Genomic DNA, 243,793 nt, shown 5'->3' with positions numbered 1-243,793 from the left:
GTAATATAAGGTCTCCTGGCTTGGGCAGAGGATTAGATTAGAAGATCTCCAGGGTCCTTTCCAGCCTTATGATTCTATGATTAAGTTTATACTTCTTCAGTCTTCCATTCCATCACCTGTATTCTGGGATTTTTCAAACATTATACTGTGAGTAAGATATTTTTTTAGACTTCCTTGCTGTAGGAAACCTTGCCCAGGTTTCCAGTTCTTATGCATCTCCTTCAGAATAATAGTCTCATTAATTAGTCATATAAATCTAAAATGTTCCCCCAATTTTTCTTCTCCTAGTTTGAGTCTCTTTCAGTACTTTATTTTTCAGAGTAGCCTATCTTTCTTAGACTTGTTTATCTATTAAGATTTTGAATTGTGCGTATGTTGTTCTCCTTGATTTCCCCCTCTAAGTCATCCTGAACTCCATGGTATGTGAGTGATTTATTTCAGCAAGTTTTTTTTACCTAATTATCTTGAACATTGAGAAAATATGAGTCTTTTAATAATTTTTAATGAATTCTGTCACTGAATATATTTTCTCATCACATTTTATTTCAGAGTTGATCTTCTATGAAAGTGCAAAGGATGGATGCTAGAATGATATCAGGCAATTTAGTTTTTTAAAAATATATTTTTAGAAAAAAGAACCCCAAATCTTACTTTAAATAACTGTCTACATGAAGCCCATAGTAATTTACTTCTTAGTATTACATGAGGTTTTGCCAAATTGTCTTGGATCCCTGTCAGGGGATGCCTTCATTATACAAACTTGAGAATAGCAGAAGCTTTATCTATTCCCAAGGTTTCAGTGATTCCCATTACAAGGGTGTAATTTAAAGGCATTCCTCAGCAAATGGTTACTTGGAATTCATTGTTCAATTTATTAGTAGCATTTAAGAAGTTTCAGTATCGACTTGATAAGCCAGAATATTGCATTTTGAAAAATTTCAAGGACTCTAGTTCTAATCTATAAGGAATACAAAACATCAGCATAAGAAATTTCTGAGACCACCATAGCTTGTGAACCCTTTTAAAGCCAATGAAAATGTTATATTTGGAAAAAGTTTCACTTTTATATTCACTGAAGTTTTGGGAAGAGCTGACTGCAAACAGATTTTTATGGCCCCTGCGTGGACTTATCTCAAGCCGTATTCAATGAAAGCTGACAAGCTGACAGGTTTGATCTACCAGTGGAATATGGGGAAAGTAAGATGTCTCTTATCTCTGTATCATAGTTACAAAATATTAGACAGTGATTGTGCCAGGAAAGTTCTTGAAAATAGTATCTATCTATATCCAGATAATACTCTGATATTAAACTATACTGAAGTGCATAAAGTTAATGCTAAAGCAAATTCTTGTTTTTATATCTTTTGTTGTAAGAAGTTAACATGTTTTTAATTGGAGACCCTTAAATAAGCTTAATACCAGGAATGTATACAAAACAGGAATGGTTTGTTTCAAACCCAGAAGAAACATGTTCCCGAAGTTCTACCAATTTGTTTCAAGTCAGCCACATTTTGGCAAAATTGAATCCCAGAACTCTGGTCGGTCTGGTTTTTATACAACAGAGAATTTAAACAGAGAAAGTAGGGCAAAGCTAGTGTGCATGGTCCTCTCTTTCTCTTCCTCAGTCCTCAGAGCAGCATATGTCAATATTATTTTTTTTTTAAATAAAAAGTTAAAAAAGCAAAATAAACAAAAAGATGAAAAAACATTATAAAAAGCTCATAGGAGCCCTCCCTCCTCCTTCCTTCCTTCCTTCCTTAATTCCTTCCTTTCACTGTAAATATATATGATTTTTCTATTACCATATTTTTTTATTTTAGTCTCCCTATTTTGTACTGATTGCAAGGTTTTCCTTTTTCCAATAGTGTACCAAATTGACTCTTGCTACTGTCAGCATATATTTAATAAATTGTGATGCTTTTAATTTTAATATGTTGGTATCATATATAATATAAATATTGGTGGCTTTAATTTTGAATGATTTTGCGTAACCAAATACATGATAAAATGTTCCTTTTTTGCTGTGCCATGTCCAATATTTATCATTGTATCCTTTATTATCTTTCTGTGTTATCTTCCTTTTTTCCTTTTCTAATTCGACATGCCAGAGGTCCCCTGGCTTATTTACTTTTTCGAAATGATTTTTGTTCAATACATTTTACCTTCTTTTGAAGTTCTGCTGTTTCCAATAAATTAATTGCTATTTAACTTTACTTAATCTTTTAATATTTGTTGATCTGTATTGGTTTTGTGAATCTATTCTACTTCCTTTATTTTCTTTTCTAATTATGATTTCTATCTATAATGTTGTTTCTTCTTTTTTGCTTCATGCCTTATTAAGATTCTTCTCATATAAGCTCTATTTGTCTTCCATACAGTTATCTCTGACGTTTGAGTCCTGAATTTTAGGATGATAAAAAGTAGAACTTGACATTCTTCATAACATCCTTTTAACAATTTGAGTAATATAATCATTTCCCACTTCTACTTTTTTTTCAAGCTAAACATTCCCAAATCCACTGATCTATAGTCATATTACATAATTTCTAGTTCCCTGTTGCAATTACATTTTTCTTGTTTTGGAGCCACATCACACTTCAGTTTATGAACAACTAATGTTCCCAGATTTTTTTCAAAAGTACTATTACTGAGACATGTCTATGGAGATTCTCAATCATGCAGGTCATGCCTCTTGAAAAAAGCACCTTTGGTATTACTGAGACATACATTTCCCATTCTATATCTGTTTCTATTTTCTAAACTTTGTGAGTCTCTCTGATTCTAAAGGATAGATTTAACTCCATACCTAAAGATGGCTTCTCTAACAGTTACAAAAATTATATTAAATACTCTGCACAACAGAGATAGCATAAAACTGTTTGGTTATTTATTACATATAGTTATGATTTTCAGTGGAAACTAATTATCAATACATATTTGTTTTCCTTAAGTATGCCCTCTTTCACGACAAACTAACTAGATTTTGAATTCTAATGAGCTGGTTATTTCAAAATTCAGTTTGATAATTGTACTGCCTTAAAATTAAGAAATATTTGAGTGCCTAATGAACTAGTTACTTGAAAATCAATTGGATAATTGTATTGATTTAAAATTTAAAAATAAATTAATAATAAATTAAAGAAACATAATTAAGAAAAATCTCTCACTACATATGGAAATGTAAATGCCTTACTGTTCTAATACTTTTCAAGTCGAGCTTATTTCTGAGGAGATAGTTATATGGTTTGATGACAATGTCAGGCTTTTCTTTCCCTCAGTTGAGTGAAGACAAAAATATATTATGATCCAGTTGCAGGATTTCAAGAACAGGGATGCTTTCTAAGAGAGAATTTAAACTGATAAATCAGTACATTGGGTGTTATAGTTAGGCATCTGCCTATTGATTACTATGAGGCTGAACTAAGTCTTGAGGTAGTCATTATGGGGTGAAGTTTAGATTTGTAACAAATACTAAAGTTCCCATAAAAGCAATAATACTTGCTTTTCAGTGATGAAACTGCATGATGTCAAGGTTAGTCCTGTTGCATAGGTTCTTGGACATAGGAAGATATAATATATTTAGGAGTAAAATTAACTTTGACTGGATAAGTACATATGAAAAATCACCATTACCATGCACATTTCTTACATTACATTTTCAGTAGTAATGTTCTTCAATATTTCTAGTTGTTATATGGCTTTTGTACAAGAAGCTTTGGAGGTTCTTTGATTTTTATCACAACTGTTATTCACACAACAAATGTTACTAGCAATTGATAATGGCATTCTATCTGATAGTGACATTTTTAGAAAAAAACTGAAATATGTAAATGTTAAAGTTACAGGTAGGGGTGATTTGATGTTCAAATTATATTAAGCACTATGTTGGTGATAATGAACTTGATTGTCCCTAAACCAGTAATGCAGGAGACCATCCATGGTCTGGTGACAGCACCAAAAGGGATGTGACCCATTTTTTTCTTCAAGCTTTTAAGACTTCCAGGGAATAAACTGATTCCATTCTCATCTTTAAAATCCCCAAATGTCCCTAATAAACAGTGCAAAATTGGACATATTTTAATTTCTCCAATTTATTAGAAATATTTTACATGCTTTTAAAAATATCAGTAATTTTTGGGAGGGGATGTGTACACAAGCACACACATCAATCTTGGTTTCCTTACCCAAAGTTTTGCATGTCTCTAACTGATAACATGGGATCAGACCTTTATGAACATATAACATATTCTTGTATATCAGAAACTCTGTCCTTGTTTCTTTGTCACTTTAAGCATGTGCAAAAAGATTCAGGGTTTGTGCATGTATGATATAAGTTTTTTAAGAGTCCAGATTAAGTCATTTGTGCAAAGTGTCTGAATTTGATGCTGCTCCTCCTCCTCCTCACTTGGTTGAAGCAGATCTTGCTGGATGTGCTCAGACATGAGCATCCACATGGTTTTCATGCCTTTCTTTAGAGTGATTTACTTGGGTAGTAATAACAGTATTAGTTTAAATTTATTATGTCCTTATAATTAAATGCAGTATAGACCTAGAATAAAATAAATATTGAAACAGCAATATATTCTGTCATCTAAGGAGCTACATTTGGCAATCACAGATGGAAACCTCTTCCGCTAATTTCCAGTACTGTGAGATCTCTTCCCCTCCAATATTAGGATGACTTCATTGTTTCTAAGCTTCCATGGGTCTCTCAAAACATGGTTATGCCAACAGGCTGGGGTTACCAGGGGAGGGGTTAACTAGTAAGGTTCTAGGTTCATTGTTTTTCACATCCCTCTGTCTAGTATTTCTGTTTAACAATTTTCATAGTTTTTAAAAATGTTTTTAATGTTTGTTAATGATATTGATTTGAATATTTTTTGCTTTAGTTTTGTTGTGTCCTGCCCAGAGTCACTTGCTTATGAGACAGATACTCTGTAAATTAATTAATTAAAATATTGCAGTTAGTAATAATACAGTATCATAATATAATGTTTTAAACTTAAAGGCCCTTATTAATTGATTTATTTATTTATATGATACCCATCTCAGTATCCAAAACAATTCTGGGTGGCTTACAATAAAATCATGATTTTAAATAAGTAACATAATAACAAGCTCTCAATATTTTAAATGATAAATAAAAATATATTTATGTTGAAACAGCTTCATTGGTATCATAAAAATAAGTGTTCTAGTGCTTTTTTAAATGTTGAGATGACTGATTCCAAATGTAAACTTACCTTATGGAGCTAGAGTTGGATGAGAAAAAGCTCTTAAATATACTCATACTTAGGGAACAGTGTGTCAGTGCCATCAGTCTGTACTGGTACATTTCTCATAAGGAGTATCAGCGGTAATATAAGAAAATATACTAGACACAAATCAAGTAGTGTGCTGAGATTTTGATAGTCCAACTAAAAGACTGCTACAATACTCCAAGTGTGACACATTCAGGGCATGAACTAAAAGGGAATGTGAATGAGGAGAGAGGGAGTTGCCCTGCTGCATTAATACTACTACAGTTGTATCAGGAGCACCTAAGTGTTTACAGGTGAAAGGTTTGAATGATAATATCACTGTGTCCTGGGAAAAGCCCAGTTGGAGGCTCCTTCCATGTCCCCCGTTTAGTTGCCCACTAAAGTGGTACCCATTTATTTACCCATTCACCTGTTTTCCAACTGTTGGGTCAGCAGGAGTGTGTGACAGGAGCTCACCTTGTCCCGTGGCAGCAGCTGTATATCTAACACAAGCCTGTTGATTGTTAGTCCTGGGTCCTAACCATGCTCCATCCCTGTTGCACTGTGAGGCTCTTTCATGAACAGTGTGTTGCATCAAGAGATGCTAGAACTGCTTGATTACCACTCATAGGCAGCATTACCATCCAAGGGCATGATCAAGAAAAGCAGCCTCTTTCAAGCAGGCAGAAGCTGTCCATAAGTTGCTTGAGCTGTTCAGAGAAATAAGACCTGCAGATGCAAAGAAGTCATGTATAGTTTGCAATCAGGCCAATCCAGAGACAATTTCCCTAACTGGGGAAGAAGAAAAAGCAAATATAAGAAGAACGATGCTAGGAGAAAAAGAGGAAGTGCTTTGTGGGAGGAAGATGAAAACCATTGGCTCCAGAATCTAATACCCCAGTTCAGGATTTCAATATTGCTGGCTTTGCTATCTCTAGTGTTATGCTGGTATAGAGTTTTTGTGAATAATAAAGGTCTCATGTACATTGGCACATACAGAGAGATTTGGATTGCAAAAATCCAACCTGGCAGCCCCCAGATGGCAGCAAATTGTTAGAATTGTCTGTATCTAAAAACACAAAAATGTCCATTCATTCCTTTTTTGTTCAATCTCCTCATAGAAATGTTAACATGGAATTATACAAAGAACAGTAATATTCAAGATCATATTATAAAAAAAACAGAATGGCATATAATACATTTGCAAATGATGTGATTTTTAAAAAAAGAGATATTTCATTACATTTTTAATTAAATATTATGGAGTAGCTGGTTTAGAAGTTAATTTTGATAAGTTATCCACTATGTTAATTAACATCAAGAGTCACAAAGGCAGCTTCAGTAATTTTCCAACCTTCATATCACTCCACGCACATGTAGTACTCACTACAAAAAATTGGTGTTAGCTGCTAAAATAGCATAATGACCCTCATGTGTTCAAAGTTTAAACCGAATATATGTCATATCAGCTTTTTGTTTTGTTTTGTTAATTTTCCATTATGGAATAGCTGCATACAAAATGGCTATTCTTCCTAGAATTTTACTTTTGTTTCAAGCAGTCACAATTCCATAGTGTGTAGAACATTTGGCTCTGGACCAAGCACCCTCTTTAGTTTACTGAGCCTGCAGTGAAAGCAGAGCTAGATTATCTCTACTACTTGGTTCAATTTAATTGTCTTAATATACATTTTTAAACATCTAAGGTCTCCAACCTTAGCAACTTTAAGACTTGTGGACTTCAACTCCCAGAGTTCCTCAGCCAGCTTTGCTGGCTGAGGAACTCTGGAAGTAGAAGTCCACAAGTCTTAAAGTTGCCAAGGTTGGAGACCCCTGAGTAGCTCATCCAAGATAAAATGGAGCAAATGAAGCAGGAGTTAATGAGTTAATCCCCCCCCCAAAGTATAGTTAATTTATGAGGAAGTAACATTTCTATATTGCTTCCTGCAATTACAAATTCTGTCTTTGTTCTTGAACCATCTGCGCAGTGAAAACAGAGGCATCTGTGTAGTTCAGTTGGATCTAGAAAGACTAAAGAAACTTATTGGACTGTGGGGGGGCTTCAGGGGAGTGGAGACATTCCCCCCCTCCCATTTTCCTCCACCTTCCACCTTTCCATTCTTACTTTGACTTGCAGGTCTGTTCCCATGAATGTTTATGTACATAGTTGTATACCTTATAGCTCTAGCCAATTTCATTCCATTTTATGTCGAAATAATATTTGGGGATATTGGGTTTTACTAAGTTGTCATCCTGTTAAATATATGCACAAGTGGGCTTTCTAAACCTGGTCTGACACTATTCCAGCCTTTTTACCTACCTCCTTCTCCTTCCTTTTCTGCGATCTTGACTTAGTTTGACAGTTAGCTGTGTATGTCATAGAGTTGCCATGGAAACAGTATCCAGCACACTGCTTTCTCTCTGCCTTTCCTGTCCCACCCTCTCCTTTTTCTGAAGCCTGTTGCCATGGAAAAACTTATAATCCACCATAACTTTCAATAATCGTTCCCTTCCCCCATTTTGGTTTATTTTATTGAAACAAAACACATTAAGGTAAAACACCTTAATGTGCAGGAAAGCTGGAGGCAGGGTTGCAATTTTTTTGCCAAAAATAAATAACAAAAGCTGCTGGTGGATAAGGATTTCTGAAGGATATAAGGAAGTCTGAAGTGTCCATATTACAGAGAATGCATATACGTGCATATGTCAGAGAGAAAGAGAAAGAGGATGGGATGGGGAAAAGTAGGAAGGTCTCAAATGTATAAAAACATATGGAGGACTTTGTGGTACATCACTGACATTGACTGAGGTTACACATTGTGCTGCATTATAATATTATTCATTTGATTTTGGCTTAGTGTGTCACTGAACATAGTCTTTATGGCTTACAAATAATTCTTATGGCTTAGTTCAGTGCTGACGAACCTTTTGGGCCCCAAGTGCCCAAAGCGTGTATGTGAAAACCCAAAAGGCAAGGTACTTCCCCCCATGCATGAGCCCACACCCCCACGCATGCGTACCCCAAATGCACCCCCATCCCCACACATGCACCTCCGTGCATGTGTGGCAGAGACCCGAACTCCAGCTGGCTGGCAAGAGATGTGCATGCATGCGTGGTGGAGCTGAGCTGGGACGATGGCGCGAGTGCCCACAGAGAGGCTCTGCATGCCACCTGTGCCACACATGGTAATTACAGGTTATTCAATGAAGCATAGTTGTGCAAACCATGACTTAGCATGATGTAGAAACTCAATCAGTGTGCAATTTGAAGGATATTCTCCAAGATACTATTATAAATGATAGAATATTTTTTGATCTCTAATGCTGCCTCTCAGTCTCTCTACTTTTGGCAGTTCAGTCCAGTAATGCCCTTGACAAGCACATCTAAAGAAGCATACCAGATGACACTCACTGGGTTTTGTGGCTACTCATCTCAGTTTCATTGACACAGACATTTGAAATTACAAAATAAATAAAATTAAATAAAATAGTCTTCTGGCTATCAATTCATCAATATAGCAGCTCCTAGTGTGTATTATATATTAATATACCTAGCATTTCATAGGAACCCAACAGATTTTCTCCAAGAAAAAAAACTGAGCCAGTTTTAAAATTAGTTATTCACATGTGCCAGGACATATGAATTTCCTTTATCTCTCTCACATTCAGCTATGTTTCATTTCCAAATGTCCTATTCTTATTTTACAACAAAAGGTAGAGAAGTTGTTGGAATTAAAAAACCCACTTCTGCTAATACATAATCAGGAATGATGAAAATAGGATAAGCACAAAAGAATGGTAGTGAAAATAGGGTAGATGAAAAAATGGTTCACTCCCAGTAAGAATGAAGAACCACTGATAGTTTCAGATAAATGGTAAGCATGACAATGTGAATGAAAGTATAATTGAGGTGGGATGAAGAAGCAAAGCTAAGTGAAAGGAATGCCTTAACTGCTTAATGCAAGCAATGCTTCAACAGATGGTAGGTGACTTGTGATTTCTATGTGATGTCGGTATTTCTAGAAAAATATTTGTCTAAGTGAGATGACTTGGTATGCTCTTTTTCCAATCAGGAATTTCTCTCTCTCTCTCTCCCTCTCCTCCTCCCTCTCACCTTTAATACTAAAGATTTAATTTGTATAGTTAAATTGTCTTTTTAAATGGTACAAAAAGCCTTATATGTATGTGAATAATAATAAATTAAGTTATTCTACATATTGTTTCCCATAAATGCTCCCCTCTTGTTTTATAAGATAAACCCTGAATGCCTGATGTCAAGAAAATGGATAAGAAAATGAAAAAAAAATCGTTTAAAAACGTGAGTTGGCTAGGAAGGAGTAAACAGATTAAATGCAAAATAATTTTGAAAGCATAGAAGCACATGTTTCTATGGAAACAGCAACCCACAAAGGGAGAAACTGTAAGAATAGAGAAAGGAGAAACTGAGAAAGGTGGAACAGCCATATTTATATCTTATTTTATACTGATAAATCATTATTTGTGCCTTTTAACTGACAATTAAAAATCAAAATATCAGGGGGTGGACACTGCTACCCTTCAAGTGTACGTGTAAAAGAAGACAAACCAATGGTGACAAACTGAGACAAGCATTTAAGCTGCTTAATTTATTAATCTTTTTAGATCTGAATGTCCACGTTTAAGTACAGGAAGTCCCTTTTTTCATTGCTGTTATTTAGTACCCTAATTTTGCAGTTCACCAAAATTGATATTATTATTCTGATGGCAAGTAGAGCAGAAGAGCTCTTCCATTAAATTTGAAGACGATGTCTGTGTAGAAGTGTTGGAATTTTTTGTTTTGGACAGTAAGAATTTATAGATTAAGGATACTTCCAGAGGTGGGATCCAAATTTTTAACAACCAGTTCTGTGCGTGTGGCTTAGGTGGTGGACATGGCTTGGTGGTCATGTTATTGGCTGGGTGTGGCCAACTCAATATCACTCACATCGAGGCACGCATCTCCTCGCCTGGCCTCTCATGACTGTGGGGATGATGCAACAGTTGTAAGTGTGAAAAATGGTCATAAGTCACTTTTTTCAGTGCCATTGTAACTTTGAATGGTCACTCCACACAAGCAAAGTACCAGCAAAGGAGGGAAAAAAATCTCTAGAGAGACAGGAAGTCTAGTCCTGCCAAGAATGTAATAAGGGTTAATGGAGAGGCAGTTTCTGTAAGCAACACCAGAATGTTTTCTTCCTGCCTTCCTTACAGGATTAGGCCAGTAATTTAACAACCGGTTCTCCAAACTACTTAGAATGTTAACAACCGGTTCTAGCGAATAAGTGCGAACTGGTAGAATCCCACCCCTGGGTACTTCACCTTTTACAGGGTGTGAACAATTATGTATAAAGCAGTTTTATTTTTTGTTTAGACTTGGTAACATCCGATATGCTATTCTTTTCTCTTTAACTTCCTTTTCCTTTTCACAACTGCTTTCAAGCAATTGTTGAGATGTTGTTAAAATATAACTTCTAGCATCCCAAAGGATGAACAACATGCTGGAAATTATAGTTAAATGTTGGGAATTGTGGTTAAAACAATGTTTTCTGATCTATTCCTGGTGTATTATATGATATCAATCTCCAGTGTCATCACAGAATCATGGAACAGAGGTGGTATTCAGCAGGTTCTGACCAGTTCTGGAGAACCATAGCAGAAATTTTGAGTAGTTCGGAGAACTGGCAAATACCACCTCTGACTGGCCTCACCCCTATCTATTCTCTACCTCCCAAGTCCCAGCTGATCAGCTGGGTCTTCTTTTGTTGCTCTGCACAGGAGAACAGAGCTGGAAAGCAGGTTAGTGGGATGGGGAGGGAATGGGATTTTGCAATAACCTTCCCCCTGGAGTGGGGTGGAAATGGAGATTTTACGGTATCCTTCCCTTACCATGCCCACCAAGCCACGCCCACACAACCAATAGTAAAAAAATTTGAATCCCACCACTGTCATGGAATGCTTCAGCCTGATAGTTCAACTACTTTGTACTTTGGTGCTTTACTGGGACTGAAAAATGTTATTTGTGTTCCTGGGGGCATGCTGAATAATCTTCTGTTCCGTATAGGCCCAGTTTCTTACTTGTTGCTTCTTTGCATTATCCCGCACTTATTTCTAGAACAACATAATTATGGAGGTTTTATTACTGATTCATAATTTTGCTTCTCAATAAGTATACCTCTAAGCAAAGATAAATGTTGAATAAATATAAAGACGTATTTAACAGTAACACAGTAGTTTGGAGGAAAGGTATGGTTAAGAAATTAAGCTATGAAAATCTACTGTTTGTTTTGCATACTCTTTCTCTTATACTGTCATTTCTAATTCCTGAGGAAAATAGTAGGTTTATTGTCAGTTTATTGGTCTAAATGGAATAGGAAGGAAAAGAAATCATATGCTGATACACTTTTTCAAGAGACTAAAACTACAAATGTAATCAATTGTTAAATGATTAGTTATTAAGATTTAGACAACTCCAAGTGTACACAAGTTATAATTCTCAGTATCTTTTTTCTTCTTTAATCAAAATATCATTGTTTCTTATGAGTCGTGCTTTGTCTGTATTACAGACTATAGCTTTTCCGTTTTTTTCTTTTTTAATTGATACCTTGTATTCTGTCACTGAGGATAAAAAAAGATCACTCTTTACTGACAACATCTATACTGAAGTTAGATGAAGAATATTATTATTTTTAAATTGTTTTTATAACTAATGTAGAAATAAGCACAAGGTTTTCAGAATGACTGCACCTGCTGACTGCTAAAGTCAAAACACCAATGGCAAGAGGATGGGTGAGATCCTCTGTACTGCTGCACTGGAGTAATATTTTTTAAAGTACCTAACCAATTTAATTCAAGGATACTTCTGAATTCAGAATCCAGGCCAGTATTTGAGACAACATAAAGTCATGATAATTTCTTTAAGTGTTTTCCCCCAGATTAACTTCATTATATAATCAATCAATTTACACTGTTAAAATTAGCCAATCTCATTTAGACCTCACTGGTTAAACTAATCAGTCCAAGCCATTGGACTTTTCAGCTATTGCCTACATAGCTCTATATATAAACTAACTGCTAATTTGTAGATTCTATATACTATATATTCAGTAATTGAGGAATGTTTCCAATATTAACGGAGCAATGGTATCATCCCTTCACATTATTGTTGTATAGTAATGACAGGAACATACATACGGTACAGTGGTGGGATTAAAATAATTTAACAACCGGTTCTCTGCCCTAATGGCCAGCTGGTCACCAAATGAACTGTTGTAAGTCAAGGATTACCTGTACAAAATTACAAAAAGTTTCTTTGGTTGCAAAAAGCTATCCTAAATACCAGTCATTAGATTAAAAATACCTGCAAGCTAGAGTTACAAATCAGGCAGAGTGCTAGAGAACCTTGCGGAATGAAAATAGTTAAAATGCAATGATAACTATCAGCAGCCAACTCTTGCCCATAAAGTGAAATCCTTTAGCAGAGAGGTGATTTAAGCTCTCCAGACAGAGCACACCCAGGAGAAGCAAACCTTAGATCTATTTGCACCACTTAAAGATACCAATAAAACTTTTATTTAAAAAAAAGATACCAGTTGGTGTCACTCACTTCACAAGATATCCCAAGGAACTCATCCAGATTTAAGGAAAGATCACATGTCCCCCTAGAAAGGCAGTAAAAAAATCAGTGCCAAGCTTGCATCCTGCCTCTTGGAAGTACACCCCAAAAGGACAGTGCCAGGAACCACTAAAGCAGTGAAGGAAGACCCCCCCTCCCCAGATAGAAAAAGAAACCATGAGGCAGAAAGAAAATCAAACACAATACAAATAATTAAATCACAACAGTTTAAATCCTTTTAAAACTAAAACACAAGTCTTGTCTGGCTCATTGCCAAAGTTCACCTCCCATGCAAGTTCAAGTGTAAACACTTGAGATAAGCCTAACTACAAAAAAATGCAATAGGTTAGGAATAGGAAGTATTAATAGGTTCAAGAAAAGTTGGAGCCTATATCCTGGGATATAATTGCTCCATATTACTCTGCCTTGATTATTTGGAATACAGTATCCAATTCTGGGTACGGAATGAGTGGAATCTACAGCAAAATAAATTGAGATTAGACATTTAAACAGTTTTTCTGATGGTAAGAGCTGTCAACCAATGGAACATTACAGTTACCTTTTTCACTAATAGTCCTCTTAATGCTTTAGCAGATCCTGCACTATATAGGAGATTGACTGAGGTGGCCTCTGTGATACTTTCTATGATTCTGTGAAATTGGCTTGAAGTGTTTACAGGAGTATTCTTTTCAGATGGTGGACAGTTTAAGATCTATTAACACAGCTTTTCATATGTATGTGTCAGAAGATGATAGCACCTGCTAATCTCACATAATTTAGATTAGAAGCTAAGAAAGTTGGGCATGGATAATACTTGAATGGGCAATTCAGAAAGATATAGAAGAAACCACTCCCAAACCATTCAACAATGCTTTTTACACTATCAAGAAGCGGGAAATTTAAGTTCAAGGTATATTTACCCTCCCCTTTTTTTTACATCTGAACATAGATAATATCAGGGTGGGCTGCTACCGGTTCACACTGGTTCAGGTGAACCAGATGTTAATTTTACATATGGTTCGCTGAACTGGTAGTTGCAATGGCTGGCTGGCCCACCCCACCCACCCCTCCCTGCCCCTCCCAGGAGTCTCTGCGGCCCTTTTTGGATCTCAGGTAAGTGCAGGGCCTGCATGAAGGTTCAGAGAGAGTGAAAAACAGGCCTCATGGAGGCTCCAAAAAGCCAGAAACTGGCCCATTTCTGGCCTCCAGAGAGCCTCTGGAGTCCAGGGAGGGGGGAACAGATCTCTAGGAGGCTTGAAGAAAGCATCCAGAGCTTGGGGAGGCTGTTTTCGCCCTCCCGGAGGCTCAAGGAAAGCCTCCGGACCCCAGAAGGGATGAAAATGGCCCCACCCTCTGTGGTGGAGGAGGCCGACCAGGCCACGCTACCATGGCCACACCCATCCAGCAGCCGGGGAAAAAATTGGTTGCTAAATTTTTTGAAGCCCACTCCTGGATAATATTATTAAAGCGGTTTCCATTAGCCTGCTGCTGACACATGTTAAAAATAAAGCTTTGTAGTTGTGATATATAAAAAAAATCCTAGGATTGTAAAAAGTTGGTAGTTCCATCTAGACTGGTTATCTGTGATTCTTAATATTTTTAAATTATATTTTGAAGTAGCTTTTTCTAAATGAATACATATTGCTAATTTCTTAGATTAAATATTTTTGGAAAGTACTTTGAAAGTCTCTAGGGGAGAGCAAAAATAAGACAAAATAAGGACTTTTAGATTGTTGGGGAAAAAAATCAAGGAAAACATGGGTTTTATTTTTGCAGTAGAGGAAAACAAAGGGTACAGTTGACCCAGGTATCTATCAATATAAATAAATAATCAGGTAAATTAAATGTTTCATAGTAGTTATTCCAACATTTTAACCATCTCTTACACTCACAAACGGTGAGCCATTGATTCAAGTGTATCAAATATTAGACAGAAAATATTTAAATTGATGTAGGAAGAAAAAGTTGGGGTTGACGGGGTAAAAAAAAACTTGCTACCTAACATTGCTAATTACTGAAAGAATTCCTGTTCATACTCTCCAAATCAGCAAGTTCCAAAACCTGGCATTATTGCGTATCTGTTACTAACAACTATAAAAAGTAAGGAAATCATTAGAGCCTTTAACCAACCCATATAACAACCTACAGCTTGTGACTTCATCCTTCTAACATTATTCACCCACGTTTGCCACCTACTGCACACATGTCTTCTATCTTCATATGCCTGCTGTCTGAGTTCAGGAACTGGGATTCTTTCCCAGTTCCTTTGTTGTCCCCACCCACCTGTGCTACAGCATGAACAAGTAGCAGTTCAGGATCTAGTGTGTGTGTGTGTGTGTGTGTGTGTGTGTACCCTCTTGTGCATGCTCACTAGTGCCTTTGTTCACCACTCAATAGTTTTCTATATGTTAGTGTTATGTCAGAGGTTCACAAATGGTGATATCATGATGCAACTATTAATCATGTCTGTGTCCTGTGCTTCAGTTGTTTTTACCATTATTTATAACCCATCAGTGTATAATATCATTTGTTTTGTCTCTGATCTCTTATGAAAGAATGCTAGATATGCCCTTGCTTTCAATGCTTTATTGAACTGCTTGAGAAAAATCATAGTTTTCCTATTGTTCTCCATGCAGCTTATTCTAGATTCCTTCAGTATTTGATCTTTTAACATTCCCCGATGTTATCTCAATCCAATTGTGCTGAACACAGCCACCTAGTTAATATGGTAATCTGATAATCATGGAAAAATGAAATCATTATTGATGGAGTTGAACATGACTTTTCTCTTAACTGACTTTATTCAAGAGAAATCCTGTTTATTCAAGAGCCTTTGTGTTGAGGAATCGACCTGCTAAACCTTCAGGTGACCTTAACAACTTGCTAAAAGAATGCAAATGTCCAGCTGTCTGCAAGGAGTATAAATCCTTCCATTCCCCATCATCCACTCAGAGTTGAAGAAACTTCTTGGATGAGAGGCAAAATGTCTTCAAAGAAAAACCCAGAAAGTCTAGTTGCCTCTTGTAAAAAGCATCTTAGGGAAAACCATTATCGGAATGACTGAGAATCTCAATAGATGGGTTTCTGATGCTTTCTATATTGTGATCATGTTGGTAAACTTGTCAGAAAAAAAGGCGATGTTTCAATGAGAGAATGTGTATAAATAGTTGATACATACATATTTTTTAAAGTAATAAGGAATTCATTTGCTTTCTGAAACATTTAGCAATTCAAATTGGGAGATTAATCATATCAATGGACTGTGAAGCTGCTTTTAAAAAGCTTAGTATATACCTCCTAAATCAAAATAATGATAATTCTCTAATAATTAGTACCAATTTTTAATTACACTGCAGAATAGACTGATAGTTATAGGATATAATGGACTGAGTTCTGTACACAACATCGTCTATTTAGGGAATTATATTTTTTAGGAAGTGGTATTTTAGAAAATCTGTGGATAATTTCTCAAAGCAAGGGAATAATGAATTATATCAATACAGCTTTTACAATCTTCTGATGGGTAAATTTTCTTATCTCATCAAATAAAACAGAACCTGAGAAAACCAGTTGGCAAATTGATCAAGTCTCAAATCAAACATCATATAAAATAAATATCGAAAGACAAGAAAACTGGCTTCCTTTTTATGCAACTTGATGTTCTTCCCCTTAATGACATCATTGTCTATACAATACAATCTCTACCTCATGTAACTCGAAGAGAAATTGGATTACATATGCATAATTGGCCAGCATGCCTGATATTCCAATCATGTACGCACTAATTCCAATCACTTTTGAACTTAAGTTGTTCATTGAATAGAGCAAGGTTTGCTTTAGTTTTGTTCAAAGAAATGTTACTTACAAAATCTCGGGTCACTCAATGGGTGGTCATAATCCAAAAACTATCTGTCAGTGTATAAGTACAACGGCACTTCTTGGGCAGCATTTCGTTGGACTATTTTTTACATATGTATTTACATGTTTATCTTCTATGCATCATACTTTCAGAAATGAATTCAAAAGTGCATCAACATTATAAACTATTAATTGTTCAATTATACCTGTTTAGTAGAAGTAGTTCCATTGAATTTAGTTGAATTTATTTCTGAGTAGACACCTCTGAAATAATTTTAAGTTATTAAAATAAACAAGATGTGCAATTCATGTGTTTTATTATTTTTCTTCCCTTCCATTTTGATTTGTCAGTAATGTTATTAACTATTGAATTATGCAATTTGTTAGCAATAGAAGAGAATATATGTAACTCAGGGTTGAACTGTGGAGTCCTTGGTCTCTCTGAGCTTGGTCATTCACTTGCAGATGTTTCATTACCTGATTCACGAGAGTACCCAGTGGGGTAGAAAGCATTGAGGATTCTGTAACTTATTTATTACAATATGCTTATTTGTTTCTTAATATGTTTTATAAATGTCATAGTTAATAGTATTTTAGGCAGGAACTTGGTATGAATCAATGAGGAAAACATTCATTATGTCAGCAGGGCCATTTTATGACATAGGTAAGACTTACTAAACTTTTGAATTTAAAAGTGTTCTTTGTATTCTCCCAATTTTTCCTTCCATCTCTCCCTCACTTCAACTTTTAGTTGATTTGCTGGACTATTCCAGACAACAGTATTCAATGTTTGTTTTAATTAACTAGCTTGTACCAAGAGACTTACTATTTTTAACAGTGGACACACTATTCATCCAAATGATATTCATTATTTTTTCTTCTTTCCTTTTTAGATACCTCATTAATGTCACCTTTGAAGGAAGGAATTTATCATTCAGTGAAGATGGCTATCAGATGCACCCTAAACTGGTTATTATACTTCTGACCAAGACGAGAACATGGGATAGAGTAAGATACGTTTGTTACCTTTTGAACTGAAATTGGGGCAAAAATGTTCTTCTTTGGTCCTGTTACCGGGATGCTCACTATCTCAGAGATTCATTTAGGACACCTGGTTACTGGTTCAGTTTACAAACTTCTGATCACATTTTATTCATCAGTTTAGTTGTTTAAAAGCTGACACTTTTTAATGTGCAGAGTAGACTTCAACAGAACAACCAGTGTAGGAAAATAGCATCTTTTCTTGTATTACAAGATTTCTGATGGAAGAAAGTAAGTAAGGTGACATGGCCATGATGAGTGGGTGGAATTTAGAAAAATAGACATTTTGTGATGGGGGAGGTTCTGTATTGCTAATCTAAAACCATCATAAAATTTTTGTATGTGAAGTCTTTTCCTTAATGTTAAAATTTTTAGTTATATGAAGTAAACTCATATAACAGCTGAAATGCAATTTTTCCTTCCTAGTCTGACAAATCTTCACCGAATGTTGCCAGTCCAATGAATAATTTGTAAAGCTAACTACTAGTGAGATAAACACTAACAGGAAGAAGATGCTTGGGTGAGCAAGGTGAAATAAGTTCTATCTAAAGATTCATAAAGTTTAGGCTAGTTGCAAAGAAACTGCAGTCCAGGTATGCCCACTTGAATAATGCGCCCCAATGAACACAATCAGGCTTACAATAAGTATACATGAGTAGAACTGCAAAGCAAGGTCTAGTCAAATCAGATTTTGAGCTGTATATAAGAGCAATATTTCAGTTGGATATATTGAACTTCCTAATGGGAAGTTCATAAATCATTAGCAATGTCACATGCTAATCCCAGTAATGGGATTGAGGTAATAAATATGCAGTTTCTTGTTCTTGAGAAACTGGTGTACTAAATAAGATGCCAGAACTTGTTAGCTTTCCTTTTCATAAATATCTGTCCCTTCCACATCTAGAGACATCCCTTTATTTAAAAAGCAAGTATTCCTGTAATGATTTAATTGTACCTAAGAACATACACATACAATTAAAACTGTAATATATCATTACTTTTCTCAATATTTTGTCGATGCCTTTTATAAACTGAAACTTTGGGAGCTCCAGAAAACAAAGAGCATTCAATTTTTCCAGAAGCAGGAATAATTTTTTTCAGCCTTTCTATGCAATAAAAATGTATAGATTGAACAGTAATTACATTTGGAATTAAATGTATTACACATTGTCATACAGCTGATATTAGCAATATTAATAGCAATAGCACTTAGGCTCCATAGTTCTTTACAACACTCTCTGAACAGTTTACAAAGTCACCATACTACCCCAACAATCTGGGTACTCATTTTACTAATTTTGGGAGGATGAAAGGCTGAGTCAACCTCGAGCCCATCAGGATCAAACTCCAGACTGTGGGCAGTATTAGCCTACAATACTGCATTCTAATCACTGTGCTACCAGGGCTCCAATATCATATTAGCTTTCTAACCTATCTTTGAAAGCCATTGCACATTAAAAGTCACTAGATGCTACTAATACCACAACTTTATTTACATAAATAAGCATGGCGGAATTCAACTATGTTTTTGCCATGAGATCTGGTTCAGAACACAATATATCCTTCAAAATAATTTGCTTTGACTCAGATCACATCAAAATTCTCCTTCTTAATCTATAAATTTGCTAGCAAGCAAACTCTTAAAATTAACTCACAACACACCATGTATGTAAATATTGAACTTGTTATTTAAAAAAGAGCAACTTTTGCCCAAAATCAGGCAAAGCAGGCAGGCAGATTGAGTTGCTCGCAGAATCACAGATTCATTCAGAAATCTATTGGGTAGCTCAGCAACTTAACAGACAAGTTTGTCGGGTAAGGAGTGAGTGGGCGGGGAGGGTTCCCGCGGGCCATGTGGGCTGAGCAGCCTTGTGTTTCTGTGCAGCCTGGATTAATTGCTTTGGGGGGGGGTGCTTTGGGGGTGAGATTTCTCTGCGGCCCACCAAAATTTTCTCATGGCCCACCAGTGGGCTGCGGCCCACCAGTTGGCGACCACTGCTATAGGGCACTGCACATCAGAACAACTAGACACAAGGACAGTTCCCCACCCCCCATGTCAGCACTCTGCTAAACAATTAATTCCCACAACACTGTCAAAACTATCTAGAAATTACCATCATTATTCTCATCTTCCCTTTTACCTATCTCCTTATCTTATGACTATAACTTTGTTGCTTATCACTGTCATTGTATATACATTGAGAATTTACGCCCCAGAAACAAATTCTTTGAGTGTCCAATCACATTTGGCCAATAAAGAATTCTATTCTATTCTATTTACAGTTGAGGTTACAGAGAAAAAAATATAGATCTCTTTAATAAACTATTCTTTTAAAAAAATATTTATTGATCATTTTTTGTTATTATTCATCACATTTCTAATTTTACAATGGCAGTGTACTGGCTATATCAAGTCCTTTTTAAATGTACATCATAGTATACACCCTGGTTATAACTATTATTTTCATAGTTGTACCATAACACTCTATTACATTTATCACTCTATGCCCTTTAACTATATTCAAGTACAGTCTGATAGTGATATTGCTTACATTGTACGTTCTTACATATTGCTATATATCTTATTTATTTCTATTTTATTAATCTTCTTTTCATTGTTAAGTGCTAATCTCTGCACCTGTTATTTAACTATTTATACAATACATCCCATGTTAAGTAGTATTCTGTTTCCTTTTTGTCTTTAAGTTCCATTGTTAACCTGTCCAATTCAGCACATTCTAATATTTTTTATTACCTTCTCATCTGTGCGTATATTTTCGTTTTTCCAATTTTGTGCATATGTGATTCTAGCTGCTGTTATTATATGTATGATTAAGTGAGTCTTTTATTATATTTCCACGGTATTATCAGGGGTGGGATTCTACTGGTTCTAAACTGGTTCTATAGAACCTCCTGTTAACTTTCTAAGCAGTTTGCAGAACCGGTAGTTAGAAGCAATCTCCTTTTGTTTTTTTCCACCTTTATTACATTCTTGGCAGACAGCCAAGACTTACTGTCTCCGAAGGAGTTTTTTTTTTTAAACGGGAAGGGTTGTTTTAAGCTTTTTACACTGCTGTTGGGAGGAAATAATCCCCTGGAAATACTTCTTGGCTAGCTAGAAAGATTGACATTCAAACGTGAGTTTACATACCCTTTCTGAGTTTTGGTCTAAAAGTAGTTTTTGGTGAAGTTTAATTCTGTGCTTGGTGGCGTTTAATCCTGTGTTTAGTGATGGGATAATTCTCCCTATTCAGCTTTGTTTGGAAGAAAAAAAAAATCTCTGTTCCTGAAAAGAAACTGCTTTGAGAAATCTGCTAGTTCCTTTGTCTATTTGTTCTGGTAATTGGTTTAACATGAAACAGCTAGTATTGTGATTTAATTGTTTGTGTTGTGTTTGAATTTTTTCTTGCCTCATGGTTTCTTTTTCTATCTGGGGAGGGGGTCTTCCTTCATTGCTTTAGTGGTATCTAGCACTGTCCTTTTGGAGTGTATGTCCAAGAGGCAGGAGGCAAGCTTGGCACTCATTTTTTTACTGCCTTTTTGCAGCGGGTGGGGGGGGGGTATGTGACCGTTCCTTAAATCTGGATGATTTCCTTAGGATATCTTGTGAGGTGAGTGAGACCAGCTGGTATCTTTAAGTGGTGGAAATGGATCTAAGGATTGCTTCTCCTGGGTGTGCTCTTTCTGGAAAGCTTAAATGGCCTCTCTGCTAAAGGGTTTCACTTTATGAGCAAGAGTTGGCTGCTGATAGTTATCATTACACTTTAACTATTTTAATTCCTCAAGGTGCTCTGGCACTCTGCCTGATTTGTAACTGTGGCTTGCAGGTATTTTTAATCTAATGATCGGTATTTAGGGCAGCTTTTTTGAAGCAAAGAAGCTTTTTGTATTTTTGTACAGGTAATACTTAACTTACAACAGTTCATTTAGTGATCATTCAAAGTTACAATGGCCCTGAAAAAAGTGACTTATGACTGTTTTTCACACTTATGACCATTGCAGCATCCCCACTGTCATGAGAGCCCAGGTGAGGAGAAGCGCCCCTGACATGGGTGATGTCAAATTGGCCATGCCACCACCAACTAAGCCACAGAACCGGTTGTTAAAAAATTTGAATCCCACCCCTGGGTATTATCCCTAATTCTGAAAGACCTCCTGTATGGAGAATTGGTGCAGGGAAAGCGCCCTAGAAGGAGACCATAGCTGTGATATAAGGATATCTGCAAGAGGGATCTAAAGGCCTAGGGAATGGACATTAACAGCTTGGAAAACTTGACCTCTGGTCGTTTCAGCTTGAAGGCTAAAGATGCAGAATGGTCTTCTCCAATTCAAAGAGACACTCATTCGGCAGGCTGAGGCAAAGAGGCAGTCCCAGAACCAGTGAAATCAGTGTGGAGGGATTGCCACTCTCGAATTGGCCTTTTTAGTGACACTAGATGCTGTTTTAGAACCTCATTTCAGAGCATGATACCATAGTCTTTTGAGACTGAAGGATGCCAATAAATTATCTCTAATAAGAATTGTTCCAGACTAGCAGGCTTGTAGCCTGCAAATCTGATTGGCCCGCTGAAAGCCGATCGTGATTGGTCGCCATAGACTGATGCGATTGGCCAGTAAACGGGCTGCCGCGATTGGCCCTGCCAAGAGCGGCAAACTCAAATCGCCTTCATTGGCTGCCTAGCCGCAGCCAGCCCTATATAAGGGGCTGCTGCGGCTGGGGTTAGTTGCTCAGATCTGAAGTCACAAATAAAGAGCTGTTGTTGCTATCTGAGTCTTGCCTCCGTTCTTGAACCATCCTCCCAGATATAACACTGGCAACGAGGATGGGATGCGGAGGCAACAGAAGCTATTGAATTGAGCTAGCCGAAGGAGCACGTGGCTGACAGAGTGCAACGACGGCGACATGGCCAGCAGCGCTATACCACCCGCACCATTCGATCCAGCTAGCGAAGATTGGGACTCATACATGGACAGATTTCAAATGTTCCTGGAGTCCAACAACCTCAAAGATGCCACGCCCAGCAAGAAACGAGCCATTTTTCTAACCCATTGTGGACCAGCCATTTTTAAGATGGCTAAAGCCTTAGCCAAGCCAGCTGAAGTTAAAACCATGGATTGGGACACCTTTGCTCCCATCCTGCGCAACCATTACGCCCCAGCCGTGCCAACTCTCATTCGCAGGCATGAGTTCTACCAGAGGGACCAACGTGAGGACGAGAGTGTTGGGGATTTTGTGGCAGACCTGAGGAACCTGGGTGGTTTGTGTGGCTTCGCCAACCTCAAAGAAGCCATGAGAGATCGCATCGTCCTTGGCCTCAGAGACCCAACCGTCCAGAACAAGATCATGGCCAAGGGAGACATCTCGCTTGCAGATGCCATAGCAGACGCCACAGCAGCCGAAGCCACTCGTAAATCGGCAGCACGAATGCGTCGAACCAGCGGGACCAACCGCCAACCCACCAACGATGCTGGGAAACTTTCAGACAAGTAGACATCAACCGCCCATCACGAGGACGTCGAGTCATCCTCAGACAGTGAGGAAGAAGAAGTCCACAGGCTCCAGTCAGAACGTGAGCAATGGGACCAGCGGGGCCGCAAAGCCAACTACCAATGCGCCGGATGCGGGGGAAACCATCCCCGATCCAAATGCAGATTCTTAGATGCCATATGCCGTTTTTGAGAGAAACGAGGACACATCGCGAAGGTATGCAGAAACAAGAGAAATTCCAGCCCCAGACGGAGAGGGAGCAGCCCAAAGAGAAACGATGGCAACGCCACCACGCAGAGGGACCGCCCTAGCAACCAGTGGAACTGGTACAGCAGACCCCGAAGGTTTAACGACGCCCCCAGACGAGAGGAGGCTCATCAAACCATCACCATCGGCCACACTTCATCACTTGACGCTAAAAAGATCCGAGTAGAGGTCACGATTGAAAACAAACCGTGCAACATGGAAGTCGACTCTGGGTCATCACTATCCATGGTATCCTGGAGAACACTCAAGCAGCTAGTCCCCAACATCCGACGCCAAGACCTCAGCAGTCAGAGACTCATACTAAAAGACTATCAAGGCAACCGGATTCCAGTTGCAGGTACCCGCCATGTGCAGGTCTCGTTCAAGGGACATAAGGCAATTCTACCACTCACCATCGTAGACCGAGACCTGCCAAGTCTATTGGGTCTTCAGTGGTTTGCGCCACTAGGAATCGGAGTGGCTGGCATCCATCATACTGAAGACAATGACTGGGAGGTGGCTCTCGTCCACGATTTCCGAGAAGTGTTCAACAAAAGCCTAGGCAAGTACAAGGGGTCCCCCATTTCATTTAATCTTCGCCCCGACATAGCACCCATTCGTCTAAAGCCACACCGAGTTCCCTTTGCTCTTAAATCCAAAATTGACGAGCAACTGGACAAATTAATTGCGCAAGGCGTGTTAGAATCTATTGACCACGCCTGATGGGAGACACCAATCGTCACCCCCATAAAACCTGACGGGTCCATAAGAATCTGCGGTGACTACAAGGCCACCCTCAATCACGCGCTACAGCAGAGCGCCTACCCAGTGCCAGTTGTTCAACATCTCCTGCATTCACTTGGGGGTGGCAAAATATTCGCAAAATTAGATCTGGCCCAAGCGTATCAACAGCTACCAGTTGATCCCGAGACTGCAGAAGCCCAAACTATAGTCACACGTCGTGGTGCATTCAAATGCAACAGGCTCCAGTTTGGTGTAAGCGTAGCCCCAGGCATCTTTCAAAGCCTGATGGAGAGACTATTACAAGGGATAAAAGGGGTCGTGCCCTATTTTGATGACGTATTAATAGCAGCACCCACAAAAAACCAATTAGAAAAACATCTCAGAACAGTCCTACAGAGGTTCAAAAACGCTGGCCTCAAGGTTAAGAAGGAAAAGTGCCAGCTTTGCACAGAACGGGTGGAGTTTCTTGGCTACCTCCTTGACAAGCAAGGAATCCACCCCACAGAAAAAAAAATTGGCAGCTATCAAAAACGCCCCAAGACCTAAAAACAAAACCGACCTCCAAGCCTTCCTGGGACTTATTAACTTTTATAACATCTTCCTGCCCCAGAAGGCGACTGTTGCTGAGCCCCTTCATAGACTACTCGATAAAAGGGCATCCTGGAATTGGGGACGTCGGGAGGAACACGCCTTCCAGCAAGTAAAAGACCTCCTTACCTCGAAGGCAGTACTAATTCAGTATAACGAGACACTACCTTTGACTGTCACGTGTGACGCCTCACCATTTGGGGTAGGGGCCATCCTGAGCCACGTCCTACCAAATGGCTCAGAAGCACCAATTGCATTTTTTTCACGAACTCTATCAAAAACAGAAAGAAACTATAGCCAATTAGATAAGGAAGCCCTTGCTATTGTCTCTGCAATAAAACAATTTCACGAATATGTTTATGGGAGACCGTTTTCTATTATAACGGATCATAAGCCACTACTTGGGATCCTGGCGGGCGACAAACCTACTCCACACATTCTCTCCCCCAGAATGACGTGATGGTTGGAATTTCTCGCTGCCTACGACTATCAATTAAAATACCTCCCAGGGAAATCTATTCCCCATGCAGATGCCTTGAGCCGCTCACCGCTACCCGAGTCACAGGAAGACCCAGATCCCACACTTCCCGTACTGCAAATAGAGACAATGCCATCGCCTCCACTAACGGCTCAAGACATTGCTTTTGAAACCAAAAGAGACTCTTGTTTGGCACGAGTTCTTGGCTGGGTGGAGAGGGGATGGCCAGATTACGACACTAAGGAAATGTTTAAGCCATTTTAAAACAGACAAACGGAACTTTTTTCACAAAAAGGGTGCATTTTGTGGGGAGACCGAGTTGTTGTACCAACTAAGTTACAAAAAAGGGTCTTGCAAATGCTACACGATGGACACCCGGGCATCGTACGTATAAAAGCGCTGGCAAGAAGTTACGCCTGTTGGCCAGGTATAGATAAACAAATCGAAACCTGGGTCGCCTCTTGTAACAAATGCCAGGAAAACCACTCAGCTCCATCTAAAGCCCCACCAACAGAATGGGAAACACCCAGGGGTCCTTGGTCTCACATTCATATTGACTTTGCGGGATCTACGAGAGGCCACACCTTCTTAATAACTGTTGATGCCTACTCAAACTGGCTTGAGGTCAATAAAATGAAAGCAACCACTAGAGAGGCGGTCATTAAAAAACTGAACAGACTCTTCACCACACACGGATTACCAGATGTCCTGGTCTCTGACAATGGGCCCCAATTTACTGCCTTACCCTTTGAACAGTATTTAGCGGAATGGGGCATCTGACATGCACTCACATCGCCGGCTCATCCTGCAGCGAATGGCCGGGCTGAACGAATGGTTCAGTTTACGAAAAAAACCCTACAGAAAATGGATCAAGGCAACATCCATGACAAAGTCACTAGAATGCTGCTCCTACAACACATCACACCAAACAGCATGACCAACAAGTGCCCAGCTGAACTCCTGATGGCCAGGAAACTCAGATCGCCTCTAGATCATTTGCACCCTGCCTACACCCCGGAAAAGCCCCTGGGTTCCAGCAGCAAGCACCGTGTTTTCAAGGTAGGAGACCTTGTTTTCGCAAAAAACTTTTCTGGGGATCCCCTTTGGATTCCTGCCCAGGTAACTCAAGTTACGGGCCCCCGCTCCTACCGTCTACTCACCACTGATGGCAGACCATGGAAATGACATATTGACCAACTGCGCTCCAGACTAACCACATCTTCCAACCCTGACCCTAACTTTGACACTAGGGGGGGAGGGGAAGCAGTGAACTCAGAATTAGAACCAACACCTGTCTATTCCGAGCTATCACTGAGATCACCGCACCATGGTTGGCAACACTCACCAGCTGCAACTGAGACTGGACAGTCGAACGCTTCGCCAGGAAGCAGCAACCACGCAGGTTCAGCGAGCCCCGGGAGCCAGAACAGTAACAGCGAGGCTGAGGACTTCATCACCCCGGAGGCACCAGAGGAGAGCCCTGACCATGACACCGGTTCACCATTCCTGTTTGATCCAGCAAGCAGTCCATCTGAACCCGGGTTTGAACAGGGTCAAGTGGAACTGCATAAGTCAGGCAGACAGGTGCGAAGACCTGCTTACCTGCGAGACTATATTACTCCACCCCTTAAACGGAACCGAGAGGGGAGGGGTGTTCCGGACTAGCAGGCTCATAGCCTGCAAATCTGATTGGCCCGCTGAAAGCCGATCGTGATTGGTCACCATAGACTGATGCGATTGGCCAGTAAACAGGCTGCCGCGATTGGCCCTGCCAAGAGCGGCAAACTCAAATCGCCTTCATTGGCTGCCTAGCCGCAGCCAGCCCTATATAAGGGGCTGCTGCGGTTGGGGTTAGTTGCTCAGATCTGAAGTCACAAATAAAGAGCTGTTGTTGCTATCTAAGTCTTGCCTCCATTCTTGAACCGTCCTCCCAGATATAACAAGAATAATTCTGGTTTTAGATCTATTTGCTGTGCTGTCATCTCCTCTAACCATCTCTTTATCTTTAACCAATATTTTTTTGCTGTTGGACAGATCTGTCACATATGATGGTAGGATCCTGGTGTCTGTTTGCATTTCCAGCATTCTGGTGGCATATTTTGAAACATTTTTGCTGGTGGCAAGTGCCATCTATAAAACATTTTGTACAGGTTTTCTTTGTACGCTGTTGACATTGTTAATTTATAATTTCTTTCCCACAATTTTTGCCAATTATCTAATTCTATAGTGTACCCAATTTTTTGCCCATATCATCCGTTTCTTTTACACATTCTTCTTCTATTTTAAAATTCAATAGGTAATTATAAATTTCTTTTGTTAATTTTTCATCTGTTCCTAACAGTATTTTATCCAGTTCTTGGGTTCCTTATAGAATCCACATATTTCTATATCTCTCTTATGTCTCATTTGAATTTGAATAAATGACCACCAGTCCAAGTCAATTCCCTGCTTTTTAAATTTCTGTTTAGATTTTATATGTTCATTAATATATCTTTATATCTTACAAAACATTAGGGTATATTAGCTCTTCCATAGTGGATAGCCAGACCGGTATTTTCATGTAGTGGTTCTGTTTGATTTTTTCCCATACTGACAACAGACCATTTCTAATATAGTGCCTTTGGAAGTATCTATGTGTTTTATTTTCCCCTTACCTTACAAATGTGTGCCACCCCAATTGTAAATCATGCTCTTCTATCATCAACATTGTTTTGTTCTTTAAATTTATCCACTCCTTCACCCATGTGAGCACTAAAACGTGATAATATAGCTCCCAATCCGGGAGCCCAAACTCTCCTTTGTTTTTGGTGTCTTGTAGCATTTTCATTTTAATTCTTGTTGTTTTGCTTGCTAGGTGAAATTTGAGATCATTCTATTTAGGCCCTCAAAGAACTTTTTCCCTAATTTTATCGGGATTACTTGAAATAAGAATAGCAATTTCAGTAGAATATTCATTTTTGCTGTAGCTATCCTTCCAACCAATGACAGCTGTAGATTTTTCCACTTGTCCAGATCTGTCTTTATTTGTTGTATTAATTTAGTATGGTTGTCTTCTGTACATTTTGCTGTTAGCCAAATTTCAGGTATTTAACCTTTTTAGTTATCTGCATATCCATCTTTTCCATCAGTTCGGTTTTCTGTTTATTTGTAAGGTTCTTTGCCAATATTTTGGTCTTTTCCTTGTTTATTTTAAGTCCTGCCACCGCATCAAACTCTTCTTTTTATTATTACTATTATTATTATTAATTTGGGTCCTGTTTCTAGGGGCTCCTCCAAAATAAATACTAGGTCATCAGCAAATGCTTGTACTTTGCGTTGTTCTTTTTTTTTTTTTAATCTTCAAGCCTTTTATTTCTGGGTCTTGTCTAGTCTAAGTAAGACTTCCAGGGTTAGTATAAATAAAAGGAGGGATAGTGGACACAATAAACTATTCTGAAAAGAAATGATGGAGTGGATCTAGGACCTGGGGGAAAAAAACCAAGATATATTAATTTATATTAAGTCATCCCTGGAAAATATATGGGAAAATTCATTCATTTAGCCTAGTTATTATCTCTTAGCCCATAGCTGCATGGGTTTATTTAGGCCATGCAATGTAATATATCCTTCAGTGCAGAAATACAAATGAAAGTAGCTCTGCTTAGCTTCTGTTTGGATATCTCCACTCTCTCCTGCTGTGGAATGCTACAGCTTTAAGTTTGCTAAAGTTTTCTTTTTTTAAAAATCCAAGATATGTGTTCAATTATTCTAAACTTTATTTTCTCTTAAAATAAAGAATTCCAGTATTACATTACCATATTTTTTCTCAAATTTCTGCTACTTCCATTGCCTGATTGATTGTTATTGGATCCTATCAAATCTGGAATAGCTGATCTACTAGTGGATTATTGCACATTGCCAACTACACAAATTAAAAATCATGAGAAGTATAGAAAAATCATAATCCTAACAGTTAAAATCTCCCATCAGTCCTACTTCAATCCTACTTCATAGGATGTGAGGAAAAAGGTAGAAAAGCAAATCTGTCATAGCCTAGCCTTGAAAAGCAGGATATAAAATTAATGGTCAAAGAGCCTGACTGTTTGCTCCATATTTCTGTTTGTCTGATTGTATCCCAATACAAGTTAAAACCACCTGGAGCCATTTCTAACCACGATGACACCAGTATTAAGAAATATGCACCTTTGACTTCCTGATTTTGCACCATGATCTGAAGATGCATTTTTGCTGCATATCATATAGTAATCATATATTCATAAATCATATAGTCATAAATGTATTGGTTTGCAAAACACCATCAGTCCTTTTCTGTGTGTACAGTATTTGATGAACAACATAGTTGCTCCTTGGCAATTTATCAACCCTGTTAGATAAGAATTCAAACAAAGACCTGTAGAGCTGAATACTGCAATGTAACATCAGCATAGTGATGACAGCATCAGTCATTCTGCCTGGTAAATTCCCTTATTCTAGTAGCCTTGCATATATTTTTAAAAGAATGGATGACAAAAAGAATCATCCCCACAAGAAATACTGTACAGGTAAAGATTTAATGAATTGTAACTTAATAACTATTTGACCTGATTAACTTGGAAAGAACTACTAGAAAAAGCTAAATGGATCAAATTCTACTAGGTCTGGATATATTAATCAATGATTATGATGATCAGGTTCACTGCATCAGTTCTGTAGAATTATCGGAAGCGTCTAATATCTGCTATGACATTGTGTCTATAAACTTGGCAAAAAATAGACAAAACTTTAAATAGAGCTTAATTATTTTAAAAATAAAGTATTCCTGTGCATTTGTTCTAATTTTCCTTAAGTGCAACTAGACACATCAAGTGTTTTGCTAAGTCTTTATTACTGTAAAGATGAGAAGCTTGCTTTTGCATAGTGTCAGTACCTTCTAAATAGCATAAACAATTAAAAGCTTTTGAGTTTCAAGAACTCTTCATCAATGGAATCGGTAAAAGAGAAAGGAACATAAAAAACATAACTTATTTTGAAGTACATTATTGGGTGGTGTGAAGAGAATAGTGTTAAGTTATGCTAACCCTTAGTAAGCAAACACACACACACACACACACACACACACAGAGGTCTGGGAGTTTGAGGATTCTGTGCAGATTATAGCTATTCCTAGCACTGTACTCTTTTAGACAGAGTTCAGATGTTCCTGGGATCTATTAGAGACACTCTCTCAGCTGAAAAGTTGCAACCTTGAATGTTCTTACTACCACTGAGATCACTTTGGCCTTTATTTTCCATATTCTGTCTAGTTCTTCCTTCAAGCCTTGGTAGTTTTCCAGCTTCTCATACTCCCTCCATTACCATTGCCATTACTATCACTGTCTTTTGGTCCTTATCTACTATCTCAATGTCTGATTGCTGTTGTTGATTGTCCAGTCCCTGTTTGCCTGTCTGAATCTGGAGGTTCCATAAGTTTTTGGCTTTTTTATTCTCCTCAACCTTCTGTGGGATCTCTCATCTGGACATAGGAGAGTCTAGCCCATATTCTATGCAGAAGTTCCTGTGCAACAATGCCAGCTATTTGATCATGCTGTTCAGTGTATATTGTTCTTGGCTGCATCTTATCCCCTGCCATGATATGTTGGACTGCCTCTGAGGTCTCGTTGCACTGTCTACACCTCAGCAGCACAGGTCCTGTCTAGTATGGTAGACCTGCTTCTTCTTTGGATCTGGTGTTTATGACTGTGCTTTTATATTGCTATGATCAGGGCTTCAGTACTTTCTTTTAGTGAAGCTCTTTCCAGCTACTGGTAGGGTTTCCCAATGTCAGCCACCTGAGCTATCTTGATGGTACATTTCATGCAGGGTCTTGTCTTGCCATGGCATGCCTTCTGCATGACCTAAATTTGAAAATGAAATTATAAAGAGGTTAATCCTTGTACACTGCCACACCACAGTTGTGAAATAAGCAGCCATATACATTATAAACAAACAAACAACTGAAATTGACACATTCCCATATTCCTCTTTAGAACACAATGGATATGTCTGGAGATTATAAGAATTATGGGGAAAATCTAACACATCTAAAGAACATCAAGTTAGATAAGGCTCAGGGGTTCACTGCTGGGGGTTCGCAGGGGTTTGGGAGAGCCCCTAGCTAAGATTCTGTGCAGTTTGGAGAACCCACAAATCCCAGTCCTGGCTGGCCTCACCCACCCCACCCTGCCTCTCCCAGGAGTCCCCATGTAGCCCATTTTGGATGCAGGTAAGTGCAGGGCATACATGGAGGGTCGGGGAGGGAATAAAACAGGCCTCCCAGAAGTTCAGAAAGGCCAGAAATGGGCCCATTTCAGGCTTCCAGAGAGCCTCTGGAGCCCGGGAGGCTGTTTTTGCCCTCCTGGAGGCTCGATGAAAGCCTCTGGAGCCTGGGGAGGGCAAAAATGACCCCCTCCCACCGTGGTGCAGGAGGCTGACCAGGCCACGCCCACCGTGGTCATGCCCACCCAGCAATTGGACAGAGAACTGTTGTAGATCGAGTAAAGAGAGGCTAGACCAGAGCGTAACAAGAACGGCTTTATTCAACTGAATAAAGGGCTGTCGCGTCTGCCAACTAACTAGCAGACATGCCCAGCGAACAGCGGCTGGCTCAACCCAGCAGCCGGCTTTTATAGCCGGCTGTCGAAGGGAGCCAACCAATGGGAGCTACAAATGCCCCCGCAACAGGAACGGACTTGGTTGGGGACTTCAGCCAGTCCCAAGGACATAACACCCCTTCCCCCCAGATGCGAACATGTATAGTCTTTTAGATACGCCGGTGGTCTGTGCTGGCGCCTGGAGCGAAGTAACTCAGGCGAGTCACTGTGAGGCACAGAGTTTGGGGAGCCTGGACTGGTGGGTGTTGGAGAGCGGGTTTGCTCAGGAACCTGATCAGGCACCTGCGAACAGTCTCTGCCTTCGGGTTGGTTCGTTACATAGTCTCTGTCCAACAACCCGGTGGCTTCGCTGGTCAGCAACGTTGGAGACTCTGGCGGGCAGTCCCGGTCTACTGCCTGTTTCCTCAGTTCGGATGGTGGTGACAGGTCTCTCTGACGGTCCCCTATTGGGCTCTGGTGAGCCCATGGTTCTGCATTGGCGTGACCGCTCCGTCGCTTCCTTATCTGGTCCAGGTGCCTCCGCCAAACGCGACCGTCTTCCAACTGAACCTGATAAGACCTCGGACCGGTGATGGCCACGATCTTCCCCGGCACCCACAGTGGATCCCCGGCATAGTTCCTGACAAACACTGGGTCCTGCAAAACAAAATCTCTGACCAAACTGTCAGAACCTAGAGGGGTGTCAGGGCAATAGTGGGGGTGTAGCCTGTCCAACACAGTTCTTAGGCGTCTACCCATTAGGAGTTCGGCCGGGGACTTGTTTGTGACCGTACAGGGAGTCGTGTGTTGGCTCAAGAGAAAACGGGAGAGTCTAGAATGCCAGTCTTCTTGGTTGAACCTGGCCAACGCCTCTTTCGTTGTCCTAACAGCTCTCTCTGCCAACCCGTTGCTGGCAGGGTGAAAGGGGGCCGTGAGGATGTGTCGGATGCCCAGGTTGGTGACATACCGGCTGAACTCCGCTGATGTAAATTGGGGCCATTGTCTGAAACCAGGGTGTCCGGTAGACCGTGTGTCACAAATAAATGGGTCAGGGCTTTGGCAACCGCTTGAGTGGTGGTCGTGGGAAGTAGGGCCACATCGATCCACTTGGAATATGAATCCACGACCACCAAGAAAGTCTTGCCGTGCATTGGTCCGGCCAAGTCAATGTGAAGCCGTGACCAAGGTGCGTTGGCACTCTCCCATTTAGTTGGTGTGGTGATTGGCGGTGATGGCCTAGATTCCTGACAGGGACGGCAAGAGCTTACCCACTTGACGATCTCGTCATCCATGCCGGGCCACCAGACGTAACTTCGAGCCAACGCTTTCATCTGGACGATACCCGGGTGGCCCTCGTGCAGCGCTTTTAGGACGGATGTGCACAGCAAGGTTGGAATGACGACTCTGGTACCCCACAACAGGCAACCCTGTAAACTAGAAAGCTCCTGTTGGCGAGTTTTAAATGGTGTGAATTTGGTTGCAAAGTTAGTGACCGGCCACCCCCTCCTTACCCAGTCCAGAACCTGGGCGATTGTTTTGTCTTTCTTCGAGTGAGTGGTGATGTCGTCAGCGGTGACAGGTAGGTTGAGCTCGCTGACATCGAAGATGGCATGGACAGGGGCTGGGTCCTCAACAGGGGCTGGCAAAGGGCAACAGCTGAGGGCATCGGCGTGGCTTAGGGTCTTTCCTGGGCGGTGGATGAGTTTGTACGAATAAGCCACCAGGAACAAAGTCCATCTCGTCATCCTGGGTGACAATACTTGGGGGGTTTGTTTGTCCCCGGACAGAAGTCCCAAAAGTGGCTTATGGTCTGTGATGAGCTCGAATTTGTGACCAAAAAGGAATTCGTGAATTTTTTTTACCGCGGCAACTGCGGCTAGGGCCTCCTTATCAATTTGGCTGTAATTACGCTCGGTTGTTGAAAAGGTTCTGGAAAAGAAGGCGATTGGTGCCTCGGAGCTGTTGGGTAGTCTGTGGCTTAAAACAGCTCCAATCCCGAAGGGGGATGCATCTGCGGCTAAGACTAAAGGAAGGCGTTGGTCGAATTGTATTAGGACAGCGTCCGAGGTGAGCAGAGATTTGACTGCCTTAAAAGCATAATCTTCTTTGGGTCCCCAGTGCCACGGTGTATTTTTGTCTAGAAGTTTGTGCAAGGGTTCAGCTACTGACGCTTTGTGGGGTAGGAACGATGCGTAGAAATTTAATAAACCCAGGAAAGCTTGTAATTCAGATTTTGTAGATGGAGTGGGTGCCTTGTGGATTGCTTTGACTTTAGATTCCACCGGGTGGATGCCAGAGGCGTCTATTCTATACCCAAGAAAGTCCACCTGTTTAGTGGCGATGGCACACTTCTCCCTTTTTAGTTTGAGGCCATGCTGTCTGAACTTGTCTAATACCGCTCTGACTCTTTGGAAGAGTTGGGGTCTGTCCCTGGCTGAGACCAATATGTCATCAAAATAAGGGACTACGCCAGGGAGGCCCTGAAGTATTTGTTCCATTAATGACTGAAAAATGCCTGGGGCAACACTTACGCCAAATTGGAGACGTTTGCACCTGAATGCCCCCCTGTGAGTAACAATAGTTTGTAAGTCGGCCGTTTGACTGTCAAGAGGGAACTCTTGATATGCCTGTGACATGTCCAATTTGGCGAAAATGGTGCCAGGCTCGAATGTGTGCAACAGGTGCTGAATGACTGGGACTGGGTAAGCGCTAACCTGTAGGTAGCGGTTAATTGTGGTCTTATAATCAGAACAAATTCTTAAACTGCCATCCTTCTTAAGAGGCGTGACAATAGGGGTCTCCCACTTGGCAAAATCCGTGGGTTCTATCACCCCTTGCTTGAGTAATTTGTCCAGTTCCACGTCCAGTTTTGGGCGTATGGCAAAAGGTACTCTATGTGGTTTTAAACGGACGGGAACTGCCTGGGGGTCTACTGAAAAAGAAATGGGTGTGCCATTGTAACATCCTAATTCACTACTGAATACATCAGAGTAGTCTGAAAATAGGGAGTCAATATCAGAAGCTGAGACAGCATGGATTCCCGTTATACTAAGGCCGAGAGAGGGGAACCAATCCAACCCCAAAAGACTAGGGAGGGCACCGTCAACAACCACTAAAGGCAAATGGCCTTTGAAGGTTTTAAATTTAACGAGGAACTTGCCTTTGCCGAGTACTGGAATGTTCTTTCCTTGATAGTCCCTCAAGGTGAGATGGCACTTTTGAAGTTGGTTCCTCGACAGACTGGGCTGGATTTTCTTGAGTGTGTTCCATGAGATGATTGAGAGCACTGACCCCGTGTCTACCTCCATGCGGCAAGGCTTACCTTCTAAATAGATAGAAAGTGTGATTTTATTAGAGGTATGAAAAGTGTGGTTAGCGTGGTAGCACGTGTAACAGTTTTCTACTTGCCTTTGGGGCCCAGGAGAAGAATAAGAAGAAGACTTTTGTGGGACACTGTGTGCTGCCTGGCAGACCCTGGCGATGTGACCTTTCTTGTGGCAGTTGTTGCAGGTAGCGTTCCTGAACCTGCAAGATGTCCGGGAATGGGGTCCTCCGCAGGATAGGCACAAAAGAATGTGCTTGGGTGCATTGCTGTTTCCGTGCCTCGCCCCTACCTGTGGTTGTCTCGATGGTTTGAGACGATGAACATCCGTGTGTTCAGTAGGGTCGTCCTCACTCACCGCCTCCTCAGAGTGTACAGAGGTAGAGCTGGGTTTGGGTACGGTGCCCTGGATCTCAGCGGCTGACTGGTTTGCTAGTTCTGCAGCTAAGGCTTCCTCAACGGCTTGGGAGAGGTTGAGATCTTTTCTGGCCAGCAAACGCCTCTGGAGCCTTAAGTCTTTGACCCCGCAGACGAGTTGGTCGAGTAACATGTCGTCCAAGTAATTTTTGAACTCGCAGTGGAGAGCTGCTGTCCTCAGGGCGGCCATGTATTGATTGATAGATTCCCCCTCGGCTTGCTTCCTCACCCGAAAGGCAAAGCGTCTAGCAATCTGCGATGGTTTAGGGGAGTAATGGTTGGAAAGTGTTTCCAACAGCTCGGCCCATGGGACGTTCTTGATCTCCCGTGGCGCGAAAAGTGCTGTGCGGCCCCACAGTAGCAGAGGAAGTAGGACTTCTTCCTGTGCTCCGCAACATCAGCCAGACCGATGGCTTCAATGTAGTGATTGAAGCGGTTTCTATAAGAGTCCCACTTCTCCTCGTCCGGCTTAAATGGCGGGAATGCAGGGTTGGTGTTCATTTTGGAGTTTCAGTTTGTTGGCAGACTGATCTATCTCTCTGGGTGTACGTGGCCCTGTATGCGCTACCGTGAGCGTTGGCGGCTGTGGCTACAGCGCCCCCACCTTGCTCAGTGATTTCAGCTCTCGAGAGGTTTTTGTATTTCACGCTCCTGGAGCGTGAGCGTTTGGCGGCTATGGCTATAGCACCGTAACTGACAGCAATTTGAATTTCGCGCTCCTGGAGAGCGTAGGCGGCTATGGCTGTAGCGCCGTAACTAACAGTAATTCAAATTGCGCGCTCCCTGGAGAGCGTTGGCGACTGTGGATACAGTGCCGAACTTCACTCACTAAAAGGGTTGAATTCAAACGGCAGCGGTTTGAATTCCACGCTCTTTACGAGCAGGGCGGCTGCGCCTCTCAGCGCCCGACTTTCACTTCTGTAGCTTTCTAACCGAGCGGCTACAGACGCTCTAGCTTTCATTTTCCGTACTCAGCGAACTGACCGAGCTCTCAACGGCGCGGCTGCGGCTCAGCGCTAGGTGTGACTCCAACTCTATTTGTTAGTTGCTTCTGGTTAGCCTGATCCCATCCTTGTCGCCAGTGTTGTAGATCGAGTAAAGAGAGGCTAGACCAGAGCGTAACAAGAACGGCTTTATTCAACTGAATAAAGGGCTGTCGCGTCTGCCAACTAACTAGCAGACATGCCCAGCGAACAGCGGCTGGCTCAACCCAGCAGCCGGCTTTTATAGCCGGCTGTCGAAGGGAGCCAACCAATGGGAGCTACAAACGCCCCCGCAACAGGAACGGACTTGGTTGGGGACTTCAGCCAGTCCCAAGGACATAACAAGAACCTTTGCTAAAAATTTTGAAGTCCTGTTCTGACCCAACCCTGTTACCAGCAAGAAAATCTCAAACAAATGCAGCAACTCAAACCTTCACAGCTTTAATCTACAAATAACTTCTTTGTAGATAAAAGATGGCTTGCAGCCAATTAGTCCAACCAGAAAAGCCTTGACAGAATTCTTCAGATAAGCTGGAGTCTCCATACACAATGCTAAGTCCGTAGAACGTTTTTGCTTTCTGCAAAAGCAAAAAACTTTTGAAACCAGGCTTATATTCCCTGGAGGGAGGGGCCATTACGTTGCATCCTTACTCCTGAGTCACCTGTGCTGCTCCAGCTGTTCTCTTTTATGAATCATCCTGTGCTCACATGCACTTGGCACAGGCTCCCAGGGAACCTCCTTGTCACTGCTGCCAGCCCCCACAATCAGAGGAATGTGTAATTTCAAAATGTTTGAAGATTTTTGTCTAGAGAAGCCTCTGTTAACGTAACAAATGTGATATTTATGAAGTTTTTGTTATTGGTTTGATTATACTTTATTTCATAAAATACACACTTTCTGTACTATTTTACAATATTTTTATAAGAAATGTAATGGACTTTTCATGGTGGTGTGAGGCTATTTCCATTCTAGCTGGGTGATTCTCCTGACAGAGATAAAGCAGACTAACTTGATGAATGCTTTGTAAACCAACAACTTTTTGAAATGCATGTGTATCAGTGGGAGAGAAGGGAGGCTAATTTGTTCATATTCTGTGGAATATGCTGGCTCAGACTCAGCTGAAGGCATTCTAGTAGCACCAGACTCGATAATGAATATTAAATGCACTTGGGACTGGTTTGCACATGAGACAGATGGTGGCATGGCAGGTTTCAGTATTCTTCCTTCCCATCACAATTCCTTACTGTGTTTTATTTAAAAAAAAAAAGAATGTTATTTGAACATTCATTGCCACACAAAAGCAAATAATGACAACATGTTTTTATCTATAAATATTATTAGCTTATATGGGATCATATTATTTTAGAATTATGTAAACTAATTCCACACTTCTTTGTTTTCTTCTTTCACATACTTCAATTTTATCCTCATTCCAGAATAGGGAGAAAATGAAGATATATTATTTATATAATATAATAATATTATTTATTACATTATTTATTGTTCAGTATATAAATTACTTGATTTGGATGAATCAGAAAAAAAGAAGGGGGACCAGAACACATGAAAATATGGATGTAAGCACAATATTCAGCCATTGCATGTTACTCATGATTTTCTTATACTTATTTATTCCTTAAGAACATCTGATTTTAATTCATTCTCTTAATCCTGCTGTTTATTTCTATGTTTGTAAGCTCAAGGCTTTGTAAATGAAATAGTTGATTGCGCTGATCTTATTTATATAAAATGTTCAATTTTCCTCACCAATTTTATTTGATTTCCTATCATTCATTATTTTCTTTATTAATAATTACACAAGCATCTTTTTTGCCATATATGTTTTAAATCCAAGCCAAGAAAAAGCCACTTCAGAGATTTGGGTTTTAGCAAGCAATGTATGAGTATCACCAGATCTTTTTATGTGAATTGGCAAGATGCCGTAATTCAATTATTTTAACTTCCATAAATATAATCATTAATTGCTCTTAGAACCTATTCAAGCAAACTATTGGCAGTAGATACTGATGCAAATATTCATTGTCCTTTCTTTTTATTTATTAATTCTTAACCCATCTTTATTATTTCTTATTTAGATTTGTAATAAATATTAAACTTTTTTTTAAAAAAATCCCACAATCAAATGAAATTTTATATCTTATAACTAGACAGTGTTAAAAGCTGATTGAAATGGCTATGTTTTTAAACAGTTCCCATATCTATTGGGAAGTGAGTTCCCCATAGGCTGGTAAAACAATCCTGTTATTTATTACTGATAATGCATCAATCACAAAATCAGTTATCAGAAACATAGTGAAGATTTGTTTCATTATTTTAATCTAGTCTGTAACATAATTTCACAGATATACCAAACATAAAGATATAGTACAATATTTATTAAAATAGCAACAGCACTTTGCTTATGTACCGCTTCATAAAGCACTCTCTAAGCGGTTTACAGAGTCAGCATATTGCCCTCAACAATATGGGTCCACATTTTACCAATTCAAAAGGATGAAAGGCTGAGTCAACTCTGAGCCGGTCAGGATCAAACTCCTGACAGTGGGCAGAGTCAACCTGCAATACTGCATTCCAGCACTGCATCACTTGGCTGCAAATGATATTGAACTGATGATTTTCAGTTGAAGATAAGAGTATTTCAGGCTCATTCACACAAATACTTTAATCATGGCAGCAATGATAAGGGTTTTTTTAATACCATCTCACGGTGTTGCCTTCATCTCCTACTCAACTTACATCTGAGAAAGTGTGAAGTCATCTTCAGCTGCCCTGACTTTAAAAGCACTTTAAAGGAAGATTTCTCATTCTTCCATGCTTTAACCACCACTTGGCTAATGTGGCAGCCAGTGGTGGAATCTGCCCATTTTAAGCTTCTGTAGAAACTCTTTTTTCCTCCAGCTGTTGTGAACTTCTCACAATATCCATTTAGACTTGCATGCAGGAGGGACCAGACACCTGGCTTCTGCAGAGTCATCTGCCACTGTAATGTTTGACTATCATTTTCTAAAATGCTTATCTATGACTTTCTATAAACATGAGTTTAATGATATTTTTAAAATGTTTAAAATGTATAACTGGCTTTCTCTTGAGAGAACACTATGCAACACTCCCATATTGCACAGACAGTTAATTTAAACTAGGAAAGAGAGCAAGGTTTTGCCAGCTGTATGTTGCTGGCTCTGTCACCGTTGGATTCATTAGAGGTTTGGCAAACAAGGACTTTTGCATGATTGTACTTTTTATTGTTCTTATCACTTTATTGCGATGCAATTTTTTTTCCTATTCTGTCCTAGTTCCATAGCCATCCACAAGCTATTTCCAAGTACTCTGGCCATGTGGAGAGAACTGGACATGCCGCCAGCATGGCCATTTCCTTGCAGCATTTGTGATTTATCAGGTGTCTGCTTCTAAGCACAGGTTTAGTACTGCTTTAGAAAAATGTTAAACCTGTGTTAATCAATACCCTAAGAAGTTACAGGAATAGAGCATCACTATGGCAGTGATTTGTTAACAACCCACTGCCCTACACTTGCATAAATCTGCCCTGTTCCACGTTTGGCAATATTATTAAAGGTTGTTTTCTCACTGATCAAATGATATTATGTGAGATGGGAAATTAAGGCTGGGGAATCCACCAATTTATTTTGTTCATTAGTCTGTGTTAGACATCAAGTGTCCCAGTCAGAAGGAGGGATCAATTGGGATAGAAGAGGGCAAGGGCTGACACGCATACACCATGCTTTTGAGCCTTATCTAGCTTTTCCCAGGTGAAAGCTGTCAGTGTAGGGAGGTTCCTGTATTATAGGCAGAGAAAAATAAAGTACCTAGTTTGAACCCTACTGTGGCTCTGTTTGCGCCTGACAGTCTGCATTAAAATGGAAGGGTTGGTACTAGTCCCAGGTCTCATTACTGTGGTGGAATAGAATTTGGTGTTTCAGTTTAGGGTCAAGTTGAAATGATATAGAAAATGGATGGAGAGCAAGGAGGATAGTTTCATATCTTCTAGAACCCAGGAGCATGCAAGATATATTTCCTTCAATAAATAGAAGAAGCAGCTAGGATCATATAGGAAATGATTTTGGCTGGGTTGGATTTTCTATGCAATTTCTCAATTCTGAAGCAGCAAAAATGAACCAGTGTCAATTTTTCCTTGCTGATTTCACACATCTGCATTAATCAATAACAGGCATTTAATGTTTGTCAAGTTTGAGAGACTTTGTTATTTAAAACCCTTTTTTGGAGGGTGTACAATGTTATGTTTCTCAGTAATGTTTTGTAAAGGATGTTTAAAAAAATAGCACCAGTCTTTCAGAAATTTCAGATTAAATGTAGGGTCAATGGAAAATGTAATTGTATAGGTTCTTGTGGGGATTCTGTTTCAATAGATTTTTTTCTAGTATGTTTATATTGATTGATATATAAGCCAAATGTAACCCATACAAATCAACAAATGCAAAAGAAGGTGACCAGTCTGTTATCATCACAATCATGTATCTGATATACAGTATTATGATATATCAGTCAGATTTAGCAAAGGACAAAATAGATTGGAGCATCTATCAATATTTATGATATGAATAATAATAATGATGATGATGATGGTGGTGGTGGTGGTGATGGTGATGGTGATGATGCGAGAAATTTACTCCCAAAACATCACGTTGTTCTGAGATATTTTTGTTTGGATGTGTTGCTCAAATAGCCATCCATATTGCATGTAGAAACTGATAAAGTAGTCAAGAAATAACTCAAATAATAGATGCTTGCAATGATTAAATAATTTCTTCTTTAATGAAGGAATGATATGTACCTCCATCTTCAAGTGCATTTCAAAGTATTCTACAATTTAAATGCCTTGATATATCAGCCCATATATTAATGATGTAATATGCAGTTTTCCTGATTGAAATGTATTATCCAGCTTATTTACAGTACTGTAAAGTTGTCTGGTGTATGATAGCAATAGCACTTAGACTTATATACCACTTTACAGTGCTTTACAGCCCTCTCTAAGCAGTTTACAGAGTCAGCATATTCCCCCCCAACAATCTGGGATCTTCATTTTACTGATCTTGGAAGGATGGAAGGCTGAGTCAACCTTGAGCCTGGTGAAATTCGCAGTCAGTCAGCAGAAGTAGTCTGCAGTACTGCATTCTAACCACTGGGCCACCATAGCTTATCTTATATGATAGAACTTGTCCCCATTTGATTAAACCACAACATATCCTAGCAACTTTTAAAGAAAAAAATTGCGAAGTCCTCATGATTTGGGGGAGATATTCATCAATGGTCACTGGGGAGCTTCCAGTTCTTTGGCACCATAACACATCCACAAGGAGGCTAGGTTTATTATATTGGCCTACCCAGCTCTGCTACAATTGAAGCCTTGGTGGCTGCTTAGAATAGGAGAGCAATGGTAGCTTTGGGCTAGATTTAAAGGGGAGGAGTGTGAGCAGTGTCTGCCCAGGCCTTATGCCCATTTTGTTCTCTCATGAACACACCTGAATGCTGCCCTCCAGGTCATTTTGACTTGGGTGACAGGCGACACCAGACATCTAGCTTCTGCAGAGGCAATTCTCAGCATGCCTGACTGGGGCTTTTTATATTTATGTGTAGTCCTCTCTTAAACCATGGCTATTCTGAGATCAGGAACTGGGTTGTACAAGAATACCACTATTTTTTTTTCTGAGTTCTTATATATTTTTTCTGTAAAGAGAGGTAGCATCTTGGGATGGTTCCACCCAAGGCTCGGGTGTTCCAACTGATCAATTCATACCCTTCTTATTGAGTAATTCAACAAAGAAAAAATACTTTTTGGTTGAGAACAGTATTAGATTTACTACTTATACTAATCAAACAGTCTTAAGAATACCAGATGTTTAAAAGAGAACCCCCTTTTCTACATTATTATAGAATGCATCCTTAAAGCAGGTAAAAAACTTATTAGAAATAGACATCCCATGGTCTAGAGTTCAATCCTGGTAGGCTTAAGGCTGACTCAGCCTTCCATCCTTCTGAAGTGGGTAAAATGAGGACCCAGATTGTTGGGGGCAAGAGGCTGACTCTGTAAACCACTTAGAGAGGTTCTAAAGAACTATAAAGTGGTATATAAGTGGTACTATTACTTATTATTATCTTGTGCAACAAGAAACAAAAAGTTATCCTCTGTCTCTTTGCAGTCACACCTCTTCTTTTTCCTTTAATCACTTTTGCTTTATTTTGGAAACTCCCCCTTTTTTCTGTTTCTTGTTTGCTAGGAAGTCTTTTGTTTAGCTTGCCCCAAGTCTGCATTCTGGCAATCCCCTTGTGTCTCCCTTTTAAACTACTCTCTATGTAGATAACTGTTTGCCTTCTTTTTTACTCCCATACAGTATTTTTTCCCCCCAGGTCATTTTCCCTGCATTTTTGCTCTTTAGAAAAAAAATCTTCCCCTGTTCATGATCTATCTTTTCTCTACAAAAGCAGTTTATCTCTTCCCTTAATGCCTACCACTTGTTTACATTATTCCATGTCCAGAGTTCCTTGTTCCCCGATTCCTTAACAAATACAGGTAAGCTCTTTTTACAGACTGTTTACTTTTGAACCTTATTAATTACTCTTAAGTTTTGTCTGTAGCTGAGTAGAGGTGCACAAGTTTAACGTGCTATCGATAGCTGTGTTTTCAACCTGTATTGTTAGCTTTCTACTAGTTGTGCCATCAAAGCCCTTCACATGGCTGCACATTTTACTGTTCTTATCATTTTTATTAACTTTATTAAAAGTTAAATATTTCTGTTGAGTTTATTAATTTATATTTATAAACATCTGAAAAAAATGATGCAGATGTTGCTCTACTATGGCAATGCTCCTAGGAACAACCTCATACAGCAGCATTTCCCATGACTGCAACACTCAATGATCTCTTAATACACTGTTGATGGGGGTCAACAGTAAGGCAGCAAACATTCTGTTGGCTTACTTTTCCACTGGCTCAAGCCATAGTAGATTGTACTATAATTGGACTGTGAGAAAGATCCCACAGGAAAAATCCCATTCAGATTTTACTTCTGTGATTAATTCACTATCTCAGACAATCTGTTTATTCTTTCAGTATACTCCAGTTCTCCCATTTCAGCATGGGAATAATAACTCTGGTTTAACTTATAGTGCTGTTTAATGATTACTATAAAATAGTTGTGAAGTGCTTTACATACTTGAAAAGTATTAGCTTTTCATCTAAAAAAGTGAAGAAATGCTGAAAATTCAGAAAAGGGAAGAATCTGATTATGTCACAGAGTTCTTATATAGATACCAAACTGAAAGATTTTTTTCCTTTTTATTGTTTAAAGAACAAGTGGGATACAGTAAATGTTTGTTTTATCTCATCGTTCTTGTCTTTCCTACCTGATCTCTGGCTTTCACTTTTAATTTCTGGGCATCATTCCAATCTAACACCTGGCAATCTCTTCAGCTGGGTGATTTGACCTTGGATTCTTTCCCAGAACTTTTCCATGAAAAGCTGAAAAATTCACTTGTTAGAGATCATTATTTTTCTACACAGAGCTAAAATGTACATTGTCCCCCCGTTTCCTTGTGAAAGTTAAAATTGCTTGCTCATTTGGGATTCAGTATTTAGTTTCTCTCCCCTCCTCACGCACACACACACACACACACCCTTGAAGGGGTGCTGGTATCTGGGATTAAGCTTAGAGGGTCCAATCTAAAAATTCCTTGTCTTCCCCTCCATTAACATTCTCCTTTATTAACTACTGATGGCCTGGCTAGTGCTTTGGCTGCTTTAACTCATCTACAGTTGATCTTCTTGGCTTTCTTCCCTGCTTTGGTATACATTGCCAGACAGGATCAGCAATTGTCAAGGTTTGTTAGTCTCTGGCTTTCTTCCTCATTACTGTGGCAACTGGCAAAACCAATAGCACTTTGATATTTCCATTCCATTGACTATCTAGTTGATCTCTCTCAAAATTTTGTCCCTGCATTGATACCTTTTTTTTTCTGGAAAGCCCACCAAAGTCCTAGACATCTTGGAGTATTCCGTGACATGTTCAGTAATTTCCTACCTGCTCTTCTGTGTACCAAATCTCCAGTCGTCAATTTTCAATCCCACACCCAAACTCTATGCCATCAGTATACTACTCTAACTTTTCTTCATTCAGCCAAAACCTTAGCTGCCTCCTGAATCCCTTTCCCAAGTGTATTTACATATAGCATGACAAATCTGTGACTGTTCAAGATAATAGAGGTAATTCTACAAAGGTGCTTGTCACATTACTTAATTTTATTTGTTTTAATGTATATATAGATACATTTTTATGACTGAAAGCCACCCAGAGTTATCCTATGGTAAGATGGGTGACCAATAAAGTTTATAAATAAATAATTCTCCTTGTCCTTTTCCCCATTTTAATGAACAGATCATATTGTATTTCCAAACCTTTCCAGGGTTCACCCTCTTAATTGTCTCATATCTGCTTAAGAAATTAGCCACCTTATGTCTCAAAGGTGCTTTTTCAAAAGGCAATTGGATTATGTTTTTTCCTTGAGAAAGACGTTTTGCTTCTCATCTAAAAAGCTTCTTTAGTTCCGACTGGATGTTGAAGGGGTGGGGGGTGGGGGGGTGGAAGAATCATATTTCTTTGCAGTCATCTGGTCATTAGCACTCTTTCTGAGAGCTATTGAGGCCAGTTGGAGGTTTATCTTTGCCCTCAGGGTCACCTGAATCTGAGTGAATCTGAGTGCAAACGATGTGGAATCTTGAAACTGCTGAAAGGACTGTGTTGTAAACAGGAGACAGTTTGTTTTCCTATGGATTCTGTTCTCCTATGTTGTGCCACGTGTTTGTGAAGTGTTTGCTTTGTTTCTCCAATGTACAGATCTGTACATCTCACTGCATTGTATTGCATATATCACGTTGCTCATTGGATAAAATACCCAGCACATTGTGTCTGGGTATTTTATTCTTCAGATGGGCAAGCTTCTGCCTTAGTCTGTTCTTGGGTTTAATGCATGCATGTTATGTTGGTTGAAAATCCTCCTGAGCATTTCAGATATTCCTGCAATGTATGACAGTGTTGCTTCATTTGTCGTTCTGTTCTTTGTCTGTTATGGAGGAGCTCCTACTGGGTCTTTGATGAATGCCCAGTTGGGATAGCCACAAGTTCTGATGGCTTCCTTGACAGGGCTTCTTCCCCATCCCTCTTTATGGATAGGCAAACCTTCAGCCCAGTGGTGTACGGTTCTGATCACTCCCATTTTGTGTTCCAGTGGGTGATCAGAATCAAAATATAAATACTGATCACTGTGTGTGGTTTTTCTGTAAACTTCAGTATTAAGTCTTCTGTGTTCCTTAATGTACATGCATAGATGATTACAAAGGAATATAATCCTTCCATCGCTCCCTCCACCATCCATTCAGAACTGAAGAAGCTTCTTGGATGAAAAGTGAAATGTCTTTATCAAGGAAAAAAAAAACACAGTCCAGTTGCCTTTTGAAAAAGCATCTTTGGGACAACCATGACCTAGATCACCATGAACCCTCACCAGAAGTTTGACTTTAGCACTTAATTGAAGAAATCCAGAACATGTCAAGTCTGCCAGTACCTACTGGTCAGGCAGAAATCCTGGGAGATATGCAGTTCCTCAAATAACTGAACCCTATACTATGCAGGGCTTTATAGATGGTGGCCAGCATCTTGAAACATACTTGGAATATATATTATTGAAGACAATGAAACAACATTTAGCTACAAATGAAAAAAATGAGCAAACTGAAGAACCTTAATGGGCTACTGACTCCAAAGTAACTTTTCTTGCTTTGCCCATATAGCTTCTTCTAATTGAATAAAAACACTGCAGTAGATATTGTTATTTTAATCATTCATTAGAAACTTTTCAAACAATCTAAAGATGCTGTTCTTTTTATAAAAAAACTTATCAAGCTCAGAGATTGCTTTATTAGTGGAGTAGAACTTTTGAAATTGAAATCATACATTTTTAACACTGTAATATTTTTATAAGAGTGCTGTTCATAATTTTTTTTAATTTCATTGCTATGTATATTTACCAAGTAGTACTAATTGAATATGATGACACTTATTTCTGATGTACAGAAATGTGTTCTATATAGATAGTTCCCATTTCTTATCTGAGATGTCTTATTTATGTTTCTTCTTCTAATGTATGTGCTTCTTCTCAGTAGAATAGTATGAATAATTTGTTTTGAACATGTAACATATTTCTTTTTCAAGAGACAAAGTAAATTTGGAAATTTCTACTGGTATTCATCTCCTAATTTTTGTTGCACAAAAGAGTGAATTTTACCAAAACTAAAGTAATAAATACATTTCATTTGTGGTTCCTTGAGTTCTAAGTGGAATATATGTCTACTGTACTTTATTTCTGAGTACCAAGCAATATATACCTTCCAGTATTGGGAAGTGCCCGGTTAACATGCATATGAAGCCGTGCTGTTGTTGTTTTGGTATTCCAGGTCATTTGTATGGCAGAATGTGACATTTTAATTGGCCTTTCTCTGTGAGTGGGACTACATATTAAGGTTACAGTACTGGATTGGCTGTTGATAAATATAGATGGAGTGCTATACTTGGGAATTGTGGGATTCTGGGTATTCAAGTAAATAACCAGAAAACAAACAAGCAAATGCATACATTGCCAAAATATTCTGTAATTGGCAGAAAATTGGGAGAATGTAATTCCTAATAATACATTTAAATGAAAAAAGAATGCTATCTTATGCTGCTAAAGGAAACTGAAAGAATAGACCTGTATTTTTTAATTATTTTAATTTATCTGTTTATTTAATCATATTTGTATAGTCACCTCTTTCCCATAGTGACTCTGAGCACACACAGAGTAATAATCAAAAGTATATAAAACCATGAAAACAATGAACTATATTAAAATAAATTTATTTGTTCTATTCTGAGTCTGTGGCTCTGTCCCTATCGGAACTGAACCACTGTGCCCTGAGTGCCAGTCTTTTTTCTTAGACTCATGACATTACTCTTGTTTCAGTTCAAGACTATTAGTGACACATCTTTATATGTACACCTTTAAAGTAACATTTTTCTCCTTTAAGCTGACACTTATTCTGCCATAGCTTTAAGGTGTAAAAAATCTGTAATGCTGCGTCATTCAAAAGAGAGTATGTGTTAGCACTATTCTGCTTTAACATTATTCCAAAGTTTCTGTTTATTTGGATGCAGTCGGCCCATTTCTCCTTTTTGCAGTAGCCAGCAAAAAATGAGGGATACTGAACTGATTTTTTGTTTTGCTTATTTGACTTTTTTTTTTAAGTTAGCTTCAATCCATCCTATTCTGTCTCCTGATCCCCAGAAGCAAGAGATTGGTTACCTAGTATGATTTGATTGTTGATTTGATTGCTGACTTAATGTTGTATGTTATGATTCTTGATTCTTAATGAATGTATCTTTTCTTTTATGTATACTGAGAGTATTTACACCAAGACAAATTCCTTGTGTGTCCAATCACACTTGGCCACTAAAGTATTCTATTCTATTCAGATAGCTTCAATTATCTCACTCTATAAAGCCTAATTGTAGGACCTGCTTCTTTTCTACCTGCCTTGGTGTTTTTCTTCTCGTATTGTTCTTTATTTCAAATTAGTTTTAACCTGAAGTGATCCATATGGGCAATATGAAGATAACTCTTTGCAAATTGGCTTAGAGAAGCTCAATCACAGCCCTGATGTAAGACCTGCTCCATTCCAGTTTGATTGACCTTGATTGGAAGATGTTTGCTGTTTTGGTATTGTGCTAAAAAGAAATGACAGGAAAAGCAGAAGAGCAAAATAATAAACTCGCCTATAATAAGTCACAGAACAATATAATACTATTCAGAAGCAACTGGGAATAGTACTGAGTGGGATAAGCAATGGAGACATTAGATTTGATACTAACATTGTTACCCATTCAGATATAGGTGGATAGCATTTAATTCAGCATTGGGGAAAGGCCTTGTTTTGATGCATTTTCTTAATCAGAAACTGATTTGTTTGTTGCTCTCTTTTGCCATCATAATATTGTTTTCACCCAAGGAGAAAGAAAGGAAAGATCAGGGGAGAGAGTGTATCACATTGTACTTATCAGAAATATAAAAGGAAAAATAAGCCACAATAATATAAGCCTAGAAAAGCAGTGGGTGCAGTTGGAGAAGTGTTATTTAAATATTTTACCAACTCCACCATTTATTGTCCCAAAGGAAAGAAATAAGATAAAGGTTTCTAATTAGTTACCTGCATTTTTGGACAAAGACATACCTGATTCCTGAGCCAGGCCTTGGTTTTTTGCATTCATCTACTAGACAGAGCTTTGTACAACACGGCAGGACAGCTAAGGCCCAGCATTAATCAACCTGAAAAAGATGCACTTTAGGGATATAATTAAAATATGAATAAATGAGTTTACAATGACTGTGTGACAAAAATGAAATTCTCTTGGGAGGAGCTATCCTGATATCATATTCACAGTGTTTGTAATCTTGAGACATATTAATATTAGCACATTAATTATGACAAGTGACAACTGAAACATCTTTTCTCCAGAGGTCTTTATGCAGTATGTTTTATTTGAAAAACACTATATAAAAGAGCTTTCAGCATATGCAAATTGGTCCTCCTATGCATCATTTATATATAAGTAGCTAAATGTTTAGGTCCACATTATTCCATTTATTTATTTTTTATATGAGGAGATTGAAAACCAGCCCCCACTTCGACAGATGGAAATGACAGGAAACTATAAACCAAAACTTTAACAGAAAAAATACAACTTCTTTCAAGTGTTTTTAAGAATGTAGGTGTCTCACAATATTATTCATATATCATCATCATCATCATCATCATCATCATCATCAAAACAATCCTCTAGCCTGGCATGGCTCAAACTATGTTATGAGAATCACAACACAATCTACTCAACATATTGATGGTAGAGAAAGTTGAATTTCCTTTTAAAAAGCTCTACCTTTAATCCCATCAAATAATGACATCAAAGAACTTAATTTCTTATCAGATTGTCTTTGTCGCTTTTCAGGTACAGCTTCGGTAGTTTAAACACATCCTACAGCAGGCCTGTGAGACTCATGGCCCATGGCCCAGATGTGTCACATGCTGGCCATGCTCCTACCTGGTTTAGCAAAGGGAGAAAAAGTCCTGATATGTCACATGATGCTGCCATGGTGACGCAAGTTTGACACCCCTGCCCTACCGTAAATAGTCTTTCAAGTCTATCCAGCCCTTAACTTTTCAAAATCAATGTTCTAGCTCCCTTAAACTTGTATAAAATTTCTTTCAGCCAAAGTAGAAGTGATGAAGTGCCCTTCAGAAGGTTTTATTTATCTTATTTTATTTATTTGATTTGTCAATTGCTTACAAGATAATAGGTATAAGTATAAACTTGAGTAAAAATACAAGAAATGGGTACAAATAAATAGGGACAATAGGACAGGGACAGTAGGCACGATGGTGCACTTATGCACGCCCCTTACAGACCTCTTAGGAATGGGGTGAGGTCAATAGTGGATAGTTTGAGGTTAAAGGAGTGGGGGTTAGAGGATGTAACAACAGAGTCAGGTAGTGCATTCCAGGCATCAACCACTCTGTTGCTGAAGTCGTACTTTCTGCAATCGAGTTTGAATACTTTCTGCAATCGAGTTCTTAACTACTAGAGAATCATTAACAAGCAACTTCTTAAGTAGTTAAGAGAGGAAGTAGGCAAATTGTTATCTGTTTGAAGGCACCCAACTGTGGCCTAGGCAGCTTTTTAAAAGTAAACAAAAATAATATAAAGTGAACTCATGTGACTAAAATTAAAATATATATGTTGTGGTTTCTGGTAGCTATTAGCATAATTTCTTTTTGATCAGAATTAAATGATGAGGCTTTAAAGGTCTGTTTATAAATGGGGAAGATTTATTTTGCTTCATTTCTTAGAGAAAGTGATAAATTAGAATAATTTTTTTTTTAAAAACTAAGGTAGCTCTTTTTGGTAGTTCTTAATAGATTTATGCTGATTAGGATTGAATGATGAATTTGATTATGGGAGGAAGAGATCTTTGTTTATTGAAATTAAATTACTGAAGTTTATCTGGAGGGAGGGAGGAGTAATATTTTATACATGACATTATGTTTGTCATTTTTTATTTTCCTTTTTCTTTGCACTTTCCTTTTTTATATTTTTATATTTTTCTTTATTTCTATCTTTATATTTGTAATCCAGTAAAATTATTATTAAAAAAACAAGATTGACTTTTTAGCTGTATGAAAAGCCTTACAAGAATATAAGCATTAAAAATAACATTCTAATTCAAAATGGCATTTCATGGAATGATTATGTAAATGTCATTGCCACTCATACCTTATCAAAATAGTAAAATTCCTAAATCTTTCATATTTTCAAGAACTCAGAACTAGGAACATACTGTAATTTGAAATTAAAATCATGTTTCATGCGACTGCAGTTACATCTTTTAAAGAAAGCATTTTTTTCAGAAAATTGAGGAGAGTGGTAGAGATGTGTTTGTTTCTTTCTCTGCTTTCTTCTTTTTCTTAAATCAGTTATTAGATGGGGATTAATCCTCTTTGGAGGCCAAGGTTTCCTATATGTGCAGTAGATGTGAAAGGAAGCTCCCCTGTTTGTGAAATATGTATAACAATGACATAATTTCTGGAAGCTTTAGGCCAAACAGTGGAGCATGACTTCCTTCACTCATTGCAGAATTAATTCAGCAAGAGCAATTGGATCAAATAGCAGTCAACTGGATGACAAGAAGCCGTAGCTGGATTACTCACAAGATTTTGTAGTAGTGTCTGTGATCATAACATCTAGCAACTTTATTTTGTACTTAGACAAAACTCACATTCACCTTGGAACCCTTTTCCTCCACTCCTTTGACTCTGCTCCCATAGTTAGTAACCTGACAACTCAAAAGGCCTGCAGCCATTTTCTAGGCTGATATTATGGAATCTCTCCCTTTTCCTCTCCCTTTCATATGACAGACCCCCTCTTGTTTTGCTCCCTTCCCTGATTATTTATGTATGAGTTGACCAATCGTCCTCCTTTAGGGAGGACAGTCCTTCTTTTGTAAGTTCTGTCCTCTCTCGAAAAGTGTCCTCCTACATGTCCTCCTTTTTGATATTTGAAGTCTAATCTGTAAATCTCTGTATTTGATCGATGCCGATCCGATCCGTTGTGTGTGTGATGTGATGTATTTGTATTTGACATGATGATTTGTCAAGGCTTGGTACAGTGCAGTGAGACACGATTATGAGATGCATGCACTCCACACAGGAGAATTGTTTTGAGAGAGTGCACTGCGTGCAAGAGTCCACCATGTGCAAGTGGCTTTGGTTTTTTTTTTCAATTTATTTGTGTCCTCCTTCTCATTATAAAAAAGTTGGTCACCTTAGTATACATAGATGGTAAAGGTAAAGGCTGTCCAGTCATGTCCAATTCTCGGGAGTGGTGCTCATCTCTGTTTCTTAGCCAAGAGAGCCAATATTGTCTGAAAACACTTCCATGATCATGTGGCTGGCATGACGATATGCCAAGGTGCACAGAATACTGTTACTTATCTACTGAAGTGATATCTATTTGCATACTTTTGAATTCTGGGTGGGCAGGAGTTGGGTCCAGTAATGAAAGCTCTGCCTGTCACATGGCGCTTGAGTCTCAACCTTGTTGACTTAACCACTGAGCCATCGTGTCCCGCGACATAGATAGATACCAATGATTATCTATCTTGATTTTTCTCATGTCTCTCTATATTAAACTTCATATTCAAAATATGTCAAGCAATGAAATGTGTATGAAATGTTATTCCATGCACAGTTCTTGTTTCCCCCTTTGCCCCATAATTGCAAGTATCTTGGTAAAAATTAAACAAGACCATAATCACTGTGTTGTTTATGATACTTCGTGAAATTGCCTGTCCTTTTTAATTAAGAAAGCAACTATTCCAATTTAGTGTGATAAGAATAGATTGAATCTTTTTGAAAGTGCACATAATGTACGCACTACTTAATATAGTAAATGACAGGGTTATAGCTGTGTCCCAGCTTGCACCTAACCATGGTACAGTTTTTCCTTAACATCAGCTGTTTCCTTCTTTGTCCCTACAACATTGACTTCATCTTGTTCTTAGCCAATGAATGAAACAGCTTCAGTTTTATGTTAGCCATACAGTTCCTAACTAGTAGTTTTCTTCTTGCTCCAGTATGTCCAAGGACAGCTTCAAGATTACAAAATTGAATAGGCTTTGTGACCCATTATCTTGGAGGAAAATCAGGTGACTAGCAATGCCTGATAGCAAAGGCGAGAGATTTAAGATAAAAAATGGGGACAAGAAATTTCAGGCAGGTTATTATTTTCTCTTGACTCAAGAATGATGAATAGCACCATAACTTAATACTGGGAAAAGGTTGGGAAAAAGTTTGCTTCTGCACGTAGAATTGTTTTTTTTTTTAGACTGTAACATAAGATTACTGATACAAGAAAAATGCTAGTATTTAAAGTAACACGTGTACATGCACTTATACAGACATGGAAACCATAAAACCCTAGATTTATTCATAGGAAGGAGCCTATTAACAGGCATGGAGAAATTTGCCTACTACCACTTTTGTGAGTTATTGGATTAATTCGCAAGGGACATTTATTTGAAAGTACTGAAATTAAAAATGAAAGATTGTTGGCTAAAAATTGAACAAAACATGTGCAGATTAAAATAAGTGATATTTAAATGTTTTATCTTGACTTTAATTATCTTTGTCAGCTTTATAATAAGGTATTTTAACTCAGTTTCACTACTACCTTATGATTTTTTTAAGGTAAATATACAGGAAGTTGTTTTTCAGGTGCTTCTATCAGCATTCTAAAAGAATCAAGAAATGCATTACAATTGAAAATAAAGAAATTTATTATCATTTAATTCTAATTCTAAAAGTTTTAAGAAATGAAAAGGATAAGTAGCTCAGAGATGATGTAACATCCATATAGTTTAAAAGGAAAGCTCACAACAAAAAGAGTAAATCAGAGCAGCTTGATCTCTACATCAAACAGGTTCAAATTAGATTAATGTTTGGGTGGGAGTTCACCAAGAAATCCCAGGTTTGTAGAATTAAGATGTTGAAAAACATTGTAGAAGAAGACAAACATGTTTAATGCATTTTTGCAAGCATGTCCATGTAGTCATTAGAGCTAAACATTAATTAGCATCTCCATGTATTATTGAGACAAATGTATATAGACACATGTGTTTGTGCCATAATGCCATACATAATCTCTTAGGTTACAGGTTTAGTTGACTATAACTTTTCTAACTTTTAATGTCTTTAGTAGTTTAGGTCAGGGATCACCAACCTTTTGGATCTCAGCGACCATCAAACTCATAATTTTAAATCCCAGGGACTACTAACCGGTTCTGTGGGTGTGGTCTAATTTGTGGGTGTGGCTTGGTGGTCATGTGACTGGCTGGGCATGGCTTGTATGTAAATATTATAAGTATTTATATAAATATTGAATGTTTTATTAAAAAGAAGAGCAACTTTTACCTAAAATCAGGCAAAGCAGGCAGGCAGATTGAGTTGCTCACAGAATCACAGATTCATTCAGAGATCTATCTATCTGCCATTGGCTAGCTCAGTCTGTCACATAAAATTTGCTTGCAAGCAAACTCATAAAATTTGTGAGCAGGAAAACTCACAAAATTAACTCACAACATACCACGTATGTAAATATTGAATTTTTTTATAAAAAGGAGCAACTTTTACCCCAAATCTGGCAAAGCAGGAAGGCAGATTGAGTTGCTCACAGAATCATTCAGTGATCTATCTATCTGCCATCAGCTAGCTCAGTCTCTCAAATTTGCTTGCTGTGAGTCTGCACTGAATAATAAAACCTTCAGTCCTAAGGGAGGTTCAGCTGTGCTTAAAAGCAGAGCCAAAGATCCAAAGACTAGCTAGAAAAGCAAGAAATCCAACCATTTCCTGTTCCTAGCTAATCTAAATCTCCTGGCACAGCAGAACAGCTGATGGTCGGAAAAAGGAAAAATAGCAATTTAGCAGGCAAGTTTGCTAGGTAAGGAGTGAATGGGCGGGGAGGGTTCCTGCGGGCCATGTGGGCGGTGCAGCCTTGTGTTTCTGCACAGCTTTGGGGGGGGTGCTCTGGGGGTGAGATTTCTCTGCAGCCCACCAAAATTTTCTCATGGCCCACCAGTGGGCCGTGGCCTACCAATTAGTGACCGCTGGTTTAGGTTACAATATATTTATGGGATTGCCTTCTTTCATATGATTTGCCTCTTCATTAAGAATTTCTAGATTCTTAGAATTTCTATAATTTCTTCTATGTCTAATAACTTCTCTGACTTTTAGATATCTCATATCACATCTAAATATATCTGTGCCCAAGACTTTCTTACCAGGAAGGTTCACTCAGGTTGCCTATTTGATAATTTTCTGGCAGAAAGAAATTGTTGCAAGTGGACTTCCCTCCAAGATGGCATGCTGAGCAGGGAGGGAAGGATTTGCTTCTCCTGCTGACGAACAGCTGATTTTCTTGCCAAAGTGGTTCCTTGGAAACGGGCCCCTAGATCAAACGGGAGCAGCTAGGAATCACCCAAGATGACTCTTCGATGACTATGGACACTCCTTGAGGTTGCAATTCCTGGTCAGGGTGGTGGGAGAGTCCCAGTCTTCATATTTTCTCTCAGCTTTTCAGTTTTTAAGCACAATAGTCTTTTAGCTGCACTTTTCAAAGTATATTTTTTAATTTGATCTTTTAATTTGATTGAATCTTCTTTGATTCTTTCAATAAGATGACCGTTGGAAGTCTGATTTAATCTAACCCTCTGCCAGATTTTAATGGTAACTTTCTTTCCTTGCTTTACTATTCCTCCCCCACCCCCTCTGAACTACTTTTGCTTTCAGTATGGAAGTTAACAGGCAACTTTCTGTGTAGTGAAACTGACCAGGCTGAATTCACAGAGGGAAAATTGGGGGAGGGAAGGGGAGGGGGAGGGAGGGAGGGAGGATTTCACTACAGGATTGAACTCTTGAAAAGCTCTGGTCTGGATTTTTTTCCTTTCTTCTTCACATCTTCATTGTGAGAAATATCATTTTAATGTTTATTTGTTACAGTATATTTATCCTTTTAGTCTTTGAAAGAAATTGTTTTCCTTGGTTGTGTAAATTCAGATACAGAACTTACGCAACCAAAAACAGTGAAACTGCTTCAACAGTGGATGTGGTGGAGATATTTGAAGCAGAGATTTAGATAAGATACTGTTGGGAAAGTTTCCACTAAAAATCTTAAGGGCAACTTTTATTATTAAGAACCAAATGAAGATATTGATCCCAGATAGATCAGAGATTATGATTGAAGCTGCTGTAGAGTTTCCACAATGAGAGATTGTTAATAAAGGGCTTTTAAGTTTAATTTTGCTGTTGATTTGTTTTTACATATAGTAGATAGATGATAGGGTAGGGTGGTTTTAAATAGTAGAAATGGATAGATTGTGGGCCTGCTTAGCAAGCTGGAGAAACTAACATTGTTCCAATATATTTATTAGCAATCAACCGGGAGAGGGGAGGAATAATATTTGTAAATGTGTTTTTGTTTTTTGTCTTTTTTAATGCACATTTTTAATTTTCTTTCCATTTGGGGAGGTTTTTTGTTGTTAATTTTTTTGGAATTTGTATTTTAACTTTTTGAATAATTTTTTTTTAAAGTTGTTGATACACTCATATTTTTTGTTTGGTATAATTTTTCTCCTTGTCTGAACACAATTGATTCAGTGTTGATAAGCTGCATTTGCTTTATTTTTTTCCTAATGTTTATAGTTTATACTGGATATGTTTTAAAAAATGAAAAGGAAAAATAGGCTTCAAATGTAGGTTTTAGCTATGCATAATTAATCAGAAATTGAATTTATACTGGATTGGTTTGCATTGCCACCCTTTGCACGTTTATGTCAGATGGGGCAAGATATTGAAAAGTACATGTAGATTTAATGAGAATTTACATTAAACTGCTATCACAGAATAATAGGATGTTATCACTTTTTATTTCCCAGCTTAATACTTTCCAGCTATGTTCGACTACAATTCTTAAAATTTGATTCAAACAGCTAAAGATTATGCTGTTCAAATTTTTGAATTGTTATCCCAACAGATTTCAGGCTAATGGCAACTGATCTAAGGGGTAGTGAAGATGAATAAAATAGCAATGGAATTAACAGATTTTATTAAAAGGTAAATATAATTACAAAATGTTTTGTAAAGTATTGTGATACTGAAGAAAATAGAGCAAATTATAAAAGTGTGCTTTTGTACAAGAGCATGATAAAGCAGATTACATTATGGAGTGGATATATTTTCCAGGGTAAGTGGGAGTTTGTTTATGTCTTCCTCAACTTAGCTTCCAGAATGTTCACAATCTTCTGCCAGGTCTTTAGAAAATCCAGAGGGCTGACTCATAAGTGGTATATAGGAAAAAGAAAATCCCAATACTTTAGATACTGGCACAACATTGGCACAACATTGGCACATTATAGAAGCTCCAAATCAGTGAACGTATCAGTTATTTCAAATAGGAAGCAAGATTCTAGGCCTGGGTGGAGATCAATGATCTTGTGCACTCTTCTTCCTTATCAAATTTGAGGTGCTTGTTGTTAGTTACAATGCATAAATTTTCATTAGTAATTTTAATTTTTATAAAGAAAGTTATCTGAAGCAGCTGTGGAGCATTCAAGAGAGATTCTAATAACTATCAAAGAATTATGATAGCATCTTACCTTTCTTCTTTTCCCTTCCCATGAATTTATCTAAGTGAAGTCATTAAAACATTCTACAGGGCTCAAAACTTGCATTTCAATTTGTCTGAGAACACTTTATTTTGCTGCAGATTCAGGTCTCTTTACTGAAATTAACATGATTATTAGATCTACTGTTTCTCCACGGTGTCTTTTCCCCTCCCTTAACTTGAAAATACTTAGAGTTTCTCAATATACACTGCTGGTAGAAGGTTTAAGTTCCTCTTAATTACCCTTATAAAGGTCAGGAACACGGACTATGTTTCCAGAAAGAGCTGCTGAGCCCTCTTAAGAAGACATGAAATAGCAACCCAGCAGTCTTGTGGATTAATGAATTTATACGCAGCTACTTCAGATGAATACAATTATGTGTCCATTTGCACTACTTAATCATTACACAATGCGGCAAGTTTTCTTTATATTCTGTGCTCTTTGCTGCCTAGCAAATTATATACAAAATTGGACAAAAATACAGGTGTTCTGGATTCCTGTGGGTAAAACAGAGAACCTGCTTTTGTTCTCGATCATTGGGTGTTGTTACTAATTTTTGATTATTCTGTGAAAGGCTGCTGATGGGTAACATGGGTAAATGTAACTAATTTAATTGTTATTACAGAAATAGAATATGTTGTAAACAAACTGAGTTTCTTACAGAGCCCATATACATCTTAGAGGAGATACTTTTATCTAAAATAATTTAGATATGCCAGATATCTTCAGCTTCCTATTTTCTCCATCTCTTTTTCCCATCAGTAGCCCAGGCACTTTTTTGTCCTTCGGCTTTTCATAGTTTTCTTCTGAAATGATCACATATTGCAATGATTGCAACTTAATCTTTAGAGCAAATACAAGGCGAAAAAGAATCACAATGTATACTATAAGTAGTAATCAATTGACTTGTTAGTACATGACAAAGTTGATTATCATGGTCTGATTTATCTAAATTGCTCTATTTGATATCCTGTTACCCATCTCTAGAGCCTTTCATACATCTTATCTTTTCTTTGTTTTTTGTTTTATATGTAAATCTACATTTCTTCAATTAATTTTTAGTGATCAGTGAAGATACATTTTACATTAGCTTGTACTCGGGCAAAAAAAAAAATCCTTCTAATTTTTTCTGTATTTATGAAATTGGAAAGGGAATTTGCCAACAAAGATTCCCTAAAGAAGTTCACCAGATTTATTTTGTTCAAAGGTCTGCAGAATTTGAAGGAACTGTACAAAGACTGAACATTTTTATGCATTCATAATAATTTGAAGTGTCTAAAGTAGGCTGAGTTTGGGATATGTTTAATTAAAATTGTATTTAGAATTACCTAGTTTTGTCACCCTTGTTTTTGAAAAAAAGTAGACTTTAGAAAGTGAATATGTTGGATTCTGAAAACAAGATTTTGTGATTTGCATACATATGCAATCTACGCCAAATGGCATCGTAAGTTCGATACAAGTTAAAAATATATGGATTTAATTGACCAGGTCTTGATTCATAGAAAGTTAATTAATGGAGATACTAAAAATCTATTGTATGTTAAATTTGATTTAACCATAATATTGATAGTGCACTAAATTCTACCTGCACATTTTAGCATTTAGATTAGTTTCAGCTAATTGCAGGAAGTGAAAAGAATGGTCTTATCTCATATACAGAAGCCACCAGCACTAATTGATCATTATGTCCTTTTCTATCACTGGAGGTTTTTAAGAAGAGATTGGACAGCCATTTGTCTGAAATCGTATAGGGTCTCTTGCTTGAGCAGGGGTTTGGACTAGATAGAAGACCTCCAAGGTCCCTTCCAACACTGTTATTCTGTTATTCTCATCCCATCAGTATAAAACTGATTTGAAAATGAAAGCTATGGGGACACCCCCATTAATTGTTGCAATCCCTAAGTACTTTCAGCCAGGCTGTGTGAGTTTCAAACTGTCCTTTGCTTTGGGTCCTGGAGAATGTAAAGTAATATGAACAAATGTAGTCAGCAATTGTTGAATGTGGGGGCACTGCAAGTGTTATTTAGCAAAATTGAATTGATTGGCTTTTATTGGCAAGGAGTTGTTTTTGTGAAGCAATGATAAGAACACCCTGTACTTCTATGAGTTTGGCTCTGCTTTGCAAGGTTATTATCCAGGAGTTTTAATCACATGCTGTCAAAAGCATAACGGAAATGTCTAGTGTCTTAAGTAATTTTTAATATGATATCAGCGGTCAGTCTCTTAAGACTGAAATAAATACAAAGACTGCTTTGTACTGGATTCTTCATCCTTCTGAGCTTATTTTATGACCATGTGCATTTAAATAAAAAGTTATCATTTATCTCATCCTTATTCTTAGGTCTACAAGAATGTTGTGTGTGTATGTGTGTGTATGTATGTATTTTTCCCAAAGTTCTTTTTAAATTTGCTTCTTTATATAAGAGTATTTAATGTTTATACCTACTAAAATCTGCTGATGAAAAATGAAGTTTAATAGAAAGCAAGAAATTTATACTTTTTTAAAGTGTTGAATTAGCACTTGTACCAGTAGGTGTGAACCAATTCATATGGATGACTGAATGTTACAGCTTCTATTTATCTGTTATCTTTGGAAGAGTTGAATTGTGTACAAAGATTGCTCTGATGATACTTGTAGTGACAGAAGTTAGATGACCTACAGTAATAATAATAGAAAATGCTGTATCTGGGTAAGAATCGTTTTAGAGTTTAAGTTCAAGGCAAAAATATGAAATGGAAGTACATTATAAACTTGGTTGAACTATACATATTTTAGGCTAATAAACAGTGAAATAAATATGTAGTGCTATCTCTAGAATGTGGGTTTAAATTCAAACAGAATGCTATTCTTTATCATTAGGCTCAGTTGCAAAGATTTTGTCCCTTAAGAGGCATATCATCCAAACATACACGCAGATATGCACATATAACGTATCAAGTAACAATATGTTTCATTTGGAAAAAATACTTCAGCACTTCCTGTCTCTTTGAAATTTTAAATAGTACCCCAATTATATTTTCCTTTAAAATGGAGATTGCATAGTTATACAAGCCAATTATATTTCAATAATTAAACTAGTTAGCTGGTTTTCCTCCTGTTGGAAGAACATTTTTGCAGACTGATAAGGGATATGCCATTTGCTTCTGTACCACCTTCATGGAAGTTATCTGTGCTTTGATGATACATATTGTAAATATTTTAATTGTTCTTGTTTTTCTCCTTTTATTGTTTGTAAGCCACCCAGAGTTGTCTTATTGGTGTGTGTGTGTGAGTGAGTGTGTGTGTGTGTGTAAGAGAGAGAGAGAGAGAGAGAGAGAGAGAGAGAGAGAGAGAGAGAGAGAGAGAGAGAGAGAAAGAAAGAAAGAAAGAAAGAAAGAAAGAAAGAAAGAAAGAAAGAAAGAAAGAAAGAAAGAAAGAAAGACAGACAACCTTGGGGAATTTTACTTCCAAGGAACATATGGTTTCTAATAACCTAAGATAAAAATATGCTCAATGATTCCCATAGCTTTTAAGGGCTCAAACACTGCACTTTTTATATATTCATTTTGCATAATTATTTACATTTAGAGCCAAAATTACTATCTTCACAATGAGTTAGACAATAATAGAATCCATGACTGAAATCTATTGAACTTCCAGGTATTTAAAAGCTGTAAATCTACAATTCTTTTATATTGTATTATTAATTAATTTTACTTGCTGAAAAAATAGCAAAATGTGCATATTTGGAAAAACATTTTATATGAAAATATATATCATAATGAATTTTCATGTCTTTTTAAGCCACCCGTAAGCTGGAAACAGAATGGAATAGATCTCTGAGTTGAACACATTAAAAATAGCATGGTTGGGGGGGGGGGGGGGGAACCTCTTCAATTAACCCTAGTATAATAGTATATTTTGGAACTCTTGATGGCGTGGTGGTTGGAATGCAATATTGCAGGCGAACTGCCCACAGTCCACAGAATTGAACTCAAGGTTGACTCAGCCTTCCATCCTTCCAAGGTTGATGAAATGAGGACCCAGGTTGCTAGGGGACATATGCTGACTCTGTAAACTGCTTAGAGAGGGCTGTAAAGCACCATGGAGCTATATGTAAGTCTAAGTACAATTGCTATTTTGGATATTAAGTGGCATGATATTGCAAACTCACATGTTAATGGACACAGCACCAGAATGTGGGAGGCTATTACATTTTTTAAAACTGCACAGTGTCATCTTCTCAAATCAAAGAGGCTGTTGATTAGGATATTGTCATCCAAGACACCTATTTTGGTGCATTGACATTGATTAAATTAGCTTTGATGTACTGAGAATTGCTATTCCCAATTTACAGATGTGGAAAATGAGTGACAGAGGTTAAATGGCTTATTTGGGATAATAAAAATTTAGCATCATGTTTTCTCTCAACTAAATCCATCAGCCTGATTATTTTTTTCTGGAATGTGGACAGGGAGGGGAGGGGAAGAAGGAAAGAAGGAAATGCATGATGCTTTATGAATAGAGTTTTATTTTCTATAAAGTATTAGACCAAAAGTCTAATAGTCACTCCTATGCATTACATATATTTTTGTACCGATTAAGCAACATTATCCTCTCTCAGTCTTCCCTGGAAAAATAACAGCCGCCTTGCAGCTGATGTCAGCAGAAATTCTGCACTATATCTCCTATTACTTCTCTCAACTGATGGGGTGATGGACATTATAATTCAACATTCTGAAGAAACATCAAATGAGAGAAGGTAGCCTTGCTACTCCTTATTTCCCCTCCCACATTTTTTCTTAACTTTTTTTTTCCAATTTCAGCCTGTAATGTAACTTCATGTTACTCAGTTTCATCTCAGTGTTTCCAATATACTTATATTTTTACTCTACCTGTCTGATTTGTTGTCTTTGACTATTATTTACTTATTTTTCTCCTGGGACTTTATTTTCTCCCACCCCCTGCCTTCTTGATAGATCTTTCATAATCTTTTTGATGACATTTTAGCTTAATTGTTTTGTAAAGTTCATAAACTTCAGTTTATGAAGTTATGCTAAGAGCTATTAAAGGATTGCTTTACATTAAAAAATTGATCATGAAAACATAAATGTTTACACACATTTTAAAAGAATCATAGGTACAAAAGAAAGTGAAGAGTGATTATTTCAACCAGCTTTACTAATAATGGGTTTTGCAGTCACAATAGAGGAGATCCTGTTTAATTTTAGTCAAGACACAAGGATAGAACTCTTCTCAACCTTTTATTTCGGTATTTTTTCCACCCTTCAAAATGGTGAGTAAATTCTTCAAAATGTGGTTAAGATGATTCAGTTAACTTGGAAAGCCTTATGTGTTTTGTATGTGCAATTGATGCTGCTCCTGGGTGAGTACAGTGGCAGTGACCAGGGGTTTAAGCCTCTGGAATCCTGGAAATTGATAGTTTTCACTTCAAATTCAAGAGATAAATGTAGTCTCTTTGATTGGGTAGTAAGCTATCAAGTATTCCTAATAGTTCCCTGTTTTGATGGTGAGAAGAGCAGATTGCCCAGATTCTACTGGTTATAAATTCTGTAACAGAGTAAGCCAGAAAAAGTGGTTTGAACAAGATGTGGCTATGATTCCTTAGAATAATATCTTAGTTTTCTCTCACTCCTATTTTGATTACTATTTCATATTTAGTATATGTACTACAATCTTAAGACCAATGAAAGACTGGAAAATCCATTTAGTGCAATGTTTCACTATTACCTAATGGAATCCTTCCCTGAATCCTGACTTAGTATTAGCAATTATTAGATTCATGGTGCCCAGGGATTTCAATACCTACTTTGAGGTTAGTTCAGGGTTCTATAGCAGCCAACTATAGATGCATCCCTATTTATCACAGGGCCAAAACTTAATGAAAATTAAATAATCAGTTGATATTTTGTTTGCATTGGGGAGATATTCTATTCTCCACTGTCATGGATAGCTTACTAATGATTAATGCTAAATTAGTGGTAACACTTTGCTTCACAGGACTTAAGAGTATTAGGATCTGACTGAAAAGTTACAGGATCCAGCTGGGTTCTTATACATACTGAAAGTGTTTGGAGAAATTTATGCAAGTGCATCTCTTGGGTTGAATGATTATTTCTGTCTTCCTCCTTGGAAGATGGTCCCATGTTACATGGCTGAACTGGTGGAATGGAAGCAGCAAGGGTAGTGTGTATTTAGAATAAGACCCATACAATGGTTGCAGTGAAGGTACTGTAATCCACCAGACTGCGGATCTGAAACCTGATTGGAAGAGATCCAGTTATTAGACAGTATGGATGTGTCTAATAATTTTTCTTGCATAGTTAAATTGGACCAGTTTCAATTTCTAGGCAAGCTGCTTAGAGGATGTATACAGAGGACTTGAAGCAATATGCTCCTCCAGTTGTCCTCTGGATGCTTGCCCAAGTTGGCTTCTAACTTCCAGCTGGAAGGTTATTAGAGATGACTTGCTAAACATTATAAATGCCTCTCTAAGAGAGGGTAGAAAATCTCCTAGTTCATATAAGACAAGTATCCTTCTAAGCTGGATGGTTTAGAGGTAAGGGAAACAGTGAAGTGTTGTCAAGAGTAGTAGCTTCTTAAGCACAAGTGATCCTAGAAGAATTATCTTTACCAATTTCTGACTTTAGTATGGGTTACATGGTTGAAATTTCTTTGATTAATCTAATGGATGATTTTTGGAGATTAATATAATAGGTTTGAGTCTATTGGTTCTTCTTGACATCTCAGTGACATTCAGTGCTGTCAGTAATGTCACCCAATTCATTTAGGAATAGGAAGCACAGTTCTCGAATCATTCTATTGTACTTTTCAGACACTTTTCAAATAGTGTCATTTAAAGATAGTTGCTCCATGAAATAAGAGCTATTATAAGTCATCCCCTAGATCGCTGTTCTATCTCCAGTGTTTTTGAATATTTGTATGAGGCTACGGGGAGAGATCCCCAGGAGATTCGTAGCTGGATATTCTCAATACATGATTATATCCAGATCTATTTCTTCGTAATTTTAGTGCAGCTTCCCTGCATATCTATTTTAAATCAGTAATAGGCTGGATAGGAATAATACACTGAAACTGAATCCAGGCAAAGCAATGGTGCTTATTGTCAAAGATCATAACCCCAGTGGTGATGTTTACAACAAATCATGACATTGTGAAAGTGTTGACACATATGCAGTGACATCATCATGGAAATGCCATCTTGTTTTATTTTTAGAAATTTGAATTGATATAAAATTCAATGACCCGGTTGATCTTGAAAAGAATGAAAAGGGGCTATTACAGCCATGTTTAAAGCATTGCGCTGGTTGCCAGTTTGTTTTAATAAAAATACAATATGTTGGCTATTACTTTTAAAGACCTGCATAAGTTTAGACTCTAAACTGTTTGAACATCTCTTTTTATATGAACCTCCGTGCTTGAGATTATCTAAAGAGGTTTACCTACAGTGACTGCAAGCTCTACTGGCAGGTGTCATGACAAGTTATAGGAATACATTTCCTGCAAAGCTGAAGGTCTGACATCTGTAGTAGGCTTTAAAACACATGTTTTTGAAAAGGCTTTTAACTCTTGTTTAATTATGAACTTTATTATGCTGACTCTGTAAACTGTTTAGAGAGGGCTGTAAAGCACTGTAAGGCGGTATATAAGTCTAAGTGCTATTGCTATTAATATTAGTTTTTCTGGCTTTATATTTTAAGTGTTTTAGTGTTTTGATTTTTAATTTGGTTTTATAGTAAACTGCCAAGATTGTGCTCTGTCAGGGGTCCCCAACTCCTGGGTGAGCACTGTCATGCATGCAGCTACTTGCGCAAGCGGCTAGTGCATATGCCTGCTGCTTGCATGGAAACACCCCTCTCCCCACCACCACTGGTGGCAGCAGGTTGAGGACCACTGTGCTATTTTATATAAAGTTCAAATAATAATTTTAAGTGCACTCTTCTAAGATTATAACACTTATATATTTTTATCCATGGAATAGTAGTTATTTACGTATTGTATGAGATAAAGATCCTACTGTTTCAATTTGTGTGTCCTTCCCTCAGAAGCAAAGTTTTCTGTGTAAACAACCCATGCTGTTGAGGGATTAGAAAGTGCCTATTTCTTTCATCAGTCTGAACTAAAAATCTCCAAAAGTATGATTTATTCTACTAGCCTTTTCAGTGATATGCTGAGCTTACAACTTCATGGTTTTTTTTGTTTTGTTAAATTTAATGGAATAGTTTCTTTTCATATAGGATCTTGATTAAGGTGTTCCTCAGATTGTCTCAGAGATGAATCTCCACAACTATAGAAGTATTTCATTGCTTGAGAACCAAATACCACATAATCCTAGATTTATCCCTCCCCCAACCAATCTTAACACAATAGGAAAAACTGTGGCACTTTCAATCTAGAGATTTGTAAATCACATGCTGATAGTGATTTTTATTAGTTTATTTGCATCCTGCCTTTATTATTTTTACAAATAACTCAAGACAGTGAACACATCCAATAGATCTTCCTCATCCTGTTTTCCCCACAACTGTGTGCAATGGGTTGGGCTGAGAGAGAGTTACTCACCCAAAGTCACGCAGCAGGCTTTTATGTCTAAGCAGGACTTAAACTCATGATCTCCTGCTCTCTAGCCTTAATCACTAGATCAAACTGGCTCTCAGTTTGATGAGAGGTGATGGAATGGATACATTTAATTATGTGGTTATTTAGAATTATTTGTATGCTCCTTTGGTACATTGGTATATTAATCATAAAAACGGAGGACATACTTAACCTGTAGAATTTATTACCTCAAGACATGTTAATGGCCACTGATGTTGGGAGCTTAAATAAATTCATGAAAAATCAGTTTATGAAGGACTATTAATGTTGAAGCCTCAATGCCCCCAGTGTATTGAGGACTGAATTTCAGGGAAAAAAACAGTTGTAGTGGATCCAGAGTGGAAAAAGGTTATGTCTCTGTCTTCTACTTTCATGTTCCCCTGAAAATCTACAGTAGTTGACTATTGTGAGAAACGGAATCCTGGATTAAGATTTGCCTTGGCTTGATTCAGCAGGACTGTTATTATGTTCTTATTATTTTCTTAATTACATTTCTAAAAATGGCATTTTAAGTAAATAAAAATGAAAATGTATTTATTTGATTTTATTCCTTCTTTCTTCCAAGAGCATAAGGAAGCAGGCATTGCAGTCTCTGCAATTTTCCCCACAACAGCACTATTTGAAATAAGTTGGGTGAAGAGAGAATGACAGGCCCAAAGTTACTCAGTGAATTTCCATAATTAAAGGTGGACTTGGATCTGGATCTCTTTGAACCTAGTCCAAAATGTTAATCACTACGCTACATTGGCTCTTGTATTTCTTTAGCATCACTTTTCAACATCTAGTCTTTTTGGTCAGTGTTTTATGGTTCTTGTGTCAATAAATAATTTCAGAATAGCCCAGAAACATTTTTGAACTTAAATTATGCCATGGACTCATAGATTGCACAGTACAGTTATAACAAGTCTCCTGTATAGCCACCACATTAATTTCTAGTCAGCGAAAGTGTTAATGCAGTTTGCCAGGCCATCATATAGACTAGAAAGATCTCCTTCTAAAAATATGTTTAATAAACTGAGTGAAAACAGAAAAAGCTCAGCCTCAGCAAAAAAGTATTGCTCAGAAAGAAAATCCAATGAGAAAAATATTTATATAATTTGCCAAAAAGTGACATATATGGGCACATGTTGTATGCTGAATCTTGTGTAATGCAGATTCTGAATATTCAAAAATTATTTTTATATGGTAATAAGAAACAAACTAATCTTTTTACAAAATCCAGTCTTTTGTGATTTGAGCATTTGAAAATCCTTGTATGCTTGTATTTCTCATTAGACCCAGGTCTACACCATGGCAACACAGATAACATCAAAAACCAAGTTAAAGTGCTGGGGTTTTTTTAGTCCATAAAACCATCCATGTCTTGGGATCTGGGTATCTATCTGCCTACTCCCATTGGTTTCTCTCTCTCTTTATGGGATTAGGAAGACTTCTTGAACCCTTTTTTAAGAGAAAGTCACATGCTAAAGTCCTGGCAAGAAGCTTTCTCAATTGTAACCCCCCCCCCTTTGCAACAGCAGAAATTAGACTAGCTCCTTTCCTAGTCACATTGTGTAAAATCATTAGGAGCTAGCTATTCTCAAAGGCTTGTGGGGAGAGTGATATTTGTCAAGAAGGAAGCCCTCTGATATAGCATGTGTTGATGTTCACTTATTCCTTTAGTATGAAGTTTATTTCCAAACAATTTCAAATTCATTGTTTTGGCTTATTTCTTTTGATGTATTGTTTTTAATCCTCTTATCTGGGAAGTTTGTAAATCACTGTGAGTCTCCATGGATTACAGAAGCATATAAACACATTTGACCTGGTATTGGCTTCCTTAAAAGGAGCCCCTTGATAAGCTTGTGTGATACTACTTTTTTCATACTTTATAAAGGCCAATCAAATCCAGCAAGCTCTTAAGGGCTGCAACATTTGGGTTATTGTTAGCAAGTTAAATCTCTGACTCTTTCAAACTCAGTTCCAGGATTGCTCTACACAAAATGTTTGGTCTGTGTAACCTAATGAGCAAGTTGCTTAGGGGAGTCGATAAAGAGGCTACTTGGGGCATCCACCTTTTGAACTATTCACCGAGTAGCAAATGTGCTGATAATCCTGTCTTGACAAAATATAACTTTGATTTTGGTTAAACCAAGTTTTTCTCTTCACCTATTACCAGATAGAAACCTTATATCTGTGGTTCTAATTTACTTTTCCAGTCTGGCTTCTGGCTTCCCTCAAAGCACTTATTGTTACTATTTTATACTTTTTCTGATGGAAAAAGAAGCAGCATGCTTTCTCTCTGTTTGCCTGCAATGTATTTTTCCAGCAGGGAAAGTTCATAATGTATTAACATTTTCTGAGATGTCTTGTACTGTTTCAAAAGAGGGAAAGACATGGGGTAGTTATTTTATTATTTAGTTTATTAGTTTAACTGTAACATGTCTGTCCATACCTGGGAAAGCAACAGCAGTTGCTCAAGGAAAATGCAAAGGTATTAGTCTCTTCTATTGGAAAGTGGATGATTCAAAGATGAATGCTGTAGAGTACAAGAATGTCATCCAGTCTGCTGGAACAGGTTAAAGATTTGACTTGGCTCCAATTCATCACTAAATCTATTGTAGTATAGATAAAGATTTAGGGGGCCTATCAGGATTAACATGTACCTACATTTACAATTCATGGACATAATGTACAAGAACATTACAATTCACAGAACTCAAACATGTTCAAATGTTTACAACAATGATTTTTGGCAGGATAAGATAGGGTAGTGCATCCTGAGTAAGTTTCATTACCATCAAAGATTATATCTGATTTTGAGGGTTAGGAGTAAGAAGCATGGTGTTCATTCCTTTTGGATTCTCCTTTCTTTGGGGCTAATTTCAATTGGTGTTGGCAGGGAAGATAGATTTAGCCTAATACTCCTGCTTTTTGGCATCCCTCAGAATTCTACTCTCTCGCCACTCTTATTAAATTTGAAGCTCCTGATCAGGTAATCCACTGGTACAGGGAGAATTATTCTGAACATACCTATGATAGTCAGCTATACCTTTCAACTCCAGGTTGACCAAGTGGTGTCATCAAGCTTCTGGAGGTTGTGGGTATCTCAGTTAGGAAGAACAGGCTTCAACTTAACTCAAGGAAGATTAAGTGTCTATAGGTTTCAGAATCCTCTGCTTCTGGAGACTCTCCATGTTTAGTTCTGGATAGGATTGAATTCCTACAGAAAGAACTGTGTATAATTTGGGGTTTATTTGGACTCTTGGCTCCTGTTGGAAGAATGGACACAGAGGGCTTTTGCTCAAATCCATCTTGTATGTTAATTGTACTTATTCTTGAATTAGAAAGTTCTGCCTACAATCAATCCTCCTGTGATTACTTGCCACTATTTAAATATAGTGTAGATGTGGCTATCTTTGAAGACATCCAAAATTAGTTCAGAATGTGGTGACATGAGTAGTTATGGGCACATCACAATATGCATATGAACTGTACCAGCTTCTAGTAAGCTTCCAGATGCTATTAAAGTTGTTGGTTATTATTTATCCATATAATTATTACCTATTACCTATAATACTCTTCAGCTAGGCTTTGAGGACAGCCTGTCACTGATTGTCTTTGCTCATCCCACAAGATCCAGCAGGTGAGCATACTTCAGGTTGCTTCCATAAAAGACCTAGGAGATTAGTAGACCTAGGAGATATGCATCTTCTGGCAAAGCATCTTCTCTTTGGAATAGCATACGTCAAGAAATTGGGATGGCTTCAACTTCAACAAAGGTCTTCTGTAAGGACCTGAAAACTTGGTTTCTCCCCAGACTTTGGGCCAGAATGTTAGAAGAGCCTGCCTGGCGTGACATTGGATTGGAATATGCTGTGGTTTAATCGCACCTATCCTACATCAAGTGTTTTATTTCATGTTTTCTAGTCATATATAAATAATCCATAGTTTTTATTTGGGAGTTAGGTATCTATCTAAATTAAATAAATAGGTAAGTAAAAATCAATGATCCTGGTATTCATGCACTGCTTACAATATTTGTTATAATACATTCTTCTCCCTGCCACCAATGAAGATTTTAATGTATTTTATATTGGTCCAAGCAATGGGAATTCAGAAAGATTTTGCAGTATTCTAATTTAAGAAATAAGAATAAGAGAATGTGTGGGATTAGCCAAGATCCCTAGTTTTGTCTGCAGTATTAATCCATTCTTTGGATTCAATTTTCTAATTATTTTAGATGTGAATCCATTTTTTTTAAAAAAAATAGAACAGTTATTGTATTAGTGTAATAGAACATACAAACCTCCAAAAAGGCTCCCAGTATTTGAAAACCCTTTTTGTTCTTGTTCTTTCTCTCTTTGCTCTCTGCCGTTTCTTAGTATTTTTAATTATTTCTATTTGAATATTCAATTTAATTGATGATTTTTCCCACCACTGTTTTAGATCCTGCTGTGACTTATCAGAATTGTTTTAGAAAAAATGCCCAATACACACAATGACCATGTATAACAAGGCTGCTATCTTTAGAGAAGCCAGTAAACCTTCATTCCTACTGAATATTATAATTGTTTAACATTTTCGGCTTGTCATGCCTTTCCCTGACCTGTCTTTTCTACTCTTCTAGTAAGCTAAAATATCTGACATGGTTTGCTCTATATCTCTAACAATCCAATGAGATCTTTACATTTCAGTAGCATTGTTAATTGATAGAGGAGTGATTCCCCAACTCTAGTAGAGAATGCTCTTTATGCTTTCCACATGATTGTTGGACCTGCATCTTACCACACAGGATGAAATGTGACAGCAAGGCATAGCCTTGATGACTCCTCAAGGTGTTATAAACACTGGGCAATGGATGAAGGAGATGGATATACAAGTCATGTTTTCCTCAATCCTTCTTGTTTGAGGGGTGTAACCCAGGAAGATGGACAAGAATACTGCAGGTAAACAACTGGCTACCTCAATTTAGATTCTTCCCAGTGGGAAGAGTTTGGATTCTTCCAAATTCAAATTCATAATCCAATGTATTTCTGAGATGAAGGACTTCGGTAAGCGATGGGTGATACCTAACAAAAGCTGGGAAGAACGTCCATAGATGGTGCCTTGCAAATCTGAACTAGACAGCTATAAATTGAAACCTTTGGGGGGTGAAGGAATAGACTCCAGAAAACAGCATGGTGTACCTTTAGCAAAGAATAATTTAAGTTAAGTAACCCAAACATTCCAATACAATGCACAGAATTTAGGAAGCAAATAGAAATCTTAATGCCTAAAGGTGAATATAATTTAAAAAGCATTAGTGAAATCTTGTGGCATAAAATTCATGAGTAGAATTCATAGGCTGAAGAAATTAATTCATTGAAGGGTGGCTAAATAAAGGGCAAGAAGAAGTGGCAATATATATGAAAGAATTGCCACATATTTGAGATCTAAGAAATTAATCACAAGGATCTAGTTTGGGGAATTTGGGTAATAATACAGGCAAGTTGTTATAGGCTGTTATGGATCTCCACATCTGTCAAAAAATTCTGAATTCCTGGAATAAATCACACATATATCAGAGACAAGACAGTAATAACAGAATGTTTTAATTATACATGTAGTCCTCAACTTACAACCATTCATTTAGTGACCAAAGTTACAATGGCACTGAAAAAAGTAACTTATGACCATTTTTCACACTTATGACATTCAGCATCATTCAGATGCTTGGCAACTGGTTCATATTTATGACAACTGCAGTGTCCTGAGGTCGTGTGATCACCTTTTGCAACCTTCTGATAGGCAAAGTTAATAGGCAAGCCAGATTCACTTATCAACCTTGTTACTAACTTAACAACTGCACTTCACAACTGTGCCAAGAAAGGTTGTAAAATGGAGAAAAACTGACTTAACAACCATCTCACTTAGCAACAAAAAAATTGGGTTCAATTATGGTCATAAGTCAAGGACTACCTGTATAGACACATGTTGGAAATTCCACTCAGCCAAGACTGCAAAGTCCCTCAAAATCCTTAGGAGTCTTGCTGTGACTGATTAAAACCAGGAGGTTATAGAAGAGAGAAAAGGGTTGGCTGTCCTAGTCCTGGTCCTACTCAGTATGGAAGAGATGGGTTGGTTGATTGGTTGGTTGACTAGGTAGTTGAAGACATAACAGCAGTGGGAACCTTGGGGAAGAAATGAACACATAAACTTGGAATTCAAGGTACTGCAGAAATGGAAAATGGAGCATAATTACACATGCACACTAGATTTCAGGGTTAACAGTATCAACAGTCTTGAATAAGTACTAAGTGGATTCACATATACAGAAACTTGCAGGTTAAATGGAGCACACTGCAGTTGGAACTTCTCATTAATATGAAATAGAAAGCACAGTTATAAACAATAAGAAAAAGCACAAGAAACAATTTTGGAAGCAGAAGTTTTTAACTAAGGTAAGCATTAAAAAGGACATAAGCAGGATATGGAATGGATTTAATTGTCAAGGAGGTACACCGTTTATATCTCTTTTTGCGACCTCTAGAATCATGGAGGATTGACATGGAGTTCAAAAACTGGAGACAGATCCTCCTATCTTCAAAAAGGGGTGGGGTGGGGAGGAACTAAATGTTAATCAGCATTTAGAAAAGAGTTCCATAACTTGGTAAAAGTCAGCATAGGTTTCTGAATAACAAATCATACCAAATTAACCTGACCTTGTTTTTTAATACAATGACTAGCTTAGTTGACTTGGCCATGAGAATATGGTTGACATAATTGTGCTTTGATTGGAGCAAAACTTTCAACAAGTTTTCCAAAGATCCTAGTACAGAAGAGGGCCAAATGTGAGCTGGACTTATGCTATCATTAGACAAAAACAGCTGAACAATTGTAGGCAATGAGTCAAGCTGAAAAGATATTCAGTTAAGCGTGTTAGGTCAAATATTGTTCTAGGCTTTGTGCTGTTCAACATATTTATAAACAATTTAGATGACTGGTTATAAAATATGATTAACCAATTCACAGAAGACATAACCTTAGGGTAGGATAGCAAATACATTAGAGGAAAGTATGAAGAATTAGGAAGATCCTGACAACACTGTGCAGAAAGCAGCAAAATGAATTTCCACAGGGACAACTGCCAAATCCTATATTTATGTAAGAAAAAAAAAGAACGTAAATATAGAACAGTGGGAAAGTATACTTTGCAACAGTGCATGTGAACAGGAATTGGGTGTCTTGGTGAATACAAGCTGAATATGAGCCAATAACATCTGCAAAATAGGCAAACACAATCCTAGGTTGCAACAATAAAACAAGAGTGCCGAGATCAAGAGGTTATTGTTTCAGAAAGGACTTTTCCAAACTGGAGCAAATTGATAACAGTATGTGGACGGAAAGACTCTTGAGGAAAACTTGAGGCATTGGTCATACTTTAGCCTGAGTTAATGTTCTGACCTAGGCTTTCCCAACAGCATGAATCCGACTCCTCATCCCAATAAACCCCTTTTATTTAGTTTCAGTGAATTCCTCTTCAGCAAGTCCTGGCCAACAGTCTTTCAAGGTATTTCACAATTACATACCTTTATCAGGCTTGGAGAGTTGCCAGGCTAATATCTTTCAGATGCCATGCTGTAGCAGACAATACTTGGCAAAAATGCAGGAACAGATCTTCACCCAAATGAACTAATTGTCTCCTGCAAAACCCCACTCCCCTTTCGCTTCTCTTTTATTCCCTATGGGAAGGCCATTCGCTGTCCACCGTCTGTGGCTTTACTCCCAAGTTGACCCTTGTTCCTTAGCTGTTCCCTTCTTCTGGCAGCTCTGCGCATGCACACACTGTTCTCCTTCTGCCTCACTGATGTCCGACTCTGAAGGCAGCTGACAACTGTCAGACTGTCCTGGCCCCATCTCTGCCCCCAACGCAGAGCACTCGTCAGAGCCTTCCCCGGACTCCAGGAATGGCCCACATTCCTCCGCAACCTCCTCACTGTTCGAATCTGCCGCCATCTCTGCTGGCTGCTGGTGGGCCACAACAGTTAGAGAGATATCAAGAAGACTTCAGGTATCTAAAAGGTTAGCATGTAGAATACCGAGCAGAATTGTGCAGAATTGTTCAAGAAAATATGGTAAGAAACAATAGGTTTAAATTACAAGGAAATAGGTTACAGTTGGATTTCAGGAAAATCTTCCTTATGGTCAGAGCTGTTAAAAAATGGAAAACATTGCCTTGGGAGGTGGTAGACATACCTTCACTTAGAATTGTTTGAAGCGACTTGATAGCCCTCTTACATTGTCTGATTCATACCTCAGTTTTAATCTGATTATTGAGGTGGAAAATGTTTGCTTGCAGAGATTTTTTTTAAATAGAAAAATATGTTGTGTTATACAATCTTTATTTTCCCTGCTCAATCTTTATTTCCTCTGCATTTAGCCTGATGTTGGGATAAGGGTTCATTGGCTGGCTAGAACCTCCATATAATTTAATCGTATGATGTGTATTGGATGGGATCTAGAAATGCTTTGAACAAATGATCCTGTAAATTGTATTCTTTTAAATTCAACCCAGGTAGTTCTGAATTTATGACCACAATTGAGCCCAAAATTTATGTTGCAAAGTGAGACAATTGTTGAGTTTTGCCCCATTTTATTATCTTTTTTCTCACAGTTGTTAAGTGGATTGCTACAGTTGTAAAGTGAATCTGGCTTCCCCATTGACTTTGTTTGTCAGAAGGTTGCAAAAGGTGATCATATGACCCCAGGATACTGCAAGCATCGTAATTTTGAGTCACTTTCTAAGTGTCCAAATTTTGATCAAATGACCATGGGGATGTTGCAACAATCGTTCAGTATGAAAAGCAGTCATAAATAACTTTTTTTTAGTGCTATTGTAACTTCCATATGCCTTTTTCATAACCCTGAGGTAATCGTTCAGGTCACAAAATGTAAGTTGAGGGTTATCTGTATATGCTAAATAATGATGAATCCGGTGTTTATAGCATTTCTAGTATAGTTTCCTGATCCTTCTCTATAATTAAATATTTTACTTAATAAAATTTTGTTCTAAAGGACACCGAGAAGGTTTTTGGGCAAGAGTTTTAGAAGTTGTTTACCCTTGCCTTCTTACTTGGACTGAGAGAGAACAACTGGTCCAAAGTCACCTAGCCATCTCAGTGTACAAAGCAGGAATAAAACTCACAATCTCCTAATTTCTGGTCTGGTGTCTTAACCACTATATTGAACTGGCTTTCAGAATGTTTGCTTAAAACTTTTTTATAAGGTACTCCAAATGATTATTTATTTATTTGATTGCTAAATAAATCACAGTGAAACTCATATTATTTATTTATTAACTACAGTTACATGGCCACCCATCTCACACAACGTGATTCTGGGAAGCGTACAACAATTGAATAAAACAGCAGATATATAAAAACAACAAAGCAGTAAAGTAATTTGTAACTGTTAGCCTAAAATTAGCCTACTTATTGCATTACCTTGATTTCATAATGATATGGTATGATAATTTAACATATAATGTTTTGCTTTTTACTGATAAAATCCTAAATGGCTTAGGCCCAGAATATTCAAATGACAATCTCATTCCATATGCCTTTTTCATAACCCTGAGGTAATCGTTCAGTTGCTGTAGTTGAGCAACTTCAGGTAGAGGAATACAGAGAAGGAAGATTCTTCAATTGTGGTGTTCTATTTGTTAGCAGTCTTTTCAAGAAGGCTTGTGTTATTGGTTTGCATCCAATAAAAATATTTCTCTTCTCCCAAACATGATAATTATTAGATTCCATAGATTAGTCTTGAGAATGTGAACATCTCTGTAATATGCTGCAATGCTACACATTTTATATAGTGTTTTCCTCCTGTATTGTTTAATATTACATTGACTATTATGCTTTTATTTTTATAAAGTTGTTAATGTGCTTGGAAAATACTGCAGCTGTCATTAAGCATACTATATGAATATGTATAACTTGATGAAGGAAGGTTTGTTAATTTTGCTTTATTGTGACTTTTGTTAAAAATATTGCATTGTTAGCCTCATCCATGCAGATGAGCTGGATCTGAAATCCAAATAATTGCATCTACTAAATTCCAGGGTGGGGAAAACTGTGAGATGAAATTATTGTCTTGAAGAACAAGATCAAATATCTATTTATTACACATTCTGGCAAATTGTAAAGTCAAGTATAGCTTGGAGCAATTGTATTTTTTTTTATTTTAACTTTCCAATAAGTCGTATTATATCCATCTGAAAGCTTAATAAAGCTGAATAAATAATAACAATTACAGAATGATCTACTGTTACTTTGTCTAATTATTTTTAATCATATTGAATCCAGAATGTCATCACATTACATTATATTACATCTTGTGGCAATATGTGTATAATTATATATTTGTTACATTATTCTATATTGTATCTTGAATATCTTCTTGACTGTCCACTTATGTAGGAAATCCTCTTTGTCTGCTTTAAGTAATCAAATCAAATCTTTATAATGGTCATAGATAAACTTAGGAAGGGTAAAACACAAGCAATGATTTTAAAAGCTACAAAAGAATACAACATACACAAGGTTAAAAAACTAATTATCTCTGTCTGTCCTCTCTCTCTCTCTCTCTCTCTATCTATCTATCTATCTATCTATCATCTATCTATCTATCTATCTATCTAGTATCTAGCTAAACAAAACTCTTTTTAAAAAAAAAAATCTAAAAACCCTATAGAGAAATCCAAGAGTACCTCTTTGATTCACTGGCAATAAATTTTGGACACCCGGCTAGGTTCAATTGGCCCATGTGTCTGTTATATGCTGTTTTGGCTTGGTCATATCCAATGTGAGTAGAAAACCTGGAGAGAAACCCAAGGATATTTTAGTTGCCACTGCCTTCTTCTATGTGAACTAAAAGTCATTCTTCATAAAGTGGGGAATAAGCAAATTTGTCCATTTACTACCTCCAAAGTAAAATAAAAAGGGGATAGGTTTAGGAGAGTACCATCTATAATTCCCAAAGTCTTTATTTCTAACGTGCCATTATATTTTAGTCCAGTGTGCTAAACATAGAAGCTTTTAACATGTACCTTTTTAACCTCTTCAGACAAGTCACAGGGCAAGATTTTAGCAGTGTAGAAAACATGGAGATTGAGCAATAATGAAACCAGTAATTAATAACCTTTTAACAAAATTGTGATACTTGTATAATCTGGGATGATGGCCAATCTGGGATAATGAGGAGAATGAAGAATCATTTTTGGGAAATGATTATTTATATTTAAAGAAGTGAGCATACACACTAAAATATCGTTTTCTCCTTATAACATTAAATTCTTGTATAGCCACTTTGATAAACAAGAGAAAGCAGTAATGATCTTTGGCTATCTTTTAGCTATCCTATTTTGTCAAACTGAAATCCCATTAAATAACTGCAAGGTGTTAGCACGTCCTGCTTTAAGTTAGCTCTAGGCTCATGATAGAACATTTTTCATGCTAATTAATTCTACAAGCAATATTAATCTCTTTTGATCAATGTAATTTCTAAGTATTTGGAAACAGATTTCTTTTTTTTGTAAAAAATCTATTTGGGTTTTCATAAAACGTAATACAAATAAAATTTATTTTTTTGAGAATAGCATGGTCCTGGGTTGTCAGTTCTCCATACAGACACAAACTCAATTTCATATTCGTCTTTGAGTTCTATTCCATATCTCACTACTATTTTAACATTTTCTCAATAATTTTTCCCTTCCCTTAGTTTTCTCAACCTTGCTTTTAATTATCTCATTCCTTTCTAAATTCAGTTATATATATATATCTTTTTTTAAGTTTCAATATCTTTCTAATCATTATATTTATACTTTTGTCTGTCCTATTTCAATTTCATATTTTTTTTCTCATTAAACAAAATTTTCCCCTGTAGTTACCGATTGGAGTATGTCACCTTTGTATCTTTTAATTTTTGTCTATTCAACTCTTATTTAAATTTCAATTTATGCCTTTACAATTATAACATTCAGTATAACACATAACTACCAGTCGAGTTCTGCTTGGTACATTTTTAAAATACACACTAAGTTCTTAAAGAGAAGATATATATATCTCAGAGTGAGAAGCAAGAGCCGAAGACAGAAGCCTGAAGATGATGAATGAGACTTCATCAAAACGTTGCCTAGATAGTTCGAATCTTACGCGGGAGAAAACCCGAACAACCAAAGATCCACATACAAATACCCGCGAGAACCTCAGAAAATATATATATATATAACAATAATAAATAAAATACTTATTTTGTTCCAATTCAGCTCTATCATTAATGTTAATTATAATCTTTAACATCTTTAACATTTATTTTCAATAGGATATCATACTTCTTTCAGAACACTTATAATATTTCCATAATTTTTTCATATTTCTTTCATATTCCTCTTCACTTAAATTTTTATATCACATTAGTAATAAAGTGTTCCCCTCCTTTCCTAATTTCATTCTCTCATTCTTATTTCATTTATTTATTAACAAACATTCCATTCCATTACAATGAGTATTTTATCTATCATTTTAATCATACTTGTTTCATATTTTCAAAGTTCATTTCTATTTCTAATATAACAATACTATCATATGTACCCTTGCTGAATCCCCTTTTCAATTAGGTTTTCACCCATGATCTCCATGTCTTCTAAATAGGCTTATACCTTTAATCCTTGTATGTTTTCCCTGTTTCTCTATATCCTGTTTCTGTCCTTTATAATTTCTTTTCCTTTCCCTCTTCCCCCTTTTCTTCCCCCTCCCCTTTTTGACCCTTGTCTCTCTAATTCTGATTCTCTCTTCTGTAATCCTCTCTTCTGTTTCTTCCTAATGTTGTAATTACTTTTCAAACTATTCTTTTTTTTAGTTGTTTTTTCAGATCTTAAATTTTTTTCTCTCTTTCCCCCCTTTCCTTTTTTTTCCCCACATAGAATTACTTGGTCATTGAAAATGGCTTCTTCTTTGTCCTGCCCTTCTTGTTCTACTGGCATTTCTTGTTTCTCATAGTTCAGGATCTCCATTTCTAAAAATTGAAATGCGAAGCCAAAAAACCCTCTTCCTTCTTGTGCATCTTCTTTCTGTTTTTTAAGTTCCATTTTCAATTCTTCCAAGAGTGATACATTACCAAACTTTTAAACAACGACCCAATTAATTTTAGTCCTTTAGATCCAATAACCAAAAATCCAAAAATCGCGAAATAACCCAAATAATTCAAAGCTGTTTCTTTTTGCTTCTTTTTTCCCACCTTCTCTTCCTGGGGTTCTATTAACTTGTTACAAAGTTTCAGTTAAAATGTATCTTTTATGAATCTTGTTAAAGTTTCACTGTTAATTCCTTTCACTTCCAGGTGATCTCCTCCATTTTTCTAGATCCCACACTTTTGTTTTTTCCTTTTCTCTCCTCTCCTTCTTTTAAAAGTTTTTGAGAGTCCAGAAATCTTTATTATCTGTTTGACATTTTATTTTCAGCTTAAACGCCTGTTAATGTCAAAGTGTTGTCAATATGGGGAAGGAAAGAAAAAAAAAACCAAATCCTTTCCCTTTCCTCTCTCATTCGCCGCTTCAAAGTCTTTTTTGGGAGCAATGATTCTTTATAATTCAAATTCCAGGGTACCTTATATTGTTGTTTTTTCAGTTTGACCCAGTCAGCCAAAACTTTCTCTTCTTATCTTCCTCCTGCACATTCTTTTCCAATCGAATTCTTTTTTGAGGTGGCCATTTCTGACCATCGCTGCAGCCGCCTTCGGGAAAGGGAATAATGGCCAGCTGGGGAGGAGAGATGTGGTTCTCCTCGACCCTGCTGGCAGTCTCCCCACTTTTCACCACCTTTACAGGGTGGCTTAGCCCCCAAACCAGCCAACTTGGGGTGCTCCACCAGCGAACACAGATCGAAACCACGCACAATCGTGGATTTCGGTCTCTCGCTGAAGAGGCTCAAACCGTGCCTTGGAAACATATTTCTAACATACCTTTCGCCTATGGCTAGCTGATCATTTCAGCGATGTATTCTATGGGACAGCAAAAAATAGCAAAAAGATAGGGAGGTTTTCTGAGGAGATGACAAGAAAGTAATGGCCAACTAAAGACAGCAATTGCCGGATCACCCTAAATTGTCTGGCCTAGAGCCATATAAATAGTTTACAATCTGATATTTGGATGGCCTCGATATCTCTCTTTATTAATTCCTTAAGGAAAACTTTATCAACCTTTAATAAAATCAGTTAAATAGAACCACTTGCTTCTATAATTATCACAGAACACTATCACAGCTCTATGGAGAGATCAATACTGTATGAATTCCCTGAAATTAGGAAATGATCTTTAAAATGGCCCAGTTGATATTACATCATAGTTCTTGATATTTTGGGTCCTAAAATGTATAAGTTACATTGCAAAAATTGGCAGCACAAATAATTGTGGCTGATTTCATCTTTAAGGCAAAATTTCAAATGATAATAGTGATAATTCCCATCTCCTCTTCTTTTGTACAGAACTGAAAGATTTGGGCAAGGAAAGTACATGTGCATAGACATGCACAAACATATGCATTACATACCTGTTTAACATTGTAAATAACTTAGATGTTAAGTGGGATGAAATAGTATTAAGAAACCATTTTTCTGAGAATGACAGAAGTGGCTTCTTAAGAGAAAGTAAAGATTGTTCGTGCCACTTCATGCCACTTCCTGAAATAACTGAAGAGTTGACCTAATGCCTTTCAGCGCTTAAGTCTTCTATTGTCACAGAATCGATATCCTTTGGGACCTTGTAAGAATGTCACTGATGCATATAAATGACTTTCTATTTCTTGAAATAAGGTATTCACATAGTTCACATTGGATTTTGTTTTTTAAAAAATCAAGGCTTTAAAGAAGCAATACATGTTTAATGATAGCATTGGATGCTATTATTAAAACACCAGAACATTCTTGACTATACAAAAGTAACTTCTTGCAACTAAAAAAGGTGTTTTTGTTTAGTGATTCTGAAACAACAGATGTAGCAGAAAAGAGTGAATTGACAGCCACAGGGAACTGAAGCTCATAAGAGCAGATACAGAGGGAACAACTGGAGTTGATGGCAGTCTTCCACCCACACCACCCTTGCTGTCAGTTTGCCTCAACTGAAGCCCTGTGGGAGAAGGTAGAAAACTGCATCTACAGCAAACAACAGTTTTATTTTAGATTCATTGAGCCTATGGCTTCTTGGATATCTACTAATCAAGATTATGATTAGTGTTAAAGAAGATAGTGAATGGAGATAAAAGTGCAATAGTTTTTACGTGTGAAAAATGCTATATTTGATATTTGGGCATTTCTTAAAGAAATATTGCATGTTGGAGATCATCAGAAAGAAACTATTTTTTAAAAAAAAACATCCGGTTTAGTAGATATGCTCAGCGCTGTCAAACTCCCGGCCTGTGGCCCGGATGCATTATGCACTGGCCACACCCACACCTGGTTTAGTGAACGGGAAAAATATCCTGATACAACGTGAGTTTGAACCCGCTGGATATGCTTATAAAAAATTATTTAGTAATTGTAGTAACTCAGGAACTGTAGTATTACTACTATCTCATCTGAGCATCTTTAAAATGTTACTATATGCTTCAATAATCACTTGCTTTTACATTTGAGGTGAAAAAAAAATCAAATTAATGGTTAAGAAATGCAAGTACTCAATAAATTCAGCCTAGAAATGAGATTTTATGTGGAAAAGTTTTCATTTCTTAATATGAATTTTGTCCACTAATATTTCTTACTTTTTTAATATTTCTTACTTTCTTATATTTCATATAAGAATAGGTATGCAACCTTTTATTTCTTTATTGTTTGGCAACCTAACTCACACATGGTAATTTTCACAAGCTCAAATTTATGCCAAAAATCAGGTTTGAAGCTTCATGCAAGCACTTGGAATGGTAGAGGTTAAAAACAGTGATGGCTGCAAGCACTTTAACTGAAGGTCTATTAACTACAGAATATACTTCCCTGGAAAAATTGAAGTTGACCTCACCTATCTATCCAACCTGCTTACTTCTATGCTAAATAACATGAAGAACTATATAAGGGAGAGACTTTAAACTTGGCTTGTCAAAGCCAAGCCCTCAAATGGGAGCTTGCATCTTTTATAGTATTCCAGTATAATTGGCTTGGCGCTATTTCTGATTTCTAAAGCCTCTGATACTTAACAGCTCATCTGAAAAAAAAAAATCATTCATTCATACCTGTTATTGAGATCTGCTTCAGAGGCCTTATTTTATTTCCTCCTGATATTAGATGCATGATGGGTAAAGGACGGTCTTTTTTTTTTGTCTATGGTCAGTTGTTTTTTTTTCCTGAGAGAGAAGTTCTATTTAGCTCTATTATTTTTGAAAAACAGTCAGCACTGTTTCAGATGAACTTTTATTTGAAAGTGTTGCTTTTTGTTAGGATCTGACTTTTCCTTGGTTCAGGGGCTGGGAATAGGTTCAAAGTAATAAAGATATATTAGATTATTGGTTTTGATTATCTGATTTTGACTGGAATATAATTAGTTGTCTTGAGCATGACTGACAGAAAACAAGAATATAAATAATACCAAATCTATAAATAGGCCTGATGAGTTCTTGGTTTAGACATTATTTTTCTGCATTCAGCTGTTCCTTTTGAACTAAAATCTGAAGCATGATTTTAGCAATGATATATTTCTTTCTTTCTTTGTGTATCATTTCAGGTGGGATGGTGGAAGGACAAACGCCTCAAGATGAAGTATTACGTGTGGCCACGTTCTGAGTTATATCCTAACTGTGAAGAACGTGAGGACGACCATCTTAGCATAGTGACCCTTGAAGAAGCACCTTTTGTTATTGTGGAAAGTGTGGACCCATTAAGTGGCACCTGTATGAGGAACACAGTTCCATGTCAAAAACGAATTGTATCAGAGTAGGTACCAACAAAACCTTTTATAATTAGTTCTTTTCAGCAAGTTTCTTCCTACAACAATGGCAATACAGCTACATTGTTTCAGAGGAGTCATGTTTAATTCATTTTATCTTACTCCATTCTGGAGCATTATCTTCATCAAGTCGGCTTTTCAGCAGTGGGTATTTTATTTATTTGTTTATTTATTTATTTATTTATTTGTTTGTTTATTTATAATAGATTTATATGGCTTGTAAACATGATTCCGGGTAGCTAATAATATTTTTTAAAAACTGTACAAAGCAAAAATAACATAAAAAGAATTAGAACCAAATACAATGGCGCATAAAATGACAACCAAGGAAATTAATAAAAGCACATTTCTTGGGTTCTCCTGCTCTCCCACCCTCATGCCTGGGAAAATAGCCAGGTCTTAAGGATTTTCTGAAAGTCCAGCAGGGACAGAGCTAGGCTTAACTCAAATGGTATGTTATTATATCAAGGAATGCAAAATCTGGTACAGAAAAACTGGGAATTAAAAAGTGGAGTTTTACTTAGTTCTGAGTGTCAGAATAAATCTAATTTCATTACACCAATATGGGCATGATATTTTTATGTGGAATTTTCTAGGGCATGTTTTAATTAATTAATTTTGTTTGTGTGCTGCTTATTTTTCAAGAGTCTAGAAAGGAACCAAACTTTTTCCTTACATAGCTCTGCCTTTGGCTTCTACCTATTGCTCAGTTCTCTTTTGCTCATCATAATGATAACATTTTCAATACATCCGAAGTATTTCCTGAGTCAACTCTTCTATGCAGTATTCTATTTTATTTGTGTTATGTTATGTTATGTTATGTTATGTTATGTTATGTTATGTTATTTTTATTTACTTATTTAGCACTTGTGTTACTTTACTGCTAACTTAGCTATAGGATGCTTAATGTGGGATTATCAGGTTTGATAAGTTGATTCCCTCTCATTTCTGTCTCCTTTTGAACCCTCCTTCACCCTGATGTTGATAAGTATAGAGGAAAGAAGGAATGGCTTTGAAGGCAGGAGGAAGAAACACTACAAAAGGCAATGGTTAGATAAAGGGTCTCTGACCTTGGGCCAAGAATATAATGTGGACATTCATCTCAGACCCTCCATTGCATTTTATCTTAAATGTTTTTGTCCTGTAGGATCCACAGCTATTTCTATGATAGTTCAAGGCCGGAATTGTCACCACTGATGCAATGGTTTTCCAAATAGGTTATGATTCTGTTCCTGCTATGCTATGCTATGCTATGCTATGCTATGCTATGCTATGCTATGCTATGCTATGCTATGCTATGCTATCAGGAACCTGTATTCAGAGACATCAGCTTTCACTCAATGTGCACTGTCCACAGTTCTGCTATGGCCCCGCGATATATTTCAGGTTGTTTTAATGTATCCTTCCACTTTTATTAAGTATTACAGGCTTAATTTTCAGTCCAATAATATGTAGCTTTTAGAGGAGCATGCTTACCTTCATGGCTTCTCTGATCATTAGTTCCCATCATCAGGTAACTTGTTACTCACTTATATTTGTAATTTATATGGGTCCCAGTAAAGAAGAACAGGTTATTGGCCAGTATCAGTAAGAAAGAGATCATTCTTTATTGTTCTGAAAAGAAACTCCATTAAGAGTTTTTTCCGATGGCCATCTGTGAATCCACATGTAACCCTTTGATTTTTTTCTCTTATATAGTTTTTTTTCTGTTACCTCTTCTCTTCCAAAGCTGATCTACCAGTATTTGGAAATCAGGGGAAAGTTGAAGCCAGACCTACTATATAAGGGAAAGGAGGGAATCCTATCCAAACTTTTATCTCTTAAAAGTTCTGTGTTTGCTTACTATGTATGTATGTTCATGTGTAAATTCCAAGGTAATTCTTTAAAAAAATAAGCTAAATATTCAATTCTCAATCACATTTTGGCAAGAATTTTGTGCTTTTGCTTAAAGAAAAATCATATTTCTTTTTTCAATATTTCTACTAAAGATGTTCAGTTTCTGCTATCTTTAAAAGCTAGATTTAGATTTCAGTTTAGAATCAAGGGTGGGAATACTTTTAAAAATTATGTGGTGTTCATCAAAATAACATTTTTTTAAAAAGTTAAAATGCAACATGATGCCAACCATGGACTAATAGGTTTTTGTTTATAGATTTAGCATATTTTTATTCTGTAAAAATACATCTTCTTGTCTTTGTCTAGAAATAAAACAGATGAAGAGACTGCCTATATCAAGAAATGTTGCAAAGGGTTTTGTATTGATATACTTAAAAAAATTTCCAAGTTTGTGAAGTTCACCTATGATCTTTATTTGGTAACCAATGGTAAACATGGAAAGAAGGTCAATGGAACATGGAATGGAATGATTGGTGAGGTAAGCAAAGAAACACAGGATTTTCACAAAACTGAATGAGTGTGCATGCATGCACGCACACACAGACACACAGACACACACAGAGACATCACTGAACTAAATTCAGTTTTATCATGCCTATACTTGGCTAGGGCTGCTGACAATTCAGCAAAATCTGGAAGTCCGCAGATTTCCATCCCTGCTTTAAACAATTATAAAAAGTTAAAAAAGGAAAACTGCAAATAAAAGAAAGAATGTTCCAATATGGACAGTAATTCTTAAACCACATACATTCTTTTGGTTCCATTTTTGGGGGTTAAATTTATATACCTCCTTCCCTTCAAATGCTCAAGGTAGCATATGCATCACTCCATCCTCCAAGTTCTTCCTCTGTTGTTCCACCCTCTGTTGGGTGTTAGCTTGAGCAGACAAACAGTACCTGGTTAAGTGAGCTTCCAAGGCTGAAATGGACTTGAATTTTGATCTCCCCAGGCCTACTAGTTGCTATATTACATTGACTAACTCTAATATAATGAGATATTTCTCATTTGATTTCTTTTAATTTTCATTCCTATTGTTACTTTTTTCCTTGCATTCTCTCTCCTGTCATTAAAATCATGGTTTAAATTGGAAACTTTATACTTTATATTTATCTAAATATACTGTGGAATTATGCATGGAAAACCCCCAATTATACTGATTAATATGTGCTATCCATTGTGTTTCATATGTGCTTACACCCTGAACTTATTGTCATGAATATTGGTATTATATGTTTTAAAACTTTCCATTATTCTTAAAGAATTTTCAGTCCGTTATTCTACTATTATGAGAAGTGATGAAGAACAGAAAAGATGCAGCCTGCATGTCAAAAATATTTTTTGTCTTTCCCCTCATCCTAGGTGGTTGCCAAACGTGCCTACATGGCTGTGGGATCTCTCACCATAAATGCAGAGCGTTCAGAAGTGGTAGATTTTTCTGTTCCCTTCATTGAGACAGGGATCAGTGTAATGGTGTCACGAAGCAATGGGACAGTCTCACCTTCTGCCTTTTTAGGTAAAGCATTCTTTGGAGGCAAAGTGCAGAGGAATTTATGTTGACAGCTCTTTTTCTGATTAAATAAACAAGCATACATTTATATGCAGTCTTGGATTTGTTGAAGTTCTAGTTTGAGCTAAATTCAGGAATCAACGGCTGATAAGAGAATAAGAAATTAACTTAGAAATATCAACACCAGATTCTCAAACTAGATATTTCTAGTGAATATCATTGTATAACTCCGTTCAAATAAATATTTTCAGTTTTTCTTTTACCTGTACTTCCTTAAGCCTGATTATGTTTGTTACAATAAGATTTCTACCTTTTTGATGCAAGCCCCAGAAATATGCCATTCAAAAATATTACTTTGTCTTGTAAGTAAAGAAATGCGGGAGTTTTTTTCTGGAATATAGCAGTCTATTTTGGGGATTTATAAAACCATTTTGGCAAAGCCCTCAGAGCAAAACACAATGATATAGTTATAAATGTTTTTTTAAAGTTTCCCTTTGGGAATTTAGCAACATAAATAAATCTTTTAAATAAATAAGAGTAAATATATCATCAAAATAATTTAGATAATCCTTAAAATGTTGCATATTATAGCATTATAAAGGGTCTATTAATTATGTCAATCTTTGTTAGACTGTGGAATTATGCATGGAAAAACCCTAAGCTATCCCCCTGGTGATAGGAAGTCCAGAACCGAGATACAACCAAATTGAAAGCCTTGTCCTAAGCAGTTGTCACTATACATTAGACAATGGTAGAATTTAATGTAGAATTCACTCTGCAAGTTTCAGCACATAAACAATAGAATAGGGTATTTTGAGTATTCAATCCTCAAAATACTCAGAACTTGAACATTATAATCAGTACTTTGAACTTAATTTCAAAATACTCTAGGCATATTGAATTTAATTTGGAAATACTCTAAAAGTATCATGAACAGCAATGAAATCACAATTTCTATATAAGAGGCCTGTGAGCAGGGACAACAGCATTCCAAGCACTATTTCAAAAGCAGCCCTGAACAGCACATTCCAATAGAGAAGAGATGGGCCATTCTTTCATTGCCAGAAGTCACACTAGAATTCTCTAGTCATAGATATCTAGATTTTTTTTTTTTTTTTGTAAAGATAAGGTTTGGGGCTATATTAAGAGCAGGTTCCTTATATTCTCAATCTTTGCAATAATTTTGCAAAAAAAGGGTAGACATATCAAATTATAACTATATGTGTATCTGTATCTTTCTATCTGTCTACCTGTCTGTCTGTCTCCCTCTCCCTCTCTCTCTCTGTCTCTCTCTCTCTAGAATTCAGTCCAAATCCAACAACATCCTGATACTCTGAAGTGTGTTATTTAGAAACAGAGCTATTTGTTTCAAAATAGGTCACATCATTAATCATTGGTAGTCTTTTCTATTGATCAATATTTCAGTTTTATCTTGATAAAAGCTTCAGTGTTTTAACATTTCACCTATCCCAATTTCCTAAATATTGATTTAAAAGTTCTGCTGCCTTCTAGGGATTCGATAGAAAGAGAAACATAATTATATATCAAGATTTTATTGTGGGAAATCCAGTGACTTATTCCAAATCTATAAACCAAGAGCAAACAGGGGAAAAAAACTTGTTGGTATGTAGGAGTAGAATCACATATATGTTCCCAGATCCAGTCAGAATGGCAAATTCAGAATGCTAGTATGATTAATGGCATTGAAAACTGCTAAGATTATCAATAAGATATATTCCTCTATTACCCACAAACTTTTACTGGTGCTTATTTTTCTTTGGATCCTTTGTCTTCTGCATTTAATTTTGTTAAAGACACAAAATTGGAGATTGAAAAAAAAAACATGACAAACCTATGATGGAGTAGGTCTTTGTGATTAATGCATTGTTTAGGCAGGATGCCTAGAATGCTGCAGTTTGGGAAAGTCAGATAGCAGAATGTAATACTGAGTTGATACTTTAGCTTCCTATACATTTCAGCATTCATTTTTACAAAAGCCAACTTCAAATTCTTATGGGGAAGAAATACTTGAAAACATACAGGTGATGCTAAATTTATATATGCTAAAATATAGCTTAATGGGGCTTTGGTGCCATTAATGATTGTTCCCTCTTTCCTATAACTAGGAGTTCTAGAATAATGTGACAGATGAGGATGGAGGTTTGTTCTCCAAGCTTGTGGGTTGATTTCCGAATGTTTTTTTATCGGGCTAGGTAACATCCTAGGTGACTAAACTCCATTGAAGATGTTACCTAGCCTGGTAAAAAAAATGTTCAGAAACAAACCCACAAGCACCGAGAACGAACCTCCACCCTCTTCCTACACCTGAGCTACAAATGTTTGCCACCATCGCATAATGTAACAGAAATATAGGAAGACCAACTCGACATTGTTTAGTCACTGTGAGGTTTAGTTCACAATGTTTTCAATGATATATAAGATCCATCTATAAGTTTAGTCAAGCTATTTCAGAAGATATAATTAGATATCTAGTGGTTTGCACTCTGGAGTATGCTCGAAAGGTTCCTGTGAAATAATTACCTGTCCTTTTCTGTCCAGAGCCATTCAGTGCTGATGTGTGGGTGATGATGTTTGTAATGCTGCTTATAATCTCTGCGGTGGCTGTCTTTGTCTTTGAGTACTTCAGCCCTGTGGGATACAATCGGTGTCTGGCTGATGGTAGAGGTAAGGAGACATATCTTTCATCATGCAATCTTTATAATCCATATTGGGCAGAAAAATACTTCTTCTCCATTGATATACATGTCAACCATGGTTGGTGTCAATTCTAGTGACCACATTAATAGATATTCTCCAAGAGTCAGCCATATACAGACCTTTTCCCTCTTGCCTAAAGGGGAAAAAAAGAATAGTAAGTTCACAAACAGCAGCAAATCTGAATGGATCTCTTTGGATGATAAAACAGCTCTGCAGTTCAAGATACTGACACGTTCATTTCTAGCAAGATTAGAAACTAGAAGCCAAATCCTTTGCACATGTTTTTCAATATTTCTAAAGTAAAGTTGTTATTGTCAAATTGAAATATTAATTTAGTTGGAGATACTAACAAGGATATAACATTTTCCTGTTTTGTTATGCATATTATTTGTATCCCTAATTACTTGATGGATATTTGAGAGCTTTTATTAGTTCCCCTGCCTTGCTTCTGCCAATCTTTCCATGTATTTTCAAATGGATGCAGAAGTGGAATCAAATAAATTCAAAAGATGAAAAACCAGAAATGTACATAAGCTCTGTAATAGTGAAGAAGTAAAAATGAAAGGAGCAAGACTGACCAGTTGATTTAGATTAGAGAACTAAAGCAGATACTAGATCAAATGAATAGAAGTGGGTGCTACCATGGCTTTTCTAAACTGTTAAATGGTCCCTCCTTAATATATTATGCTGTATCTCTAGAACAATAGTGCTAACATACTTAGAAAGGAACGTTTCTGAAAAATCTTTTCAGATGTTTGCTGAGTTTTCCTTAAACAGATTTATGTCACCACCTTTCTAATCTAGAAAAAAAGACAGTTGGAATAGAATTGTAGCCAAATCCTAAAATAAAGTAATGTTAGAATTGTTGTACAGGTGTTGTGGAGCAGTATACATATCTAAAAGGATACATGTATAGCTGTACACATATAATGTACATATTTTTTACCAGTATGTATACACAAGGAAGCAATTATGTGATGGATAGATAGCAGAATGAATAAGTAAACAATGATAACACATATTTTGGCTAAATGAACCCTCCCTATAAAGGAATTGGTAATGTAATTATTTTTGTGGGGAAAATGCTTTGAATAAGACCTTTGTGGATATGATGGATATGTTAATATGATACTGTGTATTTCTTTATAGAAAACAATGTGTTTAAGATTACTCCTGTGTTATATGTCTATATAATATTGTGGCTATAGCCAATGGATCACATCCAGATTGTTCAACAAGTCATTGAAAGGCACAGTGAGTATACTATGCCTCTGTGCATGGCTTTCATTGACTATGAAAAGGTGTTTGACTCAGTATTCCAGCAAGCAATAATTAATGCATTGCTCAACCAAGATGTAGACACTGCTTACATAAACTTACTATAATCAATATATGAAAAAACAATGGCGACAATTTGCCTTAATGATCTTAAAGTGGAAATCAACATAGAACGAGGTGTAGAACAAAGTGATACAATACATATCACCTATCCTTTTCTCAGCCTGCCTTGAAAAAGTATTATGCACACTAGACTGGACAAAAGTTGGAACAAAAATCAATGGACCCTATTTAAATAACTTAAATTTTTCAGATGATGATGTTGTTCTCTTCTCACAAGACCCAGGAGAGCTACGAAGACATATTTAAGAGCTGCATGAAGCAGAAGAACCATTTGGCTTAAAAAAAAACCTGAAAAAGAGGCAGGTTATGTTTAATAAATTCAATAAAGAAAGAAAATAATTTATATCTGGAGAAGAACTAGACATAGTAGGCCACTACATATACTTTGGCCAAACAGATCACAATGGAGGATGATACAATAAAGGAAATTGAATGGTATGTTAAATGTGGTTGGCAGGCATTCAGTAAGCTAAGCATGATTTTCAAGAACAACCTTCCGCTATGCCTGAAGAGAAAAGCTTGTGATCAGTATGTGCTATCTGCTCTAACATATGCTGGTGAAACGTGAACACTAACCTCACAATCGATACAAAAGCTATGAGTGGCACACGGAAAGATACATGTTCGGCATTACAAGACAAGATAGAAAGATCTGCACATGGATTAGAGAACAAACGAAAATATACAATATCAAGAGAGTAAAAGAATTGAGATGGAAATGGTAACATAGCAAGAAGAACTGATGGCAGATGGACCAAGTCATAGAATGGATCCCACTTGATAAACAACATCCACGAAAGTGACCTAAAACAAGATGGACTGATGATGGCAAAAGAAAGCTCAGTACTGTATTGGTTAAAAACATGCGGAAGTTTTCATCCTGCGGTGGATAGACAATGGCTAAAATGATGTTGATGGTATAATATTATAAATATTCCATTCTTAATATAATTACTAATTTCCATTTGTTTTTAGGTTGTAATTAGGTAAATGTTCCTACAATTTCCTCAGAATTCATTGCTCCAGCGATGGTTTAGTGGTTTATTTCAAAATAATATGTTTGAAGATTCTGTGAAACTTCCATCCACTCCCTTGTAATCCTATATAGTAAAAAAATTTGAGGAATCTATTCTCTGTGCATTCCAAAAAACCATATTTGGACTGCATTCCTTACATAACGTGCTCACTCAAATAATGTTATCCTTTAGATTTTGAATTTCTCTAAATGTTGCATTGCAGTTATGTGCAAAAACAAATAAGAGTGTCAAAAACTTGATGCTAACTTTTTAAAAATGTTGTGATAAAATGTTTATAAATATTTAGTTTTGAAGGAAGGTAGTTGCATAAATATCCTATGTTGTGAGAGAATATATTCCAAATCTTAAAATTAACTTTGTGTTCATATTAAAATTTTTGCATAGTAAGATAGAAGTGGAACACAGTAAGCTAACAAATGAAGATGTGGGAAACCCATAAAAACAAGCTATCCATAGCTGTGGTAATTGGTCATGAAACACTTATTATCAACATCTGATAATTGTTTACAAAGCTTTAGGGGCAAAGTAGACTATAGTGTGATCCCTAAAGGCATTTCATTTATTTTTAAAGTTAAATATGCATTTAGAATCCTAGTCATGCTTCTATCATCACAATCCCAACACCCAGGCCTTTATTTAAAAAATTGCTGATAGCACATGGGAATTCTATACTACATAACTCTGAAGTAATGCACAATTTTCAATAGTGTTTCAATGTAATAAACAAATATGAAGTCTACAGTTTTGCAGTATTTATTTCTTTTAAATGGCATATTCAGATTTTAAAAATGCAAATTACAAGCCGCTATAAATTAATTTGTATGCAAAAATAAATGTTGATGAAAAACCTCACTGTTAAATTTTCAAAAAGCCATGAAATGCAAAATGAATGTTTCTCATAATAACATCTCATCTGAATTGCATATAGAGAAGCCAGATTTGTCATTAGATACATTCAATTCTTATTGAAAGTCGGTCCAAGTTGCTGCATGTATTAATAGTACGGTTAATAGACACTAGGGAATTGGTTCAACTAAGTTCTGTACAAATGCAGAAATGAAAGCTGTGACTGAAGAAAATCTTTCTTGCACAGCCATTCCTTTACACCCTTGAATAAGTGTAAAACGATGTGGACTTGGTAGAAAAACCCTCATTAAGTGATACAAGAATATGTAGTATAAGAAGATTCAAGTAAAATAGCTTACCAGTAGGCAAGCAGCAAGCAAAAGGACCACCAACTGCCTTGACAGAACATACAGTTGAGGGCAGCAGAATGAAGAAAAGTAGAATGTTGTTGCCTAGTTACAAAGAGAACATTTCAGCACTCCCCCCCATCACAAAACCCTTCATATAAATGTAATCCCAGTAACAACTTATATGCTTCAAATTAACGACATTATTTTTATCTTGTAGTTCACTGAAAGAATAGTGCTGACTCTTATCATAATTTTTTTTTTAAAAAGGATATTTTTTCCATGTGTATAGATTTTTTCCATGTGTATGTATATCTCCATAGTCATTAAAGAATCTGTATCATTTTGAAATTATATTTCCTCATGAGAGTGTTTCTAAATATCTGAGAAAAATACTATGAAAAACATACAATATCTGTCTCTCTGTGTAATAATGAAAAGTGCTAAGAGTAGCATACCATATTTGCACATGTGCACTTGCACATACTGTAAATCCCTGCCTAACAATTGTTGCTGGAATGGCTTGCAGTTAGTAGTTTTTTGGGGTGTATAATAATGCCTATTAATACAAAGCAAACAAAGTGATATTTTTGCTCTGTTCTTTGTTCGTTGTATCCTTCTTTGGGGTACTCATAATAAATCATGTTTATCTTCCCAACAGTCCAGGGTTTGATGATTAGGATGCCAGTGACTGGGTTATCCAATAAGTCTCTCAGTTCAAATTCGAAGTGTATTGGACTGTCTTAACTCCAAGCTCATGTTTCTATTCACTAATGTCTTTTGAATGACCTACCCAACTTTTCTCAAGGCATCTATTTCATTTTAGGATTGTCACACTTCCAACTACAATATATGCAAAATGTGTTTTCCTTATTTATAAATGTGAATAATGTATGAAAGATGTCTCTTAATAACTGAGAAAATATGTTAGTTCAGCCTTCCCATCTGACACACTCAGATATATCAAGTCTCCAACAGCCAGATTTCTAGTTAATTTGGCCATCAGTCATGTTGGTTGTGAGAGTTTTAGATCCAGCATATTTCTAAGCACCAGATTACAAAAGCTTGACAACGATTGATGGAGAAGACTTGTAAAAAAGAATATATGCATCTGCTTTATGCAATGTATTCATTCATGTAGATGTCAGAATACACTGAGAGTTTGGACAATATTTGTAACTCAGGGTTGAAATGAGAGGTCCTTGGTGCCCTTTGAGCTTGGTTTATTGTTTTGTTTTTTTGAAGACATTTCATTACCCAAACTATGTAACATCATCAATGTACTGATGTTACATAGTTTGGGTAATGAAAGTTTGCAAAGAAACAACCAAGCTTAGAAAGCACCAAGGACTGCTCACAAACTCTTAAACATGCACCTGGAATGACTGAACAAGGTCTGCCATTTATGAACTACTGCCTAATGAGTATAGCTAGAGTAGACTGCTGATTTCAATTTAAATCATATTTAATACTGAGATTGCATTTCTGTGCTCACATTCAAGAATAAGTTGTATGGAAGACCTGTTAGTACATAAATCATGCTACAAACTAATTTAGACTTGAATTGACTTTTATCACAGTCTTATCACAGTCTTAGCCGACAGCATAACATCTGATATTGGATAAAGCTAAAATTTCATTTCATTCATTACTTAGAATAATTTGTTGTGCTAGTTCTCACTCTTTCTACTATATTTTGGTCATTTCAGAGCCTGGTGGTCCATCTTTCACTATTGGTAAAGCTATCTGGCTACTGTGGGGCCTTGTATTCAACAACTCTGTGCCAGTGCAGAATCCCAAAGGGACTACCAGCAAGATCATGGTATCAGTATGGGCCTTCTTTGCTGTCATCTTTCTGGCCAGTTATACTGCCAATTTGGCTGCCTTTATGATCCAAGAAGAATATGTTGACCAGGTGTCTGGATTGAGTGACAGAAAGGTAATCCACCTGCCCCTCTCCAAGCCTTTGGCATATACTGTATCTTTTTAACAATGATAACATATATATGAATGATGTCTTATAATATTTAACATATTATGGAAATTGTGCAGAAAATGTTTCTTATTACCTATGACAGTGATGGCTAACTTTTTCAGCACTGAGTGCCCAAAGCACCCCCAAAATACAATGCGTGCATGTCCCGTGTCTCCCCTAATCCGAAGACCAGCTGGCTGGCAGGAAGCATGTGCACATGCATGGCGGAGCTGAGCTGGGGCAATGGCTCACGTGCCCACGGAGAGGGCTTTGCGTGCTACCTCTGGCAGTATAGTAACAGAATGAGGAGATGAAAGCAATGCATTTCTTTTCCACAGTATAAGTAGGTTATAAAAGATAAGTGCCATGTAGATTTAAAAATGAATTTCCATAATTTTCTTAACCTCTTTCTCTTGTATGAAATGAGATCAATTTCAACTTCATTTTAGTTTGGTCAAATACCAACATAAAATTAGAATCCATCAAACAACAATATCATAAAGAAAATGCCAATTTTAATGATTTTCTTTGTATGGATGTGTGATATTCTAAGATGCTCTTAATAATATTAAGCTAAAAATATCTAAAACTTGATCTAAGAATAAAATTATGGTGTTTAAAACTAAGATTATATGCCTAACTAAAACTAAATGGCAGAGTTTCAAAACATCATACTCCATTGATATTACTAAATATCTAAATCGAGTGCTAGATTTAGTTCAGAAGGATTCTTTTAGTCCAACACTGGATGTTTCTATTTCAGTCAATGAATGCTGCAATCTGAGAATGTCAATACATACCTAATTTTAATACAGTAGCATTATAGCAGAATTTGGAAACATCCAAGGAAATGGGGTACTGTGATGACCCAGAGTGTAACACAAAAGTAACAAAATCCAAAATGTAAATAAATGTCCTTTAATGCCTCCAACTTGGTCTCACTATTCAATAATACCCAGTTGGAGATAAAACGTAGTCAAAAATAGTCTTCAAAAGAAAACAATACAGTCCGAACTTAATGAACAGATAGAGGTAAAATAAAAAACAAACAAACTACAATGATGAAATTTCCACAGTGGAACAGGAGAAGTATTTACCAAATTCAAGGAAATAACAAGGCACAGTCTGTTGGAAGGACGCCAACCAAGATAACTTCAGATCAAAATAAAACATGCTTTGTTTCCAGCATTTGCCAGTACGCAGGTCCAAACTCTTATTCAGTTCTCACATCTGCAGCCCATGAAGAGGATCAAGGCCCTCTCCTCTTGAGGAGACCACCTCTCTCCCTTATCCTCTCCACCCAGAGTGCCCTAGGATGGATAGGGGATGGACCTGAGTCCTCCTCTGACTGCTCAGCCAGCCTCTGCCCTTCCCCAGCCTCCTCCACAACCTCCGGAGCCACACTTAAACTCCCTGTTGGCTGTTCCTCTTCTCTCTCAGAGTCAGTCTCCACCAGGGGCATGACAGGTACAACTGGAATCTGATCAATTCTACATGGCATGTAGAAAAGGGTAAAGAGAAAATACGATTTGCTTTTTCATACCTAACATGAAGTACAAAGAGCAACCTCGTACATTTCCCATAGGGTACGTGTTTATATGTTTCAGCCACAGAGCTGATTCACAAGCTAAACGATACATGATGTGCTGGAATGTGCACCTGGAAAAGCAGTGGGGAGACCTTTGACAACACAGAACTTTCCCAGAGAGGAGCCCAGATTAAGAGACTGCACAGTCCTGAGCAGGGTGGGATAGGGTGAGGTAGGGAAGAAGAGCTTCCATATAACCACACACCCTAGAATCTCTCAATATATACTATATACAGTAGGTTAAAAAGTTATAGCTTTAGTTGGCAAGATTCTGTCCATTAGGTGTAAGCAAATATAGGACTGAACTGAATTGGATTTTGTGACTGTCATCTTTGGGCTTAGACCTAATAAACATATTGTTGGATTTATTACTTGGAACCTTGACATTATGTCATTTATGTCCAGATGTTGATTCCCAGAATTATTTCTAGGAATTTAAATATGTGGAAAAATGTTTTGAATGGCGACCACTCAAACTGCTGCTTTGTTAATTATACTCATTGCACAGAAAACAGGGTGGGGTTTTTTTCTGTAAAAACAACATACAATGCATACAAATATTAATGTTATGTCTGGACGTAGTTTGGTGAGACTTAACTCAGACAACCATGTATAATTCTTTGATTATGTGTTGTTTAATGCATTTTTAATATTTTATGTGCTCATGGTGTTGGGCAGCCTTACAGTTTTGATAAATTTATTGTGACACAGTAGATTTCATTACTGGAGGGTTTTTTGGGATATTTTAAATAATTTCTGTGATAGAATTAAAACTGAATTATGGTTGACTAGAATTTGAGTCTAGGAAATTGTTAGTGTGAACTACTAGCCAACTTTTTAATCTTTAGGCAATACCATTCTTGTGAAGCGATAGCATAGTTTAATTAAAATTGGTTGCAAGCTCCTATTCTGATTAGAAATTCAGCACCATCATAGGATTTGGCTGCAGTGTGAATTCTTAAACATTCTGGTAAATGCAGAGGATGTATATATAGTGATTTCCTTGGCAAACTATTGAAGCTATTTTGTGATTTTTTCCTTCAGTAAACATGTATGAACATGTGGAAGGTTCATCTGCCAATCTGATTTTTGATAATAAGGCCAACTTCCTTTAATCTTGCTATTTTGAATTTTCATTTAATTTTAAAAATAACTGATTAATTATTTCTCTTCTTATCCTCAATCCAATTGTCATGTGATTGTGATCTTTGGATCACACAATATACCTCACTATTAATTTTGGACATTACAACAGCCAGTTTAAAATTCTAAGTGTTATAACTTTGGGAGTTCTTTAAAAAAAAAAAAAGGATTCTGTCCCAGTGATGGAATCACCACAGGGCCTTTCTAAAGTAATAAAGAGACATATTCCAGTTTGGAATCAGTTTGGAAGAGGAAATGTCTTGAGGTCAGACCTTTAGGTCTCTATCTGCCATTTCCAAAGAGAAGGCACACAGTCTGGTGAGATTCCTGTAATATAGGTGATCAATAATAAAAATCTACTTGGACCTGTTCATGAGTGGTTCTGGTGGCTTGAACCTGACAAGATCCAGATCCACATAAACAGTGTTGTCATACATAAAATGTATGGGGAAATGGGTGGAGAGATATGGAACAGATTAAAGAAAAAAAAAACCTGAGGTATGGGTTCAGTTGAAATAACTAAAGTGAATCAAGGAAAATCATAATTGCAACAGAAGATTACTTATCCTGCTTATAGATAAGCAAACCATAAAAGTGGCTTTGTGAACAATAATAATAATAATATATCAGTATCTCATTATCATTTGTATACCCAGAATTCCATAAAGATGTTCTCCTGGGGAAGTGTGTGTGTGTGTGTGTGTGTGTGTGTGTGTGTGTGTGTGTGTAAAGCATTAATTGCTACTTCTCTTACCCTCAGGTGACTTTTACCTGATCCTGCATGACCTTTCATAAATACCTTTCATGAATTGAGCTGGCACATGCTCTACTATATATTATATTGTAATATATACTGTACTGTAGTTTTCCAAAAATAATTCTTTTTTTTGATTTTCATTAATTGGTTCAATTCAGCAGTATGAGGATTACCAATACTTTACTCAGTCCTAATTTTTCTGGGCTCTCTAAAGCATATTGAATTTCCTACTATTAGATGCTCAAAATACTTAGTTGAAATCTCTAGTCTCAAGAGCAGATATGAGGTTCTTATACTATATAAAGAATAGATTTTTGTGAATGTAAAACATTTCTTTAGATTCTTTTATTCTTAGGACCCATGGGTTGGTAAATGCAGTTGGGCAACAATTATCTTCAGTGTTACAAACATAAAATTTGCTAAGAAGAGTTATGTGTGTACAGTCAAGCTTGTAGTCTAAGACATTTGAATTTGGGCATCATATACTTTTCTGCCTTTTATTTTCATTGGACTACAGAGTTGGATCTAAGATTTGGTAAAGGAGACTAATTGCAAGCTGCAGATAGAATGACTAATATAGCTATTACTCTCCAAGCTAATGTTCCTGCTAATTTGCTAAAGTATTATTGCTTTTTTCCTCCCAAGAATTTGATTCTACAGTTCTCTCTAGAATAAGTGCATGTATTGGTTCAAGGTAAGATGATGAGACAAGATATAAGATAATAAGATGAGCTAACATTTATTGTCATTATAGCACAATAGCACATATTAAAATGAAATTCCAATGCCCCACTTTTGAAAGAAGGAACAATACCAATGTCACCATTATTGTAGAGAGAGCTTTACTTTACTTTGGCCTATTTCTAATGTAGCCCTTAAATACTGGGGATGAGGGATTTACTCTGTACCACTTTATATAGTAATGAAATGTACCAGGATATTCTATAGTAAATCATTCTGATCTCTTCCATTGCCCTCAGCATTGCACATCCAAGTTTTACTGATCTTACACTGATTTATAGACTCATCATAACATTTGCTTTTAGTGTAGTTGTGTTCCTTTAAAAAGATGCTACAATGTATACTATAAACTTTTCTTTCACTGGCAAAACACATACACACACACACACACAGAGAGAGAGAGAGAGAGAGAGAGAGAAAGGGTGGGGAGGGAGAGGCAGTTTGATTTTTACTTGTATTAGGGATTTAAAGGGAATATGGTTCAATTCAAATTTGTGATTTGAGGGCAGATTGATTCACACTGCTTTGAGATGCAAAATGTGATTCATAAAAATAATTTGTCCATAGCCTATAATCAGGAAACATCAGAGTGCCTGCAGCTGTTACATTTTTTGACAGAATGTAGCAGAGAGAGCTGAGATGGTAGTCTCTTTAGAGAACAGTAGGTCTGTCTAATTCCAGCTGGATTTCTTCAAGGGTTTTGCCATAATACTGTAACTATTCCCTTTTTTGTTTTAATGGGGTGGCTCAATCAAAGCTATGTTGAACTGAAGCTTCCTTTGAAGATTTGTACAACCTAATATTTTTATCAAATTATTACCAGTGCAAAAACACAGTTATCTACAGATGCATATTTTTCAGTAGAAAAGATGTATTTATTCTGACAGCAGAAGGGATTGATGTAACCACAAAACAATATATTTTTGAATGAAAATCCATATAGTTGAATCTATTTTAGAAAGTTCTAATTTTAGCAATACAGATACAGACCACATTTTCTGCAGCAGAAATGGTTGGTTCATATATATGTTGTTATGTATATCTACCATTTCAATACACCAGAAGCTTTTTGTGCATTTGTTGCCTTGGCCCGTCATTCTTTTATTTTACATAATATTGTCTAGTTTCACTGGAAAGCAAATTTCAGTTCTTGCATTATTTGACTGACACTACATTGGCAAAATGTACTACTAAGCCATGCAAAATATTTCTGCAGTACTGAATAAGTTTTCCATTTACTTAATAATCTGGCATAATTCTACCTTTTAATATTAATTTTTGTAGCTCCTGTCTCAAAGCTCAATTTGGTGGGGTTTTTTCAATGCCATCTTCTATATAACTATAAGATAATATTTGTAGCTCAGGATTGAACTGAGTAGCCCTTGATTCTCTTCTGAGCATGATGGTTTTCTTGCAGACATTTTATTACCAAAGTATATAACAGCACCAGTGCTAGAATGGAGTAGGGTTTGCTCCTATTTTTATATACTAGCGGCAACACTGACAGGGCAAGCCACTAATATAAAAAAATAAGAGCAAGCCACACTCCCTTCTAGTACCAATGAACAAGAAAATTGTAAGAGAACACCTATTCATTCTAGACAAGTTCAAATCACCAGGACCAGATGAATTACATCCCAAGATTCTGAAGCAGCTGGCAGATGTGATCTCAAAACTATTGAACCATATATTTCAAAGATTCTGGAGCACCAGGGAATTACCAGAGCACGGAAAAGAGCAGATGTGATTCCACCTTCAAAAAAAGGAACACAAAAATGAATCCAGGAAATTACAGACATATCAACCTGACATCAATACCTGGAAAGATTCTGGAAAAGATAATCCAGCAATGAATCTGCAAACACCTAGAGGCAAATAAAGTCATAACTAGAAGCCAACATGAGTTTGTCAAAAATAGGTCATGCCAGATAAATCTTATTGCATTCTCTGACAAAGTGACCAAATTAGTGGACCAGAGAAATACTGTGGATGTAATTTACTTGGACTTCAGTAAGGCATTTGAAAGTAGATCACAATCCAGTACTTGGTTAGACAACATCACCATCAGATGGATTCATAACTGGCTGACCAACCACACTCAACATGCAATCCTTAATGGAACAGCATCTACATGGAGAGGAATAGTAGTGGTAACCCAAAGGCTCAGTCCTCTTCAATATCATCATAAATGATTTAGGTAAGGGAATAGATAAGGAACTCATCATATTTACCAACCGGCAGGAATAGCTAACACTCCAAAATACAGAAGGATCCTGAAAACTGAGTCATATCTAACAAAATGAAATTCAATGTAAGGTTCTACACTTAGGCAAGAAAAATAAAATATAAAGGTATAGAAGAGGTGATGCTGAGCTCAATAGTAATAATTATGAGAGGGATCTTGGTGCCCTAGTTCAGGGATCACCAACCTTTTGGATCTCAGGGACCACCAAACTCATAATTTTAGATCCCAGGGACCACTAACTGGTTCTGTGGGTGTGGCCTAATTTATGGGTGTGGCTTGGTGGTCATGTGACTGGCTGGGCATGGCTTGTATGTAAATATTATAAGAATTTATATAAATAATGATTTTTTTTTATAAAAGAGCAACTTTTACCCAAAATCAGGCAAAGCAGGCAGGCAGATTGAGTTGCTCACAGAATCACAGATTCATTCAGAAATCTATCTATCTGCCATTGGCTAGCTCAGTCTGTCACATAAAATTTGCTTGCAAGCAAACTCATAAAATTAACTTACAACACACCATGTATGTAAATATTGAATTTTTTATAAAAAAGAGCAACTTTTTCCCAAAATCAGGCAAAGCAGGCAGAATCATTCAGTGATCTATCTATCTGCCATTGGCTAGCTCAGTCTCTCAAATATGCTTGCGGTAAGTCTGCACTGAATTTGCTTGCAAGCAAACCTTCAGTCCTAAGGGAGGTTCGGCTGTACTTAAAAGCAGAGCTGAAGATCTAAAGACTAGCTAGAAAGTAAGAAATCTATCCATTTCCTGCTTCCTAGCTAATCTAAATCTCCTAACACAGCAGAACAGATGATGATCGGAAAAAGGAAAAGTAGCAATTTAGAAGGCAAATTTGCCGGGTAAGGAGTGAGTGAGCGGGGAGGGTTCCTGCAGGCCATGTGGGCGGTGCAGCCTTGTGTTTCTGCACAGCCTGGATTAATTGCTTTGAGGGATGCTCTAGGGGTGAGATTTCTCTGTGGCCCACCAAAATTTTCTTATGGCCCAGCAGTGGGCCGTGGCCCACCGGTTGGCGACTGCTGCCCTAGTTGACAATCACTTAAATATGAACCAGCAGTGTGCTGTAGCTGCCAAAAAAGCCAACCCAGTCCTAGGCTGCATTAACAGAGGGACAGAATCAAGATCACATGAAGGGTTAATATCACTTTAAAATGTTCTGATAAGATCACACTTGGAATATTGCATCCAGTTTTCTAAAGGATGTATTTATCAGGAGCAGAAAGAACATTGGGATAAGAATAAAAATGTATCTAGTACTGTATTTCTTAATTCCCATCTCAGCAGGCTAAGTCTGCAGCTTTTTTGGATTTGAAAATAACCATACCAATATGAGTACTTAATGCTTTATTCTAAGGCAATATAAACAAGTAACATAATCACACAATATGACACAATAATCAGAGAATAAATAGGAATACTTAAGGATACTATGTAACCTAAAGCAGAAATCACCTAATTCAGAACTTGTGATTTGTACCTTGGCAGATATTTACTCATTTTTAAAAGACTTAGCCAAGCATGGGGAATTTACAAGTAACATTGGACTTGAGTCCATATTTGCAATATTGAAAATAAAATTGAGTTCTCACTGTGGTCAAAGGATCAGCAGAACATAGCAGAACATAGCAAAGGATTTGCTATGTGCAAAGGATCAGCATAGACTTGTTGCATTAACCCAAGGACAGTGACCAGTTTGAAGACTAAGAAAATTATTAAAGCCTAAAGGAATGTTAACTTTGCCATCCAAGAGAACTCTTATAGGCAGAGAGTTAATGAAAGATTAAATTGATTGGTTGAATATGTTATATAGAATATGGCAATGCCAACACACAGCTATCACCAGCATTCTCTCCATATAGGAATGAAGGAAGTTTCATTATCTGTAACAGCCCCCAAATCATTGAATGGCAAAGCCACCCAATTTCATTTGCTGATTTGAAACACGTCTGGACTATTATTAGTGAGTCAAGATGATTCAGTTGAGGAGTTCTTGAATCAAAGCACTGTTTTATCCTACCCTAATAATTTGCCATAAATATTTTACTGTTTGAAAATTATTTTATGTCTCAGTTTTAAACCAAATATACTGCAGGTAGACTATCTTTTATATTTTTGCAAGTGCAGCTGATTTATTTTAATCATTTTGATGACTAAAGTGCAGTACTGCTTTTTTAATTTAGAGACTTGTCTCTTTGCAGAACATTAAAACTCAATGAATTTTGCATGTAATAGATACATTTCTGCTGCAGTTTATTATTATGCGGAGGAAATCAATTGCATCAATTTATACCATTTGCATTATATCATTACTCAAATGATATAAATTGATGAAAACTTACATATGATGCTACCACATAAATGATGTCAATCCTCTAAATACATGATTCTGATTCAGTTGTTGTAGGTAAGTAGCAGACAACCCCTCTTCATTTAGTTCCGCTAAAATGATACTTTATTCTATAAACCTCAGCAGCAAAGGCCTCAAAAAGAGTTGCCATTTCATATATGGACCTAGATACGAATGGATAACTTCTAATATTAATGTTACTTAAATTCAGGCAATCTAATCTACTCTCAAATAAATTACTGAAAGACTCTTCCTTCCTTCCTTCCTTCCTTCCTTCCTTCCTTCCTTCCTTCCTTCCTTCCTTCCTTCCTTCCTTCCTTCCTTCCTTCCTTCCTTCCTTCCTTTTCTCTTATAGTTCCAAAATCCAAATGCTTTCTCACCACCTTTCCGCTTTGGAACAGTTCCCAATGGCAGTACGGAGAGGAATATTCGCAACAATTACGAACTGATGCATGCCTATATGGTGAAGTTCAACCAAAGATCGGTGCAAGATGCTTTATCATCATTGAAGACAGGGTGAGACTGCTGCCTTCCAAATTTAGCATAAATAATTATGTTGATTGTATAAATCTACCTCTTCAGATATCTTACTTCTTCAAAATATTCCTTTTACCAAAATATTGCATGTATTCCATTCCACACCACTGTCTAGAGGAGATATGAGGAAATTTTGAAGCATAACTATTTATATCCACTTAAGTCAAATGCAGTAAGAGGATCGGTAGTATGAAGCAGTGAGTGCACCGTGGAATGAAGACACAATAAAGAAATACAGAGAAATTGAGCAGGCATATTTACTGGTGTTGATCCTGGGCAAACTGTCCATTGCATATATTCAAAGAACAACATGCTTTATAAATTCAAATAGATAAATATTTTGGCCACAACACCACATTGTTATTAGGATGTGAAATCAAGTCCACATACATGAACAGAAAAATGTATCTTCCTCATGTACATATATGCACATGGGAAAAATCCCAGCAGGAGGAGGAGGAGGCAGCTACAGAGAGAAATAGACCTTCCAACAATCTGTCAAAGAAATCACTGGCAGACTATGAGAAGCACCATTCCCCATTCTGCTAGCACTCCAGAGCAATCCACTAAGCAACTCTTTAACAAGCTGCCAGGAAGAGGGGGCTGGGATGAAATAAAGACCAAAAGCAGGACCAGGTTTTATGGCCCAGTTAAGAGTTCTATGCTGTTTATAGCCTAGAGCAGGGGTCGCTAACCTTTTGGACCTCAGGGACCACCAAACTCATAATTTTAGATCCTAGGGACCACTAACTGGTTCTGTGGGTGTGGCCTAATTTGTGGGTGTGGCTTGGTCATGTGACTGGCTGGGCATGGCTTGTATGTAAATATTATAAGTATTTATATAAATACTGAATTTTTTATAAAAAAGAACAGCTTTTTCCCAAAATCAGGCAAACCAGGCAGATTGAGTTGCTCACAGACTCATTCAGTGATCTATCTATCTGCCATTGGCTAGCTCAGTCTCTCAAATATGCTTGTGGTGAGTCTGCACTGAATTTGCTTGCAAGCAAACCTTCAGTCCTAAGGGAGATTCGGCTGTATTTAAAAGCAGAGCCGAAGATCTAAAGACTAGCTAGAAAGTAAGAAATCCAGCCATTTCCTGCTTCCTAGCTTATGTAAATCTCCTGGCACAGCAGAACAGATGATGGTCGGAAAAAAGAAAAATAGCAATTTAGCAGGCAAGTTTGCCTGGTAAGGAGTGGTTGGGCAGGGAGGGTTCCCACAGGCCATATGCGCGGTGCAGCCTTGTGTTTCTGCGCAGCCTGGATTAATCGCTTTGAGGGGGTGCTCTAGGGGTGAGATTTCTCTGTGGCCCACCAAAATTTTCTCATGGCCCAGCAGTGGGCCGCGGCCCACCGGTTGGCGACCACTGGCCTAAAGTGTCCTACTGGGATAAATACAAAAACCTTATGGAAATATAAGAATGATAAGAATAAAATATTAACTGAACCAGTCAAATGGTTCAACAACTTGTCAAAATATAGCTAGTATTAAATAATGCCCTATCAAACATTCCCCTTTAATCTGTGCCCCTCAAACATTCATGAACTTTGGGTGCACATTAAAAGCAACAGCATGAGACCCACTCTTCCAAGAAGAGTGACCACTAAATGAGGCAAAGAAAAATTAGTGCTACCACTAGTGCATAAGAGGGTTGTTTTAAAATGAGATGGAAAGAGAAAGGAAAATGGGGAAAGATGAAGGAGGTTTTTTCCTTCGTGCTGTCTACATATTTTTCAAGAAGTTTACTCTCTAGGAAAAAAATGCCAGAATAAAATGCCTGTTATAGGGATTAAACACTTAAAAAAATATATAGAATGATTTGCTCTATCTTCATCATAGATTTGGTGACAGAAGTTGTCTGTCTATAAATATTCAGTACCACTTCCACCTTCATGATGAGATTACTTGGGCAATATAAAGCTTACATTTCTTCCCTTATATTGAGATATAACATGATCTCCAACCACTTGTCATATTTAAAGATGCTCCTGGGACTCTTCACAAGAGCAGGGGTCCTGGCCAAATCTAATTTGAGTAATTACATTTTGCTTAACACTATCTCTCCAGCTGTGGGAAATGGTATGCTTTACTGCTTTAATCGCTGTATACTTTTCCTAGGCATGTTGCTGAATTATTGCTACATGGTTTTCATAGTTAAGGAAAGGTATGTTATAGTGAATGAAGATGTTTTCAGATTTGAGTTATGGAGACAAATGGAATATGTTTTCTTGTTTGGGTTCTGAATATATCTTTGAAGACTGAAAAATGCTGGAAACATATGCATTGATCCCATGACTACTCAAATTTTAATTCTGCATAAATATTTGCATTGCCTGGATTCATTCTTTCTCACAGTTGATTTTTAATCAGTGGTTTAATTTTGTACAGTTTTCTATTATTCTTTCCCCCTTTTTGTTTTTTTGCCATTTTGTAGGAAACTGGATGCTTTTATATATGATGCTGCTGTGCTAAACTATATGGCTGGCAGAGATGAAGGCTGCAAGCTAGTGACAATTGGCAGTGGAAAGGTCTTTGCTTCTACTGGCTACGGCATTGCCATCCAGAAGAATTCTGGCTGGAAGCGGCAAGTGGATCTTGCAATTTTACAGCTTTTTGGCGATGGTGAGTAATTTGGATAATGAAGAAAAAAAGGTATTTTACTAAGAGGGAGTAATATTACTTCATTAAACCCTCCAGTGTTTTAACCTAATAGCAAATACTATTTCAAAGATTCTGGCCCACAGCATCATATTGAATGTTTAGTTTTATAGCCATTTATTTATTTGAGAGATTTACAGTTCAACATTTCAGTGGCAATTACCAAAGCGGCTTGTAGTCATAAATATCATGAGGAGGAGTTTCAGAAATCTCAAAGACACAAAAGCTATACTTTCTAAGTTTGTATCCCAACTGTCATCCAAAGAAGTTAGGAGGGAGGATGAAATAAAATAAATATACTTTGTAACGATATGGCATATTTGACAGGAACTCCAACAAGTATTCCCAGCTTCGGCAGTACATAAATACATACATATCCATCATGTGATTCCTTTTTGGGTGAACAATGATATGCAAAGTGCAGAAAAGATGTAAGAAGCAGTAAGCATAGAACAGCATCAGCAAGCTTGGAGTAATGCTGGATTTTGGTTATACTTATGGAACACCAACAAAATGTGCAATAAAAATGTGCACTGGTATAATGTCATTATAATCAGGAGGACTATTTTGCATGTGGTGTAGATATAAATAAGATTAGTCAGATATTAAAGTTAATGATTTCTGTCACATCTTCTATTTTCCCAATTGCCAATTAGTCCCAATACATTTTAAAACAAATCCTACTTCCTCCAGTTTTTCCTCTCAATCTGTAATTAGAAAATGTTTTCAGCGCGGCATTATCCAAATGCTTGGGGTTTAGAATTTGATGAACGAGAATCTTCATTCAAACATTGCTTAGGCAGAATTGGCCAATAACGAAATATAGACTGCTTATTAATGAGCACTTTACCTGCTTCAAATCTGCCAATAGTGAAATATCTTACCACAGGGCTTTGTGTACTGTATGAGTTAAATTAGTTTGCAGCTGCTCCCCCCCATCGGCCCCATCATACATCCTTTGTATCTGGAACATATATTTGTGTGTCTTTGTAAAATATTTTCCTGATAGGCTGCTATAGAGGCAGTTGCAAGAGAGAGTTGATTTTTTAATGTATATGGAAGTGCAATGAGAAATTTAAGTGTAAATCTCTCAGTAGTATCATGTAAGATTTATAGATACACTCTGCTTTCCCAGAAAATCCTGAGTGTTATAAAGTAGCATGTTAGCAAAACTGTATTTGAAGGTTTTTTTCCCCCTGAGATGGGTCAGATGAAATGTGAGTTGGGATACATAGGCCATAGGATACAGTAACTCCAACCGAAACACCAATGCCCTTAAAAATGCACTCACTGGAATGAGAGGTTGACCTCTCTCTGAAGCAGGTGAGGAAAAGAAACTTTGTCTTTTACATAGGATAACGAATACATTAAGTGTTTGGTATGCATCATCACTTCTTTGAGTCATCCAAGTAACAAAGATGTGTTAGCAGAGGTGGAGAAAACATTGGGGTGGGGTGGGGGATATATCTAAAATAAATATACTTGGAGAGCCTGCTGGAATTTTTTTTAATTAACTCTCTATTCAATTTGTATAAAAAATGGTTACTTATAAATATTATTGGTTTCACTTTAGATTGTATAAATAATCTATTTTGACAGGGCTTATTATTTATAATATAATGCACAAACACAATAATTAAAATAACATGGTTGAACATGGTTGAACACAAAGCCTTGATACAGACATTGTGCGGATGTGTTTCCAACTTGGGAAGCAATGGTGTCACATGAGCTTAAGTGGGATGCCAAAGTTGCCTGGACCATTGCATTCTATACCAGATGAAGCTTCTGAATACTCAAATATCAAATAATTTGGGCATAAGAAACAAGATAAGAGAGGACCAGTTATTTAGAGAGGACAATTTGTCCATAGAAAATGCTACTGATATAAGCCAAAGAGCAGAAGTTGCTCACTCATAGTTGATAATTACTGCTGTAGCAATCATAGTCCATCACCTGTAATAAAGACCTATGGAATGATACCAACAGATCCAGTCAGAAATATAGTTTTGGCTCTAGCAAAGAAACCAGAATGGGGGTGGAAAGAACCACCTCAAAACAAGGCAAACTGTAGACAATAATGAAGTGGGAAGGAAGTAAACCTGCAAATTGTGTCCAACAAATGGCCAAAATGTCATAAATATAGAAAATATAATTTCATGACTGAAATATGCAAAAGTACAAAAACAATTTAAAAGATAGCATGAATCTAAAGAAGATAATTTCTTCATTGGCTTAATCAATAACAATAAATCAGTTATATAACTGTTACAGGTGCAGAGGTCAATCTAGCAGTTGATCACGGGTACAAAAAAATGACTTATATCAAATAACTCTGTCTACAAGCATATAAGGATCCAGTAGATACAATGAGTGGTTTGAATTCATTTTGAAATAAAAAAAAGAACATGTATTATGTAAAAGAGTATTATTAAATCCATGAAGCACCATAATGGTCCTAAAAACATTTTTTGCAAGTAGTTAACTGTATCAATACAATCAATATATAATTATTACAGAGAAAAATCCTCCACGGTTAACAAAAATTCCTTTTAGGAACATAACTGAGCATAAAGTTGTATTTTATAATATTATGACACTTCCAAGAATTCATCCACTACTCTTAGGAAAGATACACATACAACGCACAATATACAAGCAGTATTGAAAACAAAAACAAAAGCAGAACTGAAGCAAAAATAATTATTTGCCATAATGTAGAATAAACTTCAGATTAAGTGGATTTATTATATGATTATTGTTTGCAACTAACATAGTTTTTGAGAATTTGCCTGAACTTAAAATAATTAAACTAGTATACTCAAAGAAATTAAACTGTGAGCCAGCTGAGTGTAGTGGTTGAAATTTCAGGATAGAAACCAGGAGTGAGTTCTAATTCTGCCTTAGAATAGAATTCTTTATTGGCCAAGTGTGATTGGACGCATAAGGAAATTGTCTTTGGTGCATATGCTCTCAGTGTACATAAAGGAAAAAATACATTCATCAAGAATCATAAGATACAACATTTAGTGATAATCATAGGTTACCAAAAAGCAATGAAATCAACAAATAAAACAATATAAATTGTAAAGATACAAGCAATATGGTTATAGTCATAAGAGGGAAGAGATAGGTACTAGGAAGTGTTATTGTAATCTAGTAGTAGAGGTATAATAGTAATACAGTCTTAGTAAATAAGTTGACAATGTTGTGGGAATTAGTTGTTTAGCAGAGTAATGACATTCAAGAAAAAAATGTCCTTGTGTCTGGTTGTTCTGGTGTGCAGTGCCCTATAAGCGTCATTTTGAGGGTAGAAGTTGAAGCAATTTATGTCTAGGATGTGAGGAGTCTGTAGATATTTTCACAGCCCTCTTTTTGACTGGTACAGTATACAGGTTCTCAGTGGAAGGCAGGTTGGTAGCAACTGTTAATTATCCGTTGAAGTCTGTGTCTGTTTTGTTTGGTTGCAGAGCCAAACCAGACCATTATAGAAGTGCAGATGACAGACTCAATAATTCCTCAGTAAATTATTATCTATAAAATTAATTCATTATGAAACTATCTGGGTCACTTTGAGCTGGTCACCTTCTCTCAGCCCTAGGAAGGAGGCAATGGCAAATCACTTCTGAAAAACCTTGTCAAGAATCTCCAAGAATCAAGCATGATTGAATGAAACAAACAAACAAAAACAAAGACAGCATTGTGACATTCTGATAGAAGAAATGTCGGTACAAAGATATTTTTAAATTGAATAAATAATCTCACTTTTGGTATGCACCCAGATACATAAGTGAATGTAAATGCAATACAACACAGTCAATACATCTTTAAATGCATCTCCTTTGGGTTATATTCTGCTCTTGAAATGTTCCATCGCACCTTGCAAAATTGATGGTAGGTATTCAAGCAACAGTATTGTACATGAATGACATTCTTGTATGGATCATCATAGAAGAACACAACTACCAGGTTAAAACTGGTACTGGGAAAAGTCAGGTCCTTAAATATGAAACTTATTTATTTATTAAATTTCTATGCCACACATCCACACCCTCTAGGTGACTTACAATATCATAAAAGTTAAAAAGTGCTAAAATTAGAATAAAAAAATTAAAAGTTAAGAATCAACCTAGGAGTGAGAAACTTCTCTACTCCGCCAGCTACCCCTAATATAGTTGGGGCCCTAGGTCAAGTGGCAGAGCCAAGTTTTTAGGCTCTTCTGGAAGTCCAGGAGTGTGGGGTGGATCTCACCTCTGGTGGGAGAATATTCCAGAAGGGGGAGACCACAGCAGAAAATGCTCTTCTCCTGGACCTCACCAGCCAAATGCACCCTCCCAGAGGCTCTTACCAACCAGGAGGGCAAGGATCTAATAAACAAATAGCTGCACTAACAGCCCTGAGGACTCTGTATACCATGCAACAGAGCGACTAGGATATTCCCCCACCTTCACCTGGAACCTGAGTCTGGGGGCAGACCATTTAAATAGGCTAGGCCTCTCTGCAGAGGGGGCAGCATTGGAAAATCTCAAGGACATTGAAAATTGAACAAAAGCAAACCTTGAAGAAATACAGTATCTGAGAGATGTATTAACAAAAGATGGCATTAAACCAGACCTTTTTCCACACAAAAGGAAAAGCAATTGCAGATGTATCAAAACTGACCTGCCAAAATGAAGTTCAGAGGATCATGGGAATGGTAAATTATGTCTCAAAATGTATTCCCAATATAGTTGTCCATACCACAAATTCAAGGTCATTACTTTGCAAAGATGCCATCTGGCACTGGACTGATAAGTATATAAAGAATACTCCAAATACAGCACCTGTTATACAATGTTGATTTTTTTAAAAAAGCAAAACAGCTGCTATTAAACAAGCTATTATTCAAACAGCCAAAGAGACTAACTGAACAGTATTGAAAGTTGCATGACCAAGTTATTTTATTTATAAGGAAGGCAATATGAGGAAGGTTGTAGTTATTACCTTAAACCTGCCCATATAATAGAGAATAATAATAAATTCCTTGGAATATGGTAAGGTGTTTTTTTTTGTCCCAGGTAATAGTTGAGTCCAAGCTGACTTTTTAAAAAAATAACTTACCCCTTCTACCATTGCCCCTTTACAAATGAACACGTGCCAGTCTTATCCAGCAGGTTGCAGATTCAGCTGTGACCTCACAGACATGAATCTTTGATCACCTTTAGCTGTGTGTTCACAAATAATATTTGGCAAGTCACCATAAGCCCCCTCAGTTCATGGGAAACAGGGTATAATCTCAGAAAAGAAGCTTTGTGAGTCACAGGGATGAAGACTGCAACACATATTTGTCATTAAGAATGCTTTAAAATACCAAATAAAATTAGTTAAAAATAGAAGTCTGTATTATTCTGATTACCTCACTCACTCACTCTCTTTTTCACACGCACAAATGGATTTCATATTTCATTTTTTTCCTAACTCTTTTATAGGGGAGATGGAGGAACTAGAAGCTCTCTGGCTCACTGGGATTTGTCACAATGAGAAGAATGAGGTAATGAGTAGTCAGCTGGATATTGACAACATGGCAGGAGTCTTCTATATGTTGGGAGCAGCCATGGCCCTCAGCCTCATCACCTTCATCTGTGAACATCTCTTTTATTGGCAATTTCGCCATTGCTTCATGGGGGTCTGTTCTGGCAAGCCTGGTGTTGTCTTCTCTATTAGCAGGGTGAGTGTATTCAATCGAATACAGGGATTACAATGCAGTGGTGTATTTAGTCCAGTATAAATCTGAGGGTGACATTTGACCATTGAGCATGCATTTGAAATTGGATAGAGCTAGATCAAAGAAGTGGAAGTAAATTAAAACAAAACTATTGTCTCTATAATTAATCCTCATTAATTTAAGAACATCCTTCTTTTGAACAACTTATGAATGGCCAATGGTGTAGCACTCATGGCCTTGGAAGGCTGCATGTGGTCCTTGGGCCATAGTTTGTACACCCCTTGCCTTAAAAAAAAGAGATATCTTGATCCATTATGTTTCCGAGTATAGCTGAAGAGGTTCTTCTCCTCTTTAGCAGAACCTTTCATTCCTGCAAAGGTAATAATCAGGAGCATTGAATACAAATCACTGTACTTCCAAACAATTTTAATAGCATTTTTTTCCTCAAGGATAATACAAATGTAACATAATGGAAGAGGTGGTTGACGGCTATAACATACAAAATGCTGGACTAGATATATCATTACTTTAATCCTACTGTACATAGCTTCTTCTAATGTTCATTAAAAATGAAATATTCCTGCAAATGCTTTCACATTGCAAATTAGTTGAAACTTCGTCAAATATAATTTTGAAATAATATTTTAAACCTAAACTATTAAGTTGTAAATTCATTCAGTTTTAAAGTATATCTCGGTAGTCAAAGTTTCAATTATAAAATTATAAAGGTAATTCAAAATACTTTAAAATATCTTATTATGTAACCAGAAAAGTCAAATTCAGATATTGAACAAAAGATGGCAATGAATTTTGCTTGAGAAAGATATGTTATATACAGTGTTACAGTATGTTCTGTTTTCTTTGTCACAATTGCTGAGGAAGGACTAGAGCAAGTATGAATTTGTAGGTCACAAGCTGTGATCCAAATGAATAACAAAAACTGGGCTGAGCAGAGGGACAGGAGATTGTGCCAAGTGAACTAATACATTGTACTTGGCTTGACAGTTTCTAATTCCTAAGTGAACAAATCAGGACGGTACCCAAGAACATCTACAAAGTGTAAGGTTGGCCTCATTTAGGGTATTATAAGAAGAAGGAGCACCTTGAATCAGAATTAGAAGCTAATAGTCAAAACCATAGATCAATTACCGGTCTCACCATCCAATAAATATATGAGACAATGAAGGCATCTTGAGCTCCAGAGTAATCTTTTAGTTCATTTTAGTAGTAATATTTTGAGAGAGGTAACAAGATAATGGTAGGCAGTGACCTGCTAGACTTTATTATTCAGAAAAATAAATGAAATATGTCACATGTAAATTAAGAACAACATTCCTGGCAAGAACAACAATGTAGATATTGGAAATAAATGTATGTTTTAAGATCATTTCTAAGCAGAACTTCTGATCAACCAGAATATTTGCAACCTTGTTTAAAATAAGCAGATTGGTTAATGTAATAAAAATGGCCAGACTCATTGAAATGTACTGAAAGGGAAAGAAAACATCTCTCTTTTTGATAACTTTCACCAAGTGTCAGTCTTCTCTGTTTGGGGAAGATAGTTAGGAGGGTGACAGAGATTTAGCTCTACAATATCATGGAGGAAACATATTATCTAGATCCCTTTCAATCAGGATTCAGGGCTGAACATGAGACCAAGCAATAATGTTCATTCTAGCAGACAATATTTATTGGGAAATGAATGGGGGGTACTAATACCTTTCTAGTCCTCATAGATCTCTCAACAGAATTAAATACTCTCAACCATGGTATTATTCGGGCTATCTGCAAAGATTACAAGTCGAAGACACCTTTTACAAAGGTTTTACTCCTACTCAAGTGGGCAGTTCTGGTTCATAGCCACAGGCAAATAGTGGTCAAGTTGGTTGCTTGATGGCTTTCATGTGGCATGACATTGGAGCTTGATTTCCTCACCCACATTATTTAACATCTATATGAAATTTCTAAGAGAGGTAATCGAATAGTGGTATCCAATCCAAAACAAATTTTTGAGGTCTTAAACTGATGCTTGAAGGCTGTCAAAAACTGGATAAGATGAAACAAATTCAAATTAATTCCTGCCAAACAGAGTTACTGCCGGTCAATTGACATTATCAGTAACATCAGCCCTTGATAGAGTTGCATTACCCTGGAGATAATCTATGATTTGTTTCCTGCTACAGCAGCAGCTAGAAGTTGTGTCCTTGGTTGGTGTGCCAAGTATTTATGTATGTATGTATGTATGTATGTATGTATGTATGTATGTAGATATGTAGGTAGATAGGTAGGTAGGTATGCGTTTATCAAAATAATAGAGCAGTCTATCTCACAAAACATGACTCTGGACAGAATACAAGCTTAATGACAATAAAAAATAAAACATTTAAACAGGAATAAAAAATAAATCCCTATATTGAGAGGAAAAAAGCAGTCGCTTGACATCAGACAGCCAACTTGCAAGCTCACCATGGCATCCCCAAGGCTTATGGAAGAACCATATTTTAATGATGTTCCAGAGGGCTAGCAGGGATGGTGCTAACCTCACCTCAGGGGGAATGATTTTCAGAAGGTGGGAGCCATAGCAAAAAAAGCAACCTGAATTGGACCCTGAATCAAACTAGTTGTCAGGGCTCCAACAAATCCACCCTCATTCAAATAAAAAATCTCTAGCCACATCTCAGAGAAAAGAAAATTGATTTATTAGAAATGGCCATGTTGGTGATTAGCTGGGTGATGATGATACTAAATCACATCATACATTTCCCCCTTGACCCTGGTCTTTCCCCCACCCCCTGGATGTGACTTCTCCAATGGAACACATTCATCTCCAAGAGTCATCCATCATGCTCTCCAATAACCTTCTTACGCTTCGACAACTTTGGGCTGCCGGGGTGATTATCTAGGCATTTCAGGAATACCCTATTTTTCCTCACTCCCTCTTTCTGGCAGCTAAAAAGACCAAAGGAGTATCTTTTTAGTTGACACTAGTAGCCAGTGCAGGTCATGGACATAGGTGTAATGTGCACCACCCTAGGGACATACATAATGTCTGCATAGCTGCACTCTGCACTAGCTGAAGCTTTTAGATGCTCTTCAAGGATAGACTAAGGCAGAGTGTTTTATAATCTATTCCAGATGTGACCAAAGCATGAGTAACTGAGTTGTAAAGTTTTATAGTTCAGGAAGGGGCACAACTGGCAGACACAGCTGTTCAAAGGATATCTTATACATGACTGCTACCTGCCAAAGACAGTAAAGTTCCAGCTCCAGAAGGCTCCAAAATTTAGTGACACTTAATCTTCAGGGTTCAGCTGAAGCCTGTTGTTACTTATCTGGATCCCACAGTCTCCAAACACTGAGACATTAACATCATTGCTTAGCTGGGCAGAAGTAGAGGATATATAACTGTAAATCATCAACATACAGATATATGGCCTTTCCTTGCTTAAGAAGCCTTGATGACAATGTCTAAAATTTTTGATCATTTCACAACTTGTCTACTGCAATATCCTGAAATTGAAACTAACTTGTAAGCTACTGTACATCTGGGGCAAATACCATCTTGGATTAGTCAAGTCAATCTGTTTATTTCTAATCCTAAGGTCAGTTGATTTTTGGACTCAATAATTTATAAAGTCTTATACAGTGTGCTGTAGTACAGGGACACACCAGAGACTCCTTTTCAAGTTTGATTCTGTCCATCCAGCCCAAAGATTAAGAGAAGGCCTGCTAAGCCACCCACTTCATGTGAATAACATAGTGTGGGATCACCTCTTGGGTGATCCTCTCTCCTCACAATATACTGTCCCTGTATCTCAGTTTGGTGCAACCCTTCATACATTTTTGAAGGTCTTTAAAAGCCAATTTATTCCAATGAGCTTTTGATTTATAGATTGATTCTGGTTGGCTTTCCAGTTTTATATTAAGTATTGGTGTTTTTCTTGTCTTGTTCTTTTACTCCTGTGTTTATTTTTGTACCTTAACCAGAATAATTTTGATTGATGCTCTTTAGCAAAACTTGTAAATAAAAAAATAGATTCCCAAATAAAAAGGAACTAAAATCACAAGTAGGGGTTAAAAGTGAAAGAATGGTTGTAGTAGTGGCAAAAGAATTAATGATCTGAATCAATGTATACAAATGCAAGTGGTCCTTCTCTCTGGAGGCCGAATGAGAACTACTTCATGTAGTATGTTGCCCAATTGAAAGTGATACAGCAAGGAATCTTGAAAGATAAAATCTTATTTACCAAAAGACATTTTTTCAACTTCCAATTCTGTAGCTTCTTTGCATTTCTGTTAACCCTTTTCCCCCCCTTTTTCCCATTTCAGGGTATATACAGCTGCATCCATGGAGTGGCTATTGAAGACCACCATTCTTCTATGAATTCTCCCACTGCCACCATGAACAATACCCATTCTAATATTTTGCGTCTGCTCCGAACAGCAAAGAACATGGCTAACCTTTCAGGTGTCAATGGATCACCACAAAGTGCCCTGGATTTCATCCGTCGTGAATCATCTGTTTATGATATCTCTGAACATCGCCGTAGCTTCACCCACTCTGATTGCAAGTCTTATAATAACCCCCCTTGTGAGGAGAATCTTTTCAGTGATTATATTAGTGAGGTAGAAAGGACTTTCGGCAATCTACAACTGAAAGAAAGTAATGTTTATCAAGACCATTATCATCATCATCATCGCCCCCATAGCATTGGTAGTGCCAGTTCTATTGATGGACTATATGACTGTGATAATCCACCCTTCTCTTCTCAGTCTCGATCCCTCAGTAAAAAGCCACTAGATATTGGTTTACCACCATCCAAGCATGGCCAGTTAGGTGACCTTTATGGCAAGCTGTCATTCAAGAGTGATCGATATAGTGGAGGAGGAGGGGCACATGATGATTTAATCCGTTCAGATGTTTCAGACATATCCACTCATACGGTAACATATGGCAACATTGAAGGCAATGCAGCAAAGCGGAGAAAACAGCAATATAAAGATAGCTTAAAGAAACGCCCAGCCTCAGCTAAATCACGGAGAGAATTTGATGAGATTGAACTGGCCTATCGACGGCGTCCCCGTTCCCCTGATCACAAACGCTACTTTAGAGACAAGGAAGGGCTAAGGGATTTCTATTTGGACCAATTCCGGGCTAAGGAAAACTCACCACATTGGGAACACGTAGATCTGACAGATATCTATAAAGAACGGGGAGATGACTTTAAGCGTGACACTCTAGGGGGAACAGGGACGTGTACAAATAGGACCCATCACAAACATGGGTCAGGGGAATTTGGAGTAAACAATGAGCACAAGCACAGTGTTGTGAGTGGAGTACCAGTGCCATGGGAAAAAAACCTTACCAATCTTGATTGGGAGGAACGGCCAGGGTCTAATTATTGCCGCAGTTGCCCATCTAAACTGCATAACTACACCCCAGCTGTGGTGGGGCAGAACTCCACCCGTCAGCCGTGCATCCGGTGTGAAGCTTGCAAGAAGGCAGGCAACCTCTATGATATTAGTGAGGACAACTCCCTTCAAGAGCTGGATCAGCCATCTGCTCCTGTGCCAGTGGCAACCAGCACCTCCACCACCAAGTACCCTCAGAGCCCTTCCAACTCTGCCTCCAAGGTGCAGAAAAAGAATCGCAACAAGCTCCGCCGGCAGCACTCCTATGACACATTTGTGGATCTGCAGAAGGAAGAAGCAGCCCTGGCCCCACGCAGTGTGAGCTTAAAGGACAAAGGCCGCTTTTTGGAGGGAAGCCCTTATGCTCATATGTTTGAAATGCCAGCAAGCGAGTCCACTTTTGCCAACAACAAGTCCTCACTGCCTGCCACCAGCCACCACCACCACAACAATCCTGGCATTAGTGGTGGTTATATGCTAAGCAAGTCTCTCTACCCCGATCGGGTCACTCAAAACCCTTTCATCCCCACTTTTGGGGATGACCAGTGCTTGCTCCATGGCAGCAAATCCTATTTCTTCAGGCAGCCTGTGGTGGCAGGAGGGCCCAAGGCCAGGCCAGACTTCCGAGCCATTGTCACCACCAACAAGCCAGTGGTCTCAGCTCTTCATGGAGCTGTGCCGGCCCGTTTCCAGAAGGACATCTGTATAGGGAACCAGTCCAACCCCTGTGTGCCTAACAACAAAAACCCCAGGGCTTTCAATGGCTCTAGCAATGGGCATGTTTATGAGAAACTCTCTAGTATTGAATCTGATGTCTGAGTGATGGGGAAAAAAGCATGGGAGAGGATGGTGCAGGGAATGCAAAGCTTGGGAGGGGCAAGTGGTGGGTTTAGTCCTAGCTCCCATTTGCTGCTCTTCGGCTACTGTTTCTTTCCTTTAAAAAAAAAAAAAAGTGGAATATTGGAGTTCTGCTTAGGCAGAGCCGATGAGAAGTGCCACTTCTTTCTTTCCCCACACCTGAACTCCTAATTATCTCTTTTCATTTCCCTACTCACATTTCCATTCCTGACCATCACATGTCAGAGCTTACTAGCTTAGCTTGTGTTTTCACAGTTGGAAAGACAGGGCATGGATCAGGTGAGGTCAGCACATGGGTAGAGGCCATACCCCAATACAGAATTGGGGGTTTCTTAGCAGCAAACAGGGATGGTTAGTATTGATATGAAGATACCACGTAAGGCAAAGAGCAGAGGAAAGAAAGATTAGTTCTTTTTACATTTGTACTTTTTTTAAAAAAAATGTGAGATACAACTAATGTGGAATTTATTTAATGAAATACATTCAGTTCTTTTATAAAGACTTTAGGGAAAGGGTAAAAATTGAAGTTGCATAGATACATCCTGGAATACAGTTTATCTTGTGGAAGAAGGAGGTGTGGAGATCTGCTTGGAAGTTCAGTTATGGCAGCCCAGCAAGGCCATTTCTGAAGGATGGGCTGAAATTACAGAAGCTAGGACAAGTGAGAACAGGAAACTCTTACCAAGGGTCTTGAGAAAATTAAAAGGTGGGATCCCAGGGTGGGGAATCTGTCTGATTTTCTCTTCTCATGAAAATCATTGTTAATTTTGAAACCATAAACTTTTGGGTGTGAATTGATTTGTGCACAGCTCTCTTAAATAATTATTTACATCAAATACAGACAACAAGAATAAAACCAATGTAACATCACTGAAGTATTTTTCTTACACACCCCAGCAGAACAAGCCTCTACGATGTGGATGAATAAGAAGGCTGAACAATTAGAAAAGGAGGCTGGCAGCTCCACAAACCCCACTGTTCTTTTGATGAATTAAGTGTGGAAGGGAGATTTCTCAACTGCCATGTCCTTGCTTCTCTTGCAAAAGGACATTTTGAGAGACTACCAAAAAAAAAAAAAAAAAGGCTTTCTCTGCTGTTGGAGTTGAGTAGAAAGTGCAAGTAGAAGGTGGTGCTGCTGGTGGGGATAATAGGACCAGCACAACTCATACCATGTGTATATGTATATTTATTGAATATATACTTATATTTGATAACTATAGTGTTGTGGAACCATGGCTTGTCTTCCACAGGGCATGAGGAGATGAAATACCAGTTCCCACAGTTGCTGTAGTGGGGATCAGAAAGCAGAGGTAGCAAGAAGCAAGAAAGTTAAGAGCGGCCAGGTGATGCTAAACAGGAAAAGTAGTTTATTTAGCAGCATTATAATTGTTCTGGACCTCTTCTCGGTGTAATGCAGTATTGCTTGCAGCAGTTTTTCTCTCTCAAGGAGGAATAATTGAAAATGTGAGTAAAACTACTTATAGTCAAAGTGAGATTGTTTCATTTACATCAGGAACCCTCAGGTAAGAGCAACAGGCTAACTGTTGCCTCCCAAATATGTGGCAAAACATCTCACTTTTTCCTGGGTCTGTTGATCTGCTTTCCTAACAAAACAAGAGGGCAGAAGTACCTCTTCTGAAAATTGAACTGAATAAATGCAGAGGCAGAAGCACTGAACTCTGGAAGCAGCTATTCTTTTTGAGCCACATTTCTTGCAACTGATTCTCCTTTCATGTCCTTTCATCCACACCCCATTGGGCTTTATATTTTTTTAATATATTTGCTGCATTGAAGCCATTGGAAGGCATTGTTTTTTTGGTAGAGAGGGTAAATATGGGCTTGAACTTTATTAGGTTATGGAAGGAGTGATGTCTGGAAGAGCAGAATGCCTTTTACAATCCCTCTCAAAAAAGCTACTTTCCTAGCAGTCTGCAGCACACAAAGTAACTGATGAATCCTTTAACAAAGGGCACTTGGGAAGGCATTCATCTCATTTGTAAATTGATATTTTTTTTTCTATTGCATTTTTGTATAAAATTAGTGCTTCTCTTGTGAATATTCAGATTTTGAGAGGATATGGGTTTTTAATTGTTGCATTTTCCCCTATAGTTTTCAGTCTTTGTATATGGAAGTAGCTTTATGTTGGCCCGTACCATTACAAATGGGAAATAATAAGAGAAAACTGCATGTATTGAATACCTCTTTCTAAATCACACTTGTCACATTTTTCCTCATGTTTAGAAAACGGCAATGAATCATCTTAAACCTCACTAGCAAGGCTTTCGTGTTCCTTGCTGGATTATAAACTCATACCCTTTGTCTGGAATCCGGGCTCGGAAGCATTGTGCTTTTTTTCTTCAGATGGAGTAAATTCATTTTGAATGTTCAGTTTAAATCACACCCAGATTACAGGAACTTCTCCAAAGTTATATTAGCTTGGAAAGCTTGAGACTGGGAAATCTCTCAATTAACATTTAGTACTTAAAATTTATTAAACAGCTGGGTTTGGTCCTAGTGATGAGCCTGCCTCTGGGTAGCTCCCTTTCTCAGCTGAAACAAAAAATATTAGTATTGTAGTACTTCAGGAAAAAAGTTCACTAAAAATCAAGCTAAAAAGATATTAACTGAACTCTCAGAATGATTTTAGATGCATATTTGGGGTATAGGTTTACTCTGGTTTTAATTTTCTTGCAATCTGGCTCAGTTTGAATGTTAAATTCACATGTTTACACTATAGCTAAGATTTAATAATATTAAATTACCAGTGTTAATTTGCGTGCACAGAGCATGAAACATGTCTGCTTAAAGATGAGTAGAAATGTTGGAGAACTTTCAATAACAGTTAATAAGCAGGTATTGTGTCTACTGCTTTAATATAAGAAATTAGCCTCTTGATCTCTCCATCTATCTTGAACATCTTATTTGTCTTTATATTGAAATTTGACCAAGAACAAAGTTGGTTCGACCACATACATAAGTTATGTTTTAAATATTATTATGGATATTATTTCACAAACAATATCAAATATGAACATGATGGAAAAATTGAGCTGCAGGTGCTGTTTATGGAGACAGTAATGTTGGTTATTTAACTTGCCAAAAATACATGAAACTTTGTATAATACACACACACAATTGTATGTTCATCATTTAAGAAATTCAGTTTCCTCCTCCTACTTAGAAAAATGGGATGTGTTCGCCAGTTTTCTCATTGCATAAATTTGATTTCTCCCGTGAACTAAGATTCATTGTCTTCTGCTTGGGTGAGTGGTTCTGCACCTGAACATACATAACTGACATTTTTGTTATTCAGATGCTTTAGGATAATGTATTGAAATACTTACTTAATACTAATTCTAGAGCCATGACAGTACATATGTTGTAAATGGAGGGGTGGGGGGATAAGGAATGTGAAGATGTTTTTCTTTTTTAAAAAATGGCAGATTTTCCAAGCTATTTAACTGAGTATGGCATGCTGCCAGACCACTTATTCTGGCATTCTATAACAGATCTGATACAATGTGTGCCAGTGTAGCAATACACCATCTTATGTTATATCTTGCCATAATGTGTGGTGCTTCAGGAATATGGTGAGTGGGATATTTTGTTTGTCACCAAAAACATCAGAGAAAATGTGTTGCCTTGTTTCAGTGCTAATCTATTGGTTTTAAAACTTTTCTTAAAATTGTCTTCTAATAGGTAAATCTGTATTTCTTCTACTTGCAAAAATCCAACATAATTTCAATTTGGACTCAAATGATTTTTTTTTTAATACTGCTCATGGCAGGGAGGGGGAAGGATGAGGAAAACCCCAGATTTCTTCATTTAAATCTGCAAAATATTCCAGGACTTCTAAATGAAGCCATTAATGTGATACTGATAAACTGATTACTTTCATTTTCTTTAAGCTTTATTATATAGAAACTAGAACAGGCATATATGAGTTCCTTTACATCGTTTAGTATAGCATTCTTGCCAGAAAGTGTGTTGTTTATGTCTGTTTCCCATCTGCTGCAAAATGGGACTTCTGTTGGTTTCAGCCCATTTTGTCCACTGGATGAACAGGAGCTCAGGTTCCTGACATCAAAAGAAGAGGGAAATAAACTTTTCTTACCTGCTTTGATGTCCTCTCTTGTAAGTGCTTCCCTGAAATTGAACATACTAGGTTTGTCCAAGTGATCATGTCTATTGTCCTGCTGGACACTGCTCCAATATAAAGAACATATTAATGGGACACTAGACTTGTCCCTCAAGGGCTTATTTCCCATTTGTAGCCAAATAGGCTTTTAAGCCATAATTCCCGTTCTTAATATTCCTTACATCCTCACCACTGGAAAGGTTGGTTGGGGTTATAATCACCAGTTAGAGATCCAGCTTCATTTCCATGGAACCTATCAAACTAAACCTCAAACAAAGCTCAAGCATCTCATAAGCAGTAATTCTGAAGCCACTTTCTAGGTTTTAAATGTTCCTGCGTTATACTGCTGTACAATAATATGGTTTATTATATTATCCTATAGACTATATGCATACATCTTTATAAAATGGAGATATGATTTATTAGTAAGTCCACTAAATGTCAAAACTTAATAGAAGATGAAATGTCAATTTGTACAACCAGAACAACCAGACTAATAGCCAATGGAGGCAAGGGCAATTCCTCTTCTAAATGAGGTATATTTTAGACTTGTTTCCTGAAATTCTTGAAGAATACAAAGATCAACATTTGAATTAAATTGATAAACTTCAGAGCAACAAAGAGCAACCTTTGTTGCTCTTTTTCATGATAAATTATTGAGCTGAATGGATCCAGAGAGTGGTTTGTATGTGACAAAACTGATGTGTATGCTAACTTAACCCATATTTACCATATCACTACAAAGTTATTCAAAATAAATTATTGCTCATGAAATTTTTTTACCATAGGCCAATTTAAATTTGGATCCAAACAGTCAAGGCAGTATGACAAATTGATAATTTGAACTGTTCAAAAGAAAAAATGCTGATATAAGTAAATTATTACATAATTCATTTAACTTACGACATATGCTAGGTTAAATTCTTTGAACACCCAACCATACCGTCATTATAAGCTCTGGTACAGATGAAAATAATTGAATTTAAAACGTTTGTCTCAAAAACCCCTGAGTATGCATGGGCACATTCCAAACATAAAATTCACTATTTTTCTTGATTCGTTTCAATTCAATTTTTTTTTCAAAGCAGAAACAATGCAACATTTCTTAACATTGTTACTAATGTTATGTATTCATGTTGTGCCATATATATCATCCGCTTATTTAACTGCGGTTATATGTAGATATAAATGTACATATGTATAGAGGCTTATTATAGCATTATATTCAGGTTGGGGGAAGAGGGTAGTTTTTTATATGTACAGTATTTCCTTATTAAGCAAAGGCATGGGGCAGGGGAAGGGGAGTTGACTTTTGAGTTGTGGTTTTCCTTGATCTGTGGTGTTTGAAGTTGTTTCAGTGATTGCTTTTGCCAGTTTGGGAAATTTATCTGGATGTTCTATATGTGTGCTAAGAAAGGGACTCATGTTAGGGGAGGTTGGGGCTAGTGTTGGGAGGGGAGGAAAGGGTGTTAATAGTTTCCTTAATTAGAACATGTATCGATTGCTAGAGACTATAAGTTTGAGATGATATATTTGAAACACCAGAAAAGCTCCTACTTCAGGACCATCTACTCTTCTTCTTCTTCTTCTCCCCAACATCATGATTGTTTCTCTTTTCCTTGTTCTGGGCTGTTAGTAGCAGTCACTATCTCAAGACCTCTGGGTTTTTAATTCATGGTCTCTATCTCTTGTTCGTCCCCCGAGAGGTTTCCTGTTTTAATAAGCTCCTTTTGTTCACCAGGGATAAAATTCTGGATCAATTTAACATCTATCTTAGCAGCTCTCTTCTCAAGTTCAGATACTCCCATACTCTCTTCAAAATCTTTAGAATCTTTGCTGTCCTTCATCTCTTTCCCCCACCCACCCTCATCTTTGGTAGCTACGTTCACTCAAACATATGTGTGTTTGTGAAACACACACATTCAAATCACAGAAATGAGAAAACACAGTGAGAATGTAGAGTGGAAGATTGGAATTGGACTGGACCTTTGAATCCTTGCTCAATTTGAGGTTTCTATATGCCCTGGGATTGTGCATTATTGTTCAATATACAATACAGGACTGTTACAGGACTGTTGTATACAACCATGATTGTAACCTTACTTTTTTTTTTTCACTATCATCATTACTCATAATATACCAATATCTACTTCCTTGAAGTTTATTGCTATCTGTGTTAAGATAATAGCCAAAGTTATAATTCAGCTAGTTAGATAATGGCACAAACAAACACTAATATGTTTAACATGACTGTGATAAATACTTGAAATTATTATAAAATTAAGGCATGAACAAGTAGAAAGATTATTTCTTATTGTGTATCTTTCTTTTTTTGGTAAAATGTCAGTTGATCAATAATTTGAGATCAGGGCTTCTTATATTGCCTGAGAAAAAGTATAGGATTGTCTCTTCGTCATCATTCCATTCATGGTTAAAAGTTGATATACTGTAGTTGAACTACAAGTACATGATAGTAGAATATGATCTTTTGATCACAGTTCGGATTATGCTAGGCAGGCTGTCTGAAACATTTAGGCTATTTGCATATGATGTAGTATTAATTCCATAGTGAATCCCTTAATTGGAAGACAGTCTTCAATTATTTTCACTTCTGTCAGCCTCATAACAACAGGTAGGCAATGTTGTAAATCAATCAGTTCTCACTGATGTTGACCAATAGGAGAGTTAGAAATGTGGTTTAATCAGTATCTCGCCTCATCAATTACCGCAACTCTGGAATAATAAAAATTTCCCTGTCCCTACTTCAAATAAAAAGAAAATAAATTGCTAACATCCATCACTATACATTTTCTTTACATAATGTGGATATATATTGAACTATTTGCAAACAAAATAAACAGAGCAGTTGTTGCCCATAATATGAAAGAGTCAGTTCTATTTCTGAAAAAAAAAACCTATGATGCTGGAAACATAATGCAGTACCATATTAACATGATAAATGGACCTACACTGTATTATGGATCTAGATTGCAGTATAAGTCTTTCTATGAAGGACCTAAATGATTTTCTTAAGCCTAAAGGCAGGATTAGGGTTATCAGATTTAAACTGCAAATACCCAAATAGCTACCAAAGGGCAACAAAGAAAGAGATAAAAGGTTTATTTTCTGACATCTACAGGTCATATATATATTTGTAACCCAGGTCTTAAAGTCCTAAACTGAGTATGTTAAGAATTTAATTAAAAAAAGAAATATAAACAAATTTGGTGCTTGATATTTAAATAAAGAGTGAGGATAGCTGAAACAGATTTTATAAGGATTAGGGAATTACCTGGAAGTTGCCTACAAGAATTAAGATCATGTTCTCTGATAATGTTGATTGTATTCCTTTACTGAAGAAGGACTTGTTTGTGTCCAGGAACCAGGTAGTATGGTAAAGCAACAACAAAGAAAATGAAATCACTGACCCCTATCAGCGCTGCAACAATAAGATCTAATTTTCTTAGGATTTAATTAGACAGGAATAGAACAGAAAAATGCTGATTCATTCCTTGAAACAAATCAGTGTTACAGAATGGGCAAACTCTCTTAGGAATAAGTGCTCTCTTAGGAACAAGATTTAAAATGGGGATTGAAAACCCAGTGAGGGCATCTGGGAATACCCCCAAACAAAGCACACGGCTGTAGTCATACACATTGTTATTTTTAAGAATGCTGTGGACCAGAAGTATTCTTGTCAATAAAAATTCCTATCTGTGTACCAGAGGGTATTCTTGTCAATAAAGTGGTAAAAAAGTGGTAGGCACTTTTTTATAAGCTGCCAGACTTCCTCTTCTTTTAATGTAGATCTAAATCTAACAAATACAATTGGTGTAACAAGAAGCATGATATTGCAGGAGATATAGACAAGCAGATTGGTGATCACAGATATCGGCAGTCTGCTTTTGGCTGATCAAAACGACCCCTATTTCCTCTGAATTTCCTGTACTCACTGTTAATATTAATCAATCTTACCTATTCTGTCTTTTGCGTTCTCTTATGAGAAACGTCTCATATTCTCTCACAGTGTTTCATTTTTATCATCCTTTTTTCAATGCCCGATCATTAAACATTCTATCATGGCTTAAGTTGTTGGTTGCTCTTCTCTTTGCTCTTTTGAATTTATCAGCACCTTTTTCTAAATATTGAAAATAGAATTTTAAAAAATCATAATTTGATAAACCTTTGTAGCACTGCATGATAATATTTAACACTGTCCTATTGAGCAGGACTTTTTCTTCTAATTCTATTTATTCAGAGGCTTATGATCCAGATACTGGTTTGCATTCTAATAGCATGGTATCCCTGGAATGGAATCCACCAGGAAATTGGAGACACATTTTTGGATTATGTCCATTATCAATTTGTAGATGCATGGCTTTTGATGGGAGTAGGTTGGGGAATTATTCTGTAGAAAATGATATGGTAAAGCAATATTTTTAGTATAGTAGAATTTAGGTTAGAAAATAAAAGAGAAATGGAAATTTAATTAAAATGTATCTTCAGCAACTATAAAAAAAAGTATTCAGATCCCTTTCTCATAGACTGAAAAGAATTCTAGAATTTTATTTAATTTGTTTTCAAGTTGATATCTAAGCTGGCCAACTTTTAAAGTCAAGTGAGGCTCAATGTAGGTTACTATTCTAAAAAATCTGCCATTTCAATTATTGTGCCTTCTAAAATAAAAAAAACTTCTGCTCTATAAAGATTTGCTTAATAATAGTTCCCCATGGGAGACTTCTTGCTGAAATTGGCTGACCAATTCTCCATCCAGTTCTCATGGTTTATATGTTGGTTTATGTGTGGTGCTTATCAGAATAAATGTCACTAGTGCCTTTCATTAATGTAGCAATTTGTAACTCGCTCTTTTCTGTATTACTAACAACATTTTACTGACCTAGAGTGAGTCTATCTTTCTATGAAGCATAAGATCACTAGCAATGTTTCTACCCTTGACTTCCTTAAAATAGGCCTGCCGATTTAAGAGTTAATGACACAAAGCTTAGGGGCATAGGAGGGGAAGGTTACTAACATGACCGAAGACAGACAGTAGTGGGCCTTCTCCAACTTTATGCAGTTCATTGGCAAAAAGAAATAAGTTCTGTGCCGAGCATGGAGGAAAAGACAGATGCACAGAAAGGCAAAATCTGGCTTGGCAGCAGTCCTTGTGAGAAACACTTATGGGCATCCTAAATGATTACAAATTAAGCATGAATCAGTAGCGTGCTGTAGCTAACAAAACAACCAAAACAATATTTTGCTACATCAAAGTTGTAATGTAAAGTTCATAGGAAATGATGGTTGTGCTGTATCTTGTGTTGATCAAACCCAGTCTAGAATGCTATTCCCTGTTCTGGTTGCCACAATTCAAGGATGAGGCTGAGGAACCCGGCACAGTGGCGGGCGGGGTGTGTGTGTGAGAAAGATGGTGAGGAACTTGGAATTAAATGTTATGAAGAGGAGTTATAGAAACTGGGTATGTTTAATCTGAAGAAGAGAAGGCTAAAAGGAAATGTAATAGCAGTTCTTTTTCAAAAATTAAAGGTGTGTCAATTACAGGGAAGAGGCTGTATTCTCCATAGCTCCTGGGTGTATGACAAGAACCAATGGGTGGAAGCTTCATAGATGGAGACCAAAACTCTTACGTGGGAATTTTCTGTCGATGAATCTATTAAATAGCAGAGCAACTTGTCTCCTGGAATCAAGCAAAGGTTGGACAATATTTGTCTGGGGAACAAAGATTTGAGGGTTTATTTCAGGTCAGAGTTTGAATGAAAAGTCCCACTTTTATGATTTTATTAGTCTTCAAAAATTATAAAAATAGGGAACAAAATGTGTTACTTAATTACTACCTAGTTTTTCTTCTGCTGTGTGGGATGTCTGTCTGTGAGATTCAAAAAATCCCCCTGATTCTTATTTACTATATATGCTACTAAAACTTTAACCCTTTAATTGGGTGAAATAATGCATCATTTTGAAAGAAGGAACCTCAAATGGGCTTACTTACATTCAAAATCCAGGATCATGACTTCCATGGAATTGACATTTGGCAAGTTTTATAAAACACTTTATGATATAAGCATTATCGTAAAGCAATTTAAGATCTAATACAAAATGTCATAAAAGGCTTCCTGCACTGATATTTGACTGCCTATACCATTCAGTGTAGGCATTTTCCCCCCCAAGGCATATACATCTGGGAATGTATCCCAACATTTTTCCAGTGAAGGCAATATATTAGAAGGCATTAAGATCTGGTAAGGAAATATCTGTCACTGTTGAAGGCATTAAGATCTGGTAAGGAAATATCTCTGAAACAATGACTCAACAGGGCATAATAATAGGAGTCTATAAAATGGGATTTATAGAAATGGGATGAATAAATTGCTTGCATCTTAACCATTATCCATGACCTTGCTTCATATTATGTTCATCTATCCAATTGTCTGAAAAAGGTCCCTAAGAAAGGGAGCTAAAAAGCCACCAACCCTTTTCCCCCTTTACCTAAGAAGTGAAAGATGGGGTGATGCAAATGATTGTACAAATGAGGAAAGGACAATGCACAAAGCAAACAGCGATATTTTCTGTGGTTTCAAATATGCCACAGCAGAGTTACAAATAAATCAGCACAGCTGCCAAACAAATTATAGCTTGTGATCACATAAGCATAGAGCTGATTCTGAAGTACTAGAAAGACATCATATGAATGTGCCTTAAATGTTGTGTACTATTATAATATGTACCACCATGTTGTACCTTTGCTACTGTGTTATTTTTTATTTAACACTATGAACCACTCCATCCAAAATTTCACTGTGATTTATTTTATGCAAATAGACATGTTTTTTTCTTCTCTATAAACATTCATAGAAGAGGAAAATATGCCAATAGCATATTAAAGTGAAATTTGAATCCAGCTCTCCAAAGTATAACCCTGGCTTCACAAACCAAATTGATAAGTCAATTCAAAATATATTCAAGATTTAGGATGGGTCAAAATAATATTAATAGTTATTATTAGTTATTTACAGAAAATAAATTTCCTGTACCATCGGGATTAAAATTTCATTGGGAATAAGAGATTACAATGAATGAATTTAATGATTATGCTGTTCGGGAAAGGAATCAACTCTGAAATCTGTACCATATGGTCTTAACTATCCTCAGCTCAATAACATTTTTATTTATTCTGAGATTATACTTGTATTTTGAATCTGAAATTTGTACTATAATGGCCCTTGACTAGAACTGGTCTTTATTTAGAAACTATTCAAGATAGAATTAAAACTGAGAGCTGAATAGCAGTGATTATACATCTGACAAGCTACTTGTTGAAATTTGCTTGGAGTTGCTGTAATAGAGAGCAAGAAATTACTCTCCTAGGAATATTCATATACTCAACATTAACTGTTGAAAGATCGAGGTCTCAGTAGATAAAACAAAGAATATTGATCCCACCTAATACATTTATTTGTGTGAATTTCTAATTGAACAAAAGAGAAGAGTGAGCTGATGGCAAGTGTATCCCAGAATTGCTAAGAGCTAGGCAGCATATAAATGTAATAAATTATTATTTTTATATAGTACTTTAGGAGGCAAAAAGTTCATAATAGAGATAGGATGAAGTGATTACCCAAGTTTGAAAATGCTGAACATTAATTTTATTGCAAGGAGCAATGTGCCAAAATTTGTTGAAGTAAGAAGTACATTTTTGTTACTTTTAAGAACAAGAAATGGTGTATTTATTTTTTCTAGTTTATTTTGATGTTGCTGTACGTAGCAGCAATAAACATAACATATTAATATGCAAAGGAACCACTTTTTCCCTACTAAAAGTAAACTATCTTAGTGCCATTGGGTTTATCCCTGGAAGAACAACAATTTTTGCTCCTCCTTCATTTGATCAATTTAAATGATCTTCTGCCAGTGCTAAATATGACTCATTTTCTCTGTCTCAGATTCAGATTGGCATATCAAACTTGATACCTGCATCTCAAATATCAACTTTGTAGGAGTCTTTCCTAGCCAAATATCTTTCTGCAGAAATAGAAAGTAGAAAGTTTCTGTCCAGTGCTAATCAGAGGAAAAGGAGATAGGAAGGCCATTTGTCCTGGACCTCAAGTCCTAGGGGGACTGAAATGTTGTTTTAATTTTTTTACTTAAAATTTTTAAAATTACATGTTGTCAATTTTTACTATGTCTAGGGACTTCCAGAGCTTAGAATAGAATAAAATTATTTATTGATCAAAAAAGCCAATAAAGAATTGGCTTTATTGGACACATAAAGAATTTGTCTTGATGCAAATACTCTCAGTGTACACAAAAGAAAAGATACACTCATCAAGAGTCAAGTGGCCCAGAATTCCCTTAAAATCTGAGAAAATGTGTTCTTGTTTGTGCTTTGTCTATTCTTGCAATCTGTCATCACTTTTAAGTGGTTAGAATGGATAACACTCCCCAAAGTAGGGCATATTCTACATCAGAAGGCAGATACCATGTCTCAGATTTTCACTTGCCAACAGAGAGTGGCTACATTATACAGTTCCTCCCCTATAGGTTCAGAACACTGTTTCAGATACAGGCTAGATGATCTTTTATTCCAGACATTTTTCTTTAACAACCAAAAACTTCCCTTCTTTCACAACCACCTTTTGTTTTTCTTTTTTGTCTCATACCCTCATGAGTACACAGAGGACCAGTTTGGTGTAGTGGTGAAGGTGCTGGTCTACAAACCAGGAGATTCTGAGTTCTAGGCCTCTCTTAGGCATGAAACCTGGCTGGGTGATTTGGGGCCAGTCTTTCTTTCTCAGTCCAACCTATCTCATGGAGCTGTTATTGTGGAAAATTAGGTATATTCAACACCTTCAGCTGACATACACACACACACACACACATATATACACACCTTTAATATTTTTTTAAAGACAACAACATTTGCCTAACCCAGTTCCTTAGGAAGGACTCTATGGGTGGATAAAAATGCCAAATTCAGTCTAAATATCTGGCTGACTGTGCAACTAACCATAGTAATTAATAATGTCATAATCAACTACAAAAGGCCACACTGGATCTGCACATGTACTATACTGAAACATAACATCCTAGGCTCTTGGGAAGAACTCTGAGAATGAAGGCCAATACCAGCTAAGAACTGATAGCTCTGATTTCATGTTGTAAATAATAATAATAATAATAATAATAATAATAATAATAATAATAATAATAATAATACCTTTATTATTACCTTAATAATTCATAGACTATTCAAGTTAGGACTTGAATTATTAAGTTTTCATCAGCCTTAGAGTGTGAATCTAACTGTAGAGTATCCATACATAACAGTACCATGATATTAGACTGTTTCTGTTTAGTGATAAGCATGTTTCTGTTTTGTTATTAATTCCTATGGTGTGAATATAATTGAGCAAATTTTCATTTATTATATTATTAGTTCATTAGATTTCTATACTGCTTTTCTTACATGAGCTCAAGGCACTATATGTCGTCTAGTTTCCACTGCAATATCTGCTCTATGGGAAAGGTTGGACTCAGATAACTAACCCAAAGTCATCAATTGAACTTCTGTGGTTGAGGATCTACTAGTATCATTCTAATGCCACTACACCATACTGTTATAAAAATATTTCATATATATCGGTATGCAACTATATGCATCTTGCATCAATATTTGAATGGCATTTGAATAAATCTCACTATAATGATAGTCCTATCAGTATTTTTCACTTCATGGCTTCCTTCCTTCCTTCCTTCCTTCCTTCCTTCCTTCCTTCCTTCCTTCCTTCCTTCCTTCCTTCCTTCCTTCCTTCCTTCCTTCCATAGTTTTATCACTTTCTCTTTAACAGGACAAAATTTAAAATAAACTTACAGCAGGAAGGCAAGTCCTGATGTGCCTGGAAACAGATTCCATCTTGGAATAAAGGGCATCTTCACCAAATGGTATAATTAGTGGGTGGATCAGAGGCATGTGATAACCTTTCCTGATATCCTAGCTCTTTTGAGATTCTTGTAATGTCAGTCTCTTTCATGGCAAGTAGTTTAACCAAGAGTTGTGAATTCAGAAATCAGAAAGGTTGGAGAAGTAATATAGAGAGTTGAGCGAACGAATCTAAAGACCAATACTCTTCCTACCCCATGACTTGAAATTTGTGTGTGTGTGTATGCGCGCACACACATGCACACACACATATAAAGAAGTTGTTCATTGGAATGTAAAATTATAAACATTATCAAAAAGATCAGAAGCCACTTCTTTATAACCTTTCCTTTCTTTTGTCTTTATTTCCTTTCTGTATTATTCACTATTCTTTTTTATTTTCTTTATTTTCTAATATTTGTATTGCTTTTATCTTATTAAAATTTCTTCAAAAATTATAGCAAAATGGGAATGTACTATTCTATTTTATATTCTCTTGTTTTTAATTTTGAGGGTTTTTTTTTCAGGGATTAGTAAACCTAGATTGTATTCTAATGCTGTACTGTAGTGCTTGTCAGGATTTGCATAATACAAATAATTGATGGAGAGAGATTGCTCTATGCCAGGCAACAGTAGTGCACTTCACAGCCTTTTGACAAGTAGTATTATCTGAGCATACTGAAATGAGTTTTCAGTGAAAAGGAATACCTAACTGCACAATGTGTGGGTGAAGATCAAGTAAAATATTTGGGATAATGATATATGATTGTTTGGCTGCTTATTGAGATTTTGTTTTGTTCTGAATGTATTAGGATTTCTAAAAAAAAAAAAATCAAGGTGTTAGTGATGAGTTAATTGTGTATCATGCATGACTCTGGAGGCATTTCCTTTGATGCTTCTGCAATGACTCTCGGCAGTTTCACATAAGTAGATTTGGTGACCTAAATTCATTGAAAATGTATTCCTGTTGCAGTTTAAAAGGTAGCTGCCTGAAACCACAAACCAATTGCAGCTGCAAATTTGCTGCCCATTTCTGAGCAGGATGATATAAAATTGATAAAATTCAGTGAGCTTTTAAATGTTTAACTCTACATTAAGTTGGGATATTAGTGTTTTTAAGACTGATTTGATGAAAAGTCCTCCCTTTCCAAAAATGTATGAGAAGTTTCTAATTAAAGTTTCCTATAGAAATAGCACTTTGTTAACATTTGCCTTTTATAAAAACAAACAAAATCTCTGGTTTGCAGTATATGCAGAATTTGAATTGAGAAGGGCTGCAATCCTATATGTATATATGTATATATTCAAATATCAGCCTATTAGATTCCCAGAGCTTACTCAAAGTTAAACAAGCAAGAATTTGGAGTACTATGATAGTTTTGTATATTAAATTGACCAAAAAGATTAAATTACAATGTGAAGTAAAATTCATGAAATGAATGATTTTTTAAAATGTTAGACTTATTTTCCATACATTTCATTTTCAAAGAAAAACTTCCCAAATAGCAAGAAATTGTAGTCGAAATGATATTGTAGGATTTAGAATGATGAGGTTTTTTTTTAAGGCCCAGAGTATTTAATTTCTTCTCTTTTTAATGGATTTTCATAGCTTCTTTTGCCATGGCTATGAAGACAGGTTAAATTCTTATTTTGTCTTATTCAAAAATCAACTTTCAACCAGAGTTGCTTTACTTGGTGTTTGTAGTTGTGTGTAGTCAGACAGGGATTGATAATATTGCCCAGTTCATCTGTGTAGTTGAGTATGATCCCATTATGGATAAAACAGAAGAAATGGGAAATACATGTGACTATATTTCCTTCCTTATTCCCCCATTTCTTTACTCACTTTTCTGCTTCTGTCATTACAGGTGAGGAGGAAATTGTCTGAAACGTATTATGATAAATACCAGTGTTGTTGTTGATGAAACTGGTCCTTTTGTATTCACTTAAAATCTGTAAAAATAGCAAAATTAATAGAATTTTCATTCTTCAACAAGATACTGCTGTAATTGGTGTTGCAAATAATTGTATGCATATCTTGATAAGTTATTCCTTGATGAATGACTTGATGAATGTACAAACTCAAGAGTGTGTAAAACTTACAAGTTGGAGATGATGAAAGAGATGAAAAAGATATCTCAGATGTTAATTTCCTAGGTACATACACAAATGTTAGATCTGATATTTGAAAAATCCTAACTGGAAACAAACATGTTAAAATTTCACTTCAAGCATGTGCTGGCAGACTCATTTATGGTTGGAAAGCTGTAATTTTGTAGTAAAAATGCTTTTTTAATTGATCAGAATTATCCAGCTTCAGAGTGTTTGCAACAATATTCTAAATATGATCATAAGATGGAATCTATAGCCAGAATTGCTTTTCTGTTTAGCCACGCAGATCGATTGATTTGTCAGTTACAGCATGGAGTGGCCATTTAAAAAAAAAAAAAAATTAAACCTGTGAAGATTCCATGTAATTCTGGTATACATGAGGGAAATTAAGGTACTATCAATAAGTATCTTATGGAATTTATTTTAAAGAATGCACATTTGACCAGATAGCTATGTTAAATTAGATATTTGAATTTATTATGCCAGGTAAATTTTCCTTCATCAAAAAACTCCTTTTACACAAGGGAACTCACATCTTCTCCAGGAAAACACTGATTTCCCCAGTCATTTGCTTTGTTAGTGTTAGACACAGGCAACCAGAGCCACTCATCAATATTTTTCTATCTAAATTACAACAATCTTCCTAGATTGCTTGCCTTCCTCTGGGAACAACCAGATAAGACTTCAAGGACCTTTGGGGAGATTAAACTTATGCCTCTTTTTATTGTGCAAACGCTAGGTTAAGAGGACCCCCCCCCCAACTGTCAGTTTCCCTAAAGTTAGTTCAAAAATGCATCTTGCTGATTGCTATCATCCTCGTATACCAATTTCCTAAAATTGGTGGTTGCTAATACCCTGAAAATAGAAAGACAGTAATGTGACTGTAACACGATTTAAATTTTGTTGCTGAAAACAAAGGGAAAAGTGAAGATTGTGGGGTGAATGTGTTGGGAGGGAGGGAGGGAGGGAAGATGGAAGAACAGAAAAAGATAAGATCAGGAGGAGGGGAAGAGTGGCACTTAGGTATAGTCATGTTTCTTTGGCACATGATATTCTTTCCATTTACTGCAGGTAGGGTAGCCAGAGAGGGTGGGATCTTTCATATAAAAGATCACAGTTCCATAATTTAAACAGCCCCAACCAGCATACCTGCAGGGCTGATGTTGCATTAAACATGCTAGAGTCAAGGATATAAATCTTTAGTCAGATCAGTAGTCCAGCACTACTAATTGTCTATGTTGACTGTTAATTGTTCTTTAAATGAGATGTCTGTGTATGTGCACATATGTGTGTGTATATATGCATGTACATTATATAATTTTTAAATAAGTAATTAAAAATGGAGATATAACTACCTCCCCAAATCATTATGTGGGCTTGATGGTTTTCCAGTTATTGCTGAACTACTTTAAGTAATTTTAACCATCCAGTCTAGTGACAAAGGATACTAGGAGTTATATAATACTACATGAACATCCAGAGGGCTAGCATGGATTGCCTACCTTTCTATAGATGCACCCACTTCAGCAAGCAATCTCTTTAATTGTGATTTTGTCCCTTGTAAAATATGAGTCAATACCTGTTAGCTGCTATTCATCAAATGCCTTGTTGAAAGCAAACATCTGCAGGAATATAAATGGTGTACAGTGAAATTATTTCCTATCTAACCTTTCAATTTGCACTTGGATGAGTCAAGGAGGCAGCTCACTGCTTGTGATACTTTTGGGCAACTGGTTGGCCTGGCCAGCAACTGTTTTGCAAATATCAATGCCATTTTTCTCCAGACTTGGAGAGTCTGGAGACTTTTCTTCCAGACTTCTTGGATCATTTTAAGAAGAGAGAAAGAGAGACAGGGAAATAATGCTAATTGGGCTCCTTTATTTATCAATCAAGGTAACAAAGTTAACATCTCCTTTTAAGGTTGAGAGAGAATGGTGGGGTGAAAACTGAATTAGGTTTCATGAGATGGGAAAAATTCATTGGAGAGGAGATCAATAAACAGTCAGAAATTTGATTTTGGGCAAGATCTGCAAGAGAAAACCATGATTAATTTGCCTTCCGTGTTCAGGAGCAAATGTATGGGCAAAGAAAAAGCAAGATGTTTAGTGCTAAGTTCTTGTCAAAGTCTTTGGAGTTGAGCAAGCTAACCCTATGTACTTTTTAAAATTGTCATCTAAGAAAATTGGGAGGACCTCCATGCCACAGGAGAGGGCAACAATGTGACCTGCAATTTGTCTTCAGCTGTTGGTATTCAAAGAGAACAAGTGAGATAGATGGACGCAGTAATTACAAAGTTCCGACCAATTAAATTAGTTCACAACTTAAAGCTAAGCCAGGAAATAAATATTAATTGTGGCAAACCCAACCCAACAACCATACATATTTAAAACAATACCATGTTATAAGACTGACTTGTATAATTCATAATAAAATGAAATAAGCATTATTTTAGAAACTGTCCAGATTTATGAGAATAGGGTAGGGGAACCAGTATCAACATTAACCCAATAGTTAAGTAAAAAAAAAAGTTCTATCATCTCTTAAGTGCCATCAATCTTTCACAGACATGAAGAAAAGTGGGGAGCTGATTTCAGAGTCATAGGACCTAATTCTGAAAGTCCAGAATCTGGAACCCCATATAAGACCCACAGCAAGGGGAAAAAAGAAGGCCCTACTCACATCAATGTAAAGAACACACAGAACTGAAGGGAGAAAAAGGACAGACCAAATGCTTTAAGTGCCAGTAACTTAAACTAGGATGTGGTACAAATAGGGATCCAGGGAAGAGAACTGTAGTGTAAGGAGATATGAGAATATTTTGGGAACTCCAGAACAATTGAATGGTATTGTTTGGAAGTGAGATATTGGAAATACTATCTTGGAGGGTATTGTAATAGTCAAAATGTGAAAGAGTCATGGTGTGCACTAGCAGTTTCCTCCATCAGAAACCCTTGGATTTGCCCTACTTCTTTTCATGGTTTGAAAATGTTATTAATTTATAAAAATATAAAATACAAAGAAAAGACTTTTAAAAATATGGAATTGCTCTGTAACAAGAGAAGGCATAAGAAATGTGGTTTCAGTAAATGTTTGGTGCCTCATCTCAACATTTTTGACAATTGTTTCAGCTTGCTGAGATTTCTAGGATTTCTGGTTCCAAACCTCTCTGTTGCCATCTCCTTTCCTTGCTTCTCCCTAAATTGTTTTGGCCATAAAGATTGGATTTCTTACAAATTTTCTGTGGGAGAAAGTAAACAACAACAAAAAATGTGCAACCGTGAAATATAACAAAGAATGGTTATAGAAAACCTTAACTCAGAATCTCTTCTTAGATAACTTTGAGATTTGGTGTATTTCTTTTTTCTTTCAGGCCATTTCTCACTGGCATTTCTAAACTAAAAGGCAACTGGAGATTTTCTTGCATATTTTCAAATGTATATTTTTTGCTTCAAAGTATGAATATTGGGGTTGAGAGTAGTTTAAAAAACATGGAAACCATGTCAAAATGTGTAAATGATAAAACATCTGTTTTATTGTAAAGGTACATGAAAACTTAAAAATGTACCTCCATTTTTGGGGATGCTTTATAAATTTATACAGCCTACTATACTTGAGCTTCTCTTTCAGTGTTGGCTTAAATCAGAGGTCTCCAAACTTGGCAACTTTAAGACTTGTGGACTTCAACTCCCAGAAATGAAGTCCACAACTCTTAAAGTTGCCAAGTCTGGGGACCCCTGACTTAAATGAAGCTTCCAGAATCTCTAAGATCACTGTGCCAATAAAGTAATCATAATATGGACCCAACAAAAATTGGACAATATTTGGTTGTGACAGTTTTATAAATCAAACTCTATTTTATTCTTTTTATACCATCAATTTCCAAAGAAACCTCTCATAAAACTGATTGTAGAGATTTCATTTATTTCAGCAAGCTTTGCGCAGGGAATTAATTGGACTATTTTATTTTGTCCTTCTTGTTTTGATATCTTAGTCCTGTTCAGGTATTCTACATTGTAAACCTAGGGTGGGATGCAGGGAAATGTACATCCTTTGTTTCCCCTCCATCACAAATCTCCTACAAAGGGAGATTGTTACTACAGTTGACTATATATGAGTATCTGCCTTGTATAAGAAAATCCTGATTGTACAGAGGTTCCAATGAGAAAGGAACTAGCATTTCAAATGTTCCTGTTTAGTGTTGAAAGGGCAGGGATCGTTGGGGCAGGGACTGTATTTCTCCTCCCCACACAATTTTGAAAAGTTGAACAAGAGTGTTCTTTGGGATGTATGCATATGTTTGCTTACCATTTTGCTGAAATTTCATTGGGAGAAGCGCTTTAAATAATGTGAATTTCAGTGTTTATCTACTTTCTATCAACAAGGCTACAAATGATCATAGATATTTGTTACCCTACTGATTCGAAAGATAGAAAATATTATTGTCTCTAATAATTCACTAAGAAATATCCTACTGGTTAAATGAAACTGTAAAAATTGTTTTATCAGCTAAATGAAGTGACCTGAGACTTCTAATAGCAAATAGATACAACTTATTTAAGATAAGATAATCTTGCTGTAGAAGGTCATAATCATGATATTCAGTAGTTACAATTAATGTTTAAAGACTAACAGAGGTCTTGGGAAGTTAACAATCTTAAGGTAAACCTAAGCAATTAATACTTCAGAGATTAACCCAGAAACAAGCAGTTAATACTTCTGAGGGGAAGCCAGAAATCTTGGTTTCTGGTCAATGCCTCAGATGACTAAGGAAAATGGGAAATCCAGTGGTTAAAAGCAATCTTAAAAAATGAAAGGAGAATAAGGCTTGGAAGAAACTAAATTCATGGAGGAAATTTAAGAAAAAAAGACATACAGAATTACTTAATTTCTGGATTAATAAGGGAATGGAAAGCAGAATTACTTATCATTGTCTTCTGGCTTGCAGGGGATGAATACTAATTAGGAAAGAGAGAGAAAATATAGTTGCTCATTTAAATGGGAGACTCATTATCCTTTCTATATAAACAGAGTGGACAGAAAAGAAGAGGAAAATTACAATAATTCTTATTTTTTTCTGACTGTATTAACTTCCTTTTGGATAAAGATGAAAAAGGCAGAAGAAAGAGAAGGGGAAGACAGACAGTTGAGCGGAAACCTGTTCTTTTTTGAATTGCTAGATAGTTTCTTTGAGAAATCTAGCAAAAAGACAAAATTGAGTTCTGACTTCAAAGTGATGTGAAATTATTAATAAGCTATAAGTAAGAAGTAAAGGAATAATCTCCTTTTTTCTTTTTGTTTTCCTAGGCTGAAAGACAGGATAAGAACTTTCTTTACACAACAAATAATGATTGATAGAAGCTGTCAATTATTCTTCTTCTGAAAAGGCTTAAGCAGGATCTGATAAAATGTTGAATATTAGAATTATTCTAGCATAAGATATCACATTCAACATATGAATAAGAAAACGTAAAAATAGTTTGTGTGCAGCGTACAATTTATCCCTGTATTCTACAGTATATACAGTATAATCTAGTGTTCATTTTTGACTTAAATAAGAAGGTTCAAATAAGCATATTTTATTTAATGACTAATTTGATGGCTCTTTGCCTTATATAAATGCCTGTACCTTTACAAGTGTTAGCAGGGGAATACAAGCATTCAGAGTATTCATTAACATTGCTTCCAAAGCTCACTGTATCACTTGGGGCATATCTTGCCTAGGTTTCAGCATTAGTGTTGAACAGCTTCTTCTGTGCCTTTCCCACACTTGCCAGAGTTTTTCTCTTCAGTTGCAGACTGGAAGGTCTAGAAGGTCTAGAAGCTTCCTATTAATTCTACTTCTTGTTGGATATGATCTTTGGCCAATTGCTGTCTCTCAACCCAACCCACTTCACTGGGTTATTGTTGTGGGGAAAATAGGAGGAGGAAGGTGTGCTGAATAGGTTTTCTGCCCTAAATTATTTGTAAAAACAATAAAGGCAGGATATACACAAATAGACAAATAGGTAACACATAATTATCATGGCTTATTACAGGTTAATGCAGATACCGCCCAGAATTATTTGATTAGGATGGACAGCAATAATCTGCAGAATAAAAAAAAATCATGCAAAGGATACCTTAACCACATCAATCACATCATTTGTATTATGGTCATGTAGTATCATCTGCCCCCTTCCTCCCCTCCACCCCTGCGCACATAGTCATTTAGCATATCCTCCTATGATCCTTTACAGGGTCGATATCATCACAGTAGAATAAAATACTATACTTAGCCAAAATTCTATTAATTGTTTTTTACTTTCCTAAAATACGATTGACTGCTAACTTGATTAGCTTTATCAGCCTAATACTGACTTATCTCCTAATACATCCATTTTATCCCTTGTTATAAGAAAAAGAAACATTTTTAGAACAGGGAAAAAAGAAAAGTTATAGAAAGGCTGTAGTATAACACTAAAATTATGAAAACAGTGTTCAAAATAGAGTTAATGATCTCAATAACTTTTCTACTTGAACAAAGAAGTTGAGGGTATTTAATAATTATTTCCAAGCTTCTTCCTTTTGTTTGCAAACAAAAAAATCCACAGTAAGGCCTGTGGATTATGCCAAACCAGGCGCTGTCATTATTTTTTTACTAACAATTGGTACTGTCTATATGAGAAAGTATATTTGCACAAGTTCTCACCAGGAAAGGTCATTCTTAGCTTTTTAATAGTATGTTGCTGAGCCAAAGGGACTCATTGAGAGGCTCTGAAGATACCCCATTGTACATGCCCTCAAACCACCTCTTCTTGCATAAAGTGCTAGCTTTCAATGTCAGTGAGGTGATATTGCAGACAATATTTTTAACCTCCTAGCACTGACCAGGATATTTAGGGTTGTGCAAGCATTGAGCCAATTAGAGCTATAATCTAAAGAAACGAATTCTTCTCCACTGACTTCCTCTGGTGACCTCATCCTTAGTGAGGAGGTGGAAAGCTTGTAGCTGAAGCTTAAGTATAAGCTGTTGTATCTGTCTTTAGGTAGTTCACTCTATTAGTTGTGGATGATCACTGTAGAATTTTAACTACTGGTACCTGCGTGAGTGGACCTCTCTGATAATATGTAATGCAGGAGATGGTGTATGGGTAGTTGCCTGCAGAAAAACATCAATACTATACTTTCAAGGTATTTCACAGGGAGACATTTCTCTTTCCTCACTGGAAACCCATCAAAAATATTATTGATACATTGCAAGTAATGAAATGATAGCATGAATACTCTAATAGCCTTTTCCTCCCGGCTCAATTTTTTTCATTGTTAGTAACACTTATTTGAGTGGCCCAAGCAAGTAAAAGAAAGAAAAGCAAATATTTCACCAATAACTGTACAAGAAATCCAGAAAGGGCTTCAAATGTGAGCTTAAGGAGCAAATGATTTCAGCATTCTCAGATTTCCCATTTTACCAACATGTCAGGAAAACTAACTTTTAACAGGCAAGCGAAGGGTGGTAAGGAAAAAGAAATAGCAACTCTCAATATATGACTATGGGGAGCATACTGAATCGCTTGCACCAGCTTGCAAAAGTAGCTCCACTCCTTTGTCTCTAAAATATTGCAGATCATAGTACATGGTATTTTAGTAAGCATCCAGAGGTTTTAAAAACTCAGCTTATCCTTTTTTTTAAAAAAAAAAAATCTCTTGAATTATTCTATCTTTCTGATGAAAAGGTTGTTTGTGCTTATATGACAAACCATTGAAAATTGGAGCCTCAAAATCATAAGGTAGAGTACAAACCTGGCACAAATTTGGGTGATTGTTACAAGTGTAACTGCACCTTATAACTGAAACTGATCCTACACTTAATGGCTTGAGAAAACAGTAGACTTCTCCCTTGAAACTATCACCATCTAATCACTAACTTTAAATGTGTTTATGTTAGAATTTACATTACCAGGTAAACTGACAGATTCTACCATCTATATACATTATGCAAATTGTTTTGCATAATCTTAAAGAATTATGCAGTATTTGCTGATAATTAAATTGGATATGTGCAAATAATATAAAAAGCAGTCACAGAATGGAGACTAATTTACTATTCAGTTAAAGTCAATCACTTTTATGGCCCATTGATTTAAGCATAAGAAATACCTGGTTAGATTTTAAACTATTATTAAGACTTCAAGGAGTTTTAAAGTTGACTTATTCATCTCTAAAGGCACAATTCACCAAAAAAAAAAAATATTGTGCAAACTTCATTGAAGTTAATGGGAGATAAGCAACACCATCACTATTTTATTTCAATGAGATTTGCTCACAAAACTGTGATTTATGCCATGTGTGGGTGTTATATATTTGATAGGAAGTTTAGCTTGTCTGGAAGATGCCTGGAAGGCTGTACTTCTAACATGGTAACTCTATAGCAATCTAGCCTGTAAGCTGCTGAAAGATATACCACAAAGCAGTTCACTCTGTCTTTGAAGATGCCAGCCACTGCTGTTGGTGAAATGTGAGACCAAAATAAAACTAGACCATGGCCATTCGGCCCGAAAGCTCATCACTGCTTGATTTTCTAGGAAGCTGTTGCAAGATCAGCAGTTTTGATTTCACAAAGTTTTCCTGCATATTTATAAATGAAATACTATTATAAAGTCACCATACGATCTCAATAATCTTTTATCTAAAGAAAATAAAATCCTGATTATTTAGGAAAGTGGGTGATATTTAACAATATAGCATAGGAGCAAATGCTTGCTTCTAGCAGATTATAAACTGATTTTGGGGCTATCAATATTTAAAACAAGTGTCTCTAAAAACCCTTCCAGATTGTTTGTGTGATACTACTGGTTAAGCAAACCAGTCTCTTGATATCAGAGATTAGCATTAGGGAATCAACATGAGGGAATTAAACAGCACAGAATGCAATTCTTATATAAACTCTCATGCTGTGAGTTCATTTTTAAGACTTCAGGACTAGTTTTGCATTTCAGCTGCTAGGAGCTGCTGGTTGAAGTAAGCTTTTATTTCCTGATAGCTACTAGACTCTCCTGCAGTACTGTTGGGGAAAACAACTCATTGTTCTTACTCACATTAAGAACTTCCTGTAAGTAGTGAGAAGTCCTCAAATTCCAACCATTTGTTTAGTGACTATTTGAAGTTACAAAGGTACAGAAAAAAGTGACTTATGACTGTTTTTCACACTTATGACTGTTGCAGCATCCTCATAGTCATGTGATCGAAATTCAGACTCATATTTAAGATGCTTGCAGTATCCTGAGTCACACAAGAGAATTTTCTTTTGCAACCTGATAGACAAAGTCAATTGGGGAAGCCACATTCATTTATCAACCATATTACTAATTTAATAACTGCAGTGATTCACTTAACAATTGTTAACTGTTAGGCTCAATTGTGGTCCTAAGTTGAAGATTACCTGTACAGGGCCAGCTCTACAACTCTCTCTCGATATATACACACAAAGTAGAAAGCACACATATTAAAATCTGGATTCAGTTCTCAGACACAGCATCCTTTATTCCCTTAGCTGCCTCAAATTCAGATAAACTGTTCTTAATGAACTCCATCTCCAGATCTCTGGATGATAATGCAAATTTAATTTGAAAAATTTAGTTGCATTTAAACTCTTTTAGCTTTATCTCTTGATTGTTAGCTGCCATTGAAAATATCTACATTCTATTATCAGACAGGCAACTAAACAAGCTTTTCTATAAAATGGTTTCTTCCTGTGTTAGATGTCAATTCATTTCTCAGCCTCGAATGAGACAACTCACCATGGCCAACTAATAGTTTTTAAAAATTATTTTTTGTCATTCACATTTCATTTTGTCCCTCCTTGGCATCTTTTCTTTAATGATCCTATTCCACTATTTCTTTGATATTATGTAATTCTTGTCCTGTGGTGAGTTGTCCCGTGGCAAGTTGGCCATAGCAAATTGTCCCATGGTGATTTGGTTGCAGCAGTTGACCAGGAAGCTGAGGTTCAGAATATTAGGAAGGTAACATATTAGGGAAGCTAAGCTGAACAATGCTCACCTATCAAACATAACAATGGTATAATTAGATAATGGCTATTTTCCAGTACAGTTCTGCATGCTTATGTCTATTTACTGAATCTCTAATTCTCAGTGTATGTTTCAGAACTGAGTCAGTCCTTACACCAAAGTGATCATGAAGGCAAGAATCTTCAATGTGTTACCATTTGTTAGAAAGGTATATGTTCAAATGTCCAAATAAAAAAGTCTGTCTTCAGATAATTTGAATATTTAATACCATTTTTAAAAAATGTACTTATTTGTACAAAGTGTACTCATTTTAAGATCTGAAGTTGAATGATTTGGATGAGCTCTATATCTCTACATAAGTTTGCAGAAGCTATTTCTGAAAGGGATATTGAAAAATCTAACATTTGATTTTCTAAAACAATTGGTTTTTATCTTTCCCAAGGGTAACATAATTTTGTGTTAAATAGATCAACTTAAGTTTTTCCCACTGATGGAAAAGAAAATGCATTATTTATAAGAGCTTCTTTCTGTGACTTCATTATATGCTTTCTTCTTTGGCATCCACATAGAATTTCCTTTCTGGAAATTATGGTCTTAAGCAACAGGGCAGGGAGAAAATATTCAGCTCGTGGGTATCTGTGTTGGATTTTACAAGTTACCAGAATTATATAGAAAAGAATAGTTAGTCTGGCCTCTTGAACCAAAATGAAACGGTACTTTGTTATAAAAAATATATATCAGAACAGGTCATTGGTGCCATTCCTAGTGAAGGAAAACTTTTCAGCTCAAATCTAATACTAGTAGATACCTATAAAACTTTGATATGAAGATTTGCTCTGTAAACATATTTTGGGGAGTCCTCAGTGCTCTCTGAACTTGGTTGTTTTGTGCAGATGTTTCATTACTACCTAAATAACATCTTCAGTGCTAGCAGTGCTTCTCTTATATTGGTATGTGATATTTAAGAAAAATCTTTTCTATCGTGTATTTAGAAAGATGCAGCCTTTTGGTTTCAAAGCAAAGATGTTGTTAGCATAATACATTATTTTTAATTTTTACTTCCCTCAAAATTCATTTATGTGATCTTCAGGATAGAATCCATACTTTTTACATCATATTCTTTTCCTGAGCTTTTATTAATCAGTCTCAGATAGAAATTTAAGTGTTAAATTTTATTGTCTAATTCTGGAAGGAACTCTGAACCCTTTTCTTTCTTTTTTCTTTTTAACAGAATTTGAAACAAGAATTGGGGAGAGGAAACATTTTAGTTTCAAATCATATGCAATTACTGATTTTACACATCATCATTGATTCCAAGTTGGTGCAGATTTCACACACTGCACTAAGTCACAATGGACTTGCTGGGACTATGATAATTCTGCTATTATAGTATGTGAACCATGGTTTATAGAGCAGTGTGTGGGCTCAGCCACTTCTGATGTGTTCAATAAATTATAATTAACAATTGGCTTATAACAAATTGTTTCATTGTCACTGAAAATCTTGGTAGTGTCAAATTTACCTAACTCTATAAAATTAACTAATTTAGTTGCTTAGATATTTTAAAATATTTGAAGGTTTTCCTAGTTTATCAACCAGAAATACTTTTCCATGTGATATGCTCAGCATATTTTTTCTGCACACCTTCAGTTGCTCTGTGAATTTGTAATAATACTGATATTATGTTTCAAAGCATTAATAGCAGTGACTTATTTATTGAATAAAGAGGAAATGAGCTTACACTATAAAATATTGTAGTACTGGTAAGAAATAATGTAACTGTCCAATAGAAAATGGACAGATAAAAAAACATCAGATCTCTTTGTATTATTTCAAGGAACTGTGAATTAAGCCAGCTTTTTATAAATTATATTTTTCCCATAATGGATAATGCAATAGTTTCAATTTTCATTTTAGCATTTCTGAGTGCATAGAAATTATAGCATATCTCAACAGTGAACACCCACAAGTCTTAGGAGTATATTTTGATTTTTACTAGAATTCCAGGATCATACAATGCCATAGAAATAATGATGATTGAACAATCAGATATGTAAAAGGACAGGCAAATATGCCCTTATATTAGGAAGTAAAGATGTTCAGTGCAATTCAGTGTTCCTGAGCTGAATTTAGTTATTTTGTGCAAAGTTCAGTATCTAATTTTCTACAAGAATTTTCTTTGTTTGAGCAACCCTTTCCAGCCCCCTTTTCATTACAATGAGTCAAATCTATTAGAATCTATTAGAAAACTTCTGGCAATCCTTAATATACATGTCATATATAGAATTTTTAAAGAATCTTATTCAGCTTGGTGGGGTGAAATGCATAATTCCTCATTATATCAGCACAATTGTATCCTCCATTTTATTGATATGAAATATTTAATATGGTGAATAGAATGTTTTTAATAAAGGAGACTAGTGAGAAAGGAAGGAGCTGACTTCTGGACAGAGATTCCTAAATGTAGCAAAGGACCTGCCGCTGTATTTTAAAAGCCATATGGCTGGCCTGGCAGATTGTTACCATTGAGTGCTGGGATAAATTCATCGCAATGAAATGTAAAAGAGTAATTCACATCAAGGGACTAATATGTTCAAACTAAATACTTTGGTGTCTCCCAACATGCTTGGGAATCTTTGGCATAAGGGACTGGTGCCTTTAATGGAAAATAGCACATAGCATTTTGATGTCTGCTGAACTTTGGAAAGTCAGTTATAGATCTTAGCTATTAACCATAAGGCCATACATTTTCCTTGAAAACTAGAAAATGAATGCAGTTGAAATACCTTGGGCCTGTTCCTCCATCCATTTCTCCATTCCACCTCTTTGCCTGGTTGCTTTCATAAGGCAAATGTCAAGTCACGCTTTGGCGATAGAAGATTAGAATGAGCAATGCAATTCATAGAAGACTTACAGATGCCTCACTGGCTGCATACTTGTATGTTTATGTGGTGCTGCTTTTGAGGTTTTAAAGCCTCTGGATCAGTCAGTGACAACTCTAAATTCATTGCCTGTGCCAAAACGAAGTGGAAGTGGATGGGGGCTGGGGTGATGTTAATGTCTTACTTCTTGGTTAGTTGCTCTTGAACTCTTAGTCTGAAGCAAAGTATGCAAGGATTCAGGGACTGGGTGGGGGGTGAGGTGGGGAGAAGTGCATGTAGGACAGAGGAAGGTTTTCCTAGGAAGATGTCCCATCACAGCTTTGTTGCAAAATGGCCACCTTGGCCTCAATTATTTTCAGCATGGCCACTGGTGCTATTGGAGTATATTATGGGGACACTGTTATGTATCCTAGTTGAGGGTAAAATTAAAGAACACAGCATTCTGACTGCAAGCTTGATGATTAACGATAACCAGTTTGAACTTGAGACAGAGGCTGAAAAATGCAATTTCCTCACAGTACAAAAAAAGGAGAAGGAGACCGTTGTGATATTTCCCCAGTGTAGCGTCTTTCTAAGGGAAAGCGCAGTCAAACTCAGGCTCGCCTCATCTCTCTGAGGCCCCAATCCTACCACTCCCACTGGTCACTCCTCTTCTTTCTCCCAATTCTCCTTTCCTCACCTCCCTCTCCAATTCCTTTTTCTGTAAATACTTATTTCGGACAAGCAGGGATCTATAGACTCTGGAGGGGGGAGGACAATTGTTTACTTTTCCCTTTCTTTTAATGATTTTGGTGTTTAAATTTGAAAACTATTATATATAAATGTGTGTATGTATATATGTATGCACACACACACACACACATGCATACACACACACACAAACATCGGCATACACACTGAAACATACATAAACACACACATTGATCCTGGAAAAAAGACAGTAGTTATTTTTTCCCATGAGTTTTCTTATTTCTCACTGGGATTTGTTTTGGGAGCAGATGGTTTTGGAGGGTGGGGGGTAAAATATGTAGATTTCTAGTACAGCATTGCTCCCACCATGCAGGACAAATGTAAAAAGGGGAAGGCTGAGGAAGGAACAACAACAAAAATAAAACAAAATGAGAAAACTTTGTGATGTACAGAATCTGTAAATAGTCAAAAGATTCTTTCTCTTTTCTAACAACAAATTATTTCTGTCACTTTATATTCAAAAATAAAGAAACCTACCACAAAATATCAGGGTAAAAAAATTATAAAAATTTAGAATCAGAGTCTTTTCTTGGTCTTTTCCATATGTTGAATGCAAATGTGTTTTGTTTGGGATGCCATCCTGAAAAGAAAACTGAAAGGGGTTTTACCTGATACAGCAGTATGGCAGGCTTGGTATGTGAATAACAATAATTCCCTTCCCAATGTTTAGCTATGATTTACTGAATATTTTTTAATTTATTGAAATTTCATTATACTTTATCATTTATTTTTTCTTTCCAACAATGTGTATTACTTTTGAGATGTTTTGAACATAAAACAGATTTTAAAATGTAAAATAATGCCAAGATACCCAGAAAACGAGCACAACATTATGGTAAGTCCTCTTTTTTCACACTACCAAGAAGCAATAAAATAAAAGGAGCCTTGTCACAAGGCTATGAGGAAAATAAAGTAAAATCCATAGTTGTGCAATACAGGAACTTTTGTTGCATCCTGATTGGGCTCCCTGTAAAGATTACTTCTCATCCAAGGATTTTTCATCTTTGTTTTCTTCTCTGTTCATTTCAAAATACAAAGTGTAATAGCTGAAAATATTAGAGGACTAAGAAAAGATGGAAAGGCAGAGAAAATATTGCAACATTTGTTCACATTATCTCTTCTTCTAATAGCTTCACAAATTGGTGGGATCAGAAGATATTAAACCCAATGAAGATTTCCTGGAAGATCTTCTGTAGTTCTCTCCCTGTATTTTGAGAACCAAAAACCCATAATCTAATTCAATATAGCCAGCTTACATGTATTTGAGCCTATCTGAGTTCTCAAAAAGTAACATGGAAGACAGAAGTGTGCTGCAAAAGTTTGTTTATTACAATTATTTACGTCCTGCCTTTCAGCTAAATAAAGCAGCTTACAATTCGCAATACACTATATATTATTTAAAAACACATTTCTAGGGCTCTTCCAGGAGGATAATTTGCAAAGGGAAGAGAAACTAGTTTAAAGGGTTTCAATAATGGCTATCATCTTCTTTTCTCATTCTGTCTTTAGGGACACTTCCCAGAGGACAGATAGTGATTATGGCCTTCTGGGAAGGAAGAATAGCAAGTAGTAGAAGATGCCTCAGCCATAGCTGGAGCATTGCACAAACTTTCTCAACCTGCACTTCAGTCCCATTATTTCTAAGCAGCATGACCAATGGCTGTGCTAAATGAGATAAATGTAAGGGGCATGCATAAGCACACCAACATGCCTACCGTCCCTGTCTTGATGTTCCCTTTTATTCGTATATATTTCATGTATTAATAATCATGTTTATACTTATATATATCACCAAATGCATGCTATTTACTTAATAAATAAAGGAATACAAATAAAATAAATAAACTATGAACTATCTGGAGGCACCAGGTTAAGAACAATGATATACACAAACCAAAGAATCATCATATTGAACATACACTACCCAGCTATTTAGCTTGAAAGCATCTTTTTCTCTGCCTCTCTCTCTTTTACACATATGCAGTGAGATAATGTTCCTTTGTTTTCTGATCTTAAAGACCCAGATAAAATTAATGTAGAAACCATCTCTGGCTCATAAGCTTCCATCTACTTGTCCCTGCACCAATCTATTGCACATTATTAAGAAAAATCAGAAAGAAATTAGCTGCCTTTGATTCAGGGACCATCAGGGAAACAGTTCCGTTTACTAAAGTAAATAAAACCAAGTTGTACCTGTGGATAGAAGTCCAAAGGATTATATCTCAGTCAACCAATGGTGATATTAAAAGATAAAATATCTACCTCTTTTATCCAGAAAAAAAAATGTGCTGGGTTTCTGATACAAATCTTAGAGGACAACATTTCAGTGGAATTGCAAGAATTCATTGTTAAATGTATATCATGCCTTCTATTCAGAACTAAAGGCAGCATATATATATCACTTTTTCTTCTCATTTTCCCAGCAACAACAGCATTATGGGGTAGTCTGACAGAGTACCTGGACTGACAGAGAAACAGTGGCCCTAAATCACCCAGTGAGTTTGTAGTTGTGGATGGATTAAAACCTGGGTCTTCCCACTGCCAGTCTAACATCTGAAGCATTACCAGCTCAAGGTTGACTCAGTCTTCCATCTTTTTGAGGTCATAATATGAGGACCCAGATTATTGGGGGCAATATGCTGACTCTGTAAACCACTTAGGACTGTAAAGCACTGTGAAGTGGTATATAAATCTAAGTGCTATTGCTATTACAGCATATTGTCTCTCTTAGATCACTTAAGTGAACTTCCTTCTTTCTCTTCTCTTTCCCTCAAATATTTGTTCACCATTTGGGGTACAACTTCATAGTGGGAAGGAGAAAGGGTGGGACCAAATATTAAAATGGTTTTCTTGGTCAAATGCCATCATTTCCCCGCCATGCTTAATAAAACTTCTTAGTCTGTTTGAGAAAGGGAGGGGGCAATAAGTGACTGTGTGACTTGAATGGTGATCGTGTGACTTGTTACATGTATGGGAATGAATGTGGAAGGTGAGGTGGAGATGGATGGAGTTGGTGAGTCTTCCTGAGAAAGTGCACTGGAAAGTTAAAAAATAAGGACAAACTAGGTGATTTAATAATAACAGCAGCAAAGACCTTATCTACTATTAGTGTAACTGGGATTAGATTTATACCTATTAGTTTTTACTCCAGACTTTTTAAATTAATCTAAGTTAACTTGGAATTCTGGGAATATAATTTTAAGACATGATTAAGAACAGTATTTTTAAATCAATGGATAAACAAGTAATGGGTAAGTAATTAAGTAACTTTATCTGCTATTTTTGAAGCTATTTCAAAGTAGCAAATACTTTCATGATTGTGATCAAAGCTCTCTTTTATCTCATCTGCATTTGCTCTTATAATATCGACAAAACAATGCAATTCTTTGTTAATATTCCTCTGCATCAGATTTTAATTGTTTCTTTGTTATATCAGCCAACACTTGCCCAACCAGCAAGTTCCCATATTAGAGGAAATATTTTTTTCACTTCCAGGATTTGCTTGGGTTCAGTATATGTTAAAATTATCCATATCACTTGCCAATTTTTTCCACTGAAGGAACTTGCCATATGGTTACAAGAAGGTTATGCTTATCTTTTTGTAGATGACAATCAATAACCAAGCCAGATCAATCCCAATTGGTGCTATTTTAGGCTAATTAAAGTTTTAGTGCTTTTCCACACTCATGCAAAATTTACTGTCCTCAATGACTATTTTATTCAAGGATTGAAGTGTCACAATTAAGTCTGGATCACATTATTGTTGGTTTCTCAGAGTAACAATTATAGCAAATCCAGTTAAGCCTGGACAGGCTTAGAATTCTTGTTGGAGAAAGATGAATGTGTGATTTGTCAAAGCACAAGGATCAAAAGAAAACTCCTGGTTTACCTCTTGGCTTCAGCAAAAGATTTGGACTTTCTCCTCAATTGTACAACATTTGTTCAGCAATTACCCCACTGACACAGCGTGCAATTTTGAGGAAGTCTTTTCTGGGACTTCTGCATGTCTTGAAGCAAGAACTTACTAGGAATTGCAGGTCAGCAAATATTGTGACCAACAACAATTTTTCAATAAGGCAAAAAATTAACAAGTGAGTGGGTTGTTGCTGCTGTTGCTGCTGCTATAACATGAGGCAGCCCCCCCAAACTGATATCTTTGCAGGTACTTTGTCCTGAGGATGAGAGTTACCAAGTCACTACAATGAAAGCCAATGTATATGAAAGACAACCAGATGCATAAAGATGTCAGTAAAAAAACATTGCAAAATAGGAATTGTTTCAATTTTCTAATTGTTGGACACATTAGTGCAACTGAAAGGGGGAAAGCTATGTACTGTATGAAAGGAAATGAAAACAGGTTTTACCTTGAACTCCTCTCTCTTGAGAAAACATTAAGTGTCATGCTCTATTAAAATATGAATTCAAGTCAGTAAATACTTTTCTACAGTACTATCAGAGATTCCATCATATTCTTAAATAGGAGGGATTTGTTGGCTAGTACTGTATATACATTTTATGAGTTTTGAAAACCACTTTCCCCAACTTTTTAATGTAGAAGCAGATAATCCTGCACATATTTCGAAAAAGCCTGAACTCATAGGAGCATTAAGAATTCTAGTTTGAGGTTTGGATTCTTTGTGTCCTGTCATGCCACCTACCAGGTTCCCCTGAAACTGCAGCTTCCATTTTAACTTCCCTCAGAGTACTGAAATAACAATATGTTGAAAGCTCCAAAATAGCAGTTACTCATATCCCTACCCAGAAGATGGACAGAAATGTAATGTCAAGTGGTGGCTAAATGAATAATTGTATCCCATCATCTACCTTTAAAATGAAAACAGATGGCACCTTCTTAGCTCTTAATATCAGACATCGGCACTTGTACACACAAAAAAGGATGGAAACCCTCAAGTAATGATGCTTTCCCTTTCATGAATAATAATATTTAGATTTATTTGTAATAACAGTCTGTTCCAATCACTGGGGACTTATATTGGCAATATTATATTGAAAAAATTAGTGAAGGACTTTTAATCTTCAAGCAGTTTTGTTTACAAAATTGGAGGAACACATTTCCTTCTTAAAACTGGAATCTAGTTGCCTCTGCAAGGTGCCTTTACTAAAGACAACACTAGATCTTTCAATTGCATGGAAACGCTTGATTTCAATTCCCCATTGTAAGAACTATATTGAAAGGTGATAGTCTTACAGTACAGCTTCCTCCAAATCAAGACCTCCAAGTTGAGAGCTTATGCACTGAAGACAAATTCCTTCTGTGTCCAATCACACTTGACCAATAAAGAATTCTAATATGTCAGTCAGAACTGCAATGGATTGTTGCAATCTGTTCCTCACAAGGCTGCCCTAGAAAATTATTTGAAAGCTACAGTTGTACACAATGGAGCAACATGAGCAGTGATGGATGAGCCATATGTCCAATCAGCACTGATTACCAGTTGGCTTCTAGATTAATTCAAAGTGCTGATTGTTCCCTTTAAAATTCCAAATGGCATACTGTAGGTCTGAATTATTTGAGGGACCACTGGCTTATGCCTGCCCAATAATATCTGTCTCTTTCCTGGTCCTGTCAATACAGCAGTGTCCTCTAACAATCTTCTCTGATAAGTACCTGTCTTCTGAAATGGCACCCGCGCAGAGATTCGCATGGTCCCAATCTTAGCAATCATTACAAGAACATATGTGATTGGGGGATCTTTGATTTATTTTTATCTTCATGGATGGAGAACAGAGGAGACTTTTGTTACCTCTGGATGACACCATCCTTTGGAGTTTAATCAGGTTTCTATGTACTGCTTTTAAATGTTAAATGTTCAGAATTGTTAGATTTAAGTGGACTAGAAGTATTTAAATATAAACAAATAATTGGAATTCCCATCCAGTTTGCTAGAAGTTTTGTTTCAGCCCCAACCTATCACTGCAGCCATCAAATAAAGTTATGATGGCATTCATGGAATTTGGAACTGGTTGTACCTGTGAGGATGTCACAAAGAATTGAGAACATTGGCTCTGAAATTAAACTATGTACTGTGTTCTGTGATACATAGCTTTGTTTGCCAAAGCCTATTCTGATCTGAATCAGAAGAGAGGAGGTTTAAAATAAATTGGGGATGAGTTGAAAATCTAATCCATGGCTCTTAGATACTGAGTGCCAATCTGTTCAATCCTCAGAGCTTTTCTCAAGCCCTTAGGCAATTACTGGATATAAGACAACCTGAATAAGGGAAAATGGTCATGATATGATCTCACTTGCTTTCCCCTGGCTCCACCAGGATCATAATGTCCAGAAGCTCTCCCTGGACCAGATTTCCTGGACCAGTTATGCTTATCAAGCATTGTGCCAGTCACTTAGTTGTGACTGTAGCTGTAAGGACTTCAGTTTTCCTAGCAACCAATCTATTGTGTGTGGGAGGATCTGGAATAGTGAAAGTTCAGCCCTTCATTTTTTTCAAAGTCTTTATTTGTTCTGAAGGTTAAGGGAACGAGTAGCTGCTACTAGGCTAAAGAATACATTGTATGTTAATTGGTATGTAATTGACTATAGCCTCTACTGACCACCCAGTGCAGCATTCCTCCTCACATAGCGGAGAAAGGAAATCAGCAAAGACAAAGCAGAGGCAGGTTAAAAAGGAAGGGTAGTAGCAAAAATAGCACTCGTAGAAGAAGTAGCTAAGGGTTACTAATATGGTTTTACGAGGGTCTTCTGAATGATCTTGGGTCCAAGAAAGCTTTGATGTGCCAAGCAACAACTTGCTGTAGACTCATCACTATTAACACAATTGTTAATTACACAATAATGCATTTGCTTTATATATGAAAGAGAGCCAAATTATTTTGATAATATAAAAATTGGATGGATGGATGGATGGATAATTCAATTCCAGATACTTCCAGGTAGAACAAGGGAAAAGTCTTGTATGAATCCACAAAAAACTGATATCAGTTAAAAAAGATAAATATATGAAGACAAATCAGTCTTTGACTTGACATGGTAAAAAGCAGCTTGGCAAACAAGGTATACTTTTTAATCCTCACAAGCTGGAAAGCAACCCACTGATTAAGGACCATCTAACGTAAGAGACGGAATGCAAACAGACAAGCTGCTGTTCCTCACCATATTTCTGCTGAGATATCACACTGCGGGCAATATTGTTCCCTTTGTCATCTGCTTTTCTTAGTTACAATCCAGCAGCTATTATTAAAATCAAGTTATCTCAAAATGTTATCAGGATGTCAAGGTGTTTAACCTTGTTGACATTACTAGTTCTAAACTGACAAATCTGATTTGTGGCTGTCCTAGCATTTGATAGTATAATTACTGCTAATGTGTTACTCCTAGTACATTGCATATCCTGGAAATATAAGCATTAGCATTCTGGGCATATAAATATATTAATTCAACATTTGGAAGACTTATTTGAATATTATTATTTTTCTTACACGCTCAGAAAAAGCATGTTTCCCCATGATTAGATTCACCAATATTTTAGTTAGCAGAAAATTACTGAAATATGAAATATGCTGTGTCCATTGCTGATCCCTACGCTGATTTTTTTCTATTTGTTTCAAGTCACTGTAGTCACTAATTACTTTCTGTCCAAGGTAATGGGTTACAAAGACTAACAGTTTTTAAAATCTTGGGGCTGCCTTGGAACAAAGGAGAAAATGCTACCCTTATTACCAGTCAGCAAAGATGAACTCAGACCTCTCTCACTCCTAAGACAGGGTCAAGGTGAAGAGAACATTATACCAATATGGTAGACAGAAAGGATATTGCTAGGCCATGTTTATATCATAGTTAGATGCAAGAAAGGACATGATCTAAATGACACTGTACATTTTTCCAGTGCACTGTGATAAATTCTTTACTTTGTGCAACATGGCATTAAAAGAATTGTGAAATATAGTCCACATTCAAAATAAAGCAGAAATTTAAGGGGACATTTCTTTTTCACAAAATAAAATATCATTAAAAAGTCCTTGCAGTTTCTTAACTACAATAAATCATTCCTCATGTTTTCCTCAAATTATCACAAAATATTGAAGTTTTCTATGCTACCATTCAAGTTCAATGATAGTTAATTTATTTGTAATAATAAGTGTCTTTATGAGGGAATTGCATTCTGATCTCATGCTTATAATATACTGAATTATCCAATATTTTTCCAGGACCTGGTTGGTTTTTATGAGCAGAGTAAGAACAAATTCTGTATGTGAATCCATAATTAACAGTAAAGCACTGTTACTGGATTAAAGAACCAACCTTTAGGATAGCCAAATTTTTCCAATTGTAGAGTTCCTTGAAATAGGGGCAGGAAAATTTTGAGAGTCTATATGTTCAAGTTCATCTGCCAATAAACAATGTTTTTTTCTTTATTATAAGTTTTTCTATTCTCCTGATTAGAATAATTAATCCTCACCCAGGAATACCTCATTTCCTGAAATAAGCAACCAGTCCCTGTTTTATAACTATTATATTTTAAATAAGAAAGAAAAAAAACCTAACAAGAATTAATAATTAAGATGACAGAAAAAGAAAGAGCAAACAAAGAGCAAACAAAGCCAAAAGTGATGAAAGAACAGGAAGAGGAAAGAAATATATGGAAATGATATCCAATTTTCTATTATTGTATAACTATAAGTATATATTTAAACTGATCTCTTACTCCAAGGCTGTGTTATAACTTTCAATTTTTCTATTATTTACTATTTTTTCCCTAATGATCAAACTGATATACAGTATCATGATTTCGTTTTTTTCGGTTTTATGCAAAAAATCCAAGAAGTGTTTCTAATCAGCATCAAAATTAATCAGTGTCTTTTTTCTAATCAAAGCTGTCAATTTCGCCATCTTAGCAAGCCCCATCATCTTCACTATCCACTCTTCCATTATGCATAATGTCCAATCTTTCTTCTTTTCTACATTGTGCATAGAAAAATCTCACTGCTCTTATCATATATGTATTTGAATCCAATATTTTAGCTTTTTTACTCATCTACCAAGCATGATAAAAATTATTCTCTTGTTTACATTCCCAGCATAAATTTAGATACTTTTACAGAATATATTTTAGACATTTTTTCTGGTGACAAATATCAATGATACATCATTTTCTAAAAATTGTTTTTCAGAATTCAGCAACCTATCCTGATCACTCACAATTCATGTGATGCCAATCTTCCATCCTTTCTACATATTGCGATATAACAGGTTTATAGCACATTGCTGGGTAAAATGCTAATACGTGATGCTAAAAGTCATCATATATGGGTTTCTTGGGGTTTATTTCTGAGTAAACCTGTTTAATGTTGACACATGTCATATTGTTTTGGTTTATCTTTTCTATCTTACAAAGAAAAGCCAACTTGTTCTCCTTCCTTTTTGCCAATTCCAGCATGCTAAAACTAGTCCCACAAAGGCTTTTAGATACTAAATATACATACCTTATTTTTTCTGAATTGAGCTTATGATTTTTTTCATCATTTCACTAGTCCCACAAAGGCTTTTAGATACTAAATATACATACCTTATTTTTTCTGAATTGAGCTTATGATTTTTTTCATCATTTTGTATCAGATCTATGTTGTAAAAATCCAGACATCCACTGGTGATAACAATGAAACCTTTTGTATCTGTCTCCTGCAATCATGTGGCTATCTGTATTTTTGCACCCTAGTTCTAGCAATATCATCATCATCATCATCATCATCATCATCATCATCCTTACTCTTCCCTATCTCAGAGCTGAAAATTTCAAAAGTGCAAGCCCTACATAGTTTTAAAACAGTCCCAGTCCTACATTCCTAACCACTTCACATCCAAAGTTTCTGGTTATCGATGGTGTCATCCACTCTCCATTTTCCCCAGCTCACTTAGCAGAACAATCAGCAATGTTACAATCAGAAGGTGTGCTCTTATAAGAGGCAGGATATCTGAGCCATTAATCAGCAGTACCTGGGTAACAAACAAGACATTTTATTTGTGAACTAGTCGTCTTCAGTAAAATTGCTTCTGTATCTTGTCGTCATGTGTTTTCAGATAATAGTAAAACAATAGAGAGGTACAAATAAAAACAGACGGCTTAACACAGAAAGAACTTTTTCCCCAACTACTATTGAGTCACTACAATTCAGTTTACTAGAATCAAAGAAAATGGCCTGAGCATTTACTGTAGTATTGGAAAAAACTGGGGGGTATTTGCAAGAGCGATTTAAAATTCAGAAATTCAGAAAAGCTGGGAGGGCTAGTTGTTAAGATCTGACCAAAGACCTAGAAATTTGGGTAAGAGTGAGATATGTTACAATCAATGAGTATATATATTTTGGATCAATTTCAAACACTTCCATGTGGCACTGTTTCCACTCCCCAATACTTCTGTTTGAAGCTAGCTACAGTATGTGATTTTCACTCCTGCCATTCTTGGAACCCCCGGAACAAGCAGGGAACATAACAAGCCAATCAGAGCCCCCTCCAATCAACCAATCAACTCTTGCAAATAACAGCCCTCAATGGAGCAATGAAAACCTATTCTCTCCTATTCACTGCAGAAAGAGGGAATTGCTAATACTTACTCTGTTTTTTTCATTACATGTTGTGCCCATTTGACATTCTACAGAAACATCAGAGTTGTTAATATGAGGAGAAAGTTTTCTGTCTAATAAGATTTCATGTTTCCTAATTATTATTAAAAGTGGTGGGAATGGGATATTACTTTACTTTTGCATTCAGTACAGAGCCTCTAGGAATATTAGAAGAACAAAAAGAAAGAAAGCTATGATTGTCGTATTTTTTTGCTTTGTGGAGCTTCAGAACTGCAATTCACAGTGGCTCTATTGCCCCCTGTTAAAGGAGCCCATAGACAACCACTGGCACAGGGGACTGTAACAGAGAAACCAAAACACCAACATTGTCTGAATCTTTGAAGAAAGGGATTCGTGACTACTACCTATTCACAAACATCTCATAGCCCTTGTTCTTCAGTCATGCTGACTTAACCACAGTGAGCAATTCACAAGTCTGCAAAAATCTACAACTCTCATCCGATGCATTACAATAACCAGATTTTAGAAAAACAAACAAACAAAAACAAATGAACAGATACAACCCAGAACAGCATTTTTAAGAAAGAAAAAGTGCAGGTACAGAATTGTTACAGTTAGTGGTTTACAAATAACAAATAAAGAATTAGAATTCTCCTTATGTGAGGTGTCCTAGGAGCTAGCTCAAATGGGAATAGCTCCAAATTGCTGAAAGAAAATTTGGGCGAGGGGGCGAGGGAAGGCTTTAAGCAAAGCTGTATAGAATAATCAATGCCTAACTAAATGCTCCCAGAGGAGAACTTTAATTACACACCTTTTGCATTAAACTGCAGGCCCACTGAAGGTTTCCATGGAAAAGGATGAGAAATCCCCTCACTAAGGCTCTCAGATGTGGCAGGATGTTCGGTATGACCTACAGGTCCCTGACCCTGATAGCATATCAGCCCTTATACAAGGGAAGACTACAATCAGATATACTGTCTGCATGCAGTCTTCTCTTTCTCCGCACAGAGGTATACACACACATATAAATACTGCATATGCATGCATACACATACAAATACACACACACACACACACACACACACACACACATATACATGTATGGCATTCAGCTTTGTCCGGGTATTTTCCCACGTCATTGTAGTTGTGCTTTTAAAGTTGTAGCAACGTTTCGGCAGAATCTCATCTGCCATCATCAGGCTTGAGATTCTGCCGAAACGTTGCTACAACTTTAAAAGCACAACTACAATGATGTGGGAAAATACCTGGACAAAGCTAAATGCCATACATGTAAGTACCCACGAAAACTTAAGAAAACATATACATACATGTATATATACACATACACATAATATTTGCATCTTGGAAGGCAGGGAATGAGTAGAATCTGAATCAATAAAGAGAGTCTTGAGGTGTTCCTTTCTGTTCTATTCTGTAATGATAATTCCTTTTTCTTTTTCTTTTAAGGGGCTAACGATGTATTCTACCATCTTCTTTGGGGCTGAAGATCTCTCATGATGGACACTTTCCTGAACTGATAGGAGCTGAAAGCCAGATAATCCAGACAGCACAGATTGCCTGTGTCTGGCCTGGGAAATATGTGAGAGGACATTTTGATTGCCAAGTGGAGATATGGCAGAAACAGGCCAGAAGCAGACAGCTGTAGCTGATAATCAAATCTGCCAAATCCTTGTGGGTGATCAAGCTTAGCTGATCACAAAGGCTGAAGGAAATACATATCTGAAAGGGAATCATACAATAATATTCAATCTTTTATGTCAAACTAGATAAAAGTGATTAGAAATAACACAAAACTTAAATAAATCCTAAATAAACATACCACTTCAGGCCAGGCTGCTGCTACCATTTCAGGGTCCTGTTGTTCTACTCATCCTGAAGTGACAGATGAAGCCTGTGCTAAAATGGCTGCTTGAGTAGATAGAAAGTGTCCTCACTCTCTGTCTTGCTGGCTTGGTGAACATATTTCTATTTGGGTCCAAGGGCCAGATGATTTCAGATGGTGGGCCGTATCCAGTGCTGACCCCCGCTATAATGGAAATAGCCCAGAACTGGACCAGGCAGCACCTCATGCAAAATTTGGCAGTTGTTTGAACTGATGAGAGACATAGCATGATTAGATTTAATTTATATATGAATAACAAACTTACAGAAGTTAACCTTTATATTTCACTTCAGAAGGAAGGAACTTCACAAAACTATTGGAAGCAGTATAAAAAGACAGTGAAAAAAAAAGATTAAAAGTCAGTGCTCCTCAAAATATATAAGGGCTACTCATTCCTACAGTAAAGGAAGCTCAGATGCAAAAGCTAGTTGGTAAAGATGCCACAAATTTCCAGAAGTCCAAGGAGGTGGGATGGAGTTGGGGAGCAAGAGAGTTCCATTGGGGAATCAAAATGCTGCTCAAATATAGAAGTCAGGCACAAAGTTGTATGAGAAACAACAGCAATAAGACAATAAGGGATGACTAAATCAAGAATGGATTCAGTTTAGTATCTCTAATATATAAGATAGTCCTTGACTTACAACCACAACTGAGATCAGAATTTTCATTGTTAAGCAATGTGGTTGTTAAGTGAGTCGCACCTGATTTTATGACCTTTTGCCATGGTTGTTAACTGAATCACAGTAGTTAACTAAGCAAATCTAAGTTTCCCCTTGACCTTGCTTTGTTGGAAGTCACCTGGGAAAAGTCACAAATAGTGATAGTAATAGCACTTAGACTTATATACCACTTTACAGTGCTTTACAGATCTCTCTAAGATGTTTACAGAGTCAGCATATTGCCCCCAACAATCTGGGTCTTCATTTTACTGACCTCAGAAGAAGGATGGAAGGCCAAGTCAACCTTGAGCCTGGTGAGATTTGAACTGCCAAATTGCAGGCAGCCGGCAGTCCGTAGAAGTAGCCTGCAGTATTGCATTCTAACCACTGTGCCACCATGGCTCATGTGACCCCAGGATACTGTAACTATTGAAAATACGCACAGGTTACCTAAAGGCCAGTTTTTGACTGTGGAATTGTTATGATGGCTATAAGTGTGAGGACAGGTCATAAATCACATTTTTCAGTGTTATTATAACTTCAGTCACTAAATGAATGTTGTAAGTTAAGAACTACCTGTAGTAAATTGCTATGACAATTGGGAGCATCAACTAAATAAACAAAAAATCTTAACAAAAAATGGCACTTTTAAAAAGTTTTGAAGTCCCTTAAAAGTACACTTTATTTTTGAAGGCCCAGATTTGAATTGCTGTTCATTCAAACATTTCTGCTGCTCAATGAGAGCTGCCACTGCTTTTTTCTATTGTTCCTCACCAAATGGCTGACAGATAAAATGTATGATATTTTTATTTTTCATATAGCTACACTTGCTGAACTGGTTTATACTATAGTAAAGAATTTCATTTAGAATTTTAAAAAGTAATTTACTGGAATATTTGTATTTTTTGTAAATTGCATAGAAAAAAAACTTGACAACTGTCAGAATTGCTCATTCTCAAGGTATGGGAATTTATGAAAGCAAAACTAATATGTTTAAATTTGAAAAGCTCAGTCCTTTGTTATATTAATTTGTTCATACTTTTTGCCAGTTAGAGGACAGAAATAGTGAAGAAAATGATTGGAAATATATTTCTATCTTGAAAAAAACCAAGGAAAGTAAATTTCTTTAAAACAATATATGAGAATATCCATTGGAATGTTAGTGTTGCATAGCTAAGATGGACAATAGCATACCAAGATCACATTCAAGGTTTTCATTCATAACAACTTTGTTGAAACTGATGTTTTATTAATTTATTACAAAGTGGCTGAAGTATCTAGGATTTTTGCCTTTCTCAATCCCCATGAAAGAAAGCCAATTTTCTAAATTTCCTTTTGTTCAGAAGCTATTATCACTATATACATTCTGCATTCAGTTATTAAGATTCAGTGTTGCAATAAAGCTTTGAGTAAGCTGAGTAATGAAGCAATGACTGTTGCTTGTTATTACTGTTTGATTACTGACTGGGGATCGGTGGCATTTTTTTTCTATTATGGAACTACACTATTGTGCAAATATTATATTAAAAACTGGACAGGAAAATTATGACATATTTCCTTGAAGTTCTTGGCCCTTGCTATTCTGGAGCAATTAGAGTTTTCTAGAAGGAAAAGTTGACACATAAGTGCCATTCAGCAGCAAAAAAATAATGTGGGCAGGAAGATACATTGTGTCAGAACTTGGCCCATTTTGAAAGAGGATGTGGATAAATTCAATATTGATAACGTAGGCTGAGCAATTCTAAAACTGAAGCTAAGTGCTCTGGTATAAGAGATTTTCAATAATCCCAAATCTTGAAAAGTGGAAATGCATCTCTCTATTTTTTTTGTTTGTTTGTTTCTGGCTCCTTTTTGCTTACTTTTTCTCTTCCGTGGAAGTAAACGTGGAGAATAATTTATAAATTATTACAATCCTGTACCGTATTCTTATTTAATTTGTTAGATTTGTATTTTGCTTTTTGTATTGTGAACAATCTAGAGTCACTCTGGAATCAGGCTGTACCATAACATAAATAAAAAAATAAAAATAAAGATAGATGAGCTCTTAAACCTGCCTACATTTCTATGATATAGGAGGTTGTGAAGGAAGATTATAAAACTGAGACTCTGAAACCTACCTTATTGTCCATTCTCCAACATGACCACTTAAGGACATTTGGGCATCTGAATACCTAGATCTCAATTTTGGGGACCATTAAGAAGGAAGTTAAAAGAAAAAGCTCCTACTGGGGTCAGAATGTGATCTGTCATCTTAGAAGTAATTCTCAGCATTTTGTTCTTGACTGAGGGACAAAGGAATGGTATCTTAAACATGTATTTTGTTAATTACTGGTGTGTGTTTGGGGGGAGAATTTCTTGTATCCACTTTGGAAAAAAGTTGTCTCCCTAAAAAACTATGATGTAAATAATATTTTTTTTTAACTTTCCTTATTGATCACTTCATCCCTGAAGCATATATATGCTTAGAATAAAATCATCTGATTGTTGTCATCCTATTAGTTATTGGACTGCAAAGGTATGGACAACCAACAGATTGCAGCAAGGAGATATACTTCTCTGCTGCTCTGATTGTCTGAAATTGTTCAGGCCAGATATGGTATTTCTAATTTGCAAACATTAAATCACAAAATACACATTGGTTTTCAAAGTGATGAATGTAGGGTAGAGATTTATCCTACACATGTTGAGAATTTATCAGAAGAAGAGTTCTTTTCATAACTAACTTCTTATCAATAAACACATCCTTAAAAGCCTTGTCATTCAGTCTTGCTTTGCAAAAGTCCAATAAGGTTTTCCAGACATAACACATCTATTTTAATCTTAGCCAAATAAACCAACTTTATATTCTTTCTTTGTACCTTTAATAATGTTAATCCTTAATCCCATCAAATGAAGTTCTGGAACTTGATTTCTTCTCATTTTTACTTTTTTGTCCCTCCTCACAAAATTCTTCACAACTTTAGCAGGTTTGTTTTGTAAATCCACTATGTTATTCGGTTTGGTAAAACATCAAAACATTTTTTGTCTGGTAAAACATCAACAGATTTTATCTGTATATTCAGTGTAGCACATCCTTCCACATCATTCCCATAGTATGGGCCTAAGGGTGGGACCTCTCTTCTCCAGTAACTACCAACTGAAATTGATCCTGAAGAAAGGAGGTGAACCAGGACTAAATTGTGTCACTCATGCCCAATCCACTAAACAAGCCAGATGGATCAATGGTATTGAAAGCCACTGAGAGTTGAAGTAGGACAAGGATGGATAGACAATCCCCATCTCACTCTTGCCAGAGGTTATCTAAATGTCCTTTCTGTCATATCCAGGTCTGAATTCTGACTGAGAGGGATCCTGATATTCCGCCCCTTTGAAGCTGTTTGGAATTACCTTCTAAATCATCTTCCCCCTAAAAGGGAAGTTAGTTAGTGCATTAAAAATATCCAGTATGATGGGATCCAGTGATGACTTGAGGAGGGCTGAACCAAAGCCCCTTTAAAAGGGAACAACCACCTCACTTAAAGAAGAATTAGGTAATCATGGTTAAAATCCACTCCCTGGGCCACTTTAACAAACCAAGAGGGATTTAAAGAGCTGGTGGCTAAGCTCAGTCTTAAGGATTCTGTTGACTTCCTTAGATCTAACAGGTTCAATCCATTCTCAGATAACTGGATCTCCCCCAATATCTTTCAATAGATCTAATGTTGATGTAGTTTGCTCCTAACTGTTTAAGTAAGTTTATTCTTTAATTCTTTCTCATTCCCTCTAGTATTTTACTTTCAAAATTTCATCTTATCACACATTTTTAAGTATTCAAAACACCAGCCTTTTCCCTTAGGAAGGATTCTTATAATTAACTTCAGAATCTTATTTCAAATCCATCTGGACTTTAGTCCATTTATAATTTTCCAGAATCAACACTCTAATCACCCTTTTACTATAAAGAGACTTTTTAAAAAGTCCTTATACTTATATAAAACTTATTTTGCCAGAGATTGCAAGAAACCCAGCCACTGTAATAAAACTTGCTGTTATGAAGGTTCTTAATATCTGAAAAGCAGTTAACAAGCAATTTCCAAAGAGAAGAAAGAAAATATGTGAACCCTATGTTCACAAAGGTGCTGATTGCAAGTTAGACAAAGATAGCAATCCCACATTTACCAGTACTCTCTGTACAATCAGTGTAACAACTCTTACCACATCATCCCATGGTATGGGCCCAAAACATTGTTATTAGGCAGTATCCTTAAAAGAAGCTGCCATCTGAAGAACTTGTGAGTGATCCCCAACTTTGTTGGGATAGAAATCATGAAGATTTGGCTTTTCATTCTGGCTCTTCATTGTGCTTCAGGCATCAGCTCCCCTCTCAGTGGAGCTCTTCTGTTCATCATTCTTCCTCAGAAATCCCTGTGCTCTATAACACTGTCATCAAAGTGGGTGGGAAGGTGTTTTATAAACTTTTCATTAGGATGTGCAAGGTGTGCACCAATGGTAGTTCTTTTCTATTCAATTATTTGCTTTTCTGTATACTTTTCTCTAAGGGATACATTGTATGCATTTTCCTCAGAATGCATATTTTTAATAGTTTTTCATTTTTAATTCTTTCTGTGTGTGCTCTTCAAACTGCAGCATAACATTCTGGAATATACATTTAAGCAAGTAAGATGCATTTTGACTCCCCTATTTATTTCAGCAGGTCTGAAATGGGCTGATTTGCTTAAATATTTGAAAGAAGCAAACCCTGATGCCTCTTTTCTCCTGCTGCCACCAAATCAGGGGAAATTTATAAGCTTCAAAATGGCCATTTCAATTCTGAATCTCTTCAGATCCTAAGAGACATAATTGACAATTGAATATTTATCTTTTCAGTCCTGTTGAGAAGTATCTATTTCCCAAAGTGATGGCTATCTGGAGCCTAAGCTAATTACAAAAATTAAAACCCTAATTGCAGTATGTCAACTGATATAGAAATGTACATTCTGAGGAGAATTTAAGTTCAGTGGCTTGAATATAGTGTGAAATGAAAAAATAATTTGAAGGGTTGTATTGCAATTGCTCTTCACTAAAATTGGTTTTATATCAAGATAGCTGACTTTTTTTTAGTCATGGACTTTTTTTAGATCAAAATGTTCTGTTCTACTTCTGTACACATTCTTAAACAATAGCTGCTATGAAACAAATAAATAGCCTGGTTTTGCAACATAAAACTGATATTGTTAAAAAAATACCTTCTCACCTCTATGGGTGGTATGTTTTCCTCAATCCCAGGCCCTCTATCAGAGGCCTGGGATTTGAATGTTCTTAGCTGCTTCTAGCATTATTCTCTTCTTAACAGTGAGCTCATGTTATTTCATAGGATCTGCTGGAGCCACTCTCTCAGCTTAGGAGTCAGAGCCTTGAGGCCCCAACTGCCATTGGGACCACTTTGGCCTTTGGCTACTACCTGCCTTTCTGTGTGCATTTGGAAGTCCACATTCTCCACAACTTTCCCATGTGGAGGTAGGAGGGTGCAGCCAGGGGTGGGGTTCAAATTTTGTAACAACTGGTTATGTGGGCGTGGCTAGGTGGGCATGGCCATGTGACTGGGTGGGCATGGCTTCTTCTTCTTCTTGCAGCATCCCCCCATTTTTCAGCTTTCTGGGCCTCAGGGAAGCTTCCGGGGGGGGGCATTTTTGCTCCCAGAAGCCTTTCCTGGGGTTCAGGAAGGAAAAGAATGGAGTTTGGGGGCGGGGGCGTGCAGCAGCCATCCAGGGGCACGATTTGCCAGTTCTCCGAACTGCGCAGAATCATAACAACGGGTTCAATAGAACTGGTCCGAATTAGTAGAATCCCTCCCCTGGGTAGAGCCCATATTCTGTGCAGAGGTTCCTGTACACAGTGCCAGCTACTTGGTTATGCTATTCAGTGTATGCTGCTACCTGTATCTTAATCCCTGCTGCTATGCGTTGGACTATCTCTGAAGTGCCTCTGCATGGTCAGCACCTTGGATCCTGTCTAGTGTGGTGAACCTGCTTCTAGGGACCTGGTGCTTAGTATCTGTTCTTGTATTGCTATGATCAGTGCCTCTACACTGACTTTTAGTCCAGCCCTTTCCAATCATTGGTAGGATTTCTCAATGTCAGCTGCCTGAGCTATGGTATGTTCCATACAGGGTCTTTCCCAATGTCAAGCATTCTCTCAGCACCCTATCTTTGGATGCAGTCTTACTGAGATATTTCTGCTTTTTGTGGCTTTGACACTCACCAGATATATTCTTAAAGGCAGCTGCTCTGAAACAAATAGGTATTCTCTTTCTCTCTATCTCTTTCTCTGTCTTTCTTTCCCTCTCTTTCTATGTGTGTGTATGAGAGAGGCGGGGAGGGGGAGAGAGAGAATGAATGAATCCAGGGTTAAGTTGGATTTTACTAAAAAAAAATAATATCAGTGCTGATTAGGCTAAGCTAGTTTATACAAACACACTTTCTAAATATCACCTTACTGTATCATTGTCCAAAGCATTATCTTTGCAAGCAAGCTGAATGCTCAGAAATGTGCTACTTTGCAATTTCATGGAAAGCAACACTCTCATAAAATGCTGGCTTTAATTGTATATCACAATCTTTGCACTGAATAGTTACATTACATTAAGATGGCCTCCACATTTATTGAAAACAAGTCTTATTCTCCACTGCTTCTTTACCATTATATTGTCTCTTTATGCCTTGATGTGCCATTTTAATTAGCTGCGCCTCAGTTCTTTCATTGCCTCTATGTGAGAAAGACATTTTTCACTATGTCTGCAAATATTTGCTGTACTTTGAAGGCTAAATCTTTTTTGTTTACAAGAAGATTGACCTGATTGCATTACAAATCTACATTTTCCCCATACTTTGTCTATAAATGTTTAAGTTTGCATCATATTTTTTCTTCTTCTCACATTCCCCACTGGGGGAGGGGTTTTGAAAATTTAGCAGGGTAACTCCATTTTCCTACTGAAATTAACATTAGTATGGTATCGTAACTCTGAATATAAAAATTTCAACAAATGAAAATGTATTTGAGATCAAAAAACAAATGACTACATTCTGATTTAGCTGCATTTTGACTGAACAAAATTTTAAAAAATGCAATTATTCCATTGTTCAATTACAATAGAATTTAATATGCTTAAGTGTTCTGGCTACAGGAAACAATAAATGCTCAGAACCTACTAGGTCATAAGAACAGTTAAAATGGCAGTCTCTCCTGACTGATAACAGCTAACAAACCTACCAAAAAATCAGACTTGGAGATGTTATTTTAAAAAGTTTTGGAAAATTCTCACTAGGTAAAGAAGCAATCTGTTCTTTCTTAGCTTGGCATTCAAGCATCCTTATTTTGAGTGATGTTATCTGAAAGGAATGTCAGGGAGATTTTTCATGAGATCACAAAGATAGAAGAGGGCCATTTGGCCCATCAAATCCAACCCTTCAAGATTCTGGACAAGCCTCTGGAATTTTATTATGTTACTATTTCTCAAATATTTTGAATTTTATTTCTAATTTACTAGGTACAATATTATCCTCGATTTTGTATCACCTGAAAATCTGGTAAACAATACTTTGATAAAAATATTGAAGAATACGAAGGAGTAATCGCTCTGGCACCTCCTTCAAACCTCTCTTCAATTTGATAAAGAACCATGTATGAAAACATTCTGAGTATTTTCAAGCCAAATATGTCCCCTCAAAGATTGCTCCCTGTTTTTAAAAAAGGAATTAGAATTAGCATTTATTAGCATAGAATTTGGTCTTGACCGATATCTACTGACTACCGCATTGTTTTCAAGATGCATATATAGTAGTTGCCTTAAAAGTATTTCCATCAATAGGCAAGCAGATCTTACTTGAGAGAAAGAGAAGGATTTGTGGGGTTGAGGACATATCCTTTTAATTTTTTTTAAAAAAATACTGATTTTAAAAACAAGAAGGGAGGAATAGGTTTTTTTTTCCCCATAGCCATTAAGCCATTGATTTAAAATTGAAACTAACAAGGAAAAAAAGCACATTAGAACCAAAATTTAATTAGGGGTGTGCAAATTGCTTCTGAGGCAAATATCTGATTTACCCATCAAGTTCAGCAGGAATAAAAACAATACAGTGAATTCACTCTAGTTGCCAGAACTTTATAACAATTGTTGATTCTTGTCTCATGATTTTTTAAAACATCTTTCATTAAGTTATGAAGTATTATAAAATTCAAAATACAAAAGTAAATAAAAGAGCAGTGAGGAGGGAAAGGAAAGGGGAAAGAGAAGTTAGGAAAGGTAAGGAAAATAAAAGAAAAAGAAGCATTGACTTCCAACTCTCTCTGTTGCAGTAAAATAAGGCATTAGCATCAAATCACAGCCTTTTGTTTTTCCAAACACATGAATAAGTCATTTCTATAAAGATCAATCAATCTAATCTATAAAACCCAAAGTCAAAGTTATATTCTTTTTCACATCAAGCATGAAGTTTAGAAACAGTTTCCATGTGGAAACTGTTCTTTTTATGTTCTTTTCTTTAATCAGAGTAGTCAGTTGCCATTTCTTATCTCATGATTTTTCATCAATATCAGAAAGTCACAGAACAGATCTCTCCATGCCTCATTGGTCGTTGAAAAACCTGCTGCTCGGCTCCAGACTTCCAGCATCCAGATGATCCCACCCACCTTTTAACTGAAGCCAAGGCATGGCTGGCCTCTGTTTGTACTGACCCCAGTGTGGAAGGGGGGACCCCAACCACATGAACTTTAAGAAGCAGGGGAACACTCAAATTGTATTGCTCAGCACAGTATGAAACACTCAAAACTATGCTGCTTTACTCCAGATACAAAAAAAGCCAGCATATTTTCTTCATAGGTAGAAAAAAGAATCAAATTATATTTTTTCCCAAACACAAAATACTCAGAATGGCTATTTGAGTATTTGAGGAGCTACCACAAAGAAGAGGGGATCTACCTATTTTCCACAACACCAGAGATCAGGACAAGAAACCATGGATGGAAACTAATCAAGGAGAGAAGCAACTTGGAATTAAGGAGAAACTTCCTAAAAGTGAGGACAATTAACCAGTGGAACAGCTTCCCTTCAGAAGTTGTGGGTGCTTCACCACTGGAGGTTTTTAAGAAGAGACTGGACAGCCACCAGTCTGAAATGGTACAGGGTGCCCTGTTTGAGCAGGGGGTTGAACTAGATGATCTCCAAGGTGGCTTCCAGCTCTATTCTGATTGGTGTATTTCAACCTTGAAGTGGTTCATCTACAAAAAAACAACAACAACAGATCTTACGAAAAGATCATTTGGTCTGTATTCTAGTAATATTGGTGATGAAAGCTAAATGTTGGTGAGGTTAAGCACATAATGAAAAGAAGGGCATTTGCCTCCAAGGAGTTGTCTTATGGAAGCACTTGGAACATACGAATGCCCATTTCTCATCAGATTGAAATTAATGCCAAAAATCTATTCAGAATATACAACATTTCCATATATATATATATATATGGAAATGTTCTAATTATACATATACACGGATGTGTGCATAAAACACACATACGCACACACAGACAGAGACAGAAGACTGCACAAAAGTGTTACAGTTGCAGTCGTAATGCTTGCTGTACATTAAGAATGCTTTCAGAAATAGAAGCGTTAATAGTTTATTAACAAAATAAAAAGTAAATGAACAAGAGAAAACCAAATCAAATCAATATTTGATGTGACCTCCCTTTCTCTTCAAAACAGCACCAACCCTAGGTACACTTGCACATATTTTTTTAAAGAACTCCATGAAGTTCCTTCAAGGTTGTTTGAAACACCCTGGAGAACTAACCACAGAACTTCTGTGGATGGAGGCTGCCTCAAATCCTTCTGCCTCTTATGTAATCCCAAACACAAACAGTGCTTGTGTTGAGATTGTGATGTTGAGATTACGGTTCTGTGGGGGCCAAACCATCAGTTCCAGGATATCTTGTTCTTCTTTATGCTGAAAATAGTTCTTAATGACATGGGCTGCATGTTCGGAGCCATTGTCCTGCTGCAGAATAAATTTGGGGGCCAATCACACATCTCCCTTATGGTATGGCAGGATGGATAAGTATCTGCCTGTATTTCTCAACATTGAGGACACAATTGATTCTTACCAAATCTCCAATTCCATTTGCAGAAATGCAGCCCAAATTTGCAAGGACTATCAACCATGCTTCATTGTTGTCTGCAAACACTCGTTATTGTACTCTTTCCAGCTCTTTGATGAACAAACTCCCTCCTGCTAGAGCCAAATATTTCAAATGTTGACTCTCAGTCCAGAGTATCTGCTGCCATTTTTCTGCACCCCAGTTCCTATATTTTTGTACATAGTTAAATCACTTAGTCTTGTTTTCATGTCAGAGTTGTGGCTTTTTGGTCGCAATTCTTCCATGAAGACCCCTTCTGGCCAGAATTCTCCAGATGGTACCTGGGATACCACTGTTTTCTGCCAATTCTGTGCTGATGGCACTGCTGGACATCTTTTGATGTCAAAGCTGCTCAAAAAAATAAAGGGAACCCAAAAATAAGACATCCTAGATCTGAATGAATGAAATATTCTTATTAAATACTTTGTTCATTACATAGCTGAATGTGCTTACAACAAAATCACACAAAAATTATCAATGGAAATCAAATTTAGCAACCCATGGAGGTCTGAATTTGGAATTACACTCAAAATTAAAGTGGAAAAAAACACTAGAAGCTGATCCAACTTTGATGTAATGTCCTTAAAACAAGTCAAAATGAGGCTCAGTAGTGTGTGTGTGTGGCCTCAACATGCCTGTATGACCTCCCTACAATGCCTGGGCATGCTCCTGATGAGATGGCAGATGGTCTCCTGAGGGATCTCCTCCTACACATGGACTAAAGCATCCCCCAACTCCTGGACAGTCTGTGGTGCAACGTGGCATTGGTGGATGGAGCGAGATATAACGTCCCAGATGTGCTCAATTGGATTCAGGTCTGGGGAATGGGTGGGCCAGTCCATAGCATCAATGCCTTCATCTTGCAGGAACTGCTGACACCCTCCAGCCACATGAGGTCTAGCATTGTCTTGCATTAGGAGGAACCCGGGGCTAACCACACCAGCATATGGTCTCACAGGGGGTCTGAGGATCTCATCTCAGTACCTAATGGCAGTCAGGATACCTCTGGCGAGCACATGGAGGGGTGTGTGGCCCCCTAAAGAAATGCCACCCCACACCATTACTGACCCACTGCCAAACTGGTCATGCTGGAGGATGTTGCAGGCAGCAGAACGTTCTCCATGGCATCTCCAGACCCTGTCACATTTGTCACATGTGCTCAGTGTGAACCTGCTTTCATCTGTGAAGAGCACAGGGTGCCAGTGGCAAATTTGCCAATCTTGGTGTTCTCTGGCAAATGCCAAATGTCCTGCACGGTGTTGGGCTGTAAGCACAATCCCCACCTGTGGACATTGGGCCCTCTTACCACCCTCATGGAGTCTGTTTCTGACTGTTTGAGCAGGCACGTGCATATTTGTGGCCCGCTGGAGGTCATTTTGCAGGGCTCTGGCAGTGCTCCTCCTGTCCCTCCTTGCACAAAGGCAGAGGTAGCAGTCCTGATGCTGGGTTGTTGCCCTCCTATGGCCTCCTCCACGTCTCCTGATGTACTGGCCTGTCTCCTGGTAGCGCCTCCATGCTCTGTACACTACACTGACAGACACAGCAAACCTTCTTGCCACAGCTTGCATTGATGTGCCATCCTGGATGAGCTGCACTACCTGAGCCACTTGTGTGGGTTGTAACTCCGTCTCATGCTACCACTAGAGTGAAAGCACCGCCAGCATTCAAAAGTGACCAAACCATCAGCCAGAAAGCATAGAAACTGAGAAGTGGTCTGTGGTCACCACCTGCAGAACCACTCCTTTATTTGGGATGTCTTGCTACCTGCCTATGTTTTCTACCTGTTGTCTATTCCATTTGCACAACAGCATGTGAAATTGATTGTCAATCAGTGTTGCTACCTAAGTGGACAGTTTGATTTCACAGAAGTGTGATTGACTTGGAGTTACATTGTGTTGTTTAAGTGTTCCCTTTATTTTTTTTGAGCAGTGTATGATACCTCTTTCATATGCTGCATTAAGCTTTTTTGGCTGACCATTGCATCTATGGTCCTTAGCATTGACCATTTCTTTGTGCCTCTTCAAAAGAGCTTGAAACCCCAGTTTGCCTTGGAATCTTTGCCTGGGAGAGACCTTGCTCAAAAATATCTTTTGTCTTGTTCCTGTGCTTAGTTTTGCCATGGTGTATGACCTGTAACATGAAACTGTCTTTCTTAACCTCACCTTATCAGTAGAGTTTGGCTATTCTTGACCCAGTTTTAAGCCTCTTATAGAGTTAATGGCTGTGTTTCAAGCTATATATGAAATTGATGGTCTTTAGCACCTGCTTGAATAATGATTATTGGTTATTCATACACCTGACTCTAATCCTACAAAATTCCCAATTTTGCACAAGTGTAAGAATTGATGCTATTTTGAAGGCAAAGGATGGTCACATGAAATATTGATTTGATTTAGATTTCTCTTCTGTTCATTTACTTTCCATTTTGTTAATTGATAAAAAAATAAACTATTAACACTTCTATTTCCGAAAGCATTCTTAACTTACAGCATTTTTGTACAACTGCCTAACACTTTTGCACAGTACTGTATATTAGAAATACTGATCCCCCTTCCTCCCCCAGAATATCCCATTATCTCTGAGGACTAACATCCACATCAGAAAAGAATCTGCTAAACTAAAAATTTTCAACAAATGTAGCATCTTTGCACTCAAGGTCTAAGATCTTTGAAAGATCATTCAGACTTTGACATCTTCTGCTGATGGAGCTTACTAAACTACACTGTCTAGCTTCTGGCACTATAAATGGCTAAATTCTTGATATTGTCCATACATAAAAAGAATGGAAATGACATTAGCCTGCTTTTTAAACTGGAAAAAACAATTACTTGGCATAGGCTTTTTTTTTTGGCAAACTTTTAGGCCATTCTTTTTTTACCCAAATGCTTGTTCATCCCTCCGGCTTACTTATAAGACAAATGCAGCCAGCCAAGCCCAAGGAAAGGCAATAAATCAGCAGCTATTTGCCTGGACAATCTGTCAGTCCTGCCTGAAACCTTCCCTTGCCCTACACCAACAGGAACCTAGATTATACAGACCCATTTTTGCAATTTTCCACATTTTCCTCTGAAGCTTCAATATAGAAGTTTTAAACCTGGAGAAACTTTAAATATTTCACAATGATAATTTACATACACACAAACACACATTACTTCTACCATTGTAACGAGGTTTGTGTAATTGATTAAAATCTGCCTGTCAAATGCTTATGAGGGATGAGTCCTATTATCTTGTAAAATTCTGCTCATAAGTTGGAAGTCAAAGGCAGTATGATATACTCATTTCTAAATGTATTTCAAAAACTAAGCAAAAATCTTGCATTGAAAATTGTAAGGAAAAGTCTGCTTACTCTTGGGCAAGGCATGCTTTCAGTACATATGGAAGTGAATCATTCATTTGGCTTTCTCACAAATATACTTTCAATACTTTGGCAAACGCAGCAACTTTATTATCACGACATATTATTTCCCATTGTGCCAAAGCCTAATTTTGATATGGCACAACAGTGCCCCCTATAGCATCTGATAAAATGACCCCATACTAAGATTCATGAATGAAAGGAATACCGGTCCCCTCCCATCCAAACTTCTGCCATACAATCCCATTCAGAGAATGTCCCAACTGGTGAAAACCAGATTGCATCTTTATAATACCATTATAAAGGGATTAGGAAGAAATATTTGGTGACTAGATAATTTCTGATTTGCTGACTATGGCCAGGACGTCCTAGAGAAACATTTTCCTTGATCAAATAAAAGCAATAAATCTGAGTTTGGCTTTCAATTATTTCCTGCATTCTATATAACTGAAGATAATACTCAAGAACAGGGGAGGAAATAAAGAACAGAAAGATACCTGTCCACCACTAAGTGGGAGATGTTTTTAATCGAAGTGGTCATGTTTTAATCATTTTTTACAATGTGTTTTGAACATGCATTGAAAGCCAGGTCTACTATCTCAGGCAAGTAGTTAATAAGGAAATAGTTCAGCTAGGCTGATTATACTGATTTTATTTCGAATTCTGGATGAATGATGTTGCTTTCCTGTGCCTTCCCTATATTTTCCTTTTCTCAATAACCTCATTTTTATGTCTAGAAATTCAGTTTGCTTGGTTTAATAAATACATTTTTCATTACATTTCCGTAAGTGCAAAACACCAATCTACTACCAGTACTTATTCCTCAGAATCAAAACAAGTTTGTCAACTTCTTTATTAAGGCAGGCAAAATCCAAAATGCTTTATGTTTTCTAAAGCTGGCCTAGAGGTAAAATTTCTTAGCAGAACAGTTAAGAACTTTACCAGACAGGCAGATGTGTCTGGTATTTCAATCTGACTTTGGCATCCTATTGAAATTATCTTTTATTGTGACTCCGTGGAAGAAAGGATGAAATTATTTCTCTCTCCAGGTTTGTAATACCTACCTTTTAAGTCCCAAATTGTTCTGAAGGTTGGAATTGAATTCATTACTTAAGATGAATTATGTTTACCGTGAACAATGGACCTTGTTTGCACAGAATGATAGTCTAGAATTTATGGGAATTTATGTGAACCAAAAATTTATGATATGTATTGTTCAACTATTTTCTCTTGTCTCATTCTACAAATGAAAATGGGTAAACAAAGGCACATATTCTAGTTTGTTATCAAGTTATCTGTACCAAATTGTATTTCATAACAATCCAGAACTGAAAGCAAAATATTGTTACTAGCTTCTGGTATTCAGCTTATTTGTGGGGGACAAGATACTAATCTGGATAACATAGATAACAAAAAAGGAATATCTACTCTTGGAATAACCAAGATTCATGCACCAGCATGCTGCTTTTTCCATGGTAAGCTGTGACAGGTGAATCTGCCTCAGTCATATAGCATTAGGATTCATGGGTTTGCTGGAGGAATTCCTTTTTCTATGTCCCACTAACAGCTTCCATCTTGTGGGAACAGATTATTTTATGTTTTTCCCAAGAATAAGCTGACATTATTACATGTTGTTGCAAATGTCCCTCAATGTGTCCTTGTCCTTCAAAACTAAGTAGGTAAGAACCTAAATAATGCCTGGACCACTGTACACCTGATAACTTTACATATTTAATTCAACTATTGCACAATTAAGTAACTATGGGTAAACAGCATTTTGAATTTGGAGACAAATAATTTATGGGGGTTTAAAAAATACCAATGCAATTTCTAAAAGCAGCTGCATTGTTTTTTTTCACAAATGCAGCATGGACCAAGAAAATATTCATTGGTTTAAGGAATTGAATATCTTAATGCAAGCATATATATTTGTGTACCCATGAGTGCTTCAGGATACTTTTTTGCTGTGTCCAATGCACTGCCACTTTATATTCCTTCATCCACAATTTGGTAATCTCACAGGTATGGAAATAAGTGGGTTGGAGTAAACCATGCCTAGCTGCATGGCTGTGTATTGGATCTGGCTAATTAAAGCAAAATTGTTGTGTGAACTATAACATCAATCAGTTTGATTTCATGCTTTGCAATTGTTAAATACACGCTATTGAAGAACTTACAGGTTTTTCTCATTTAAATTGCTTCAGTAAAGCAGGTCTCTTTTTAGTGGCTACACAGCCCCTGCAGGTTTTGCATACAAGACATCTCCAAAATCTGAAATGGGCTTCCTGAAATATTTGTTCAGTTTACTGCTTCCATAGCTTCTATATGACTTTGGTAATGGTGATTTGTTTTTCTTCTTTGGGTTTTTTGTTTAGGTTGCCATTTTCTGTTCTTTTTCCGTACATTTTGGTAACCAATTTATTATTTATATACTTTTTTTTACATTTTATTAACTGTGCTAAGTTATTCATTCTGAGCACGGAAAAGGGAATAAAATGTCACTTGTGAAGCTCTCTTGTGAAAAATAGGTTAGGCAATTCTTTTGGTGCAGGTGAAAGGCAGGAGGTAATATTGTCCATATGCCTATGCTTTCCTTAAGAGAAATAAATAAGGACATTTTTTTAAATAGTTAGAACAATCAATCAGTGGAACAGCCTTGCCTTCAGAAGTTGTAGGTTCTCCATCACTGTGGGTGATGGAACACTGTGCCCTTTTCTGACTTATCAGTTTAGTTTAGGTGACTTTCTCCTTAAGTAAGGCATTTTCTCCCTCTGGCCATCAACTGTGTTCTATCTTGTGTGCAGCAGCAGTACAGTCTTACTTTGACTGCCCACCTACCCTGATGGCCCATTGTACAGTGCAGTTGTCTCAAAAGAAGGAATGACTACTGACAAAAGCTTTACTAGAACTGTGCATGAACACCACTGAGTGATCCTCCTGGGTAGAATTCTACATGAGTCTGAATTACCTGAGCAGGACACATGTGGACCACTTCCCTGAAAAGAGGCAGGCTTTAGTCAGCTTAAAAGTTCAATGTAACCCATACATTTCCCCCAGAGAGAGAAAATTAAGACGTAACTTGTTTGGTTTTGGTGTTCTTTTACTTGGAGGGATACTTATCCAATCTAGGATGGTAGGAAGAAATTGAAGTTTTTCCCAAATACTCTATATACCATTCAATTCTAAACTTTGCTGGATTTTTCTTTTTTTAATAAATAAGGAATAAAATGACTGACAGGTTGGTTTTCTTTTGTGGTTGCAGTAGCAGCGCTGCAGTCAAGCGTGGACAAAAGCAACCTCCCTCCATCAGTTTATTCCTGAATTGGCCTCTTTCTTGCTCTGCCCTGATCCTTCCAAAACCTATGGGACATTGTGTGGTCAATGGAGCAGAAAGCAGATGGAACTTTCCTGAGCTATACAGAATAAAAGACAGTGGAAATCTGACATTCGCAAGCTTCTAGACCCTTTCAGCATCTCATAGTTTCTAACTCAATTTTCAAATCAACTGGTGGCATTTAAATTTTCTTGTCACAATCAGCATCAATATTTGCCACCCAGAGATTCCTTGGCAGCAACTAGCATTTAATGGCTTGTCAACATTTTGTAGCGATTTAGTTATTGTGATCTAAAGCATTGGGTTAGCTAAATCAGTACCATGCCTAGCTGCAAGACTGTAAATAAGTAAACTTGGATCTGGTGTTCAAGAATAGCACTGGGGAAGAAATTTCAGCTGTGATGGGCTCAGTATTGTCTCTATCTTACTGTATGATTATATTCTCAATTTCCAGGAAGAAACAAACCCTGCCTCTAATTGCCTATTCTAGGGCTGTACATTCCTCAGGCACAAATCTTGCTGAAGTGTCTGGTACCTGTTCCAGAAAGTTCCTCAAAATATACATATACAAGAGAACCAGTAGGGTCTAGTGGTTCAGGGACCAGGCTAGAAACCAAGAGATTGTGAGTTCTGGTTCCACTTGAGGCATGAACACCAGCTGGATGATTTTGCCTAGTCACTCACTCTCCACCTAAATCACCTCACAGGGTTGTTATTGTTGTTATGGGGAAAATAGGCGAAAGGGGTATTAGATTCTATCTATATCTATCTAATTATCAACCATGTTTTCCCCAAAACAAGATCCAGTCTTATATTTTGTGGGCTCCAAAATAAGCACTAGAGTTTATTTTCAGGGAAACACGATTTCAGGGTGATCAGCCTGGCTGGGGCCCCTGCCTCCTGGCATGCACAAAAGAGGCAGAAAGTGCATGGGGACCAACAGTATCCGGCATCAGCTTCAGCCTGCCAGTCCCTTGGTCAGTGCACTCTGGGGCTGCACAGCCCATGCAGCACAGGTAAGTTGATTCCCTGTCCAAGGAACATACAGAGGCAGAGGTGTGTGTGTGTGTGTATGTGTGTAATGCAAGTGATGCAGACATTCCACTCAGGCTATAGGAAAGCTAGGAGATAGTGAGCTGGTGCAGGTGGGTGGCCATGGGAGGATTGTCTTCACATTGTGGCGCTGGCAGCAGACAGAGGCAGAGGCACTTGAACTCGATGCTCCCTGCAGACCACAGTCAAGTCAAAAGACGTGAAGAGGAACCCTCTCATAGCTGCTCACTCACTCCAGCCCATCTTTCCCATGGCCCTCCTGGCATGTCCAGATTGTGTGCCTCCTTCCAGCCTCTGCCTCCACCTGCTGCTTGGACAGATAATCAACTCACTTGTGCTGTGCGGGCTGCGGCTGCTGCTGGACACCATCAGCCTGCACACTTGTTGCCTCCTGTGCCTGCCATGCCCACCCTTTTCTCTAGGGCTTCTTTTTGGAGTAGGGCTTATAGTAGGCACCTGCTTAAAAATCAGGCTAGGTCTTATTTTCAGGGAAACATGGTATCATCTATCATCTATCTGTCATCATCACCATTATCTTTCTGTCTATCTACACATACACACACATAGACACACACATGCATTCCCCTTTTTGAGGAGCTATTCATATCCCACATGACGGTTCCCCATATTGAATATTTAGTACTTATAATCATTTTTGAAGACCACTTGTGATATTTAAAAAGTGATACTGTGTTTATCAAAAAGGAATATGACCCTGATTTAAGATTATTCTGTAGGGGAAAACAAAGATTAGAAGGAGACAAAGGTTATATTTATGAACATCAATCTTATATGTTGCCAACTCCCTATTTGTCATCTAGAATTGCCATATTGCATTGAAAAAAAGAGACCTAGAGATTCCCCCACTTTCAAAGAGAGATATGCATGCAATATACTTATGTGTGGCTTTCTAGAAGTCACACTACCTTTGCTCCCCAGAAGATAGAACTAGGAAAAATAATAATAAATTATTCATAAATGAGGGTGTCCCATTTTCACATACAGAGAAATCTCAGTCTCCCTCTCCTGTCAATCTCCTCTCATGCACATATTCACCCAAGGAAAAGAGGCTGCTGCCCCCGCTGGGCTCAACAGTCATGGGGAGGCTGCCTGGTGCCTGTGCAATGCTGAGGACTCAGCTCTTCCACCTCAATTATTCCATGGGAGCTGCAGGGGAAACTGCAGGAGAAGGAACCCCAAGGGAGGGAGGGGGGAAACACGGCACTCTCCCTCCTTTTGCACAGACAGAATGTATTGATATTGATCTTAGTGTAGGCTGTGGCTGCAAGAAAAGTTAAGCTGCAGTAAAATCCAAGGAAGTTTTTTTTTTAGGTGAAATCCCTTAAATTGAACTCACCTCCTAGAGATTACATGTAAAAAACAAAACAGAATAAAACACCTGCACTGCAACAATATGGAAGAGCTTTTACATTTCCATCTGCTAAAATTTTTGCTCTGACTTCCCATGGCATATCCTGATGGTCTGACCCTGCCTAGCATTTTTAACATCAACAAAGATCAGCTAGGTATTTTCCCCTGTTGAGTCCATGAATTTTATTCCCAAGTATTTTCAGGATTTGTCCCTTTTAGACAAAATATTAACCTTATTCTCTGCCCAGTATATAATAAGGATAAAGATTAGCAATAGCAACAATGATGACTGTCTACTGATTGAAAATCATGACTCTTCATTTGTATGTAGTATCCCCCTTCCTGAATCCTCATTTTACTCCTTCGATGGAATAAGGAAATTCTCATACGCAAATGTTCACCCCTATATTTGGAGACTAGAAGAAGTAGATAGGTTGAGTAGAGTTGTCTTCATTTCTTTTGAAACAGCATCTTTTGCATTCTCTTTACAGGTACTTGCATCATCAAGTCCTCTTCTGTTACTCTGTTCTTAAGCAAATGTAAGATGGCGCTCCCACTCCCCATTTGCAGATAATTTTGGAGGGGAGAAAGAAGAATTTATTTTGGAGGAACTGTGCTATATATCTGAGGACATAATTATTTTTTCTCTCTTCATAATGAACAAGCCAAAATAAGCATTTTGGTGTGAAGGTCTCTCTTCAAATCCTGTGAAGCCATGATAATGATGGCTGATAATGATAGTGAAGCCATGACATTCATATACTGTTTCATCCTAAAAGCTTAAGAAAATTATTTTATCATGTCATTGAATGAAATAGTTTGGGCTAAGATGCAATAATAGCCTCAAAGTATACTTAATGAGTTGATGCGTTAAGAAGGGAGTAGGGTACTACATCATATAGAGCTGTGATGGTGAACCTATGCCACACCTGCTGGAAGTGGCATGCAGAGCCATTTCTCTGGGAATGCCAGCTGTTGCCTGTTGTTCTTCCGGGTTCCGGCGCGCACATGCGTGCTGGCCAGCTGGTCTTCGTATGCGCAGGAATGCCGGAAACCAGAAGAGCAGCTCCTTGGTGTGCATGTGCATTAGAAACCGGAAGACCAGTGGCTGGCATGCATGCATGCACCAGGAAGCTAAGCTTCTGGTTTCCAGCACTCCCATGCACACATGCCGAGAGCTGCTCTTCTGGTATCTGGCGCGCATGCGCTCCTGTTTTGGCACTCGGTGCCAAAAAGTTCGCCATCACTGATATAGAACTTCCTTTTACAGACTTCAATACAGGATTATTCAGAACTTTATTTGCAGTAGATTCAAGAGAAATAGAAGAAATTGCCTTCTCTCATAATGCCTCCATTTAATTTTTCAGCACAACAGTTCTCATGTGCTTTTCTTTAGTAAACTTTTAAAAAATCCTAGATGCTTTGAGTTTGTTCCTAAGAAAAAATAAAGTTCTAACCCAACCCTGGCTTTTGTTTTTGACCCTTTTCCAATGCTGCAATACAGGTAGTCCTCAACTTACAACAGTTCATTTAGTGACCATTTAAAGTTATATCATCACTGAAAAAAGTGACTTATGACCATTTTTTCGCACTTGTGGTTGCAAGCATTCTCCATGGTCATGTGATCAAAATCTGGATGCTTGGCCACTGACTTTTATTTATGATGGTTACAGTTCCCTGGGATACAATCACTTTTTGCAACCACTGACAAGCAAAGCCAATGAGGAAGCCAGATTCACTTAATAACCGCGTTACCAACTTAATAGTTGCAGTGATTCACTTAACAACTGTGGCAAGAAAAGTAGTAAAATGGGGCAAAATTCACTGAACTGCTGTCTCAGAAACATGAATTTTAGGCTCAGTTGTGGTCGAAAGTGAAGGACTACTTGTATACATTTAGAGTATGGGGATGCTAATGAACCAGAGACAAATTATATTTCTTGATAATACCAAGGACATTGGAAGAGAATTCACCTTCATAGGTATATTCTGTTTCCACCTTCCTGCAACTTACACTGTAAATATCTGAAAAAATTTGTCCTGTGATAAGGAACAGGGGTGGGATTCTACAGGTTCGCACCTATTCGCTAGAACCGGTTGTTAAGATTCTAAGCAGTTCGGAGAACCGGTTGTTAGAAGAAATTACTGGCCTAATCCTGTAAGGAAGGCAGGAAGGAAACATTCTGGTATTGCTTACAGAAACTGCCTCTCCGTTAACCCTTATTACATTCTTGGCAGAGACTTCCTGTCTCTGGAACTTCTCTGGAGTTTTTTTCCTCTCCTTTGCTGATACTTTGCTTGTGTGGAGTGACCATTTAAAGTTACAGTGGCACTGAAAAAAGTGACTTATGACCATTTTTCACACTTACAACTTGTTGTGATTGGAAGGATTGGTACTGTTAAGAAACTTTGAATCTGATGACTGTTAGATCGTGGATTGACGTCAGAACCAGGAAACGTTAATCTGTAGGGCAAGCCAGTTAATTAGCACGTTGCCTTAATGGGTATAAAAGGACACAGCTGAGCTGGTGCCTTTTGCCAGAAACAAAATGTCTATTTTGAATGAGGACGTTACTACAAAGAGATCTCTGTTTGTTTGAATTTTGAAGGGAAGTCCTAACAGTTTTTTGCCAGCCGTTATCTTGTTATTTTCTACAGTTTGATTTGATTGTGAAACGGCTGCTTTGTGTTTGTTCGTTTGAATCTCCAAGAGGAGACATAACATTATTGTTTCTGGCCTAAACAAACCATCTTTCAAGCAAGATGGATTTAAATCAATTGCAGCGTTTGGTCGAGCAGCAGCAACAGCAAATAAATCAGCTCCTGCAAAGCAATGTGACGCTTCAGAATCAGGTAACACAATTGCTGAATTATGTTTCCAGCTTACCAAACCCTGCTGCTGTTCCCCCTGCCCCTCCTGTGAGGAAAAGCCCAGTATCCATGCCGGAGAAATTTTCTGGGCAAACGGACATGTTTCCGGCATTTCTGGGGCAGTGTCAATTATTTATGTCCTTGAGGCCTGAAAACTTTCCAAATGATCGGGCCAAGACAGGATTCATTCTTAGCCTCTTATCTGGGCAGGCTGCTAATTGGGCTACTCCTTTGTTAGTTCAAGATAGCCCTTTGTTGAATGATTTCCAGGGTTTTCTTCAACAAATGAAAGTGATGTTTGAGAACCCAATTAAGATACAAACTGTGGACAGACGTTTGTGGGATATAAATCAGGGGAAACGTTCCCTCCAAGATTACGTTGCAGAATTTCGTTTGCTGTGTTTGGACTCCAATTGGAATGAACCGGCTCATATGGCTGCATTCCAGGAAGGTTTGTCTGATGCCATCAAAGATGAGCTGGTCCATGCAGAGAGGGCTTTAACTTTGGATGCATTGATAGTTCAGTGCTTACGAATTGAAGCTCGTTTACAGCAACGTGGATGCAAATGGCTCAGTATGGAACCATCTTCGTTTTCTCGTGCACAACCCACGCCACCGAGAGTTTTCCAACCCATGGTTAAGACAGAGGAGCCGATGGAGTTGGGAGCACTCCGCCCTCGCTTAACAGCGCGGGAACGTTCGAGACGGTTCCAGGAAGGCTTGTGCCTTTATTGCGGGGGTCTGGGACATTTTGCTAATTCCTGCAATCGGAGAGGGAACCGCAGACCCGTACCCGAAACCACTCTTGGCTCGTCAGGAAAAAAGGGTAGACCTGACCTCAAGGAAACCCTAGGTCGGACACATTTCACATCCCCACCTCAAATTGCTGAAGTAAAACCTGGCCCTCCTCGGCATTTACTTTTGGACACTCGAATTTTTCTACAGTCACAGAAGGAGGGAATTTCTGCTGTTGCGTTGGTGGACTCAGGGGCTACAACCAGCTTTGTGGACCGAGCTTTTGCTATGCACTATGGGATCCCATTGGTTGCTGTACATCCACCCATTAAGGTGGAAACCGTGGATGGGCGTGTGCTCAAGTCTGGGCCCATTCTGTTTCGCCACCCAGCCAGTGCGAATGATCATTGGGGATCATGAGGAGGCGATAAGTTTTTATATCACCTCGAACCTTCATCTCCCTTTGGTGCTCGGAATGTCCTGGTTGCATTTGCACAATCCATTGGTGGCTTGGTCGCAGAACGGTATTTCTTTTCCAAGTCTCCAATGTGTAGACCACCTGAGACAATTGAACGAGCGACGCCTCCATTGGCTGTGGGAGACAGAGTGGGGTTGTCAACGAAACATCGTCAAGTTAAACATCAGACTCGGGGAAGGCCCTGCGGTGGGGGATAGTGTTGTGATTGGAAGGATTGGTACTGTTAAGAAACTTTGAATCTGATGACTGTTAGATCGTGGATTGACGTCAGAACCAGGAAACGTTAATCTGTAGGGCAAGCCAGTTAATTAGCACGTTGCCTTAATGGGTATAAAAGGACACAGCTGAGCTGGTGCCTTTTGCCAGAAACAAAATCTCTATTTTGAATGAGGACGTTACTGCAAAGAGATCTCTGTTTGTTTGAATTTTGAAGGGAAGTCCTAACAGTTTTTTGCCAGCCGTTATCTTGTTATTTTCTACAGTTTGATTTGATTGTGAAATGGCTGCTTTGTGTTTGTTCGTTTGAATCTCCAAGAGGAGACATAACAACAACTGTTGCAGCATCCCCACTGTCATGAAAGGCCAGGTGAGGAGATGCGTGCCTCAATGTGAATGATGTTGAGTTGGCCACACCCAGCCAGTCACATGACCACAAAGCCACACCCACCAACTAAGCCATGCCCACAGAACCAGTTGTTAAAAAATTTGCATCCCACCCCTGATAAGGAATCTGATGAATTTAAAATCCCTGTAAAGAGCAATGATGGCTAACATTAAATAAGAACAAATGTTATTTTTCTTTATACAAATTAGTACAAGATTTGGCATCAGGAAGCCTTGAAGTCCTGCTGAAATTCTCTCTTAAATATATTGAATGGATTTGGACAAATAGATGAAGTCTTTCTCATTTCCTTTCACCATCTTTAAAGTATGTTTAACAATATCTACCTTCCAATCTGAACTCTCAAGGGCATTGGGGAAATTAATTAATACTTGGCAATTGCTGTGCATGTCTTTGAAAAAGAGTATTAAGTACCAGCTGTTATCAGAATGTCAGTGCCTTCCTGTGCCAGTGGTTCTTGTAATATGGCATGCTGATCTATGACAACATCATGTGAGTTTTTTGACACCCCCACTGGGGGTTGCATTAGGTATAATTCAATGAGTCAACCAAGTAACTAATGGCAGCTTTGTTTTAAATTTTATGTTTTCAGTCAATCTAACTTTCTTTCAGAATTCTACACCAGTGCCCAGATCACAGACTAACCACTGCATAGTGTCCTTGTGTGACCCATCTTATTTTGTCACCCATCATACAGTACTTTTCCCCTTGCAGATTTAAGACAGGAATTGCTAGTTAGCTTTCTCCAACTTAAAGCTTTCCAGATATGTTAGGCTGAAATTCTCATTGTACTCATCCAAAGATGATGAAAGTTGCAATTCTACATATATGGGAATTACCAGCTTGGAAAAAACTGCCCTAGTTATTTCTCCTAGTTACTTCTGCTTTTAGGGCTCTGTCGCAATCCCAGTTTCTTCATTTATTATGTATCCTGTGTTTCGAATTTAAAACAAAAATGTTTTCAAAATAAAAGCACCTTTAATATCTAGCATTAACAAAATCATCAGAGATGTGGAAGTAGAGAAGAAAAACAAGACAATTTTTAAGATAATAATAATATTTCAAAAAGCTGCTGCTAATTGCTGATGTTGGTGACAAAATAAAAGTAGAGTTGAAGACTGAGTTTTACCCACTTTCGCAGATGTTCTGAGAAAATGGGTAAAACTATTATTCTCCTTCCCCTTCTATTTATGTCATCTGCATAATGTAGGTGCATAAGATTTCTGCTTGGCATTAATAAAGATCACTTCCAATTATGCTTGGCAGACCAAGAGTCTCTTATCAGAACTTCAGGCTAAGGTCAGGCTAGATGGAAGCAATCCTGGTTTTAATATCTCCTTTTCCCTTCATGAGTCTGCTTTTACTATTATTCCTTTGCATGAATGAAATTGCATTGCTCTGAAAGACCAGAACCAGCTGCTCTGAAGAACTTGGCATTCTGGTTTGATCTCTTATCATTCAGATTATGCATCTCAATAAAATGAGCAGCAGCAAACCCCTTTTCACTTTCTCTTTATTGTAACCTTCTGTGTTCAGCAGAAACATTGCCAAGATGTCAGTATCTATTGCCTCAGTTGGAATGGGCTGACTTCAAATCAGTCTGTGGACAGCCTCCCTTTTTTATATACAGTATATTGCTGGACAGAAGGACATATTCTGCTCTTCCTTCAAATCTCAAAGTTATTATTTGTTATACAATAGGTGAGCCTGTGCTGTATAGTAATTAAGTTGTTGGAATTAGACAAGGAAGAGCCAAGTTCATCTACTACAGAGGTCTCCAAACTTGGCAATTTTAAGATTTGTGGACTTCAACTCCCAGAATTCTCCAGCCAGCCAGAATTCTGGGATTTGAAGTCCACAAATCTTAAAAGTTGTCAAGTTTGGAGACCTCTGATCTACTGGGTTACTTTGTTATCTCTCAGTCCAACCCACTTAATAGGGTTGCTGTTGTGGAGTAAGGAACTCTCAAGTGGCCCATGCATAAAAGCTCTTTCAGTTCCTGAAGATGTGACAAGTAAAAATAGCCATGTAAATGTTCACCATTATAGATTTAAACACATGTTACAGAAACAGGAGAAGCCAAAAATAATTAAAACTCAAGCGGGTGAGATTTCTGAAAAAGGAAATATTAAGGCACAATTGCAAACGATTCTAATGAAGAAATTGAATGAAGCAGAAGAAACAGCAGAACAGTACAGATAGCCCTCAACCTATGATGATTTGGAGTAAAATTTCTGTTGATAAATGATGCAATCATAAAGTGAGATGTAATGTGATTATATTACTTAATGACTGCAATCCCAGCATTCTCAGCTGCCATTGTTAACTGAGAATCATGGGTCGTTAAGCAGAAGTCCCTAGTAAGAAGTGTGGGGTACTGCAGGGGTGTAGGGGAGGCCCTGGGAGGCCCAGTGCAAGTTGTATGTTAGTAGGGGTGTGCTGCAGCATAAAGTTTCAGCCACTCTGGAAATATCAGCTAACCCATCTGACCCAGCAGTGCTTATCGATGTGTCCATAAACATTTTGTACAGGTGTACAGTTTTGTACAGTTATCAATGTGTCCATAAACATTTTGAACAGTTGTATATGTTCATATATGTGCAGTCACACTTATTTTTGTGTGCTCGTGTACATATATTTTGTTGTGTTTTCCACCGACATATTCATAGATGCCTTGCATATTTGCATACATATATTTATATTTTACTGTTGTTTTGCACTTCTGGTTGGATGCTAACTGCATTTCGTTGCCTGTATCCATGGCAATGACAATCAAGTTGAATCTAATCTAATCTTATCACTACAGAGATACTGTAGATGACCCCACCTATCTTACCCCCCCTCCTGATTTATACCCTACATTGGCATTCATTGGTAGCAACATTGGGGCTGGGCTGAAGTAGAGGCCTAGGGCCTTCAGCTTCTCAGTTAGCTCTGCTACCACTAGGCCCTTTTCCAGCCCCACTGTTGCCACCACCACTGAGAAATCACCTCAAGCTTCACACCATGTTCAGCCATACCAACACCACTGGACAAAATGTGATTTGTCCCATTACTCTGCACTCTACAGGCTTTGCTGCACCCTGTTGAGCTTTGTCACATTGCACCATTCCAAGTCATGCACCCCATTTTTTCTCCAAGCCCTATACCCTATTCTTGTGATCCTTTGGAAACCTTCTGGTCTTTTCAATGCTCCTACAGTAGCTGCCAAGTGCTCATATTGTAATCAAGCGGGCAGCCTGTCAAGCCCAAAATTGACATAAGTGCAGCCAATTTAGTTTGCCTTAGCATATATTCTTTTTGTTATTTTCTCTGTGGCAGTAGTGGGGGGAAGGGTTTCGGGCTTGACACATTCCTAAGAAGGGAGGAGTGGAGATAAAGAGAGTGTTATGGCTAGGTGATCTTCTTTTCCTGTGGGAAACGAGCTGTCCAGGCTTGAGCCCTTGGAGGTGGAGATTTATGACATCAAGCAACATTGAAATACTTCAAGCAACATTGAAATACTTCTATTGGAGAATGTGACTTCTAATATTGTGTGGTAATTCCGGGTTGGGTCAGATCTGGAATTACCAGGGACTTTGCCAATATGATGCTTTCCTAAATAAAAGAAATCTTTTTGAAAATGGACTTTGTTATTTTTCTTTTAAAATGGATTTCATTGCTTGAAAATCTGACAGTGACTGCAGGAGTGTTGCAAGAGCCATAAATTAAGCCATTTTTTTCCCCAGCACTGTCATAATTTCAAATGGTCACTGAACAAATGGATGTAAGTCGAGAACTACCTATAACACTCATGAACTGGTCAGCTCATGACTGGATTGTTGCAATGTGCTCTACGTGGGACTATCCTGCAGTAATCGGTATTTCTTGATATGCTTATGTGTCAGTACTGCTACATAAGCTGAATTGGTTGCCAGTTGGCTTCTATTACCTGTAAAGCTCTTTGTGGCATATTGCCTGAATATCTGACGTACAGCCTATCTTTGTTTGTTTGTGCCTGCCTTTCCTGATGCATTCTGGCAGAGTGAGTACATTCCAGGTCCCTTTTATTAAATGTCATTTTATGGAATGAAGGAAATGTGACTTCTCTGTCATAGCCCTAGCATTCTGGATTAGCACCTCCCCAGAGAAACAGACAATGCCCATTCTCCTGAGGTTTCAGAAAGCTCTTAAAACCTGACTGTGGTCTCAATCCTGGATTAGTGTATTTGTGTAGCCCTGTTGTGGTTTGTTAAGATTGCTTTAGTCCAGACTGCTGTTTTTGTTGTTCTTGTATTGTTAAGCTGTACTACCCTGACGGAGTCTATTGGAGTCAATTGGATTGGGCAGCTATGATAGATTTAAAATAATATTGATAATAATAATGCCAATGAGACTATATTAGAAGCTTAATGAAGATCTGGCGAAGAAAGGAAATATAGGAAATGGAAAGAGGGAGAAATCTCTTAAGAAAAAATATATAGACAGTAACTATGGAAAAAGAATCAGGAAAGCTAAAGCTCAGAATGAACTGAGATTGGTGAAAAAAGCTAAGAGCAAGAAAAAGAGCATGGGTATGATCTCAACAAAGCATTGAACAAAATCCCTTATTCTATTCTATTTAAAAAAACTGGATAAATGTAGCACAGATGGTATGGCAATTACCTTGAATCCAAAGCTTCCTCAATTAGTTGAATCCAAAGCTTGCTCAAAAATCACTCTATGGGTGATAATCAGACTTTTAAACACCTTAATCATGTTAATAACAGCAGTGAAAAAGGAAATTGTCATTATTTATGCTTAGGATCCTATCAGATAAAGTCCAACAAATAAAGACTATTCTGTGAACTATTAACTTCATCATTCTGACAAAGGAATGTTTATCAAATTTGTCAATGACATAACATTTGGTAGAATTGCTAATACTCTGGAAGACAGAAATAAAATTTAAAATTTAATTGTGCTGAAAAAGCAGAATAAAATTTAATAGACACAAAGTTCACTACTTCTAAAATAGAAGACAATTGTACATGCATAATGATGGGAGATAGCTGGAGTAGCAATAACATTTATAAAAATAAATTTAGAGAGTTTGCAAACTAAATATGGGTTAGCAAGGTGATGAGGTTGAAAGTCGAAGGATAACATTAGCTGAAACAACAGATCCAAAATCATAAATTATAGTTTCACTTTACACTCTGTTGGTCTGACAGAACTTGGGCTATTGTATCCAGTTCTGGGTACTAACTACACTTTATTGGTCAGCTTTAATAAAAGTTAATTACACCTTAATTACATTCTATGTTGATTATCCCAACCAGTCTACATGAAGGTTTTTTTTTAAAAAAATAGTTTTATAATACTAAAAATGCAAAAGAGAAAAGGAAAAGGAAATATGAAAGATGATAGAAAAAATATTTTAAAAAGTGATGATTAATCTTCCTTGCAACAAATATTGTACTATGTAATTTCATACATTTATTTATTTGTTTGTTTATTAAGTTTATTTGAAGCCCATCTTGTATCAAAATGACTCTAGGTGGCTTACAGCATTAAAACATTAAAATCCTAACAGAATTTTCTGAAATATTTCTAATCTTCTAAATTATAATCAAAATAAAATTCTAGTTAAAAGATGGGAAGAGAATAGGATGAGCAGAGGTGGGATTGCCCCTTAATTCATCAACAACCTCCAACAACCTCCAATTATCCTTGGTGCCCCAACCATCCGGCAGAGCCAGGTCTTCAGGCTCTTACAGAAGATCAGAAGGTTGGGAGCCAATTTCACCGCAGTAAGATGGTAAGATTGGAAAGATGTTCCAAAGAGCAAGAGCCACAGCAGACAAGGCCCTTCTTCTGGACAGGATACCTTGACTGATGCCAGCATGGGTGAGATGTTTCCTCAAGTAACCTGGTCCCATGCCATAGAGGGTTTTAAAGCTAATAACCAACACCTTGAATTGTACCTGGAAGAAGATCAGCAGGCAGTGCAGCTTGTGGAGCAATGGTGTAACATGGATCACTCTATGGACTCCAAGAACTGCCCCTTCTTGGATGCTACTGTTGTCAAGGATGATGAAATGGTGTATTTTCAAAGACGCCCTGGCTATGAGAGGACTGTTTTTCTAGGATTTAGGAAGGTGCTTTCTCCTGCATTGTTTCCTGGCTATGGAATGAACTTCTTCAGAAGTTGTATTGGGCTCCCTGAGATTCATTTTTGTGAAATGAAATATTGATGCAGCTCTGAAAGCATGATGAACCCACTGGACAATGCATCCAGGTAAGAAGTTAAACTGACAATTTAATTAAGCACCTGGGCGAGGAAAAGCTAAGCACCTGCCCATTTATTTAGAGTTCTAATCACCAGATGAAGATGAAGGAAGAACAGAACAAGGGCATTTTATGCCTAGAGGTAAATTCTAGAGGGGAAAAATGAACTGCTGAGGAGCTGCTTCTAGGTGAGCAAACTGACACAATTTATTACCTTATTATTAAGATTTAAATTCTGGGTGGAATAACTTTTTATTTTTTTAGAAATAATTCTTGCAGCTCTATAATAGTGAATTGATGACTCTGTTCCTTTTCATACTACTGTTTTCATAATACTACAAATCTAGCTAGAATAACTTTTTAAAAATAATTCTTGCAGCTCTACAATAGTGAATTGATGGCTCTGTTCCTTTTCATATCAGACCAAAGTTTACTCAACCAAACAGGATAGGGAGGAAGTATATATCACTATAATCTTCACTTCTGCAGATCCTATATTGCATAGACCAGACATGAGTGCAGTCCCACCAACTGATTAATAGATGAATGCGAGTATGTCATTCATTGATGTTCTTCCCCAACTGTCAGCAATCTTGAAGCAAAATGCCTTGTTTCCCAACCCACTTCAAAAAGAAATTTATTTATTTATAGAATTTATATAACTGCACATATGTGACTTTGAGTGGCATAATTTAAACAAAACCATTATAACAATGCAATTAAAATGTATAAATATAAACAAAACCACAAGAGAAGGCATTCAGAATCTTACATACAAAATAACCATTTCACAGGCTTCCTATTTCCATATGATTCCCAAGCCAGCTGACAAAATCAAATTTTAAGGATTTTTGGAAGGTCAGTAGGATTAGAGTCAATCTAATCTCTGAGGATAATGAGATTCTAAGAAGTGGCTGCTGCAGAAAAGCAAGTTCTCCTGGATTCCATCAGATGGAATTCCTTAGCACAGGGGTATCAAACTCACGTTGTCACAGCGGTGTCACATGACATAACGAACTTTTCCCTCCTTCGTTAAACCAGGTGGGGGTGGAACTAGCACGTGACACATCTGGCCCGCGGGCCGCAAGTTTGACAACCCTGCATTATCAGATTGGATCTATAAAACATATTTCTTGCTGGATTGATAGACATTACAAGGAAGTAGTCCCTCAAATAACCTGGTCCAATGCCATTGCTAGCATTTTAATTTCTTTCAGTACATGTTTGGGATGGGAGGGAGGGAGAGAGGGAGGGAGGAAAGAGTGAAGGAAGGAAGAAAGGAAGGAATTACACAAGGGTCAAATAATAGTGTAGTGTAATTCTATAATGCTTTGCAGTCAGTAAGAAAGAATTTAGAAGAGGAGTGAGGGACAGAGATGAAAATGGAGAACTCTGTGATAAAGAGTTTACCACAAACTTTGAGAGTTTATAGTGTATAATATAATAAATAGTTTTCAATTATGGCTTTCTTTAGAATTTATATGTAAGAAACTAGAGACCAAGCAACAGTGTGGAAGCATGGCTCACTCTGGTCTTGTTTTCTAGCTTCTACCAATGAATTCAGATCTGTATGCAGACGTGCAAACTGTGAACTAGCACCTTTACAATCTGTGAAATAGCTATCAAAATAGGCAAGGAGGAAAATGCTGTTCAAAGAGCCACACTGCTGCACCCCTTAGAAGTTTCAGTTTACTGAGAACAAACAGTACCTTTTCATATACTAAAGCTGCTTTTAATAAATATTTCACTCCATGCAAAAATGTTGCACTATAATGGTTTAAACCAGTGTTGTTCAATCTCAGTAGCTTAATGATGTGTGGATTTTAATTCCCAGAATTTTCCAGCTATTGTTTTAAAGTTACTGAGGTTTAAACTTTGACATAGAATAATGGATTTAGGGACTTAAGCTAAATTGTGTGACTATGGAGACTTAGAAGCAGGTATGATTGGGATCAAATGCTGGGAAAATATATCAACAAAACATTGTATGATAAATACTTGCAACAGAGAGATCTGACATTGGATAAAGCAATTTCCATGGCCAGATTATATAAAAATGCTAAGAGTGTCTTATCGAATCAGCTAGAATGTAATCAACTAGAAATAATTATTGATAGTGAGTGTGCCAAGAACTTTATTTACAACAATGTTTTCAAACAAGGAATTAAAATAGTTGCCTGCTCTCATTCCTACCTCTAAGTTATAATAAGTCTGCCAACATGTTTTTAATATGCAGTAAGGCTCCCAACCCAAAAATGCTTGGGTTAACAGAGCAAAACAAAAACAAAAAAATTGTGGCTGATGATTTTGCATATATTATCAAAGGGGATCTGGAGCTACTTCTTGGCCAAAAAGTTATGGACTCTATCTTGCAGGAAATTCTTCTTTATTTTCCAATATGTCAACACTGAAGAGGTCTGTGAAAGCATGACAGCAGTTTTAGAGAAGTTCCATAAAAGAGGACTGAAACTCAAATCCTGAGAAACTGGATTTGTTGCTTTCTCCTAACCCCCTGTGAGCATCTTGTAAAATGTATTCCTAATTGTACAGATTTATAACAACTGCACTACCTGCTGATTAAAAATGAAATTGCTTGACACTGGCCTGCAGCAGCAGACACCATATTTCATCAACTTCAGGGTAAATTAATTAAGGAATTTAAGTTTCCATCATGCTACAGACAAGTCTATTTCATACCCCAAATGTTCATTTTCTGAAACTGTTCATTTTCAGAAGAAAAAGATTCACAAACTGAACATGAAACTCTGGAATATGTGTGGACTATAGAATATTGTTGTGGGGAAACTAGGAGTATGTGCTTGATAGGTTCACTGCCTCGAGCTTTATTAAAAATAACCAAGGAGGATGCTTGATAGGTTCACTGCCTCAAGCTTTATTAAAAATAATTAAGGAGGATACAAATAAATAAATTTAATTTTTTATTTCTGCAGTCAGTTGTGCTGATGAGGGATCATGAACCATTTATACTGTATATATGCTTCAACCATTTGAAAATAGCATTTTCTACTTTATGCTATGTGTCTCAGATTAAAACCTTTTTGTGCAACACATTTGTGGAAGAAAGAACATGCCTAATATCTTATGTTCCATGCCAAATTTAGACTCTAACATTTAGACTCTAACATGGTTTATTAGATTGTTGATTCAGGTATGCAAAATTTCGAGGCATTATCATTAAAAGAAGCCCAACTTACTTCTCAACAACAAGCTTAATCAGATTTAATTTAAAATTTAAATTAAAAAAGTAATAAAGACTTTTCCTTAAGATTTTAACTTTAAAATTGAGTTAAAATTTTAAGGAAAAAAACTTATTCGTAAGAATCAGTCAATGATATTTGATCCTGGATGGATCAGAGACAACTATTGTGGTGGCTTATGGCAGATTACTAAGCCATTGTGGACTTTCTGCATATAGACTGTTAAGAGAGGGCTTTGAAATTAAACCTTGCTGTTGATTTTATCTGTTAACTATGCCTTTTTATATAGTAGATAGATGACAGGGCAAATGGATTGGGTAAACAAGATAGATAAAATAAGCGATGTTGTATTTCTGACCTCTGTACAATAGAGAAAAAGTATGTTTGCCCTGCTGTGGTATATGTATTTATTTTTCTTCTGTCTATTGAAACTGTCTGAATGGAAGAGAAAACATTATTCTTTGTGGGGATTTTTGAGGAAGAAAAGAAAAAGAACATCTCTAGGAAAAAGAAAATGAAAAAAAAGCATAGGAGACACCACAGTGATATTTAATTTTCTATATCTCAGGGTGAACCTAAGTCTTGTATATTTTTCCAACCTGTATTTCCCCTTACATCAAGTAAAAAGTCATCCATTATGAACTGGGAACAAATGCTGATTATTTTCAGTATAAATACAAGTAAACATTGAAAATTAGAAGCATTTCCCCTCTATTTTCAGATTGGATAAAATGCTACTTGTGAGATTGTACTTGCTGTGCATATAAGCATATTATTTCAAAACAATATGGGAGGGCTCTTACAGCTTTCTTACTTACAGTAGGTAACATTTAAAAAGCCAGTTTATGACAGTTGCTGTGTCCTGGATCATTTGATCCTCTTTGGCGACCTTCTGAAAAGCAAGTCAATGGGGAAGCCAGATTCATTTAACAACCGTGTTACTAACTTAATACTACAGTGATTTACTTAACAACTGTGGCACGAAAAGTCAAAAAATAGGGCAACATTCAATTAACATCTGCCTTGCTTAGCAACATAAATTTTGGGATCAGTTGTGATCGTAAGTTAAGGACTACCTGTAGCTACTTTAGGACTACCTAGAGTGTATCTATTGTCAAAATGTATTTCCTACATTTCTAGAGGAAGTAAGATGGGACTAGCAGGTAATTGATTTTTAGTATAGGAGTTCCTGTTTTTGGACAGCAAGTTTTTGTATTGGTGAAGACAATAAATTCCCTGGAAGAATTAAAGATTTAGTTATGAATCACTTGCAAGGGCAAAAAAAGAAAGAAAGGGAGTGGCTCATTTTAAAAAAAGCAACCCCTACCCCTCACACATACTCAGAAAGTTAATGCAATTTGCAAATCATCCATTTCTAAATGCTTCAGAGTTCTTCTGCCAGAAAAATTGGAGAAATAAGCTTAACCTAGAGAAGTATAAGACATGAGGCTAGGAAGACAGATCCCATTTCTGCCCTTTTATGAGATTTGCCTTGAATAGCATTTGCCTTAAAGCTTATGTTGTTCTGCATTTTAGGGACACAAAAGCATTTAAGTATTATGCAAAACATACAGCTGGTTTTGTGTGTGTGTGTGTGTGTGTGTGTGTGTGTGTGTGTGTGTGCATTTTGGGGGCATGTAAATAAGATGCAGGTAGTAAGAATTATTTCACCATGTAGTAGTCTGGACCAAATGTTGCTCTCTTTGTATAGCTGTCATATTGACTAGGCATAATGTTGACATTATCCATAGTTTCCATTAATGTTCTAATAATGATGCTTTCTCTGGTCCCTACATGGCAAGATTATGCTACCTTATGGTTTAAAAACTAACCCTTTAATCCTGAGCCACTAATACATTGAGGAATCAAACAGAGAGAGAATAGATCTCTCTGCCTTATTTAGCAAGTATAGTGCTCTGGCACATACAGTACTCTGAATGACAAAATCTCAATTTTATACGGATTTTATAAGGCCAACTTATAAAAGGTCACTAGCTTCTGCTTTTATAATGTCTAGGTTCTAGGTATTGCCTCTGACAATACCTGTTTCTGCTAAATTATTTTCCAGACAAATTCTGCCTGCTCCATGCTTTTGTTATTTAGTTATCCCACAAATTTTAATAATATTTTGGTCAAGGGAGCTGTTGTTTGATATATCTTATCAATAATTTATGCTAAAAAAAGAACTCTGTTTGCTATTCAGCTTATAGCATCTTTGTGCAGAAGAAATGTTCTTTCCTTGGGCTTGCTAATGCTCCACCAGCTGATGAGGATAGATAGTCTATTTTCACTGTGAGCATCACTGTATCACAGTTTTTTAAGGCAAAAGGAAAGAGATTTTGGTAGTCTTTTCTAAGGGAATGATAATTTGAGAGAAAGTCTATTATGTTAGCCTCCTCAAACCTAACATCTTCCAGACAGCATTTTTAGAAGTTATATTATGCAAACAACTCTGCAGCTCTCCCCTTTGCTGTTTCTTCATTGCTTTTAACCATGGAGTTCCAGGCTGTCATCTGCACTCTTGTTGAATCTCAGAAGGATAGTTAGAGATGGCCTTTGCCTTAATGACTTCAAGCAGAGATCCAGGTCAATGCAAAAAGCATTCACAGAAGGGTTCCTGTTTGAGACTCATGTGCAGGGTTAAAAGTGGTTACTGTGTAATGTACTCCCTAGAAAATTGCATTTGATCTTCACTGTCTGCTTTACAGGGGGATCACATCTCTGAAACTTGGCCTTCTGCACAATCCATTTCATTTTAGGAATTCATAGATAAATTATATCTGTATTAATTTAGTGTGTGTGTGTGTTTGCTATTGCCTACCTTAAGTACCCTTACTAAATGAAAAGATTAAGGTAGTCTTCTTGCAAAATCTTCAGAAGATAGTCAGGGGTTTATCTATTAAGCTTTTGGAAAGAAAGAGTGCTGACATTTTAATCTCACTTTGGTTGTTTATTTTATATCCTGGTTATTTTATTTTATTTAGGAAGATACTATCTTGAGTGTTACTTTTAATGTAGCTGAAGTCTCTCAAATTTCTTGATTGGACAGCATATAAAATATTAAAATACATAAATATATGAATAAAGGTAGGATCATTATCATCATCATCAGTATAAAATATGTTTCTCAAAATTTTCCTCTGCAACTCTTAATGTGCTTGTTTCATTATCTGCCAAATTCCAAGTATTTTATCTTCAATATCAGTATCTTAGACTACCAATCAACCACAAACATTATTTGACATAAAGTTATCAGTTTGACAAGGCTTGATAGGTGACATGCTATCCATGTCAACATCTGACAAAAACAGAAAATAGTCATGCTTATAAGATAGTCTCTGATAGCTGACATGCAATAACAGCCAATATCTGACAGTAGCTAAAAGAACAAGTGAAACGCAGTTCAGTAAATGGTGTATTATCTGTGCCCATCCTATAAGTTAAAGCAATTGTGACATTAACATGTGACCTGAGGGGAAATAGACACATTTTGAAATGTTGTAAATGTTATTTTCCAGTTGTAATGATGTACCAAACATATTTTCCTTATAACTGTAATCAGGAATATTTATTTTTGTTGTAGAGCGGCGGAGGAACGAGGCTGAGCCAGAGTGAACGTTAAAGGCTTTATTCCAAGAATAAAGGGTTGCCGCGTCTGCCTTCTAACTAGGCAGGTTAGCTGGCGGCAACGGGGCTGATACCGCTTGACAGCCGCCTTTTATAGCCGGCTGTCAAACGGTGTCAGCCAATGGGAGCGGCTGGTGCTCCCGCTCAAACAGCGGACCTGGTTGGAGACTCCAACCAGTCCCAAAGACATAACACTCCTTTCCCCCAGCCAGGAGCATGCATAGTCCTTCAAGTAGGTCGGTCGTCTGCGCTGGCGGCAGGATCGTCGAAGTCTGGGCAAGCCGCTGGCTGGAGCCAAGTCCTCGCCCCCAGGAAGCGTCTCGGAGGTTGTTGATGAGCAGGCTCGGTCGGTGGGGGCACTCTGTGAATTAGGAATGTCTCCCTGTTCGGGTTGACCATGGTGAGTCGCTCGGTCTGGACGGCAGACTGGTTCGCTTGGTTGTTGGTTCGGGGTCCCTTGTTGGTAGACCGGGTCCTCCAGTAAACTCTCTTGGTCGATGGGGTAGATTGGGTCCCGCAGGGATCTCTCGGCTGGGTAGACTGGTTCCGGCAGGGAGCCCTCGGTGCTGGGAGATTGGGCTGGGTAGACTGGTTCCTTGGTGGTTGCTGGGTAGGCATCAGCTGTGCTTCTCCATCACCTTCTGAGTTGGTCCACGTGTCTGCGCCACAGGCGTCCGTCTTCCAGGAGTACTCTGTAGGATCTTGGACCTGTGACTGACACAACTTGACCAGATACCCACAGAGAGTCCCCTGCATAATTTCTGGCGTATACCAGGTCATGCAGGGCAAAGTCCCTGACCAAACTGTCAGATCCTATAGGGGTGTCTGGGCAGTAGTGGGGGTGCAACCTGTCCAGGGTGGTCCTAAGGTGTCTCCCCATCAAGAGCTCTGCTGGGGATTTATTTGTAGTGGTGCATGGAGTCGTATGTTGGCTCAGGAGGTAACGGGACAGTTTGGAGTGCCAGTTTTCCTGGCCAAACCTGGCAAGTGCCTCTTTTGCTGACCTGACTGCCCTCTCAGCCATCCCGTTGCTAGCTGGGTGAAAAGGGGCTGTAAGGATGTGTCTGATGCCCAAGTTGGCAACGTACATACTAAACTCACAAGACGTGAACTGGGGGCCATTGTCAGACACCAGCGTATCAGGGAGCCCATGGGTAACGAAGAAACGGGTCAGAGCCTTAACAATTGCTTGAGTGGTTGTTGAAGGTAGTAGGGCCAGGTCTATCCATTTGGAATAAGAGTCTACTACAACCAAGAAGGTCCTTCCATGTACTGGTCCAGCTAGGTCGATGTGCAGGCGAGACCAAGGACCACCAGCACTTTCCCACTTGGTAGGCGTGGCTGCTGGTGGGGCAGCCCTGGTTTCCTGGCAAGGCTGGCATGAGCTTACCCAGCTGGAGATTTGGGCATCCATGCCAGGCCACCAAACGTAGCTGCGGGCCAGAGCCTTCATCCTTACGATGCCCGGGTGGCCCTCGTGAAGTACCTTTAGGATGGGTACACGAAGAGTGGCTGGGATGACTACCCTTGTCCCCCACAACAGACATCCCTGTAGTTTTGACAATTCCTGCTTGCGGATTTTGAAAGGAGCAAAGTCAGAAGTGTATTGTGTTTCAGGCCACCCCCTTCCCACCCAGTCCATAACTTGGGCAATTATCCTGTCTTTTTTTGAGTGCGCAGCAATGTCTTCGGCTGTAACCGGCAATTTAAGTTCATTTAGTTCAAAGATGGCATGAACAGGTGCTGGGTCTTCGACTGGGACTGGCAGGGGGCAGCGACTGAGGGCATCAGCGTGACTCAAGTTTTTTCCAGGGCAATGCACCAATTTAAATGAGTAAGCGGCCAGGAACAAGGTCCACCTGGTCATTCTAGGTGATAGTACCTGTGGGGTTTGCTTATCCCCTGATAAAAGCCCCAGGAGTGGTTTATGGTCAGTTATGAGTTCAAAATGGTGCCCAAACAAAAATTCATGAAACTTTTTTACTGCAGCTACTGCAGCCAAGGCCTCCTTATCTATTTGGCTGTAGTTTCTTTCTGCAGTAGAGAAGGTCCTAGAGAAGAAGGCAATTGGTGCCTCAGAACCGTTTGGAAGTCTGTGGCTCAGGACAGCCCCAATCCCAAAGGGGGATGCATCAGCAGCTAAGACCAGGGGGAGTCGTTGATTAAATTGGATTAAAACTGCATCAGATGTGAGTAAGGATTTGACTGACTTGAAAGCATGGGCTTCTTTGGGTCTCCAATGCCAGGGGGATTCTCTGTCTAACAGTCTGTGTAAGGGTTCAGCAGTAGATGCTTTGTGAGGAAGGAATGAAGTGTAAAAGTTCAGCAGCCCCAGAAAGGCTTGAAGCTCCGTTTTGTTAGTTGGTGTGGGTGCCTCGTGGATAGCCCTTACTTTGGATTCGACTGGGTGAATGCCAGAGGCATCTATCCTATACCCCAGAAAGTCCACTTGCCTAGTGGCGATGGCGCACTTCTCCCTTTTAAGTTTGAGGCCATGCTGCCTAAACTTCTCTAGGACTGCTCTGACCCTTTGTATGAGCTGAGGTCTGTCGATTGCTGAGACTAAAATGTCATCGAAGTAAGGGACAACCCCTGGGAGACCTTGGAGAATCCTTTCCATGAGGGATTGGAAAATACCCGGGGCTACACTTACACCGAATTGGAGGCGTTTGCACTTGAATGCCCCTCTATGTGTGACTATGGTTTGTAGTTCAGCTGTCTGATCATCAACAGGGAACTGTTGGTATGCCTGGGACATATCTAATTTGGCAAAGATGGTGCCGGGTTCGAAGGTGTGTAACAGATGTTGGATAATGGGGACAGGGTAGGCGCTGACCTGCAGATAACGATTGAGGGTGGTTTTATAGTCTGCGCAGATTCTTATGCTGCCATCTTTCTTGAGTGGGGTGACTATGGGGGTCTCCCTTTTGCCAATGTCAGTTGGCTCTAACACCCCTTGCTTCAGTAACTTATCTAATTCTAAATCTAACTTTGGACGGATGGCAAAGGGCACTCTGCGTGGCTTGAGGCGAAGGGGAATTGCCTGGGGGTCCACAGTGAAGGAGATGGGGGTGCCAGAATAGCAGCCCAGCTCGCTGCTAAAAACATCAGAATAGTCTGAGAATAGGGTGTCTACGTCAGAGGTTGAGACAGCATGGATCCCAGTTACGCTAAGGCCGAGAGAAGGGAACCAATCTAGTCCCAACAGACTGGGGAGGGCACCATTAACAACCACCAAAGGCAAATGGCCTTTAAAACCTTGGAACTGAACTAAAAACTTGCCTTTCCCGAGGACAGGGATGTTCTTGCCTTGGTAGTCCCGCAGTGTCAGGTGGCATTTCTGCAGCTTCTTCTTTGAGAATCTGGGATGAATCTTCTTTAGGGTTTCCCAGGAGATGATCGAAAGTGCAGATCCCGTGTCTACCTCCATTCTGCAAGGCTTACCTTCTAAAGAAACAAAAATACTGATTTTATTAGGAGTCTTGGAAGTATGGTTCGCGTGGTAGCAAGTATAGCAGTCCTCCACTTGCCTTTGGAAATTAGAAGGTGGTGGAGGTCTCTGAGGAAAGGTCCGCCCTGCTTGGCAGATTCTGGCTAGGTGGCCTTTCTTCTGACAATTTAGACAGATGGCATTCCTAAACCTGCAGGATGCCCTAGAGTGGGAACCCCGCAGGCTAGGCAAATGGGAGGTTGCTTGGGGGTGAAGTTGTTTCTCTGCCCAGCTCCTTCCTGTGAGGGCTTTTGTTGCCTAAGGCGGTTAATGTCTGTTGAGTCTATGGGGTCTTCTTCAAGGGAAACTTCCTCTGAATGAATAGTGGAGCTGCTAGGTCTTAAAGGAGTTCCTTGAATCTCAGCTGCTGATTTGGCAGAGAGCTCAGCAGCTTGGGCTTCTTCTACGGCTAAAGCTAGGGTTAAATCCTTTTTGGCTAGCAAGCGTCTTTGAAGCCTAAGGTCTCTAACCCCACAGACAATCTGGTCTAATAACATGTCCTCTAGGTAGTCTCTGAACCCACACTGTAAGGCAGCTGACCTCAGAGCTGCCATATACTCATTAATTGACTCCCCCTCAGCCTGCCTTCTAGTTCTGAAGGCATATCTCCTGGCTATCTGGGATGGTTTAGGTGAGTAGTGGTTGGAAAGGATCTCTTGGAGTTCATCCCAAGGTATGCTCCTGATAGCGTGAGGGGCAACTAGTGCTGTAGCGGTGTCAAAAACCGCAGCCCCACAGTAGCTGAGGAAGAAGGATTTTTTTCTGTGTTCAGCAGCATCTGTTAGACCAATAGCGTCGAGGAAGTAGATGAACCGGTTTTTATATGAATCCCACGTTTCCTCGGCTGGCTTGAAGGGTGGGAATGTCGGATTGGTATTCATTTTGAGGCGGCAGTGCCTGTCACTTCAGTAGTTGTGATTCAAAATTCGCGCTCTTAGAAGAGCGTTTTGCGGCTGCGCCTGTCAGGCGGTGTCTGTCTCCTCGGCTGAGGAGGCTTTTTGAATTTCACGGTCTTTGTGAGCGCCGGCGGCTGCGGCTTCAGCACCCGTGGCTTCGCTCTTAGTGGCTACAGCTCTACTGAATCGAACGTCTGGCAGCCTCCTATCGCATCCCGCCCTCGTCGCCAGTGTTGTAGAGCGGCGGAGGAACGAGGCTGAGCCAGAGTGAACATTAAAGGCTTTATTCCAAGAATAAAGGGTTGCCGCGTCTGCCTTCTAACTAGGCAGGTTAGCTGGCGGCAACGGGGCTGATACCGCTTGACAGCCGCCTTTTATAGCCAGCTGTCAAACGGTGTCAGCCAATGGGAGCGGCTGGTGCTCCCGCTCAAACAGCAGACCTGGTTGGGGACTCCAACCAGTCCCAAAGACATAACAATTTTTATTTTTATTTAGTCTTTATATAATTTGTAGTGTATCACATCCTTACACAATGTTTAGTCTTTATATAATTTGTAGTGTATCATATCCTTACACAATGTTCAGTTACGTTGTTACCTCAAGTCTCTAAACTAGATTTGCAATTGAAATTTTATTTTTATTCAGATCCTTATATTATAATGGCATTATTCATTTCAAGAACACAGCTAAACTTCAACAGCAGATCTTGACTGGATTACACACAGAGATCAAGGGGTTTCTACAAGATGTTGCCACAAAAGGTAAGATGGTAGCCACAAAAATGCCTATTTTAAAAAAAGAAAAAAAAAGAAAAAAGGTGGAGCTTCAATCCCGCTTTTGTGATAGTCACTTCTAATTTTTTTTTAACCATATACTAGGTCATCCCTGGACAGGGAAGAAAATCTTACTTGGATTTAATTCTGGGCAATGTCTAATCTTCACATGGAATCTTAAGCCTGAAAAAGAAAATCAGAAAATTTTTCTGCCTAAGATTTCTCTCTGCTTCTGCACATTTACTCTCAAACGAAACTCCAAATGAATGCACATCAATTTCAAGCTACTTCACAGGAGGCTTGAATTAAGATACTACTTAGCAGCATCCAGCATGAATCATTTCCCAGTCTCAAACGGAATGACAGCCCAGGTTGGCAAGGTTAAGAAGTCTGTACAGTAGGAGGCCTAAATGAGGGAATCATGTGGGCTGTGCCATGTGCAATCTCCAACTTTGCTGGATCAAACATGCACTTAAAGTGGGATGAAGTACTCAACTTAATAATAGCACTGCCCAAATTAAATGGTGCCTTAGTTATGTGGGAGCCACTTCTGCATAGACCAGTCCCACACTGTTCCAAGAATGCGGGTGACACAAGCATTGTTTAGAAGAAATAGGATGGCTTCATAGCAGCTTCTTTTGATAGTGTTGCTTTTGTCTGATACTCATGGCATGCAGTGTCAGCACCCCTTGTTGTCTTCTCCCCTTTACTGTTTTCTAGCTTGTAGGGAATTAAAGTTTAAAGCAATGCAGTACCTAAAGCTATTGCTATGATTGAACAATTAAAGTTCAAGTCCACTGTTGTTTCTGATATAACACTGTGTAAGAATTCATTCTCCCAGTTTCTCATCTATCTATCATATTTCTCTCTCCCACATTTCATCCTTGTCTCAAATTTTATGAGGCCATTCCAGAACCCCTTCTGCAATCTTTGGGTTATACCTATCAAAATTCCTAACCAATATGACAATGGAATTTAATTAAAATGCAAGGAGTATATCTCATCACCTCAAGATACATTCTGATTTAACATTAAGAATGTTTATAATTTCCCAGCACCATCTATGTTTCCCTATTGAGAGATTATCTCAATATTATAAATAGAAGAGATGCTGTACATGTGAATCTAGATTGATCACCTGATTCCCTCAATATTATGATTTATGTCCCCTGGAGGAAAATTATATTTAAATACTGACCAGGATTCTATTTGTTATCTCACAATATGTGATACGATTACAGCTTCGCTATTGCAGGCAAAATAATTCTTTCTTATACAGAATTTTTGGCTTCTCCCATGACAACAGCCCTCAGATTCTTGCTTAGTAACAAGCAATTTTTCTTCTTTCTCTTGAGTCCTCACAACAGCAGTGTCACCCACGTAGAAACCAGCTCATCCCCCACAAATAAATTTCCTATAACTCTCACAAATCAAGAATTATTGTACAGCTTGTGTATGCATATGTAAGGAAAAAAAGCTATGGCATTATTTCTATAGTTTTGAAGTCCATGAATCCATTTGTAGACTACATGTATATGCATATGCATATGTGTGTTATCTAGTACTCTCATCTTGGCTGAAAAAATCCAGTTGTTCATATGATTAAAGCAAAGGTTAACATTTCTTATTTTATATATAATATTTATATTTGTTAATCCTTTTATTGGTGTACATTTTCTATAAGTTTCAGGCATATAATTTAATATCACAATCTTTCAAATTGGATTAAAAAGCACCCAGATACAAAACTGATTAACACAGCAATTTGATACACTTCTATTCAGAATGAAGTTCACTTGAGTTTAATGAGCTTGTTTTCAGGAAAGTGAATATAGCATTGCTGACAACTGATGAGAAAATCTACTCAGGATGATGATATTGAGAAATGGCTCTGCTTCTATAGAATACCTCTCTCCATTTACCTTCCAGGGTTCTGTTATTATTATGCAAAATCACTCCATTGGAAACTTTTCATTGAAAGTAATGAAATGTAATCTACAGTGAATAGATACTTTTTTAAAAAAAATTCCCAGTCTAGGGTTAACGTAAACTGCCTGATCTGAAGACTATAACCCATCTCTCCCTGCTCCTAGTACAACACCTTAATTATACTATGGCTTTCACTTTTCATGTATGTTGAGGACAGTGACAATTTTTTTTTTTTACCATTGCTTTTAGTTTGTTTTCTACCTTTTATATTTTTAGTGATTCCTTTTTTGGAGGGAGAAAAAATATTATTTTTGAAAAGACACCTGATTTCCATCCAACAAACCAAATTATGATCATGTATTGAATTTAATGAGAATCAGTAATAAACCTGAAATCAGTAATGACAGAAATTGCATTTAACTCTGCATTTAATTAGAGGGCAGTTCTCTTTGTCAATGAAATCTGAAGCAAGTGGAGTCATCCTTTCATATGGAAAGTCCAATTCAAAAGTCAACACTTTGATTTAACTAATTCAACTAAAATTCATCTTAACTAGTTAACTAACTGATTAAAATTGAATCTTTGAGAAATGCATTTATGTCAGGCCCCTAAGAACCAAGAGAGACAAATAGTTACTTCTGAGCATTTTCCATTATTGTTTCTCACTGATAGACAGAAATAAACTAAATTAAAGTAACTATTTATGTCACTATAGATGTACACTGAGAATTGCTAAGCAGGAACCTACTTAGTTGTTTTTCTCTTGACCAACTTTCTGAGCTTGTTGCCTCACCTTGGAACATAGCCCCTCTCTCCTGGGAATCCAGACTACATTCCACTACATCTGGGATTTTTAAAAAAAGGCCTGATAGAAAAATAAAGTTTCAAATAAAGAATTTTCTTTGAGGTGAATGGTACTTTTTAATTATAAAAAAACAAGAAAATTAGCTTTAGTAACAGATCTCAAGACATAAGAAGAGATAGCTTGATATCTCTTTTGAATATGGATGAGGAAAGTACCTTATTTAATTCTCCACCTCACCATCCTATTAATATAGCTAATAGGGTGCATAGATAATTGAAACAATTTTAAAGACTTCACTAGCTGAGAGTTATTGGCTGCAGTCCTAACTAACAACATTTCTTCTTAGAACTGTTAGATGTAATATAGATTTATGCCCCCAAATTCTACTAAATAGACATATGCACAGATGAAAACTTTAGTTAAATTGTCATTGATAAAATATATTTATGCCCATCAAGTTCTTTTAAAAGGAATCAATAGAAGTCAAAATACTTAGGTCTTTATAGTTTCCATAAAGCCCAAACTTTATATTTTCTCTTGCCTAGAGAAGCCAACTGACCCAAAGTCTGTATTGTACACCTGCCCATGCACCCAGTATCTGTTGGACTTAGTTCTGGGCTTTTCTTCCCACTCTGCTGGGACAACTAGCTTATTCAATCAGAGGAGGAACATAGTAAAGTTTTTGCATAGCTCAAAAGTGTATAAAATTAACATCTGTCCTCCTATATTGCCCCAAACTGGCAAGACAGTACATTTAACATCTCCTTCTAAAGGAATAGGGAGATAAAACCTGCCAAAGATCATTCTAGGTTGTTGAGTAGGGTTGCATGAGTAAGGCAATTAACAAATTTAATGTTACAACTGTTATATGTTATGTCATTTTATACATAAGCTCTCCATTTAATTATTTATTAAATTTATATACCTCTCATCTCACAGTCCAAAGCAACTCCAGGTGGCTTATAATACAATAAAAACATAAATAAAAGAATATTAACAAGGATCAGATAATAGCTACAAACCAAGAATATAAACAAGAGGTGGAATCTTCTCTATTACTACACCAGCCACTTCCAGCATAGAATGCCGCCATTAGGGCTACAAACCAGCAGGCAAAGGCAGGTTTTAAGGCCCTTCCAGAAGGCTCAAAAGGGTGGCAGATCTCACTTCTGCTCTATTTTCCAAGGGCAGGGAGAATGGCAGAAAAGGTTCTTCTCCTAGACACCACCAGGTAAAATTACTTGAACAGTGGGGTCTGAAGCACACCCTTTCTGCTGGAGTAAGTAGTGCAGGTCAATTCCATTGGGGTGAGATGGTTCCTCAGATAATCATGAAAGTCTTTAAAGATGAAAACCAACATGTTGCATTGGTCCTGGATGCAAATCGGCAATAGGTACAGCTTATATAACCATATGTATAATAGTGTTACATGTACACCCTAGGCATCTCTAGACATGTCTGCAGTTAATTATTACAGATAGTTCTTGATTTATGACTGTAATTGAGCTTCGAATTATGATCGTAAGTCATGGTGGTTTTTAAGTAGATCACCATGTGACTGTGCCAGATTTTACATCTTTTTTTTTTTTTTTGCTGTGATTGTTAAAGCAAACACAGCTGTTGTTAAACAAATCTATTTTAGCCAATGGCCATTTTTCTTACCAGAAGTAAGGGCTGGTTTTGGCCCCCAAACTGCCAAACATTGCATCATGTGACTGTAGGACTCTGCAAATGTCTATAAATGTGGATTGTTTGCCAAATACCCAAAGTGTAATCACTTGACCTCCCAGGGAAGCAGCCAATGGAACTTCAAAACTGGAGTGTAAATAGCTCTGAAGAGATCCACCATACCTTCAAAGGGTTGCTAAGCCTCTCCTCAGTGCAAAACACATGAAAGCCTACTTGGAGTTTGCAAAAAAGCACCTGAAGGAGATTCAGACTGTAAGGAACAAACTGTAAGTGTGCTTTGCACTGAGGAGAGGCTGCCATCTAGCCATTCTTTTATAAAGCCCCGATCGGTGGATGGCTGCAGTGATGGTTGTTCTTCTGGAACTCTGTCCCATCTCCAGGATCTCTGGAGCTCAGTCAGAGTGACCATTGCGTTCTTGGTCACTTGTCTTACTAAGGTCCTTTTCTCCGATTGCTCAGGTTGCTCCAAACTTCTTATGGAATTATGGTGGCCACTGAGCTCTTAGGAATCTTCAGTTCAGCAGAAATTGTATTGTAGCATTTTCCAGATACGTGCCTTGCAATAATCTGAGCTCTGCAGGCAGTTTCTTTGACCTCATGGCTTTTGCTCTGCTACAGTAGGCATTGTCAGCTGTGAGACCTTCTATTGAGAGGTGTGTGCCTTTCCAAATCATGTCCAATCATTTTAATTTACCTCAGGTCAACTCCATTCAAGGTGTACAAACATGTCAGCAATGATCAAGAAAAATGGGAGACACTAGAGCTAAATTTCATGTGATGTTGCAAAGGGTCTGAATACTTATGCCAATGTGGTATTTCAGGTTTTTCTTTTTAATAAATTTACAGACATTTCTAAAATTCTGTTTTCACTTTGTCATTATGGAGTACTGAATGTAGATTAATGAGAAAAAAATGAATTTCAACAACTGTAGAATCAGGCTGCAGCATAACAAAATTGACCAAAGGGCTCTGAATATTTTCTGAACGCACTATATATAAATATGTGTGGTAGATGGAGGAAGATTGGACAAGCCTTTGATTCTTTTACAGTAGCGAGGTTCATCTCTAGTATTTACTGACTCTGCCATCTACAGTACACAAAAATGCTGAAAAATATTTACTCAAAGCCAGCCTTTATAACCTTGGCTCATAAGGAGGGAAGTTATATGAAGGTGTGTTGCCTTTCTTTGACCCTGAAAGCATTCCACTCTGAGCAGTTACACAAAGTGTGGACATTTCTGTATCCGAGGGACAGGCAAGGCGATGCTCAAGCCCCCACTCTCTGCCTTTTCCCTTGATGGCATTCAAATAACACATCTTGTCTCTGAGCAATGTTGGTAGCATATAATTTAGAAGCTATAAATAGCTAGATGTTATTAAGAGAAAAAAAGTCTTTGCACACATATTCACATAGTTCTGCCTCTCCTCTAGTCCTTTCCAAATGTATGTAGAACTACTGGGGGTGAGGATTGCAATATAATTCTTCCTACTATGTGTGTGTGTGTGTGTGTGTGTGTGTGTGTGTGTATTGTTTTCTTCAGCATGTGCTTTCTGTCTTCTCCCAAACATCTGTAACTCATACATGCTTTTACTCCTCCCGTTTACTCCTCCTCCTGCCTGTCTATCTTCTACCTTCTGTCCTTTGAGATTTTAACTGGATGTTTGCAAAGCTCGTATGTATATGCATGGAAAGGAGAGGGAAAAACTAACTTTTGAATACTAAATGGTACCCAGCAGAAATTTGCTTTAGGAGAAAAGGGACAAAGTGCAATTAAATAAAAAGGCTTGAAACTAAGGAAATAAGGACAGTTCAAATTCTTTTTGGGTTATTCAGTTCAGATGAAAACAGAATATTTCTCTCTTTCATAACTATAATGAGAGATAATTTCAGGAGGTGTGACCTTTTTTTTTTTTTTTTTTGCCAAACCTCTGTCTCTGGACAGCTACTCAAAGTCCAAATGTTCAGTCCAACATTATGTTGGTTAATTTATTTTTAATCCAAATCATAGCTTGGGTGTGGAAGCTTAATAAATATTTCTGGGGTTTGTTGCATTGAATAGGATAGAATAGAATAGAAAATAGGATAGAATAGAATAACAGAGTTGGAAGGGACCTTGGAGATCTTCTAGTCCAACCCCCTGCTTAGGCAGGAAAGCCTATACCATTTCAGACAAATGGTTATCCAATCTCTTTTTAAAAACATCCAGTATTAGAGCATTTACAACTTCTGGAGCAAGTTGTTCCACTGATGAATTGTTCTAACTGTCGGGAAATTTCTCCTTAGTTCTAAGTTGCTTCTCTCCTTGATTAGTTTCCACCCATTGCTTCTTGTCCTGCTCTCAGGTGCTTTGGAGAATAGCTTGACTCCCTCTACTTTGTGGCAGCCCCTGAGATATTGGAACACTGCTATCATGTTACCCCTAGCTCTTCTTTTCATCAAACTAGACCAGGGGTGGGATTCGACAGGGTTAAATACCAGTTTGGGATTTACGAAGTTCAGTGATTTATGATGTGCTTCCCTGCATGCTGTGAGCCATGCACCTGTAAATCGTCATCAGCACACTGTGTGCAGAGAAGCAGCCTTTGAAACAGCCCTCTTTTCCTGCTTTTTTAACTGTAGCTGTGCTTCGTTCGGCAGCTGAAGTTGAAAACTCAGGAAATAAAGATCAGGTAAGAGCCTGGGTGGGCAGGTGGGCAAAAACATCAGCAGACATAGAACTGGTTCTATGTCTGCTGTTCTTCAGAGCTACCGGTTCTACAGAGGTGGACAGAACCAGTAGAAACCCACCCTGAACTAGACATACCCAGTTCCAGCAATTGTTCTTCATATGTTTATAAATAAACATATTGATATTTTTGTTGTTAGAAAAAAATAGCACCCAATCCTTTTCAGGAAGGCTAGGCAACTATCTTTCAGTCTGTTCATAGAGACCATGATAGTGTGATGTTATAGGAGTGGACAAGCTTAAGTGTTTTGGAGATCTGGGGGAGATTTTTATAGTAATAATTAATGCCACAAGATTTTGTCCCTCATGTAATTCTAAAGTGGAAAGGATTGGTCCAGGTTTGAGGGCATAGCATTCTTAAGGATTAATGCACTTCTTATTGCCACTTAAACCATTCCCAAGATCACTGAGAGGCCTGAATGTGCTGGCCTTGTCATTTGTAGGGATTTGAGGATACAACTAGTGATAGCAGTATTCATGGTCTTGAGAGAGACCAGCAATAAGTCTTTCTTATTTTGTGAACTTTAACACTATTGCTTCATTATAATACTAAAATACTCATCCCTCAGTATTATGAGGTAAACATGTTACAAGTTAAGAATATTATGGGATAGACAAAGCTTGTGCACAAGTGTTAGATTTGTTAGCATTAACCAATGAATGATTTTTGTATAATTTTTCCTATTTTATGAAGGTATATAAGTTATGCAGAAACTGTTATGTCCTGAGAACTCTAGGAGTTCTCACTCAGGTCCACTCACTTTGTGTGGGCGTTATTCCCCCATTCCCATTGGTTGGTTCTCTCCAGCAGCCAGCTATAAAAGCAGGCTGCGGGGTCCAACCAGTTGCTGATTGCTGCGAGCCAGTTCCAGGCGTGGCAAGCACGGTCAGCCCTTTATTGTAAAATAAAGTATTGTTGCACTCATGCTCTGGTTCAGCCTCTCATTGCTCAAACTTAACACTGGCGACGAGGATGGGATGGCTACCAGAAGCACCATGCAACCGCTGAGTCACTAGCCACCGATCCGCAGCCCAGAGAGAGCGATCGGCTGGTGATAAGGGAAACGCTGATCCGCAGCCAGAGAGAGCGGTCAGCCAACAAAACGAGCGATCAAAAAGAGCAAACGCTGATCCTCAGCCAGAGAAAGCGGTCTGGTTCAAAAAGTTAGAAGCGTCTGTAGCCGCTTGTTAGCCCCGCTACGGGGAAAGTGAAGCGCTGCGAGCCGCAGCCGCTCTGTATTTGGCGCGAAATTCAAACAGGTGTCATTTGAATTTCGAGCCAGTAGGAGACACAGCACAGCGCTGTAGGAAGTCACTAACGCCCACTTTTGGCGCGAATCAAGACACCTCCAACGGCTAGCAGCCAACGTGGTAACCCAGAGAGAAAAGAGAGGGTAGCAAAAAACCTCTCCAGAGCTGATATCACTAGTAACTCACGAGCGCCCGTTGTCCCAGAGAGATTTTTCCGCAGGTAGCCCAGCCGTTCCAGCACCATGAGTTCCAACCCAGTATTCCCGGCGTTTAAACCAGACGAAGAGAAGTGGAATCGTATAAGAACCGCTTCAATCATTACATCGATGCGGTCGGCCTGGCGGATGCGGGAGAGCATCGGAAAAATCCTATTTCCTAATCTACTGCGGAGCCACCGTTTACGATACCGCCGCAGCACTCGTGGCGCCGAGAGAATTGAAAACGTTCCGTGGTCCGAGTTGCTTGAGATCCTCACTAACCACTACGCTCCCAGGCCTTCACAAATCGCCAGGAGGTTCACGTTCCGTATGAGGAAGCAATCAAGTAAGGAGACCATCAATCAATATATGGCCGCCCTCAGAACAGCAGCCCTGCACTGCGGGTTTGGAACATACCTGGAGGACATGCTCCTCGATCAATTAGTTTGTGGGGTCAAGGATCTCAACCTACAGAGGCGCCTGCTAGCAAAAAGACCTCAACCTCGCGCAAGCGGTCGAGGAGGCCCTAGCAGCCGAGCTAGCAACGAACTCAGCCACCGAAATTCAGGGCCCAAGTGCCAAGTTGGCATCGCTCCCAGTCCATTCCGAAGAGGTGGAAGCGGAGGAAACCCACAACGATGAAAACGACGTCCACCGCCTCGCCAACGACAGACGATCGCAGGTAGGGGCCAAACAAGAATACACCGGTCCACCCAGGCACATCACACTGTGCCTAGCCTGTGGGGGATCGCATCAAAGAGCCACCTGCAAGTTTAAAGGAGCCACTTGCAACAACTGCCATAAGAGGGGGCACATCGCGAGAGTCTGCCAAGCCCCTCAAAGCACTGCACACAGACCCCCGTCCTTGCACTCGGGACCACAGAGGCAAGTATTAAACTGTCGCACGCACCGCCTTGCCAGGCGTACTTGCCACACTGTTAGTAAAATTTCTCTCTCCGTTTCCCTAGAAGGTAAACCGTGCCACATGGAGGTTGACACAGGGTCAGCGCTCTCAATAATCTCGTGGAGCACCCTCAAGAGACTCCATCCCAGCCTATCTACTACCCAGCTTCAGAGATGCCAGTTCGGTCTGAAGGACTACCAGGGGAAGGCCATTCCCGTGATCGGCAGAGGCAAGTTCTTTGTCAGTTTTAGAGCTTTTAAAGGCCACCTACCTCTAGTGGTAGTTAACGGCAATCTACCCACCTTATTGGGGCTCGATTGGTTTCCCCACCTCGGCCTAGGGCTAACAGGAGTCCATGCTGTCTCAACCTCAGACACTGACTCCTTATTCGCTGACTACGCAGATGTGTTCAGCGAAGAGCTGGGGTGTTATAATGGAACCCCCATCTCGTTCACCGTTGACCCCCAGGCAGTCCCAATCAGATTAAAACCACGTAGAGTTCCATTTGCTATTCGACCAAAACTAGACGCTGAATTGGATAAACTACTAAAACAAGGGGTCATTGAGCCAACAGATTTCGCCAAGTGGGAGACGCCCATTGTCACACCCCTTAAAAAGATGGTAGCCTGAGAATTTGCTCGGACTACAAGACAACAATCAATAAATATTTACAAGTTAGCGCCTACCCTGTGCCCGTCATTCAGCACTTATTACACACATTCGAGCCGGGCAGTATTTTTGCTAAATTGGACATGTCTCAAGCATATCAGCAGTTCCCTGTTGATAACCAAACAGCGGAACTTCAGACCATCGTCACTCACAGGGGTGCCTTCCGATGCAAGCGTCTCCAATTTGGCGTAAGTGTTGCCCCGGGTATTTTTCAATCCCTCATGGAGCGGATTTTACAGGGCCTCCCTGGTGTAGTACCTACTTCGACGACATCTTGGTCTCGGCCAGGGACAGACCCCAACTCTTCCAGAGAGTGCGAGCAGTGTTAGAGAGGTTCAGACAGCATGGCCTCAAGTTAAAAAAAAGAAAAATGCGCCATTGCCACTAGACAGGTGGACTTTCTGGGTTATAAAATTGACGCCTCTGGCATTCACCCCCTGGAGTCCAAGGTTAGAGCAATCCACGAAGCTCCCACACCAACCTCCAAAACGGAGCTACAAGCTTTCTTGGGGCTGCTGAACTTTTATGCATCCTTCTTGCCCCATAAAGCCTCAGTAGCCGAACCCCTACACAGATTACTAGACAAAAAGTCACCGTGGCACTGGGGGCACAAAGAAGACCAGGCGTTTAACGCCGTCAAATCACTACTTACGTCAGAGGCAGTGCTCATCCAATTCGACCCCAACCTTCCTTTAGTACTGGCAGCAGATGCATCCCCTTTTGGAATTGGGGCGGTCCTTAGTCACAGACTCCCCAATGGCGCCGAGGCCCCCATCGCCTTTTTCTCCAGGACGCTCTCGGCCACGGAGCGAAACTACAGCCAAATAGACAAGGAAGCCCTAGCAGCTGTTGCGGCCGTGAAAAAGTTTCACGAATTCCTTTTTGGCCACTTCTTCGAACTGGTCACCGACCATAAACCCCTCCTGGGCCTACTGGCCAGCGACAAACAGACACCTCAAGTCCTTTCCCCTAGGATGACAAGGTGGACACTTTTCCTAGCGGCCTACTCATACAAACTTATTCACCGCCCGGGCAAAACTCTATCCCATGCTGACGCCCTCAGTCGCTGCCCCTTACCCGCTCCGGCTGAAGACCCAGCTCCTGTCAACGCCATTTTCGAAATCACCCAGTTGGACCTGCCCATCACCGCCCTTGACATCGCCGCTAAAACCAAGGCAGACCAAGCGCTCGCCCAGGTGCTCGACTGGGTGAGGAGGGGGTGGCCGGGAGGCAACGTTGATAACAAATTCGCACCCTTTAAGACTCGCATGCAGGAGCTGTCCAGTTTGCAGGGTTGTCTACTGTGGGGCACTCGAGTGGTCATTCCGACCTCGCTGCGTACCCGAGTCCTGGAGGCGTTGCACGAGGGACACCCCGGCATCGTGAGAATGAAGTCATTAGCACGCAGCTACGTGTGGTGGCCGGGTCTAGACGAGGACATTGTCAATTGGGTAAGTTCCTGCAGCATTTGCCAGGAATCCCGTCCTGCTCCCCCCATCGCCACCCCTACCAGATGGGAGAGCGCCAGCGCCCCTTGGTCTAGAATCCATATCGATCTGGCCGGCCCCGTGCATGGAAAGATGTTCCTAGTGGTCGTGGACGCTTATTCCAAATGGATAGACGTGGCACAGCTATCCACGACCACCACACTAGCAATCACCAATGTGTTAACGCGCCTGTTCGTTACACATGGACTACCCGACTCCATTGTCTCCGATAATGGCCCTCAGTTCGCATCAGTAGAATTCAGCCGTTTTGCTGCCAACCTGGGCATTCGCCACATTTTCACAGCCCCATTTCACCCTGCCAGTAATGGGTTGGCTGAAAGGGCCGTCAGGACCACCAAAGAGGCCCTCGCTAGGTTTGGCAGGGATGACTGGCACCACAAACTCATACGGTTCCTGATGAGCCAGCACTCAACCCCTGTACAGTCACCAATAAGTCCCCAGCGGAACTTCTAATGGGCCGGCGCCTGAGGACTGTATTGGACAGACTGCACCCTCAATACTGCCATGACTCTCCCCTCGCTTCTACTTCGGGGGTTAGACATTTTATGTTACAGGAGCCAGTATTCGCAAGGAATTTCGCTGGGGACCCACTTTGGATTCCAGGCGAGGTCATCGCCGTCACCGGGCCGAGATCGTATAGGGTAAGGCTGGAGGATGGTCGCGTCTGGAGGAGACACATAGACCAGCTTAGAAGGCGCCCCAGCACCCTTGCCAACAAGAATCCAGAGTCTCCAGTCGAAGAGGAACCACCACATCCGCCGCCCAGCCACATCGCACCCAACGACCAGTCTGCACCAGCGGTCGCTCCGGTCAACCCAAACTCGGACAACAGCGCCCAGAGATTTGACCAGCCTGATCCAACCCACGAGAGCTCGACCCCAGTAACCAACCCGGTGGTTTCCGAGGATGCCCAGTCCGGAGGGAGCGTTGGCGACACTATGCCGGCTCAACTGTCACAGACTGATACCGAACAGACAGACAATGTTCCCGAGCTGCGCCGTTCCGGGCGCCAACACAAACCCCGTCTACCTCAAGGACTATGCATGTTCGCATCTGGGGGAAGGGGTGTTATGTCCTGAGAACTCTAGGAGTTCTCACTCAGGTCCACTCACTTTGTGTGGGCGTTATTCCCCCATTCCCATTGGTTGGTTCTCTCCAGCAGCCAGCTATAAAAGCAGGCTGCGGGGTCCAACCAGTTGCTGATTGCTGCGAGCCAGTTCCAGGCGTGGCAAGCACGGTCAGCCCTTTATTGTAAAATAAAGTATTGTTGCACTCATGCTCTGGTTCAGCCTCTCATTGCTCAAACTTAACAGAAACAATACTCAACTATCCCTCTTGATCAAGAGATCAGTGAGATACCCTCTTTACTCCTCCATAGAAATAAAGAGCTTTTAAATGCCTTCCCTGACTCGGTGTGTTTTTTGGCTATCGCACAACAGATCAACTAGATTTTCTGGCCAACACTAATGTTTCGAAGAACCCTGTGGCCTTTGTTTACAGATTTCATAATCTTATTTTAGGCATATTTATTTAAGCAACTCTTAAGCCCATTATAAGATGGACATTGGCCCAGGGGTGGGATTCAAATTTTTTAATAACCGGTTCTGTGGGTGTGGCCTAATTTGTGGGTTTGGCTTGGTGGTCATGTGACTGGGTGGGCATGGCTTGTATGTAAATATTATAAATATTTATGTAAATATAGGCAAAGCAGGCAGGCAGATTGAGTTGCTCACAGAATCACAGTTTAACTTAGAGATCTAACTATCTGCAATCAGCTACCTGAGTCTGCACTGAAAAGCTTCAGTTTTAAGGAAGAATCGGTTTTGCTTTTAGATTAGCTAGAAAGCAAGAAATCCAAGGATTTCCTGCTTTCTAGCTAATCTAAATCTCCTGGCAGAGCAGAACAGCTGATGGTCAGGGAAAAAAATGGAAAAATAGCAACTTACCAAACCAGGCAAGTTGGATGGCTCATATACCAGGTAAGGAGTGAGTGGGTGGGAAGGGTGGGGCCAGCCAGTGGAGAGATTTGCCAGTTCTCTGAACTGGGGACAATCGTGTGTGTAGCAGTTGCAAGAAATCATCAGCTGTGCTGCCTGGACAGCTGATAAGCACTGCGCTCGGGTATGCAACATTTGAAAATCCTTTTGTTTCTTGCTTTTTCAACCTCAGCTGTGCTGTGCAAAGGAGCTGAGGAGGAAAAAGCAGGGAATAAAGGACAACCTAGAGCCCAGGCAGGCAGGTGGACCAAACACCAAACCGGTTCAGGGTCAGCTGCTCTTCACAGCTACAGATTCTATAGAACTGGGCCGAACCGATAGCATTCCACCCCTGCATTGGCTTCTTAAAAATCACACATGAATATGATTTTTTTCCATAAAGTCCATGTGAACAAACTATTCTACCCAAACATACAAATGTGATGGGAACCTAGCATTCCTCAGGAGGGTTGTTAGGATGAAAAGGGAAGCCACAACATTTCTTTTTTCCTTGCAATCTGAAATAGTCTCACTATGAAAGAGGAGAAAGCTTTCTGACTTTCTTTCTCTCGCCCCCTCTCCCTATCTCCAACAACCTGGTTTCATGTTACATTTGGTCTCAAGAATCTAATCATCTGTTCTACACCAGCTGGTCAACGCATTTGGATGGAGGCCAATTGATCAAGATTAGCATCTAGACAGAGAGGAATAGATGTACCATTGACACTAACCAATAAGCTGTATTGATCAAATACTAGAGACAAGCAGGCTGTTTTGCCTACTGTTCTTAAACTTCAGAAGAGAAACCTTCTATAACTTTTCTAATTCTTTTCAAAATTCCTTATACTCATCCTTTTTTTTTATAAAAGGTGCAATCAATTAAACAATAAACATCAATTTTATAGTGCAGCACTTCCTTTGTTTGCTTGTATTTTACTGTCAACATTCTGTATAGGACGCCATTGAGTTTTATTGTTCTAAAAGGGAATAAATTCTCACTGTTCATTCTCTCCAACCATATATCAGGCAACCTTTGGACTAATATGAACAACATGAGGGAAAAAAGGAACAAGAAGGAGTTCTAATAGTAGCAGTAGCAGCCACTAGCACCAATTTATCCCCGCCTCCTGACTTTATATAAAATATACATATATAAAAATAAGGGTCTTCTCAAATAGACATTAGTATCCTTCTAACATTTATTGCCTTTTCCACTTTTATCTAGTTGGTGTTTCTCAGCAGTTTTCCTTTTAATTATAAAGGGAAATTGGTCATATCATAAACTTAGTAGGCAGCAGAGATGCACTCTCAAAGACAAAGGTAAATGATGTATTGTCTTTATTTGGCAAGTATAGGTACACTAGAGACACCAAGAGAATAATGGAGCTATCATATTGGGGAAGACGAGGAGAAGCCAACACAAAGGGCATCAATTTTGATTGCTCTGCATTAGAGAAAACTTCCCCCCCCTTCTCCATATGGATCACCACAGCTGTCACAATTCCTAACATCACATAACATCACATTCTGAGGAACATCCTCATTTATTAAAAAAAAAAAAACAATCTCCACATTCATTTTTAACCACTGAATCTGCTTTTCTACACAGCTTTTGTTTTCTATACTCAGTTCAAACAACTGAGACAGGCTTCTTGCCAATACACCTATACATTTTCAGTTTGGAGGAGATCTATCCGATAGAAAAATAATACAATATGACAAACATCATACAGAGCAATTTTTCTACATTAAAAAGAAATTTCTGACTCTCCTTCTCCTTCTTTTTGAATGTTGTTGCAAGTAACCTAAGCACTTTTAAAACATTGAACAAAATTAATTGCCCCGTAGTTGTTCTCAAATATAGTCACTTAATCTGTCTCTTAATCTGCCACCCACTTTTTCCTCTCTTTTCCCAAGAAGGATGTTGAATTTTCTGACCAAGAAGAAACAACAATCTATGGAAAATAAATTAGAAATCATGTACGTACAAGTAACTGAACAAGAAGAAAGGCATTAATGAATGAAAAAGGGAATAGAAGAGCTTATTGAAAATAATTTTGGACAATGGTGACGTCTTCAAAAGCGATGAGGCAAGCCCAAAGATCCTTCAGTGATAGAATGGCAGTTGGAACAGAAAGAAGAAAACAGATAGGCTGTTAGAAGAAGAAGCTCAGTTTAATCTAAACTCATACAGATCTTGCAAGGCTGCATCCCACTGGCTCATACTGAGGCAGAAAACTTCCTAATGTTGGTAAACAAAGCTTGCATGATGGGAAAATGCACATAAATTGTGCAGAAGGTGGTCAATGGAGCACCAGGTTAATCATTTTTATCACAATTATTTCAAGAATGTTGGAGCTTAAGCAGAGTACCTCTAAACACTTCAGAAAGGAATGTGTTCCAGGGTAGTTTATTAGTGCTGTTTATTATAAAGAATGCTGTCTGAAAAGGCAGTACAAAAAGTAGGAAGAATATTTCACAACTAAATCACTGATGGTTCTGAACAGCTCACACTTACAGTAGAGGATTCCTATTTCAAACAGTCTACCCTATGATAGAATTTTCTTCCAGGTGGTTTCAATAAATTGCTTTATCAGAAAATCACCACTCCACTCCCTCTTCTGCCTTTGTGGTTGATAAGTTCTGCATCTTAAGCATTTAGCAAAAGAAGGATGGGATAAAGATAATCCTGACATTCCACCTAAATGATTATGGACAGATAACAAGTGTGTGTGAGAGAGAGGGGGAGAGGGAGAGAATATACAGTACATGCACCCACACACATAATGAATTCCATGTGTGCAGAAGCAAGAGGAAGTGGTGACTCACACAAGCAACATTTTCAAAGTCAGACACATACATTTGAAGGAAACTGTTTGTCAATCAGAAAGAGAGAGAATCATAAACCTGAATATAAAGCAGAAACCAATCACGTAAACTTCTCTTGTGTTTTTGTTAAGGTCATGAAATTTATAGCAATTGGCTGTGATATCTGTTTTTGACAGCCATACACAACCTCTTTAGTAAAGTAAGAGTAATATCATATTTACCATTCCAAAGAAGAACGAACAAAAAATATGAATTCCTTTTAATTTCATGACAGTGGGGAAGCAATATTCTTCTTCCAGAAGCTTTCTTTCTGTCATGAAACACAAGCACATTCTTGTTAAACATCTGGATCTTGAACTTTGAACTAAATGTCTTTTATGGAAAAATGTTTTTGGTGAGAATGCCATACTAGGTGAGTGGAACCACAAACAGAAACATGGAATTACATTTATTCTAAAAATACAGTTTGAATAAAGAGATCTTGTGATAGAGTTCTAAAAAAAAAAATGTACCTCCCCAAATGTACCTCTCCTTCAAAATTGATTATACATGCTGTTCTAACATTTAGCCCCAAGGAAGTTTTTATGGCTTAATACTTAATACTCTCAGTACTATCGGAACTATTTTCAAAGGTTACATACATATTTTCTTCATAAGGAAAAAAGGAGTTGGAGGATGGACAGAATGAGGGAAAGGCTATATTGGTAGTAATATAATTAACTTTGTAGGGTCAGGCTATTAAGGTTGAATGTCGAAGAAGCCTGCAGATATTTCAGTAGACTCCATTGGTGCTATAATGGATGTTGGTTGTCCAAGGACTGCTAGAATGAAGAATTAAATAACTGCTAATGCAGCATTTTACAGATACAAAATTCAGGTATTGCTCAAACTTGCTTCCATCCCTTAGTGAAATACATAAACTGGAGGTAGAAAACAAAACTGGAAAAATTATACATATTTTAATGTGAAAGAAGACTGTTTTTTATATTTCTTACATTTTTAAAAATGTTCATAGAAATGACATGTAATAGCTTGATCTAGCAGATCCTGAGAGAAATAAGTTCAATAATGAAATTGTTGCAGCTTAGCCTCTTGCTGTCAGCTGTTCCATCCATTTTGAGCAAGTAGATAGTTCTCTGATTGTGGGAAGCCAGTGACTTTAGTCACCAAACCTGTAAGAGTGGAAATAGGACAGCATTGGAAGATGATACTGTTAGTGATTGGGGATAAACCCCCGAGCTGAGTGCACAGCAGCAGTCAAGCCAGGCAGCCAAAATGAGAGTGAGGCTGGGCCCTAGAGTATACACACACTTGAGACAAATACACTGTTTGTGGTTTAAATAGGTATTTAATTCATACAGAGATTAAGAATAGTCATTCAGTCCATATGTCAGTATCCAGTTTATCAATCCAGTTATCAAGTCCTTTAAACAGTAAATACAATGTCTTTATCTGCTTGTAATCTTCTTGTTCTGATACCTTCCTCTCAAGACAACACTGAATCCTCAGCTCACCAGTAAACAGTCCTTGTGTTCAGTTGAATTTGGTATCTGGCACAGTAGCCTCCAAAGTAAGCAGATAGACTTTCCAACAACAGTAGGCAGCAGACCAGGAACAGTAACCAGGTGCATCCAGAAACTGGACTCATACAGTTGCATCCAGAAGCCGGACTCAGACAGTTGCATCCAGAAGCCGGGGCTATTACGTTTCCCCTCCTACCTATATGGCTGCCTGCAACCGCACCCACAATGACATTGCAGTTTCTTGTGCTTAAAGCTACATAGCACTTAATCCTAGATTTATATATTTATTCAACCCAAACCAGTTGGAGTATCCATATACCCAACATTCTCCCCTTTTGGGTGATATAAATATATAACCTTTACATTCTAAACCCATATTTTTGACAACTCTCTATATGCTTAATAGCACCTTGGGCTTTAGTAAAATGATCAGCTACATTGTCCTCCGACATGCAGTACTCCAGCTGTATCAATTTACTCTGTACAGATTCTCTTACATTAAGATACCTCAAATCTGTATGTTTACTTCTCGTTTTAACTGCAATATTTGTGGCCATTTTAATTGCTGCCTGATTATCTTCATGTACAACTATAGGGTAATTTACAGTTATACCCATATCCTTCAACATTTGTTTGTACATAATCAACTCAGTACACAAAAATGATAAACAGGAGAATTCTGCCTCCATAGTAGACAAACTTATATGCTGTTGTCTAATTGACTTCCAGCCAATTAATGTCTTACCCAGCATTATGGCTGTTCCTGAAGTCGATTTTCTAGTATCTCTTTCTGCTGCAAAACTAGCATCTGCATAAGCACTCAATATGAGATCACCTTCTGGTTCTAAATACAGTGCATGGTGTAATGTACCTTTAAGATATCTTAGGATTCTTTTCAATGCTATCCAGTGACATTGAAGTGGGTCATTATTGTGCCGTGCCAGCTGATTAATACTAAAAGCAATATCTGGCCTTGACCAATTGCTAATATATGATAAGCTACCAATCAAAGATTGATACAGTTCCTTATCACATTTGGGACTTTGTGTATCCATTTTGCAAATATCCTGACTCATTGGAGTCTTTGCAGGCTTACAAAGTTCCATTTTATAATCCATTAGCAATTTAGATATCTTATCTTCCTGAGATATCTTAAAACCTTTCTGTGTTCTCAGTATATTCAATCCTAGATATCTCTTTATCTCTCCTAATTGCTTGATTTTTATTTTCTTGGCTAATGATGTTATAATTTCATTTGCTTCATCATTAGTTTTAGTTATCAGAGCAATATCATCAGTAAACAACAATAATAATGATATCTTCCCATTCTTTTCTCTCTTAAATAGACATGGGTCAGCTAAACCAGCTTTAAATCCTATATTGGTCAGTTCCTTCACAATATACTGGTTCCATTCATAGCCCGATTGTTTAAGACCATAAAGGCTCTTCTTTAATAACCAACAATCATTATCATTATTATTGTCTCCTTTAAATCCATTAGGCCTTTTCATATACACAGTATGTCTTAGTGGAGCATGCAAGTAAGGAGTTTCCACATCTAAATGGTTAACTATATATTGCTTGCTTGCTGCCCACACTAATGCTGCCTTTAACGTTGCTGCTTTAAGACTAGGTGCAAATACTTCATCATAGTCTTTTGCACTTTGTCTAAAACCTTGGGCTACTAACCTTGCCTTATGGATTGTGTTTCCATCCTTATCTGTTTTTATTTTAAAAATCCATTTGCAGCCAATGGGTTTTTCATTACTAGGTAATCTCACATTTTCATACACCTTCATATCCTTCAGAGACTTCAATTCCTTATTAATTGCTGCATACCATTTGTCTTTCTCTTTAGAAGGATATCATTTTAATCTCATCCACAGTACTTGGGATTCTATTTACCTGGCACACTGTGTTAGCCTGGTATCTATCGGGCGATCTAGATATACGTGTAGTCCTTCTGGGTATTACTGGGCTTGGTTGAGTTACAACCTGTTCCTCATCCTCAGCTATTTCTTCCTTTTCTTCTTCTATGGGCACAATCTCTTCCTGTACTTCACTCTTTACTTCTTTCTTAAAGTTACAGGGATACTTAATGGGATTTCTGTATGATTCAATAACCACCTCTTTATTGGTATCCTGCTCTAACTTATCCCATCCTACGTGCTCTAGAAATTGGGCATTGGCACTACATAACACCTTAGATGTGCCTTTCTCCCAAAATCTATATGCCCTATGGTTAGCTTGGTAACCAACGAAGAATAATTGCTTAGCTCTGTGTTGCCCTTTACGCCTGAGTTGTGTAGGGATATGCACCCATGCTGGTGCACCAAATGTGTGCAGGTAACTCAAATCAGGCTTCCTGCCATGCCACATGGTGAATGGTATTTCACCAGTGGTTGAGTTAACCACATTGTTTAATAAATTATTAGCACACATTGTTGCCTCCCCCCACAAAGAATCAGGTAACCCAGAATCAGTTAACATAGTACGGGTCATCGCCTGCAATGTTTGGCCTCTTCTCTCTATATATGCATTGTGTTGTTGTCTGTATGGTGCAGATCTCTTATGAGCTATTCCAGCTGCCTTTAATCTATTCTGGAATTTGCTATTGACAAATTCCGTGCCATTATCTGTCACCAAGGTTATCAGTTGCCGTTTGCTTTTCCTTTCTGCAAACTTTAACCAGTTGAAGAAGTGTTGATATGTTTCAGTTTTGCTTTTCATTAAGTAGCAAAACCCATATCTAGAGTAATGGTCCATAATGCTCAGTATATATCGAGCACCCCCCATACTGGGTTTCTTTGGACCTATAATGTCTGCAAATACTACTTCTAAAGGTTCTTTAGTTTTGAAACCATTTAGCCTATTTGCAGGCATTATTTTACTCTTATCTTCACAACAGACATTACAACGCAAATACTTATCACAGGGTTGTAACCTTATACCTTCAGATAACTCTACTGTACGTTTTAGCATTTTAAAATTCACATGCCCCAAACGCCTATGCAATAAATGGATACAATCATCATGAGGCTTGGTATTGTTAAATACAGTTTGTGCCTCCCCTTTCTTACCATCATGTAAGACATACAATGCTCCATTTAAAGCTGCAGTTACCTTTTTGTTATCTCTTTTCAGTGTGCACTTATTATTCTTAATATCACAATTGCTAAACATGGCCAGTTCAAAGGATTTCTTTGGCTTCTTTACATCCTGGCGTTTTCCTTTTCTGCAGAATCTTGCCAAATGTCCTCTGCCTCCACAATTAAAACACTTTTTAATTGTGTATGCCGTTGAAGATAACTTCTCTTCTTCCGGGTGCTTTCCTTTACACAGCTGGTTTCTCTCAGGCTTTGAAGATAATTTCTCTTCCTTAGGCTTATCTTCCCTCAGCTGGAGACGTTCACTCCTTCTCCTGGCTTCCTCTAATAGCCGGCCGGTTATCTCAGTTACTGATAAACTGTCTTTAGGCAATACCTCTAAGGCAGTCACAAAATCATCATAGCTTCGATCCAGAGAAGACAATATGATGTAAACTTGTTGCAACTCATTAAATACAAGCTCTTTTTCTTGCAGTTGTTGAAAAATGCTTTTCATACAGTTTAAATGAGTTAACATGTCTCCATTCATCTCAAGATGTGTTCTAAACAGTTTCCGTGTAAGATTGATATGAGCTCCTACACTGTCTCGAACATAAATCCTTTTAAGACTATCCCAGCATTCTGCAGCATTTTCTACTCCTCGGATATGAATGAGTTGCTGGTCAGACAGGGTGAGACCTATGATGCACAAAGCCTGTTCATTCTTTCGTTCATAATCCTGTATCAGTTTATAATCCTCTTCATCATTAGGATTTAAGTTTGATACATCTGGTGGGTTTGTAATTATGTCCCACAAACCTTCTCTTCGTAGCAGTAAACTACACTTCAGTGACCATGAAACATAGTTTGTTCCATCTAGTCTGGCTATCATGGACAGACTTGGCAAATTAACTTGTGCCATTGCTCTGCAGAAAAATAACTATTTAACAAACAGTTTGTCTTTACAGCAATGTGTAACTCTTGACCAAAACTCTCACTGCTAAAACCTGGTTAGCTAGACTGTGCACACTGCTGGGCCCATAACCAATGTTAGTGATTGGGGATAAACCCCCGAGCTGAGTGCACAGCAGCAGTCAAGCCAGGCAGCCAAAATGGGAGTGAGGCTGGGCCCTAGAGTATACACACACTTGAGACAAATACACTGTTTGTGGTTTAAATAGGTATTTAATTCATACAGAGATTAAGAATAGTCATTCAGTCCATATGTCAGTATCCAGTTTATCAATCCAGTTATCAAGTCCTTTAAACAGTAAATACAATGTCTTTATCTGCTTGTAATCTTCTTGTTCTGATACCTTCCTCTCAAGACAACACTGAATCCTCAGCTCACCAGTAAACAGTCCTTGTGTTCAGTTGAATTTGGTATCTGGCACAGTAGCCTCCAAAGTAAGCAGATAGACTTTCCAACAACAGTAGGCAGCAGACCAGGAACAGTAACCAGGTGCATCCAGAAACTGGACTCATACAGTTGCATCCAGAAGCCGGACTCAGACAGTTGCATCCAGAAGCCGGGGCTATTACGTTTCCCCTCCTACCTATATGGCTGCCTGCAACCGCACCCACAATGACATTGCAGTTTCTTGTGCTTAAAGCTACATAGCACTTAATCCTAGGTTTATATATTTATTCAACCCAAACCAGTTGGAGTATCCATATACCCAACAGATACAGTTTGTGGTTGTCCCAAAAATGACTGAGTCATCCATTCTCAGGTTGGCCACAAACAAGGCACCACCAGGTTCCCATGCATACCCAAAGAATACTAAGATTTGGTAGAGGTTTTCAGTGGGGCGGAATGCAACATATCCCCACCACCACCACTGACCCACAGACTGTGCCATATAATTCATCCCTGGGGTGAAACTATTCAAATCAAAAATGTACTCAATGTCCCCAAGGGAGATGGTTGAACTAAGAAAGTACATCAACTCCAACTTAACCTGTGGATTCATCCAGCCAGCGAATTTATGGATGCAACCCCCCATGCTATTCAAAGAAAAGAAAGATTGGGGGAGGGGTTGAGACTTTGCATTGATTTTCACAGAACAAATGCAGTCTGCATTCAAAACACCTACCCCCCTCCTTCTAATGAAGGACCTGCTAAACCAAAAGGCAAATTATTTACCAAACTAGACCTGTGAAAGGCATACTACCAGGTCCAGATAAGAGAGGGTGATGAATGGAAGACTGCATTCAATTGCCCACTTAGTAGTTTCCAGTTCAAAGTGATGCCTTTTGGACTCCAGGAGCCCCCTGTGGTATTTTTGCAATTCATTAATGAAGTACTACATGAGCATCTCTACCATGGGTCCTAGTTTACTTGATTGACATTCTCATCTTCTCTGAAACCATGGAAGAGCATGTAAAACTGGTGTGACAGGTGTTGAAAAGACTTCTTGATGCCAAACTTTATATCAAGCTGTCAAAAATGTGAATTCCATGACACTTCCCTAGACTACCTAGGCTACTGAGTATCCAGCAAGGGGATTGAGATGGACTGGACAAGGTCAAGGTGGTGCTTGACTGACAACCCCCTCGCACCCGGAAACAACTTCAGAGTTTCTTGGGGTTCGCAAACTTTTACTGACAGTCCATTCCCACATTTGCTGAGATCTCATTACCATGAACTGAATTGTTGAAACAAAGGGGACTGATCCCAAACCAAAACCCAACCAGCCACTGAGCTGGACCCTTGAATGTCAGCAGGCATTTGAGGAAGGGGCTTTTTTCCAAAGAACCAATCCTGTTGCACCCCAATCCCAAACAGCCATTTGTAGTGCAAGCTGATGCCAGAGATGTCGCTATGCTCCTAAAGAAAAACTTGATGGGTCAGTTGCAGCCTTGTGCCTATGTGTCTATGGGCAGAGAGAGAAGGTAGACCATATGGGAGAAAGAAGCTTTCGCAGTCCGGTGGGCCCTCCTCTCCTGGAGACATTTCTTGGAAGGGGGAAGGGTGCCTTTTAAAGTCTGGACTGACCATAAAAACTTGGAGGTGCTGAAAACACCACAAAAACTGTCCCCTAAACAAGTCTGCTGGGCGCAGTATTTCAAATGATTCAATTTTGAACTAAAGCATATCCCAGGTGAAAAAAATAAATTAGCTGACACGTTATCAAGGAAGCCTCATTTTAACAACAAGTGGGAAGAAGTAATACATGTGGAGGTGATCCAATCGCAGCCAGTGGCTCAAGTTACTACCCAAAGCCAAGCTAGGAATTGGGGGGATTCCATTACTGACTCTATCTCAGCAGAGATGAAATCTGCTATACCTGTGGACCAATGGTTGAAAGACAACCTCAATGTCCTGATGATGTGGGATGGGTTAGCCTGGAAAGTTGTACGTCTCTAGGACTGAAAGTGCTGCAATGATGCCGTGACTCAAGGCTGGCTGGACACTTTGGGTTCCTAAAAGCCCTCCACTTGATGCAGTGTCAATTCTGATGGCCAAAGATGAAAGCCAATGTAGAGGTTTATGTCAGGAGCTGCTCCACCTGTGCGGCAATGAAAATGTGACCAGGAAAACCACCTGGTCTACTCCAAACTATAGCTGATCCCAGCCCTGGAGGAAATAGATGGACTTTATTATAGAACTTCTTGAAAGTGGAGGGAATACAGTCATCTGGACAATGGTTGACCTATTTCTAAGCAAGCACATTTTATTGCTTGCCCTGGATTACAGTCAGCCAAAAGTTACCAAAAATGTTCATCAAGCAGATTTAGACTTCATGGAGTTCCGCAACAAATAATCTTGGATTGGAGAATGCAGTTTACTGCTAAGTTCTGGAGGGAATTCCTACAGTCCGTAGGGTCCTCGCAAGGGTTGAGCTTGGTGTTTCATCCAAGTATGAATGGGGTCATGGAATGGACAAACATGATGGTGGAGCAATACCTGAGGTGTTATGTGGACTACCAACAGGACAATTGGGGCAAGCTGCAGCTGCTGTTTGCTGAGGTGGCTTATAACAACACAGTCCATAGTAGCACTGATTTAATCCCTGCTTCTAACCTCCTGTCACTTGTTTCATTTCAGGATGTTGTCATTGCTTGAGGGGAGATAGCCTGTCAGCCCAGATCCATCTTGATTCAGATTTGGGACTGCCATAAGGGAGGATGGGTAATTGTGGGAATGAGAGAGAAGGGAGAAGGGAGGAGAACCACAAGACCATTCTTTCACCAGAGCTCAAGGTCAAGTTGCTGGAGTTAAGAGAGGACTCGGTGGGAATTCAAAATGGAGGTGGATTAGAGACTGTGACTTGAAGATCATCAGTAAAGGGCTGGTTGTGAATTTAGTGTAGCAGGGGAAACCCCAGGAATTCAGATTCGGGTTTTCTCCAGATGTGCCAATATGACTTCTCTAATAAATTTTTACTTGGATGGACTTTGTCTCTGAGTGCTGAATATGGGATGGACAGTTTGGTTGGAATGCTGACACTTGTAGCTGAAAAACCATATTTGGCATTTCCCAAAAGCTCCAAACGGAAAAGCAGTTACTCTGGATTTTAAACTATTATTGTTCCCCTTCCGTGTCTATGGAGATTCTCAGTCATCCAGATCATAGTTGTCCCAAGGGTGCTTTTTTCAGGAGTAACTTAACTTTCTTGTTTTTCTTTGAAGATGTCTTGCTTCTCATCCAAGAAGCTTCTTCAGGCTCTGACTGGATGGTGGGAAATGGAAGGATTTATATTCCTTGCAGACAGCTGGTCATTTGCTGGTCCTTTCTCTGTTGAAGACAGCACAGGCTATTGGGGATGGTCTGTGTTGTCTGCATCTCAAGCTGAAGTGCAAATGCATTTGCACTACAGTTTGGGATGCAGACAGCACGGGCTCATCCCTGGAGACCTGAGTCAGTCTTCAAGAGGGAAGGGACACAGGACAGAAAACAGCATGCAGCCAAAAAGGCACCACACCCATTTGCATTACTCAAGTGACCCTGAAGGCACAGATAAACCTGCAAGTGGCATCAGTGACTCTCTAAAAGAATGCAAATGATTAACTGTCTACAAGGAATATAAATCCTTCCATTCCTCAACATCCAGTTAGAGCTGAAGATGCTTCTTAGTTGAGAAGTGAAACATCTTCAAAGAAAAAAATAGGAAAGTCCAGTTGCCTCCTGAAAAAAGCATCTTTGGGTCTCCTTCCTTCTTCCATTTATAATTTAAAAAATAATTCTGAATTATGCTAGTACTGTAGATTTCAGTTCAATCTAAGCAAGAATAATAGAATCAGTTTCAAACAGCAACAAGACTAAAGAGCCACATGATAGAGAGAGAGAAAAAAAAAGAAATGGCAAGGTGAACAATAGTTAAATAGAACTAAGTAGTATCTGAATGAGCCAAGTTTGCTGTTTGTCAGAAAGCTGATAATGATTGTACTTGGAATTAAGCAGGAAGCAGAGAACTAACTCTGGGATGCTGTGAACAGTGCTGATGTATTAAGGACCAACTGAAAATTGCAAATGCTTTCCAGAGGCAATCGAATTTGATTAATAATGTACATGTCATTAATAATCAAATTTGGATGTATGGATGGGTAACAATTTCACTCCTATCATTCTCTCACCTGGGATAGGTGCCTTTTAGCTATTGTAAAGACCACAATTCCCAGCAGTCTTAGTTTGCGGGATTCAAGGAGACGAATGCTGGGAACAGGTGTTAAGTAATAAATCTGTTGAAAACGACCATACTTCACTGCTGTGAAGCATTTTGCATTAGAAAATTGATGTTCCTTGTCTTAACAAGTCACAATGATGATGTGATTCACCTGACTGAGCTGTTTTGTGGCATTGCTGCCCTCTGTCCCACTTTCCAAAATACCCGGGAAGCTTTGCAAAAGACTTCTATGCATGCACTGCTATGCATAGAAAACTTCTTCCAGTTCCTGGAAGGTAGCATCCAAAATGCTTCACCTCGCTCTTCAGAAATGTGGGAAGAGTGGGAAAACTGTTTTAAAGGAGTGCTTGACCCAATAACCATCACTTCAATGTTCCTCTGTTTTCAAGCTTTCTGTTCAGCCATACCTAAAGTTGTCACAGGTTCTCTACCTGTGGTCCAGGTAAAAATGGCAAGTCTCCCTTGACCTGAATCCATGGCTTAAGTGCCTGGCACACAACTCTTAGCAGCAATTGTACCACATTCGCCTTGGCACCTGCATGCAGCTTTTCGGTGAGAACACAAGAGCCTTTCACTTTGCAGATTGGGATGCTGGAGAATCCTTGGTTCCAGTTGGTGACACACTGGCCCTTGAAACAAGATGTCTGCTGCCTTGAAGAAGACAGGAACTATTTCTCATGCGTTTTACTTGTCAGCTGATAAATGCAAGCGTGTGACAAAGGAATTAGGGGACAAATACGAATGTGGTCATTGATTGCAAAAGATGTTACTGGCACCAGCAGACATGAACAAAAAGGATATTGCTACTAATGTTATGATGAGTCTGCTTGTCCAGTGTGACTAGTATGAATGTGTGGTTCATAAGAAAAAGGCAATGTGCAGTTGCTTGTTTCTAATATCTGAACTTAAGTGCTGCAAAAAGAAAAATACAGAAAACAGAACAAACCAAGATCTGTAATTGTTACTGCCCAAATTGAGACACTCTGACAGAAGGAAAAGAATGAGCAGGAGTAGCATAAGTTAAAATGTGACAAATTCCAAATTGTGGCTCCTCTCCATAAATTGCCAATGAAAATACAGATAGCCATTAAGAAAGTGAATGTAAAGCAATTGACACTGAATCGTCAGCTATGATGATTATGATAATAACAATAACAGTAACTTTGTAGTATCTTACCTCTCATTTCCTTAGATGTCCAGCAAAGACAGTTCTGTGGATTGGCTGAAACACACACACACATACACACACACACACTGCAAAGTATGTCATAGCAACCAGGAAAAATAGCAAATATGAGAACTGAAGTGCCAGATGTTTCATTCGGAGTGCAAAGAGATTATCCTGCTCATATTATAGTGTGTATGTTTGTGCATATATGTGCACAGGGTTAACTTTTGCCATAGTCTCAGCTCAGGAATGTTGCAGACAAAGGGGCAAATACTTACATTTACATGGAAGAATTTATTTTCGTTTCCTTAGAATTTTGTGCTTGTCTATGGATTACCAGCTTGCCTGTTAGATTTTGTTTTGCACAAATTCTACATTGTTTTTTTTTTAAATATTCTATCTTTATTAAGGACTTGCTGCTTTAAAAATCATTTGTGGCTATCTTGCTTCTCCATAGACAAAGATCTTAGATGTGTGGAGACACTTGGATTTGTTAAAACATCAGGATGACAAACAGATAGCAATCTAGTGTTGGAAGCGTAAAATGGTGACACCTCCCACATGATATGAGCTTATTTCATTGTTGCTCAGTTTTGGTGTAATATCCAAAAGTTTGATTACCAAGATTTAAAGAAGTGAATATAAACCTGGAATTTATTACATGAAGAATTATTGTTTGGTAAGCATGTGGTAAAGCACAAAAGGTTATTCTTTGATGTTGGAAAGTGTTCAGGTTGCCCTCAGATGGCTTCAATAATTCTTACCGAACTCAAGTGCATGCAGAGGAAATCTAGAATTTGACTTGAATATATAAAATTCCTTTATCACAGACACAGCAATGAAGAGCAGCTTCCAGCAAACTTATGTCCCCAGTCCAATGCACAGAGCAGGGTTAAAACCCTGTTCCTCCATTTGTATGCTGCAAAGAATTGGTAGCCAGTCTTTTCTCAGTCTGTTCTGGGGTGGCCATTTGTCCCAGGTATCCCTATTCCCATCCTTTACGCTTTTTGCTTTGTTAATCTCAAAGCTGACAGGAAGGCGATGTGATTCCAGCATTACAATCATGAGTTGATGATATGAGTTCACCTTCCTTTGTAAATTCTGTTGGAAAAATTCAGTGGAAATATTATTTCCCATGGCAAGATTTAAATCTTTTTTTAAAAAAAAAGTTGTGTTAAATTGTTTTTTCCCCCCTGTGCAATATATTAATAAGATTTGGGGTTGCTGGGCTTTTGGGGGAGTGTTCCTTTTTCCTGATTTTTCTTGTTTTTACAATCTTTTTATTTATGTACTCATTTGTTTGTTTGTTTGCTCTTTCATCATTTGATCAGTTTAATAGTTGTCCATATCACATACATGACTCTCGGAGGCTTACAACACCTAAGAACAATAAGCAAAATACACATACATACAACATGAAATAAAATCATGTAAAGCTGTATTTAAAATCATAGAACATAAGCATCAGAGTTAAAATCCATTTTCTGAATCAAACAATATATCTGACCCCAATACCAGTACTTGACAGCCTTACAGTACATATTCACAAAAGATGTTAAAAGATATCTTTGCTTTGCCAATACCTATTTGGTATTCCTTTATACATCTTTGACAATCTCTCAGGAGCTAAATACTGAGACATGATTTTATAAAAGTTTTTTAAAATTATAGTTCAATGAAAATTTTAATCAATTAACCCTCATATTTTTTCATTGATCAAACATAATAGTATATCCATCTTTTGCCCATTTAGTCATACGTTCTTTAACACAGTCAACCTCCTGGTTCATTTTCAACAACAGTTTATATATCTTCACCTATCCAATCAATCACTATGCTATATCCAATCAGATGTACTATATATTCTAATTTGCATAAGGGGGGTTGTATTTTTCCTCTTTTGGGTTAGTCTCTGCTACCTCTGGTAAAAACTTAAAAGTTGAATTCCCACTCCAACCTAAAATAGTCTTATTAAACACAGACAGCTATCTCATCCTAAATTTGGATTTATCTAGGCATAGAATCTATATTTCAGTTTTCCAAGATAACTGAATTCTAGTAATATGGACAATATATAATTCCATTAGATTGTTTATATTGTGCTCAGCACATTTCCTGATATTCATTCGTAGCCCAAATCTAACAATCTCTTGGATGTAAGATAACATATCATATACTATATTTAATTATTTACAAATAAGATATATGAGAAAGCAATAACCTCCATGATAATTTTAAATTCCTGGTTTATTCATTGTATTATGTTCTTTTATTCTTTTTAATGCTTTGACTTCTTTAAAATGTTCAATTTTAATTAAAAAAATAGCCTTATGTGTAGTGATTTACTGTGATTTACTGCAAACTAGACAAGGGATGACAAAGACATGAATGATCCATTTTCAGTATATCATGTTGCCAGTAAGGCTGCAACTGGTTTCCCTGATAAAATGGGATGAAAGCCTATTTCTGCAAGCTTCCAACAGGAATCATAAATATATGGGACAACTTCATATTGCAATCTTGCCCCCTCTGGGATGGGAGGAACGTAACTTCATTGAAAGTCAAAGTCAGTTGCTAAGTTGTGTCCGACTCTTTGCAACTCCATGGGAAAGGCTAGAGATATCTTTAAGAGAATTGGAGATAACAAGCGAATGTTTTGTATAAAGAGGTGCACAATAAAGGAAAAAAAATGGTAGAGACCTTACAGAAGCAGAAGGAGATTAAGAAGAGGTGGCAAGAACACACAGAAGAACTATACAAAAAAGATCATAATGTCCCTGATAACCATGATGGTGTGATCACTGGCCTCATGTCAAACATCCTGGAGTGTGAAGTCAAGTGAGTTTTAGGAAGCATTACCAACTACAAAGCTAGCAGAAGTGAGAGTATACCAGCTGAGCTATTTAAAATCCTAAAAAATGATGCTGTTAAAATGCTTTGCTCAATATGGCCAGCAAATTTGGAAAGCTCTATGGTCACAGGACTGGAAAAGGTCAGTTTACATTCCAATCCAAAGAAGGGCAATGCCAAAGAATGTTCAAACTTCCATACAATTGTGCTCATTTCACATGCTAGCAAGATTATGCTCAAAATCATACAAGCTAGGCTTCAGTAATATGGGAACCAAGGACTACCAGAAGTACAAGCTGGGTTTTGAAGAGGCAGAGAAACTAGAGATCAAATGCCCAACACTTGTTGGATTATGGAAAAAGCAAGGCAGTTCCAGAAAAACATCTACTTCTGCTTCATTGACTCCACTCAAGCCAAACTCCCCAAGGACAGTATCTGGAATCAGCAGGCATCTGAATTAACAGTTGATTGAAGACTTGCTTGAATTAAGTCTTGCCCTATTTCAGCACAACCTCTACACCCTAGGTCGCTATATGCAAATGAAGGAGCATTTCCTGTTCTATCCTCTCCATGATAGCCCTTCTCCACTCCAGAGAAATGGAATATGAGAAAGAGAACAGTTGGGGCAATCTATCTGCAAAAGCTTAGTTACATACTTATATTTACATCCAATTCACCAATTTAATTTATTTCATTTTGCTCTAAAATCATGTTTATGTTTTACTGATTACTATTAGACATTAAAGTTGACTCTGTTTAGAGAATCTCAATTAAATATGTAAATGAAATTATATCCTGCCCACCTCTCAGCTTTAATATTTTTTTCATGTTTTCTTCTAAAGTAATATCAATTTGTTTCTTTTGAAGATCTATACATGCTAGATGTCTTAAAGGACATTGTCACTGAAAATTGATCACCAACCTATGGACAAAATCTGACTCAGTGCAAAGCGGTTTCCACTGTTTCCAAAAGGTGGCATGATATAGAATGCAGATGTCTCACTCTCTTAAAAAGAGAAGATTACTATTCTCCAGACTCCTACAATCTCCTTCATGTTTCATTATAGTTCCCCAAAGATATTGGCTTTATTTGATCATGTTGATTATAAATGACGGTCATCAGCTTCTCTGATTGTTTTCTATAAAGCACTCATAGAATAAATCAATGCAATAAATCATGCAGCAAACATAAGGCATTATTTAGTCATGCTGCTAAAAAAAGAATCAATTGAGATCTACAAATGCATCTTGCTATCTTCCTATTTTACCTAACAGTGTTAATACCCACAACACACACACACACACAAGTACACACTTACACACATTTAAATACATGAAAACAGTACTTCTTCTCTTGTGATTTCTAGCTCTTCTTCTTTTATAAAGGTTTCTTTAAGCTTGCTTATTGTCAGTGAACAAATAGAGAAGTCTGATAATACATACCTATATCTCTCTTGTACAATTTGTTGTACTGAAATGAAAAATGGATACTTTGAGGTTTTCCAGACATCTTCCCTATCAGCTAAAGTGAAGAAAGAAAGTTATTTTAAATTCCTTCATGATACGTTAGGCAAAAGATTTAAAAAAATTATTCACAATATTTCATTGGGATGAAAATACTCTTATGCATGATCTTCATAATTTGGCCAAGGGGAGGAGGAACTATGTGTATACATGTAAAATAAGAATGCTGTATGTAACTAGTTAAGTATGATGCATCTTTGTTTTAAATATGCCACATATTATGTGCAAAACCATCTACATGCCAGAAGTTTTGCATAGGACTTGAAATAAAAAGAAGTTGCTGCTCCATCTATACTTTCTATAGACTTGGTACAGGGGTGGGATTCTACCAGTTCTCACCTATTCACTAGAACCAGTTGTTAACATTCTAAGCAGTTTGGAGAATCGGTTGTTAGAAGAAATTACTGGCCTAATCCTGTAAGGAAGGCAGGCAGAAAACATTCTGGTGTTGCTTACAGAAACTGCCTCTCCGTTAACCCTTATTGCATTCTTGGCAGGACTAGACTTCCTGTCTCAGGACCGTCTCTGGAGATTTTCCCCCCTCCTTTGCTGGTACTTTGCTTGTGTGGAGTGACCATTCAAAGTTACAATGGCACTATAAAAATGACTTATGAACATTTTTCACACTTATGACTGTTGCAGCATCCCTACAGTCATGAGAGGCCAGGCGAGGAGATGCGTGCCTTGATGTGAGTGATATTGAGTTGGCCACACCCAGCCAATAACATGACCACCAAGCCACATCCACCTAGTCACATGACCATCAAGCCATGCCTACCACCTAAGCCACGCCCACACAACCGGTTGTTTAAAATTTTGAAACCACCCCTGGTTTGGTAGTAAGTAAGTGGTCCGTACATTTATAGGATACTAGAAAGAGTAAAGAATTATATTAGTTATGAGCAATAGAAGGCACAACATAAACAGTTTTGTCCTTATCAAGACTCTTCAGGCATAGGTACCTTTTTTACTAGATGTTCTATGTTCAACTTTTAACAGGTTTTAAACATGCCTTGCACCTGATGACTTTATAAAACATTTAACTTTAAAGATAGTCTGACCTGACTGTCAGTAGCTTGTGGGAAGGGAAGTTTTGTATGCAGGTATCCCATTAAAGATATATAAGCAACCCTTGAGAAGAAACAACGTAAAAACTCTAGCATAAGGCTTAGATAAATAAAAACCACAAAATTCTCTAGTATACAAGCATATAGAAAAAGGGAGGCATACTAACATAGCTTCTACAAGAGAAGTGAACTGAAAAAAACAATCAGAATATACTATGTAATGTTCTAAAGAACAGAGGGCATTACTGAGATATTGGATTAGAAGCTTATTTCCTTTCCTCTCCTTCAATTTAATTGCAATGCTTACAAGCACTTTCCTTCTTCTACATGGGTCAATAGAAGCTATTGATATATGTGAAAAATATATGGAGCTGCAATTTAGAAAATAGCTCTCTTCTCACTGGACTATAATGTCAGCTACAAAGTTTGTGAATGACCTCACAAATTAACTTGAGAAATTAACTTTCTCAAATATCAAAGAAATTATATTTTAAGTGCTTCATCATTTTTTTAAAGTGATAATATTATCTTTGTTATCTGTAAAGTAATATCCTGTAGAGTAACATACAATAACACCTAGCAGTCAGGATTAGCACCAGGAGGCAATTGCCAAGGCCCACCCTCAGGCAAAAGTCAAATGATAACTTTTAGAGTATTCCTGATCCTGCTGCTTTTCTGTTGATTCACTTTTCCTCTTTAAATCAATAAGCCATGACAAGGCTAGAATAAATAATGGAGCTGTTTCTCCTTTTGAGCTGTGTTCAGTAGAGGCCAAGAAGGTAAAATCTAGAGTAGAGACAACCACAATGATCAGGATAGCTCTAAAGTTAAATGTATTATAAAGTTGTGAGGTACAAGGCATGTTTAAATCCTGACAATAAATTTCACTACTAACTAGAGCATACAAAACATTTGCTAGACCAATACTCGAATACAGCTCATCAGTCTGGAACCCACATTACATATCTGATATTAACACAGTTGAGAAAGTCCAAAAATATTTCACAAGAAGAGTTCTCCACTCCTCTACTCATTGCAGAATATCTTATGCCACCAGACTCGAAATTCTAGACCTAGACAACCTAGAACTACGCCACCTTATACTTATATCTAAGTATAGTATATAAAACCATACATTGCAATGTCCTACCTGTCAATGAATACTTCAGCTTCAACCATGACAACAAAAGAGCAAACAATAGATACAAACTCAAGGTTAATTGCACCAAACTTGATTGCAGGAACTATGACTTCAGCAGCAGAGTGGTCAATGTCTGGAATACTCTACCTGACTCTGTGGTTTCTTCCCCAAACCCCCAAAACTTTAACCTTAGACTGTCTACTATTAACCTCACCCCTTTCCTAAGAGGTCTGTAGGGGGTGTGCCTAAGCACACCAACGTGCCTACCATCTCTGTCCTATTGTTTCTTTTATTTTTTTATTTTTCTTATATGTATCCATGTATTCGTAACTATGTTTTTTACTTATACTTATTATCTTGTAAGCAATTGACAAACCAAATAAATAAATAATCCTCCAACTAAAATTCAGTTTCTGAGATACACAAATTCATATGTTTGCAATTCAGTACAGTAAAATGAACCTTAGGTTCAAGCATTGGGCAGAATTACAACTTAAATTCCCTGGTAATGAGGGTCTTCATTACATAACTATGGCAGTTTAATGTTGCCTTAAAGCAGCTGTGAATTAGTCATGATATGAAGTGCTTTAGTACACATGACATTTCAAGTTCATTTGCAAGATGCAATGACATACCCACAAACCTTTAAGCTTGAGTTTTCTGAAAAGCTCTAGTATTTTTCCCACAGTAGGTAATTTGCAAGAAAGAAAAATGTTTTGCCTTTCATTTCTGTACAAATCCTTATTTGCTTCACTGTGCTTATGTACTTAAGCTTTCCATTCCCAGGAAATTCTTTACCTTTCAGAGATACTGTTTAGTTTGAGGGCCAGCATACACCCCAGTTTGGCTCCCAAACAGGAACCCTTATCATATTTCATATCTTCAGTCTTTTACATTTATGTGGATTATTATTGATGTTACCAACGAAAGACCGAGGATGAGTAATCAGTAGCTTCACCAAAGGCAAGACCAGGAAATGTTTATTACTGAGAAATAGCAGAGAAATGATCTTGCATACTTTCTGTTAAGTTTGAGCAATGAGAGGCTGAACCAGAGCATGAGTGCAACAGTACTTTATTTACGTGCTTGCCACGCCTGGAACTGGCTCGCAGCAATCAGCAGCCAGTTGGACCCCGCAGCCTGCTTTTATAGCTGGCTGCTGGGGAGAACTGACCAATGGGAATGGGGGAAATAACGCCCACACAAGTGAGTGGACCTGAGTGAGAACTCCTTGAGTCCTCAGGACATAACACCCCTTCCCCCAGATGCGCACGCATAGTCCTTGAGGTAGATGGGGGTTTGTGTTGGCGCCCGGAGCGGCGCAACTCGGGAACATTGTCTGACTGTTCGGTATCAGTCTGTGACGGTTGAGCTGGCATAGTGTCGCCAACACTCTCTCTGGACTGGGCATCCTCGGAAACCACCGGGTTGGTTTCTGGAGTTAAACTCTCGTGGGTTGGATCCGGTTGATCAACTCTCTGGGCGCTGTTGTCCGGGTTTGGGCTGACCGGAACGACCGCTGGCGCAGACTGGTCACTGGGTGCGATGTGGCTGGGTGGCGGATGGGACGGTTCCCCTTCGACTGGAGACTCTGGATTCTTGTTTGCGAGGTTGCTGAGGCGCCTTCTGAGTTGGTCTATGTGTCTCCTCCAGGCGCGACCATCCTCCAGCCTGACTCTATATGATCTCGGCCCGGTGACGGCGATGACCTCGCCCGGAATCCAAAGTGGGTCCCCAGCGAAATTCCTTGCGAATATCGGCTCCTGTAACATAAAATGTCTAACCCCCGAAGTGGAAGCGAGGGGAGAGTCAGGGCAGTATTGTGGGTGCAGTCTATCTAATACAGTCCTCAGGCGCCGGCCCATCAGAAGTTCCGCTGGGGACTTATTGGTGACTGCACAGGGGGTTGAGTGCTGGCTTATCAGGAACCGTGAGAGTTTGTGGTGCCAGTCATCTCTGCCAAACCTAGCGAGGGCCTCTTTGGTGGTCCTGACGGCCCTTTCAGCCAACCCATTACTCGCAGGGTGAAATGGGGCTGTTAAAATGTGGCGAATGCCTAGGTTGGCTGCAAAACGGCTGAATTCTACTGATGCGAACTGTGGGCCATTATCGGAGACCAAGGAGTCGGGTAGTCCATGGGTAACGAACAGGCGCGTTAACACGTTGGTGATTGCTAGTGTGGTGGTCGTGGATAGCTGCGCCACGTCTATCCACTTGGAATAAACGTCCACGACCACTAGGAACATCTTTCCATGCACGGGGCCGGCCAGATCGATATGGATTCTAGACCAAGGGGCGCTGGCGCTCTCCCATCTGGTAGGGGTGGCGATGGGGAGAGCAGGACGGGATTCCTGGCAAATGCTGCAGGAACTTACCCAATTGACAATGTCCTCGTCTAGACCCGGCCACCACACGTAGCTGCGTGCCAACCTTCATTCTCACAATGCCGGGGTGTCCCTGGTGCAACGCCTCCAGGACTCAGGTGCGCAGCGAGGTCGGAATGATCACTCGAGTGCCCCACAGTAGACAACCCTGCAAACTGGACAGCTCCTGCATGCGAGTCTTAAAGGGTGCGAATTTGTTATCAACATTGCCTCCCGGCCACCCCTCCTCACCCAGTCGAGCACCTGGGCGAGCGTTTGGTCTGCCTTGGTTTTGGCGGCGATGTCAAGGGCGGTGATGGGCAGGTCCAACTGGGTGATTTCAAAAATGGCATTGACAGGAGCTGGGTCTTCAGCCGGAGCGGGTAAGGGGCAGCGACTGAGTGCGTCAGCATGGGATAGAGTTTTGCCCGGGCGGTGGATAAGTTTGTATGAGTAGGCCGCTAGGAAAAGCGTCCACCTTGTCATCCGAGGGAGAGGACTTGAGGTGTCTGTTTGTCGCCGGCCAGTAGGCCCAGGAGGGGCTTATGGTCGGTGACCAGTTCGAAGAAGTGGCCAAAAAGGAATTCGTGAAATTTTTCACGGCTGCAACAACTGCTAGGGCTTCCTTGTCTATTTGGCTGTAATTTCGCTCCGTGGCCGAGAGCGTCCTGGAGAAAAAGGCGATGGGGGCCTCGGCGCCATTGGCGAGTCGGTGACTAAGGACCGCCCCAATTCCAAAAGGGGATGCGTCTGCTGCCAGTACTAAAGGAAGGTTGGGGTCGAACTGGATGAGCACTGCCTCTGACATAAGTAGTGATTTGACGGCGTTAAACGCCTGGTCTTCTTTGTGCCCCCAGTGCCACGGTGACTTTTTGTCTAGTAATCTGTGTAGGGGTTCGGCTACTGAGGCTTTATGGGGCAAAAGGATGCATAAAAGTTTAGGAGTCCCAAGAAAGCTTGTAGCTCCGTTTTGGAGGTCGGTGTGGGAGCTTCGTGGATCGCCCTGACCTTGGACTCCAGGGGTGAATGCCAGAGGCGTCAATTTTATAACCCAGAAAGTCCACCTGTCTAGTGGCAATGGCGCATTTTTCTTTTTTAACTTGAGGCCATGCTGTCTGAACCTCTCTAACACTGCTCGCACTCTCTGGAAGAGTTGGGGTCTGTCCCTGGCCGAGACCAAGATGTCGTCGAAGTAGGGTACTACACCAGGAGGCCCTGTAAAATCCGCTCCATGAGGGATTGAAAAATACCCGGGCAACACTTACGCCAAATTGGAGACGCTTGCATCGGAAGGCACCCCTGTGAGTGGCGATGGTCTGAAGTTCCGCTGTTTGGTTATCAACAGGGAACTGTTGATATGCTTGAGACATGTCCAATTTAGCAAAAATACTGTCCGGTTCGAATGTGTGCAATAAGTGCTGAATGACGGAGCACGGGATAGGCGCTAACTTGTAAATATTTATTGATTGTTGTCTTGTAGTCCGAGCAAATTCTCAGGCTACCATCTTTTTGAGGGTGTGACAATGGGCGTCTCCCACTTGGCGAAATCTGTTGGCTCAATGACCCCTTGTTTTAGTAGTTTATCCAATTCAGCGTCTAGTTTTGGTCGAATAGCAAATGGAACTCTACGTGGTTTTAATCTGATTGGGACTGCCTGGGGTCAACGGTGAACGAGATGGGGGTTCCGTTATAACACCCCAGCTCCTCGCTGAACACATCTGCGTAGTCAGCGAATAAGGAGTCAGTGTCTGAGGTTGAGACAGCATGGACTCCTGTTAACCCTAGGCCGAGGTGGGGAAACCAATCGAGCCCCAATAAGGTGGGTAGATTGCCGTTAACTACCACTAGAGGTAGGTGGCCTTTAAAAGCTCTAAAACTGACAAAGAACTTGCCTCTGCCGATCACGGGAATGGCCTTCCCCTGGTAGTCCTTCAGACCGAACTGGCATCTCTGAAGCCGGGTAGTAGATAGGCTGGGGTGGAGTCTCTTGAGGGTGTTCCACGAGATTATTGAGAGCGCTGACCCTGTGTCAACCTCCATGTGGCACGGTTTACCTTCTAGGGAAACGGAGAGAGAAATTTTACTAACAGAGTGGCAAGTCGCCTGGCAAGGCGGTGCGTGCGACAGTTTAATACTTGCCTCTGTGGTCCTGAGTGCGAGGACGGGGGTCTTTGTGCAGCGCTTTGGGGGCTTGGCAGACTCTCGCAATGTGCCCCCTCTTATGGCAGTTGTTGCAAACGGCTCCTTTAAACTTGCAGGTGGCCCTTTGATGTGATCCCCACAGGCTAGGCACAGGGTGATGTGCTTGGGTGGACCGGTGTATTCTTGTTTGGCCCCTACCTGCGACCGTCTGTCATTGGTGAGGCGATGGGCATCGTTCTCATCGTTGTGGCCTTCCTCCGCTTCCACCTCTTCGGAATGGACTGGGAACGCTGCTAGCTTGGCGCTTGGGCCCTGAATTTCGGTGGCTGAGTTCGTAGCTAGCTCGGCTGCTAGGGCCTCCTCTACCGCTTGCGCGAGGTTGAGGTCTTTTTTAGCTAGCAGTCGCCTCTGCAGGTTGAGATCCTTGACCCCACAAACCAATTGATCGAGGAGCATGTCCTCCAGGTATGTTCCAAACCCGCAGTGCAGGGCTGCTGTTCTGAGGCGGCCATATATTGGTTGATGGTCTCCTTACTTGATTGCTTCCTCATTCGGAACGTGAACCTCCTGGCGATTTGTGAAGGCCTGGGAGCGTAGTGGTTTGTGAGGATCTCAAGCAACTCGGACCACGGAACGTTCTTTAATTCTCTCGGCGCCACGAGTGCTGCAGCGGTATCGTAAACGGTGGCTCCGCAGTAGATTAGAAATAGGATTTTTCCGATGCTCTCCGCATCCGACAGGCTGACCGCATCGATGTAATGATTGAAACGGTTCTTATCGATTCCCACTTCTCTTCGTCTGGTTTAAACGCCGGGAATACTGGA

At 38.1% G+C, this 243,793-nt stretch overlaps 1 protein-coding gene across 1 annotated transcript; it reads left to right on the top strand.

Moving 5' to 3' along the window:
* Positions 1 to 15,923: 15,923 nt before the first annotated feature.
* LOC113434312 (glutamate receptor ionotropic, NMDA 2B) lies at positions 15,924 to 119,193 on the top strand. Its single transcript, XM_087935521.1, has 12 exons — positions 15,924 to 15,976; positions 17,619 to 17,733; positions 82,844 to 83,052; positions 84,213 to 84,249; positions 85,299 to 85,439; positions 86,321 to 86,474; positions 89,028 to 89,153; positions 94,527 to 94,756; positions 103,987 to 104,147; positions 106,606 to 106,793; positions 112,298 to 112,536; positions 116,863 to 119,193. Exons 1-12 carry the CDS (start codon positions 15,924 to 15,926, stop codon positions 118,762 to 118,764), a joined length of 3,555 nt encoding a protein of 1,184 aa, XP_087791647.1. The 3' UTR covers positions 118,765 to 119,193.
* Positions 119,194 to 243,793: the final 124,600 nt, after the last annotated feature.

The sequence above is a fragment of the Pseudonaja textilis genome, chromosome 5 (genome assembly GCF_049901715.1).
Source record: "Pseudonaja textilis isolate UNSWEBS1 chromosome 5, rPseTex1.2, whole genome shotgun sequence".
NCBI lineage: Eukaryota > Metazoa > Chordata > Lepidosauria > Squamata > Elapidae > Pseudonaja > Pseudonaja textilis.
Note: the sequence above shows the minus strand (reverse complement) of the source record. Positions and strands in the feature narration are given on the sequence as shown.

Bases quoted from the DNA above. Each gene is read 5' to 3' on its own strand.
- LOC113434312 (XM_087935521.1), top strand. From the start codon at position 15,924: ATGACTGAGAATCTCAATAGATGGGTTTCTGATGCTTTCTATATTGTG. The intron at 17,734-82,843 runs GTAAGATACGTT...GTATCATTTCAG, and splicing joins AGACGAGAACATGGGATAGA to GTGGGATGGTGGAAGGACAA. The intron at 86,475-89,027 runs GTAAAGCATTCT...TTTTCTGTCCAG, and splicing joins CTCACCTTCTGCCTTTTTAG to AGCCATTCAGTGCTGATGTG.